Source organism: Neovison vison, chromosome 12 (assembly GCF_020171115.1).
Source record: "Neovison vison isolate M4711 chromosome 12, ASM_NN_V1, whole genome shotgun sequence".
NCBI classification, from domain to species: domain Eukaryota; kingdom Metazoa; phylum Chordata; class Mammalia; order Carnivora; family Mustelidae; genus Neogale; species Neogale vison.
In genome coordinates, this window is record NC_058102.1 from 7,651,297 (window position 1) to 7,939,654 (window position 288,358).

The 288,358-nt window shown below is 41.5% G+C and overlaps 5 protein-coding genes, 2 non-coding genes and 1 pseudogene across 9 annotated transcripts; 5 read left to right on the top strand and 3 right to left on the bottom strand.

Annotated features, from left to right (window-relative positions):
• Positions 1-7,608: 7,608 nt before the first annotated feature.
• Positions 7,609-7,715, top strand: LOC122892792. Its single transcript, XR_006381479.1, has one exon. It is a non-coding gene; the product is annotated as a U6 spliceosomal RNA (small nuclear RNA).
• An 18,996-nt stretch (positions 7,716-26,711) lies between these two features.
• RBX1 (ring-box 1) lies at positions 26,712-42,166 on the bottom strand. The gene is made up of 5 exons (XM_044229312.1): positions 42,055-42,166; positions 40,057-40,135; positions 33,654-33,724; positions 30,594-30,679; positions 26,712-27,856 (listed from the first exon to the last, which is right to left on the bottom strand). The coding sequence occupies exons 1-5, from the start codon at positions 42,130-42,132 to the stop codon at positions 27,844-27,846; spliced, it is 327 nt and encodes a 108-aa protein (XP_044085247.1). The 5' UTR covers positions 42,133-42,166; the 3' UTR covers positions 26,712-27,843.
• A 23,036-nt stretch (positions 42,167-65,202) lies between these two features.
• Positions 65,203-65,309, top strand: LOC122892793. The gene has a single exon (XR_006381480.1). It is a non-coding gene; the product is annotated as a U6 spliceosomal RNA (small nuclear RNA).
• Positions 65,310-71,050: 5,741 nt separating this feature from the next.
• On the bottom strand, positions 71,051-151,973 carry XPNPEP3 (X-prolyl aminopeptidase 3). Of its 2 annotated transcripts, none has more exons than XM_044228942.1 (10): positions 151,824-151,973; positions 134,974-135,090; positions 121,311-121,718; positions 118,690-118,892; positions 97,459-97,521; positions 96,511-96,624; positions 87,339-87,424; positions 77,033-77,213; positions 75,853-75,973; positions 71,051-74,466 (listed from the first exon to the last, which is right to left on the bottom strand). In XM_044228942.1, the coding sequence occupies exons 1-10, from the start codon at positions 151,885-151,887 to the stop codon at positions 74,300-74,302; spliced, it is 1,524 nt and encodes a 507-aa protein (XP_044084877.1). In that variant the 5' UTR covers positions 151,888-151,973; the 3' UTR covers positions 71,051-74,299. The 2 variants fall into 2 exon arrangements, with proteins under 2 accessions (XP_044084877.1, XP_044084878.1); XM_044228943.1 differs by lacking the exon at positions 151,824-151,973 and adding an exon at positions 133,872-133,963 and having other exon boundaries at positions 134,974-135,060.
• LOC122892764 lies at positions 134,107-134,288 on the bottom strand (annotated as a pseudogene).
• Positions 145,035-145,958, top strand: DNAJB7 (DnaJ heat shock protein family (Hsp40) member B7). Its single transcript, XM_044228944.1, has one exon. It carries the CDS (start codon positions 145,035-145,037, stop codon positions 145,956-145,958), a length of 924 nt encoding a protein of 307 aa, XP_044084879.1.
• Positions 151,974-152,359: 386 nt separating the features above from the next.
• On the top strand, positions 152,360-186,138 carry ST13 (ST13 Hsp70 interacting protein). Its single transcript, XM_044229101.1, has 12 exons — positions 152,360-152,625; positions 158,706-158,763; positions 161,375-161,450; positions 163,190-163,260; positions 167,133-167,199; positions 174,355-174,439; positions 174,577-174,687; positions 177,396-177,498; positions 178,972-179,088; positions 180,823-180,871; positions 183,112-183,245; positions 183,845-186,138. The coding sequence occupies exons 1-12, from the start codon at positions 152,516-152,518 to the stop codon at positions 183,971-183,973; spliced, it is 1,110 nt and encodes a 369-aa protein (XP_044085036.1). The 5' UTR covers positions 152,360-152,515; the 3' UTR covers positions 183,974-186,138.
• Positions 186,139-191,004: 4,866 nt separating this feature from the next.
• Positions 191,005-233,377, top strand: SLC25A17 (solute carrier family 25 member 17). 2 transcript variants are annotated; one of them, XM_044226667.1, is made up of 9 exons: positions 191,005-191,442; positions 213,048-213,108; positions 216,332-216,398; positions 217,751-217,902; positions 226,305-226,421; positions 227,753-227,898; positions 227,987-228,082; positions 229,903-229,985; positions 232,005-233,377. In XM_044226667.1, exons 1-9 carry the CDS (start codon positions 191,020-191,022, stop codon positions 232,150-232,152), a joined length of 1,293 nt encoding a protein of 430 aa, XP_044082602.1. In that variant the 5' UTR covers positions 191,005-191,019; the 3' UTR covers positions 232,153-233,377. The 2 variants fall into 2 exon arrangements, with proteins under 2 accessions (XP_044082602.1, XP_044082603.1); XM_044226668.1 differs by lacking the exon at positions 191,005-191,442 and adding an exon at positions 212,742-212,810.
• The last annotated feature ends 54,981 nt before the right edge of the window (positions 233,378-288,358 follow it).

Genomic DNA, 288,358 nt, shown 5'->3' on the forward strand with positions numbered 1-288,358 from the left:
ATAGGATGGTTCAATAATGGGAATATTGTTGATATTATTCATTGTATTGATAAATCATTGGAGAAAAATTGCATGATTATTACATTATGTTGCAAAAATACTTGGTAAAAGTCAAAATCCATGCCTAATTTATGAGTGAATTTTTTTTTTTTTTAAGATTTTATTTATTTGTCAGAGAGAGGGAGAGAGAGCGAGCACAGGCAGACAGAGAGGCAGGCAGAGGCAGAGGGAGAATCAGGCTCCCCGCCAAGCAAGGAGCCCGATGTGGGACTCGATCCCAGGACACTGGGATCATGACCTGAGCCGAAGGCAGCTGCTTAACCAACTGAGCCACCCAGGCGTCCCCATGCCTAATTTAAAATGAAAATTTCTTTTTTGTTTTTAAAGATTTTATTTTATTTATTTGTCAGACAGAGAGAGAGAACAAGCAGGGGGAGCATCAGGCTCAGGGAGAGCAGGGCGCCCTAAAATGAAAATTTCTAAACAATGCGAAGGGAAGGATATGTTCTTAAAATACAATTACACACACCCACCCACATACCTGGAAAGCCAACAAGCCAATTTGTAAGGATAAAATACTAGAATACTAAAAGCATTCTCATTAAAATCAGGACAAAACAAAGATATTCACTATATCACTTTTATTTAAAATTGTTCCAGAGGCATTTACCAATATAAATAAACAAATGGACAAAGAGAAAAGAAATATAGTGATTAAAAAAGAGGGGATATTATTTAAAGAAAATATGATAAAATTACAAGTTAGAAAATGTAAGAAATTTTTTTTTAAAGATTTTATTTATTTATCTGAGAGAGAGAGGGAGAGCGAGCACAGGCAGACAGAATGGCAGGCAGAGGCAGAGGGAGAAGCAGGCTCCCCGCTGAGCAAGGAGCCCGATGTGGGACTCGATCCCAGGACGCCGGGATCATGACCTGAGCCGAAGGCAGCTGCTTAACCAACTGAGCCACCCAGGCATCCCAGAAAATGTAAGAAATTTAACTAAAAATCTGTAACCCAGAAAGAATTCAGTAGGTGTTTGAGTACAAATTTAGTAAGCAATAATCAATAGGCTTGGGGTGCTTGGCTAGTTGGTGGAGTGTGCAACTCCAAGTGTGATCTTGGGGTTGTGAGTTTGAGACCCCACATTGGGTGTAGAGATTACTTAAAAAAATAATAATAATAATAAAATCAATAGCCTTTGGGAAGCCTGGGTGGCCCAGTCGGTTAAGAATCCAATTCTTGATTTCCGCTCAGGTCATGATGTCATGGCGTGAGATCCAAGCCCCATGTTGGGCTCTGTGCTGGGCGTAGAGACTGGTTAAGATTCTCTCTTCCCCTTTCTCTCTATTTCTCCTCCCCACTTCTCTCCCTGTCTAAAAAAATTTAAAAAAATAAACAAACAGGAGTCTTGTTAAATATAAAAAGATTAGTTTGAAAATATAATGGAAGATTTCCATTTTGACTGACAAATTCCAATTCTGGGAATTTACCTCACCAATATGTTTGTAGAGTCATTCAGTCCTTCGACCATTATTCCTGAGTGCTTATTCTTTCTTCATCAGATACTCTTCCGTATGCCAAGAACACAAATGAGTAAACAATAAATTGAACAAAATGAAACCCAAATCAAAACCGAAACCCTTCCAATCTGGTGGTAGGAGGCAGATAGCAAATGCAATTGTAAAAGTAAATGATACAGCGTGTTCTAAGGTGGTGACTGCTAACAGAAAATAGCCGAGCAGAGTAGGGAGCTTGGGAGTGCCAGGTGGCTGAGATGAGCTTCCCGTAGAAGAAAGGAGGTGACGAGGTGAGCCACGGGAATATGGGGTTAGGGGAGAGGAGCACAAAGTCTCTGGGGTAGAGTGGCGTGTGTGTGCACACAAAATGAGTTGCATTTGTAATAGCGAAAGATGCAAAGGGTAAGTATTCGTGTACAGGGTACTGGTCAACCCGCTAAAGTTCATCAACCAGTGAGATGCTCTGTGGCTGTACAGAAGGATAAGGAACATCTACAAAGTGAGAGGGAAAGATCACCAGGATATACTGTTGAATGAAAGAAAGGAAGGAGCGGAATAGATTATGCGACGCTTTGTGTCAGAAAAGGAGGGAAATCAGTATTAGAAAGATATCAATTCTTTCTCCATTAATTTATACATTTAATGTGGGCTCCCCAAAAGAAACAGAAAAGCTGGTTTTTAAGAGTCAAGAAGATTACTTTTATTTATTTATTTATCTATTTATTTAATTTGAGAGAGAGCTCACCTGAGCAGGTGTGAGAGGGGGAGGCAGAGAGGGAGAGAGACTCTCAAGCAGACTCGTTGCTGAGCACGGAGCCTGATGTGTGGGGCGTGAGCTCATGACGCTGGGATCATGACCTCGGCTGAAATCAAGAGGCAGATGCTTAACTGACTGAACCACCCAGCACTTCCCCCTTTTCTTAAAGATTTTATTTGTATGTCAAAGAGAGAGAGAGAGAGCACAAACAGGGGGAGCAGGAGAGGGAGAAGCAGACTCCCTGTTGAGCATGGAGCCCAGTGCAGGACTCCCTCCCAGGACCCCAGAATCATGATGTGAGCCAAAGGCAGAGGCTTAACCAACTGAGCCACTCAGGCATTCCTCTTTTTTCTTTTCTTTTTATTTTTTTTAAAGTAATTTCTGCATTCAGTGTGGAACTTGAACCCACAACCCAGAGACCAGGAGCCTCACCTCTACCAACTGAGCCAGGCAGGCACCCCTAATAAAATTCTCAAGAAAAGTAAGAAGTTGGGGTCCAGCCCAAGCAGATTTTATTTATTTATTTATTTATTTATTTAAGATTTTATTTATTTATTTGACAGAGAGAAATCACAAGTAGATGGAGAGGCAGGCAGAGAGAGAGAGGGAAGCAGGCTTCCTGCTGAGCAGAGAGCCCGATGCGGGCCTCGATCCCAGGATCCTGAGATCATGACCTGAGCCGAAGGCAGCGGCTTAACCCACTGAGCCACCCAGGCGCCCCCAAGCAGATTTTAAAACATACTGTAGGGGTGTCTGGGTGGCTCAGGTGGTTGGGCGCCCAACTCTTGATTTCTGCTCAGGTCATGATCTCAGGGTGTTAGGATAGAGCCCTTCATTGGACTCCATGCTCAGTGGGGAGTCCTCTTAAGATTCTCTCCCTCTCCCGCTGCCCCCACCCCTGCTCTCTTTCTCTCAAATAAATAAATAAATCTTAAAATACTGTAAAACTATGGTAATTAAAGATCCTTTTTTGGGGGCACCTGGGTGACTCAGATGGTTAAGCCTCTGCCTTTGGCTCAGGTCATGCATGATCCCAGGGTCCTGGGATCCAGTCCTGCATGGGGCTCCCTGCTCAGTGGGAAGCTGCTTCTCCTTCTCCTTCTGCTGCTCCCCCTGCTTGTGCTCTCACTCTGTCAAATAAATAAATAAAATCTTTTTAAAAAAAATCATTTTTTGAGGGAACACAAATCAGTCAATAGAATAAGATAGAAGTTCCAGAAACAGCATCTGGAAACAAATGCATTTGTATCCTTCCTGCATTACTTATACTAAATAAACTTCAAAAAGCTCTAAGATATAAATCTAAAATATGAAATCATAAAAGAATCAGACTAAAAAAATTTATAATCCTGCAGTGGGGTGGGTTTACTGAAGCATGACTCAAAACTCAGAAGTCATCAACTTTGACCACAATAAAAATCTTAAAATTTTTCACAGAGAAAATAACAAAATCAAAAAGACAATGAACAGAATACTATATGCAACACATATGCAGACAAATTTCCGTAGCAGAAGAAAAAGGTCTATAAATCAAAGTGCAAGACTAAAATCCTAGAGAGAAGCAGTCATGGGGTGTGAACAAAGAGTTCGCAGGAAAGGAAATTAACATGGCTCTTAAATATATTGAAAGATGCTTAACCTCACTTAAATTAAAACCACAGCAAGATACCATTTAGACTCAATGATTGGCAAAGATAAAAAGAGTTTGGTAACATATGTGGCTCATAACTTTCCTTATTGGACAGTACTGATCGAGATTGAGACCAATTTTACCTGGAGTTTGAGGTCACTGGGCTGTAGGGCCTGGAGGCCTCGCCCTTCTCTATCCGCCAGGACCACTGTGGAAGGGGCTGGGCCTCAGCCCTTAGGCAAGGATGCTCAGCCCGCAATACCTCTTATTGGTCACTGCCCAAAAGATCAGCAACTGTGGTCATTCTTTTTCTCCATACTGCTCTGTCATTCCTGTCCTTTTTTTTTTTTTTAAAGATTTTATTTATTTATTTGGCAGACGGAGATCACAAGTAGACAGAAAGACAGGCAGAGAAAAAGGGGGAAGCAGGCTCCCCACCAAGCAGAGAGCCGGATGCGGCACTCGATCCCAGGACCCTGAGACCATGACCTGAGCCGACGGCAGAGGCTTAACCCACTGAGCCACCCAGGTGCCCCTCCTGTCCTGTCTTAACAAATCCTTGCTCTCCACCCTCCCAAGGACCTTCTCACTTGGTCCTTTCGAAAGCTGCTTTTTGCTTAACAAAATCACCCTCCGTCTTGCTGCTCTTCCTATGACACAGCCTAGGGTTTACCTATGGGGCCTGGCAGGTAAGGAAAATGCATGACGTGTGAAGGACTAATGGCAGGGGTTGGGGGAGAGTAGATGCCCACGTGCCCACTGCCTGTGGTAACAAAAGTGACAAGCTGGAGAGCCTAAGTGTCCTGAGCCAGCTTCATGTGCAGAATGTGGACTCAGTCCCGCCAGGTCTCCAGTGGTTTCAAGAGAGGCAAGAAACCCTCCCACCCTGCTGGTGGGAAAGCCAACCGGTGCAGGGCTGTGAAACTATGGACCGCGCCTCAGAAAGTGAAACCTAGGGGCGCCTGGGTGGCTCAGTGGGTTGAGCCACTGCCTTCGGCTCAGGTCATGATCTCAGGGTCCTGGGATCGAGTCCCGCATCGGGCTCTCTGCTCACCAGGGAGCCTGTTCCCTCTCTCTCTCTGCCTGCCTCTCCATCTACTTGTGATTTCTCTCTGTCAAATAAATAAATAAAATCTTTAAAAAAAAAAAAAGTGAAACCTAGAGCCACCGCGTCACCCAGGAGTCTACTCCTAGGTATGTAAGCAAACAGTTGGCACAAAAACTTGTATGTGAATGTTCACAGCAGTAATATTCATAATGTCCCCCGGTGGACACAGCCCGGAAGTCCGTCATAGAATGATCACACAAACACCATGTGGTACGTCCATCCAATGGAATATGGTTCGGCCGTAGACATCATGTTGTGAAACATGTGATATGTTTCACAAGATGATTGAGCCTCGGTAACGTTACGTTCAGCGACAGAAGCCCAGACACAAAAGTCCACTTATGTCATCTGTTCAACATGAAACGTTCCCAACGGGGGAACCTATAGAGAGGGATGATTGGTTGGTTGCTGGGGTTCAGGCTGTAGCAGGAATGATTGCTCATGGGAACCAGTGTTCTTTGGGGGTTGAGAGGAGTGTTCTAGAATTAGGTAACAATGATGGTGGTACAGCCTTGTGAACATGAAAATGGAGAATCTTATGGTATGGGAATTCTACCCCAGAAAAAAACGATCAGAAAGAGACCTGCCATTTGAAACGTTGTGAGAAACCTGCTGATAGTTTTCATGTTGACTTCATTTTCTGAGCAAGCAAAGCATGGCGGTGGGGGTTTGGCTTGTGGGCCTGCAGTTTGGAGCCTCTGTCTGAACATAAGTCGGGCTCTTCTGTGAAGCCACTCCCCCCCCCGCGCCCCCTCCCCCAGTGTTCCTTTGCCCTCCTTCCTTGCCCCTGGTGCACCTGCCTGAGGCTCCCTCCAGGCCATTATCTTCTAGGGTCTGGTCAAGGCCCCGTCTCCTCTGAAGTTCTTGCCTCACCCCTTCACGGCAGCTTTGGGCCCAGACTTGCTTTCTCTTTCCCCTTGACCCAAGACCCTCCTTTGCTGTGCTGTCTGCGCGCCCATGTGTCATACAACGGAGAGCCTGTGTGCTCAGCTCCTGGCTCACCTCGTCACTCCAGTTCCCTCCGTCCACAGCGCTGAACTGTGGACGTTGTGACCTCACCCCGTGTTTTGACACCCCCGGAGCCCTTTCTCTCCCTGCGGCCCCGCCCCTCCAGCTGTTGGCTCATTGCCAAGCTCACACTTCCTGTTCTTTACCTTAAGATGGTCTTTGACTCCACTCCTCCGGTCTTCACTTCCTTTCCCCTCCTGCGGGGATGCCACAGTTCCCCAGCCCGACCACTCTCTCAACAACCCCCTGGCTTCTCTTGAGCTGTCTCTCTGCTGCACCTGTCTGGGAACCTCTACTCAGGGCAGTCTGATAGCTCTTCCTGTCCCTGGGGGCACGGGGGCCCTCAGCTCTGCTGGAGAAAACCATGTCACCAGAGTCCGGTGCCATAAATTCATGGACGTCAACCATAACAAGGCTTCTGAGACTACCCACCAGGCGCTCTGTCTTCCTTAGGGGCTCACCCTATCCGCTCCAGTCTCCCCAGACATCCAACCTCTCCTCTCACACACAGAAGCTGGAAGGCTTCAGACAGGGACCCTCCCATCATCCTGGCATCCAGGTGCCCCTGACTGCACCCACATATTGCCTCCAAGGGGAAGACATGTCCTTTTACCAACTGCTATGGGCTGAATGTTTGTATCCCACAAATGTCATAGTGTTAAACCCTCATGCCCGATGTGATGGTACTAGGAGGTAAGGTCTTTGGGAGGTGATTAGGTCATGAGGGCCAAGCCATCATGAATGGGATTAGTGTCCTTATAAGAGGGCCCAGAGGGCTCTCTGATCCTTCCACCATGTAATGCAGTGTGCAACCTGGACTCCCAGCCTCCAGGACCGTGAGAAATACATGTTTGCTGTTTGCAAATCTCCCAGTCTGTGGTATGCTGTCTTAGCAGCCCGCGCTGACTAAGGCACCGCCTAAGGCCATCCACCCCACCGCACAGGATCCCGAACCGGATTCCACCTTCGGCTCCTTGATGTTCTCTCGGGCTTCTCTGATGTCTCCCTACTGATGCCTCGCTAACAACAAACAAGAGTCCCCATGTGTCTCCTCCCCCACTCCCTCTACCTTGGGTCCTTTTCCAGCAACTAGACCCTTCCCCTCTTAAGCCAAAGCACGTTTTGAAAGAGTTGTTTACACTGACTGCCTCAGTTTCCTGATACACCACTTCCTCCCCAAAGCAACCTGGCTTCTGCTCCCAATTCTACTGAAATTTTTCTCGGAGGTCATCACCAATCCTTTAATTACTCAATCTAACTGACACTTCTAAGTCAGGAGCTCATTTGGCTTCTCTGCAGCCCTGTGGCAGGTAGTGGGATAGAAGGGTCTGAGGGAACTTGCCAGAGAGACATTTAATCAGCCCTGGGGAGAGTCAGGAAGGGCTCCCTGGAGGACAGGGACACCAGGGCAGAGCCTGAAAATACGAGTATAAGTTGGCCAAGCAGAGAAGGGGAGCGAGGGCATGTTAAAAAAGTGGGAAGAATTCCAGAATTTGTGAAACTGAAAGAAGTTGAACATCCTGGAATCTGAACTGGGAGACGGGTTACAAAGGACTTTGAAGGTCATGTTGAAGAGTTTGCTGTTTGGTGCTCACATTGGCAGCACATATACGAAAATTAGAACGATGCAGAGACGATTAGCGTGGCCTCTGCTCAAGGACGACACACAAATTCGTGAAGTGTTCCGCATATTAAAAAAAAGAGTTTGCCGTTTGGATTTTAATCCGGAGGCAATGGGAATATATATGTGACCTAAAGGAGAGGTCAGTGAGCTTTTTATATAATGGGCCCCATGGTAGGTATTCTAGACTATTGCAACTTTCCACTTCTGCTGGGAAAGCAGGAGAGAAGCCATAGGTCATAGTGTAACTCTGTTCCAATAAAGTTTTCTCTATGCACACTGACATGTGAATTTCATATAGTTTTTAAAGCAATATATTTTTATTTTATTTAATTAAAAAAATTTTTTTAAAGAAAGAGCAGGTGCACATATGCATGAGCAGGGGTGGGAGAAGGGGAGGGAAGGGACATAGGGAGAGGGAGAGAGAGACTCTGAAGCAGGCTCTGCACTGGGTGTGGAGTCTGACATGGGGTTCAATCTCAGATCATGACCTGAGCTGAAATCAAGAGTCACCGACTGAGCCACCCAGACGCCCCCTGAATTTCATATAACTCTTAAAATTCACGGAATACATTCTTCTTTTGAATTTTTTCCAACCACTTAAAAATGTAATAACCACGGGCGCCTGGGTGGCTCACTGGGTTAAAGCCTGTGCCTTCAGCTCAGGTCATGATCCCAGGGTCCTGGGATCAAGCCCCACATCCGGCCTCCCTGCCCTGCAGGGACCCTGCTTCTTCCTCTCTCTCTCTGCCTGCCTCTCTGCCTACTTGTGATCTCTGTTTGTCAAATAAATAATATCTTTTTTAAAAAAATGTAATAACCAGTCTTAGCTCAGGGGCGATACCAAAACAGGCGGTGGTCTGGCTTTGACCTACAGGCTGAAGTTTGCCACCCCCGACGGGAAACAAGGGACTGATGTAACCAAAATTGGGCTTCAGAGGATGGATCAGGGCGGTGTGGTGGGGGGGGGAGTCTGCCAGCCAGAGGGACCGGTAAGCAAGCCGCGGCAGCAATCTGGGAGAGAGAGCACACACTAGGGAGGTGGCGACCGGGTGGGAGCTAAGCAGGTAGATTCGGGAAACCTTGCGCACTGAGAGGGCTTAGAAGCCCCCCCACCACACCCCATTTGGGGAAAGAATTAAATAGCATTGGTGTCTTTTCCAAAAAGAGCAAGGCCCTGAAATGCGAGGATATGGGAAGTCGGTGTCACCACTGTGGAGACCACAGTCTCCACAGGGGGGATCAACCCACGCCCCTTCTAGGTAGAGGCCTCCCAGACCCAGCCCCACCCCCTCCAGGTGTCCAGAGACCCTGCCTGTTCAGGGGAGTGCTGACATACGTCGTGGGCTATTGACAGGGTCATTGTTCACACGGAAGACTTTCGATGCCCTGAGTGAGGCCTCCAGAGAGAAAGACATCACTAGCCGGACAGCCAGTGGGTAGTGTGAGGCAGCTGCTCGTGGGAGACCCTCCTGGGGGGCCAGATGGCTCACAGTCCGCCTTGACGCAGGTGAATGGTGGTGGGTGTCTCGGGGTCCCAGGAGTTGCTTTAGCTCTCCTGCGGAGGCCAGACACCCAGAGAGAATCCCAACTCCTTTGGAACACCAGACTCATCCCGACCCTCTTTGTCCGTCTGTGCTCCCACATAGAATCTCCTCTTTCCAGACCAGGTGATGCCGAGCACTTTCCAAGCTACTGTTGATGAGCAGACACATGTCCCTCCCCCTTCAGGGGCCTCTAGTCTCACCACCAGCTTGTGCAAATCAAAAGCCCTGGGGGCGCCTGGGTGGCTCAGTGGGTTAAAGCCTCTGCCTTCTGCTTAGATCATGGTCTCAGGGTCCTGGGATGGAGCCCCACATCGGGCTCTCTGCTCAGCAGGGAGTCTGCTTCCCCTCCTTCTCTCTCTGTCTGCCTCTCTGCCTCCTTGTGATCTCTGTCTGTCAAATAAATAAATAAAATCTTAAAAAAAAAAAACAAATCAAAAGCCCTGGCCCCTGGCCCCAGGACCTCCCACCACAGGATGGGTAGCCAGCCCTCAGATCTCCTTGCCCCCTGACAGCCTTCATCCAGACAAAATATCTATGTAACCGGTGCCAAGAAGGAGCCTGTGTTTATGACTGATTACTTCTCTATCTCTGAGAGAGGCGGGAGAAAAAAAAATGGATCAGCATTTTTGGGTGGGTGCTGGATTTCTGAGCAGCGCTGTTCTCATTTTAACTTCATCACATGTAGGACCTACTTGAGATTCGTGTGATGAAGTCAAAATGAGAACATTCAGCATGCTTGAGCCATATCAGCGGCTCCGCAAGGAATGGATTAAAATGATGGACCTCAAGTCTAACCTAGGAAGGATATGAGGACCGGTTAAAAGATGGAAGGCCGGTGGCTTAGGGATCCCAAAAGTGAGGAAGAATTGTTATATCAGGAGACTAAAAGGAAGGAGCTAGAAATATAGTTGGAGGTGGAAGTCCAAGACCGAGATGTTAGACATGGACGTTCTATAAGATGTGCTGTATTTGCTGATGACAGGGTCCAGTATATGACAAGGGTAATTATGTGAGACTGGGGCAAGATAGGGGATGTTCAGAACCACGTGGAGTTGGGGTTCTCGGAGATAAGAGGTGAGCTGGGAGGTGTGCGTTTGGGCAGCATAGGCCATGGTGGGCTCCTGCCCCTTACGTGTCCTTTGGATCCCTTCGCTTCTCTACTGAAATTCATCGAACCCAATCCTGTGTCTTAGAATACTCTCTGCCAGAGAGTCCCCATTTATACATCACTCAAGTCTGTCCCCAGCTTGGGCCTTTACCTGCGTGCTCACTTTCCACTACCTTCAGAACTCTGCTCCATGCCACCATCTTTGAGAGGCCCTTGCTAACCCTCCTGCCCAAAATAGCTCCTCCCTCTTCGCTGTCCATTATTCTGCTTCTTTTTCTTAATACACATCAATCTACTTCATATAAATCAGCACTATACTTACTTGTTTATTTATTTTTTATTCTTTAAGAGAGAGAGAGAGCACATGAGGTGAGGGGCAGAACAGAAAGAGAGGGAGAGAGAGAATCCCAAGCAGACTCCATTCCCAGCACAGAGCCCAATGTGGGGCTCGATCTCATAACTCCGAGATCAAGAGTCAGATGCTCAACTTACTGAGCCCCTAGGAGGCTGAATGGTGGAGCCTGGTGATAAGTCAGATACAGCAGATGAAGGAGAAGGAAGATCGAAGGAGGTGCCATGTGTCTGGTGGAGCAGAGATGAATGTGGTGCCATTTATGAGACGGGGAAGACGTCAAGGGAAGGGAGGGAGGAGGAAGAACAGACGCTGAGCCAGAGAAGCAGGAGGGAAACGTAGGGAGTTTTATGTCACAGCCGTCAAGGCAGACACTAAAACCAAATTGAAAGCACCTGTGATAAGCTGAGAGCAAGCCTTTGCCACACATAAGACAGATTCATCATGGAAAAGATCAATGATACAGAAAGAAGCAGGGAAATGACACACAGCCCAATAGAAGACTGGGCAACCAATATGGAAAGGCCATTTGCAGAAGAAAGGATCCAAATTTCTAGTAAAAGAGAAGTTCCATGCCCCTAGGAATTAGAGGAAGGTCAATGTCATGGGCTGAATTGTGTCCCCCTTCCCCAAAATATGTGGAAATCCTGACCCCCTGTACCTCAGAATGTGACTTATCTGGAAACAGGTTTGTCTTAGAGGTGATTAGTTAAGATGAGGTCATACTGGAGTGGGGCGGGCTCATAATCCAGCATGACTGGTGTCCTCCTTAGAAGAAGAGGGCCATGTAGCACCAGAGACACAGGTAGAACGCCATGTGAGGACAGAGAATTGGAGCGATATGCCGAAGGTGGGTGACCAGCACCAGAAGCTAGGAAGAGGCAAGGAAGGATGGTCCCCTACAGGATTCAGAGCCATGGCCCCACGGGCTCTCGATTTCATATTTTAGTCTCCAGAACTGTGAGATGATAAGTTTCTGGGCTTTTTGCTTTTGTTTTGAGACAGAGAAAGAAAGAGAGAGAGAGAGAGCACCCAAGTACACACTTGCAAATAGGGGGGAAGGGCAGAGGGAGGGGTAGGACCTCCCGCAGGCTCCACGCTCTGTGTGGAGCTTGACTCTGAGACCAAGACTCTACCTGAGCTGAAATCAAGAGTCGATGCTTAACCAACTGAGCCACCCAGGTGTCAGTTTCTGGGTTTTTAAAGCCAGCCAGTATGTGGTATTTCATTACAACAGCCTTAGAAATTAATACAGTAAATTAAAATAAATTCAATTAAAATTGAAATGCCTTTTTATTTTTCCTATTAGCTTGTCAAAAAAAAAAAAAACCCAAAAAGATTATAATACCCAGTGCTGGCAAGGATGTTTGAGAATTCCCACCGCAATGGCTGGTTGGAGTGGTATTTAGTGACGCCTATTTGAAGGGCAATGTAGCCCTCCTTGAAATAAAACCTGAAAATAAAAATGAAACAGTCATTTTCCGCTTCTGCCGACCCAGCTCTCGGCAGTTCTTGTCTGTTGTAGAGAAAGGCACGTGTTCACAAAAGAGTTGCATGTTCGAACTTTCTTTGTGTTTTGGTAACGGCAAAAAACTGACAGACACACCATGTCTGTTGAAAGAGAATGGTTCCATAAACTAGCTTGTCTCTCTCAGGGATGATTCATGAAATTAATGGAGCTTAAGCTTCGCAGCCCCTCACTGGCATCAGCTCCTTTGAATGCCCGGAAGGGGCTCCAGCAATTGCTTTATGCAACTCCATCATATTTTTAAGCTTAAGGAAGTTTCCTCCAAATGCATCAGCTTCAGGCCCCATCAAATTCCAATCTGCCCCTGTGTCCTGCATAACATACGACCTCAGTTAAAAGTGAAACAAAGCAGATAACTAGGGAGTGGAGGGTTTCACCAAGCACAGAGAAGGACGGAAATCGACAAGCGAGGCTGTCACCCGGAAGCTCCTGGTAACCTTTCGGTGGGCAGTTCCAGTGGGTGGAGTTCTGGGAAGAAATGGCAGACTGCGGGCTGGGATGGTGACAAAGGGGAGACCATGAGTATGGACAGTCCTTTCAAGACACCTGGCTGCAGAGGAAGACGAGTTGCAGAAGGAAGTCTCGGGAGCCAGAATGTTTTAAGAAGGAAGAGCCTTGAGCCACAGTGTCACAGAAGAGCAGGTGGTGTCCTCGAGGAAGAATAACAATAGCTCTGAAAACACTCGTCCCTTTGGCTGCCCAGCCTCCAAACACTTCTGATTTGGGGCATTATCTCAAGCCCCCAGCTCCCATCCCAGAAGCAGAAATGGATCAGACAACACCCCCCACCCCCCAGGACGGCTGAGGGTGGCGCTGGGGCCCAGCAGGGGGCGGGAGGCACCCCAGAGCTGCCAGGCCAGCAGGGTGTCCAGCAATGGCGATGCCAGTTGGCCATTCCTGTGGATTAGTCTAGGCTGACGAAGGTCTCTCTGTTCCAGCCTACACTGCTTTCCCAGTCTTCCCACCATCCGGTGAGCCATCCCACAGTCTCTCCATGAACCCTTTCCAGAGTGGGCTAGCCAGTTGGCTCCTACTGTTTGCCACCAGGACCATGACTGGTTACGAAGCTTTCCCCAGTTCTCAGGGACATCGAAGGGAACGATCAGAATTCTTCTCGAGCTCATGCTTTTCTACCACCACCTGTTCTCTGAAATCTTCGGCATCTGCTCCCACTTGCTCCCACTAGAATTTCGTAAGAAGTGGGGCGCCTGAGTGGCTCAGTGGGTTGGGGCCTCTGCCTTCGGCTCGGGTCATGATCCCAGGTCCTGGGATCGAGCCCCACATTGGGCTCTCTGCTCAGCTGGAGGCCTGCTTCCTCCTCTCTCTCTGCCTGCCTCTCTGCCTATTTGTGATCTCTCTCTGTCAAATAAACAAATAAAATCTTAAAAAAAAAAAAAAGAATTTCATAAGAAGTGCTATTCAAACTGGCACAAGAGGTATGGGTTTGTTTATTGCGGGTTCAATCTTGGGCACTGTCCTCCAGGACCCTGGAAGTCTACAGATCCCTGGGCAGATCCTTTTGGATAGTGAAGTAACCTGCCAGATAGATTCTCATGAGAAGATTCTAACACTCAGCACTTGGAGCTTCCGTTCCCTGTATAAGAGGTAAAAGGAGGCATGCCTGGGTGGCTCAGTTGGTTAAGCCGCTGCCTTCGGCTCAGGTCATGATTCCAGCGTCCTGGAATGGAGTCCCACATCCGGCTCCTTGCTCAGCGGGAGCCTGCTTCTCCGTCTGCCTCTGCCTGCCTCTCTGTCTGCCTGTGCTCACTCTGACAAATAAATAAATAAAATCTTAAAAAAAAAAAAAAGAGGTAAAATGATTACGTGGAAAGGGTATGAGATTTGGAATCAGGAGACTCAGTTCGAGTCCATACTTGCTCTTAAATACCTGTGCCCTGAGGCACGTTTCTGAATTCCACGGAACCCCAATATCCTCATTTGTCAAAGGGGCATAACTGTACGCCTACTGACAAGCCGTCTGGGTGACCCTGGGTGCTGTCACACCCTAGCTCCTGCTGAAGAAACTGTCAGTTCTTATGAACACGTTTTTATGCTTTATTTCTGGAACCTTGGAAACGTGGACGGAGGGAGGATCAGGGCCTGGAGCGAGGGCAGCCAGTGCCAGTGGCCAGTGCCGAAGGGCTGGGCTGGTGGGAAGTCACGGCCACCCACGCTTCTCTGGAGGACAGGTTAAAGGCAAGGCGTGGACAGCAGAGTGACAGAAACCCAGAGATCTGCAGAAACTAGAGCCAAGGGTCCGGGATGATGCAGTAGAAGCTTTGAGCCTGCAGGAGTCACGGAGCAGGAGAGGCGGAGCCGCGGGCCGGGGCGGTGGTGGTGGCTGCAGGCGCCCGCGGTGTCTCACCTCATATCCCCTCTGTCCTCCTTAGTGCCCCCCGCGGGTGCAGGAGATGGTTCCCCGTGACGGTTCTCGCCTCCAGTCCCTTCCTCGTTCTGCTTCTCAGCCTCGGGGTTTCTTCCAGCCGTGTGGGAACCCGCTCAGCTCTTTGTGCGGGGGTAACCCAGACGGGCCGGTTTAAAACCCCAGGCCTGAGGGAGTCAGTGGATAAACCACCCAGGAGCCCAGGGCAGAGGTGGCTCAGCGGGTCCCCAGCGGCCCACAGGGCATCCTGCTGGTGGCTCTCCTCGCTTCCCCGCTCTCATTTTCTCTCTCCCCCCCACCCCTCCAGGAAAATCCTTCACAGTTAACTACCAGGCTCTTGTCCCAGGGTCAGGGAACCACCCCTCCTGTCCCACAGGGGCAGGGAATCGGGGAATCGGAGTGTGGCCAGCAGCTCGAGAAGGGAGAAGCAGACATGGAGAATCTACTGCAGGTGCTGGGAAGCAGCAAACACAAGCGGGACAACCAGACGAGGGCCTGTGGCCTCGGAGCGACACTCCGGTCTCCCCAGGCCGATTGTGAGGGCGGGGATGACTTCTCGGGGGCCGAATGCCCAGTGTGTCTGGGGGGAACCTGAGTGCTTCTCGGCCTTTCGACCTGAAGGCAGCGGGGCAGACGTCTCCTCAGGACAGCTGCCATCGGTCCGGCACCTACTGTGCGCCCAGCTGTGCACCAGGCACTTCACTCGGTTTTTTCTCATTCTCACGACAACTTGGAAGGGAGGTGACATCCTCCCTTGTGCGGTTGCGGTGTAAAGACAGACATGTAGACCAATAGATTACAGAGCCCAGAAAGATGTCTTCACACATGCAGTCAATCGATTTTTGACAAAAGTACCTTGAACATTCAACGGGGAAAGGACAATCACCTGAACAAAGGATGCTGAGAAAGCTGGCTAGTCACGTGCGAAAGAATGAAGCCGAACCTTTACCTCACACCATATACAAAAATGGACTGAAAATAGATCAAAGAGCTAAATCTAAAACTATAAAACTCAGGCCCCTGGGTGGCTCAGTGGGTTAAAGCCTCTGCCTTCGGCTTGGGTCATGATCCCAGGGTTCTGGGATCGAGCCCCGCATCGGGCTCTCTGCTCAGCAGGGAGCCTGCTTCCTCCTCTCTCTCTGCCTGCCTCTCTGCCTACTTGTGATCTCTGTCTGTCAAATAAATAAATAATCTTTAAATAAATAAATAAATAAATGAACAAAACTATAAAACTCTTAGAAGAAAACCCAGGGGCAAATATGACCTTAGGTTTGGCAATGGGTATTTGTTTGTTTGTTTGTTTTTGAGTACTTTTATTTTATTTATTTTTATTAATTTCTTTTCAGCATAACAGAATTCATTGTTTATGCACCACACCCAGTGCTCCATGCCATCCATGCCCTCCATAATACCCACCACCTGGCTCACCCCAACTTCCCATCCCCGCCCCTTCAAAACACTCAGATTGTTTTTCAGAGTCCATAGTCTCTCATGGTTCACCTCCCCTTCCAATTTCCCTCCACTCCCTTCTCCTCTCCATCTCCCCATGTCCTCCATTGTTATTCCTTATGCTCCACAAATAAGTGAAACCATATGATAATTGACTCTCTCTGCTTGACTTATTTCACTCAGCATCATCTCTTCTAGTCCTGTCCATGTTGCTACAAAAGTTGGGTATTCATCCTTTCTGACGGAGGCATCATACTCCATAGTGTATATGGACCACATCTTCCTTATCCATTCGTCCGTTGAAGGGCATCTTGGGTCTTTCCACAGTTTGGCGACCGTGGCCATTGCTGCTATAAACATTGGGGTCACGACATCTGTATCTTTGGGGTAAATACCCAGTAATGCAACTGCAGGGTCATAGGGAAGCTTGTTTGTTTGTTTGTTTGTTTAAAGATTTTATTTATTTATTTGACAGACAGAGATCACAAGTAGGCAGAGAGGCAGGCAGAGAGAGAGAGGAGGAAGCAGGCTCCCTGCTGAGCAGAGAGCCCGATGCGGGGCTCGATGTGGGGCTCGATGAGGGGCTCAATCCCAAGACCCTGGGATCATGAACTGAGCCGAAGGCAGAGGCTTTAACCCACTGAGCCACCCAGGTATCCCTTGGCAGTGGTTTCTTAAATGGGGGACCAAAAGCACAGGTGACAAAGACAAAATTTTAATTTTGTCTTAAAAATTTAATTTTAATATTGATTAATTTAATTTTAATTTTCACCAAAATTAAAAACTTTTGTGCATCAAGGGACATTCCCAAGAGAGTGAAAAGACAACTCATAGAATGGGAGCGAAGTTTTGCAAATCATAGTAAGCAGGATAAGCATTTAATATCCAATTATATAAAGAACTCCTCTAACACATTGTAGAAAACCAACCAACCCAATTATAAAAAGGGCAAAGAACTTGAATGGACAGTTTACCAAAGACATACAAATAGCCAAGATGCACATGAAAATATGCTTAGTGTCATTAGTCGTTAGGAAAATGTAAATCAAAACTACAACGATATACCACTTCACTCCTTAGAATTTTTTTATTATTATTATTAAAGGAGAATAGTAAGTGTTGGCAAGGATGTTGCTATAAATTGAATTGTGTCTCACCTCCCCAATTCATATGTTGAAGTCCCAGCCCCCAGTATGACTATTTGGATAAAGGCTCTTTAGGAAACAATCAAGGTTAAATGAGGTCACAAGTGGGGCTTTAATCCGATAGGACTGGTATCCTTCTACAGAGAAGAAGAGCTCTCTCTCTTGCCCTCTTCCCGTGCACACACTAAGGAAAAGCCATGTAAGGACATAGCCAGAAATGGCTGTCTACAAGCAAGGGAGAGGGTTCTCAACAGAAACTGAATTTGTTAGGGGTTCCTGGTTGGTTCAGTTGGAGGAACATGTGACTCTTGATCTTGGGGTCATGAGTTTGAGCCCCACGTTGGGTGTAGAGATTACCTAATAAGTAAATAAGTAAATAAATAAATAAACATTATTAAATAAATAAATAAACTTTAAAAAATTGAATTTGCTAGGACTTTGATCTTGGACTTCCCAGCCTCCAGAACTGTGAGAAATAGATTTCTGTTATGTAAGTTACCCAGTCTGCAGTGTTTTGTTATAGTAGTATGAATTCACCATATGATCCCACAATTCCATTTCTAGGTATACCCAAAGGAATTGAAAGCAAGGTCTCAAGGAGATATTTATACACACAATGTTTTTGCAGCAGTATTCATGATAGCCAAAATGTGGGGGGAAAAAAAAACCCTACGTATCCATTGACAGATGAATACACAAATGAAATACGGTCTATACATACAATGAACTACTATTCAGCCTAAAAAGGAAGGAAATTCTGACACATGCTACAATATGGACAAAACTATAAGACATTGTGCTAAGTAAAGTAGGTCAGACACAAAAGAACAAATATTATATGATTCCACTTACATGGGGTCTCTAGAACAGGCAAACTCCTGAAGACAGAAAATAGAACAGAGGTTACCGGGGGCTGACGGGAGAGAGGAATGGGGAATTATCGTTTAATGGGTACAGAATTTCTGTTTGGGATAATGAGAAAGTTCTGGAAAGAGTTGCTGATGGTTATACAACATTTTGAATTTACTAAATGCATTCTAAGTATACTAAATTATGCACTTAAAGTGGTCTCATGCTATGTAAATGTATATTTTACCACAATTTTTATTTATTTTTTATTTTTTCAGATTTTATTTATTTATTTGTTTGAGAGAGAGACAGAGAGAGAGGGAACGCAAGCAGGGGGAGTGGGAGAGGGAGAAGCAGGCTTCCTGCTGAGCAGGGAACCCAACACGGGCTCAATCCAAGGACTCCAGATTCATGACCTGAGCCGAAGGCAAATACTTAACAGCTGAGCCACCTAGGCGCCCTTCCCAAGGTGTTTAAAAAATTGAGCTCATTGCATAAGAATTCAAAATACAAAATAAGTAAGAGACTCAGACTGATGGAGAGACCCGACCCCAGTCACGCGTCTCAGTGGTGGGCTGCCATGTGCACCCAGGTTCATCTCGTTCCAAGACTGCCTCATCTCCACCATCCCAAGTTGCCTCTCGGGGGCGGTCAATGTAAGGGGAAAATGAGATGGTGGAGTGAAAACCCTCTGCAAATAGTTATGGGCTGTACACATGTCAGGCTTCCCAGTCAATCATGGAGCTGTCCCTCCAAGTCCCAGTTTATTCAACAGCTCAACTCTGACCTTCAACAGATTAAGAACTGAGATTCTAAACAACAAAACAAAGCGAACCAACAAAAAATACCAGGTGTTTTCTCCACTCCTTCCCTAAAGACCACGTCTTTCGGAGGGAAAAGAACCAAAGAAAGGAGTATCTGGTCACAGTTTAAAATAAAAAGATTGCCCGGGTACCTGAATGGCTCAGTCAGTTAAGCCTCTGACTCTTGATTTTGGCTCAGATCGTGATCTCTAGGTCGTGAGATCGAGACCCACCTTGGGCTCTGTGCTAGTGTTGAGTCTGCTTGAGATTCTTCCTCCCTGTGCCCCGCCTTCCCTGACGTGTGCGTGTGCACACGGTGCATGCATGCTCTCTCTCAAATAAATAAATAAATATTTAAAATAAAATAAAATAAAAAGATTGCTACTCTAGGCCATGGATGATGGCCCCGCAGGGTGGCCAGGCCTCTGCAAGGGATGGGGTAAGGTAGAATCATCATCATCAAAGACTAAGGCAGGGTGGGCTGAATGCTCTGGGTGGGGAAGGGGAGAGGCTGGGTGTCAGTTGGGACACCAGGGAGGACCACAGCAGCTTTGGAGTCCGACGAACCTTGATTCCAATCTTGCCTCTACCATCCCTTATGGTGAGAACTTACACTGTCACTCATGCTCTCTGAGCCTCAGTTTCCTGATCTGCAACATGGGGCAGTAACAGCACCAACTTCCTAGATTCTATTTTTGTGAAGATTAAGTGTGTGGTAGAGTTCCCACCCTTGCCTGGCCCATCAGTGAATAGTAGGTGGTAACGGTAATAAACAGTAGCAATGATTACCAAGCTCTTAGACTCATATATAAAAAGATTACACAAAAATAACTTCACAGCGAACCACCGCTATTACAGGGATGAGAAAAAATACTCATATCGATACCATCAGTGTAATACTCCTTCGCAGGGGCCCCCCCAAGCCCCGACCCGCCGGTTGGCTTGGTAGGCATGAACAAAATAAAAGCGAGGGCAGTTGATTTTCATTCCTCTGTTTATTTATCCAACCAATGAAGGCACCAGGGTAGGCCGTGGAGATTCAGGGGTGAACAGGACAGACTGAGGAGCTCTCCTGGAGCTTCTGAACGAGGAGGCGAGACAGACTGTAAACAAGTAATCACATAAGTGGCCGAGACAATTTAGATAACTCTAAGTGCTATGTAGCCAACAAAGTGGGTTGATGTAATAGAGTGAACCGGGTGGCCATTTCCACAGGGTGACAGAGGAAGTCCTTCTTGAGAAGGTGACAGCTCAGGTGACTTCTAAGACTTTCAGAAGCCAGCCCGGCAGAGATGTGGCAGGAGAGTCCCAGGCCAAGGCCGTGGGGCAGGGGCTGACTCCCTCTAGGGTGGCTGGAACTCTGTGAACACCAGAGGGGATGACATTCTTTCTTTCTTTCTTTTTTTTAAAATCTCTTTTTAATGTTTGCCTTAATATAAAACAGCTGGAATCTCATACTTGTGTCTACATTTAATCTGTTCCAATATGTTGGGTTTTTAAAAAATATATTTATTTATTTGAGGGAGAGAGTGCGCATGAGCAGGGGAGAGGGGCAGAGGGAGACAATCTCAAGCAGATTCTGTGAGGAGCGTGGAGCCTGATGTGGGGCTCGATCCCATGACACTGAGCTCACGACCTGAGCTAGAATCGAGAGCTGGGATGTTTAACCAACCGAGCCCCAGGGTGCCCCCATTATCCCTATTTTAAAGGTAAGGAACACAGGCTCAGGGGCGTGGTCAGAGCCCCTCATGGGATGGTGGCAGAGTCAGTATTTCAACCCAAGTTCATTTGACCTCTCCCCATAGGAGGACCTTGGGAATCAAGGCCTCAGGTAGAAATGTGAATCGGAGTGTAAAAATACACAGATGATGCCGGATCCTCAGGAGGACGGGGATACAAGGAAGCAAGAGGTGCCTGGGAACCCGGATAAAGCAAGGAGAGAGAGAAAGTCTGCTGAGCCTTACGGCTTCTGCCGTCTTTGTGGGGACATGCTGTGGCCGCATGATAGGACGGACCGCCACTAAGCGTAGTCCCAGGGGTCTCCGAGATGAGCCGCGGTGGGAGTGGAGACAAGGAATCCCGCAAATGAACTTGCTGAAAAGCAAAGATTTGACAGAGGCGCAGTGGGCTCCTCGGGCATGTAAGAGCGCTTATGGAAGAGGTAAATTGTGAGGCTAAGGTTTCACCAGCTTGAGCCACTCATCTTGGTAAATGGAGGCTTTTGAAAACTGTAGACAGTTTAACTGCTAAGGGGGATGATTTTTTCCCGATTTTAAATACAAGAGAAAACATAGCAGGAATAAACAAAAACAGTTATAAATGCTCCATCATGTCATCTGCCCGACTGCAATCTCATTTTTGCGTGTTGTCTATTTTTACAGATTGTCGCAGTCACGTTGCCTGTGATGATTCTATTTCCTCTTGGCATCGTGTAGTAAATACTTTCCAGTGTGTCTTCGTTTTTACGGTTTTCGAAAAATAACATTCCACCCTCTTGAAGTCCCGTCGTCTGATTATTCAGCATTTTATTAGCGTTAGTTTGTTTCTATGTCTTTATACCTTCGAGGCAATTGTATTTTCAAGAAGATCCGAAACTCAGGGAGATTTAATCATCAGTGGGATTAAAAAGAGACAGAGTTGGCAGGTGTAACTTTCTTTTTCCACTATCTTTGCCATGTTCTCCAACAGCTGTGGAAGAATGGAGATGCTTCCTGAAGGATCTGGAGAATATAGTTTAGAAGACCCACGGAACGGGAGCTGGTTGAAAAGGTAGAAATTTCCAGAACATACAGAGCTGGGCCCCAGGATTATTCTTTATGATACTTTCTGTTATCGGGGCTCCTGGTTCTTAAAGGAGAGGGGATTAATGAAGTCATTTCAATGACTCAAGTGATGCTAAAGGCCTACACAGTGGGGGGGATAGGGAGGAGAGTAGACTTAAGTGATGTAAAGTTGAACTTGAATCGATAGGGCATAGTGGCGGTTGCGCAAATATTGAGGAGGGGGAAGGTGGCATTAAAGATGATTCTAAAGTTTTTCACCTCTTTGACAGGAGGGCAGTGTCTTTAAGCAAGATAGAGGCAATCCATGACGAGACGAGGAGTTTGGCAGAAAATAGAATATTTAATTATCAAGGCATCTGAAAAAAGTTTAGTTCTCCGGTAAGTATAGGATGATAGGTTCTACGTTGGTGTAATGGATAGTTTCATGTCTCAGAATCCAAAATGTAGACACAATTAGTTTGAAAAATTGCTACTCTGAGGCTACTCTGACTGAAGGGGAGGAAAAGGGACACTTTGGCGAAAGTGACCGTGCTGTTTCAGACTTCATCCTAGCCTGGGTTTAGCTAGAAATATGCCCTCACTGTGGGGGAGATGTCAGAAAGTTCAGAGAAGAGAGGAAGTCTCCGTGCTGGGGGCCTTACAGGGAGGCAGGTACCCAGTGTGTATTTACAGACGCCTGGAGGGGGACCTGCCTTGAAGGGCCTGCTCTGAGGCTTGACTGGATGAGGTGGGAGATATTCCTTGAAGGAGCACAGAGGACGGTCTGTGTGAGGTTCTGCGTTCCAAGGGGTGAAGCCCAGTTTAGGGAGCCCAACAGCGGGCTCAGCAAAAGGTGTTTTAATGGTGTTCAAAATTGGCCCAAATAGAAAGGAAAGAAGGGGCATCTAGAGAAAATATTGTCCCTAATTCTTTCACAAGAAATGGAGTTTCTAGTGAATTCTGATTTAGAAAGAGCCTGACTGGGGCCCCCGGGTGGCTCAGTCAGCTAAGCGTCTGACTCTTGATTTTGGCTCAGGTCATGATCTCCGGGTCATGAGATGGAGCCCAGGCTCACAGACGGCATGGAGCCTGCTGAAGATTCTACCTCTCTGTCCCTCTCCACCTCTTCCTCTCCCTCTGTAAAAAAAAAAAAGAAAAGAAAAAGAAAGAAAGAAAAAAGAAAAAGAAAAAGAGCCTAATCAAAACATGGGACAAAAACAAAGAATTGAAAAGATAGACAAAGGACTCTTAGAAGAGTGTTCTGTTGGCTGAGGAAATGAGTGAAAACTATCAGAGGACACTATAATGAAATGATGAGCTTTTTAGGAATGCTTTAAGAGTGAATAAGGAAAAGGTATGGGGCCACTGGTAGGGGCAGGAGAGGATAATAACGAGGGTTGAGAAGCAAGTTGCTGGCTGATTTTTCTAGCAGAGGGGACACTGAAAGGATGTTGAGGGGGAGCCTAGCTGGCTCAGTCGGTTAAGTGTCAGACTCTTGGTTTTGGCTCAGGTCATGATCTCAGGGTCGTGGGTTAGAGCCCCATGTTGGGCTCCGTGTTCAGTGCAGGGTTTGCTTGGGATTCGCTCGGCCTTTCCCCCGACTCTCTCTCTCTCTCTTTTTCTCTCTCTCAAATAAGTAAATAAAATCTTAAAAAGGAAAAGAAAGGAAAGGAAAGGAAAGGAAAAGAAAGGAAAGGGAAGGGAAGGGAAGGGAAGGAAAGGAAAGGAAAAGAAAAGAAGAGAAAAGAAAAGAGAAAGGATGTTGGAGAGTTCACAGCAGCACTAGGAATGATGGGGAATTGGGCTCAGAGAACAGGCAGCAGCGGGGACGCAAGCCAACATTATGCCACAAAACCAGTTTGGGGAGGTGTTGGCTGTTGAGGCTGTTGAACACTGGATGTCATAACCCATTCTACCACCTGCACTGGGTCCTGGGTGCTGCCAGTGCTGCCGCCCACAGCCGCAGTCGCTGGCAGGGTGAGTGTCTCCAGTGGGGGTTAGGTAATCTCTTTGGTTCCAGCTGCGAGGACGTTGGAGGAGCCAGGATTAGGCATGTTCTGTGATGGGAAATGAACTCTGCTGCCTTCCAGGTGGGGAATTTCTCAACCCCTGGACGGGGCATCAGACTAAACTAAAGACTCAGTTCAGGCTGTAGCCAGGAGACTAATGACAGTGTGACCAGTCAGAGGGAATTACAATTATTTTAGAGAAAAATGAAGAGGGCCTGGGCTCCGTCCACGGCAGTGGAATGGAGAAGAGGGTACAGATTTTCAGGAGAGTCCCGTGGTAGAGTGAATAGCATTTCGTGATTAGACGCAGGGCAAAGGAGAGGAGGGTACCTGAAATACTGTCTGAATACCTGTGGCTTCAGGAATTGGATGAGTGACTCTGCTATGAACCAGGCTCGGTCATCCAGGAGGGGGAGTTTGGGGAAATGATAGGTCAGTCATGGTTGACACCCTGAATTTGAAGAGTCTACAAGACACACAGCCGGGCATAGACAATGGACACATTTGGATACTGTTATCTGACTATGGTTAAGAAGCTGTCTGGGGAAAGGAAGCTCTGATTTGTAGCATTTCCTAATTTCTGTGGTGTGAAACACACCCACTCTGGTCAATTTCAAACAGCCAAAGCAAGATTACTGAAAGCGGGTTTGGGAAGAGATGTGCACAATCAGCTCTTGGGAGCCCACTGCAGGGTCCGGCGTGCCATCGTGACTATGGGAGAGGATGGTGTCTTCCAGACAGCAGAACCCTGGGAATAGAAACTTCAGGGCCGATGGAAGAAGGGGAGCCCCTACAATGCACAGGAGTTGACAGGAGGAAAACCAAGGGAGAATGGGCCCTCCAAGATCAAGCTCTCCAGAATGAACTTCCATATTCATTCATTTTCTCAGCAATCTCCTACTGGACTGTGAGCTCTTAGCGGGAAGAGATTCTTGCTGACTCAGCTGTGTCCCCCAGGTTAGCACCCAGCAGGCACTCAGTAAATAATTTCACTGATGTCTCCAGGGAGATTCATGTCCACCAGTTTCACAAGGCGCCACAAGACTAATTGGATATAAACGTTACAAGATGTTTGTGCTCAATGTTAGGGAAAAACTCCCTAGCCTCTCTCGAAGTAGACCCATCCTGTGTCGTCTGTCCCACAACCCCCCCATTCTTCTGGAACTATTACCCTCCGTGCCGGCGGAGCTCTCTAGGCAGTCACTGTGTTCCACAGGAATCTACAGACTGGCCCAGCTATGGGCGACTGGCCCAGCTATGGGCACCTGACCCAGCTGGGATTTGGAGAATCAGAACTTAATGTCTCCCACGTAGCCCCTGGGGGAGAAGTGGCGGCATCATTTTCCTGCCTTCTGGGGCTACTGAGAATAGCGGGGGAATCCCAGCGGCCACTCCCTGGTTCCATTCATTCTTCTGTCCAAATGCATCCCTAGCCCTTTCTCTGATTACATTACAGAGCCCCACACCTGCCCCTTACCTCAGCAGAAGCTGGATTTCAGTGTTCTGCAAGCAATAGGACTGATTAATACTCAAGCAGAACTCGCCAAATGCGTCATGTCATCTATCTGAAAATCCGTGCGTTTCCTACCTTAAGTACTCATGGGGTCCGAATGACCGCTTCAAAGGGGTTTATTTTTTTTATTTTTTTTTTAAAGATTTTATTTTATTTATTTGACAGAGAGAGATCACAAGTAGGCAGAGAGGCAGGCAGAGAGAGAGAGGAGGAAGCAGGCTCCCCGCTGAGCAGAGAGCCCGATGCGGGACTCGATCCCAGGACCCTGAGATCATGACCTGAGCCGAAGGCAGCGGCTTAACCCACTGAGCCACCCAGGCGCCCTCAAAGGGGTTTAAAAGAGGGTATTTCTGTCAAGGGTGGTAACCCTAAATTAACAGCAACCGTAGCAGCTTTCTCCAGACTAGTGCTTGCTGTATGCCTGGCATTTAGCTGAAGGAAAAAGTCTTTTTTTTTTTTTTTTAAGATTTTATTTATTTAGAGAGAGTGAGTGAGTGGCAGGAGGGCCAGAGGGAGAGGATCTCAAGCAGAGCAAGCCTGGGGTTTGATCTCGTGACTTGGAGATCATCACCTGAGTGAAGTCAGGAGTTGGACACTTAACCGCCTGAGCCTCCCAGGCACTTCAGGAAGGTGGGTTTGATTAAGGTTTAAGAGTTCACGGGGTGCCTGGGTGGCTCAGTGGGTTAAGGCCTCTGCCTTCGGCTCGGGTCATGATCTCAGGGTCCTGGGATCAAGCCCCGCATCGGGCTCTCTGCTCAGCGGGGAGCCTGCTTCCTCCTCCCTCTCTCTCTGCCTGCCTCTCTGCCTACTTGAGATCTCTGTCAAATAAATAAATAATCTTCAAAAAAAAAAAAGAGTTCAAAGTTTGTTTTTTTCTTTTAAGATTTTGTCAGAGAGAGACAGCACAAACCAGGGGGAGCAGTAGGCAGAGGGAGAAGCAGTCTTCCCGCTCAGCTGGGGGGCCTGATATGGGACCCTGGGATCATGACCTAGGGAACATGCTTAACCTACTGAGCCACCCAAGTGTCCCAAGTTCAAAGTTCTTTTTTAAAATTTTATTTATTTGAGATACAGAGAGAGACAGAGTGAGATAAAGCATGAGAGGGAAGGTCAGAGGGAGAAGCAGACCCCCCACGGAGCTGGGAGCCTGATGTGGGACTCTATCTGAGGACTCCAGGATCATGACCTAAGCCAAAGACAGTCGCTTAACTGACTGTGCCACCCAGGTGCCCCAAGTTCAAAAAGTTCTTAATCACGAAGATACAGATTTTTTTTTAAATTTATTTATTTGACAGAGAGATCACAAGTAGGCAGAGAGGCAGGCAGAGAGAGAGGAGGAAGCAGGCTCCCTGCTGAGCAGAGAGCCTGATGCGGGACTCGATCCCAGGACCCTGAGATCATGACCCGAGCCGAAGGCAGCGGCTTAACCCACTGAGCCACCCAGGCGCCCCAGATTCTTAAAATTGTCTACTCTCAGGATCTCTTTATGATCTTAAAAACTGAAGGCCTCAAAGAATTTTTGTCTTTGTGGGTGAACATCTATAAATCTCTCTCTATATATATATGATGGAAATCAAAGCCAAGAAATTTAAAAGACTTAAAAAGAACAAAACCCATCATGTTAACATAAATATTTTTATTAAAAGCCACTATTCTTCAAAACAAAAGAATTAAAGAGTGGCACTGTTGTACATGTTTGCAAACCTTTCACATCTAATAGAAGACAGCTGGATTCTCCTGCCTGCTTCTTCATTCAGTGCATTGCTTTGAAGGACAGAAGGAAAAGCTGGCCTCATGCAGACATGTAGTGGAACAGGAACTTCATGAATCTTCTGATAGGGTTCCAGGAGCCCACAGGGTCCTTGGGCCATAGTTTGAGAACCACTACAGTAAACTAGACAGTTTTTCAGTTAAAGACTGTATCACCACTGAATTAGTTTTAGAACTGGCAAATTCTTTCATGGCCAAGACTTTTATAGTAATCTTTATACCCAATGTGGGGCTTGAACTCATGACCCCAAGATCAAGAGTCGCATGCTCTACCGACTGAGCCAGCCAGGCACCCCCATGGCCAAGACATTTTAAACAAACTGCAAAAGATTGTGGTGGTAAAGGCAATTTGAATTCTTTTTAATTCCATTTTAAGTGGACACTTGAATACACCAATTTTCAACTTGAGTGCATAAATTCTTCTTTTGCCAGCCAAAATTACATATTAGATTTTTTTCAGGTTTATTTTTCTAAACCAAGAAGAGAAAGCAACATGTCATACGCGGTCAAGGTTAACATTCGTATAGTGGTTTTACAGTTTACAAAACTTCTTTCTGTGCACATATGATGCCATTTAGTTCTTAGGAGCCGTTCTATAGGGGAAAGGGCGGAGCAGAGACGACTTGCCTGAGACCGCCACCGATGACCAGGCTGTGGACCAGGATTCATCGAGACCAAGCGATGCGCTCACAGGACAACTCTGCTCTAATGAACAAACATCTCACTTTCGAAAGAAAGCCCTCCAACCTAGGAAGCGGGGATCCTTTATCTATGTTCACTTTTTCACATACACAAGAGACAGCATCTGTTCTAGAATCCAACTGGATTTTATTTGACACAGAATACAATATGGCTGCGGTAATAGCAAACTAAAAAGACAAAGCAGAAAAGACAGGGTCCTATCTAATTTATAATTAAGTAACAGGAGGGCAAGTCATTAAATGAATAACAGAACAGTTGAGCTCGATGGAAGAATTCTCTCTCTAGTGCCCGTACCTGAAAGACAAAGTACGTTATTTTATTAATTTCTTGGTAATTTCCTGCTTTCGACTACAGAACCTGCTAGAACACAGGAGCAAATGTAAGGAAAACTTTTAAAACACGTGAGTGCAAGTGTGCTCCCAGACTGGGCTGACACGAGGTTTTGCTCCTTTTATTTTACCCTTCGCATTTTACCTTCTACCTTCTTCTTGGTGGGAGTCCCTCCATGGGCCTCCACTACGCCCACCTGACCCTCCTTCCGGTTAGCGGACAGATGTGCGCAGTACTGGAAGGCGAGAGGGAAAAGTAAGAACCAGGGGCTGCGACGGGGAACCGCTCCGGCGGCTCCAGTCCGCGGCTCAGACCCCCTCTGAGCTCAGCCTCCCCCTCCCACGGCAGCGTGTTTTTACTCAGATCTGCTACTCAGGCAAACACAGGAATAGTCACTAAAAGGCCTGAATTTCAAAATCTATCACCAGGTCCAATTTCCACCCTGATTCCATTCAGCACTAAGAAAGAGAACGGTAGAGAAATGAGGTATGGATTTCAGGTGGTTTCGGACTTCCCCAAAAGCCAAAATTTGGCTCTAATAAGAGTATAAAAACAAACAAGGCCGGGAAAAGTTCTTTCACATATAAGTGGGCTTCTTGAACAAATATCCTTCTATTATTTTACTCAATCTTCTGTCCAGTTCTTTATGGACTGTTATCCTCTGAGTAAAATACTTATATAACAAAGTACAACACAGAACATAATACATTTAACAATGGGTGGAAACCAGGGCACCTGAACTCTGGGTCATGCTGTCAATCATCCCAAAGGACTACTGGATGTTTTAAACACTTCTCGTATGAAATCATGAAATCTACTTGAATATCGTCTACCAAAAAAGTTGTGCCGAATTCCACACAGAGTAAGAGCCCCAGCGTTTGTAAGTGTACTGGAGAGAAAGCCAGACGTTGTCTATCAGATTGAAGGATGGCCATGATTTGTTCCTTCGGAATCTGTTTTCCCAAGGCGTTGTCGAGCCCTGCCTGACACGGCCGCTGGTGGGACACGGTGGTGGTGTCAAAGCCCAACACGAGGGATTCTTCATACCCTCCACTTCCTAGGCTCAGTCCAGGGAATATTTAATGGGCAACATGGCACAATTTGGGTCCAAAACAGAACCCGGAGCCTGCTTCAGGGCAGAGCCAATTACAAAGGCCTCCTGAGAATGCAGAAAAGTGTTTTGTGTGACTTCGTGGTTCTACTCAGAACTCCAGCTCCCAAGGATGGGGAAGGGCTGTCCCCCGTGTTTTCATATCTTACACATTAGGTAGCACACACTTTGCTGAATGAAGCACCGTGGCAGTTAAAAGTTAAAACACTGAGTATTTGGCAGGTTTCTTAAGAAATGAACATGCAGTCAGTAAGACTTCCAAAATTCTTTACCAAATAAATAACCAAGTGTGAAAGAAAAATAACTGTACCAATAAGGGATTTCTAAACATTTAACAAAGAACCCCATCTTCTGTTTTTTAAACTTCATTATATCCTATTAATCAAAACTCATATTTAAATAAAACCCCCTTCTCATAAAAAATTTGATAAAGCAAATGATCAATAATTCAACAGCAACAAAACATAGCATTTCACAGGGAAAGAAGCATAAAAATGTAGGAAAAGTAGCCAATCTTACTCAAAATGCAAAAAATGCGGTTGGATACTGGTTTTCAACTATCAGAGCAGCTGAGATGGAGAAGTTTGATAATAGAGCCTTAGCAGGAAATGGAGAAAGGGGCCTTCTGCTGCACTGTTTAGAGGGAGTGTAAATTATAATATATTCTTGGGAACGAAAAATCTGACTTTAATCAAAAATAAAAAGGTACACACTCTTCACTCAGAAATTCCTCCTTTAGGAACTACTGCTACAAATATACCTGCACATATTCACAAAGATTCATGTATAGGGATGGTCATCCTTACATACTATTTTTAAGTGAAAAATATGAAACCCAAAATCTATCAATTAAATAAATTATGGTACATCAACATAAAAACTACTCTTCAACTATAAGAAAGGAGGTACTCGGATATATATGAAAAAACTCCAAAATGTATGAAATGAAAAAGCAACTGCTCACGGGAACGGAGAATTAAGACAGCAGCTACTATGTTGGATGCTCATATTTATGTTAAAATTATATACACTTATGTACCCATGTGCATGCAAGCATGTTCTGGAGCTAGTCAGGAGGTACTAAGAACTTGTGGTCACCTCTGGGACAGAGATCAGGAGACTACGATGGGACACTACATTTTTTGGGTATGCCCTCTTGACTATCTGAATTTTTAAAAAATTTACCATGTCACATTTTATTTATATAATACTAGTAATTTAGTTGAGATAGCCACAAATACCATATCGGAGTTAATCAGAATGAGATAGAACCATGAAGCAGAATAGGCAGATATAATTCAACCCCAAGCAAAGATACTTGAACTTGGTTAGCGCCCCTGGAGCCTTATTATGGATATGATTCTGGAAATAATGAATAGTTTGCAGATTCTCCTATTTTCTACTTTCACAGACACTGAGAGGTGGGACTCACAGATGAGCGCTTGTTTGACTAATTAAAAGTTTGTTTGTAAAACAAGGTATGCTCCCTGTCTCCCATCTTCTCAGACTCTGCACCCTCCAGCTTGAGGTGACTCAGGGATGGCACCGCGCACAGAGCCCCGTCTTACGTCAGAACAGCCAGACACCTACTTTTGGAATTCCCACTCTCTGTTGTCCAACGGACACACCTGCCGTGTTTTGAGCCAGCGGGAGATGCAGTGGAAGTGAAAAGCATGCTGGAAGAGAAGACACATTTTATTAAAGATCATTCCTCAGCCATCTATTGACGGTCTGTCTCAAGGGCAGCAGCCTGGTGACACACGGGGAACCAGCGAACAAGGGGAGACGACAAACAATGAGAGGGAAAAGGTCAACAACCCCTTACGCCTTGGTCAGGTACAGGACACTCCCACTGAAACACCTGTTAGAAATGTAACCACTACGAGAAGAAATCATTCAGGAAGCATCATATATGCTACAGCAGTGCATTTTCTCCCCTTCCCTTAAGGGAAGATGGAATGTGGCTTCCTGGTGCTCTTGGGCCTGTAAGGGGAGCCTTCTACTTTCCTATACTTTCCTCGGACACATGCCAGGAGGCCCTTGATCACAGGCAGATTTCAAACTTCCCCATTCTTGGTCCCCAACTGCCCTTCCCCGACCTTGGAGAACGGGAACCCCGGGAGCAGTGACTTCTCCTGCCGCCGCCAAGACGGGCACTTCCCCAATCTCCCTGCACCCAGCTCAGCTCTGTTCAAAAGACCTTCTTTCCAGATTTGTTCAAAGGTGTACCGATATTAAAACAGCTCAGTACCTGGTAAGCCTTTAAGGGGTGAGGCACTTTCTCTTAAAAAGGAAGCATCATGATGTACAAACCGCACAAAAGCAGCAGCAAAGATGATCAAACGACTTATTTCATGATCAAGGCAAGAAATAAAATGGCCAGAGTACCAAGAAGGCTGGTAACTGATGGGGAGCTAGGAGATGGCTTTCAGATTTGGGCAAAAGGAAAATCTGTGGGAGTTTTTTGGTGTGAGTGAATGACACGCAGGTGCTAATCACAATACCTCTGTGACAGACATTTACTCTAGCAACTGCTCATGGGAACGGAGAATTAAGACAGCAGCTACAAGCGCTCCCCTCATCGTGTCTGAGAGGGGTGGGGCCCAGGTGGGGACAGGGGAGAAATGCTGGCTGCCCAGCAGAATAATGAAAGCTTCTGCAAGCCTGATTTAGTAACAGACTCAAAGTCTGGTCAGCAGGCCCTACCAAAACATGCGGGGACCTTCGAGAAGAGTCACTGAGTGGATTACCATCACGGGCACTGTCTTGATAAAGACAGAGACAGAATCTGGTAATCGGGAGTGGAATCCACAGCTAGGACACTGTGGATGGTCCACAGGACAGGTACGTGCCCAGGGTGAGAGCTTTAGATCCCTTTCACACAACTCGTTGACTCTCATACAACTCAGTGTGAGAGAAAAAAAACTTCTAGAAAGCAGAAAGTGAGGCCTTTTTTTCCTCAATCACCAGGTAGTAGGAACAGGCTCCCCTAAGGGTATTCAGGACGCCTTTCTCCACCGCCCTCCACCCCCATTGGGCCTCTTGCAGCAGTACAGGGTCCTTATACACCCCAACTACCTCGGAAGATGGAGGGAAAGGGGGGCTGCAAGTAAAGATGCAGAGCAGGTGCCAGCATCCCCGAACCAGCCTGGTCCCAACTTTCCGCCTGTTAATGACCGGCGGTCAGCTGAGGGCTGTACCCAGCAGTCTCAAGTACACTGCCTCGTGCTTACAGCTCACAGAGGGCCGAACTCCCATCACCTAAGCGCAGCCTCAGAGCAAGCCTGTGAGAAATCACGACAGGCATCGCTACCTTCCTTTTGCAGACAGGAAACTGAAACTCCGACAAATCAAGGGACTTGCCTAACTCATGGGGCGGGCAAGACAACCCAGAACTAGAAGCCAGCGCTGGTCCAAGGGCTTCTGCCACCCCAGGCCAGCTCCTCTTTATGGTAGGCTCCCTGAGCTAGTCTCGCCTTAGCCAAACTTAGGGGAAGTTCACTTCCTTTGCCCTCCACCAAAAGATAACTTGGCCCTTGGTATATGGCTGGATGTCAGGCAGGGCAAAGAGCCCGATATATTTTATTTCTTTATCCCCACAAACAACAAATCCAACTAGGTCAATACTGGCTGGGCCAGGCTACTAGGAAACCACTCAAAGGGCCTTGATAGAATTAAGAAGGTCCGGGACAGGCTCGGGTAGGACAGAGCCTCAGCCTGCTGGGCCAAAGTACTGATATGTGCTCAGTAACCAACCCCCCCAAAAGTTGTTACTTACTTATATTTAACAAACAAACACTTATGTCTCCTATGTGCTAGGATAAAATCGTTTTATCCTGATTATAACTCTGTGCAGTCTACATGAGGGAAGCCAGGGTTAGGGATGTCAAACATCCCTAACTTGCTAAGTCACTTAGCAAGTAAGTCAAAGACAGGGAATGATGGTCTGACTTCAGAGCCTCTTGGGCCTGGGCTACACTGGGGGCTGCGGGTCCTCTTTCCCCTTGGCACAGGAGGACAGGACAATTTTAGCTCCTGTAACTGGGACTATATGGCTATAGAGATGAATTTTTAACACATGCTAGAAATAACATATTTGATGTTGTTATCCTTCACAGCTGTCACGCCGTGGAAGGCTGTACATTCAGTCCAACGATGCTGGACAAAACATTTCTGGCATGAGCCAGGATTTAAAAAAAAAAATCCTAACTTAGTACATTTGCCACACTTTAGAACACACACACAAGGGCCCTTGAACACCCAATTTATTTGCCAAACTTAGTTCCACAAGGCATATTTAGCCCTAAAAAAAGATCTGTTAAGAAGGTAAAGATGTCCACCAACAGGAGAATATTCCAAAGACTACCACAGGCCCTGGAGGCAATTCCCAAAGATGAATCCCCAAGTGTTGCTAACAAAAGTCGTTCCTCTTTATAATTAAGACAAAATGGTGCCCGTATAATAACTAGTAATTTTTAACCTATCACAGGTGAACAGTACAAAGATTTAAAATCTTTTTTACTATTTGTGTACCTTTTGGGAGAAAGGTGGGCTAGTCATTTTTTTTCCTAGTTATTTTCAAGACTGGCAAAGCAGGAAAAGTGGTAATATGTTTACAAGCCATGCTGATAGGGAAAGATGTTTCCTTACGTTACAGACTCCCCATGCAACAGTGCACTCTTCAGAAGTAGCGGACGCCTGGTTAGCTTGACATTCTATGCCTGTGGGAACAAGAGCAACAAGATCACTGGACCTCCCGCGCCCCACCTGCGTAGTATCACAAGCACAGGACTTGGGCAGAGGTAGGGGTAAGGGTGGTGCAAACCTGGACAAAATCTCAAGTGGTTCATTAGTCACCATTGTTTTTTCATGAGTGTAGGAAGGGGTGAAGCGCAGAAGGCAGAGATGTGACTTATCCGTTTGCTTTGTAACGATTTCCTCTCCTTGGTCACAGAGTGATGAAGGAAAAGGCACATTTTTAGTTCTGAACATAAACTGACCTGTCCAAACCGAAGTGATTTCTCCTAGTTTGGCTCATCTAGTAAATTCTTAAAGCTATCTCGTAACTCTTACTGTTCTGAGAAATGGCATCTTCTCCCTGTTTTGGGTAAATGCTGCCTCTGAGGTCCTTCCAACAGTATGGCCTCGCTGGGTAACAAGCTCCAGCCCCTCGAGGGGTCAGGCACACACACAAGAACTGGGACAGAAGCAAAATAAAAGAGGTGAAGAGGCCTGTGGCACACTTGAGCGCATGCTCTGTGTGAAAGCATCAAAACTCAACCATCTTTAAAACACCGTCAAACAAAGCCAATCTGTTCGGCCAATGGGCTAGATAGAGACTTGGGGCCCACCAACTGGTGATGCGTACTACCCAAGGTGATGTTGTCTTGTGAACAGAGCACATTATGGCAAATATATCCAAGTATTAATTTCACAGAGGGGGAAGAGAGAAGAATTAAAATAGAATACAAATCTGACTGAGGTCAAGAACTGATGAGTAAAGCTCTACTGGGGATGAATCTTCAAGGAACAAGAATTACTAATGTCTAATTTGCTTTCTCTGAAGGTGGTAACTAAATGGAGTCTCTCATTTGAAGAATAAAAAGTTTTGGGAAAGACTAAAAATAGACAATTACTTCAAACTTCCATAGGTGAGAAACAGAAAGACTGTGGGCAAATAGTGCTGAGACTCGAATGGGTCTGTCCGGTCTTGGGGGAAATTATACACCTTAAGGGTTTTTTCCATCCTTCAAAAAAACTATGAAAGGCAAAGGATCTGAAATCACAAAACTTCCTTTTGCTACCAGATCCACACTACAAAGAGAGTAACTGGGTTCTCCTTCTGATAGGAATGGAGAGTCCAGAGTCTATGCAGTAGATGCAAGGATTTACTGGAGCTGTGACTGCACTACCATTTTCAAAAGTAGAGAAAGTAAAATCTGATGACCTTCAAGCTGGATTCTTTCAGATGAGTACAATATATCATGAAATTAGTTAATTAAAAGACACAATTATTGCTGAAATAAATAACGACTGTTTCAAGGTACATGATCATGTTTAAATTTTTCTAGGTCAAGGTATTTTTAAGGGACTCTTTCTGTACCAAGTGCAAAGTAGGCTCTCAGTACCTGAATAAGCAAACAAAACCACTTCTACCAACAGAGACACTGGGAGCCAAATACATACGCATTCTTTACCTGGTAATTCCTAACAAAGAACAAAAATGTATAGGAAGGATAAGACTGCAATCTACAAAGCCATGAAAGAAAGAATATGGCATGAAAAATTATTAAATATGAGTGTAAAATGTTTACAAATAGAAAATTTTCTTGAGGGGCGCCTGGGTGGCTGTCGGTTGAGCGTCTGCCTTCAGGTCAGGTCATGATCCCAGCATCCTGGGATCGAGCCCCATACCAGGCTCCCTGCTTAGTGGGGGAACTTCCTTCTCCCTCTTCCTCTCCCTCTGCCTGCTGCTTCCCTTACTTGTGCTCTCTCTAATAAATAAAATCTTAACAAAAAAAAATTCTTGAGCTGTTGGTGCAGGCAGTTGAGTCATTCATTTAAACAGGGAAAGTTAACCATTCACTGTCAACCTAGAGCAGCCAAAACAAGCAGCACATAATGGGTTCCTGTCATACCCCTGCAAAGGCAGAGGCTTAGGGCATGAGGTATATAGTCTGGGGACTTTTTAACTTCAATATAAGAGCATTACCAGGGCGCCTGGGTGGCTCAGTGGGTTAAGCCTCTGCCTTCGGCTCAGGTCATGATCTCAGGGTCCTGGAATCGAGCCCCGCATCGAGCTATCTGCTCCGCAGGGAGCCTGCCTCTTCCTCCCCCTCCCCCTCTGCCTACCTCTCTGCCTACTTGTGATCTCTGTCAAATAGATAAATAAAAAATCTTAAAAAAAAAAAAAAAAGCATTGAGCATTACCACCAAAGGTCTGCTAAGGAAGCAATGGTTTCACCTTGGAAGCTGATGGGTTTCACACTTTAGAAACAGGGATGGACATGTGGTTTAGGAAAAGGCTAACTTCTCATGGGCAAAGGGTGTCTGGATGCCCTCTTCATCTGGAACAAGACTACCTGAGATAATGGAGAAAACCTAGATTATGTGTTTCAGCAACTCTTAACAACAACAAAGAAATGGGGCAATATACAATAAATATGAAGCTAGAAGAGGGCATGTAGTGTTAATTTTGACTCAAGAGGATGTCTTCAGGGGCACCTGGGTGGCTCAGTGGGTTAAGCCGCTGCCTTCGGCTCAGGTCATGATCTCAGGGTCCTGGGATCGAGTCCCGCATCGGGCTCTCTGCTCAGCAGGGAGCCTGCTTCCCTCTCTCCCTCTCTGCCTGCCTCTCTGTCTACTTGTGATTTCTCTCTGTCAAATAAATAAATAAAATCTTTAAAAAAAAAAAAAAGAGGATGTCTTCAGACCAAGAAAGCTTTACAGAAGAGTCCGACTTGGGCACAGCCATAATCACTGTTATTTATTTAGGGCTATGTACATAATTATTCATTTAATGCCAGACCAGAATTTATTAGAAAATGGCCATTGTTAAATCAAGATTCTTATTTTCAGCTTTGACAAAAAGTCTTTTTACAGGAATCATAGTCCATTTATTTTTTTAACGGAAGGCAAGCCCAGTTGTGGCAACCAGACTTCTCTGTAGTGTCTGTGATAAACAAAAAGGTATGTTTCTTAAGGGTAAAAATTTGATCTCAGTCACTGTTTTATACTGGTGCCTAGCAAAATGCCCAGGATGTGAGCATTCATTGAATAAAAGACAAGACTTGAGAACAGACTCTTAATTATAGAGAACAATTTGATGGTTATCAGAGGGGAGGAGGATGAGGAGATGGGTTAAACAGGTGATGGAGGGGCGCCTGGGTGGCTCAGTGGCTTAAGTCTCTGCTTTCGGCTCAGGTCATGATCTCAGGGTCCTGAGATCGAGCCTCGCATCGGGCTCTCTGCTCAGCCGGGAGCCTGCTTCCTCCTCTCTGTCTCTGCCTGCATCTCTGCCTACTTGTGATCTCTGTCTGTCAAATGAATAAATAAAAATCTTAAAGACAAACAAACAAACAAAAAACAGGTGATGGAGATTAAGGAATGCACTTGTCACGATGAGCACCCGGTAGAGTATGGAAGTTAGTCACTACTGTGTTGTATGCCTGAAACTAATATAATGATGCATTTTAAATAGAATTAAAATAAAACCTTAAGGGATGCCTGGGTGGCTCAGCAAATTACCTCTGCCTTTGGCTCAGGTCATGGTCTCAGGATCCTGGGATCGATCCCCACATTGGGTTCTCTGCTCAGCAGGGAGCCTGCTTCCCCACTCTCTCTACCTGCCTCTCTGCCTACTTGTGATCTCTGTCAAATAAATAAAACCTTTAAAAATAAAATAAAACCTTAAGAAATAATTTTTTAAAGAAGAACTTAACTTCTGGGCGCCTGGGTGGCTCAGTGGGTTAAGCCGCTGCCTTCGGCTCAGGTCATGATCTCAGGGTCCTGGGATCAAGTCCCACATCGGGCTCTCTGCTCAGCGGGGAGCCTGCTTCCCTTCCTCTCTCTCTCTGCCTGCCTCTCTGTCTACTTGTGATCTCTGTCAAATAAATAAATAAAAATCTTTAAAAAAATAAAAAATACTAATAATAAAAAAAGAAGAACTAAACTTCTGAATTAAAATTTTGAAAAGACATGACTTGAAAATACTTTCATAACTTTTCGTTACAAGATTTCAATATTCTGGGACGCTTGTCTAGCTCAGTCAGTAGAGCATGAGGCTCTTGATCTCAGGGTTGTGAGTTCAAGCCCCACACCGGGGCCTACTTTAAAAAAAAAAAAATTCAATATTCTACTACTTCACCTAACATTTGAAATATATGATATATATATTAGATATAATATATCTAACTGAAGACCTACATTGATCCCTCAAGTATTCAACTCTAAGATAAAGTATCAATGGCCTTTGTTTGTTGTGGTCCTCCTAAGAAGTACATTCTCTTGAATCCAGAGAGACACAAAATGACTTAAAAAACTTAAAAAACCCAAACTAGGGTTATTTGGAATCATTAACTATTTACAGAAGAGAGACCCAAGGAAATAAAATTTGCTTTGGGCACAACTCCTTATGAAAATGCAGAGCAACAAAACTGGCACGCATGTAATCAGAACCCCACCCAAACACATTTAAAACTGGGCATATGTTTTTCCGTGATGGATTCCTTCTATCTATATTAGACATGATGGTAGCTGCTGTCGGCTTTGATTGTCGCGTGAAAAGGTAAACAGGGTCAAAATTCAAACCACGGACAGCAAACTACCAACACATATTTGATTGGTGCTTTCCAAGTTGCAATAATCGGACTATTCCCCTATCTTGTATTGTTATTATTCATTGAGCAAGTGTTTAGTGAGAACCTATTACATACTGGACACTATGCTAGATGCTGGCAAGAGAGCAGTAAACAACATACATATGATAGAGAACGAACTAAATTAACTACTACAAAGGCAACCATGGGAGGTCTTGGGAATGTTTAACAGAACTATCACAGCCTGTGTGTATGTTAAGTATGGGCAGGGAACACATCTCTGAGCTAGTTCAAGATGAGATCTAAAGACCAACTATGGGTTAGTTCCACACTGCTCCATAAAGTCACCACTAGCCTCATGTAGCTACTGAACACCTGAAATGCGACTAGTCTGAATTGAGATGTGCTGTAAGCGTAAAATACACTTCAAAGACTTACTGCCAAAAAGAAAATGTAGAATATTTCACTTTAAAATATTATTTACAGGGCGCCTGGGTGGCTCAGTCGTTAAGGGTCTGCCTTCGGCTCAGGTCATGATCCCAGGGTCCTGGGATTGAGCCCCACACTGGGCTCCCTAATCGGCGAGGAGCCTGCTTCTCCCTCTCCCGCTCCCCTTGCCTGTGTTCCTTCTCTCACTGCACCTCTCTCTGTCAAATAAATAAAATAATATCTTAAAAATAAATAAAAAGATATTATTTACATGTTAAAATGAAATTTTTTGGGATATAGCAGGATAAATAAAATGCAAATCATCTATTTCTTTTTACTGTAATGTGGGTACCAGAAAATTTTAATTTATGTATGTGCTTGCATTTGTGACTCATATTCAGATCAGACAGTAGTGGGTTAGGCAAAGGTAGCGGAGAGAAGTGGAAGAATATTGCACACTGAGGGAACAGGATGTGAAAAGGCTCTAAAAAAGAGCATGGACAACTCAAGAAAGAAAGCCAAAAAAACGATCAGAGTGAGTGGGAGAGTGTTGCAAGATGAAGCTGGAGAGGCAAGTGAGTGATTTTCAAAATAAGTGTCTACAAATCCAACTCTAGAAAGCTGAAATTTCTTCCCCTTATATCTCATCTCTGTAACAAACCATTTTAGTACCTGGATTAAAAAGTAACCTCAACTATTACTGGTATGATCAACACACTTGCCCCTATTATTATAAGGATCCTGAGTCCGTCAACCACTATCAAATCCACCATGGACTGGCTACTACACGTGATGGAATCTGTAGGAGATTTAAATGAAATTTCTTTACTGCAATTAGCTGTCTATTTCAATGTTGGCAGCTATGTCCTCTTAACTTTGGGGCTAACACTGAAATTCCTTACTTCGTTGGCTTCTTTTCTTTATAAATCTTGCCAAGCAAAAACTAGCTTTGGTGGAATATTTTAGCTCAAAGTTTATTTTTTTCCTTTCACTATTTTTGCCTTTGAGTCTGGGTATGAGATGGGAAATATAGAGGAATAATCAACAGTGCCTCTGTGTCCACAACTCATTCTAAATGTGTGCTTGCCATCTTTAGATTGAGTAGATTTATTCTGAGAAATGAGTGTGCCTCCAGGATATCATTAAATCTACTCTATTTCAAACATACCAGCGGACTAGAGGCGGAAGACACCAAGTGTTCTGACTAGGCTGTGTATCTCCTTGGGAAGAAGAAATTTGGTCACATCAGGATAGCCACAATCTCTGTAACCTTCTCAACTTCCTCCCATCCTCCTCCAGTTACTTACAAAGATCCATAATGTGGTTCCTGCAGATGGCACAGTTATCAACCACAATATCCCAGGCCCAGAGGGCTACTGCATTCCACTGCAAAGAGAAAAAGGGGGAACAATGCACTCTCCTTGTAATACAGGCACGCACACACTCTAGGATTTCATGCTGCAGCTGCAGTTAACATCTCTTTGGCCACAGGGATCACCAAACATAAGAGTTTGGGGATATTACATTACTCTTATTTATTTTATAAGAAGACAACAGAAGGCCTCACGTGTGTTCACCTGTTCTTTAAACAGTTGAGTATGTGAACACAAATTAAAGGATTGTCTTTATTTTCTCCCACAGCTTACAATAATTTAGTCAACCATACCAATGTAAGAAAATCGGGAATAATTCTTAAGTGCCTATTTTAGGTTTAATAAGCACAAAACTTGAATTTCTGTACAGGTTCCCCAGAAGAGCTCAATTTCTGCACAGAAAAGTATCTGCTCTTCAAGGCAGCTTTGAAAGAATGAGCCTGGAGGTGAAAGCTAGCAACAGAAGAACTATGATGATGACTGGATCATAAAATGGGTAATCGTGGGATAAGCTGGATAACCAATTACCCAGTGTGTGAGTCCACAGAGCAAGGTCAAGACTTAAATCTTACAAGATTATTTCACAACAAACTCTACAATTCACCAGAATTTTGGTTAGTTCCTACCATCAAATAAACTGCTGTTCTCAACTTTCACATGCTCAGACTCTCATTTAGTTTAAGATAATTCCAATTAAGTGTTTATCTAAAAGCAGCATTTAAGCAATTCAACCTTCTGGCTTCTGCAATTCTAAATATTCCCATACTCCCTTTTCCTCCACTAATCTGGTGCTACTTCCAAAACCTTCACCTCTTTCAAACCCAATTCTCAGAGCCGAGTTCAACTTCTTCAGCACTTTTCACCCGAAAGCTTCAACTTGAAGGAAAAAACAAAACAAAACAACCTATTTCTTTTCTTCAATATGGCTGCTGCCTGTAACTGAGCATGCAGTGTCCACAATGAAACACTAAAAAAGCAATAGCAGGGGGAATATTGTCGGTGGTTAGCCCGATATTCAAGTAATAACATTTCCCCTATTTCAGAGTCTTCATTTGGAAGAGATTTATTTGATACTATGTGGGAATTGGCACTTTTCTCCCACACTGTTGGCAAAACACTATAAGGCATTTCATGCAAAAAAGACACGTTCAACATTTTTGCTTTCTCACTTTCACCAGGTCGTTCGCCACTAGTACTCAACCCTTCCTAAATGACACAAGGCTTGGGCTCGTATTTTCTTTTTAACAAATTCCATCATTGGGTGGGTGGGGGGAACAGAGGAATTTAGATATGACCACAGAACTGTGGCGGCTGTGTGACAAACCAACAGACCTCTCAGAAAAGCCTAGAGTTGTTACTCTGGAGACACTTTAACTTGGCGGGGACGAGGACTAGAGAGAGGGCTAAGGGAGGCCTTGATTAGGCGAGGACCGAATTAGGGACCCTCAATAAGTGGGACCCCGGGCTTCGGGAAGAGGCGGGGCAAGGAGATCACCAGCCGGGCTCCTCGGAAGCCTCCAATGCGGTAGGAACTCAGGTCCCAGCTTTCGCCGCACTGCCCCCATCCTCCACCCACTGCATCGTTCCGACTCCCCCTTCCATCCACCCCACCCACTCCTCCCCACCCCTCCACCACTTCAGTGACAGCTCAGGCGCTTGGCTCTCCCAGCCGAGTTGCAACCCCGCGTATCGCAATAAGCGCCTCTGTGATTGGCCCCTCAGACTCCAAGCGAAACCAATACCGCCATTGGCAGTGGGCCCCAGTCACGCCGATCAACTCTAAGACCCGCCCCCTAGTTTCCTTTCCTGGTACCCGGTCCTAGGAACGCCCTGAAATGAAGCCCTTTCCTCCGCGCCTCGGTCATCCTCGGGCCTGCCAGCCAGATCCGCGCCTCTCTACCTTCCCTGAGGAAGGTGCTGGCGAGACCCAACCTTTTTCACTTCAAAGCGCTTCTTGCCCGCGCCGCTGTTGGTGCCGCTCGGGGTATCCACATCCATCGCTGCCGCCATTTTGGAAACACACGGTCTGTCGTCCGGCCACTGCGCCTGCGCACCAGCGCACGCCTCCCTCCCCTTCCCTCCCCGGCACCTCCTCCCGCACCCCGCCCCCTACTGGCGCGCGAGGGGCAGGTGCGGGGCGGAGCACGTAGCCACGCCTCTTAAAGGCGCTGGTGCAGGTCCCTCCCTCCCCGACCCCTCCCTCCCCGACCCCCCACCCCCTGGCCCCGGCGTCGGCCGGGGAAGAGGCGGTGGCCGGGGCGGGGCCGGGCGGGGCCGAGCCGACGTGATCGAGCCGGGTGGAAACGCTCGAAAGACTCCCTCTCGCCGCCTCCCCCGGGAAGCCCCCGGCCGCGCTCCCTCTGCTGGGGCGGCGGCTGCTTCCTCCGCCTCGGCCGCGACCTGCAGTGCCGGCCCCGCCCCGCCCCGCCTTCCCCGGCCGCCGCATCGCTCCAGTGCCGGCGGGTCCAAAGCAGCGCGTTTCGCCGGGGAAGCGGCGAGGGCGGGTTCCGCGACTCCTGCTTGCGAAACGGGAGACCCCACAGTTTTGCAGGTCCCGACCCGTTTCCGAGCCAGGCCCGACGTGCAGCCTCCCTGGGACAGCCGGGCCCAGGCACCGTTTGGTTCCTGATTCCGATTCAGGAAATGCTCAGGATATGACGGGGAGCCGCGAGCTCCCCGAATGTCCTCTCCGGGGCCCAACTGTGTAGGCATTCTCCAGTTCTGCCTTAACCTGCACACCTGAAATAGGCGGAGGAGGCTTAGGAGCCTGGGAGATGCCATCTCCAGCCCGCCGGAGATAGCATTCCGTGCTAGAATGCTCTTTGGTTAAGGGACACGACTTCAGCTTCACATACTTGAAAACACGTTTCCTATTCCTCAATTGGTCATCTGACTATGGTGTCCTTTACCCCTAATTTCCGTCCTCTTTTCGCTCCTTACCCTGTAGTCTCATCTTTAGTCGCTGTACGTCTTAATTCTTGTGAGGCGCTTGGCCATTCTTACTGGTCGTTCCTTCCCAGCCAAAGCACCTGGACTTGATGTCACCCGCCCATTTCTACATCCAACCCCCCTTGTGAATCTCTAACCTTGCGGAAGTATGACTCGGCTAGATCACTCTTGAATCTTGTATTGGTTTATTTGAAATCTCGTAATTTCTCTTAAAAAAAAAAATGGGAGCGTACTGATTCCATTCCCAAACCGGAAGAACTGCGATTTGTTTCCTTGTCTTAGTCATAAACAGGAACAACAAATCCATGAAAACACCACCATACTTTCAACCAGACTTGGAAAGAGAAAAAATTGTCCGAGACCTTAAAACATTATAGGAACCCAACAAAGTTTTTCTTAGCCCAAATTTTGTTAGAGTAATAATTCCATGTTGAGATTTCTGTCATCTAATTTTATTGCATTCCCAAAGGCCCCTACAGGATACTAAAAACCCATAGTAAATCAAGGTATTAGGGGCATATTTATCCTTCATTAAATTCATTGAGTATGTACAAGGTTCTGTTATAAATAGGAAAGACACGGTGATGAAGGAGTCAGAATTCCTAGTAGGGAAATAATACACAAGTAAGCAAATACATTGAGGGGGGAAAAAAAAAAAACCCACCCTCAGGTATCAATAAATGCTATTAAGAAGACAAAACGAGGGGTGCCTGGCTGGCTCAAGTGTCTGCCTTGGGCTCAGGTCATGATCCTGGAGTCCTGGGATCAAGTCCTGCGTTGGGCTATGTGCTGGGTGGAGAGTCTTGAGTCTCCCTCTCCTTCCCCTCTCTCTCGTGCTCTCTCTCTCTCTCTCATTATCTCTGTCTCTCTCTCTCTCTCATAGAATTAAAATCTTAAGAAGAAGAAGAAGAAGAAGAAGAGGAAGAAGGAGAAGAAGACAAAATGAGATCATGAAATTGAGGGGAGAATTAGGTGATTAGAAAAGGCCTCTATGAGAAGAGTGACACTGCCCCTGAAGTCCTTTACAAGGGCCTAAAGGATCCTCCATGATCTGTTACCCATGCATTTAATGTATTTTCTTCATTGTTTAGAAAAGTGGCACACATATCTTCGAACATGTTTTTCATTTACTTATTTATTAGATTTATTGATTTCGTGTGTCCTCACCAAAAGGGGAGTTTTTATTGTTTCGTTTATTGGTGACACTGCAGTTCCTGGTACATTGCAGGGCTCAGTAGCTGTTGAATGAATAAATTTGAAGCTTAGTGAGCAAGGAGAGTGTGGTAAGATATCAAACAGACAGGCAGAGGCCAGATCAGAGCAGGTAGGGATTTGCAGATATTATGGGAAGGTAGCTAGAGGGTTTAAATTAGAGGAAGGGACTTATGACAAAATCTTAAAGTTTTTAAACTTTGTGAAGAAGGCATTGTAGGGATACAGGAGAGGAAGCGGCAACAATTTCTATATAGAGCTACGGTGGGGAGATGTATGATCTTAGGGGCAGTTGTATTAAGCTGTGAAAACCTCATGTACTGGTCTCTCCTTTGGAGATTTGCCTTCCCATGTGATTGGCCATGACATTCTGTATGCTAGACTCTACTGCATAAACCCAAGAGAACTTTTCATGGATACATGAAAATACAAAAGATAGGAATACGGATTCCTATCTTTCTTCATAATTTCACTCAGTTTACAATGCAATAGGTTGTAATTTTACTTTAGTTCTATTTCTTTCATCCATCTATTCATTCAACAGTTTCTAAAATATCTACAGGACCTGCTGTGTGTCAACTGTACCATGCTAATCTAGATAAAAAGGCATCTGACATTTCAAGTACTTACAAAAGGCCCTTTTTATCATTGCCCTTATGGTATACTAGCAGAGAGGCAAGTCAGTTATTGATGATTCCAATGAATTTTAGGAAAGGGGAAGTTTGGGGTACTTTAAAACAGAAAGCAGGTCTGTAGGGGGTGGGGGTAATGTGGAAGTCTTCTTGGAGGAAATGGTTTGAGGTGGAAGGGTGAGCCAGACAAAAAGCAGAGGCAGAGGGATGCTAGTAAATGTTTAAAAACCAGTCCTAAAACAAACAAATAAACAAGCAAGAAAGCCCTGATCTGTAGTGTGAACAGCCAGATTGCAAAATTCCTGAAAATTGTTCCTATAAGCTGATGTAAGCTGGCTCCAACACACACACACACACACACACACACACACACACACACACTGAGTGATATGGAAGAAGGTGGCATTCCAGGAAGAGGGAACACTGTGCAGAAGGGACTCAAAGCTGGAGAAGGCACAATGCATCCATAGATAAGTCTGGAGTGGCTGGAGTATAAAGAAAGAATGATATAAATGAGTCTGCAATGATGTGCAAGAATCATTTGTTTGTGTCTCTTCTCTTATTCTGTATTTAGCAATGTCATTTTGGTAACTTGAAATTGGATGTTATAGTATTATTTACACCATAGAAATTCGCTAACATTGCATATCGGGGTTTTCCACTTCCCAACTTGCTTAATAAATATATACCAGTGGTAGGGGACCAGGTCATGCAAAATTGTTCAATGGACCCATACAAAACGTTTTGGTCCCTATCCTTAGTGATGGGAAGCCACTGAAGGATCTCATATAGTCAGGTGTGCACTTTTAGAAAGTCCTAGAACATGGCCCTAAAGTAAAGAAATTGGATCCCAAGGATTACAGGTGAGGAATTTCTGAAGTAGGTCCATATCCAAGTGGAGATCAAGGAAGCCCAACTAAAAGAACTCTGGACTGACAGTGACAACTGTGGATTAAACAGAAGTTCTTTTTAAAAGGCATATTTTGACAATTATGATCCTGACTTTGGAGGAACTGCAATGATTAGCAGTGGAAGGAATCATGTAAAATTCCTTAATGTAAAAATTTACTGACTTTAAGAGTGTTAGGCAGGACTTCCACTTCTGAAGATGGAGTAGACATACTTTTCCCTATTCTTCTTCTTTTTTTTTAATATTTTATTTATTTATTTGACAGAGAGGGATCACAAGTAGACAGAGAGGCAGACAGAGAGAGAGAGAGAGAGAGGGAAGCAGGCTCCCCGCGGAGCAGAGAGCCCGATGCAGGACTTGATCCCAGGACCCCGAGATCATGACCTGAGCCAAAGGCAGCGGCTTAACCCACTGAGCCACCCAGGCGCACCCCCCCCATTCTTCTTCTTAAGTACCACTGAAATACCTGAACAGGACATATTTTTTAAAAAATAATAATAAGACTTTGAGAGTTGGAGAGAAGAGGCAGACCAGTTAGGGAAATTAGGACTTGAGGAATGACATGGTAGTGAGTTCCCTGAGTTTTCTTTTTACTTCCTGTGTCTTAGATTTGGAGCTGAAGAAGCTGGTAGCCAGAAATTCCAATGAGTACAGACAAAAAAGGAAGAAATAAATATAAAAGAAAGAAAGAAAAAAAGGCTGCTTTCTTTAGCAAACAGAAAACTTTACACAATAACTGCTGTAATCCAAGCAACACAGAAAAAATGTGGCCCTACTTGCACACATGCCGGCGAAGCTGAATGAGGAACCCAGTCTATATAGCTTGCAAGTCTTTAATCAGGTGCCCAACACCCATGCTAGCGTGGTGCAGGCCAAGTAAGGAGTTGGTACTCTCATCCCTTCTGGCTGATAATGACTTCCCCTAACCCTGTTGTGTAAAAGGAGACCATGGCAAGATTTGGACATCCACTCAAGCCAGCAGCAAGAGGCAACCCATCCTCTCCCTGCTGGGGTGGTGTTGGAGGAGGTTAGTGGAGAGTGAGGACTTTCACCATCACTCAGCAATAAAGAGGATACCCTCCCTGCAGTGTCTGTGGAGACTGGGTAGGGAGCTGAAACTCCTACCCTCCACCCCGACTGTTAATGGAAACTAAGTGGGGAATCTGGACGTCTACCTCCACATTTACCTGCTGCAGTGATGTCACCCCAAAAGCCAATTAAAATAGGAGGTTTAAATAAAATCCAGTGTCTCGTTACATAATATAAAATGTCCAGTTTCAGTTGAAAAATCACTCAACAAGAACTGTGAAATCTCAAAGTGAATGAAAAGACTATCAAGTAGATGCCAACACCAAGACGACAGGGCTGTTAGAATTATCTGACAAAGACTTAAAACCAGCAATGATAAACAATTTTCAGCAAGCAGTGGCATACAAGCTTGAAACAAGTGAGAAAATAGATTTAACAAAAAAAAAGGAAAGAAAAGAAGACTCAAATAGAAATTTTAGATCAGAAAAATGTAATAACTGAAATATCTCAGTGGTTGTGCTCAACAACAGAATGGAAGTGATGGGTGCACGTTGGCAGGGGAAACAATGACTCAACTGGAAGACAGAACAATAGAGATTACTTAATATAAACAAGAGAGAGAAGAGAGTCTGAAAATCCAAATAAATCAATAAATCAACAACAACAAAAACTCCAACAACAACAACAACAAAAAAAAACAAAAAAAAAAAACTCTAGAGCCTCAGAGACCTGTGAGACTATCACAAAAGATTTAACATTTGTGTCATCAGAGTTGAAGAAAAAAAGACAAAGAGGTCCAGAGTCAAAAGGCAATTGGTGAAATAATGGATGAATATTTCTCTTATTGGCCAGAAACATTAGCCTATAGATTCAAGAAACTGAGTAAACCCCATACAGTATAAACACAAATCCATGTGAAAAAAATATCACAATTTAACCTGAAAACTGAAGACAGAAAATCTGAAAACCAGCCAGAGAAAATGACAACTTATCTACTGAGGAAAAATAATTTTTTTATGAGAATTAGAGCAGATCAGAAACCACGGAAGCCAGAAAGAAGTAGCAATATAGTTTTAATTGCAGAAAAAAAAAAACAACAAAGAAACTGTCAACCCAGAATTCTATACCCAATGAAAATATTCTTTAACAGTGAAGGGAGAATGAAGACATTCTAAGATGAAGGAAAACTAAGATTTGTCACTGCAGACTTACTCAAAGACATGGATAAAGGAATTCCTCTAAACAGAAAAGATACAATAAAAGAAGGAACTTTGGAACATCAGGAAGAAGAAAGAACACAGTGGACAAAATAGTAGGTAAAAAATAGGCTTTTATTCTCTTGCATTTTCTAAATGATGCTTGATAGTTTGAGTAAAAAATATAATCTTGGGGGATGCCTGGCTGGCTCGGATGGCAGAGCATGTGATTCTTGATCTCAGGGTTGTGAGTTTAAGCCCCATGTTTGGCATGGAGCTCACTTTTTAAAAAATCAACTGGATTTAATAAAACTTAAAAATTATTTTTAAAGAATAGAGTCTTGTATGGTTCTAAATACATATGGAGGAAATACTTAAGAAAATTATAAAATGGGAGGGTAAAGAGACATAGAGGGAGGTAAAGTATTTATATTTCATTTTAAATTGGTAAAATGATGACACGAGTCGACTGTCATAAGTTATGTATTTATGATGTAATACATAGAAAGACCACTTAAAATACACAAAGAGATACACTCAAAACATTATAATTACATAAAAGTAGAATACTAAAAAAATATTTAAGTAACCCACAAGAAGTCAGGAAAACAGAAAAGCAATGAAAACAAAGAGAACAAAAACGAAACAAAACAAAACAAAACAAAAAAACCAGACTTAATCCTTAACATATCAATAACTACATTAAGAGCAAATGATCTAAAAATATCAATTAAGAGTCAGAGGTTGGCAGAGTGGATTTAAAAACATGGCCTAGTATATGCTGTCTACAAGAAACTCACTTCAAATATGACATAAGCAATGTGCAAATGTAAGGATCGAAAAAGATATGCATTCATTAATCAAAGGAAAGCAGGCTATATTAATAACAAATAAAATAGACTTTGGAGTAAAGAAAGTTACCAGGGAGGAGAACATTATATAATGATAAAAATGTCAAGCCTCCATGAAGACATAGCAATGCCAAATGTATATGCACCAAAAAATGTTCCGCAAGGGGCGCCAGGGTGGCTCAGTGGGTTAAGCTGCTGCCTTCGGCTCAGGTCATGATCTCAGGGTCCTGGGATTGAGTCCCGCATCGGGCTCTCTGCTCGGCGGGGAGCCTGCTTCCTCCTCCTCTCTCTCTCTGCCTGCCTCTCTGCCTATTTGTGATCTCTCTCTGTCAAATAAATAATAAAATCTTAAAAAAAAAAAAATGTTCCGCAAAACATGTGAAGCAAAAGCTGATAGACCTGAAAATAGAAACAGACAAATCTACCATCAGGGTTTGAGATTTCAACATCTCTCTTGCTTGCAACAGTGGATAGAACTACTAGACAGAAAATCAGAAAGAATACAGAAGAACTTAACATCACCAACCAACAGGATCTAATCAACATTTTAAAAACATTCCACCTAGGGGTGCCTGGGTGGCTCAATTGTTGGGTGTCTGCCTTCATTTCAGGTCGTGGTCCCAGGGTCCTGGGAGCAGGTTCCTGGGATCGAGCCCCACATCTGACTCCTGGTTCAGCAGGAAGCCTACTTCTCCCTTTCCCATTCCCTCTGCTTGTGTTCCCTCTCTTGCTGTCCCTCTGTGAAATTAATTTTAAAAAATCATAAAAATACATGCATACATACATACATACATACATTCCATCCAGGGGCACCTGGCTAGCTCACTCAGTGGAACATGTGACTCTTGATCCCAGGGTCATGAGTTCAAGCCTCACATTGGGTGTGGACTTAAAATTTTTTTAAAAAAATAAAGTAAGTAAAAACATTCCATCCACTAATAGCAACATAGATATTCTTTTAAAAGTGACATGGAACAGGCGTGCTCCTCTCTACGTGCTACATGGGATGATGTTCATTTGTTTAATAAAGCCAGGTAGAACTTCAAATTAAAAAAAAAAAAGTGCCATGGAACATATACCAAGATATACCATATATTGGGCCATAATAGTGATCTTTAATTTTTTTAAAAAATTGAAATCCTACAGTGTTTTCTCTAACCACAATGAAATCAAGCTAGAGGTCAATAACAGAAGGATGACAGGAAGTTCTCCACGCAACTAGAAACTAAACAACACATTTTTTAAAAAATTTCTTCAAGGGGCATCTGGGTGGCTCAGTTGGTTAAGTGTCCGCCTTTAGCTCAGGTCATGATTCCAGGGTTCTTGGATCAAGTCCCACATCAGGCTCCTTGCTCAGCGGAGCCTGCTTCTCCCTCTGCCTGCCACTCCCCCTGCTTGTGTACTCTCTTTCTCTGTCTCTGACAAATAATATCTTTAAAAAAAAAATTTCTTCGAGGGAGAAAACCATAAGACTCTTAATCTCACAAAACAAACTGAGGGTTGCGGGGGTGGAGGGCGTAGGAAGAGGGTGGTGGGTTTATAGATATTGGGGAAGGTATATACTATGGTGAGTGCTGTGAAGTGTGTAAACCTGGCGATTCACAGACCTGTACCCTGGGGCTAATAATACATTATATGTTAATTTAAAAAATTAAAAAATTATATTAATAAATAATAAATAAATAAAGATGCTATAAGCATCTAAAATATTTTCTTTATTATTTGAGAGAGAGAGTGTGTGTGAGTGAGAGGAGAAGCAGAGGAGGAGGGACAAGGAGTGGGAAGGGAGAATTTCAAGAAGACCGCCCCCCCCCCCGCTCAGCACAAGAGTCTGATGTGGGGTTCGCTCTCACGACCCTGAGATCATGACCTGAGTCAAAACCACGAGTTTGTCTTTTAACTGACTGAGTCACTCATGCACCCCTAAACAACACATTTCTAAATAATCTGTAGGTGAAAGATGAAGTCTTAAGGTAAATAAAAAATAAAGTTGAAATGAATGAAATAAAAACAACATATCAAAATCTGTGGTACACTACTAAAACAGTGCTGGGAGGGCAATTTTTAGCAGTAAATGTACACATCAGATAGGAGGAAAAGAATGATCTAAGTTTCCACTTTGAGAATGTGGAAGAAAAAGAGCAAAATAAACCCAAAGCAAGCAGAATGAAAGAAATAATAAAGATTAGAGTAGAAACTGAAAACATAAAAACAAAGAAAATCAATGAAAAAATGGAATTTAAAAAAAGATTTTATTTATTTATTTAAGAAGGAGAGCAAGAGAGTATGAGTAGGGGTTGGGGGGAGGCAGAGGGAAAGACAGACTCCCTGCTGAGCAGGGAGCTAGATATGGGGCTGGATTCCAGGACCCTGGGATCATGATCTGAGCTGAAGGCAGATGCTTAACTGACTGAACCAGCCAGGTACCCCCAAAAATGGATTCTTATAGAAGATCACTAAAATTGACATACTTCCAGCAAGACTGACTAGGATAAAAGGGAGAAGATACAAATTACTAATATTAGGAATGAAACAGGAGATATCACTACATACACTGCACATAAAAGGATCATAGGACAGGGACGCCTGGGTGGCTCAGTGGGTTAAAGCTTCTGCCTTCGGCTCGGGTCATAATCCCAGGGTCCTGGGATGGAGCCCCGTGTTGGGCTCTCTGCTCAGTGGGGAGCCTGCTTCCCTTCTTCTCTCTCTGCCTGCCTCTCTGCCTACTTGTGATCTCTGTCTGTCAAATAAATAAATAAAGTCCTTAAAAAAAAAAAAGGATCATAGGACAATACCACAGATTCGACACACATAAATTTAACAACTTAGACCACTTCCTCAAAAAAAACACAAATTACCTCAACTCAGTCAATGTGAAATAGATAATTTGAATATCCCTATAACTATTAAGGCAAATTAATTTATAGTTTTAAAGCTTCCAAAAGAGAAATCCAGGCTCAGATGGTTTCACTGGAGAATTCCACTAAATGGGTAAGGAATTAAAGCCAATTCTACAGTCTTTTCCAGAATATAGAACACTTTTCAATTCATTTTATAAAGCCAGTTTTACCCTGATAACAAAACCAAACAAAAACAATATAAAAAAGAAAACTGTGACCACTATCTTTCATAAATAACAGACATAAATATCCTTAACAAAATATTAGCAAATAGAATCTAACAATATATAAAAAGAATTATTCAGCATGATCAGGTGGGTTTTATTCTAGGGATACAATGCTGGTTCAATATTTAAAACCCAATCAATGGATTCTGCCACATTAACAAGTTCAAAAAAAGAAAAATCACACGGGGCACCTGGGTGGCTCAGTAGGTTAAGCATCTGCCTTCTGCTCAGGTCATGATCCCTGGGTCCTGGGATGGAGCCCCACGACAGTCTCCCTGCTCAGCAGGGAGTCTGCTTCTCTCTCTCCATCTCTACCCCACCCAGCTTGTACTTTCTCTCTCGCTCCTTCTTTCTCCTCTCAATTAATAAATAAAATCTTCAAAATAAAATTATATTAAAAAAGAAAAAATCACACAATCATATCAATAGATACAGGAAAAATATTTGACGAAATTCAACATCTATTCATGTTAAAGACTCTCAGAAAAACAGGAACAGAGGAGAACTTCCTGAACTTGATAAAACCCATCTTGATAAAAAGCATCTACAAAAAACCTACAACAAACATTATATTTAATCGCTCTTATTCAGTATAATACTGGAAGTTGTGCCAGTGCAGCAAGGTAAAAAAAAAAAAAAAAATGAAGTAAAAGTCATACAGACTGGAAACAAGGAAATAAGACCATCCCATTTTCAGATGAGATATAGTTTATCTAGAAAATCTCGGGGTGTCTTGGTGGTTCAGTCATTAAGCATCTGCCTTCTGCTCAGGTCACGAGCCCAGGGTTCTAGAATTGAATCCCACACTGGGCTTCCTGCTCACCAGGAAGCCTGCTTCTCCCTCTCCCACTTCCCTGCTTGTGTTCCCTCTCTTGCTTTCTCTGTCAAATAAATAAATAAAACCTTAAAAAAAAAAAAAAAGAAAAGAAAATCTCAAAGAATCTTAAAATAAAAAACCAAAAAATAAACTCTTAGAACTACTCCATAAGATCAGCAAGGTCACAGAATACAAGATAAACATATAAAGAGTAATTATTTTATATCTACTAACTATGAACATGTGGCCATAGAAATTTTAAATAATATGCTATCATAATCATCAAGAAAATTAAATAATTAGGTATAAATTTAACAAAGCCTGTTTAGGACTTGTATGTTTAAAATGACACAATATTGATGAGAAAATTTTTTTTAAGTTTTTTTTTTTCTAAGTTTTTAAATAAATGGAGAGACATACCATGTTCATGGATTAGAAAATTCAACATAATCAAGATGTCAATTTTAATCAAATTGATATACAGTTTAACACAATTCCTATAAAAATCCTAGCAAGTTTTTTGCACTTACAGACAAAATTATTCTAAAATTTATATGGAAAGGTAAAAGAACTAGAGTAGCTAAAACAATTTTGAAAAAGAAAAATGAAGTGAGAGGAGTCACTTTTCCTGCTTTCAAGACTTATACAGGTACAGTAAGCAAGACTGTATGGTAGTGGTGGAGGAATAGACATATAGAGTAATGGACTGAACAGAGAACCTGGGAAAAGACCCACCCAAATATGCACAATTAAATTTTTATTAAAGTGTAAAAGCAATTCAATGGAGGAAAGAGCACTTTCAGTAAATAGTGCTGGAGCAAATGGACATTTATAAACAAAAGAAACAAAATATTTGACCTATTCTCACACCTTATACAAAAATTAACTTAACACGTATCATGAACTTAAATGTAAATGATAAAACCATACAACTTTTAGGGACACCAGGGCTTAGTCAGTTGAGTGTCTGACTTTGGTTTTGGCTCAGGTCATGATTTCATGGGTCATGAGACTGAGCCCTCGGTTAGGCTCCAAGCTCAGTGCAGAGTCTTCTTGAAGATTTTCTCCCTCTGTGTGTGCTCTCTCTTAAATCAATCAACCAATCTAAAACAAAACAAAACTAAACAAAACAAAACAACAACAACACATACAACTTCTAAAATAAAACATAGGAGAATATGTGTAGGATATGGGACCAGAGTTCTTAGATTTGACACCAAAACATGATCCATAAAAGAAGGAATTGATAAATTGGACTTTATCGGAATTAAAAACTTTTGCTCTATAAAAGACTCTGTTAAGAAGATGAAAATACAAGCTACAGAGTGGGAAAAAATATCTGCAAACTCTTAAAACTCAACAATTAAGAACAAAACAATCCAATTAGAAAAGAGTCAAATGACACAAAGACGTATTTCATCAAGAAGGATGTACAGACAGCAAATACTTACATGGACAGATATTCAGCATCACTAACCATTAGATTTATGCAGATTAAATTCACAGTGAGTCAAGGCACCTAGCTGGCTCAGTCAGTGGAGCATGTGAATCTTGGTCTTGGGGTGTGAATTCAAGCCCCATGTTGGGTGTAGAGATTATTTAAAAAAAAAAAGTCTTGGAGTGCCTGGGTGGCTCAGTGGGTTAAGCCTCTGCCTTCGGCTCCAGTCATGATCCCAGGGTCCTGGGATCGAGCCCTACATCGGGCTCTCTGATCAGCAGGGAGCCTGCTTCCCCTTCTCTCTCTGCCTGCCTCTCTGCCTACTTGTGATTTCTCTCTCTCTGTCAAATAAATAAATAAAATCTTAAAAAATAATAATAAAACTTAAAAAAAAAGTTATCACTATACACCTATCAGAATGGCTAAAATTAAAAACTGTGACAACGTCAAATGTTGGCAAGAATGCAGAGACGCTGGACCAGCTGTACATGGCAAGTGGGAATGCAAAGTGGCATAGCCACCCTGGAAAACAGTTCCGGTATCTTTAAAAAATACACATGCGGGGCGCCTAGGTGGCTCAGTGAGTTAAGCCGCTGCCTTCGGCTCAGGTCATGATCTCAGGGTCATGGGATCGAGCCCCGATGCGGGCTCTCCGCTTAGCGGGGAGCCTGCTTCCTCCTCTCTCTCTGCCTGCCTCTCTGCCTGCTTGTCATCTCTCTCTGTCAAATGAATAAATAAAATCTTTAAAAAAAAAAAAAGATACACATGCAACTACCATACAACCCGGTGATTGCATCCCCTGGCACTTATCCAAGAGAAGTGAAGACTGCTGTTCACATAAAATCCTTGCACAGGTCTTAGCAGCTTTATTCCTCCAAAGGAGGAATGGTTAAACTGTGGTATATCTATACCATTCAGTCATAAAAAGGAATAGACCAGGGTGCCTGGGTGGCCCAGTGGGTTAAAGCCTCTGCCTTCAGCTTCCATCATAATCCAAGGGTCCTGGGATCAAGCCCCACATCGGGCTCTCTGCTCAGCAGGGAGTCTGCTTCCTCCTCTTTCTCTGCCTACCTCTCTGCCTACTTGTGATCTCTGTCAAATAAATAAATAAAATCTTAAAAAAAATTAATTCCTCTCTCTCTCTCTCTGCCTACCTCTCTGCCTACTTGTGATCTCTGTCAAATAAATAAATTAAAAAAAAAAAAAGGGGGCGCCTGGGTGGCTCAGTGGGTTAAGCTGCTGCCTTCAGCTCAGGTCATGATCCCAGGGTCCTGGGATTGAGTCCCGCATCGGGCTCTCTGCTGAGCGGAGAGCCTGCTTTCCTCTCTCTCTCTCTCTGCCTGCCTCTCTGCCTACTTGTGATCTCTGTCTGTCAAATAAAAAAAAAAAATTAAAAAGGAATAGACTGTCAATATATCCAAGTGGCTGAATTTCCAAATCATTATGCTGTGTGAAAAAAAACCAATCCCACAAAGGTTACATATCGTATGATTCTATTTATTTAATATTCTCGAAATGACAAATTTATAGAAATGGAGAACAGATTAGTGCTTGCCAGGAGTTGAGGAAGTGGAGGTGGGAGAGAAGTGGGTGTAGCTCTTAAAAGGCAACACAAGGGATCCTTGTAGTGATGGAAATGTTGGGTATCTGGACCATATCAATGTTAATATCCTGGTTGTGATATTGTACTATAGTTTTGCAGGATGTTAGCATTGGAGAAAACTGAGTAAAGGGTACACAGGATCTCTTTGTGTTATTTCTTACAACTGCAAATGGAATTTACAATTATTTCAAAATAGTAAGATTGATTAAAAGAAAATGCCAGCATGACTTTAAACTACAGACAGCACTGAATAAGGAAGGTATTATCTCTGCCTTCAAAGAGATCACAGTCTATCTAATAATGAGCTGGTCACATAGCTGCATTTCTCAAGACATACATGGTGTTCACAGTTTTGGACTTTCCAGCATCTCTTAGCCTTGTTTTGATAGAAATGTGGCCTTGTGTTCCCCTTTCTCCTCCCTTTCCACCCATTCCGTGTGATTAGGACCAGTTGTATAATTTGCAGTACCCTGTGCAAAAGAAAATAAAAAGGTCCTTGCTAAAAGACAGTAACAGCAGAGCTTTTTTTTTTTTTTATATACAAATTTCCATCTTTTTTTTTTTAAGATTTTATTTATTTATTTGACAGAGAGAGCACAAGCAGGCAGAGAGGCAGGCAGAGAGAGAGGAGGAAGCAGGCTCCCTGCTGAGCAGAGAGCCTGATGCGGGGCTCGATCCCAGGACCCTGAGATCATGACCCAAGCCGAAGGCAGCGGCTTAACCACTGAGCCACCCAGGTGCCCCAACAGCAGAGCTTTAACCACATGCAGGGAGGGGCCGTTCTGAGAACAGAGCCCTGTATTGCTGCACAGGTCACACTGTGATAATGCCGGCCCTACCTGTGATTCTGGTAGGGTGGCCAATCAGCATCTCATCTCTCTTGGAGATGGTCCTAAATTACCCAGGAGTGGTCATTCATAATATCTCATTGCCCTGTTAACTTCTATGAGAACCCTCCCAGGGAAGTCCTACTTAATGAAGCGGGGGTGGGGTGGGGGAGGAAGAGCTCTCTTTCCCCCCTAAGATGAGTTATTTTTTGAAAAGTATTATTGAGAGCACCTTGGTGGCTCAGTTGGTTGGGCCACTGCCTTTAGCTCAGGTTATGATCCTGGAGTGCCAGGATCAAGTCCTGCACTGGACTCCCAGGTCTGTGGGGAGTCTGCTTCTTCCTCTGACCTTCTCCCTTCTCATACTCTCTCTCTCCCAAATAAATAAATAAAATCTTAGAAAAAAAAAAAAAGAAAAGAAAAGTATTTATGGAGTACCCACCATGTGCCAGGCTCTGCGCTACATGCTGGAGATACAGTGGTAAGCAAGATGTGTATAAGCAAGTCTTAGCCCTCATATAGCTTATATTCTACAAGTACAGACAGATGTCAGCAATTGATTTCAAGCTGGGTTAAAAGCAAAATAAAAGAATAAGTAAAGATGTTGTGAACAAAAATAATCGGGGTGGCCAGATATATACGATTCCTATTCTATGGAAGATGAAAGTGAAGATAAGAAAAGGTTAAATAAATTGATTTTAAGATCAAAGAGCTGGTAAATGACCAACAACAGATTCTAGGTGTGTCTGACATCACCTACATTAAGCCAATCTGGATAATTGAGAATTGAAGTACTTACTTGCACAAGGATGGGCGGCCACATCATGCGGTGTAGAGTTGTTAAGGGCTGGCTTAGTTCTGAAGCCTAGCTACATTCAAATCCTGACTTGGACAAGCTACTTTAACTTCTGTCCATCTTGGCTTTGTCATTTATAAAATGAAGAGTGTTAAGAATTACTGCTGCAGAGATGAAAGGAAATAACGCCCACAGACTGCTCAGCCCGGCACATCACACCTAGTAAGTGCTCAGGGAGTGCTGGGTTTATGAATCATGGTCTCATATCCTCTGGGAGTCCATTTTCCACATCTGTAAAATGAAGGTAGCGATGTACCTCACAGGGTCATCATAAGCATAATGAGGATTAATGTGAGCCGGAGTGCTATCCAAATTTAGCAGGTTGATTATAAAACTCATGGAGTATCTTCTCTGACCAGTGGTCCTGACTCCCTTCTCTCTCTTTTTTTTTTGTGCACCGAGATGATTTTATTTTTTTTTAAGATTTTATTTATTTATTTGACAGACAGAGAGCACAAGTAGGCAGGGAGGCAGGCAGAGAGAGAGAGAGAGGAGGAAGCAGGCTCCCTGCTGAGCAGAGAACCCAATGCGGGGCTTGATTCCAGGACCCTGGGATCATGACCCGAGCCGAAGGCAGAGGCTTTAACCCATGAGCCACCCAGGCGCCCCCTGACTCCCTTCTCAAACGCAGTTCGCCTGGTCCTCCCTTGTGCTGCCTCTGACTCTATTACGATGTTATACTGACTCCTAATGTTTTCCATGCAGGGTCTTGTAGACTAAGGATTCTTTGAGGGCAGGGACTATGTGTTCCCTCCTCACTTGGATGCCTAGCTCGTCAAAGCTCAGTGAAGTTGAATGAGTGACAATGACAAGTACAAGCCCAGCTCTGGGTGTTTGCCCTGTAGGGCTCTGGGCTGGAGCACACCTCACCTGGCAGTCCATGGGTCTGCCCAGTCAGTTCTGAGCTGCCCTCACGGATTTTACCCCCAGCAAGATTTCAGCTGTAGGCAGGCTTCTTTCTGTCGACTAGCAGTATCTGGACTCCTCTTTTTAACCAGTTTGTAGAGAATATAAAACCACGTGTTATTAAAAAAAAAAAAAAGTATAGAGTTCTATGGTTTTTAAAAAAAAAAAAATATTTATTTATTTGGCACGGAGAGAGCACAAGTAGGCAGAGCGGCAGGCAGAGAGAGAAGGAGAAGCAGGCTCTCCACTGAGCAGAGAGCCCGATGTGGGGCTCGATCCTAGGACCCTGGTATCATGACCTGAACCAAAGGCAGAAGCTCAACCCACTGAGCCACTCAGGTGCCCCTAGAGTTCTATGTTGACTTTTCCTATGCTGTTCTCTTTTGCACTGAGATGTTTATTTATTTAGGATAATTTTGGTATAAATTATTGCATTTGGGAGTTGTGTTGTACTTGCATGTGTTGCTGTGGGATTCTCGAGGCTAGGATCTACTGCAGAGAGAAATGGACACTTCTCATTGTCTGGAAAAAAGAAAAGGGGGAGGACTTCAGACCCTCAGTCAACTGCATGTTCCCACTCCCTTAGGAGCTGTCTCTTGGATAGGGATCTGGGATTGCCCATGTCAGCTCTTGACTTGAGCTCTGTCCTCACCTTTTGCCTAATTCATGCAGGTCAAGGGCTACACTTGGGTAGTCGTCTTTGGGGGCATACCAAGAACATCTGCATGGTGTCCTCTCAAGTCCAGAATCAACATCTTAAAATTAAGAGTGATCGTGTCATTCTAAGAGTTTGGGGACAGTTTTTATAAGTCATGTATTGGAATGTCTGGGAGTAGCTGTCTGGGAATGCAGCTAGACTTTTTATATTAATTCCTGTAAAAATAATTCCCTTCTTTGATATAATGTGGAGTTACCCTGGAGCATAATCTTGACATAAAATGATACCATCCCATAAAAAATTCCAGAGTAAAAAAAAAAAAACAAGTGAATTGGGAATTGCTTTCTCTTTATTACACATGTCACTAATCCTCTCTACATGTATTTTTATACATAAGTAATTGAAGTCACTCAGAAGATGCCTTTTTGGCTGTGTATTATCAGAGAATGTTAGGTTGTCCACATACGATTTAGGTGAATATGGTCAAATTGGTTGCCGAGGACCTGAATCTAAGATCTAAGATCTAAGATGGATTCTAAATGGTCCCAGAACAAAAAGGGTGGGGGAGACGTAAGGAAATCAATCAAGAGCTTATTTTGTGAGTTCCAGTCCAAGACGGTGACTTAGGAAGGCCCTGAACTCACCTCCTCTAGGAACACAGGAAATCTACACCTATTTATAGAGCAATTCCTCCTGAAGAACTGAGGGCTGACTGAACACTTCTGCCCAGCAAAATATAGAAAGATCACACAGAGAAAGGCAAGAGAGACGGACACACAGTGTCAAAGGGAACCCCCACCCCCAGCACTGAGAACCGCAGTGGGGAGGGCTCGTGCAGAGGGACTAGGAGCAGATGCATCTGCCTGCGGTGGGCTGGGGCACAGAAAAAAAAGCCACGGTTTAAAAGAGAAACTAGGATTCAGCCCTAGCACTGTGCCAGGTCCTGGGGAGCTGCTGGAACTCCCTGGTCGGGGGGTGGGGTAAGGGTTGCTGGGGCGGGCCATGGTTTACACTCTGCCTCCATCTTGAGACAGGAGCTGGGCTCCGGTTACCACAGCTGGCCTGTGCCCTTAGTGGGCCCAGGACACCCAGAGGCACAGAAAAAAAGAGTCATGGTTTTAAAATAGCAACTAGAGGGCTGTCTGGCTGGCATAGTCAGTAGAGCACGGGGTTGCGAGTTCAAGCCCCATGTTGGACATGGTGCCTACTTAAAAAAATTGTATATATATATATATATATATATAGGCATCTTCTGAGTGACTTCAATTAAATATATATATATACACAATTTTTTTATATATATATATTAAATATATATATATACACACAATTTGATATATATATATATATATAAAACATATATATATATATATATATAAAACAAACAAAAAACCCAGCAACTAGAATAGAAAAGATCCAGCCCAAGAACCCTACCAACTGGTGGGGGAGCTGCTGGAAGTCTCTCTGGGTCAGAGCGGCTGGCAAGTACTATGGTTTACATTCTCCTCCACCTTGACAGTGTGAATGGGAGCAGGGTCTCCCACACCATCCCCAGGCATCCAACCAAGGTAGCCCCAGTGCAGGGCACACCGGGACACCCCTGGTCAGTGCTCACTGTAGCTCCAATCATCTTGCCAAGGTGACAAAGGTGCAAAGCACTCTGGAACACTGCAAACCTGCACCACTTCAGCTCCAGAGGACTCGCCTGGGCACTGCTGGGGCACAGTGCCCCAGGACACCCTGGCCCATGCCTGCCTCTACCCCAGCCTCCCTGCTAGGGTGCTCTTGCATGGATTGTCCTGGGACACTCCAGCTTGCACCCACTTCAGCTGCAGCTGTCCTGCCAGTGTGTCCACAGTGCAGAGAGCCCCAGAACAGCACCAGCCTGTGCCCACTTTAGCTGCAGCTGTCCTGCCAAGTATGCCACCTGAGCCAAGAGCCCTGGGACTACCCGGGCCCACACCCATTTCAGCTCTGGTCATCCCACCAGGGAAGCCTCAGCACAGAGCGCCCTGGGACCTCCCACCCACATCAGCCACAGCTCTAGGCAGCCAGCCAAAGTCTCCAGGCTCTTAAAGTCTACATAGAGGATGACCAAACACAAGATCATTCCATTAAGTTTAGGACACAGGTACTCCACCTGACTCATAAAAACAAACACAGAAAGTCAAGCAAAATGAGGAGACAGGAATACGCTCCAAAGGAAAGAACAGGACAAAACCTCAGAAAAAGAACTAAATGAAATGGAGATAAACAATCAACCTGATAAAGAGTTCAAAGTAAAGGTCATAAAGATGCTCAGGAGACTGGAGAGAAGAGTGTTAGAGCTTAGTGAGAACTTAGTGAAGAGATAGAAAACACAAAAAGGAATGATTCAGAGCCGAAGAACACTAACTGTAATGAAACAAACAAACAAACAAATTCCCACGCCAGAGGGAATTAGCAGAAGATGCAGAACAGATCAGCAACTTGGAAGACAGGACGATGGAAAGCACCCAAGCTGAAGAACAAAAAGAATAAAGAATGAAAAAAGATGAGAATAGGTTAAGGGATGTCTTGGGCAGCATAGGGTCCCAGAAGGAGAAGGGAGAAAGAAAGGGGCAGAAAACTTAATTGAAGAAATGACCTGGGGTAGGAAACAGACATTCAGCTTCAGGGTGCATAGGGAGTTTCAAACAAAATGAACCGAAGGAGGTCCACATCACGACACATAATTATAATGCCAAAGATGAAAGATAAAAATGCTGATTCCTCACCTAGAACTATGAAATTAAAAGTTCTGAGAGTAGGCATGAAAATCTGCATTAAATAACATACCCTCCATGTGACCTTATGCTTCCTAAAGTTTTAAAGAGCTACTTGATATTAGACTTATAGATGTGCATCACCCCTAAAAATTTCTTCATGACCTTTAGATTCCCTCCCTCTCATCCCTCTTCACCCTGGACTTGGTTCCAGGTAACCACTAAAATCTGCTTTGGTCAGTGTGGGTGAGCTTGCATTTTCCAGGACTTATCTAAATAGAACCATACAGTATGTATGTACTCTTGCTATGGTCTGGTTTCTTTCAGGTGACATTATCATCTTTTTAAAAAAGTTATACATAGGGGCACCTGGTGGCTCAGTTGGTTAAGCCTCTGCCTTTGGCCCGGGGTCATAATCTCAGGGTCCTGGGATGGAGCCCCACATCCAGCTCTCTGCTCAGCAGGGAGCCTGCTTCCCCCTCTCTACCTGCTGCTGCTCTGCCTACTTGTGATCTCTCTCTCTCTCTGTCAAATAAATAAATAAAATCTTTAAAAAATTAAAAAAATTATACATATATTTTATTTTTTTTAAAGATTTATTTGACAGAGATCACAAGTAGGCGGAGAAGCAGGCAGAGAGAGAGGAGGAAGCAGGCTCCCTGCTGAGTAGAGAGCCCGGTGTGGGGCTCGATCTCAGGATCCTGAGATGATGACCTGAGCTGAAGGCAGAGGCTTTAACCCATTGAGCCACCCAGGCGCCCCTATACATATATTTTAAATATTTTAGTTATTTATCTGAGAGAGGGAGAGAGCATGGGTTGGGGGGGAGGGCCAAAGGGTGAGGGAGAAGCAGACGCCCCACTGAGCAAGGAGCCCGCTGTGAGGCTCTATTCCAGGACCTTGGGATCTTGACCTGAGCAGAAGGCACACATTTAACCCACTGAGCCACCCAGGTGTTCAGGCAGCATAATTGTCTTGAGATTTACCCACGCTGTAGTGCTGGTCAATAGTTCTACCACTTTTACCACTGAGTTATATGGCCGTATGTTTACATGTTAGTCCATTCACCTGTCTTATGGACATTGTGATGGACTGTTTCCAATTTGGGGCTATTACAAATAAAGCTGCTATGAATATTCCCGGAAGAAAAAAAAAAATACCTCGTTTTTTTCAGTATGACCTTTTGCCAAGCTGACTTTTATAAGGTGTGTTGCATCAGTTAGCAACTTGATGTAAAATGATAAAATAGCAGAAAAGCTGTCGATTACTACAAGTTAAATTTTAGTTAGAATGCTATTTAACTTTGTTATCTTCTGTATCAGGAGATCTTCCGATTTATACTCTGGTCTCCCCCGTTTAAAAAAAAAAAAAGACGTGGATTTTATTGGGAGAGGGTTTATACACTGTAACTTTATTATTTGTGCACTCATAAAATGACAAAATCCGTTGGCCTTCTGATAACGTTTCTCACCCTCTCCCTGCTGTTTCAAGTCTTGGGTTGGGGGCAAGGCTCACCTAGAAGTCATGATCAGCTGGTTTCTGGTTCAGCCTGTGGGACGCACAGGTGGGAAGTGGGGGAGAGGAGGGGGAAAGGTAGAAGGGAGAGGAGGGGTGAGGAGGGGAGGAGAGGGGGAGGAGAAGGGAGGGGAAGAACGGAGAGAAGGGGTAGGGTAGGGGGAAGGGAGGGGTAGAGAGGAGAGAGGGGTGGGGCAGATGGAAGGGAGGGGTTAAAGGGAGAGGAGGGGTGGGGCGAGGGGGGGGAAGGGAGAAGTAGAAGGAAGAGGAGGAGGGGAGGAGTGGAGGAAGGAGGGGGAGGCGAGGAGTGGAGGGAGGAGTGGAGGGAGGAGGGGGAGGGGAGGAGGGTGTGGGGAGGTGCGGAGGAAGGGAAAGGGGTACGGGAGGGATGGGGGAGCAGGGAGGGGAGGATGACCTAGAGGGAGGGCGGGTGTTTCCTTCCTCTCCCCTTCGCACCCCGCGCCGTCCGTGCGGTCGCCCCCCGCCAGCGGGCAGGCCTTAGCTGGCGCCGCTTCCGAGCTGACCGGAGCTCCGGGGGGTGAGAGGCGCCGGCCGAGGCTCCGCCGCCGTTGCGGGTCTGTCGGATTTCGGGCCCCGGATCCCGCTCTCCTGCGCTTCCAGCCCCGGTGCGGCCAGTTCCTCGCCTCCTTGCGCGTCTTCTGTGTGGCCTGCGGAGCGACTTCCGTCTTCCCGACGGGCTCCCGCTGGCCCTCGCTGCCCCTCGGACTTCAGGGGCTCCGTGTGACCGCGGCTCTCGGCTCCCGGACGGTCTCAGAGCCGGAGCTGCTAGCGCGGGGCCGCATCCTCGGACGGACTGCCGACGTGCGGCGACAGAGGGTGACACACTAGTCCCGTCCAGGGAGGTCGCGTGAGCTGGAGAGAGGCGTCGGCCTGCGGCCTGAGGCTGGCGAGGCGCCGTCGGTGCGGAGGCGGCGGGAGCGCGGGGGCGCGCGGGCGTCACGGGGGAGGCGGAGGGCGAGGGGAGCGCGCGAGCGGGAGCGCGCGCGATGAGGGGCTGTTTTCCTGGAAAAGGGAGGGGCGCCCAGGGCGCTCATTGTGAGGAGGGGAAGGTCCTGAAACGGTGAACAGAGTGGAAGTGGTTTGGGTTGCGCTGTGGGAGTCAGCCCGCCGCCCAGAAAAGCATCGGCTCCTGGAGCGGGGACCCCGGCCGCCCTCACCGGCTGCGCGGCCCAAGGCAGGGGGCTGCCGCTGTGAGGGGCTCGGACGGACTCACCCACAGCCCGTTCACCGCCGGCGCTCGGAGCCCGTGAGAGCGCGGCCGCCCGGGGCTGCTGGCTCCGCGCGGCGCGGCGGCGTGACACGCTCTGGGGCCGGCGCTTCCGATGTGCGGCGCTGGCCGCCCGCTTCCCCGTACGCGTCTCTTCGCCCCCAATAGCCCTGCTCTTTCAACCACTTGTTAGGACACAGTTTCCTGGAAACTCTCACCCGGGTATATCGTTTTTAAAAAATAGGTGACTCAGGGCACCTGGGTGGCTCAGTTGGTTAAGCCACTGCCTTCCGCTGAGGTCATGGTCCCGGAGTCCTCGGATCGAGTCCCGGCTTCGGGCTTCGGGCTCCGGGCTCTGCGGGGAGTCTGCGTCTCCCTTTGACCTCCCCCCGCCCCACTTCATGCTTTCTCTTTCTCTCTCTCAAATGAATAAATAAAATCTTAGGAAAAAAAAAGATTAAAAAAGTAGGTACCTCAAAGTACCTATCAGACTAGTCTGATTATGGGAGATTACAAACTTCTGTTATTGGGTGATGCCGATTTAGCATTTTATTAATTCTTATTTTAATTACTTCCATACTGGTGCTCCCTTCAGCGGCACATACACTGAAATTGGAATAGTACAGAGAAGACTGGCATGGGCCCTGCGCAAGGACGACATGCAAATTCAGGAAGCATTTAATTTTTCTTTTTAAAGATTTTATTTATTTATTTGACAGACAGAGATCACAAGTAGGCAGAGAGGCAGGCAGAAAGAGAAGAAGGCAGAGAGAAAAAGGAGGAAGCAGGCTCCCCGAGGAGCAGAGAGCCCGATGCGGGGCTTGATCCAGGACTCTGGGATCATGACCTGAGCTGAAGGCAGAGGCTTCAACCCACTGAGCCACCCAGGCGCTCCCAGAAGCATTTAATTACTTAAATACTCAGTCTGCCTTTAGTTCTTGTCTTTCCCTTGCTCATAGGCTAATATAATTATTTTTCTAGTAAAAAAAAATTTTTATGTGCAGCCAAATGGACAATTTACCATTTTAAACATCTTTAAAGTGTACGGTTCAGTGACTTTTCCGTGTATTCCGTCTTCAGAACTTTGTCATCTTCCCTTACCAGACTGTCCCCATTAGACAATAACTCCCCACTCCTCGCCTCCCTCAAGACGCTGGCAACCATGATTCTACTTGCTGTGTCTATGAATTTGACTACTCTAGGTACTGCATATAAGTGGAATTAGTATTAGTCCTTTTTTTTTTTTTTTAAGATTTTGTTTTTATTCTTCACTCAGTGTGGGGCTCGAACTCATAACCCTGACAACAAGAGTCCCATGCTTCACAGACTGAGCCAGCCAGATGCCCCGATATTGTTTTCTTTAATCTGGCTTATTTCACATAGGACAGTGTTTTAAAGGTTCATCCTTGCTGTAGCACGTATGTTACATTTTTAAAAAGTTGAATAGCATTCCATTATACATATATATCACATTTGGTTTATCCATTCATCCACTGATGGACATTTCGTCGTTGCCATCATTTGGCTGTTGTGAATAATGCTGCTATACGGGGCGCCTGGGTGGCTCAGTGTGTTAAAGCCTCTGCCTTCGGCTCAGGTTGTGATCCCAGGGTCCTGGGATTGAGCCCCGCATGGGGCTCTCTGCTCTGCAGGGAACCTGCTAACTGCTCTCTCTCTCTCTCTCTGCCTGTCTCTCTGCCTGCCTCTCTGCCTACTTGTGATCTCTGTCAAATAAATAAATAATTAAATAAATCTTTTAAAAAAAATAATAATGCTGCTATGAATGTGGGTATATAAATATTGTTTCAGTCCCTGCTTTCAGTTCTTTTGAATACTTACTTGGAAGTGGAATTGCTGGATCAAATGGTACCTCTGTTTAATTTTTAGAGGAACCACCATATTCTATTTTTGTCAAGAGCATACTTTTTCAGGCTGCTGCAGGTGGACTGTTTGCCTGTTGTATTTCATGCAGTATCAAGTACAATTTACTCTGCATCGTGATCCCTATTGTAAAGCAGAATCGTTCACACATAATGTAAAGTCCACTGCCCAGAGTATAATTAGAGCAGGGGTTGGCTATAGGTTATTAGAGATTTTTTATTTTTATTTATTTTAATTATATCCATTGTGGGGCTCGAACTCACGATTCCGAGATCAAGAGTTGCATGCTCTACGGACGGAGCCAGCCAGGCCTTTTTAGAGACTTTAATCTGTGTAACATGTAGATGGCAAAGCCAAATACTGAGCAATGAAATCCTGAATAACATTTTCAAGATGACTTTTTAAAAACATTTTTGATGTATCACCACAGGCTTCCCAGTCTCAACTTCCCTAGGAAAAGAAAGACCGCATTTAGTGACAAGTATCCAGAACCACTAGGTTTTGCAAACTGGTGGAACTCTGGATCAATATTCACATAGTGCCACAAATTCTTATGTCCAAAGTAAGCTCCATTCAGTATAATTCTCGATTTTACAGTTAAATACCCTGAATGATGTGCCTTGAAATTAGTGTGTGGGGAGATGCTGATCCCCTCTGTTCTTGGGATGGCCAGGTGGATGGAACTTGGAGCAGCCAGAGCTCCCGTACTTGTCACTTTGCCACCAGAAGTCCTGGACTCCCTGAAATATGGCCAAGGAGGGGCACTACCATGTGGTCACCCACTCTGGCAGCAGCTGCTGACCTTGCTGTTGCTCATCAAGGGACCGAGGTGTTTCAGGGACCTGAGGTGCTGCTAGCCATGGGCCTCATGGGGACTGAAGACTGGGCTTGGGCTCTTGGCAGGTGTAGCTGTAGACAACCTGGCTTTCTGCTTCACATACATGAAATACTTCTGACTTTTGTGGTTAAAGCTAGGGCCAGGGTGACTGTTCTAAAAACGCATGTTTACATTCTGTGAATTAACAGCTTCATCATCTTGAAATATTTGATGTGATTTCACTTTGATCAAAAATCCACATTATAAGAAGTTTCACATTTGTCAGTGAAAGGAGTTAGGTTCTTTAAACTTAATTTCAAGGGACACCAGGGTGGCTCAGTTGGTTTAGCGACAGCTTTCAGCTCAGGTCATGATCCCAGGGTCCTGGGACTGAGTCTCACATCGGGCTCCTTGCTCAGCCAGGAGCCTGTTTCTCTTCCTTCCTCTACTTGCTACTCTGCTGCTTGTGCAAATAAATAAATAAAATAAAATAAAATAAATTTATTTATTTGCACAATAAATAAATAATGTCTGTCAAATAAATAAATAAAAATGGAAAAAAACACCAAAAGAAAAATAAATTTAAATTCAATAGTAAATTAGGGAGATTTAATCTAAATAACCATAAGATGCCCTTTAAGAGTATACAATTTGAGGATTTTTCATAGGTTCATAGTTTTCTTTTTTTTAAAAAGATTTTATTTATTTATTTGTCAGAGAGATAGAGGGTACAGGCAGGCAGAGTGGCAGGTAGAGGCAGAGGGAGAAGCAGGCTCCCTGCGGAGCAAGGAGCCCGATGTGGGACTCGATCTCAGGACCCTGAGATCATGACCTGAGCCAAAGGCAGCCACTTAACCGACTGAGTCACCCAGGCATCCCCATAGTTTCATAGTTTTGCATCACCTTCTATCCAGAACATTTTGAACACCTAAAAAAGAAACTCTGGGGGTGCCTGGGTTGCTCAGTGAGTTAGAGCCTCTCCCTTTGGCTCAGGTCATGATCCCGGGGTCCTGGGATCTGGCCCCCCATGTGGCTCTCTGTCCGGTGGGGAGCCTGCTTCCCCTTCCTCTCTCTCTGCCAGCCTCTGCCTACTTGTGGATCTCCTAGCTCCATAGATTTGCCTATTCTGGAAATTTTATATAAATGGGCTAATATGTGCCTTTTGAGTCTGGCTTCTTTCACTTAGGACAGTTTTCAAGATGTGTCTGTGTTGTAGCAGGTGTCAGTGCTCCATTCCTTTTTATGGCTAAATAATATTTCAGCGTATGGACATACTGCATCCTGTTTATCCATTCATCAGTTCAATAATAATTTTTAAATGATCATAAAAATGGTTTCAAATTTTTTGTCACCTATTTGTAGAAATAAATTTCTTTTTAATTTTTTAAAAATATTTTATTTATTTGACAGACAGAGATCACAAGTAGGCAGAGAGGCAGGCAGAGAGAGAGGAGGAAGCAGGCTCCCCGCTGAACAGAGAGCCCAATGCGGGGCTCGATTTCAGGACACTGAGACCATGACCTGAGCCAAAGGCAGAGGCCTTAACCCACTGAGCCACCCCGGCGCCCCTAGAAATAGATTTCTTATAGAGGGCAATTATCAAGAATCTGAAGATATTATCACTAAAAAGTCTGGATCAGTAATTGTGTATTAAAAAGTTATGTTCTCACAAGTGGGCTAAATCTATCGACATTCTAAAAATGATTTCTTGGAAGTGTTACACAAATTTAAAAATTTTTGTAAAACTAGTACACATGATTTTTCTTACCACAATTACATAAAGATCATGGAATGAATTTTTTTTCTCTAAGTCATACGTATATATTCCTAAGTCCCCTCAAGTTTATTCCATTGTGCCATACAAAAAATGCCTTTTTTTGTATGCCATGATGTGAAAAATGTTGGAAGGCACAACTTAGAGAAAGCCTCGGATTTTATTTAAAGATTTTAATATGGGGGTGCCTGGGTGGTTTTATTGGTTAAGTGTTTGCCTTCAGTTCGGGTCATGTTCTCCAGGTCCTGGGATGGAGCCCGTGTCCAGCTCCGTGCTCAGCGGAGAACCTGATTCTCCCTCTCCTTCTGCCCCTCCCTCTGCTTGTGATCTCTCTCTCAAATAAATAAAATCCTTAAAAAAAGATTTTAATTTTATTATTTCTAAAATATTTTAAGTAATCTTAATACCCAGTGTGGGGCTCAAACTTACACCCCTGAGATCAAGTCACATCCTCTACCAACTAAGCCAACCAGGTGTCCCAGAAAGCCTGATTTTAACGATAGTTCAAAGAAGAAATGGCCACACTCATGGCTGTTTATATGGCTCACTAAGAAAGTTAATAAATTTACAATTTTTCAGATTGATCTGACTTCCCTATAAAATTCATCCTTCGTAAAATGTTCATGACCAAAGTTCACAATCTTGAGTAGTACACGGGCTGACTGGGGACCTGTGGGTCAGTTTTGTGGAGTTAACCATTTCCCCCAGCTTTTTTTTTTTTAAGGACTTATTTATTTGAGAGAAAGAGAACATGAGGGGGGGCAAGGGCAGAGGGAGAGGGACAAGCAGACTCCCCACTCAGCCAGGAGCCTAACGTGGGGCTCGATCCCAGGACTCTGAGATCATGAACTGAGCCGGTCAGACCCTTAACTGATTGAGCCATCCAGGTGCCCCAACCCCCAAGCTTTCTTGAGGTGTAATAAAACTGTAAGATATTTATAGTGTACATCACGATTTAAGTATACATTGTGAAAGCGTGTTCCATCTATCTAATTAACACCTCTATCACCTCACATATTTATCTCCCCCCTCCCTTTTTTTGGTGAGAACATTTAAGTTCTATTCTCTCAGAAAATTCCTATTACACAAGAGTATTATCAACTCTAGTCACCATGTTATACATTAGACCTTTGAGCCAGTTTTTTAATGGACCAGATCTAATTCATTCATTTTTCCCCTCTGAAAGATCATCTTAAGTTTTTGTTTTTAGAGATTTTATTTATTTATTTGAGAGAGAGAGCAAGCACAAGCAAGGGGAGAGGCAGACTCTCTGCTTGCAGGGAGCCTGATGCAGGGACTTGACCCCAGGACCCCAGGATCATGACCTTAGCCGAAGGCAGGCGCTTAACTGACTAAGCCACCCAGGCGCCCAAGATCATAAGTTGAATCATGATTTTTTAAAAAAAGATTTATTTATTTATTTGACAGAGAGGGAACACAAGCAGGGGGAGGGGGAGAGGGAGCAGCAGAACAGGGAGCCTAATGTGGGGCTTGATCCTGGGATCATGACCTGAGCCGAAGGCAGACACCCAACAGCTGAGTCACCCAGGCACCCCAAATCATGATTTATGACAGCAGTTGATAAATACTTTGTATAAAATATATATGTATTTTTTTAAAATATTTCATTTATTTATTTGATAGAGGGAGAAACAGATTCTCCACTGAGCAGAAAGCCTGATGCAGAGCTCGATTCCAGGACCTTGAGATCATGACCTGAGCCAAAGGCAGATGCTTAACTAACTGAGCCACCCAGGTGCCACTAAAATATATATTTTTAAAGATTTATTTATTGAAGTAATCTCTACCCCCAACATGGGGCTCGAATTCACAACCTTGAGACCAAGGGTCACATGCTCTTCCAGCTAAGCCGGGCAGGCGCCCCTCATTTGTAAAACAAATGATCTCATATTTTAGGCTATAAAGTCTAGATTTGAAAATAACATACACACATTACACACTTTTCTACAGTTTTATAGTTTATTTTTAAAATGATAGTAATAAATGCTTTTCCCTTGTTGGGGAATGACATACCTATTTTCAGTGGGTAGAGCCTTAAAAAGTAACAGCGTTTTGTCCAAACTGAACTTACATAATTGCACAAGTCATACAAAGTATTAGTAAATGCTAACGAAGACAGCAGTTCTCTTAGCTTCTCAGGAAGCATATCCCAAGAGGCCTTGATTTCAGTGGGGATCTGAGCAGTCCTGATGCTCACCCCAAATTCCTCAGCAACACACAGGCAGAGGCTTATAAGAAGAGCAGGCAGGAGGACCCTCGTACTATGTGACAATGGGCTCTGCTCTAACTAAACATTAGCATCTAATGATGTATCACCTTCTCATTATATTAGGAACATTAAACACTTCAGCTTGAAGTGTTTATATTTTCCCAGGATTAAAATTTAACCCTATCGGCTTAAGTTTTAGGCCTCAGATTCCACCTCGGGAAACTAAAATTAAAAAAAAATCAACCACACCATAAAAGATCTCTTGCAAGCAGGGTCCTTTATGCTGTCCCCATACTGGGCCCTCACTTAGTTTCTAAGACACACTCGTACACAAACGAGTTCTACTATCATTGCTCATATGCCAGCTGAGGGATGGCAGACAAGGTCTAACTCAAATCCCACTTTTGTTTTCTTCTAGCAGTTACTGGAAAACACTGTTACAAAGGACTCTGAGGTCACAGCTGGCGTGGCGGGGCAGTCCTTGTGCCGTACTTGTGATCTCTGGCACAGACACAGGAGAAAAGGCAACACTCCTGCATCAGATCTGCAGTCTTTCTATTATTAAGAAAGCTAAAGGTGATATTATGTCAGCTTTGAAAAATATAACACAGCAGAATTTTTCTATTTTAATGAGTTACAGTGTCTTCATCTGGGATTTTCTTATTTCATGGATCCTAATCTCAAATTAAGATATAATGTCTATGGTAGGAGTTTTCCCTTTCTGACCTTACAAAGATTAGTGAAAAAATAAGGGTGTTTTCAAAGAAGACCCAGAGAGAACTTTCAGTCACTATGAGAAGTACCTTCCCAGCTTAGATATTATGGCCATGGGAAGAGGAGGGTTTCTACTCCAGCAATTGCTACTTCTGTGTTTCAAATAAAAAAGTCTTGTTTCCCAATTATGAGGAAAAACACAAATTTCTGAGATAAACACACAAAAGTAAGTGGCAGAGGCTATGAAGATACACTTCCCTTATTTAGATGGCACCATTCATGACCCAATCATCTCTCTTCAACTGAGGGAGAAAAATCCCAGTGTAACATTTGAAGGACTTCTGAAGATTAAGATTTCCATTAGGAGAGCCTGGTGCGTATGTGAAGTATTATACTTAGACATGGAGGAAATGCAGGGCTTGTCTGTGGCATGGCTAAGAATGAATGAGATTTCCGCATTGTGCATCGCATCTGCTTAAAAAACCCTCAACATGTCAGGAAGCCCTGAAACTCTGTGTCATCCATTTCTTGATGGTTCTAGTAGTCTCATTTAATACTTAGCTACTGGGACTCAAAGGACAATGTACTTGGCTCGGGGATTAAAAGTCCCCAGAAGAATTCTGCCATAGCCATTCTAAGCAGGACTGACAGTATCTGCAGAACTTGACTAGAAGCGGAAGCAGTCTGTTTGTTTCATGTCCAGGGGTGCTGCTATACATAAAAGCCACACAGACTTTTTGCTAGAAAGCTGAAGACCAAAGAAAATGATTTATAGGAAGGAAAGGAAATTCCTTATTCCAGGATTGTAAATGAACTGAGGAAACTCAATACAAAGGAAAGGGTTGTTGGGGTCACAGAAGCCCAGAGGGTGAGAAGACAGACTTGCGGATTTATTTTCAGTCCCTTCTTTTAGAAAGTAGCACACGAGTTGGAGGGAGGTGGGGAAGACCCTGGGGAGGCCCAGGGACAAGACTCCAGGTGTGTGGCCATCCACTGCCACTCCTGCTGAGCAAAGTCAGAACACGGCCGTTTGAGTGTTAATCCCCTAAACTGTTTCTTCCTTAAAATCCCTTGGATTCAAGCTCTAACCATCAGCATGTTTTGTACGTCTTGGGCCCATATCCAGGTTTAAAGGAGATGAACACACTAGTTCTATGACAGAAGCTCCTCCATAAACTGTCTGGAATAATCTAGACTCGTTCGCTCTGCGAAGTGAGTTCCTGTATGAACGCAGCCGGTGCTGTGTTGAGGGAAATAGGACTCCTGACTCCCGCCCTTCCAGTGCTAGTGTCGGAGAGACAAAGGATGACAGCATGTTTGCAGGTACCGGGTGAGTTCCGTATATCACGCTAGACACACTCTAGAATGATAATGGGCATCTCTCTGAAACCTGGGTGCTGTTCCTGACTTCAGGTAAGAGAGGATCTGCCCTTGGCCAGGGCAGCAGCTTCTAGGGTGTGCTATGAGGGTCAGCGCACTAAGAATCTATAAGGCAAGCATGGATGCCTGGGAAAGGAATCTCCTTCGGACTGAGAACAGACAGACAAGAGGTGTCTGAAGCGGATACAGACACGCTTTTCTTTCTCTTCCATTCCTTCCATCATCAAGATCTAAACGCTTTCCAGGTCACAGGCAACCAAACAGCAAGAAAAACTCAAAACTGTTTTGTTAGTTAGTGTTGCTAGAATCTGGATTGGAGCTGAACGGTGGGATTGCAGGACCCCGGTGCCCCCAAGGGCTCATATGACTCTGGAAGACGGAGAGCAGTTATGGAAGATATGTACTGGCCACCCACAATCCCTGACAGGTGGCTTTTAGTACAGGCAGAGACACTGGTGGTTAGCTCAAAATAAAATCATCATCAACAGCTTACAATATTAGGTAGATCTCAGATGTAGAAAGGGAAAGAGCTGGAGAGAAGGAGAAAATTGTATGTTTAATTGTGTTAACTGGAATGCATGGACACATGTAACCACGATCTTCTTGTACATTTAAAAATTAAGCCTGCCTTGGTCATTAATTGTACAGAGTTAATGTCACTAAAGTTGTAGTAACATACCGTTCAGAAATTCAGTTTTCCAGATTTCTAGCTACTTAAAACAAATAAGGATCACATACACAGTTTCATATATTCATACAGTTTCCACACTCTTAAATGGAACACTGGAGAAACACACACGCAGAGACGCTTGGCCGGCACACGCGCACAGGTGCGGACGTACACCCCCTCTAAACCTGAGATGCACGTGGGCTGCAACGAGGGTCAAGAGCCCCTTCTGCATATCTGTTCAATGTCGTTCATCTCTTTGGGGCAATCTGCAGAAAGGATGAGAGGTGAATCCTGAGTCACCACTACATCATCTTCAATTCGCACACCAAGACCACGGAACTTCTCTGGGGCGTCTCTGTCATCCTCTGGAATATAAATGCCTGAAAAGTAGAAGAAAGAATGTGCTGTTTGTAAGTGGCGGTAACTGGATGATTTGGGACAGGCAAGTTAACCTCTCTTTGCTACAACTGATCTGTCAAACTGGGGATCTACCTAGAACTGTGGATATTAAATGAGATAGTACATCCATGTAAGAGTGTGGCACATAATGGTCAGTTAACGTTGGCTGTCATTGCTAGAACTGTAACTGTAGGTGTTCTGTATACCAGACTACAGGCTCTACTATGAGTCTGTCATTGTCTAGTGGCTTAAACAGGCCACTACAGTTACTTATGAGTATGTCAACACATGCCGGGAACCAGTAGATTATGTAAATGCATTCTTTCTCTGCCTGATCATCCCCTGGGAAAAGGGACCTACTAAAATAGGGATATAAAGTATTTTAAAATATACTGAAAAAAAAAAAAAACCCACTTCACTTGAACAACAAGCTGTAGAAATACTCAAGGAAGACATAAATATGACTGATGTACACCATGTAGAGTAAGAGCGAAACAGGAAGACTTCAAGGAACACTTGGAGAATTCTAAGAGCCCAAGGTACTCTTTCTAATCACGAAGTCAGACAAGAACACGTCTTTTCATATTTAAGAAACTGGAAACTTCTTCCATTATACTCACAGATGCTGCCTCGTGATAAAAAGAAAAAGATCAGCGAAGGAATATGTAGCCAAAGCCTAAGGAAGCGCCAATGCACCAACCAGATTGGAACGCATAGTACGTAAGGCCACAGACAGCAGTGTAGGACTGGGTAGTATAAAGTGGTGTCCCAGCTATAATTTCTATAATTTAAAGAGGAAAACACTTGAAATCTACAGCCGAAATCCATTTTCTTGACCGAAACAGAGTATTTAAAAATTCCTCTTGTATCAACAATCCTTACCCTCCACTGTGAGCACCACTTCTCCGCAGAATTCTGCCCACTCCCTGGATCATCAAGCTGGGGAGTCACTAGATCACCAGCTTTCCCTGAAGCTCAGGAAAAAGGACTCAGATCCTAAGGAGAGCAATGTGGGCCGTTCTGCAGAGGGGAACACGGTTAAGTCTGAGTAGCTTTCTGCACAGAAGCACCTGGGACCTCAGAGGCGTGAGCAGCCCACCGCTGCAGAGGAGACTAGTATAAATTAGCCCTGGCAAAGGCAGGCTTTAAAAAAAGATTTATTTCTTAATATCTACTTACAGAAAGTATTCCCCATCTGCTGTTTATTGGAGAAGTCAAATTAAACAAATTGTGTGATGTTAAATCAGAAAGCTCAAGAAAAAAGTTTAAAATCCAGTTCCCATCTCCACTGAAGGGATCCATTTACCCTTCTATCTGATACTATTCGGTGTCCCAAGGGCTCAGAGGCTGCTAGCACCCAGCCTTACCTGGCTCCACTGTGATCACCATACCAGGCTGGAGAGGGAGGGAACGGGGCATGTCTGGAGTGTCATGGACATCCATCCCGAGGTAATGGCCGACATGATGAGGGCAGTATTTTCGAGCAGCCTGGAAAAGGTAATCAGCACAGTGCTATTAGAGCAATGACCCCTTGAGGGGAAAGCTGGGCCTGTATAAGTCAGTGAGTTATGTGTTAATACTTCCCCCGTGGTTCTGCCATTTTGGTTTCACCCACCCTCGGGCTAATGCTCAAGAGACCTGACAAACTTCTACCTCTTGAATACAGTTCTGCTGATGGCCTTCAAACTAATTCACGTTTCCTTTCCCCTTATTTCATATATGACATACATGCTGACGTGGGTAACCCCAGTAATGCTACAGCAAATGAAAACCTCTTCTGTTGGGGGAGGGAGGATGATTCTACTAGAATGGTTCTCTTCAGTGTTTATAAGTCCCTCTCAGAAAGCTGGCTCTGGAGACCCTGAGTATCTCATGGAAACTTGTGGAGTAGGAACAGAACAGCAAATTAACACAGTAATTATAACGCATTTACTGGGCTGGATATTCCTATCTGTTAATTAGGTTTGTTGGCTTCAACGGGAGGAATTTATAGTCTTTCCTACTGATAAAAGAAACCCTGGCAGCCTAAACTTGGAGATGAGATGCCATAATGGTCCGTTTGGCGTGGCCACCTGGCATCTTAAATTAAAGCTAAGGTTTTCCATTTTTACTGAACATCATTACATGTTGGATGCAGATGAAATTCACTAGGGACATGGCCCCTGGGGATACTGTTCATCTCACCGATGTCACTGAAGCAACACACACCCTCCCCCACGACTTCTATCTTTTCAAAATCGCCACAAAGGGATTGAGAGTTAACCTCTTCTGCTTTTTGTGTCCATTCCCACCCTGTCGGCACCAGACTTCATTTTTTGTTTTTTGCACGTTGAACTACTTACACAGATGCAATGAACTAGAATGTACTGCCATCTTCTGGGAGAAGTAAGTACTGACTCCTTTTGTTTAATTCATGTTCACGCTAAGTCCCTCTTAAAGATGCAGACTCAAAAAGACCACTTCTAAATCTAATTAGCTTTCCATAGGATAAACCCCCAGCAGTACATCAGGTGTTTTTGAGAGCCGGGATCAAAAGAAGGGCAGTACCTTGAGGGCATTATTTCCCTTAATGTTCTTCACGATCCCCAACTCCTTAAGCTTCTGTGCGATCAGCGTCAGCATCAAGCTGTAGATGTTCTCCAAGCTTGTCCCAGGGGAGCAGAGGGTCAGACAGTCTCTCTGTATCTCTAGCACAGCTTCGTAGAGTTCTGCCTGAGGTGCTGTGAACCTGCGGACAGGAAAACCAAATAACACATTTGGGATAATCTGATATTGCAGGAAGTTTGCTTCCAAATTTGATTAGAAAAACTCCAAGGCACTGATGACGGGGCATTGTTGATTACTTAATCGGTACCCGTGTATCAGTACTGACAGGACCTTAATTGTGCCCTCGTCACTCTTCAGGAAGAGCAATAACTCTTCAGGCTGGGGCAGCAACAGCCTCTTTTTCAAATGATCAGCAGATCAACCTGCGCTAAGACTAGCAGATGCTCCCACGCAGCCACAAGTGCGGTCAGAGACCAGACCAGGCTCACCCTTGGCCCTTTTCGTTTTTTTTTTTCCCACCAAAACCAAACAGACAAACAACAAACCATAACAAAGGGATCCACTTTTTGTAGGTAAAGCAGATGTCATGAGATAAACTAGTAGATACTTTGGCTACTAGTAACTTGTAGTTTCTAGGTGTCCTTAGCATAAAAATTTCTTTAGCAGTCATGGGAAAAAATGAGAAAATATCAAGCTAGCATGGTATTTGATACGGATTTTCTACAGTTGATGGCAGGGTAAATTGGTATAGCCAATTAAATGAAAGGCCTTAATAAAGATACTCATAAAATTTGAGCTTTTAATTCTGCTCTAAGATTTCATCCTAGGAAAATATTTGAAATTCAAAAAAGCTGAATATATAAAAACATTCAGTTTTTAAAATAATTATAACACACACTCTCAATTCCCTTAAGAATGGTTAAATAGAACAATATAATTGAATATAATTGAATAATGAATAATCCATCTCCAGGTTCAGCCATTAGCAACCCTGTTATATTTGTGTCATCTGAGTGTACCCATACTCCAACCCACCACAGTATTACTAAAGAGTCTTTCGTAAATTTTATATACACTTAAGTACACAAATCTGATCTGTACAACTTTGATAAATGGATGTACTGATCCCAATAAAGCTGGGAACGCTGAGCCCTAAATTCTGTTGAGTCTTTGCCAGCAGAAGAAATTCACTCTGTTTCGACTGAAAACCTACAGGAATCTCCCATGGGGTAGTTGCCTTAGCAGATGGTTCTAACCCTATAATCAGATTCTACCCTACCTAAAATGTTACGTATAAAGCGTGACCCACTAGAAGTGCACTATAATACAAACAAACAAACAAACAAACAAAACACACACAAAAAACCGATGTGGGGTAAAAAAAACAAAAACAACCGATGTGATTTTTCCTATTTACATAGACAAAAATCTAGGAATATGTGTGGGAATGTATGTGGACAGTGCAGGATAATGATGGGAGGAACATAAAGTTGGGTAAGGCTGAAGGTATTGATAACAGGTCCATTAAGCAGAGATTCTGGATTTAGTGTCGCAGCTCGATGGTCAGAAAGGCTCTACCACGCTATCTGGTTGGTTGGCTGCAATACACACACATGGTAGCCTACACTAAATGAATTCAACTGCCAGAACTGCCCCGCTGTCCTAGAGAAGGAATCCCCACATCTGCAACATCAATTTTTGCTCGAGTTTCCAGCCTGCTGGCCTGCCTTACAAAATGCAGACATGCCAGCTCCAGTTGCACGAGCCAACTCCTTAAAAATCAATCAACCACCCTATCCATACTTACACACACATACATAATACAACCTAGGGATTCTGTTTCTCTGGAGAACTCTGATCCAGATCCAGATTCCCATCGTGACACAGAAAGTTTCCTCACGGTTACTTCTAATCAGTATTCCCACACCCAGAGGCAAAGCTGTTCTAATTATTTTCGCCTTAGTTTTCTATCATATAAAGGGAATCATACAGACAGGCGGAATCAGACAATATGTACTCTTTTGTGTCAAGCCTTCACTGGGCACAAGGTTTGTATGACCCATCACGGTATTGGTTCAATCAGGAGTCTGTTGCTTTTTATTGCTAGGTGATATTCCACTGTGTGCATAAAACACACTTGTGTGTTCAGTCTCCAGTGGATGGACATTGAGGCTGTTTCCAGTTAGGGGCTACCGTGAATAAAGCTGTTTGGAATATCCTTGTACAAGTCTTTTGATGGACACATGTTCATTTCTCTTTAATCAATACGCAGAAGCGGATTTGTTAGGCAGAGGAATCAGTGTTTATTTAACTTTATAAGAGACTGGAAAATTTTTTCCCAAAGTAACTGTAGCATTTTATGTCACCACAAGCAATGTGTGAGAGTTGCAGGTGCGACGCGTCGTTGCCAACACTCAATATGCTCGGTCTTTCTAAGTGTAGCCATTCTAGTGCATATGCAGAAGTTTAGTTTGCATTTGCTCTGTGACTAACAATAAGGACTGCCCACAGTTGTTCACATTACCTGATTATCCTTTACCTATTTTATTTTTTTAAGTAAATTCCACGCCCAGTGTGAAGCCCAATGTGGGACTTGAACTCACAACCCTGAGATCCAAGACCTGAGCTGAGATCAAGAGTCAGACACTTGGGGCACCTGGGTGGCTCAGTGGGTTAAGCCTCTGCCTTCGGCTCAGGTCATGATCCCAGGGTCCTGGGACCAAACTCCACATCGCATCGGGCGCTCTGCTCAGCGGGGAGCCTGCTTCCCTCTCTCTCTCTCTTCCTGCCTCTCTGCCTACTTGTGATCTCTGTCAAATAAATAAATAAAATCTCAAAAAAAAAAAGACACTTAACTGACTGAGCCACCCAGGCGCTCCCACCTTATCCTTTTGCTATCTGTAAGACTTATAGTGATATCCCCTCTTTCATTCCTGATTATGATAATTTGCCTTCTCTCTCTTTTTATCCTTCAAGGGAGTTTATCAATTTTATTAACCTATTTAGGGAACAACCATTTAGCTCTGTTAATTTTCTCTACTCGCTGGCTTTTTCCTATTTCATTGATATTTTGGTCTTGTTTCCTTCCTCCTGCTCACTCTGGGCTTAATTTGCTCATCATTTCAATAGCTTTCTAAGGTAGAAGTTTATATTATTGATTTCAAACTTTTCTTTTAACATAAGCATTTAGCTATATATAAATTTCTGCCATAGCTGAATCTGACACATTTTGATATATAGTATTTTCATTATCACTCAATTTGAAGTATTTTGTGGTTTCTTCCCTGACCCACAGGCTATTTAAAATATATTCACTAATTTTCAAATATTTGGAGATTTAAAGATACAGTCTTGGGGCACCTGGATAGCTCAGTGGGTTAAAGCCTCTGCCTTCAGCTCAGGTCATGATCTCAGGGTCCTGGGATCGAGCCCCGCATCGGGCTCTCTGCTTAGCAGGGAGCCTGCTTCCCCCTCTATCTCTGCCTGCCTCTGCCTACTTGTGATCTCTGTCAAATAAATACATAAAATCTTAAAAAAAAAAAAGATACAGTATTGTTATGACTTTTTAAAGATTTAGTTATTTGACAGACAGAGCGATCACAAGTAGGCAGAGAGGCAGGCAGAGAGAGAGGGGAAAGCAGGTTCTCTACTGAGCAGAGCCCGATGCCGGACCTTGAGATCATAACCTGAGCCAAAGGCAGAGGATTAACCCAGCAAGCCACTCAGGCGCCCCTTGTTATGACATTCTAATTTAATTTCATTGTAGTCAGAGAACATATTTTGTAAGACTTCAGTCTTTTGGAACTCATTAAGACTTGTTTTAGTGGTCCAGCAAATGGATTTGGTGATGTTCCAGAAGTATTTGAAAAGAGCATATATTCTGAAGTTGCTGGGTATAGTGTACTACAAATGTCAATACCATCAAAGTGGTTAGTAATGTCATTCACATCTCTAAACTGATAACTTTCACCACACTTGGTAAGTTTTTGGCCATTTTTTCTTCAAAGGTTTTTTTTCTGCCCTGTTCTCTCTCTCTCCAATTCCTACAGCTCCAATTAGATGTATGTTAATTTGCTTGAAAATGTCTGCGAGGTCTCTGAGATTTTCTTCATTTCTGTTCTTCGGACTGGATAATTTCTCTTTCTTTTCACGTTCACTCGCCTTCTGCCTCCAATCTGCTGGAAGGTCCATTTAGTGAGTTTTCCATTCCAGTTATAATTTTTAGCTTTAGAATTTGCTTAGTTAAAAAAAAAAAAACCTTTCTACTGCAAACAAAACAGATACAGAAAGTTACAAATAAATATATACCTTAAGAAATTAGTAGAAGGTTGACTAGTCAGATAAAAGATGGAACCTGGCCAACTAGCACAGAAGTCCCTACGTGCTTCACTGCACTTCTCCCAGTATGGACCATTATCCTAACTTTCACAGCTATCATTTCCTTGTGGTTTTTTGTATTTCCTTATTTATTTTTCAAAGAGTTTTTTTTAAAGTAATCTCCATGACCAATGTGGGGCTTGAACTCACGACCCTGAGATTAAGAGCTAGGCGCTCTTCTGATGGAGCCAACCAAATGCCCCCCCAACCTTGTGATTTTTTTATTTGTAGGTACATTTCTTATTTTATTGATTTAACTTGTTTATTATAAAATTCACCCATTTGAAAGTGTACAGTTCAGTGGTTTTTATATTTTCACAAATATGGTTGTGCAACCATCATCACTATTTCTAATTCCAAAATACTTTCATATAAGCCCCCTCACCCCCATATCCATTAGCAATCCCTCCCCATTCCTTGTATAAAAAAAATGCTTTATAACCCAAATATGCACCCTAGGCAATTTTCTTCCTGCTTATTTTAAACGAATTTGATATGTCTTTTCAGTCTCTTTTAGTCGACAGGTTCCTTTTTAATTTCCTTGTAATTTATGTGTTAAAGAATCCAGACTGACAAAGTGTTTATCACAGTCTAGGTTTTGCTAACTGCATTCACAGAATGAAAGTCCGTGTCTCCCCAAAATTCTTATGCTGAAGCCCTAACCATTAGTTTGGCTGTATCTGGGGATGAGGCCTCTACAGAAAGCAACTAAGGTATATGAGATCATAAGGTGGGAGTCCTGCTCCGATAGAATTAGTGTCCTTCTAAGAAAAGACACCAGAGGGGCACCTAGGTGGCTCAGTGGGTTTAGCCTCTGCCTTTGGCTCAGGTTCTCAGGATCCTGGGATTAAGCCCCACATTGGGCTCTCTGCTCAGCAGGGAGCCTGCTTCCCCCCTCTCTCTGTCTTCCTCTCAGCCTACTTGCGATCTCTGTGTCAAATAAATAAGTAAAATCTTAAAAAAAAAAAAAAAGACACCACAGCTTGCTTTCTCTCCCTCTGTCTCTTTGTGTAGAAGAGGCATGTGAGCACACAGCAAGACAGTGGGGCTGCTTAAGGCCAAAAGAAGAGGACTCAGGAGGAAAGCTACCTTGCTAGCACCTTGATCTTGAAATTCCCAGCCTTCAGAAGTGTTGAGAAATAAATTTCTGTTGTTTAAGCTACCCAGTCTGTCATATTTTGTTATGGCAATGTAAGCTGACAAATACACATCCCCCTGGTGTAGTTCAACATATTCCTTTGTCTTTTTTATTTCTTACAAATTGGCAGCTGGATCTCAAGAACGAATCAGGCTCAGGTTCAAACGTTTTGGTAAGGCTGGCTATATGTAGTACTTGGCAAAATTATACAAGGCACATAATATCTGATTGTCTCTTGTGATCTTAGCAGCCATGGATCCTTGAGTGCTTACATCTATACATTAATGGATGTTGCTAAATGGCAATAATTTTTTTTTAAAGATTTTATTTATTTGACAGAGAGAGATCACAAGTAGGCAGAGAGACAGGAGGAAGCAGGCTCCCTGCTGAGCAGAGAGCCCCTTGTGGGGCTCGATCCCAGAACCCTGGGATCATGACCTGAGCTGAAGGCAGAGGTTTTAACCCACTGAGCCACCCAGGCGCCCCTTTATGGAATATTTTAAAGAGATATTTCCTCTAATCTATTTGGCTATCCAGTGACAGAGTTTATATATGAAAGGCAGGATGATTCTTTCTTTTATTTACCACTTTTCAATATAATGAATTCCCATCATCCTCTGAAGGTGAACAATTTTTAAAAAATTACTATTACAAGAAAACTATCATTATGAACTTATGAATTTGAATGTATTTGGTGGGTATAAGTTATTACCATTATTGAAGCCCAAAGTTTCCTATCTTTGACCTGTGCAACCTCAAGTTGGTTCCTGAATCTTTTTGACAGGATATTACTGGTTTTTGATCATTTCCTTGCTATCTGGTATTCTAAGATGTTCCAGGCTTCATCTTACAAATTTCCTGATCCAGACCTGAGCCAGCCAACTCTCCAAGTTTTCATTCAGTTTAGTGTAAAATTGTGTTTCAAGATCATACTCAGGGCACTAGTGATGCTTACTGCTACTAAGCTGGTCATAGTTTCCTACCTGATTTTCAGTGGATAGAAAAGGGAAGGGAGAAGAAACATAAAGAAAATCATTTGAGTCTATACTGACACTTCCATTAACATTTGAGACTACAGAGCTTTTTGCAACCTATTGTAATAATTTCATTTACTTTTTTTCTTCCATACCATGCATTGTGGTTCTCAAGAACAAAAGGAAGACAGAACTAAAATCATCCTTATTTATTTATTTATTTACTTCCACCGCTTGTTTATTTAAGTAATCTCTACACCCAGAATGGGCTTGACCTCATGACTCTTGAGATCAAGAGTTGTATGCCCTTCTGACTGAGCCAGCCAGGCACCCCTCTTACTTTTATTTTATTTTATTTTTAAAGATTTTATTTACTTATTTGACAGAGAGAGATCACAAGTAGGCAGAGAGGCAGACAGAAAGAGGGAAGCAGACTCACTGCTGAGCAGGGAGCCGGATGCAGAGCTTGATCCCAGGACCCTGGGATCATGATCTGAGCCGAAGGCAGAGGCTTTAACCCACTGAGCCACCTAGGCCCCCTACTCTTTTAACTCCCTACACAGACAAGCACCATTTCAGAATTACAATACAAATATTGTAACAAATATAACTCCTGAAAATACCGAAGCTTTTTTTTTTTTGCATATGCTCCTCCCATTCTCCATTTAAAAAAATGTACTATTCTACATGATCAGAGCATAGGGTTGTTACTATGACGCTCTCTTCCGCTTAGCTTCATCTAGTCTTAGTTCAACAGCGAACGATTTCTCATGTTCTCACCAGGAGTCCTTATGTCAATGTCTCTAGTCAACTCTGTCAACTGAAGTTCAGGCTCCAGCACAGCACTGATCAAGAAACCTCCCTGTGCTGATGTGCTGCCCTGTGTATCTATTGTCCAATATGGCACCCACTAGGCACACGTGACTACAAAGCACCTGAAATGTGGTCAGTTCAAGTAAAAAACCAGTGTAAATTTGGTTTGATACTAATTTAAATTTAAGTAGTCCCATGGCGTTGGTGACTAGGTTTCATATTGGATCATATGTCTAGCTCTAACAGATTCCTCATCGGAGTAATCCTTAAGTTTCTACACAATAATGTGTGCCCTTTATAGCTTAAAGTTGCTTTTGCTGCATATAAAGTCTGGCTTACACTTTTGTTCTTCGAGTATCTCTAATGTTACTCTATTCTCTACTCGTTTGTTTTTTTTTTGTTGTTGTTGTTGTTTTTTACGATTTTATTTATTTATTTGACAGAGAGAGTCACAAGTAGACAGAGAGGCAAGGCAGAGGGAGAGGGAGAAGCAGGCTCCCTGCCGAGCAGAGAGCCAGATGTGGGGCTCGATCCCAGGACCCTGAAATCATGACATGAGCTGAAGGCAGAGGTTTAACCCACTGAGCCACCCAGATGCCCCTATTCTCTACTTGTATATAGCATTGCTTTTGAAAAGTCTGATGATAACCTGATTTCTTTCCCTTTACATATCACATGTTCTTTTTTTCTGGATCCCAAAGGAATTTTTCTTTTTCTTGTAGGTTCAGAATTTTACTAGACTATGTCTTATTGTTGCTTTTTCTGGGCTGATATTCTCAGCTCCATGATGTGCTCTTTCAAAAGTAGTTTTAAATTTTCATTTCAGGAATATTTTATTGTAGTTTTTAGGATGTGTTCTGTTCCCATGCTTTCATTTTCTTCAGAGCTTCCTTTATGCGTATGTTCTAACTTCTCTGCCCATTTTAGATATTTGCTATTTTCCCTGTAATCTTTTTTTCTTTATTTCATTTTGATTTTTAAAATTTTCTTCCCTTTCATCCTATTTGTTGTTAAGGCTTTATTGTGCTTCATTGTTAGTACATACCTTTCAGTCCAGTCTTTTTTTCTGGTATGATTTTTTATTTCTAGTTCTTTCCTGTATGTTGTCACTTTGTTTCTGAGATTTTTTTCAATTTTGATTTGTGTTGTTCTTTCATGTCTTGAATGATGTGCTTAAAAAAAATTCTAGCTTGCAGCGGCGCCTGGGTGGCTCAGTGGGTTAGAGCCTCTGCCTTTGGCTCAGGTCATGGTCCCAGGGTCCCATTGCTCAGCAGGGAGCCTGCTTCCCTCTCCCTCTGCCTGCCTCTCTGCCTATCTCTGTCTGTGAAATAAATGGATAAAATCTTAAAAAAAAAAAAAATTCTAGTTTGCTTTAACATAGTAGGCCCGTTTTGATCTCTTTTGTAGCTATGTCTTTCCAGTATGCTTCCATTATCAGTAGGGATGTTATGTGCTCCTTATTCCTTTTTTTTTTTTTTTGCCTTTAATTAACTTTGTATGAGATTAACCAAGATACTTTTTTATTGCTTATTTTATGTAAAATTAACTTTTCTGAACTTTTAGGATGAGGCAGGATTTAGGAAAGATTTTTTTTTTAACATCACAGTGCTCACTCTTCTGTCGTTTTGGTGTAGGGGTAAAACAACGTGGCAGCTTACTTTCAATTCTTCTCCCCCTCTTTGATTTGGGTATTTTAATTCCTTCCTCTCTCTTGTCCCTAAGTTGCTTACTTTCAATTCTACTTCCAGCAGTTTCTTCTTAGTGTGAGAAGGGAGCACAGCACCCTCAAACTTCCTCGGGCCTTTGGAGTGACAAATCTTTCCCATTTTCAGTTTCTGTTCTCAAATCGGCTCACCACCTTTTCCAGTGAATAGCAGTTGGTTATCTGCGAGTTCCTTTGTTCTCAGGTACGTCAGTCAGCTTCCTCCACTATTGTTGCTTCCTTATTTCTTCCATACAGATACTGATATCATCTTGGCCTTATGGCTGTGTAGAATGTATTCATAAATGTTTGTATTTTACAGTTTAAGTGATATACCATCACCTAGTGTTTGGTTTGTTACCTGGTAGCTCTGTTACTATCTGATAATTTGGAGAGAATAAGAAACTATGCTTTTGCTACCATCTCCCCAGAATCTCTGGTTATTTCTTAGTTTCTTTCTTTTTTAAAAGATTTTATTTATTTATGATAGGGATAATGAGAGGGGGAATACAAGCACAGGGGAGCTGGAGAGGGAGAAGCAGGCTTCCCGCTGAGCAGGAAGCCCAATATTGGGCTGGATCCCAGGATGCTGGGATCGTGACCTGAGCTGAAGGCAGATGCTTAATGACTGAGCCCCCCAGGTGGTACCCCTATTCCTTAGTTCCCTATTTCTTACTGAAACTCTCCATCTGTTCGCTCACTGTACTTATATATGTTCCTTTAATTCTGTGCACATATCTACGATAGCTGCTTTAAAGTCCTTGTTTGCTAATTGAAATATTAGGATTACTCAGGATCTTTTATTGACTATTTTTCTTGATTATGGGTCATTTTCTGATTCTTTTCCTGATTCTTCTCATGTCTAGTGGTTCTTTTTTTTTTAACTGAATACTGGAATTACTTTTGTAATCAGAAAATAAAAACTCCAAATTTTATTTATTTTTAAAAGACTTTAAGTAATCTCTATACCCAACATGGGGCTTGAGCCCCAAGTTCAAGATCAAAAGACACATGCTCCACTGAGCCAGCCAGGCATCCTCAAATTTATTTTTTTTAACAATGTGAGTGTGAAAAAAAAAACAACAACAAAAAAAACCAATGTGAGTGTGTGTGTGTTAACTAGGTGTGTCTAGATGCCCAATCCTATGATTTAGTGAATAAAACAGTCTTAGAAAGCAATCAGGAGCTTTGCAAAGCTCCTGAGCTTTGGGGGGTCTGTATATTTGTTTAGTCATTTATTCCTAATATACCCATATTCCAACTCACACTCCTAAGAAGCAATCGGATCTGTAGAAGTCCTACCTGCCATTGACAGGCCAGGTACGGGTTATGTCACTCACATAGCAAGAAGACTCACAACCTCCATCCAGCAGCACCATTTCCCCATCCTGCAACAGAAGTATGATATGTCAAAGTAGGTGACCTTATGATTAAACTCATTGTGTCCTTCATTTTATATATACATATTTAGAAAGCTAATTTATTTATTTATTTTTAAAAGATTTTTATTTATTTGACAGACAAATCACAAGTAGGCAGAGAGGCAGGCAGAGAGAGAGAGAGGAGGAGGCAGGCTCCCTGCTGAGCAGAGAGCCTGATGCGAGGATCAATCCTAGGACCCTGAGATCATGACCTGAGCTGAAGGCAGAGGCTTTAACCACTGAGCCACCCCTAAAAAGCTAATTTAAAGGAGACTAATCTTCTCTGATTCCTTCTTATAAGAAACAGCATCTCAATTTTTCAAATGAATTCACACTGACTCAGGAAGTGGCCGTTGTATAGTAGTGCATAGGCCCTGGAATCATACCACTTGGGTTTGAATTACTAGGTGTAAACAGCACATCATAAACGGTACCATTATCACTATTATTTTAAAAATTCCTTTTTTTTTATTATAAAGCTTTATAGGTTTTTTTTTTTTTTTAAAGATTTTATTTATTTATTTGACAGAGAGAAATCACAAGTAGGCAGAGAGGCAAGCAGAGAGAGAGAGAGGGAAGCAGGCTCCCCGCTGAGCAGAGAGCCCGATGCGGGACTCGATCCCAGGACTCCGAGATCACGACCCGAGCCGAAGGCAGCGGCCCAACCCACTGAGCCACCCAGGCGCCCCTATGTAAGTTGGTATCCAGGGCCTTATTCAATTATGATTACCCTTAATCCTTTAATTTTAGAATATCATTTCCCCCCTTTGCTCCCCTTCAGAATACATGTGGGGGAAAAAGAAAACTTTGGGTTTATTTCTCTCTTGTTACTTGTCCTGTTATATTGAAATTATCTATTGTGTCCTTGAAGACAGGGTACATCTTATTTATGTATAAATAAGCACACAACTTGGGATGTAGTAGAATAATGGTTCAATGGGTGTAGGTATTTAATAATGGCAACCTTCATAAATGGATGTTGAATTTTGTTTTTGGCAAAATGACAGAATACCTTTCTTGTTAGAAAACAACTAGATCTTGGATACAAACATACTTTACAGAAGGTTGACATTACATAATGTAAGAGATGCCTTAAAGGCTTTTTCTCTTGAAAAAAGTTACCCCAGAACTGAAACTAGAGCTGAGCGTAGTGATAAGGTAAGTGGTACAGTATATATAGAAAAGGTGATATTCCCCTGAGGTCCTGCAGCAAAGAGTGGGGACAATGAGCCAGAGATTCTCACATTAATCCAGGATTCCCACAGGAGATACAAGAGTTCCAGGTCATTAGGACCACGTACCTTTTGGCAAAAGCATATTCAAACAATTTTTGGAGAAAATTTCTCCCAAATCTGGACTGACATGATTTCCAAAAAATAACATCCAGTAAATAGATGAGCTCACAACCAAAGGTCGTCAAGCACACAGGGTACGTCACCATACGTGAGAGTCAGCAGGAACAACACTGACCAAATTTAGAGCTTCCAGAACTTCAGGTAGGGAATGACTAGATACGGAATAGCTATTATGAAATGTTTAAAGGGATAAAGAACAGAACCACAAAGATGAATAAGCAATAAGAGACAACTGACAACTATGCTGATTTGAAAGGAACCAGAAGGAAAGAAAAAACTACTTCTGAAGTCAATCACTCAGTGGATGGCCAAAGAAGCGGAAACTGGCTTCCTGGAAGAGAGACGTACCCAAGTCCCCTAGAATATGAGAGAGATAAGGCAAATGTAAACACGAAAGTTAGCTTACTGGGAACAGAAAGAGGTCTAACACATATCTACCTGAAATTGCTGAAGGAGTGAATAGAGAGAATGTAGGAGAGACGATATCAGTGTCTGAGAATTTCCTAGAACTGATGAAGAACACGAATGCAAATTTCGGAAGGGGAAGGTATCATAATGACTATATGTAAAAATAAATCTATTCTTAGACATGCAATAAAACTGAAAAATACCAAAGAAAACTTAAAAAAATTATTATTTATCTATCCATTTTATTAGAGAGCACACAAATGTGCAAATGATGGGGGGAGGGGCATAGAGAAAGAGAGAGAGAGTAGAGAATGAATCTTAACCAGACTCCACACTGAGCACTGAGCCCATGGCGGTGGGGGGGGTGGTGGGGGGTGGGGGGCTGGGGTGGGGTGGGGAGCGGAGCTTCATCTCAGGACTCAGATCATGACCTGAGCCGAAATCAAGAGCTGCATACCCAAGGGACTAAGCCACCCAGGTGCACCACCAAAGAAATGAAATCTTAAAGCAGTCAAAGCAAAAAGAGAGTTCCCGTAGGAATGATAATTAGTTTTTGTTTGTTTTTATTTTATTTCAAGATTTTATTTATTTATTTTTAAAGATTTTATTTATTTATTTGACAGACAGAGATTACAAGTAGACAGAGAGGCAGACAGGGAGGAAGGGAAGCAGGCTCCCCGCTGAGCAGAGAGGCCGACATGGGGCTTGATCCCAGGACCCTGGGATCATGACCTGAGCCAAAGGCAGAGGCTTTAACCCACTGAGCCACCCAGGCGCCCCAAGATTTTATTTATTTATGTGAGAAAGAGTGGAGGGAGAGGAGAGAGAGAACATACAAGCACAAGCAGCGGGGGAGGGTCAGAGGGAGAAGCAGATTCCCCACTGAGCAGGGAGCTCGATGCCAGGCTGGATCCCAGAACTCTGGGATCATCACTTGAGCCGAAGGGAGACACTTAACTGAGCCACACAGGCGCTCCTTGTTTGGTTGTTTTTAATCTGTAAGACTGAAAAGAATCTAGGATTGTTTTCTTGGTAGAGCCATCATCAAGAATTGAGAATGAAATAAAGATATCTGACTAAAAAAAAGAAAAGAAAATTTTATCAGCCACAGACCTTCATCTAAACGATTTTCTTCAGGCTGAAGGAAGCTGATCCCAGGAGAGCCATCGAAGATGTAAGCAGGAAAGGTGAACATGCATGTAAACCTACACAAACTCTGTCAGAAGGGTTCTGCTTTGGCCTGTTGCTGAGAGCTCCACATAGCTGTGGTTGAGACGCAGAAGCACAGGGCAGCCTGTTCTGACTACATTTCTATCAGATGCCCACTACCGAGTGCACACCAGAGCTCTCCCAGATGCCCCGGCCGTACCCCACATTCTCACAGCTTGTTGAGGACCTTGTCCACAGTCTTCACCAGAAAAAGCCTTGCAAACTTTCAGATAACCAAAACAATACCATGACCTAGAAGTTCTCAGCTTATTTTCTCTCAGGCCAATTTATCTAATAATGGCAATACTCTTCTCTCCCTGTATGGCTACACTGGTGCTTATTCTAAAGTTTTTAAAGAGTGGACAGTATACTATTTAGGAATAGACACACTGGTGGTAAAATTATGAAGAAAAACAACAAAAATGATTAAAACAGAAGTTAAGATGGTAGGAGACAGAAAGGGGGATGTGTTTGAGCTTGCCCAGAGGACTACTAATGTTCTTCTCATCCTAGATGGTAGATACATGGTAATTCATTCGATTATTATTTTTAAACAATACATTTATTGTTTTTAATATATGACACATTTAACAACTTAGGAAAACCTTGTGGAATATAATAAAAGTGAGAAATTTACCCTCAGACACAGAAAAAAAAGAAGAAAGGATGAAAATTAATGAGTTTAGCACCTAATTTTAGAAACTACAAAAAGAACAAGAGAATAAACACAAAAAGTAGAAGGGTGAAATTAATGAAGGCAAGGGCTCAGTGTAATGAAATAATAAACAAAGATAAAATAGCATTAATGATGTGAAAAGTTGGTTTTACAAGAATAATAAAACCTCTCGTAAGACTTTTTTTAGCCGAGGTTTTTGAGATTTAATGTATGCATATTAAATGCACAGATCTTAAGTATAATATAGAGTTAATAGAGTTAAGTCAGTTTTGTCAAATGCCCTCAAGTCCCTTCCTGGTCAATATTCCCATAAGAAGCAACCACTGATCTGGTTTCTATCAACATAGGTTAGTTTTGTCCATTTTAGAAATTCGTATAGATGGAATCATATAGTTTATAATGTTTTGTCTGACTTATTCACTCAGCATAATGCTTCTGACATTATTCACTGGTACTGCAGTGGTTTGCTCCACTTTATTTGACAAATACACCACATGGCAATTTCCTTATCTAATACCCTGGGGATAGACACTGGGTCTATTAGTAGTGAACTTGCTATGAACATTCTTGTACAAGGCAACTTGTGGATCTGTTTTAATTTTTCTTGAAAAATACCTATAAATGGAATTGCTGGTACACAGAGTAAATGTATGTTTACTTTTTATAAAGAAAGAAAAAAGCATTGACTTCGGGCTGTCCTTTCCCCTGCGGCCTCTGCTCTGGCGGGAGGTACCCCGGCCAACCTCCAGACATGTGTGGAGGCTTTAGACAGAGGCAGCCCCAGGATGACTTGCAAGTAGGGCATCTTTGGCCCTGAACAGTTTCTGTACGGCATCCTCAGATGCCCTTACCTGAGTGAGAAAGCTGCTCCACCAGGACCTCAGAAGTCTGACAGCCCTGTGACACCAGGGAAGGATATTCCTATGAAGCTACTGCAGGACATGTGGTGCTCTACAACACTGACAACGTTTACTGCATGTTGATGAGGTGCCAGAATTGGTAAACTCATTCTACATTATCTTAATCTTCTCAACAGGCCTACGAGGTACTGCTGTTATTTGCCCAAGGTCACAGTGGGTCCAGGAACTACTGTGGTGTTCAATTAATCTAGCTCCAAAGCTAGTGTTTGATTTGGACTTAAATTTTAAGTATGTTGCACCCAAGTCTTTCCAACTAATTCTAATAAATAATTGCTTGCCTTCTTCAATCAAAAAAGAGAGCGAGAGAGAGAAGAGACAAAAATATACCAAGAATGTAAAAAGGTACATTACTGGGCCCCTGGTGGCTCAGGTGTTAAGCGTCTGCCTTCAGCTCAGGTCATGATCCCAGGGTCTTGGGATGGAGTCCTCCATCAAGCTCCCTGCTTGCTGGGAAGCCTGGCTCTCCCACTCCCTCTGCTTGTATTACCTCTCTCACTGTCAAATAAATAAAATCTTTAAAAAAAAAAAAAAGGTACATAACTATAATTATAAAGGATTAAAAGTAATTTTAAAAATTTAGATAAAGTGGTAGAAAAATATAACCTACCAAACTGTCTCAGGAAAAGTGAAGCATATGTTGATATAATCACTTTGGAAATGTTTGGTATTTTCTACTATAATGCAAATATGCATGCCTATGACCCATCAATTCCATTATTATGTCCCTTAGACAAACCTGGTAACTTGTACACCAGGTGTAACATACAAGAATGTTCACAGTACATTGTTCATAATGGTAAAAACTTAGAAACTATGTAAATGGCCATCTATGGATATTTATCACACTAATTTTACAGTATTTGTTAATTTGTTAAAAAAATAACAATAAACCTATTTCATGTTAAGTAAATGACTTTTTTTTAAAAAAAGATTTATTTATTTGACAGAGAGATCACAAGTAGACAGAGAGGCAGGCAGAGAGAGAGAGAGAGAGAGAGAGAGAGAAGCAGGCTCCCTGCTGAGCAGAGAGCCTGATGTGGGACTCGATCCCAGGACCCCGAGATCATGACCTGAGCTGAAGGCAGTGGCTTAACCCACTGAGCCACCCAGGTGCCCAATGACATTTTTTCTTTTCTTTCTTTTTTTTTTTTAAAGATTTTATTTATTTATTTGACAGAGAGAAAGATCATAAGCAGGCGGAGAGTCAGGCAGAGAGAAAGAGAGAGAAGCAGGCTCCCGCCAAGCAAAGAGCCCGATGCGGGGCTTGATCCCAGGACACTGAGATCATGACCTGAGCCGAAGGCAGCGGCTTAATCCACTGAGCCACCCAGGCGCCCAATGACATTTTTAACTTAAAGTAATTGTTTTTCTTTTTTTCTTTTTTTTTTGAATATTTTATTTATTTATTTGACAGAGATCACAAGCAGGCAGAGAGGCAGGCGGGGGAGGGGGGGGCGCGGGAAGCAGGCTCCCTGCTAAGCAGATTCCCGATTTGGGGCTCCATCCCAGGACACTGAGATCATGACCTGAGCCGAAGGAAGAGGCTTAACCCACTGAGCCAACCAGGTGCCTCTTTCCTTTTTTTTTAAACAGTCTTTAATTAATTAATTAATTAATTTGACAGAGAGAGAGAGAAAGAGAGGGAGAGAATAAGTACAAGCGGGGGGAATGGCAGGCAGGGGAGAAGCAGGCTCCCTGCTCAGCAAGGACCCTTGATTCCATGACCTGGGATCATGACCTGAACTGAGCTAACCAGGCGCCCTGAAAAGAAACTATTTTTCTAAATAAAAGTATGTAGTTAGAAATGCTGCACTGTTGTATAGTTTTATAAATCTTTGTCTAGTGTAACAGAAAACAGCTAAAATCTCATATTACTTCTCCTCCTCCAGGCTGGTGTGGTACTGCAGGTCATAAAGCCACTGGGTTACTTCCTTGTACACTTGAGAGAGTAAGAATGGAAAAGGCAAAGTCTGGGTATTCTTATAAAAATGTATTTAACCTCACAGACCACACTTTCATTGCTGTTCTATGCTACAATAATTAAAATGAACAAACTGCAGTGGTATGCAACATACGTTGTATGAAAAAGACAGACATAATATTTCAAATACATAAAGCTCAAACATGACCAAAGCCAAACTACATTCAACTGTACGGTTTATTAGTAGGAAAATAAAATGCGAAGCAAAGAAATGATGACCATCAAAATCAGGAGAGTGGTTCTCCCCACTAGGGAGAGAAGTTACCACTGGGAAGAACCACGTGGTAGAATAAGCTTCTGAGGAGTGGAGGGAGAGTAACGTCCTATTTCAGGCATTCATCATTTTTTTCTGTAAAGGGCTAGATAGTACATACTTTTTACTTTGTGGACCATACTGTCTCCAGTGCAAGTACTCAACTCTGCCACTGTGGGAAGAAAGCAGGAACATCTGTATTCTAATAAAACCTCTTCACAAAACAAAATGGGAGGCTAGATTTGGTGCAGAGAGCTGTAGCTTGTCAATACCTTTTATTTGACACGGTAATGGTTACATGGGTGTCCACTTTATAATTACTCATTAAACTGCTCCTTTATGTTTTAAGTACTTTACCAGTAGTTTACCAGTAGTTACTCATTTTATGAACTTAGTTTGGACTTGATATGAAAATCAGAAAAAGACAATGAGAAAAATAAGCCAATCTCACGCATGAAAACAAATCAGAATATCCTAAACAGCACATTAGTGAGTTGAAACTAGTAGTGCTAAAGATAAAAAAGATACTTAATTCCACTGATAATTAAGGTAACAGAAATTAAGACCACAATGATACTGTTTTATACCAATTAGAATGGCAGAAATTAAGAAGTCTGATAACATCAGGCGATAGAGAGGATGTGGTCAAGAGAATTACACACCACTGGTAGGAGTACAAACAGATACAGATACTTGGGAAAACACACTGTATTATCTCCTCACACTTATGAATTAAAAAAAGTTCCAAAAAACTACTTATAGCAGTATATAGTTTTATGTAATTCACAAACAGGCAGAGCTAACTAGTATTATTTGGGGAATCATATATACGTTGACACAGCCACTTCAAAAAATTGAGGGAAGACAAAAATTTAGGATAAACAGTTAGTTACCTCTGGGAGGGAGGCAATAGGATAGCAAAGCATAAAGACACATAAGTAGATGCATAGAACTGGTAGTGTTCTTTTCCTGGGCTAAGTGATCAATTCATGGGTACTCATTTAAAAAATATATTGTGTAATTTACGTATTTGCTATATTTATTTTCCTGAAATTATTGAAAATTAAAACAGATAAATAAAAGTGGACTTCAGGGGCGCCTGGGTGGCTCAGTTGGTTAGCACAGGTCATGATCCTAGGGTCCTGGGATCGAGCCCTACATTGGTCTCTCTGCTTGGCGCGATGTCTGCTTCTTCCTTTCCCTCTGTCTACTGCTTTGCCTCTTGTGCTCTCTCTCTCTGCCAAATAAATAAATAAAATCTTAAAAAAAAAAACCCCAAAAAATAAAAAAAATAAAAAATAAAAAAATAAAAGTGGATTTGGGAGTGCCTGGGTGGCTCAGTTGGTTAAGCGTGTGACTCTTGATCTCAGCGCAGGTCTTGATTTCAGTGTCATGAGTTTAAGTGCTGCACTGGGCTGACAGAACCCCTTCCCACATCTTAAAAAAAAAAAAAAAAGTGGACTTAATAGAGCATATACAGGGCACCTGGGTGGCTTAGTTGGTTGAGAGGCTGCCTTCAGTTTGGGTCATAATCCCAGGGTCCTGGGATTGAGTACCACATAGGGCTCTCTGCTCAGTGGGGAGTCTGCTGTTCCCCCTACTTGTGCATGCTCTGTCAAATAAAAAAAAAAGAAAAGAAATAAAGGCATATACAATTCTCTACGTGTATAGTCAGTTGGTGGGGGAGGGAACTATAAAAGATCAACTTCCTCACAACTTATAAGGCACTACTAAAATTTGTCTACTCCCAAAATATGCATGACCCACTGATGCCCAAGTCCTTTGAGGAGGAGTGTTATTAAAAACTATGAGCAGGGGGGCGCCTGAGTGGCTCAGTGGGTTAAAGCCTCTGCCTTGGGCTCAGGTCATGATCCCAGGGTCCTGGGATCGAGTCCCGCATTGGGCTCTCTGCTCAGTGGGGAGCCTGCTTCCTCCTCTCTCTCTCTGCCTGCCTCTCTGCCTACTTGTGATCTGTCAAATAAATAAATAAAAATCTTTAAAAAAAATTATGAGCAGGAAAAAAAAATAAGCAGAAGCTTTACAGTAGAATTCTCAGCTCTGCCCTAATGAGTTGCCTAATTTTTTAAGTTTATTTTCCTCATCTGTTGAACAGGCATGTTAATAACTGCTCCTATCTTAGAGTGCTAATACGAGAAGCAAATGAGATAATGTCTGTAAAATCATTTTATAAACAATAAAGTGCTTTAGAAGTGGCACCAGAGGAAGTGGCACTGAAGGGCATTTCGTGTACCTTGATGAGCTGATTATTCTTCACATAATGCAAAGTGTTTGACCGATTACCTCCAGCGACCACGGGTGGGTAGGCCAAGATGTCTGCACCACGGGCCCGGCATTCAAATTCAAACTGAAAAACAAGAGCCAAGCATGACAGAAGACAGGATTTCCTCAGGACTGTGCCAGCCCAGGCTCCCTCCAACAAACAGTCCATCTCTCCATTCAAGTCCTTCTTTTCCATCATTACTGGAGAACAAGTCATCAAATCTAACCGAACTTCTTATACTGCAATTCCACTCTATTTTTTATTCTCCCCCCCATCCTGTTATTTGACCCTATTATTAAGTCTGTTCTGTTCCTCTGAGTGCTCCAAATTTCCTGTGATTTTCAAATTAAGTCCAGAAGAGAACATAGAAAACCTATGATCATGGCTGAGTACAGAGATATAGTCGAGTAAAGCTCCCAGTTTTTATTCTTATTTAGGTAAACGCTGGAATATAGCTTCTGGTTTCAACAACAGCTCTGCATTACTAATTTCAACTTTTCAAACAGCTACCAACCTACATGTGCTAGAAAAGTGAAAAAGGATGCTAGGCAAATGATAAATTCTCCTGCTTTCACTTTGTCCAAGGACAGAGCCGGAGACTGGCGAGAAGCGGCTGCTCTTTCCAGTACTACTCCCATCCTTGTCCTTTGCATTTACTTGAACAGTATTCTCCGCTCACATCTGACTTAAGTCTTTGCTTCGTTTGTTCTGCTTTGCAATTCTCTTCATTTAATTGTAGCTCTGTGTATTTTAGACGTATCTAAATAAATCATCAGTGACCTTTAAGAACCAAATCCTCTCCACTGATATCCTGGTCACTTACATAAAAGCCAACTAGATGCCATCTGCAAATCAATGAAATTACTTTATTTACTGTTTTCGCCTCCAATAAAACCTTTCCAGTCTTTTAAAGCTCACCTTGGCGTAAAGAAAGCCTTCCTCCACAGGAGCTTTACTGGCAAACATGGTCTCTATGAAAGCCTGTAAACAGAATGGAGGATGAACAGTCTCATTTTAAATAGGGTGCTTACTCAAACATTCAAAATACTGGAGCTCAAATAAAAAGCACCCTTCTCCCCAATTTTGTTGACCTGAAGTTGTGACTTTGTGCATATGATAATATAGATTTCTGAAGAGGAAACTATTGCTTTCAGTACTATTTGACTGACAACATTTAGTGGAAGGCCGACTCAATAATCACTCAGAATATACAGTGGTATTCTATGCTAGAATAAGCTACCCAGTTACACATTTGTCATTTATGTAACGAAGTAGCCCAGAAATGTATGGAATTATGGACTGAACAGTCTACAGTAGGTTTCCCAACCTCAGCACTGTCGACATTTGGGACTAGATAACTCTTCGTTGGGTGCCAGCAGCACTTCCCCACTGTGATCATCGGATACTGCCCGATATCCCTTGAAGGACATAACTGCCCCATGTTCAGAATCAGTGACCTAAAGTATAAATCCTTAATTTCTCTGTGATAGCCATTCCACATGTGTGTTTGTTTCCTTTTTTTATGAACGTACATGTCTATAATTCACCACAGTACCCTAATCCAAAAAAGGTTTTGATTAGATCTGATAGATACACAAAATACAACTCGGGGCAGGGTTAAAGAAAAGCAAGCCTTAAAAAAATGGAGCTCAAAAAACCAATAATGACCTTCACGATTACTATGGTAACTACGGATGGACCGCAAATTTATCTGCGTTTTCTAGTAGCCAGTGTGAAAAGGGAAACTGTCAGCTGTATTTCCCACACCTGTGGGATAAAAACGAATCAGCTGCACAAGGACAGGATTGTATGATTCTACCACTCGATTCTCTCAAGTTGTTGTGTTCTAAGAGTGAAGGCAACATGGGAAGGAATGTTTTTGGTAACATTTCTCCAAATACAAGGCAAGGACATCACCATAAAGCCCAACAGAGGGAAAGCAAGTGGGCCGGCCATGGAGACAGCTGCCACTTGCTCCTGCTCCCATTCTGATCCTTGCTCAAATGTTTCCTCCTCAGAGAGGCCTTCCTGACCGCCCTATCTCACTCAGCACCTCGACCACACTTCATCCCTTTCCACTGCTTCCTTTTTCTTCACAGCATTTAATTTTAGCTGACTATACAGCGTGTTTATTTACTGTCTCTCCTCAACTAGAATGTACAATGAGGACAAGGACACATGGCAAGCCTATTTTGCTCACCACTGTGTCTCTAGAACCTAGGAAGTATCCAGCACTATAGTAAATAATAAATATCTGCTGAATGAATTAGCAATTACAATGGAAGTTAAAGATACTTAGTTACATACACACACATATGAATATTGACAATTTGTCAGTGATACATTTTTAGCATGAAGCTAAAGAAAAAAAAAAGGACAAAGTGTGGTTATCTCCACTGAGGCTCACTCAAAAGAGGGATTTTTCTTCTCTTAGCTGCACCCTTTGTCTTTTTATTAATTTCCTTTCAAAACTTTAATAAATTTTGTGCGTGCACACACACACCAAGCCCTTGTACATGTGTTCATTCAGTGATGGATAAATGTGGGTTATTTGCAACTTCCGGCTTATTGTGACCACTGCTTCTGTGAACAAATATGAGAGTACCTGTTTTTAATTCTTCTGGGTATACACCTAGGAGCAGAGTTGTTAGGTCACATGATAAATCTATGTTTAAGTTTTTCAGAACCCTCCAAGCTATTTCCACAGTGGCTGAACCATTTCACAATCGCACTGGTGATGTAAAAAGGTTACAACTTTCCCATTTCCCTACCAACACTTGCTATTTTCCGTTTGCATGTATTTTAATTTTTTAAATTTATTTTTACATTTTTAATCACCCAGTGCTCATCACTACTGCACTCCTTAATCACCTATTTCACTCATCCCCCTACCCACCTGACTTCTGGTAACCACGTTGTTTTCTATAGTTCCCTGTAGCTGAGAGTCTGTTTCTTGGTTTGTCTCTTTTGCTCCCTTTGATCATTTGCTTTGTTTCTTAAATTCCGAATATGAGTGAACTCATGTTATCTTTCTCTTATTTCACTTAGCATTATACCCTCTCCATCCATATGGCAAGATTTCACTCTTTAAAGGTTAATATTCAGGGCGCCTGGGTGGTTCAGTGGGTTAAAGCCTCTGCCTTTGGCTCAGGTCATGATCCTGGGGTCCTGGGATCGAGCCCCAAATAGGGCTCTCTGCTCAGTGGGGAGCCTGCTTCCTCCTCTCTCTGCTTGCCTCTCTGCCTACTTGTGATCTCTGTCAAATAAATAAAATCTTTTAAAAAAATAAAGGTTAATATTCCATTTTATCTATCTACCTATCCATCCGACTCTTCTTATCAATTAATTGATGGGTACTTGGGCTACTTCCATATCTTGTCTATTTGCAGTAAACATATAAACACAGAGGTGCACATATCCCTTTGTATTAGTTTTTTGTATTTTTTGGGTAGATATCCAGTAGTGCAATTACTAGATCATAGGGCAGTTCTATTTTTAACTTTTTTAAAAAAATATATTTATTTTATTTATTTATTTTTCAGAAAGAGAGAGAGAGCGAGAGAGCACGCACAAACAGGAAGAGTGGCAGGCAGAGGCAGAGAGAGAAGCAGGCTTCCCACGGAGCAAGGAGCCGGATGCGGGACTCAATCCCAGGACCCTGGGATCACAGTATGAGCCAAAGGCAGTGGCTTAACCAACTGAGCCACCCAGGCATCCCTCTATTTTTAACTTTTTGAGGAAACTACTATTTTCCATAATGGCTGCACCAGTTTTTATTCCTACCAACAGTGCAAGAGGGTTCCTTTTTCTCCACATCCTCGCCAATACTTGTTTCTTGATTTTAGATTTTAGCCATTCTGACAGGTGTAAGATGATATCTCACCGTGCTTTGATTTGCATTTCCCTGATAATAAGTGGTGATGAGCATCTTTTCATCTGCCTTTTGGCATCTGCATGTCTTCCTTGTAGAAATGTCTTCTGCCTTTTTCAAATTCACATTATATTGGGACATCTGGATGGCTCAGTTGGTTAAGCAGCTGCCTTCGGCTCAGATCATGATCCCAGCGTCCTGGGATCAAGCCCACATGGGGCTCCTTGCTCAGCAGGGAGCCTGCTTCTCCCTCTGCCTGCCACTCTGCCTGCCTGTGCTTTCTCTCTCTGATTAAAAAAAAAAATCAGATTATTGTTTTTTTGGGTGTTGAATTGTAAGTTCTTTATATATTTTGGATATATTTTTGGATAGTTATAATATGTCATCTGCAAATACCTTCTCCCATTCTGTAGGCTGCCTTTTAGTTTTGTTGATTGTTTCCTTCACTGGGCAGTAGCTTTTTATTTTGATGTAGTCCCAATAGTTTATTTTTGCTTTTGTTTCCTTTGCCTCAGGGGACATTTTTTTTTTCTTTTTTTAGAGAGAGTGTGTGTACATATGTATGAGTGATGCAGTGGTGTGGGAAGCAGAGGGAGAGAATCTAAGCAGGCTCCACGCCCTGTGGGGAGCCTGACACGGAGCTTGATCTCATGACCCTGAGATCATGACCCTAGTCGAAGTAAGAGTCGGATGCTTAGCTGACTGAGCCACCCACACGCCCCACAGGGGACCTATTTAGAAAAGAGCTGCTATAGCCGATCTCAGAGAAATTACTGCTTGTGCTCTCTTAAAGGATTTTTATGGTGTCAGGCCTTGTATTTAGGTCTTTAATGTATTTTGAGTTTATTTTTGTGTATGGCGTAAGGAATTGGTCCAGTTCCATTCTTTTGCATGTTGTTTAGTTTTCCCAGCAGAATTTTATTGAAGAGACTATCTTTTCCCCATTCAGTATTCTTTCTTGCTTTGTCAAGATTAATTAACCATATAAGCATGGGTTTATTTCTGGGCTCTCTATTCTATTCCATTGATCTAGGAGTCTATTTTTGTGCCAGTATAATACTCTTTTGATGACTACAGCTTTGAAATAACGAGCAGTCCAGAACTGTGATGCCTCTAGCTTTGCTTTTTCAAGACTGCTTTGGTTATTCGGGGTCTTTTGTGGTTCCATACAAATTTTAGGATTGTTTGTTCTACTTCTGTGAAAAATGCTCTGGGTATTGTGATACAGGTTGTATTAAACGTGTAGATTGCTTTGGGCAGACAAAGTATTTTAACACTATTTGTTCTTCCAATCCATGATCATGGAAAGTCTTTCCATTTCTTTGTGTTGTCTTTGACTTTCTTTCATCAGTGTTTTATAGTTTTCAGAGTACAGGTCTTTCACCTCTTTGGTTAGGTTTATTTCCTAATTGTAAGTGGGATTGTTTTCTTAATCTCTTTTCTGCTGGTTCATTATTGGGTGTATAGAAATGCAGCAGATTTCTGTAGACTGATTTTGTATCCTGCAACTTCACTGAATTCGTTTATCAGCTCCTGCAGTTTAGTGGTTTTTCAGCTTTTTTCTATATATTATAACGTTATCCGCAAATAGTGGAGTTTTACTTCTTCCTTACCAACTTGGATACCTTTTATTGCTTTTTTTGCCCAACTGCTGTGGCTATGACTTCCAGTACTATGTTGAGTAAAAGTGATGAGTGGGAACATCCATATCTTCTTCCTGACCTTGGGGGAAAGGCTGTTTCTTACCACTGAAAATGATGCTGGCTGTGGGTTTTTCACATATAGCCTTTATTATGTTAAGGTATGTTCCCTCTAAACTTACTTTGTTGAGGGTTTTGTCACCCATCCGGTATTGTACTTTGTCAAATGCTTTTTCTGCATCTACTGAAATGACCATATGGTTCTTATCCTTTCTCCTGCTGATGTGATGTTATCATGCTGATTGATTTGCAAATATTGACCCACCCTTGCAAACCAGGAAAACAAACCTCACTTGATCATGGTGAATGATTTTTTTTTTTAATGTATTGCTTCCTTCAGTTTGCTAGTACTTTGTTGAGGATATTTGCGTCTATGTTCATCAAAGATACTGACCTGTAGTTCTCTTCTATTGTGGGGTCTTTATCTGGTTTTGGTATCAGGGTAATGCTGGCTTCATGGCATAAATGTGGAAGTTTTCCTTCCTTTTCTATTTTCTGGAATAGTTCGGGGAGAGTAGGCATTAATTCTTTTTTAAATGCTTGGTAGAATTCGCCTGGGAAGCCATGAGGTCCTGAACTTTTGTTTATTGGGAGTTTTTTGAGTACTGATTCAATTTCTTTGCTGGTAATGGGTCTGTTCAAATTTTTCTATTTCTTCCTGTTTTAGTTTTGGTAGGTTATATGTTTCTAGGAATTTATTCATTTCTTCTACCTTGTCTGATTTGTTGGCATATAGCTTTTGATAGTATTTTCTTACATCTGTATTTCTGTAACGTTTGTTATTTCTCCTCTTTCATTTGTGATTTATCCAGGTCCTTTCTTTTTCTTGAGGAATCCGGGTACAGGTTTATCAGTTTTATTGGTTTTTTTCAAAGGATCAGCTCTTGGTTTTGATTTGTTCTTTTGTTTTAGATTTTTTTTAAAAGATTTTATTTATTTATTTGACAGACAGAGAGCACAAGTAGGCAGAGAGGCAGGCAGAGAGAGAGAGGGGGAAGCAGGCTCCCTGCCAGAGCAGAGAGTCTGATGCGGGACTCGATCCCAGGATCCTGGGATCATGACCTGAGTTGAAGGCAGTGGCTTAACCCACTGAGCGACCCAGGCACCCTGTTTTAGATTCTATATCATTTATTTTCTACTCTAATCTTCATTATTTCCTTTTTCTGCTAAGTTTAGGCTTTCTTTTTTTTCTTCTAGTTCCCTTAGGAGTAAGGCTGGTTGTCTGAAAATTTTCTTGCTTCTTGAGGTAGGCCTACCCTGTTAGGACTGCCTTGGCTGTATCTCGAAGGTTTCAAAATGTTTGCTTTCATTTTCACTTGTTTCCATGTGCTTTTTTATTTCTTCTATTTCTTGACTGACCCATTCATTGTTTAGTAGCACGTTACTTAACCTCTATGAATTCATGGTCTTTCCAGATTTTTTCCTGTGGTTGACTTCTGGCTTCACAGTGTTGTGGTCAGAAAACATGCATGGTATAAGTTCAATCTTTTGGAATTTGGAATTTGTTCAATATTCTGGAGAATATTCCATGTGTACTTGAAAATAATGTGTATTCTTCTTAGGATGGAATATTCTGAATATAACTGTTAAATCCATCTGGTCCAGGATGTCATTCAAAGCCAGTTTTCTTGTTGATATTGTTTAGATGATCTTTCCACTGATGTAAGTGGGGTGTTCCCTACTCTTATTGTATTATTAATTCTTTTATGTTTGTTATTAATTGTTTTACGTATTTGGGTGCTCCCATGTTGGGTGCATAATTATTTAAAATTGTCCCCTTCATTACAGTGTATTTCTTTGTATCTTGTTATAGTCTTTGTTTTAAAGCCTATTTTGTCTGAGTATTGTCTGAGTATAGTCTTTGTTTTAAAGCCTATTTTGTCTAAGTATTGCTACTCTGGCTTTTTTTTAAAAAATATTTTATTTATTTATTTGAGAGAGACAGAAGCAGGCTGCTCCCTGAGTAGGGAGCCCCACCCAGGGCTCAATCCCAGGACAATGGGATCATGACCTGAGCTTAAGGCAGATATTTAGCAACTGGGCCACCCAGGCACCTCTACTCCAGCTTTCTTTTTTTTTTTTTTTTTTTTTTTTAAGATTTTATTTATTTATTTGACAGAGAGAGATCACAAGTAGGCAGAGAGGCAGGCAGAGAGAGAGAGAGAGGGAAGCAGGCTCCCTGCTGAGCAGAGAGCCAGATGTGGGACTCGATCCCAGGACCCTGAGATCATGACCTGAGCCGAAGGCAGCGGCCTAACCCACTGAGCCACCCAGGCGCCCCTCCAGCTTTCTTTTTACAACCATTTGCAAGACTAATGTTTCTCCATCCCTCACTTCCAATATACAGGTGTCCTTAGGTCTAAAATGAGTCTCTGTAGACTACCGATGGTCTCCTATAGACTGTAAACATAGATGGGTCTTATGTTTTTACCCATTTTGTCACCCTATGTCTTTTGATTGGAGTGTTTAGTCCATTTACATTCAAAGTAATTATTGGTAGATTAATTGCCATTTTATTACTTGCTTTGTTGTTGTTTCTGAAGATTTTCTCTGATCCTTTTTTATCTTTCTCTCTTTCATGGTGTGCTGGTTTTTCTTAGTGATATATGTGGATTTTTTTTTTTTCTGTTTAATCCCTGCATATTTATTAGTGGTTTCTAATTTGTACTCACCATTAGGTTTGTATATAACATCTTCTGCATATAGCAGTCTATATGAAGTTGATGGTTATTTAAGTTTGAATCCATTCTTTACTCCTCTCCTCCTGACATTTTATTTTATTTTTATTTTATTTTTTAAAAATATTTTATTTATTTGTCAGAGAGAGAGAGGGAGAGAGAGTGAACACAGGCAGACAGAATGGCAGGCAGAGGCAGAGGGAAAAGCAGGCTCCCTGCCGAGCAAGGAGCCCGATGTGGGACTTGATCCCAGGACGCTGGGATCATGACCTGAGCTGAAGGCAGCTGCTTAACCAACTGAGCCACCCAAGCGTCCCTCCTCCTGACATTTTAGGTATATGGTATCATATTTGACATCTTTTTGTGAGTTCCTTGACTGATTTTTTAAAAAAAGATTTTATTTGTCAGAGAGAGAGAGAGAGAGAGAGAGCGTGAGAGAGAGCGCGCGCACAAGCGGCGGGGGGGGGGGCGGTAGGCAGAGCAAGCAGAGGGAGAAGCAGGCTCCCCACTGAGCAAGGAGTCTGATGCAGGACTCAATCCCAGGACCCTGGCATGACCTGAGCCAAAGGAAGCTGCTTAATCAACTGAGCCACCCAGGTGTCCTGCTTGGCTGATTTTTAATGGATATATTCATTTTTACTACTTTTGTGTTTCCTATCTTCATATCGTCATTTTTGGTCTTTCCTTTCCACTCAGAGTCCCCTTTAATATTTCTTGCAGGACTTGTTTGGTGGTCATGAACTCCTTCAGTTTTTGTTTGTATGGGAAGCTCTTTTATCTTTCTTTCTATTTTGAAGTTAGCTTTGCTGGATAAGAGTATTCTTGGCTGCAGGTTTTTCCTATTCAGCACTTTGAATGTATCATGCCACTCGTTTCTGGCTTGGAAGTTTCTGCTGAAAAATCTGACAGCTTTACGGGGTTTCGTTTATATGTAACTGTCTTCCTTTGTCTTACTGCTTTTAGCATTTTTTTTTCTTTCTTTTTCTTTCCTTTTTTTTTTTTTTTTTTTTTTTAAGATTTTTACTTACTGGGCACCTGGGTGGCTCAATGGGTTAAGCCTCTGCCTTCGGCTCAGGTCATGATCTCAGGGTCCTGGGATCGAGTTCCGCATCAGGTTCTCTGCTCAGCAGGGAGCCTGCTTCCCTCTCTCTCTCTGTCTGCCTCTCTGCCTACTTGTGATCTCTCTCTGTCAAATAAATAAATAAAATCTAAAAAAAAAAAAAAGACTTTTATTTATTTATTTGTCAAAGAGAGAGTGTGGGGAGGGGCAGAGGGAGAAGCAGGCTCTGCACTGAGCAAGGAGCCTGATGTGGGACTTGATCTCAGGACCCTGGGACCATGACCCAAGCTGAAGGCAGATGCTTAACCAACTGAGCCACTCAGGTGTCTCTATTTTCTTATTGTATTTTGCCATTCATTCATTCATTCATTCTTTTATTACTTAAAGTTTACTTATAAGCAATCTCTATACCCAGTATTAGGCTCTAACTCATGACCCTGAGATCAAGAGCTGCAAGCTGTACCAACTGAGCCAGCCAGGTGCCTCTGTATTTTGCCATTTTAATTATGTCTTTGTATGGATCTGCTTTTGTTGGTGATTTTCTGTGCCTCCTGGATCTGGAGGTTTCTTTTCCTATATTAGGGAAGTTTTCAGCTATTATTTCTTCAAATAAATTCTCTGTCCCTTTTTCTGTCTCTTCTTTTTCTGGGACTCCTATAATATGAATGTTGTTATGTTTAATGGAGTCACTGAGTTCCCTAAGTCTATTCTCATTTTGCATAATTCTTTTTTTCTCCCTTTTGTTTATCTTGATTACTTTCCATTACTTTATCTTCCAGGTTCAGATTTCTGTTTCTTCCAGCCTGCTGTTCATTCCATCAAGCAGGTTTCTCATTTTGTTTACTGAGCCCTTTATCTCTGCTATATTATTCCTTATCTCTGGGTTAACAGTCTCACTGATGTACTCCATTCTTTTCTCAAGTGCAGTGAGTAATCTCATGTTCATTGCTTTAAATTCTCCATCAGGCATGTTAGTTATATCTGTTTTATTTATAGCTCCCTGGCCATGGCCTTGTCCTGTTCCTTCATTTGGGACAAATTCCTCTGCCATTTCATTTTGTCTAAGTCTCTGTATCTGTTGCTGTATGTTAGGAGAGTTGGGTACAGCTCCTGTTCCTGAGGGTCTTGGTTTTATGAAGACGACGACCTGTATTGCCTGTAATGCAGTGTTGCAGGGCCTGGTGCTTCTGGGAGTAACTCCAATGTGTGGTGCTTGCACCCTCCTGTTGTGTCCTGGCTGCTTTATCCTTTAGGCCAGTTGTCTTCAGGGGCTCTCTCTGCCTGTTGTGAGTAGTGTCTGGTCCCTGGCCTGAATGTGGTGGATTTCAACGAGGTATGCTCTGGTTTGCTTGCGAAATGAGACCTGTTGTTGCTGCTACCCCTGGAACCAAGGCCTTATAAAACTCCTGGGCTGGGGGACACGGTGTTGGCATGGGTTTGGGCCAGTCTTCTGGGGGAGGGTGCCCCATGAGCTGGGACTGAGGGAGTGTGAGTGGGAAGTGCAGTTCCATTAGAGCACTAGGAGGTGGGGCTTGGTGTAAGCAAGGTAGGTAGCAAGTGCTGATGCTGTGCTGATTCTCACAGGTGGCCCTGTGTTTATGCTGAAGGGTGGAGGAGAGAAATGGAGCCTGCCAGTTCCTTTATTCCCACAGGGCTCTCTCCATGACTGCTGCCTCTCTGGGACATGCTCTGAGATGAGCAACTAAACCCCCCACTCACAGTGTGTGCCCCAGATGCTCTTCAGATAGCTCTTTCCATGCTGTATGTCTGCAGGCTATTTGCCCTGCCTTCTCTCCAAGGACAACTCCAATGTCCTCTGAGCTCTTCCAGAGCCAAGTATGCTAACCTTTCAAGCTCCAGGCTTTAAGCTCTGCTGGTTCCAAGAACTCCTAAAATTTGGGCCATCCTGCTTTTCAAGCCAACTCTTATGGGGATTTGTTTTCCCCATGTGCTCCCTTGTGTGCTAGTTTGTGTCTCTGCCCTTCACTGGCCCTGTGGATCCCTCCTCACCACAGTGGCCACACTCCAATTATTTCCCACACCATGTTTCTGCACTTCTTACCTACTTCCATGTGGCTTCTTCCCTACTTTTAGTTGTAAAATTTGTCCTGCCAGTCTTCAGATCAATTCCTGGGATACTTAGGATGATTTGACAGTTATCTAGTTTTATTTGTGGGATGAAGTGAACCTAGGGTTCTCCTATTCCACTAACATCTTCCTCTCCTGTGTCTTTTGCTTTTAAATTGTAGTCATCTTACTGGGTATGAAATGGTATCCCATTTTGGTTTTGATTCGCATTTTCCTAACAGTAAATGATATTAAGCATCTCTTCATGTGGTTATTGGTCATCTGTATATCTTCTTTGGGGAAATGCCTATTTAAGTCCTTTACCCATTTTTAAAAAAGATTATTTATTTATTATTTATTTGGGTGGGGGAGAGAGAGTGAGCACAACTGGTGGGGAGGGACAGAGGGAGAGGGAGAAGCAGGCTCCCCAATCACTAGGGAGCCTGACTTGGGGCTCGATCCCAGGACCCCAGGATCATGACCTGAGCTGAAGGCAGACACTTAACTGACAGCCACCAAGGCACCCCTCTACCCATTTTTAAAAAAGATTTTATTTATTTGACAGAAAGGAAGAGAGAGCACAAAGAGTGGGAGCGGCAGGGAGAGGGAGAATCAGGCTCCCTGCAGAGCAGGGGAACCCTGATATGGGACTCAAACACAGGACTCTGGGATCATGACCCGAGCTGAAGAGAGTGGCTTAACCAAATGAGCCACCCAGGCACCCCCCTCTACCCATTTTAAAACTGGGTTGCCTTTTTGTTTTTGAGTTGCAGGAGTTCTTTACATATTCTGGGTACTAGATAGATTATATATATTGCTTGCAAATATTTTCTTCTATTCTATAGGCTCTCTTTTCACTTTTTTGATAATGTTGTTTGATTGATGCACAGTTTTTAATTTTGATCAAGTTGAATTTATCTGTTTTTCTTGTGTTGCTTATTTTGGTGTCATATCTAAGAACTCATTGCTAAATTCAAGGTCATGAAGAGTCACCTCTATGTTTCTGCTAAGCTCTTAAGTTTAGGTCTTTGAGACATTTTGAGTGAATTTTTATATATGGTATGAGGTAGGGATCCAACATCATTCTTTTGCATGTAGATATCCAGTTGTTCTAGCATATCTGAATTATTCTTAATTAAATACACGTTAAAGCATCATTTTTGAAAGGAAAAGAACGATTCTGATAAAGAGGATGAAAATGCTACTATGAGCTTGGGTAACTGCCAAGCCATCCCTGGTTTGAATGAGCACTGGCTTTGAAATCAGTAGAGGAAATAACAAAACCCGAATTTTAGCAGTTAGCAAAATAGACTGGAAGAGAAAAGCAAATCAATGGCAGTTCCATTAAAAACTCAGTGGTGCTTGCTGCTTTGCTGAAAGCAAGCTGACTCTGCAGAAGAGTTTCACCTTTGTGGCCGGCAGGTGGAGCTCCAACCAAAGGAACCCAAGCCACTTAAAAAATTTTTTTTTTCTTTTTCTTTCTTTTTAGATAAATCAGCTGTGAGACACACTGCAACTAATTCAAGCAGGGCAAACTAATGATGGAGGACAAAATATCATGAAAGGGATTATTCAGTGAAGGAAATAAGCCATTTTGCAGTTTTAGATAAAACAATTTGATTAATTCTTTTAAAAAATGGTCCTGAGAATTTTGTATCAGGGAGCAGTACCTCTGGCTTTAAACACTAATGAAAGTAGGGAAATTTCAGGGCTCACTGTGGTTCACAGGACAATCCCTAGTTTATTAGAATGGATTAAGGGAGGGGTCCAGTATAGAAGGGCAAGTGCCCTGCCTCTCCCTTGTTATATAAATGGCCATTGCCTCCTGAAGCTGCATGGAGGCTGTGGAGGTAGACAGTACTGCGCTGGTTATCAGATGAAGGAAATGAAAACCCTGATGGGAAGCTCCTTACTTAGGTTATGACTGACACTGTAATAAAGGATTTCATATATGACTTTGTTGTTGGACCCCAGGAGGATGTAAAAAGATAGTTTCAGATCTTTAATCTCAACTTCCTTCTATGGATAATAAAAAGATAATGAATTTAGCACTTCACAGGAGAAATAAAATCCAGTAAGAAAGAGGACATGCAAAAGAATAAAATTGGGCCCTTGTCTTTTTTGTTGTTGCGTATAAGTTCTTCATGTATTCTGGATAGTAGAATGTTATCAAATATAGACTTACAAATATTTCTCTTGTTTATAAGTTATCTTTTTACTCCTCTGATAATGTCTTTTGATGCACAAAAGTTTTTAATTTTGATGAAGTCCAATTTATCTATTTTTGTTGTTGTTACTACTGCTTTGGGTGCCATATCCAAATCCAAAGGTCATGAAGATTTACCCATATGTTTCTGCTAAGAAACACATACAAAAATTAACTAAAAAAATGGATCAAAGACTAAAACATAAGAGCTAAAACTGTAAAACTCTTAGAGGAAAACATAGGGGGAAAGCTTCATGACCTAGGTTTGGCAATAATTTTTTTCTGATATAACAACAAAAGCATAGGCAACACAAGAAAAAACTGATAAAAGTTGTATGATTCTACTAGGCAAGTTCATAGTAGGCTTGAGGTTACTAGAGGCTGGAGGGAGGGGAAATGGGAGTTATTGTCTAATGGTTGCAGAGTTTCTATGTGGGACGATGAAAAAGTTCTGGAAATAGATAATGGTGCTGGTTGCACAACAGTGTGAATGTACTTAATGCCACAAAGTTGTACACTTAGAAATGGTTAAAATATTAAATTTTATGTTATATAAATTTTAGATTAAAAAAACACAGCAAATGGAAAGAAAATAAGAAAGAGGCAACTATTCAGATCCTGAAACAATTCAGTTTTTTTAATGTTTAATTGAAAATGAAATTAAAAGGCAGAAACTGAAGAGTGCCAGGCTTTGATAATTTTACAGTAAGGCAGAGAAAAGGCAACTGCCTCAAACTTCTCAGGGTATAAAAATCCCAAGGCAGATACACTCAATTTATCGGAGTTTAGAGGAATTTTAGAAAGAAAAACATTCCAATGAGCCACTATCATCAGATGTAAAAATACAGGCTTTTAATATAAAGATAATAATGGAAAAAGAAGACTGCTCTGCCAGGTCATCTCTGGCAGGGAACTCAAGACATTTTCACAAACGGGTGAGCGAATGGCTGGAAGTAAAGAAACTCTTTTAGATCTGCTGAATATGGAACACATTACGCAGCACTAGCCTGGGGCTGCATATGAACCCCTTAGGGATGACAGAATCAATTCAAGGCAATGTAGGGATGCTACTACGAAAAGAATAAAAATTAAAGTCTGTTTGAAAGCTGGAATGTATGGGGTGCTTGGGTGGCTCAGTTGGTTAAGTGACTGCTTGGGCCCAGGTTATGATCCCAGAGTCCTGGGATGGAGCCCCACATCGGGCCCCCTGCTCAGTGGGGGAGCCTGCTTCTCCCTCTCTCTCTGCTGCTCTGCCTGCTTGTGCTCTCTTGCTCTCTGTCAAATAAATAAAAATCTTTAAAAAATAATAATTTTTTTAAAAAAAGCTGGAATGTACAATTAAAAAGGATACTGTGATGTCTCCCTGACTGTATAATTGATATGAATATAATGTTTGAGTAAAAATTCCTCCCCGTACTTGGTAATAAGAAAAAAGGAATAACTTGGATCCTCCCTTCATCTAGCACTCATCAGACATGCAACCTGGGAGCCTTTAAAATTAACCTATGCCAATTCAACTAGTAAATTTGAAACATTAGTGGATACTTTGAAGGCAGTAAGAAATTACTATCCTAAATAAAGAAATGTCAGATGCAAGTATATTAGTGTCCATAAACTAACTGAAATAGGCCAGTGTGGCCAATAAGGAAGACTGATGAATCAGGTCATGAACAGTGGACTACAGGAGGCTCCATAAAGCCACACCCTTTAGAGCCTCAGCTGTCTCCAGTACAGTCCGGGCCATTCAACTCATACAAGCTAAAGGTGACCGGTATTCTCTATTGATCTGGCTAATGCCATTTTCTCATTAACAATTACCAGCGAGAGCCAACAACAATTTGCATTCATGTGGACTGGTTTACAACATACAGTATTACCTCAAAAATATTAACTCTTCTGAATACTATCACAATCTGACGAGGCAGGACTGAGATCTAATTTAGCTAGACAATACATAAATTGATGGTATTATTAATTTTTTTATTTTCCCTTTCATTTTATTTAGTTTTTAAAATAGGCTCCATGCCAAGTGTGGAGCCCAGTGTGGGGGCTGAATTCACGCCCAGGAGATTAAGACCTGGGCTGAGATCAAGAGTCAGAGGCTTAACTGACTGAGCCACCCAGGCACCCCAGAATTATTATTTTCACCTGAAACTCCAGATCAAGTTAAAAGCGACTTTCCTAAGGTCATAAACCATATGACTGACTGGAGATGACTGATTAACCTTGCTAGAAATACAGGGCTGCACAAAGACTATGGAATTTGGGGAGATTACATGGGTTGGAGCAATCTGTGACATATTACAGACCACTAGGAACAAAGTGTTATCGGTTCCTGACCCTCACATCAAAGAGGTTCAACAACACCTACTGCGCCTATTTGTTTTTTTTTTAATTATTTATTTACATATTTATTTAAGGTTTTATTTATTTATTTGACAGAGATCACAAGTGGGCAGAGAGGCAGACAGAGAGAGAAGAGGAAGCAGGCTCCCTGCCAAGCTGAGAGCCCGATGCGGGGCTCGATCCCAGGACCCCAGAATCATGACCCGAGCCAAAAGCAGAGGCTTTAGCCCACTGAGCCACCCAGGCGCCCCGCCTATTTGGTTTTTAGAGAAACCATACTTCACTTAGGGATGTTGTTGGCCCCAATTCATAAAATCACAATGAAAAAGGTGTTATCTGATTAGGCCCCTTAACAAAAAAAGGCCTTCTTAGAACTGCAGAAGGCTAGGCTTAAGCTATTATGCTAGGACCATACGATCCTCACACTGAAATGATATTAGGAAATGTCAGCCACTGAACTCATAACAACTGGAGTTTCCAGCAAAAGCCATAATCACTAATCCAAGATGACCCTTGGTTTTGATATTAAGGCATTTTGATGTTGCTTTCCACTCTATGTCTTTTGAAAGACAGTTGCTCCTTTATTTTGGAACATTTGCTGAGTTTGCCCCAATAACAAAAAGACTTATAAGAGCAAATTAAGACCTGAAATACATATCATATCACTGCTGATGTCAGAAAAACATTACAGTAAGAAGGACGATGCCCAGGGGCGCCTGGGTGGCTCAGTGGGTTAAAGCCTCTGCTTTCGGCTCAGGTCATGATCCCGGGGTCCTGGGATTGAGCCCCGCATCGGGCTCTCTGCTCAGCGGGGAGCCTGCTTCTCCTTCTCTCTCTGCCTTGCTCTCTGCCTACTTGTGATCTGTGTCTGTCATATAAATAAATAAAATCTTAAAAAAAAAAAAAAAAAAAAAGAAGGGCGATGCCCAAAAAAGTTTTATCATGAAATGTAAATGCACTATATAAAGCATGATACCGGGGGACGGGACAGACTCATATTTATGAGCCTTTTTTCCTTTCCTTTCCTATGAGCCTTCTTTTCCTTCTCTTGTTTCATCCACTGACCAAAAATGCCAGGTAATTGGTCTGGTTCACAGATGGTAGTTTCAGAATTGAGAGTAATTCTGTACAGAAAGCAGGTGCTCTGAGTCCAGCAGAAGGTAAAATCCTCACGGAAGAGGGTAATAACAAGTCAGTCCACTGAGCTGAATTATATGCTGTGTTCTTACCTGTGATAGAACTAGATACAAATAAAATTCCTGCTATTTGGGCAAATACTGATCCTAGGCTGTTGCCAATTGCCTTGCAATTGGTCTAACAAATGGGCCATAAATAACTGGAGAGTAAAAGAGCCGCACATGGGAGGGCGCTGCTCTCTGGAAATCTCTAATGAAAAAAATTTTTTTGTTGTTAAGATTTTATTTATTTGCAAGAAAACAGGTGAAAGTGAGATATAGAGAGCACATGAGTGGGGTGGGGAAGGGCAGAGGGAGAAGGAGACTTTCTGCTGATCAGGGAGACGGATGTCGTACTTGATCCCAGGACCCTGGGATCATGACCTGAGCCGAAGGCAGAAGCTTAACTGACTGAACTGCCCAGATTCTAATTTAAATTTAAATTCTGAGGGCAAATCAAAGCAGGCCATAACAATGCTTACCAAAGAAACCCAATGCCAGGGTTTGAAGGTAACTGCAATCAATAAATCGATGGCCTAGTAAGTTCTCTTGAAATGGCAATGAAGGTCCATGAAAGGAATGGGACATGGAGGAACTCAAGTCAGGTAGCAATGCACAAAACAATGACACAGACCACTGGGCTCCACTGAAGCTCAAAAAAAAAAAAAAAAATTGCATTAGTTGCCAATGGTGCAATCCCATTTTTCTGTACTTATCCAATCTGTCCCCCCTACTACTGGAAATGGACTAACCAGAAAATCCTACTTCAGGGGGAAAGGTGTGGGTTAAAATTAGTGATGAAAGAAGGAAGAAAGGCCAGATTGTTGCTGAGGGGAAGGAAGCCAATAAAAGTGCCACGAAAGGGAAAATCTAACATAATTTTGGTGCCTAAAGAGATGCTTAAAGCAAGAAAGTAGTATTTTCTCTCAGCTTTGATTCAGAAGCCTGTTGGGGCAAAGGACTCTGACAGAGTCTCCTTTTCTGAAGAGCCTTTTTGGCTCTTTTTAAGCTGAACAATAACTATCCTAACAAATACACTTCCCAGGGTGATATACGTCCTCAAAACAGATGAGGAAGTAAAAGGGAGCTCTGTCAACAAAGCAAATGCTTTTTCATTCTCATTTCACAGGACGCATCTATTATAGAGGAGCTGTGCTGGGAAGCAACCTGTGTTGTAAAATGTTTAGTGGGCTGAATTTGAAAAACATTGCCTAATAATCTAAAAGAACATCAGGTACTACTAATCATGACGATAGTTTAAAAAAGATGCCAAAGGGGTGCCCGGGGGGCTCAGTTGGTGAAGCCTCTGTCTTTGGCTGAGGTCATGATCTCAGGGTCCTGAGATCGGGCCCTGGGCCCCGAGTGGGGCTTCCTGTCTCTTACTCCCTCTCCCAACAACCCCCCCCGGTGGCTCATGCGCTCTCTCTCTCAAATAAATAAAATCTTAATAAATAAAAACATACCAAAATATGATGGTAGAATGTTATCTAATGCATCTCCCTTTTGCCAAAATAGTATTATGTGTAAAAATAGCTATTTGTCCTGTTACCGTTGGTAAACAGGCAAAAGGGCAGGGAACAATGTGGACACTCGGATCACTGATAAAGGGTAAGAAGTAGGTATAACTTGGTGGGCCCACATTCCTGAGAACTATGAAATTTGTTTGGTTATGTGCTATGAAACAAACACTCAAACCACTATTAGGAGTGATTATTACTCACATGATCTAAGCCTGGGGGAATTAACATTTTGAAGTACCAAATGTATTTCTTAATTGTATAAAGGCAGTTAGTACTCAATGACAACATGGCCGCTATTGACCCATTTGAAATAAGAGAGCGTTATTGGAATTAGAAGCTGCTTAGGGGGCGCCTGGGTGGCTCAGTGGGTTAAGCCACTGCCTTCGGCTCAGGTCATGATCCCAGGGTCCTGGGATCGAGTCCCACGTCGGGCTCTCCGCTAGGCGGAGAGCCTGCTTTCCTCTCTCTCTCTCTCTCTCTGCCTACTTGTGATCTCTCTCTCTGTCAAATAAATAAATAAAATCTTTAAAAAAAAAAAAAAAAAAAAAAAAAGAAGCTGCTTAGGAGGGGCGCCTGGGTGGCTCAGTTAGTTAAAGCCTCTGCCTCCCTGGGGTCCTGGGATGGAGCCCCACATCGGGCTCTCTGCTTAGCAAGGAGCCTGCTTCCTCCTCTCTCTCTGCCTACTTGTGATCTATGTCTATCAAATAAATAAAATCTTTTTTTAAAAAAAAAGGTGCTTAAGAGTATTTGGTCAGGCAGGTTTTTTTGTTGTTCGTTTTTTTAAAAGATTTATGTATTTATTTTGAGAGAGCACAGGAGCCCAGGGTGAAGCGGGGGTGCGGGGGTGGGTGGGGAGGGGAAGGGCAGCAGAGGGAAAGAATCCCTCAAGCAGACTCTCCATGAAGCACAGAACTTGATCCAAAACCCCATGAGATCAGGACCCTAGCTGAAACGAAGAGTCAAATGCTCAATAGGCTGTGCCGCCCAGGCATATTTGCTGTTACTGTTGTGTTTTTAAAGATTTTATTTATTTGAGGGAGTGAGCATGAGTGGGGGATGGGCAGAGAGAGAGGGAGAAGCAGGCTCCTGCTGAGCAGGGAGCCTGACACGGGGCTCGATTCCAGAACCCCAGGATCATGACCGGAGCCGGAAGCAGATGCTTAATCAACTGAGCCACCCAGGTGCCCTGGCGTATTTGTTTTTAATGAGGAAAGACATACTGCTGAAAAAGACCTACGGAAGGGCGCCTGGGTGGGTCAGTTGGTTGAGCAACCAAGTCCTGATTTCAGCTCAGGTCCTATTATCAGGGATATGAGATCACGCCCCAGTACTGGACAAATTTTAAACAGGACTAGAGTGCCTCCTACAGTAGATCATAGGGACACCTGCCTGGCTCAGAGTAGAGCATGAGGGGCCTGGTCTCAGGGTTGTGAGTTCAAGTCCCACGTTGGGTGTAGATATTACTGTGGATTAATTCCTGAAATGAACTTGAGCCGTTTTGCTAAATTCCTGCATGGCACTGACTCTGGTAGAGACATAGCATGAAATACACTCATTAGAAGTATTGTAATGGCAATAAACACATGAAAAGATGCTCAACATCTCTAACCGTTAGGAAAATGCAAATCAAAACCACAGTCAGATACTCTTTCATACACTAGAATGGCTATTATCAAAAAACAGAAAACAAGTGTTGGCATGGATATGAAAAATTGGAACCGTGTCCATTGCCAGTGGGAATCTAAAATGGTACAGGTATTAGGAAATCTAGTACGGTGGTTCCTCACAATACTGAATATAGAATGACCAATTCATCTACTAAATCTACTTCTGGGTATATATGCAAAAGAAATGAAAATAGGGGTTTGAAAAGCAGAATGTGCATAGCAGAATTATTCACAATTCCTAAAGGAAGAAAAAGCCCAAATGTCCATCAACACAGTAACAGATAAATAAAATGCTGCATATACATAAAATGGCATATTATTCAGTCTTAAAAAGAAGGGATATTCAGGGGTGCCTGTGTGGCTCAGTTGTTAAGCATCTGCCTTCAGCTCGGGTCATGAACTCAGGGTCTCGGGATAGAGCCCTTCATGGGGCTCCCTGCTCAGCGGGGAGGCTGCTTCTCCCTCTCTCACTTTCCCTGCCTGTGTTCCCTCTCTCGCTGTGTCTCTCTCTGTCAAATAAACAAAAAAAAATCTTAAAAAAAAAGAAGAAGGGAATTTCCGATATTTACCACAGCATGGTTAAATCCTGGAAATATTTTGCTTGATGAAACAAATCAGAAATAAATGAACAAATATTGTATGACTCCACTTATATGAGGTGTGTAAAGTAGTCAAATTATAGACTCAGAAAATAATACGGTTGTCACCAGAGGCTAGAGGGAAGGAGAAATGGAAAGTTATTATCTAATGGGTAGAGAGTTTCAACATGGAATAATAAAAAAGTTCTGGAGATATATTGTAGGGGTGATGGCATGACAAGGATGTCACTGAACTGTACACTTAAAAATGGCTAAAGTGCAGGGACACCTGTGTGGTTCAGTTGGTTAAGAGGCTGCCTTCAACTCAGGTCATGATCCCAGCGGCATGGGATAGAGTCCCACATTGGGCTCCTTGCTCAGCAGGGAGCCTGCTTCTCCCTCTGCCTCTGCCTGCCACTCTGCCTGCCTGTGCTCGCTCGCTCGCTCTCCCTCTCTCTGACAAATAAATAAAATCTTAAAAAAAAAAAATGGCTAAAGTGCAAATGTTATGTTATATATATTTCACCGCAATTAATGAAAAGTGTTACAAGGAATTTGGGGGCAGTTTGTACCAGCTTCTGAATACTGGAAACAGTGAGATTAATGGTTTGTACTCGGTCTCTCTTTGAGCTCTCTGAATGGCTTTGCTATTGTACAGCAGGAACAGACCAATATGACCAAAACCACAAAAATCCCTAGTTGAGATTCCATTTTGGGTTCCCTGGTTCCAAGGTGTTCTGTGTGTACATCTGTGGTTTCTTATCCATGAGAGGAAAATGCATTCTGCCCAGCCCTTCCTGAAGACCTGCATGACAACAAGAGCCTGCCCCTGGCTTCTCTGGACCCTTCTGTGAGACAGCCACTGACTATGACAGGTATTCTTACTTTAATGCTGTTGCTGTACTATACCCCCTTCCTATAATAAATTGTATTTTAGCTTTGCAAGCACTGTCATTTTGGGTCCCAGGTCTTCCTTAGCAATCAAACTGTGTTTAACTGCCACTATTACTGTAGTTATTTTAAGGAAAGGAAATACAATGACTTAATTTATGTTGTTCTAAGGAGAAACAACTAAGATCATGGGTGAAAGATACAAGAAGGCAGATTTATCTTGCCTTGTGAGGTACTGAGCAAGTCTTTAGACATGTTCATTAAACATTAAAGAAGAAGGTAGATGCTCATCTACTATAAGATTACTGCACTGGGTACCTCAAGGTACCCACTGAAACATAAGAACTTAGATTTTTTAATTTGGAAAAACTTTTTCAATAGGAACCATACCTGTGATGTTAGCTTCCCAGCAATCTGCATTCTCTCAATTTCTGCAGGAGATTTGATCAGCCGGAGGCGCTGTACTAGCTGCTGGACAGCTCGAACCTTATTCTTGCTCCTGGCTTTGACTTCAGTCAGATGCTGCATGTAGTCAGAGTGAAGCTGTGCGTGAGGGGGCCTCATCCAGTCATACCAGACCATATTTGTCTCATCTTAAAATGAGCAGCAAACAAACAAACAAACAAACAAAAAACACCATTTAAAATAAAACTAACAGCAACAAGAAATACCAATTGTCATGAACAAGAGTAAAAATTACAAAACCCGTGATATATGACTTTCAAGTGTTTAGCAAAAACTCTCAGGACTGAAGCAACTGAAGGGTGATTATGTATCATTGGAAAGGCTAATTCCCTGCAAATAGCAAAATATTCTGACATCAAATATAGAGCTTCTCTACCCCCAAACTTCAGAGTTCCTTATAAAGATGGTAGATGGGGCTAAAGCTTTTCTCCAGCTTTGATTTCATTAATTATTTGTTGAAATTTAAAGAACTCCACAACTGAGCTAGAGGCACTAGTAAATAACTGAACGCAAGAGGACAGAAAAAAAATACACAGATCTTGACCTCCTGGTTAAAAGTATTCTTTCTTTCCAATCTCAGTGTTAGTGAAAGGAGGTTCTCATCTCATTTAGGAGCAATTCTACACAGCGATGCAAACACTCTAGTGGATAATGTGTGCTAACCCACACTTAACTCGAAAGCCTGGCCTTTCCCATCTGTCATATATTCCCATTTAACAACCACATTCTCCTCCTAATTCTAGAGACACAAGGAACTGGTTTATGTGAGCCTGAGATATAAGATGTGAAGACTCATGTTGAGAATCACTTACAGCAGGTGTCCATTCATCCTTTCCTTTTTTCCTGATGTGGCCTAACAGCACCATTCCCAACAACTGAAGTTTGAGGGCTGTATGTTTTATATAAAGTATTTGGGACAGAAGAGGGGGAAAATCCTAAAAATTTTGGTTGGTTACATATTAATGATACAACCTCCTGAATATTTTCATTTTAAAATAAAAATGGTTTTGGGACGCCTGGGTGGCTCAGTTGGTTAAGCAGCTGCCTTCGGCTCAGGTCATGATCCCAGCGTCCTGGGATCGAGTCCCACATCGGGCTCCTTGCTTGGCAGGGAGCCTGCTTCTCCCTCTGCCTCTGCCTGCCACTCTGTCTGCCTGTGCTCGCTCTCTCTCCCTCTCTCTCTCTGATGAATAAATAAAATCTTTAAAAAAAAATAAAATAAAAATGGTTTTAAGTATATTTAAGGTCAAATGCTAATTTTATAACAGAAATTTAACTATACTTTTAAAACAGTAAAACCACCTCTACTACCTGTTCTTAGTATACGAAATCAAAGCCCAACTTTTTTTGGTTTTTATACTTTTAAATAAATATGATTTCATGACTCTTTTCCTTTGCCTACTACTTTTATCTAGTAAACTACTAACATTAAAAATGGTGTATGAGAAATACTTTTGAGAAATACACTTGGTGTAAGGTTTTATTTAGCATACTGGGTTGATGAAATTCACAGTGGAAGAAGACAGCTAGCAACTAATTAAAAAAATAAAGCTAAAAAGAAAATGATTCTGTGTCCTACATTTATGAAGACTTTGAAGATATAAAAAGTTCTACGAATTTAGCTGAGTAATTATCTCTGTAAAATAGAGAATACTTGCATAAAGCAATGAAAACAATTCAAACATATTAGAACTTGCATATTCAAATGAGTACATTCTTTCAAAGGAGTCTTTGCAGGAAACAAGTCCAATAAATTCCACAATCATTGGAAACAGTTTTGGAAATCTCTTTTAGAAACAGACTTCAGAAATGGTTTATAACCCATACAAGAAAATCAGACTATAATTTTACAACCATACGTATTTTGCCTAAAATTAGTACCTTCCAACTTGATCAGCTATCTGTTTACCAAATTTGGCTCTAAGTGACTTGGGACACTTCAAAAAATGAAATGCTTCCCAGAGCTGTAGATTTACAAGAATCACTAAAGACAGTTTATCATATAGTATAAGTTCTGAAAAGTTCCTGAAAAGGGGTCCTAAAACACGAGTGATTATAATGTTACCAGAATAAATGTAGAGAAAATGACTATTTTGAGGAGTGTGGACTCAATTGTGTACTATAAGAATTACCTGAGATTCCTATTTAAAGTCAAATTCTGATCTAGCAGTTATGGAGTGGGGGCCCAAGACTTTACATTTCCAATGGTCTATTATGTATTTGTAATTACAATATGTGTCACCAGGTAATTCTGATGCTGGTGATGCACTGATCATTCTTTGAGAATACTGCTTCCTTTTCAAGAGTTGGCAGAATAATCACTGGTGGTCAGAGGTCAATGAACTGGTGGTCAGTAATCTTGAAGAGTGACCCATGCTCATTCTCCACTTTAAGTGTTATGGGAAAGATGTATGATCCTTTCATGGTGCTCAAGGAAATGCTCTTACGATAATCATTTTAGAAAATTAAGAACTTCATCTATACAGGCAAGAAAGGTCTTAGTCCCAAATCTGGCCTGTGATTTGACTTCTGCTCCCACGTGTTACCTTTCAATTTTGGTACTAGATGTTGAAATTCTTCCAGGGTATAGGCTTCATCCACTCCCGTTAAAGCTATGGCTCCATCGGTGCCAGATCGTGGGCCATCCCAAAGTTCTCGACTAGGGTCTCTCCGAGGCACAAAAAGCATGGCCTTATGTGCTGGTAATTGCTTGCCAGGGAGGCTTTGAAGAACGAGAATGCTATCAGGCTCTTGGAATCCACACAGGTACAGGAAATTGTTGTCTTGGTGGAAAGTATAGGGGATATCGTTGCTCATGTAGTATGTAGGGTTGGACAGCAGAACCACTGTCTGGTCTGTCCCACTCTGCCCTTGTGTTTCCTTGTGGATCAGAGACATTAGTTTGTGCCTGCGAAGTGCATATTCCACTTGAGATAGTCCTGGCGTCACCTCTCCTAGAAATAACAAATAACAGTGATGCTCTGCATTTATATAGTGCCAAAGTACTTTTAAGGTAGCTTAATATTAGACAAAGACACCAAAGTTCATTTCTTCAATTTATGTCAAATCTCCTGATAGTACATGGGGAATTAAGGAGATGACCCAGGTTTCAACTTTTCTATTCCACTGCAAAAAGGCTGGAAGAAACGACAGTTAAATGTAGTCCTGCTGGAAAATTGGAATCATGACCCCTTAGGAGCTCTTTCATTCTTTTGTTATTCAATCAAATATTTATTGAACATTATTATGTGGCAGGCATTGTTATGCATATAATTAAGGTTGACCTGAAGTATCAATATAAAAGGTGAGAAGGATGATATTACCTGTGTATGACTTTCCTGAAAGAATGTAAGCTCTATAATGACATAGATTTTTGTCTATTTAATGTTATATTCCCAGAGCCTAGAATAAGAACTGGAATATACTGGGCATTTGATAAATATTTGTTAAATGATGTATAGTTTTTAACATAATAGAGTTTAAGGTCCAAGAGCTTTCCCCAATTTCAAGAGATAAAATAAATTTCTCCTTCTGAATTTCCAATGCATAATACTACCCTTCTAATAGGACTTTTCACTCTCTACTTTGTATTAACAATAGAGCTGGGTAACAGAACCTCATTGATGTTCCTTCCCTGAGGGAAAATCTTTGTATTTTCCAAGTGAGGCCATCTTTATATTTTTGAAACACTTGATAGTATTATCTACCTCTTGGGGCTGTCATGAGAAGCAAACTTGATAAAGCATGTAGTTCTTAAGGAATGAAGATTCCCTAGAGAATGTTTAGAAGCTATGAATTCAGGGGCACCTGGGTGGCTCAGTTGGTTAGACTTCTGATCTTGATTTTGGCTTAGGTCATGATCTCAGGGTCATGAGATGAAGCCTCGGGTAGGACTCCACGCTCAGCAGGTAGTCTGCTTCTCTACCTCTCCCTCCGCCCTGCCCCTTGCTTGGGCAGGTGTGCTCTCTCTCAAATAAATCATCTTAAAAAAATAAATAAACAAAAGCTACAGATTCACTTTTCACTAAACTGCACATAGGCACACACAAATTTCTGACATAAAATTTCAAGAGTCTCTGATTCACTTAAGCCTACTCCCAAAACTCACACTGGGACCTGTGTTATGAAATGTTAACATATTAGTTCTCAATATTAGTACCCAGCAGACTGCCTAGTTGCTAGCCCAGTGATAACTGGGTGGTTTTTCCCTTCGGCAATGGAAATTATGCGTGCTTTCACTCTAGGTTGCAAAGCAAAAGAACTACTAAAAAAAACACTCATGAAAGCCACACTTAGCAATATTAATAGTAAAATGCCACCTAATGCTTACTGAATGTTTCTTATGTGTCTGGTACAATTCTAATTACTTGTAGGTATCAACTCATTTAATCTTTACATTGACTTCATGATGTGGATTACTATAATTTCCCGTAGTAGCCGGTTTCCATATCCAAGTATGGAAAGATCGCCATGTAGATACTGCTACATGAAAAAGTTACAGTACAAGATGGGTAATATGACCCCAATTATTAAACAAACAAACAAACAAAAACAAAATAAAAAGAAAGGGAACGCCTGGGTGGCTCATTGGGTTAAAGCCTCTGCCTTTGGCTCGGGTCATGATCTCAGGGTCCTGGGATCAAGCCCTGCAGTGGGCTCTCTGCTTGGCAGGGGGTCTGCTCCGCACCCCCCCTCACTCTGCCTGCCTCTCTGCCTACTTGTGATCTCTGTCAAATAAATAAATAACATCTTTTAAAAAAAATAGATAAAAAATAAAGAGAGAGAAAAAAAGATTTAGGAAAAAAGCCCCCAATTTCTGGGGTGCCTGGATGGCTCAGTTGGTTAAGTGTCTGTCTTTGGGTTATGATCCTGGAGTCCCAGGATCAAGTCCTGCATCAGGTTCCTTGCTCAACGAGGAGTTTGCTTCTCCCTCTCCCTCTACCCCTCCCCGGCTTATGCGTGTATGCACTCTCTCTCTCTCAAATAAATAAAGTCTTTAAAAAAAAATGAAAAAAAAAATCCCAAATTTTATAGCGGCAATCTACAGGGACTGAGTTAAGACAAAGATTTTCTTTTTAACATGCTTTATTTATTTATTTAGAGAGAACATGCACCAGTGGGGGTGCAGAGGGCATAGACAGGGAGAGGGAGGCAGAGAATCTTAACCAGGCTCCAGGCCCAGTGCAGAGCCCAACACAGATATCTATCTTACAACCCTGAGATCATGACCTGAGCTGAAATCAAGAGTCGGATGCGTAACCAACTGTGCCACCAGGTGACCCTTTTTAACATGTTTTTTAATATTATTTGAATTTTGTTTCAATGAGTATATACTCTCATAACTAAAATCCCAAATAAAGAGAAAAAGAGGATAAAAGAACATGGGCAGTCCATTCCATACACATAACCTACAATGGTTCTCTGTTGTCCACTAGATCAAACTCCAACTTTTAAGTAGATTTTAATACTCTCTACCAGGTGATTCCAATTTATCTGGTCAACTTTTTAAAGAAAGCTTGAGATATTATTTACACAGCATACAATCTACCCATTAGGACCCTCAACTCTATGGTCAATTAATCTTTGACAAAACAGGAAAAAATATACAGTGGAAAAAAGACAGTCTCTTCAATAAATGGTGCTGGGAAAACTGGACAGCTATATGTAGAAGAATGAAACTCGACCATTCTCTTACACCGTACACAAAGATCAACTCAAAATGGATAAAAGACCTCAATGTGAGACAGGAATCCATCAGAATCTTAGAGGAGAACATAGGCAGTAATCTCTTTGATATCAGCCACAGCAACTTCTTTCAAGATACGTCTCCAAAGGCAAAGGAAACAAAAGCGAAAATAAACTTCTGGGACTTCATCAAAATCAAAAGCTTCTGCACAGCAAAGGAAACAGTCAAAAAAACAAAGAGGCAATCCACGGAATGGGAGAAGATATTTGCGAATGACAGTACAGACAAAAGGTTGATATCCAGGATCTATAATGAACTCCTCAAACTCAACGCACACGAAACAGACAAACACATCAAAAAATGGGCAGAAGAGGGACGCCTGGGTGGCGCAGTTGGTTGGACGACTGCCTTCAGCTCAGGGCGTGATCCTGGAGTCCCGGGATCGAGTCCCACATCAGGCTCCCAGCTCCATGGGGAGTCTGCTTCGCTCTCTGACCTTCTCCTCGCTCGTGCTCTCTCTCACTGTCTCTCTCTCTCAAATAAAAAAAAAAAAAATGGGCAGAAGATATGAACAGACACTTCTCCAATCAAGACATACAAATGGCTATCAGACACATGAAAAAATGCTCATCATCATTAGCCCTCAGGGAGATTCAAATTAAAACCACATTGAGATATCACCTTACACCAGTTAGAATGGCCAAAATTAACAAAACAGGAAACAACATGTGTTGGAGAGGATGTGGAGAAAGGGGAACCCTCTTACACTGTTGGTGGGAATGCAAGTTGGTGCAGCCTCTTTGGAGAACAGTGTGGAGATTCCTCAAGAAATTAAAAATAGAGCTTCCCTATGACCCTGCAATTGCACTCCTGGGTATTTACCCCGAAGATACAGATGTCGTGAAAAGAAGGGCCATCTGTACCCCAATGTTTGTAGCAGCAATGGCCACAGTCGCCAAACTATGGAAAGAACCAAGATGCCCTTCAACGGATGAATGGATAAGGAAGATGTGGTCCATATACACTATGGAGTATTATGCCTCCATCAGAAAGGATGAATACCCAACTTTTGTAGCAACATGGACGGGACTGGAAGAGATTATGCTGAGTGAAATAAGTCAAGCAGAGAGAGTCAATTATCATATGGTTTCACTTATTTGTGGAGCATAACAAATAGCATGGAGGACAAGGGGCGTTAGAGAGGAGTAGGGAATTTGGGTAAATTGGAAGGGGAGGTGAACCATGAGAGACTATGGACTCTGAAAAACAGTCTGAGGGGTTTGAAGTGGTGGGGGGGTGGGAGGTTGGGGTACCAGGTGGTGGGTATTATAGAGGGCACGGCTTGCATAGAGCACTGGGTGTGGTGAAAAAATAATGAATACTGTTTTTCTGAAAATAAATAAATTGGAAAAAAAAATAAATGTACAATTTAATAAATTGCACAACATTATAAAAATCAATTTTAAAGTATTTCATCACTCCCAAAATAAATCCCTGCCCATGAGTAGTCACTCTCCCTTTCCTCCCAATCTGCCCAAGCCCTTGGCAACCATTTTGTCTCTATGGATTTGTCTACTGTAGACATTTCATAGAATGAAATCACATAATATATTGTCTTTGGTGATTTGGCCAACTTTTTTCTTATCATTTCTCCAATTATTCTGAAATTAATTCCTTCTTATGTCTTCCATAGGTCTAATCTGTTCTTTCCCTATTACTTTGTTTAATGTGTCCCTTTTCCAAAATTTCTTCTCCCTCTGTAGCAATTCCACTGCCAAGATTTGAGGCTCAGTGCCTCTTTGTTTTTAGACACCTCTCATTCAAAAGGCTTTCCTGATGAGCCCAGATCATGTTGATTTGTCCCTCTGCATTATTTTTTTAAGTTAACTGTTTCATTTTGTTATATATATATATATCCTATAGTTATATATAAATGTAATCATAGCACATTGAACTCTCTCAATAAATATTTTCCCCCCTTTCCTTTGCTATTTGATTTGTCATCCCCCTTCCCTCCTCCTACCCACATGAACACCCCATCCACACTTGTAATCTAGCATGTATCCTTTCCTATTTTTCTCAATACTCTATACTGCATTTAGGGGTTTTTGGTCACTCGTGTTTTATAGACATGGGATACTACATTCTTCTGTAGTATCTTTTCTACCACAGTGACACCTGACAGAAATCCTTCCCACCAAATCATCTTGCATAGTTTCAATTCATTCTGTTTGATGTCTCCGTCTATTTCTTAGGGTGATGTATCATAACTTATTGGTTCATTTCTATATTGGTGGGCATGTATACTATTTTCAGCTTTTCACTGTAATAATAAACATCTTTGTACTTATTTCCTGGTACTTTGATGCCTACGTACTGGTGCTTTTAGTTCTATGGGATAGTCCCAGGACAGACATTTCTGGGTCAAAGACTTCTGAATTGTTCTTAGTACTCATGTTCAGTACATGTAACTCAGTTGTTTATGATTGCCTTGGAACAGTCTAGTTGTTTTACCTCTGTATAATTTGTCTCTCCAGCAAACTCTACAGTTTGCTTTCCGTTAATAAAATATTTTTATTTATCTACAAGGGAAAAAATATGCACTTTTATTGATGAAGTTGGTAACAAGTAAAAGATAAGTAAGCCAACAGAGTCAGTTCTGGAAGAGCTCACACTGCATTTCTCACCGCCCCCCCCCCAAATTGAGCTGGCTAAGAGTCCTCTAGGGCTTGTGGGCATAATACTGAACTTTGTACCAGAGCCCAGGAAAAGCTTAACTATTTATCTCTCTGCTAATTATTCATGTTAAGTCTCTCACTGTTACCCAACACTGGACATTTCCCAATGTACCCAAACAGTAAATACTTTTATAAAAGCAGAGGCTGGATATAATTTGCAGCTCATCCAACCTTTCCTTTTTGTCTTCTCCTTTCTCTCTATAGTACATGTAATAAAACTAAATTAGAAATCAATTCTTTTTTTTTTAATTTTGAGAAATAAGGCAATTCACAATTTTAGTGACTTTAATCTGTGTTCTCTTCTGTTCTCGTTAATAGAAAAAGCATATACAGAGATATACTAGAAAGTAACTTCTGAAAAAAGATACAATTATTTGAAAATCAAACCAGGATTGGAAAACTGTCTTTTACTCCCTTCAAGATACTCCTCTCCTAGGTGCCCTGGTGGCTCAGTCATTAAGCATCTGACCCCTGGGTCGAGCCCCTCGTAGTGCTCCCAGCTCTGCAGGAGCGTCTTCCTCTCCTTTCCCTCTCCCACTCCCCCTGCTTGTGTTCCCTCTCTGGCTTCTCTCTGTCAAATAAATAAAATCTTAAAAAAAAAAAATTCCTCTTCTTCCTGAATCCAATTTCATACAACTGACTACATGAGAAACATTTAAAACACTGGCTACATTTTCCTAAGCTTATGAATCATCAACACTATGGAGTGATCATTAACTAAATGCTTTCAAACTTCTAAAATCTCAAAGTAACAAAGAACTCTTTGGTCATGACAAAAAATTTTCTTTGGTCAAGAAAAAAGACTTCTTATCACTTGAAGAGGAAATAAAAAAGGTGTGATAAAGTAATGAACCTTAACCCTACAGGTAAACCTGGCAGTTGTTATGGCCTTTGATCATAAAACTAACCATTGTAATGGTCAGTCTGGCCTGAATTTCTTCGGATAAAACAGTATGTGAATAAGAATGTCTATTTGTAACTTTGTGACATTGTAATGCAGTAAAGAACAAAGTATTTTATCATGTGGAGTCAATTAAGGAGAGAGGGGCTATTCTAACAAGCTTCTTTACCAATCAAATGCCTCCATGTCACAATCCAGATTCTGCAAATAGCAAAGTCTCACAATCAGCTGAGACTCTACAGCTAAGAGGAAAAGCTCTTCCAGGGTATTCGGGATTGGACCTCTTAAGAGAGTAAGAAAAATGTTCATATTTAATCAGCCAAGCAGAAAACCCAAAGAGGAAAGTTTTACAAAGACTAAAAATAGATGGAAAGATGGAAGTCTTTGCCACAACCTAGGTATGTATTTTAATTATTTCCTAAAAAAAAATAACTAGATTAGGATTTTAACATGGTCTGATCTTCAACCAGAGTTCTTAAAATGAATTCTTTAATATTAGGTAGTTTTTATTGTTTACAAGAAAGCAGGTTATAAACTGATCTATTACTATCTAGCTGGAGAACAGGGGTTTAAAAAAAAGGTTAATGATAAAGTAAAACCCAGACCCTCTCTGAAAAAATGAAACAACCAAAGAAACAATAAATAAAGTACTCTGAAAAGATTTTATTTGCATATATTGAGTGAAACAAGCTTGACAGAAAGAGTACATATTGTATGACTGCAAGAAGAATCTAAACAATCCATGTAGAAAGAAACTGGAGCAATGGTTAAGGACAGAGTGGGGACTGACTGGAGCAAGAAGACTTTTTGGGGTGATGAAAACGTTCTATATATCTTGACAGGTGTGTGAGGTATACTCGCATCTACCTTTGTCAAAATTCACTGAATTGCTCTTTATGATATGTAAATTTGAGATCTATGCAATTCATTATATGTAAATTTCACATTTTAAAAAAGTATACTACTCTTGGGGCACCTGGGTGACTCAGTGGCTTAAAACCTCTATCTTCAGCTCAGGTCATGATCCCAGGGTCCTGGGATGGGGCTCTCTGCTCTGTGGGGAGCCTGCTTCCTCCTCCCTCTCTCTGGCTGCCTCTCTGCCTACTTGTGATCTCTGTCAAATAGATAAAAAAATCTTAAAAAAAAAAAAGTACACTATTCTCTAAACTTGAAATAATCTTTTACACTAAGAATTCCTTCAGGTGAATTTCTTATTAAAAATCTTGACAAAGGGGCGCCTGGGTGGCTCAGTGGGTTAAGCTGCTGCCTTCGGCTCAGGTCATGATCTCAGGGTCCTGGGATCGAGTCCCGCATCGGGCTCTCTGCTCAGCAGGGAGCCTGCTTCCCTCTCTCTCTCTCTCTCTCTCTCTGCCTGCCTCTCCATCTACTTGTGATCTCTCTCTGTCAAATAAATAAATAAATAAATCTAAAAAGGAAAAAAAAAAAATCTTGACAAAAAGGGGCGCCTGGGTGGCTCAGTGGGTTAGGCCGCTGCCTTCGGCTCAGGTCATGATCTCCAGGTCCTGGGATCGAGTCCCACATCGGGCTCTCTGCTCAGCAGGGAGCCTGCTTCCCTTCCTCTCTCTCTGCCTGCCTCTCTGCCTACTTGTGATCTATCTCTCTCTGTCAAATAAATAAATAAAATCTTAAAAAAAAAATCTTGACAAAAAAAGACTTTTTAGAAGTTCCAGATAGTATTCTCTGGCACAACTGTTTCGTATTTTGAGGTTAAGCGTGGACTCAGTCAGACTTTTGCGAGCTGGAATCCTGGCTCAACAACTTACTGAATGACTTGGGGAGAGCTACCAAACTGCTTTATGTTTTCAGTTTTCTCCTTTGTAAAATGGCTATAATAATAGCAATTACTTCTCAAAGTTGTAAGAGGATTAAAGAAGTTAAAATACTTAGAACGGGAAGCAATATATAAATATTAGATACAATTATTATCACCATAAAGAATTATGCTTAAATACATTGTCCTTCTGGTATATCTATATAGATATCTATATAGATATATAGAAGCCCTGAAAGTCTTTGGCTTTCTCTCACAATAAGAATAAGGCTCAAGCAATTCAGAAGCTTATTATTCAGTTCTTTGTAAGATTCCTGATTCTTGTCTACAGCAGAGTATTGCTGATCTTACTTCAGAGAATTTCTCAATATGAATGGGAAATATACACAAAGGTTAAAGATAAATAGAAGTTATTTACTTTTAATATATCAGTATTTAAAACACAGGAAAATCATTGTATCTCAAATTATTTTTTCTCCCAGCATTAAAAAACAGAGAAATACTCCATAATTCTGCACTAGATGGCAGTTTATGGAATTTCTATAAGCTAATTATCATATAATGGTAACTGAAATGAGTAATCAACAAACCCCATACATACAGGTTAAATAGAGGCTTATTCACCTGTCAATTTATACATGAAACCACTTCAGTCTTTATTCTGAATTAAAATCTACTTGAGAAAATAAAGAGGAAAATATGCACAATACAAATATGGGATTATTTTTAAAATTCCACAGGTACACAGGAATTGAGTAAAGAAAATGTATTACTTGGGGCACCTGGGTGGCTCACCATTAAGCATCTGCCTTTGGCTCGGATCATGATCCCAGGGTCCTAGGACTGAGCCCCAGATCAGCCTCCCCGCTCAGCGGGAAGCCTGCTTCTCCCTCTCCCAGTTCCCCTGCTTGTGTTCCCTCTCTTGCTAAGTCTGTCAAATAAATTAATAAAATCTTAAAAAAAAAAAAAGCCCTTCCCTTGAGATTCTGATCCAGTAAGTCTATAGGATCATGGTATGTATGTATGTTTTGAAAAAGCTCAACCAGTGGTCCAGGCAGATTCAGACTACCTGGAATTTGTCATTTCTTGGACATAAAATTTAATCTTTTAAATAGTGTAAAAATCTAGGGCGCCTGGGTGGCTCAGTGGGTTAAGCCGCTGCCTTCGGCTCAGGTCATGATCTCAGGGTCCTGGGATCGAGTCCCGCATCGGGCTCTCTGCTCAGCAGGGAGCCTGCTTCCCTCTCTCTTTCTCTGCCTGCCTCTCCGTCTACTTGTGATTTCTCTCTGTCAAATAAATAAATAAATAAAATCTTTAAAAAAAAAAAAATGCCCTTTGCTCAAGGTATAACTACAACCAAACTATGCCTGAAAGATGGAGAACTAATTGGTTCTGACACTTCTAAGGGAAGAAGATTCAGAAATTATTATCTAGCACCCAGTCTAGAACCAACCTTTCCATCATTTTAAATATTATACTTGACAGTAACATCAGCTGTTACATCTGATGATAAAGGACAAAGAGGTAAGTGGTAAAAGCATTCCCTCAAATTGTGGGCCACACAGCTGTATCCTCAATACTTCCCGATGAATCTGTTCACTATTGTAGTTGAAAACCAAGTGGTTCTGGATATGTTGGACAAGTCATTCTGACAAGCCCAACTCTCTGAACAGCACTTTCTTTCTTTCTTTCTTTCTTTTTTTAAAGATTTTATTTATGTAACGGGGCACCTGGGTGGTTCAGTGGGTTAGGGCCACTGCCTTGGGCTCAGGTCATGATCCCAGAGTCCTGGGATCGAGCCCCGAGTCGGGCTCTCTGCTCCACAGGGAGCCTGCTTCTTCCTTTCTCTCTGCTTGCCTCTCTACCTACTTGTGATCTCACTCTGTCAAATAAATAAAATAAAAAAGTTAAAAAAAATGATTTTATTTATAAAAAAAAACCCCATACATACAGGTTAAATAGAGGTTTATTCGCCTGTCAATTTATACATGAAACCACTTCAGTCTTTATTCTGAATTAAAATCTACTTGAGAAAATAAAGAGGAAAATATGCACAATACAAATATGGGATTATTTTTAAAATTCTACAGGTACACAGGAAGTGAGTAAAGAAAATGTATTACTTGGGGCACCTGGGTGGCTCACCATTAAGCATCTGCCTTTGGCTCGGATCATGATCCCAGGGTCCTAGGATTGAGCCCCAGATCAGCCTCCCTGCTCAGCAGGAAGCCTGCTTCTCAGATATAGTATAGTATTCACAGATACTATAAAAAGTAGACTCACAGTTTATAACATCATATAGCTCCTGCATAGAATCACTTTTTCCCTGCTTGGGTGGTAAGTGGCAGGCATATTAGTGATCAGGAGGATGAAATGACATTTTCTGTCTCTACAAACTTAGTCCTCAGCACTGGGATGGCAATGTAAAAAAGAAGAAATTGGGGGTGCCTGGCTGGCTCAGGCAGTAGAGCATGTGACTCTTGATCTTGGGGTTGCGAGTTCAAGTCCCATGTTTGGCCTAGAGATTACTCAAAAATAACTAAGTAAATTCATACATACATAATTTAAGGAAGTAAGTTTTAGAAATCACTAGGAGACCTTGAGAAAGTCAGTCTGATTTTTTATTTCCATCTCAAGCAGTAGTAGCACACCTAGAACAGAATTCCTTTATCTGAGCCATTTTGCTGAATATTTTCTAGGTTACTTTTGCTTCAGGAAACTTGGGTGGATAGGGCCAGGAAAAATCCAAAGGAAACAGCTCCCCAAAATTCAGAAAGAGCTGATCCAGTAATTTTGTTTCTAAGAATTTATTTTTAAGAATTAATTGATCAGTATACAAAGTACACACATGTGTATACACACACACAGACACACATACTTCTATATAAAAAATAAGTCCAGAAAGATACATACACCAAAACCTTAACAGTGGTTTTCTATGAATGGTGGAATTTTAAGTGATGTTTTTAAAAAAATATTTTTACCTGTATTCTCTAACATTTCTACTAATATATATGGGCCTTGTATAAGAATTAGAGAAAGGACTGAGATATGTTCCAGAAGTTTTAAGTTCTTACAAGCACTGGGAAAATAGGCCAAACATGAAACTTTCTGAAGCAAACCAAGTAAGAGATGATATAATTTTATACTCAAAACTAACAGATTGGGGCGCCTGGGTGGCTCAGTGGGTTAAGCCGCTGCCTTCGGCTCAGGTCATGATCTCAGGGTCCTGGGATCGAGGCCCGCATCGGGCTCTCTGCTCAGCAGGGAGCCTGCTTCCTCCTCTCTCTCTCTGCCTGCCTCTCTGCCTGCTTGTGATCTCTCTCTGTCAAATAAATAAATAAAATCTTTAAAAAAAAAAAAAAACTAACAGATTGACTACCTCTGTGAAATAAATTTTAAAAATATATATTATATGCCTTTTATTTTTTCTCAATAATTTACTCTTTCTCCACACCACAATCATTTTAACACTTCCATGTCTACATAGAGAAAGACAAGCGATTAATACTTTGGACACTTACATAGCTTTTGCCTCCAAAAACTGTATACCTGGTTTAACACTGATGATTCTGTCTTAAAATTCCATCTACTTCTATTCCTTCTTAGTCCAATGTCTAAAACCCTACGTCCAGAAGAGTAAAAATTATGACAGACATCTCTTTTCCTCCCATAGCTGATATGAACCTAATACATTTATGAATATATATGTGTGTATATTTATTTACAATCATTTTTATACAGTTATCATGCACATAACACACAGCAAACAGTTTAAATACTGGGGCCATTATCTTGACCATACGATTACTAGTTTCAAGGCCTAGAAAACGCAGCTCACCATGTAAAAATATCTCACCACGAGAAATCAGTAATTTTCAAAGCTGGTAAAACTCAATGTCAATTCTACTTTTTTTAAAAAATGAGACTACAGGTAGGTTGATAGGTTAGAGAAATACTTAATACTAACTGGAATGCGAGTAAGCTTACCTTACAGCTTTGAAAAACTCTGATTTCTTGTGTATTTCAGTGGTGAGCTGCATTTCCTGAGTCTCAGCCGATTTCCCAGCAGAAATTCCAGTCTGAGGAAGAATCAGCAAAAGGAAGCCCTCACTGAGAGACACACTGGTATCATTCACTGAGTACAGACAGCGAAAGAGGAACATTTCTAAAGGCAATTTAGATTATTAGTCTATATACTTACATAGCAAATACAGATTTAACTTTGCATGGCAGAAGCAACAATTAATTTCCCTTGAAAATCTGACTGCTTTTTCTACAAAGCATTTGGTTTTTCCCTACCGACCTCTTTGGGATGGTTTCACTCCCCACAGTTCATCTTTTAATTAGCAATAATCACACCTCGGATAAACCTCATTGGCTACAATGCTGCCAGTGCACAAAGCTACACAGTTCACCTTTTAACTGCCTTTTTATCACTGTTATCACTTCTCAAAGCTGTGAAAATCAAATGTGGAAATGTAGTGTAATCTACTTAGCAAGATTTTTGTTAAATGAAATGACCACTTAGTACTCTCAAAAAAATCATGTTTTCTTTCTTCCTTTCTTTTTTTTAAAAGTAGGCTCCATGCCCAACATGGGGCTTGAACTCATGATGCTGAGATCAAAAGTCTATTGCTCCACAGACTGAGCCAGCTGGGTGCCCCAGAAAAATGTTTTCTAAAATGTCTTTAGCATAGCAGCTCACAGGGAATTAATCACTTGATCTAGCAACTATGTCTTAGAAAGTAATTTAGCTTTTCTTTTAAAATATCCCAAAATACATATTTTTCACTGGTAATTCTGAATTTTAAGGCTTATTGTATTTATTACTCTAGATAGTACCATCAACATAGTACCAGCAGCCGCATGTGCCTTTTTAAGTCTAAAATTAACTAAAATAAAGGATTAAGTTCTTCAGTTACATTAGCAATACTATAAGTATGCAATAACCACTTGTGGCTGGTAGATACCGTACTGGGCAGCACAGATCTAGAACATTTACATCACTGCAAAAACTTCTGTTGGATAGCATAGTTCTAAGGGAAGCATCTAAAGAGAGAGACAGTTAGTAACAGTTTAAAGGGCTTACCTGATCTGAGGAGGTGTGGGTGTGTAAAGGGGCTGGGCTGGCCTAAGTATCGGTTTGGAATTCTCCTCTCTGGGATGGGCTGGAGGGAGTACCTTCGCTGAGAACACAACATGCATCCTGAAGGAAAAATAAAATGAAATGGAACAATAATCTAGGAAGTCCTCACTATATGTATACATTTATCTCTCTCCAGCAGCTGGATCTCCTTCAAACATTTATATGGCTCTTCCTCTGTACCAGTCAGGGACTGTGCTGGGCCCTAGGAATATAGAAATGAGGTAATTTTTACCCTTAGCAACTTCAGTCTACTGCAGTATAACAGAGGTACATACACACAGAGTATGACTATGGTATGAACATAGGGCTATGGGAACAAAAGGCAACAAACAAAAGCAAGGAAGGAGTAGGGGTATTTCACAGAGGTAGTTATGAAGCTGTGTCCTAAAATTCAGAAAAAGAGAATTAACATTTTTACCTAGAATATGTTAAGTATGAGAAAATATACACATGTTCTCTCATTTAACCTCGGAAATGTTAGAGCTAGATTAAATCATGTATGAAAAATATTTAACCCTGGTATATGACAAACACTATTATTAGCATATATTCAACAAGATTTAAGCATGTGATAGAACACATGGTAGAAAATGTTAAGAATGAGGACTGTGGTCTTTTTTTTTTTTTTTTTAAGATTTTTATTTATTTATTTGACAGACAGAGAGAGATCACAAGTAGGCAGAGAGGCAGGCAGAGAGAGAGGGGGAAGCAGGCTCCCCGCCAAGCAGAGAACCCGATGTGGGGCTTGATCCCAGGACCCTGAGATCATGACCTGAGCTGAAGGCAGAGGCTTAAACCACTGAGCCACCCAGGCGCCCCAGGACTGTGGTCTTTAAAGAATATACAGTCTAGTGGAGATGAGACAAAACCACACTGAAACACTATATGGCAAACACCATGGTATAGTCATTCACAAGCTTTTCTGAGAGCAGAGAGACTAATACAATGTTGTGGGATGGGTACAAAGACCAAGATAGGCACACAGTGCTCTGGGGAACACAGAGAAGCACACAAAAGGTATTGGTGTGGGACGGCAGAAGCAGGGGATGCCTACTCTGAGTAAGAATTAGTCAAGTTAAGGGCACCTGGGTGGCTCCATTGGTAGAGCACGCGACTTGATCTACAGGTTGTAAGAGCCCCATACTGGGTGTAGAGATTACTTAAAGATAAAATCTTCTTGAAAAATAATTTTTTATTTTTTAATTAACATATAATGTATTATTAGTCCCAGGAGTAAGGTCTGTGAATCAGCAGGTTTACACACTTCATTGCACATACCTTCCCCAATGTCCATAAACCCCACCACCCTCTACCTACCCTGCCTTCCTCTGGCGACCCTCAGTTTGTTTTGTGAGATTAAGAGTCTCTTATGGTTTGTCTAAAGATAAAAGCTTAAAAAAAAAATCAGTTGAAAGAGAAATGGGTCTGGAATGTGTTATAAATGAGATTACAAGAGAGAAGTCCATAGAAGGCCCGTGTGTGTGTGTGTGTGTGTGCGCGCGCGCGTGTGTGTCCAGGGGGGGAAAAGAGCAAACGTTTCAGGTTAGTGTTGCTGGAGAAAGATGAAAAGATTATAAAGGTAAGGATCAGACCATTAAAGGCTTTGTATGTATACCAAATTACAGAATTAAGATTTTAACTGCCATCATCATTGCTTTTTTACATACAAGGAACTAGACTCAAAGTAGTAATCTGTGCCATGTTACACATCACTGGGGAAGATGAAATTCAAACCTAGGTTTTTTTTTGTTTAGGTATTATTTGAGAGAGAAAGAGAAAGCACATGGGCCAGCGCACCAGCAGGGGGAGAAGCAGAGGGCGAAGCAGACTCCCGACCCAGCAGGGACCCTTATGCGGGGCTTGATGCCAGGATCTGGAGATCATGACCTGGGCCGAAGGTAGATGCTTAACTGACTGAGCCACCCAGGCACCCCCAAACCTAGGTTTATTAAACTCCAAAATCTTTGCTCTTATCCCTCCACCCTGTTGATTAGTAGGTTTTCTCTGTTGATCTCAACAACACAAACTACTATATAGTCTCCTCATGAACATACAATTGCTACAACAGGAGGAGGTGATGTTGGGATCAAGTTAAAGGTTTTTGTAGGGACTATGTGGTATGAATGAGGAGCACACATTTAGCGAGTTAGGAGTCTTAAATGTTAAATTTACAGAGGATTATTGAAAAAAATTATAGCTTGTTAAATGATTAAAAAGACAAAATGGTAAAGGTTTCTAGGTAGTGTGAAAATACAGTTAAGAATAGTGAAAAATGGGAAAAAAGGAAAAACAAGTATTTCCTGGCATCTAGCTTTAGAAAATGTACAGAATACATAATGGGGAATATGCCCAGTCTATATACATTGAAGGCTTAACAAAGATGAGGCAAGTGATTTACAGAAGTACAGAAGGCAGAGGAACTTGCTAGAGGACAACATAGGGATGCATCAACCAAGTCCTGATGTGGGAAACACTACAGGACTAACAATTCTGTTTCTTCCACATAAATTTTATGGCAGGTAAGAGATGGAAAGAGGAATTTATAGATTAAAAAAACCTTAAAAATTATTATCAGTCAATTATAATATGTAAACCTTATATAAATTCTGATTCAAGCAACAAATTATAAAACAAGTATCCACTCATACTGTTTTACTACATCTATGAAAAAACTGGAAATCTGGATAATAATTGCATATTTGATGGTATTATGGAAGTAATGCTTACTTCTTTAAGGTGTGATAATAGTGTTGTGGTTATGTTATTTTTAAAATTTATTTATTTATTTATTTGGGGGTGGGGAAGAGGGAGTGCATGCACAAGCATGGGGGACAGCAGAGATGGGGAGAAATAGGCTCCTCGCTGAGCAGAGAGCCCCATGACCTGAGCCAAAGGCAGATGCTTAACCTAATGAGCCACCCAGGAGCCCCTATGGTTATGTTAAATATGGAAATATTTACTGATGAAGTGATACAATCTGGGATTTGTCTCAAAATAACATGGGAGTGGGATGGATTGGGGAGAAGATGAAAGAAGACTGGTCAGGAGTTGGTAACTGCTGAAGCTGGGTGACGGATACATGGGAGTCCATTATATACTACTCTATCTACCGGCATGTGTGAAATTTTCATAGTAAGAAGTAAAAAAAGAAAAAGATGAGTTAAATACAGAGACAAATGAAAGTAAGTATGCACTCTGAAAGGCAATCTAAGTCAAAGAGTTAAAGGTAGCATGGTACAGTAAAGTGCTAATTCTATCATTTATGTGATCTTGACGTTACGTAATTCCTCTGCATTATTTCTTTACCTGTGAAATGCGGTTATAGCAGACAGTGGATTTCAACCTTTTAAAACCAAGATTCACAGTAAGAAATATATTTTACATGGAACCCAGTATAGACAGACATATAAATATGATATATATAAAAATTTCACTAGGGATGCCTGGGTGGCTCAGTTGGCTAAGTGTCTGATTCTTGATTTCAGCTCAGGTCGTGATCTCGGAGTCAGGGGTGGAGGCTGGCGTCGGTCTCCACGCTCAGTGTGGAGTCTGCTTGTTCCCCTCTCTCTGCTTCTCCCCCAACTCACTCCAATAAGTACATAAAATCTTTAACAAAAACTTCACTAAATACTATTCCTTCTATATTTGCCTGCCCTACTCCATTAAAAAGTTTCTCAGTACACTACAATGATTTTATTACTGCAATTTCTGGGATGGTTTTGCTCCTGAAAGATATGTTCCCATCTTAATCCCCAGAGCCTGTTAATTTACTTAGAAATGGTGTCTTTGCAGATGTAATTAAGGATCTTGAAATGAGATCATCCTTTATCACCTGGGTATGTCCTCAATTCAGTGACAAGCGCTCTTGTAAGAGAAATGCAGAGAGAGATCAGACAGATGAAATCAGAGATCAGACAGAGAAAGCGGAAGAGGAGGAAGTAATGGGACCATGGAGGCAGACATGCCAAAGAACACCTACAGTCACCAGGAGCTGAAGAGGTAAAGAACAGATTCTTTCCTAGAGCCTTTGGAAGGCATACAGCCCTGCTGGCACTTGATTTCAGACCTCTGGCCTCCAGAGCTGTGAGAGAATTCTGTTATTTTCAGCCACCAAGTTTGTGGTTATTTGTTATGGTGGCCTCAGGAAACTAATACCATGACCTACTAAGATTACAACTTGCCCTTGAAAACCACTGCACTAAAATGCTCTATCTCCACACGGAGGGAAGCTCTAGTTCAGGAGGAGTAGGGATGTGAGGGTGCTCAGTAATTTTTTTTAAAAGACTTTATTTAAGAGAAGCCTGGGTGGCTCAGTGGGTTAGGCCGCTGCCTTCGGCTCGGGTCATGATCTCAGGGTCCTGGGATCGAGTCCCGCATCAGGCTCTCTGCTCAGTAGGGAGCCTGCTTCCCTCTCTCTCTCTGCCTGCCTCTCCATCTACTTGTGATTTCTCTCTGTCAAATAAATAAATAAAATCTTTAAAAAAAAAAAAAAAGAGAAAGAGAATGAGAGAGAGAGAGAGAGAGAGAGCATGAGAAGGGGAAGGTCAGAGGGAGAAGCAGACCAGAAGAAGTTCACCAGGAAGCCTGAAGCAGGACACCACCCCGGGACTCCAGTATCACAAATGGATCCGAAGGCAGTTGCCCCACCAACTAAGCCACCTGAGCACACCTGCTCAGTAGTTTCTAAGAGCATAAAGGGATCCTGAGCCCTACCCCTGCCTCAACTGAAACATCACATTTCCTACAATGTTACTTGCAAACACCTATAGAAATGACCTTCCTGGGGCGCCTGGGTGACTCAGTGGATTAAAGCCTCTGCCTTAGGCTCAGGTCATGATCTCAGGGTCCTGGGATCAAGCCCCCCATTGGGCTCTCTGCTCAGTGGGGAGCCTGCCTCCCTCTCACTCTCTGCCTGCCTCTGGGCCGACTTGTGATGTCTGCCAGTCAAATAAATAAACTCTTACCAAAAAACAAAACAAAACAAAACAAAACAAAACCCCACCACCTTCCTCAACACATAATAGCTTTTGGCCCACTTTGATTTTTAGTTATTTGATCCTTGATGTTTGTGTTTCTTGAAAAGAGAGAAGGCAGGAGGAGGAGATGATAATGGGTTGGGTTGTCAATATACAAGACTGTGCTGGTGAATTGACTGTGAAGGAGTATTAGGAAGAAAAGGAATACAATGGGGAATTTAGTATAACGACCAAGTTTTCTTCAACTGTAAGCAAACCTTTTTGAAAGATTTATTAGAGAGAGAGAGCACGCATGAGTGCGCACACATGCACACACGCACAAGCACGGGGAGGGGCAAAGGGAGAGGGAGAAACAGACTTCCCTGCTGAGCAGGAAGCCCGACAACGTTGGTCTTGAGCTCAGGACCCTGGGATCAGGACCTGAGCAGAAGGCACACACTTAACCAACTGAGCCACCCAGGTGCCCCAGCCAACTTTTGTCCTATTCAAAGCTCACAGAATATAGGATGCAGCTCCATTTTTCCTTATTACGACAGTGGAGGCCCAGTGTATTTAATACCTCCAAATCCCAGCATCACTGGTAATAATGATCATGATGACAGCCAACATTCACTGTTTATCATACTGCAAAAGGTATTCTAAGGACGCTACATGTATTAACTATCCTTTATAGCTGTGTGAAATAAGTACAATTCTAAATTTTTAACTAATTTTTGAACGGGTAACATGTTCATATGGATCAAAGCTCAAAAGATATAGAAATGATTCACAGGGAAAAGCTTTCCTCCCACATTTGTCCCCAAGTTACCCTGCACTCTTTCCTTGAGACAGCAACTATTATCACTTTTTTGTTGAAATCACAACTGTGTATTAGTATCCCCTTTATGTAAATAGTAGCATGTATGTTTGATGTAGATGCTATTACAATACTGATCATTTAAAGATGAGGAAAAAAAGATACACATGAAGGTTAAGAAACTTGCCCAAGATGAAGAATCACTGAGAAAGAACTAGAATTTGAACAATCTATTTGTAGAGCCCACTGGACTACATGGTCTATAGTACTGTTTTGGCAACAAAATGATTGAATGTAAAAAGTTAACAAATTCTCTTTTTTTACCTGAAGAGGACAAAGCAGAATACCCAATCCTTCTATTTTAGACCACTTCCTAGCACAGCAAGCTTAAGTCTAACGAACACAAATAAACAATACTTTTACCTACATTTAAGTAAGCAGGAGTTTGTTTTTTTTTTTTTTAAAGATTTTATTTATTTGCCAGAGAGAGAAAGAGAGAGAGAGAGAGTACATTCAAGCAGGCAGAGAGGCAGGCAAAGGCAGAGAGAGAAGCAGGCTCCCCGCTGAGCAAGGAGCCCGATGTGGGACTCGATCCCAGGGCTCTGGGATCATGACCTGAGCCAAAGGCAGAGCCACCCAGGTGTCCCTAAATAGGGTTTTTGCCCAAACGTTAATTACGTAATTAGTTGGTAGCAAAACTGGTATGTTGAGTCCTATTTCTAAAATCCAATTCCATTCAAAGCAGGGCCATTTTCTTAGTATAGACCCTCTTTGGTTCACCTGGAATATGTCCCCTAATTAATCTGCCTTTCTTGGATCCTGTCTTTCTTTAATTCATCCTCTATAACTATACTATTTCCACAGTGATCCTTGTAGTCCTTTGCCTCAGTGTCCTCAAAGGCATTGTCAACTAACTGAGGTTTAAATTCAGGATCTGTCTTTAACTTTCCAGCTTCTCAGACGAGCACTACAAACCCAGAATTTTCTTTCAGAATGTACTTCACACCCTAGCTTAGCACCCTTCATGATCTGGTCCCTGTCCATTCCTCCAGCCAGTAATCCTCAAGAAAACATTACAGCAGCCACACTCGAAGGCCCCAGCTAACTAGTCTGTACTGTATCAGTATTTACCTTTGAAAACACAGTTCTCTTGTCTAAAATGGCTTCTACCTGCTTCCAGGAGCTCAAACATCTCTTCCTCTAGGAAGCCTTCTAATTCCCCAACCTTGGTGATGCTGATGCAACTGCCCCTCCTCAATGCTCCCATGCTTAATTCTGTTTTAATACCTATGATGCTGTGCATAATTCCTAATTAGTTTGCCAGTCTACTATAAACTTTTGGAAGGAAGGGATTATTTGTTATTTGACTTTATTTCCCAGTGATTAGCCTGGGATATATTTTGAAGGTCAGAAGTCAACCGGTCTGCCTTTTGATTAGATGCAGAATAAAAAAGAAATTAAGATGTTTCTCAGGTTTTTTGGCTTGAACAACAGGTTGGATGATTGCACCATTAAATGAAATGGCAAAGACTGAGACACTTATTGGATATTCCAAAAGAGTACAAATAGGCAATCTGAAGTCCAGGGGGTAAAATAACAGGCTAGATGTATAAATTAAGACTTCATGAGCACGTAAGTAGTATCTAAAGCCTTAGGACTGGATATTACCTACCAAGAGTGTGTAGATCAAATGTAGTGACTATTTTAGTATAAGAAGGGAAAGCACAGGAGAAAAGAGGAAAAACTAGAGGATTGTGGTATTTAGGAAATCAAGTGTCTTAATAAAGGGAAGGGCTCCTCTGTGTCAAGTGCTGCAAAATACAAGGAGGCCAAAAGGATGACTACTGGATTTGGAAACAAAGAAGTCAATGGAGACCCGGACAAGAAGTTTTAGCAGAATGTAAAAGACAGAAGCCAAAATGGGTAAAGGTGGTCAAAAAGTATAAACTTATAACAAGTTGTGGGGCTGTCATGTACCACATAGCAACCATAGTTAACAATTCTTCACTGCATATTTGAAAATTGCTAAAAACAAAAATCTTAAAAGTTCTTATCACAAGAAAAACAGGGTGCCTGGCTGGCTCAATCAGTAGAGCATGAGACTCTTGATCTCGACATTTTGAGTTCAAGCCCCACAGTAGGCACCGAGTTTACTTGGGGGGAAAAAAAAGGTTCTTATCACAAGAATAAAATTGTAACTATGTGAACTAATGGATGATAACTAAACTTCTTTTGGTAATCATTTCACAATGTATACATTTATCAAATCAGTATACTATACTCCTTAAACATATATGTCAATTACAACTCAGTTAAGACTGGGAGGAAAAAAGTAGAAGCCAGACTGGAATGTGCCAAGAAAACAGGATAGACGAAAGCAGAATCATCAACCAGAGACAACAGTTTTGAGTTTTATTGTAAAAAGATTAGAGAAAATGGCAGCAGCTAGAAAGGATGAGACATCAAGGGAGGAGGAATAATGAGAGAAGAAGTAAATCCTTGTGTAATAGCCTCACACTCTATTGAAATTAGTTTTTCAGTGTTTCTTACAATTACATAAATTCCTTGAGAGCAGAATGTTCTATTTTCTAACTCCTATCTGTATCACAGGTTCTTAACACATATTTGTAGAATGTCTAGAACCTGAACTCTTAAATCCTGGTCCAAGAAATGCAACAGAATACAAAGAGTAGAATTTAGAATCAGATAGATTCAAATTCAAATATCAGATTCTTCACTAATAAGCTAGGTAGCCTTAGACAAATTTATCTTTAAGAGCCTCAGGTTTCTTATGGGCACAAAGTATTTCTTTTGCTGGAATGCTATTAACAATAACATGAGAGGGGCGCCTGGGTGGCTCAGTGGGTTAATGCCTCTGCCTTCAGCTCAGGTCATGATCCCAGGGTCCTGGGATCGAGCCCCGCATCGGGCTCTCTGCTCAGCAGGGAGCCTGCTTCCTCCTTTCTCTCTCTGCCTGCCTCTCTGCCTACTTGTCATCTCTGTCTGTCAAATAAATAAATAAATAAAATCTTTAAAAAAAAAACAACCAAACAATAACATGAGAAATTGTGTGTAAGTCACTTGGTATAGTATTTGACCTAAAGATGGTGCTCAAATAATGTTCAGTATTACCATTATTGTTATTATTTTCAACAGCAGGCAAATATAATCATATGTATGCCATTCATACATACATATATGTAGACTGGTATACTGTAGAAAGTTGAAAACCAGTCTGATGTAACTCTTTTCCCCACTCACGCTACTATTTTTTTTTTTTTTTGAGGGGGAGCACATATCACATTATCTCCCATTATTTTCTTTTTCATTATTTATATTACATTATAACGTAAACCGTAAAAATCATAATTTCTTACTTCTATTAACATCAGTGGTTAAAATCGTGTCTCAAAGTAGGCATTCAATAATTATATACTGAATATATAAGTGTACACTTTTCAAAATCTGTAATTTCATGTTTTTAAGTAGTAAACTTGGAGATGGATAGACCCCATCATCTCAAGTCATTCAATACTGGCATGCAGAAAGCTTGTCTATAATGCTACTTCAGGAAGCCTTCCCTGAAACAGCCCAAGTCTGGGCTAGGTGTCTCTCAGGACTGCTTAGCATCCATCCAGTGCTTCTCCCTACAGTCCTTATTATACTGTAATCAAGTATATTTCCTATTGAACTGCCTCTTGTTTGAAATAAACAAAAATGTCATCTATTTTAATACTTTTCTACTTCGTTCAATTTCATTTTTCAAAACCAAAACAAAGAACTGGGAAATGAGTTATTAAGGCTCAGTAGGCTAAAGGTCATATTATGTAAGGGGCACACTGTGGTCATCAACAAGAAGTCCCTCTAGTTTATGAGGCATTGTCTGAGGCTTCCAGGAGACTATAGGAGAAATAGTCCAGAGGGTCAGGATGGTCTGGTATGACTATGGACAAGCTCTACTTGGAAGATCTCATCCCACCCCCACCCCCAACCCCAGAATGACACCATAATGCAAACCTCTCTGACATAAGCTTGTAACTCCGCTTGCCACATAATCAGTATCCTAATGTCTCCTAGCAGTGTCCATGGTAGTAACATGGTCTTCAATGTAAAAATGTACCTATTTGCAGTCACTACTTCTAACACTACCACCAGGAGAGCTTGAGCTGAGAGGAAACTACGGTTCTCCTTACTCAGACCCAGAATACCCCTTCCCTACAATCTGCTAAAACATGGTGGATTACTATGAAGTTCTAGGAGTGCAGAGATATGCTTCACCTGAGGACATTAAAAAGGCTTACCGTAAAGTGGCACTCAAATGGCACCCCGATAAAAATCCAGAAAATAAAGAAGAAGCTGAGAGAAAATTCAAAGAAGTAGCTGAGGCATATGCGGTATTATCAAATAATGAAAAAAGGGACATTTATGATAAATATGGCCAAGAAGGATTAAATGGCAGAGGCAGAAGTCACTTTGATGATTCTTTTGACTATGGCTTCACATTCTGTAAGGCAGATGATGTCTTTACAGAAATTTTTGATGAAAGGGAAACATTTTCATTTCATTTCTTTGAAGACTCACTTGAGGACCTTTTAAATAGTCCAAGAAGCTCCTGTGGAAGCAAAGATACAAGATTCTTTTTTGCTACCTCAAGTCAATATCCAGTTTTTGAGAGATTTTCTTCATATGATACAGGATATACATCCTATGGTTCACTGGGCCACAAGGGATTTAATTCATTCTCTTCCCTGGCATTTGATGAAAGTGGGATAAGCAACTACGTATCTGTTACAGCTTCAGATAAGATTGGTAATAGAAATACAAACACACAGAGAATTTCTGAGAACAATCAAGAAATAGAAATTGATGATGATGTTGAGTTGAACTCCTTCCTTATAAATGGTGTGGAAGATGAAGAAGGCTTTGCAGAAGAATGCAGTTGGAGAAGAAAGTCATTTAACAATTACTCACCAAAGTCCCATAGCCCCAAACAAGTAACTCAATATACTTTTGTGGATAATGATGAGCAAGATGTATATTGGGTCACCAGCAACTGGAATCCCTCTATGCTCTCAGCAGGATTCAAAGAAGATGGTAAGAGGAAAATAAAAAAGCATAAAGCCGTGCAGAAGAAGTCAACTAAAAACAATCGTTAAATTGATTCTACAGACACATTATGTTCATACAACAATTGAACACGACTGTGTGTGTTTTGGTTAATCAGTTTTGTACGTAACATTTAATACTATATTAAGATTTTGTTTTTTAACATGTTTAGCAGCATTGTGGACATTTGATCAAAGGCTGTTTGGATTAGGTATGTCAGAAAAAGATGAGTTTGTGGTGACAGTGATTAAAAGAATTCGGACAACGGGCAAATACCATTTTACTTTTCTTTGAGCTAAACATTTACAAATCAGAGTCTTTTTCAGCAGAGTTTACAGGCCCATTCTTTTCAATATGTATAGCACTTGGAGCTAAAAATGTATTAAGATACACAGATTCAGACCATCAAGTTATTCATGAAATGAATTTTCTCCAATAGAGATACAGCATTTGATACATAACTTAAATATATTATAAATAAAAATTAAAGTATAAAATATTTTAAGTTAAAAATAGCCAGAATTATATTTGCACCCCCATGTTTACAGAACTTATTCACAATAGCCAAGAGGTGGAAGCAACCCAAATACCAATTAATGGATGAATAAACATACATATGGTGAAAATACTATTCAACCTTAAAAAGGAAATCCTGTTACATGCTACATGGGTTACATGTTACATGGATAAAATCTGAAATATTATGGTTAAGTGAAATAAGCTAGTCATAAAGACAAATCCTTATGATTCTACTTACATGAGGTAAGAAATTCATAAAAACAAAGTAGAATCGTGGTTATCAGGACAAGGGAGGGAGGAGTGTTGTTAATGGGTCTAGTTTCAGATTTCAAGATGATAAAGTTCTAGAAATCAGTTTCACAATGTATATTTAAAAATGATTAACATGGTAAATTTTATGTTATGTGTATTTTTCCACAATTAAAAAAAATAATACACTTATCCTGGATTTCTCAAAGCAATGAGGCTATTTCATGTATGCTGGGCCTACAGTGAATCGCTCCAGACAGGAAGCTTTCTATTTTCTTTTTTTACTATATACTATGTACACAGGCTCTACAGAGACATTACTCTAAAACACCGACTTTAGCCACTATAATTTCAGATTATGATGGAAGAAAAATTAGTTACTGATGTATCAGACTTTGAGCAAGTGGTCTTAGCTAAATGTTTGCAGACATTTGCTTATTTTAAATGAACTTAGTTTAATTTCAATATAATTACTTCTTAGCTTCCCCTAATTTTCAAAATATATTGCTATTATTTTCAAAATATTTGATTTTTATTCATTCTTTCATTCATTCAATGGTGTTTTTTGAGTACCTACTATTTGTCAGTACTTGGGACACAGTAATGAACAAAACACCCAAAATATTAGCTGTCACAGAGCTTACAGACTGGGCAAAGACAATAAGAAAATATTAAGTAAAATATGATGTTAGTCATAGGTGCTAGAGAAAACAAAATAAAAGGTTACAGAAGTTCTGGAATACAAGGGTTGAAACTGTAGTTAAGATAGGCACAGAAAAATGATGGTTAACATCTGAGTAAAGATGTAAAGAAAGTAAAGGAGTTAACCATGGGCATATGAGGTCAAAGAAAATTCCAAAAGGAACAGCAAGTGAAATGTCTCTAAGGCTAGATGTGTAAGGTGTGTTTGACCCTCCTTACTGTGATCACTGTGAACAATTAAAGAGAACAAGAAGATGAAGTTAGAAAGGTAACAGGAGGTCAGATTATGCAGGGACTGATAGATCACAGTTTGGACTCTGTTATGGTTTTGACAGGAAGCCACTGGAGGCTCTACACAGAAGAGTGACTGATATCTAATACATTTACACAGGCCCACTCTGGCTGTTGTGGTTTTGTTGTTGTTTTTTAATGATTCATTTATTTTAGCAGGGGGAGGGGCAGAGGGGGTCAGAGAGACTCAGGCTGACTCCCCACTGAGTGTGGAGTCAGACACAGGGCTCATGAGCTGAGCCAAGATCAAGAATTGGACACTCAACCCACTGAGCCACCCAGGCACCCCTGGCTGTTGTCATTAAGAAAAGACTCAAAGTAAGCAGATGTAGAAGCAGGGAAATCCAGGCTACTGCTAGAATCCAGTACTAGTCCAGTAGAATACTGTAATAGCTTGGTCCAGGATGGTGGAGGCAGGGGTGGTAGTGATCAAATTCTGGATATAGTCTAAAGGGCCAAGCAGAATTTACTGATAGGCTGAATATTGGGCATAACAGGAGTCCAAGTTTTTGGCTTTAGTAACTGAGAGAAAAGATCTGCCATTACCTGAGATAGGACTGCAGGTGTTAAGTTTTGGGTGTGCTACGTTTGAGATTCCTGAATTTATTAACTGAAAACAATTTCTTGGATGGACTTGCATCCAGTATATTCCTTTTTTATTAACCGAAAACAATTTCTTGGATTGATTTGCATCTTGCATATTCCTTTTTTTTAAGCAATCTACTGATCATATTTTATTAAATTTTCATCTCTTAGAAATGTAATGACTGCAAATTTTAATGTGACTGAAAGACGTAAACAAATAATATAGCAAAATTAATACCCAATCACCTTTGGCAAAATACAGTTCAGTGGCATATAGCAATATAACAAATCTAGAAACCACAAGATTATAACATCTACTCTTTAAAGACTGCTATAGTAAAATGTGAGCTATTGCTTAATTTTGTTTGATTTCTAGTTGGTAGGTGGAGAGGAAATTCTATAGGAGGGGTTGGGAACGATTTGCATTAACTTATTTTGAGGGGGCACCTAGGTGGCTCAGTTGGTTAAGCATCTGCCTTGACTCAGGTCATAACCTCAGAGTCCTGGGACCAAGCCCCACGTAGAGCTCCCTGCTCAGTGGGGAGTCTCCTTCTCCCTCCACCCCTCCCCCTGCTCAAGTTCTTGCTCTCTCACATAAATGAAAATTTAAAAAATTAAAAAAAAAAATTAAAAAGTGAACAAAACTTATTTTTAGAAAATAAAGTCATAAAAGCTTGAAGTATTATAAATGCTACTTTTATAAAATGTGTTACTTAGTAAAGTTTATCCGACATGTATCTGGGACTATTGCAAGCTGCCAAAAAAAAAAAAGAAAAAAAATTCCAACAACAAAACCAAAACCCAGTGTCTGAAAATTTAAAAATGCAAGGAACAACATGCCCTCTAGTCCATTTTCCACTCTTTTAACAGATAACTAAAAATTCAAATTTAATCTTACTCAATAGATTAGAATCATCCAATGGTTTCCCACTACCTAGAGGAATGGGAATATACAAGCCCTTTCATGAGCCAGCCACCAGCTTTTCTTCCTAACTTGGTTTTTTAATCACTTCTTCCTACACCTATGTTGAGCCCAAAATTTTCCAAAGGGTGTTCCAAGGGTTACCAGTTCAAGACTCACTACAGAAAAAGGGCCCCATGGTCAAATACTGTTTGCAAATTACTGCCAAATACCTTTCTTTCTTGGGAGACACAGAATTTGCCTAGTATGGGCATGACGACATCCAACACTCCCCAAACTTACCTGACCACAGAACCATTTTGGTGTAATACCTTCTACCTACCTAAGAACATATTTCAAAAAGGCTCTTCCAGGCTTACTGATGATTGAGAAGCTTTATTCCGTGCCTTTGCATATGCTCCCTCTGGCAGGATGGCTCAATAACTCCATAGTCTGCTTGATAAAAGCCTTATTCAAGTCTCAAGGTCTCCAAATGTTTAAGGGCACATGCACATTTCCTCTTGGCCCCCTCCCTGCTGCCAGCAAACATCTATCACTTTTTCTTTCTCCCTACCACTGCCACTAAATTTAGTATGTTATATTACAATTACTTGCTTTTTTGCCTCCCATGATGGTAGAAACTATGCTCTATCCTCACATGTGGTGTTTAATGTTTACTGAATGAATTAACTGCAAACAGGCTTTAAAAAAAATTACTTATTCTTTAGTCAATGTTTTCACTTTAGGATTGCATGACTTTCACAGATGAGAAAGCTTCCTATTGTACTCAATACTCTGCACTGAAGAGTTTTTCTCAAGAACAGCAACCAAGAGCACCACAGGCATGCAAAGCTCTATTTATGGGTATCTCAAGACAGTAGAATTTTCAAATTCTGAAACTTAGTAAAGTCCCCCAATGACATTTTTAAAGACCCATCACTGCCTTTCTTGAGCCCCCTTGCCACTTGAGTCAAGACTCTTTTCGACTCTATTGCTATACTGTCATTTATCTATTGCTTGTCTATCATCCTGATAAGACAGCAACTCCAGGGAAGTGGAGATTCATCCAAAATGTCTACTAAAAAGTTATTTAATGAAGAGAACATTCTTTTTGGCTCAATAAAAAGTTCCAAAAGGACTCTACTAAGCCAAAGTTAAGACCTAATGGTGATATTACAGAAAAAGAAGATAGCAATTATACAACTAAAATTGCTTACTTGCAACTTGAGATCCTATGTTGGTTTCAGTTCAGTAAAATGAGGATAACTGCCCGAACTTAATCCACTTGTGAAGACCCAAGGAGATCATCTATTCAACACTCCTATATATATATATATATATATATACACACACACACTGTAGTGTTAATGTTAGGAAGTGGTTTAATTTACTTATTGCTTTAAGGCAAAATGAACCATAATGAATATATTTTTGAAAGATCTTGGCATGTATAATCCAGTATCAAGTGTTAAACTTTCATGGGCACCTGGGTGACTCAGATTATGATCCCAGGGTCCTGGGATTGAGCCCCACATCTGGCTCCCTGCTCAGAGGGGAGCCTGCTTCTCCCTCTCCCACTGTTGCTCCCCCTGCTAGTGCGCGCCTTCTCAAATAAATAAAATCCTAATAAAAAAAAAAACCAAAAACCCAAACCTCCCATTAATAAAGTTTTACACAAAATCTCAATTAAAAAAAAAGCAAAAGATAGTACCAGCTCTAAACCATAGGTTATGGCTTTTGTGAGTAACACAAGCTACGTATCTATTTACCTAATCCTATGGAGGACAGCTTTCTGCCACTTAATTATTAGAACCAAAGAGCAAATTCTGTGCACTAGACAGTGATTATTTTTTACAGGAAAAACAAATCTTGTAATTACCATCCCACTTTGATTAAAGCAGATCAATGTGAGAAACACACGCCAAGACACAGATTTGATGTCAAATACCGTATACTCTGGTTTACACATTGGTCACCTATTGGCCAAAACCCTGAAATACGATCCAATGGCCGGTCCGCCCGCAAAGTTGACTCAGCTTTCACTGATCGAGGTTTATGTTCACCAGATTAATTGTTCGCGAGAGTACACCCTAAAAGAATGGCCCCCATTATTCCTGGACTCCTTCATCTTGCCTTTACGAACGGGGCTTCAGACATTAAAAAGCCCCGGGAGTATTTCCAAGCACTATCTCTTCAAAGAGGAAATGCTCAAGGGATTTGTGTTACTAAACATGTTTCTTGTACATGCTGGAGTCAGCTCTCAAGTCACGAAAACACGAAAAAAGCATTTCAAGGTAACCTAACAAAAACACAAGCTACTTGACGTGAGACACTTTGTTATCTATGCAAGTGAAAACTGACACAACTTCTAGGAGTCCAAGTAACTTTGAAGACAGCCCCTCTGGGGGATGGCACACACTTTTCTCTCTGCAGTCATTCCGGCTTCCCAGAATACCTCACGGTAGGGAGAACACAGGGCCCACCCTTTTCCAGAAGCAGCAGGTAAAGAAGAAATCCAAAGAGCGTACAAAGGGTTTGGGAGTGGAGGCCCCAGCCGGGGAAGGGTCCGCCGAAACAGGGATCGCCTGAGACCAACTTGAATCCCTCTGGGACGCCTCAAGTTTCTCAGACAGCAAGCCCCGGAGGGGACACCGTAGATGAGTCTAACCTGAGAGACAGCGGGCGCCTGCTACGGCGGGAACCAGCTTAGTTGCTGAGAGTAACCAAAGCATGACGTCCTCGTTCACGCGGCAGGAAGCAAAAGAGCAAAACAGCCGGAGAAGCGGCGGTCCACAGAATTGCGTCGCCAGGAAACCAAGCCAAGCCCCTCCCCTTCCGGCCAGTGGCGCTTGCCGGGCTTTCCTTCCAGGCGGCGCTGAATGATGACGTTACGCCCAGGACTGTGACGGACGCTCCTGCCGGAGGGCCTGTTTTGCTGTCCTGTTGTCGCGCTCCACTTAATTCTCACACGCACAGAGCGTCTGATTCTAAAATGACTCCCTGCAGGGGCTATTTCCCGTGTCCTTGAAAGCACCAAGTGGGGGGATTGATTCAGAGAACTCGCTCAGATTTAGAATATAAGAAAGCAGGTGTAAGGAGGCAGGCAGCAGCGTGAACAGCCACACTTCTAGAAGGTTCTAGGAAGTGCGCAGGGGCAGAGGCGGAGGGATTAGGAATGGACGGGCGAAGGACCCGGGGTCACGAGACCGTTGGGTAGGCGGAGCTAGCGCCGGGGAGGTTCTAGTCTGTTCTGCCTCGCGGCAGCCGCCCCCTTCTACACGATCACGCTGAGCTAGTACCCGCGCCTGGAATCGGGTCGCAACCCCAGCCGCGCCTGCCGCCTGCCACTGCCTCTGGACCATGGACCCCCGCAAAGTGAGCGAGCTTCGGGCTTTCGTGAAAATGTGTAAGCAGGATCCGAGCGTTCTGCACACCGAGGAAATGCGTTTCCTGCGGGAGTGGGTGGAGAGGTGAGACCTGGGCCGAGGACCGTTGGGGGTGGGAAGAGGGACGGCTGGAGGGGGGAGCTGGGCCGGAGCCTGCGTGGGGTGGACGGGCGGGGAGCTCCGCCGGGAGGGCCTGCGGAGTCGCCGCCTGTTTGTGGTTCTCCCTGGCCAGGAACTGGCGGCGACTTCGGGGGCTAATGGAGGATTGAAAAGCTTAGATAGTACAGAGGTGGGGAAGGTGGAGGCACAGCTGGGTTGCCTCACCCTGAGGTCGTCAGGGGTGTGTCTTGGGCAAAATAGAAATGCAGAGGATTGCAAGGGCTTGAGTCCTGTAGACGTGGTGGGGGTGGGCAGCTGCAAGATTTCGTTTTCGCGTGTTGTTTTTCTTGAAATACCGTGTCTTGCTTAGGTCGCAATGACACAACAGCGCCTTTACAAAGCATTACGTCTTTAAATAGTGTTTTAATAATAATTTGCTATACGAGTTCTAATAAAATGGTAATTATTAGATTAACTTTGAATTTACAGCGGTCCTTACTGCGTAGAATTATTTTGGGAATCATTTATTGGTACCTCGGTAGTAGCGGTGCCATTACACTGAACACTTGAAGAAAAACGATTTTTCAAGGACCAGCATATTACTATGATCTGTTCTTCTTGTCCTTAAATCTAGAGTACCTGGCTACGTGCACGGAATTAATTGCATAGGTATTGTGCCAGGTGCTAGAAAACCGTATAAGTGCAGTTTATTTAGTGAGACAGGTGAATAAATACAGAAATTTGTTTTGATATTTACTGTATGATAGAGACTAATATTTTTCATATTCGGAGAGAATTTAAGAGAGAAAGGGAAATCTAGACGGTTTGTTTTTTTTTTAAAAACATCACTACTAGTAAGGAATTTTAATGATGCACAAATCGCACCTCGTGGTGATAATAACGACAGTGCAAAGCAATGTGACTCTTTAGAGGTACTACTGGAAACAGCGATCTTTTTATTTTAGTGATATTTTTGTAGGGGAAGGTGAACCTCTGATGACCAGATAATTTCAAGAATATTTTTTTCAACAAACTCTTCTAAGGAAGAAACTTAAGTTACAATCTGACAACGTTGTATGTCGTGGTGTTTTTTTTCCTCTAAGAAGTTTCTCAGTTTTTTTCCTCCACTAGTTTTCTAACTATGGTAAGATTTTGCATATGTTATAAATGTTAAATTCTGAGATCACTTACAATTACTGCAGTACCTTAAAAACTGTTTTTGGTAGTTAACAAGAATACTGCTTTTGTAACCTACAAAGATGGAAAACCTACAAGATGCTAATTTCAGGACTAGGAGGTTAGGCCTGGATTTCAGTCGGTGTTTTTCCTCTTGAATAACTTGATAATCCAAATGCATCACTTTAGATATTTGTATGTTTTTAATCTTTTTTATCCATCATAGGAAAGAGCCTACAAGTACGTTGTTTATAATATTCCAGGTAAAGCTGGGTGTGTATACCACTGGAAGAAATGGTTGATGCCAAGATTCAACATTATATTGAGTATATACAATGTTTTGTTCCATTGCTGGGGAGGAAAAAGGGAGCTATGAAGAAAAAGCTGAAACAAATCAAAGAACATTGTAGCTTGGGCTGGAGTGATTATGGCTATCTAGAGAATTCCAGTTTAAGGCTTGGAAAATATTATCAATGTTATTTCTGGAAAATACTTACGTTTTTGCTTTTTACTGTTTGTTTTTTTTGTTTTTTTGGACATTTCACATATGTGGGGCACCAGGGTGGTCAGCCGCCTTCTGCTCATTTCATGATCCCAGGGTACTGGGATCAAGCCCAGCGTCCAGCTCCCTGCTCAGTGGGAAGCCTGCTTTTCCCACTGCCGCTGCCTGTGTTCCCTCTCTTGCTGTGTCTCTGTCAAATAAATAATAAAATCTTAAAAAATTTTCACATAGGTAATCCTTTTTTTTTTCTTTTTTAGTCATCCACGTATGTTTCCCTTGTGGCGTCCTAAATTCTTAGTTTAAGTATGGGATGAAGCATGTTGGCATGCGTAGGGGCCCTATTCTGAAGCTTTCGTTGTCTCTTTAAAATTTTTGTGTCTTTGAGGCTTTTGCTTGAAGTGTATCAATTTCTCTCTGCCTTCAAGTCAGCCTTCTTAAGTGCAGGATTATAGGAGGTTGGACTGAACGTGGAGACTTCTGGGTCCAGAAACGTTCCAAGGCCTAATCTTACTATATAAAGGGTCCTAAAGTTGAAACCGTATCAGAGTTCTTTGTTCATCCTAGATTAGTTGTAGGTACCCAGGTTCAAACATTAAAGAACAGTTCGTTTAGTTTGTGTATTTACCAGAATTTTTACCGCTGTTTATAGTTTAAAATTTTATTTGATGTTAAGAATTTGACAAATGAAAAGAGAAAAAAATAAAAAATAGGAAAAAAAAGAATTTATTTAACGACATTGTTAATTGGACAAAGAGAAATAAAGAATTTTTTTTGGCTCAGTCTGTGAGGATCCAGGGAGATAATGATGTTTTCAGTGAGTATGTTTGGGGTATTTTTGGTTTTCTTTATAGGAAGAAGTATTTTTTGAGACTAGTATTTCATTTTATGGTGATTTAAGATCAGAGGGATTATCTTTGTGTTGTAATCTCCAGCACAGTGCATGGTGAATGGCTTTGCAGTAAATACTTCAAATGAAAGGAACAGGATGCACTTCTGTTTGCAATGAGTTGAGAACACAGCATCCGATTTTTTGTACAGGTGAATAATAACTATGACTCAAAGCATTTCTAATGTATCAAATTAAGAGAATTATGAATGAGGTCTTGGGTGAGCCCATATGAGAAACCAGGTCTCTACTAGGCCTACTTGGTGGCATAAAAGCCTATACTGGTAGAGTCCAGTTTGCAGTGATGGGGAGGGAATTAGCGTGTTTTAAATCTTGAAAGCATTAAATGAAATTTTTGTACTTATAAGTTGGCTTTAACCTTCCAGTAGTTAGATTTTGTAAGGTGAGAAACTCTAAATGTAGCTTATGAATAACCTTCTTGTGTTTTTTTTCCTCCCTATTTTAAAATTTTTTTAGAAAGTTGAAATTTGCAGGAAAATTGAAATACAGTGCAAACATTTTTCCTGCAACGGTTTCTAGTATTGTGCCCTCAGCACCATTGTGTATTTCCTACAGTTCAAGGATAGTCTCTCTAGTACAGCCACCAAACTCAGGAAACTAAGAATGATGCACTAATGCTGTCTAATTCTCGGAATTAGACACTTTATTGCACTTTGCAATAAAGTTGCACTTTATTGTTGTGACTTCTAATCTCTATTCTGAAAGAATTCTTCGATCATTCATTGGCTTTCATGATCTTGGCAGTTTTGCATATTACAGGCCAGCTATTTTGGATAATTTCCCTCAATTTGGGTTTGTCTTGGTTTCCTAAGGATTAGATTTAGCTTAATGCATTTTCTTTTTCTTTTTTTAGCTTAATGCATTTTCTTAAAAAGGTTTGTTGTTGTTGTTTTTTAATTTATTTTTTAAGATTTTATTTATTTATTTGACAGAGATCACCAGTATGCGGAAAGACAGGCAGAGAGGGGGAAGCAGGCTCCCTGCCAAGCAGAGAGCCCGATGCGGGGCTCGATCCCAGAACCCTGAGATCATGACCTGAGTGGAAGGTAGAGGCTTAACCCACTGAGCCACCCAGGTGCCCCAAAAGTTTACTTATTTTAGTGGGAGAGAGTGAGAGCGTGAACCTGTTCGAGCAAATGGGGAGAGGGGCAGAGGGAGAGGGAAAGAGAGAATCTCAAGCAGGCCCCAAGCTCAGCCCCAGAGTTTCATCCCACAACCCTAAGGTCACAACCGAAGCGGAGCGTAAACACTGGAAGCATAAGGGTCTAAGCCACCCAGGCACCAACATGATATATTTCTCGGTAAGACTGTCACTTCCCAAAGTTTCAACATAAGTTAGATTGCTGTGGCTGTGTTTGAAGGTCTCCCTAAATACTTTCTTGAATGTTGCATTTTGAAACTTGGGGAAAACATGGCTTAAGGAGCCCTGTCTCTTCATTAAAAGTTCACTGCAGGGGCGCCTGGGTGGCTCAGTGGGTTGGGCCGCTGCCTTCGGCTCAGGTCATGATCTCAGGGTCCTGGGATCGAGTCCCGCATTGGGCTCTCTGCTCAGCAGGGAGCCTGCTTCCTCCTCTCTCTCTCTGCCTGCCTCTCTGCCTACATGTGATCTCTCTCTGTCAAATAAATAAAATATTTAAAAAAAAAAAAGTTCACTGCAAAAGGGGTGCCTGGGTGGCTCTGTCAGTTAAGCGTCTGCCTTCACCTCAGGTCCCTGGGATCAAGATTCCCCACAGCAGGCTCTGCGCTCACCGGGGAGTCTGCTTGTCCCTCTCCCTTGCACTCTGCCCCTCCTTTGTGATTTCTCTCTTCTGCTCTCAAATAAAAAAATTTTTTTGGAAAAAAAAATTACTACAAGGAACTATTGTTTGAATACTGTGCTCTTTTGAAAAGTAGTTTTTGTGTAGATCAGAATTTTAAAGAATTTTGTTTATATGGCTGTTTTCTTATTAAGTCATTTTATTTTGCTGAATTGCAAACTAAGAAATAAGATTTTTTTTTTTTTGTAATTGTCACATTAAACTGAATGGGGAAAATGTGCACATTTTTCGTGATCGGTGCTTAACAGTAAATTCCAAACTTTGTCTGTTAGTGTGTTTGCTGTTTTATATTTATAGTTTCACTTCATATTGGCGTTGTTTTGTAAGTGAAAGATAAGCCATGGGTTGGGAGAAGTTACTTGCAGCATATAAAACTGACAGAGGGCATGTATGCAGAGTTTACAAAGAATACCTGCAGATAAATATGACGAAATCTAAAAGCAATAGGCTACTCAGATGGCTGATAGATAAATGGAAAGGGACCCAACTACAATGAGATACCACACTATACACCTATCGAAATGGCTAAAAATATAAAAGATGGATAATAGCTAAATGTTGGCTGAGGTGTGGAACAGCTGGATTTTTAAAGAATAATTAGCGGAATTCTTATGCACTGCTAATACAAGTGTAAATTGGTAAAGGAATTTTGAAGTATCAAATCCATTTCCCGTTTGGAAAACAATATCCATTTAAATCCAACATACACATCTCTTGTGTCCGGAAATTCCACCCACCTAAGATGAATGTGAACATGGATATAACTTTAGTTGTAAAGAATTAATACCTGAGGGTATTTTGAAGTAGATTTCTTTCAGTTTTCCGGGTGACTATTTCTCTTTTCCATAAAAGTTGATGGCTTTTTTTTTGGGGGGGGGGGCAAATTTAGTTAAGTTCTTGTGACCTCCAGATAATGTCATGGAGGAGTGCCCTTAGTTTGTTGAACATCTTAGTCCCAGGACTGCTGCATGGGGCCCATTTACTTCAGAGTCTGACCCAAATGGAGCATACGGCACTAATTCTTCATAATCTGTTTTCCTCCTTGTTTTTAAGTTATTTGTGCGTAGTTTCTGGTGTTGTCCTGGAGTAGTTGGGAAAGGACTTACAAGGCCAAGGGGAAGTGTTAATGGGTAGATTGTAGAAGGGATAAGGAGAAAATCTATACTGTGAGGGGCATTATGAAATACAAACAAAGAATACAAACAGGAAACAAACATTTTGAATTATTATACTACAACTTCCTAATTATTTCATAAATTGATTATTTGAATTTAAGTGAACTCTTACTAAAGTTGAAGTTTGTATTCAGTATACTATCCTGCTGAACTCTGAACTAACAACTTGTACATATGATTTTTGTCATTGCATGTTTTTCTGCCTCTTCCTCTGGGAATGGGCATAGGGAAGCTATACAGTTTTGTTTATTAGGCTTATCGAGGCAAGGAAAGGGTTAGGTTTTTGTTAGCCAGTATGCTAAAAAAAATAAAAATTTTAAGCTGAAAAAACTTAATACTGGAGCATTCAAATTGTTTCCTCTTAAAGGTTTGAGAAGGTAACCATCTGAGTATTTGTCTTTTCTTTTTTTCCAGTGTAAATAAATGTTGCTTTGCTCAGTGAATTTTAATTTTCTAAACAAATATCTTTTTTTCTCATTTTCCTCAAGCATGGGGGGGAAAATACCACCTGCCACTCATAAAACTAAATCAGAAGACAGTATCAAGGTAAGTTATGAATTTCATCTGTATGTTTAGTGATAAAATACTCTAAGGTTTTTAAAGTGCTGCTCTCAAATTACCACTCCTGATTTCCTCAGGATCGCTTAGAAATAAGATCTTCGTAAAATTTCTGTTGGACATGGAGGATCTGAAATCTGATGTAACACGGAGAATTTGGGGTGAATGTGCACCGTGTTTGGGGATAAAAGCTTGTGTGTGTGACATGCATGACCTGTGGGTGCTGAGCTCTGTGACTATGCCTTATGTAGTCTTCGTCATCTTTGATCTGTAGCACCGAGCACAGGACTTTATGCATTGTGGGTACTTGATTAAAATTTGCGAAGTAAATGAAAAATAGTCCAAATCAGTAATTCTTAAGTTTTTCTATCTTATCACCTGAGTATTATTTCTGAGTATGAGTCAGCATATTCACCCCAAAAAGTGCATAATAGATTAGGAGGAGCTTACCGGTAGCTGAAGTTTAAATATGGGGGTGGGTATACCCTTAAGAATGCTTCCTTCAAGGGAAGAGTGGGGCAGAGGGAACAAAAAAGACTCCTGGTGGGTCATGAGAAAGAGAGCAGAAAACAGTCTGCTAGCTCCTTTAAAGTAGGCAGGAAACCAGCCCTAACAATGGACAGAGGAGGGGATTAATGCCAAGCCAAGCTTACTGGCTCTCTGAGCACTCATTTTAATTTCATTTTTATTTCTGATCCTTCTCCACAGACCTTTCCCATTCTTTTTTTTTTCTTTCCTTTCTCTTTCTTTTTTCCTTTTTTCCTTTCCTTCTTTCCTCCTTCCTTCCTTCAAAACAAAAATGCTTCCTTCAGAATTCTTACTTCTGTTTTGTGTTTTCACATCTAAATATTTTCCCCCAAGTGTTCTTCCTTCCTTCCTTCCTTTTTTTTTTTTTTTAGAGAGAGAGAACACGGGTGGGGAGAACAGAATTTTTTTTTTTTTTTTTAAGATTTTATTTATTTATTTGACAGAGAAAGATCACAAGTAGGCAGAGAGAGAGAGGAGGAAGCAGGCTCCCCACGGAGCAGAGAGCCCGATGTGGGGCTTGATCCTAGGACCCTGGGATCATGACCTGAGCCAAAGGCAGAGGCTTTAACCCACTGAGCCACCCGGGTGCCCCAAGATCAGAGAGAATCTTAAGGAGACTCCACCTTGCGCATGGAGCCCAGCACTGGGCTAAATCTCACGACCCTGCAGTCATGGCCTGAGCCAAAATGAAGAGTCAGACTGAGCCAACCAGGTCCTCTCCCTGAGTTTTCTGATTAGTGGTCTTCAGTTGATAAGAAAAGTAACTATTTTATTTTTTAGAACCCTAAACAAAGTTCATCTATCTGGATATGAAATCTGAAGTTCTATCTTTGAACAAGTGAAACGAGCGAAGTTAAACAAAAGCTCCAAAAGTAGTTACTCTTATTTTAGAGGAGTCATTTGTCAGAGTTTACTAGTTCCTCATAGGATGCTTTTGATATTATACCTAGCTAGGATTTTTTTTTTTAAGATTTTATTTATTTATTTGACAGACAGAGATCACAAGTAGGCAGAGAGGGAGGAAGCAGGCTCCCTGCCGAGCAGAGAGCTCGATCCCAGGACCCTGAGATCATGACCCAAGCCAAAAGCAGAGGCTTTAACCCACTGAGCTACCCAGGCGCCTCCTATATAGAATATTTTGCTATGTGGTAAACATGTAGGAAGACAAAATTATATTTAATCTGTGTCTCTGCTAAAATATTTTGTAAGAAAACATTCTGATTTGGAATTAAATGCTAAAATGTCTGACACCTTGCATGTAGTAGGGTCTCAACATATATTTGGTAATGACATTGGGTTTTGATTCTAATTTTTAAGAGTTACAAAAAGTAGCAACCTAAATAATTCGTTACATAATTTATACTAATACAGTTAAATGAATAGACGGGGTGTGCTAATTGTGATACATTCTTTATGAAACAGCATTATTAAATGGAAAGGTCAAAGTGCAGAGTTGTCTTGTATCTGTGCGTTGAGAATATCTAATGGCATACTCCAAAAACCACACTGGTTACTTACAGGATGGTAAGGAAATTTGGTTTTCCTCATGTGTACTTTGAAATTCTTTGAATTCTCATCATTTGTGTATGATGGCTCCATTGTTCCGTATTTAAAATTCCAAACTCAGAACCATTGAAAATGTAAAGATTTTTATGTCAGTAAAGCATAATCTGAACAGATGTGAGGCTGTTCATAGTTTCCCACTTGTGAACGCTTCGACTTTTTTTTGCAGGGATAGTAATATGTTGATTAGGGAGAGTTACGGACCACAGAGCCTGTTGAAAGTGCAGCCCGAGTATGGGTTATGTATTTGTGTTAGCTTCCTACAGTCCAGCATTTTTCAAATTCTAAAACTTGTTTAAAAGGTTTGGAGGAGGGATTGGACCTATTCTTAATTTAAATAGAGAAATGAAAACAAAGCTAAAACAAGTTTACTAAAACCGTATAAGAAGGGTTACATTAACAATTGAAATATAACATATGTAAACAGTTTATATATGTTTTTATAAATTAGTATATATATTGGTGTGTTGTTGTATACTGAAAGCATTATTTGCCTTCCCTTTGGTAGGAAGAAAAACCAGATAGTAAGAAGGCGGAGGAAAACATAAAGGCAGATGAACCATCAAGTGAGGAGAGTGATCTAGGTGAGAAGATGGTATAGTTAGTTTGTACTTGATAATCTCATGATAAGATCCTGTGCTGATTTTTACTAAATTGACTTAAGCAGGGCTAATAGAAATGTAACATAGCTGAACTACATCCAAAACTTAAAATTTTCTACTAGCCACATTAAAACACTAAAAATTAAACAGATGAAATTAAGTGAATATATCTAAACTAACGTATCTAAAATATTAACATGTAATCAGTATGGAAAAATTATTAGTGAAATCTCCTTTTTTTCATACTAAGTCTTCAAAATCCAGAGTATATTTTATACTTACAGCACATTTCAGTGCAGATGTTAGATGTTACATTTTTGTGTAAGTATTTGATGTATATTCAGACTTAATTAAATTTGTAGTTGGGTTACATAACCAAATTGTTCTAAATAAATGTAAAAGTTTTCCAGTAACTGAATCAAGTACCAGAAAATTATTTTCCTGTTACTACTTGCATCCACATTGATAAAACTTGTTCATTTTAGAAGAAATGATATGCCATGAGTTTGGTGGTTTTTTGTTTGGAAGTTTTTCAGGCTACAGAGTGACAAAAATCTTTTCCTAAATTGGGAAGTCCTTTGAGACTATAAATACATATCCCAGTTATTAAATGGGCAGTCTTTTAATTAATAGACTGTCTAAAAGCTAAAGAAATGTATTTGTAATTTAAAATTTTGATCAGTTGATCTTTGATACTGTTAAAGAGGACCTCTTGTTTGTGGTCTTAATTGATGATCTTTCACTTTCTGTAAGATATCTTTTTCAGTCTTATAATTTTCCAACAGTTTTAACTATGATAATATCTTACTATTTCTTCATCCAAAAGCAATTTCTTTTTTTGTGTATGAATTAAGCTTTTTTATAATTAGGCAAAGTTACAAGTTCAGTTCCTATTAAAAGTTGACTTAAGTTTTCCTGTTTGACAATAATTAGAACTTAAGGTTGCTGATTTCAGTTTCTTCTTTATTTTTTTTTTTAAGTTCATTTATTTAATCTGTATACCCAACATGGGTCTTGAACTCAGAACCCTGAGGTCAGGAGTCACATGCTCTTCTGACTGAACCAGCCAGGTGTCCCTCAGTTTCATTCTTTTTTGACTGTCAGCAGGAAACATTAAATTCACTCTTATTTGCTAAAAAAAAATCTCTTAACATTTCCTGTTATTTTGAAAAGTTTTTCTTATTGAACAGTTGTTTTCCTTTACTGTAGCAAATTACAGTTTGTCATTAAATTTATGACATACCTCTTTTCTAGTTTCTTTGCTGTTTGGTTATAGTGCTAGCTTTTGAGTTAGATTCTGCATCAGCATTGTGCCTTTATCTTAATTTATTAGTAAAAAGTATTTATTATGATTTACATCATCACTATAACTTATGCTATCTCCATAAAATATTTTTAATATACTACATTGATGTGTAGAATAAAATACTTGAACTGAATCATTTTGTTGATTCTACCTAAATCAGTGGTGTGTCTCTGTGTAATACCAGAAACTATGCAGTTGCCAACATTTCCCGCTACAAGACAGTGAAAAATACCCGAGATGATGCAACAGTTAAAATGAAATGTAATTTTAACAAAATTTAATGGGGAAATACTTTACAGTGCATCAGTTTAAATGAATTATGAGTCGGAGTGGGTATAGTTGATTAGTTTTTAAGAGTCCTATACAGCCAGTTTGGACAGTATGGGTCTTACTGTCATTTTCTTAATTTTGGCAGAAATTGACAATGAAGGTGTGATTGAACCAGATACCGATGCCCCTCAAGAAATGGGAGATGAAAATGCAGAGGTAAATTCAGTGGCTTATTTTGTGCTTGTTATAAGGAATGTGAAGGTCCCACTTACTGCATTGATTTTGTGACATAATTCTGCCAGGAAAAGAACGTACTGAATCTTTCTCTGCCTTAAGGTATTTAGAAAAACATTTTATTTTACTGCTTAAAATGTTTGTGAAAGTTCCCATTATGTTTACTCATACTCTAACAATCTCAGAAGTCTTTGTTAATTTCCTTTTTACCTGCTTTTTCAATCTCCATCTGTTTTGACTACTCTTTAGGTTAGAGTTCACCTAGCATTTATATTTAGAAATGAGATTTCTTATTAATGGGATATCTAATATCACATTATTTTCCAAAATGGTTTTATCACAGTGGGGACAGTTTTACTATCAAGGTAATGAGAATTGGTTCTTGGGAGGGGGCTTGCAAAAAACCTTGGATACTACAGTGGTTAGTGGTCTTCCAGAGGGTCGTTACATACATGCAATGTGTCTCTGTGGTGTAAAATGGAATGTGGGAGTATTAAAAAGTGTCTCTACGGCTCTTTGGGGGTTAATGATGAACCAAAGGCTTGAGAAACACTGAAATTGTGTAACAATGGTTTAGAAGCTTGGTCCATGTCCTCACCAACACTTGATGCTATCAGAGTTCATCTTTACCAGGCTTATCCTGTGAAATGGTATTCCTTTGCGGCTTTTAATTTGCATTTTTCCAATTTCTAATAAAATGAGCAAATTCTAATATTTATTGGTCATTCACAGGTATTTGCGAAGTCCTGCTGTAACTTTTCCCATTTTTCTTCTGGGTTGTCTTTTTTTCCTTCCTCATTTATAATCCATTTTATGTTCTAGAGACTAACAATTTGTCATCTATATGTGCTCCACGTATTTTCAGCTAGTTTGTGGCTTGTCTTCACTTTATGTTGTCTTCATGAACAATCTTTTAGTACAGTTAAATAGATTTTTCTTTTATATATTATGCTTTCTTACTTCAAGGTTATAATTGTTGTAATAATTTTTTCCTTCTGAAAATTTTATGTTAACCTTTAACCTTTAATCTACCTGGCAGCACTATTAAAGAATTCCTTTCCTCATCAATGCCAAGATACACTGTTTCCATATATATGTGCCTCACTTCTGGTGTTGTGTTTTTCTTGTCTAATTTTTTTCTATGTACCAATGACACATTGTCCACATAATGGCTTATTATCTGGTAGGGGGACCCCTAACAATTGAGGAGTATTTTGGCTGTTTTGTTGGCCTTCCTTTTCCCATATAAATTATAGAATATTAACCCCCGCCCCCAGTTAGACGTGCATTAAATCTAAAATCAAGTTTGGGAGAAGATACAGCTCACTGTTTTGATTACCCATGAATGTGTATCTTTCTAATTTTTAGATGTTTTCTGATGTTGTTAGATAATTTATTAGCATATTCTCCATAAAGATCATGTGCATCTTTAAGAAATACAGGTACTTTTTGTCACTGTTCATTATGAAAGGAATTTTTAAGAATTTATGTATTGTATTCTGTTGATGATGTATCACTTGACATGTCAGGTTTACAACATCGTATTTGCACTACTTGGAATATATTGGGCATTTTAAATTCTAGGGTTAACTTCCTTTAGCTCTGGAACATTTTCATCTAGTACCTTTCAAATATTGCCTCTTGCCCATTTTCTCAACTGTCATTCTGGATTCCTAGTTAGGTATATGTTAGATTTTTTTCCCCACTATTGAATACTAGTTCTTTATCACTGCTGAATTATGTATCAGTCATTTGGCTGTTGATGTTTGAATTTGAGGGCCTGTGTTTCTCATCTTTATGTCTTACTTTGATTCATTTTAAAGTATACTTTGTTATTTATAATCTCATTTCTTTATTCATTTTCAGAACTTGCCTTTACACATTATAAACTTTGTCAGACTCTTCCTGGTTTTATTGTTTTATTTTTCCTTACTCTTGCTCATTGAGGAGGTACCTTGTTTACTTGTGGATGGTGTGGGTGTGTGTATTTTGACTGTGTGCATATGCATGTGTATGTGTGTGTTAGACCATGAGTTCTTTGACATTACATCTGGAAAAGTTCTTGAGGCCTGGGTAGAAGGTGCATTCCTCCAAAGAGGAAAGTATTTGCTTCCATCAGACTCTTGAGTTGGAGCTACCAAGTCAAGGACCACTTTAAATTCTCAGCATGGTTTTTTTGTTGTTGTTTGTGTAATTATACAAGTAATGAGAATTCCCCTGGAAAGCCTGGCTTATCATTATGAGTTTACAGGGGAACTCTTTTTTTTCTTCTTGCTAGTTGGCTATACCTCTCTTTGGGACAGGTTTATTTTTGGTTTGTTGTTACGCCTGCAGGTATAGGCATTGGGGAGTTCAGATATATTGGAGGGTGCTGATTAGACAACATGCCTTCTCTTCACTTGAATCTTCTTTCATATGTCCTGCACATTTGAAAACAATGGCAAGGTTACCAGGTTTGACACCTACTGAAAGGGTGAAAGCAGATGGATTGTTCAGCTCCCATACTGGATTTCAGATCTTCATTTAATCTTGTTCTTTGAGGATTTCTACATCATTATGTCAAAGATGACTCTTAAAGTTACTCAGGGCATCAGGTGTAACATACTGCCACAAATTGAAGTTGTCTTCCCCCACCGTCCCCCAATTGGCTTTGTTAGATTGTCTTATTATCTGGTAGAATGTGTCTGTTGCTTTTTCTTTTTCTTTTAAGATTATTTTTAAACTTGTAGAAATTTGTGCTGGAATTACTTCAGATTTATTGAGGAACTTAAGGTTAGGTTGAAGTATTCAAAAAATCTTTCCATGAACATAGTATACATCTTGTGTTCTTTAATAGAATTTTACTTTTTTCCCTTTTTGAAAGTCTTACGTGTTCTTAGAATGATATCTTGTTCTGTCCTATTTTGTAACTGATTTTTGCTGATGTGGAGGAACTCTTGGTTTTTTATGTTTCTGAGGACTTCATTGAATTGTTTTAGTAGCTCTAATAACCTATCATGTCTTGGATTTACTAAATAAACTTGAAAACAGCTTGGTATTTCCTTTCAGTTCTTAAAGCTGTCAAATCATTTTCTTAATTAGCCAGCACCAGTAATATTTTACACAGTGGTTGGTGATAGAGTAGGTCTTTCGCTTTCTGTTAAAGAAACGACTTCTTTTTTTTTTTTTTTTTTTAAAGATTCTATTTATTTATTTGTCAGAGACAGAGGGAGAGAGAGCGAGTGAGCACAGGCAGAGGCAGAGGGAGAAGCAGGCTCCCTGCCGAGCAAGGAGCCCGATGTGGGACTCGATCCCAGAACCCTGGGATCATGACCTGAGCCGAAGGCAGCGGCTTAACCTTCCGTTTAAGTGGGGATGTTTGTTTTAAGATTTTGTTACTAATGATCTTTGTATTGTCAGCATCTTGTACAGTGCTCTGTACTGTATAGGTACTCAGTAGATGTTTGTTAGAACAAAAGAATGAGACATTTTACTTAAAATTTAAGTCTAACAGGAGCTAGCAGTAGTTACATCTTTACAAGAATTGAGTCTTAGTATTCGTGAAAAACTAGAAAGGAGTTGGTTAGACAAGGGCAGGGACATCCTTTTTAGTTGGTTGGGAGGGAGGGTAGCAAAGTCACATCTAAACTAAAGGGTAGGAAGTGAAATTTATTGTTTGTATATGAAAGATTAAAGCCCATCCTGTGTAATTTCTTATTAATCACTTAACCGTAGTTATCCTCTTGCTCCCTGGAGACTAGAGAAGAATGAATGAAAATGGGGGTTGTGTCTTCCCCATCCCTAAGAAAACCCAAGCTGCTTCCTTCTCTTTGTTTTCTCTATTACTTCTAAGTTGACCTACAATTTCCCCCTAGATAACCGAGGAAATGATGGATCAGGCAAATGATAAAAAAGTGGCTGCCATTGATGCCCTAAATGATGGTGAGTGATTTTTTTCCTCTTTGCTGTATCTCTATGGTAGTCTGAATATTCTTTTTTTTTTTTTTTTTAACCCCTGCAGCAACTGTAAAATAGTGGGAAAGTGGCAGGGAACTTAAATCTATTGAGTATCTTTTATACTGGAGAAGAAATTGTCCTATTGTCTATCCACCCATTCCCCCCTTGATAAAGAGGCTGAAGTCACTCAGGTATCAATTACCTTGCCTTACAACACGGACACATCCTGATGGGAATGGAAAGACTCCTTTCCTGACTAATCCTGGTGTTTATCCGCTGAGGAGAGGCTTTAAGATAAAGGTGAACGTTTTTCAAAGAAGGTATTATTAGAACGGTGGCTCTTAACTTTTTACAAAGCAGCACCCTTGACAAATGATGTCTGTTGGCATAATGTTCTTGTTCTAATCTTTACGTGTTAGATCCTCTTCAAAAAATCCTTTCACAGTGGGAGAATGCTGGTAATAGAGTAAGCATAATATTTAATCAGTTAACAATTTGTAAGAACAAATCATTTCTTAGCTTGGGTAGTATGCAGACCCCGTCATAGCTTTGTGGTAGTGTATCCCAATGCCATTGTGGGAGAGCTGCTGTTGTCTAATGCTGATGTGCATTTGGACTTCATCTGTAGACTTAGAAGATGACTAAAGTTTTAGAAAGTTCACTATCGATTGCTGTTCCAAGTTGGCAAATAATTTTTGCTATCTTTTTTTGTAATCTTACCACCTTAGTTTAGGTCATGATTCTGTGTTTATGCCATTGCATTAGCCTTAATAGTTTGCCTACCTGAAATATCTATTTCCTTTATTGCTTTCTGTTCACTGTTTCTAGATTATTCTTTCGTAGAACCGTTTTTTATTTTCACACATTCCCTTGCTTGTAACCTCTGACCAGCTTTTGCATACTTTTTGAAGATCTTTATCATAGCATTAGACCTGCTAGAGTCTGATCTCATGTATTGCCTTTCCAGCCTTGTTCTCTTCTTTCTGAAATATTAACCTTCCATTCCAGCCAGACCTCGCTGTCCTAGAATTTTCCTATAACTTGTGCTCTGCTGCTTCTTTCTAAAGCTCTTCTTCACCTATTTCAGCTTCTAATTCATACTCATCGATTGATCCCTGCTACTTTCTTCCTGGCCATTCCTTTCCCACACTTATCTTTTAATTTTACTACCACTTAAGATTTCTATTTATCCAACATTTATTTTGTGCCTTCTGCCTACCTGACAGTTTTGTTATTTTTTAATGTGCATTATTTCATTAAAACCTCATACTTCTCCCTCTTCACAGGTTCATGAATAATTTGAGGGATCAGAGGGTTTTGACTTGTGCAGGATCTTACTGTGCCATAATATCAACTAATTGTTTTTGTCACTTGTTTTGGTATATTGTCTTATGTTTTTCAAATTTGTTTTATTTATTGCCTAACCATTTTTAATGAAAATGAACCTGTTGCACCATTTAAAAAGTCATGTTCTTGTTTTTCCACATTTCTTTCTAAGCCATGTTCATGCATAAATTTAACCTTGTTCTAATTTTATTTTATTAAAGATTTATTAACTTGGGGCACCTGGTGGCTCAGCGGGTTAAGCCTCTGCCTTCGGCTCAGGTCATGATCTCAGGGTCCTGAGATCGAGCCCCACATTGGGCTCTCTGGTCGACAGGGAGCCTGCTTCCCCCTCTCTCTCTGCCTGCCTCTCGGCCTACTTGTGATCTCTCTGTGTCAAATAAATAAAATCTTTTTAAAAAATGATTAATTAACTTATTAGAGAGAGACAGCATGAGTGGAAGGGGCAGAAGGAGAGGGAGAGAGAATCTCAAGTGGACTCCACGCTGAGTGTGGAGCCTGACTCGGGCCTTGATCCCAGGACCCTGAGATCATGAGCTGAGCCAAAACCAAGAGCTGGACACGTAATTGACTGACCCATGCAGGTGCCCCTGCCTAGTTCTAATTTATACCACATTTTAAAGGGATAAAACATTAGTATTCCAAGCCAGGGATTGTAGATTCAGGCCTCACCTTGGGTTGGAGGGGCAGAAATATAGTTAAATTCTAACCTTAGGAATCCAGAGTGCCTGGGTTTGAATGCCAGGTCTGGCACTTACCAGCCAGATAAACTTAGAAAAGTTATTCTTTGTCTCTATTTTTGTTTCCTCCTCCTTTTTTTCTTTTTTTAAGCAGTTAAAAAAAAATGTATTATTTATTTGAGAGTGTGTGTGGAAGCAGGGGGAGAGGGAGAGTGAGTCTCAAGCAGACTGCATGCTGAGTATGGAGCTTAATCTCATGACCCTGAGTTCGTGAGCCGAGCTGAATCCATGAGTTGGATGGTTGACTGACTGAGCCACTCAGGCGCCCCTTTTCTCCTTTGTAAGATGAGGTTAATGCTACCTACCTAGTATATTGAGTCATGAGGGATAAATGAATAAATATGTGTAATGTGCCTAGAAGAGTATCTGGTGCCATTATTATTAAGGTCCTGGTATTAATAAAGTGTCAGTAGTCATAATTTAAGTAAGACCTCATTAAGTCTTTTTAGTGGTCATGTTACTAGTAACGATATTAGGCTTTTTCACTTCAGTATATTTATTTAAAACTTATATGTTCTAGGGGCACCTGGGTGGCTAAGTGGGTTAAAGCCTCTGCCTTCGGCTCAGGTCATGGTCCCAGGGTCCTGGGATCGAGCCCCGCTTCGGTCTCTCTGCTCTGCAGGGAGCCTGCTTCCTCCTCCCTCTCTGCCTGCCTCTCTGCCTATTTGTGATCTCTGTCTGTCAGATAAATAAATAAAATCTTAAAAAAAAACCGCAAAACTTACATGTTCTAGGCAGTGTTTTAGATGCTGGATGTACAGTGAGAAAAGCAAAACAGACCAAGTTCTTTATCTTATGGACCACGTACATTACTGGGGACCAAAACCATATTTATAATTTGATACTGGGTGGTGATAACCACAATGAAGAACGGCTGAGTAAAAGAATAGTCAGTGACGGAGGTTGCATTTTGCAAAGGGTGGTCAGGAGAGCGTAGGATGAAGTGAGCCGGCCATGTGAGGACGAGCCTCAGACAGGGAAGTACACGTGCAGACGCTAAGTGGAGGAGCACATGGGGTGATCCATGTTCAGGGAATAGCAGAGATTCCTTGAAGCTGGAGTGTAGTGGTGAAGGGGTAGGAATGGTAGACTTGGAGAAATGCGGTCAGAGAAGCACTTTGGGAGACATACGGGGGAGATAACATGGTAGGAATGTGGTGAGGAGGATAGATCATTAAAGATCTGTAGTATATCTCCGAGATCACTTGTAGACCACAGTAAGGACTTAAAAGTTTTTATCCTTTTTTTTTTTTTTTAAATTTTAATTTTTATTTATTTATTTGACAGACAGAGATCACAAGCAGGCAGACAGGCAGGCAGAGAGAGGGAGAGGAGGAAGCAGGCTCCCTGCAGAGCAGAGAGCCCGATGCGGGACTCGATCCCAGGACCCTGAGATCATGACCTGAGCCGAAGGCAGCGGCTTAACCCACTGAGCCACCCAGGTGCCCAAAGTTTTTATCCTTAAGGATGATGGGAAACCACTGGGGGGGGGTGTTGTTGTGAGGTGTTCTTTGTTTTTGTTCTGTGTTTGAATTGGAGATCTTCATCATGAGATGCATTTACTTTTGAAAGGGAGTATTGTTGCTGTTTTATATAGATGAGATTCTAAGGGCAAATAAGGATATGTTCTTTACAGAAGAACCCAAAATGAGTTAATAAGCCAGAGATACACTTAAGAAAATGCATGAGAGGAAAAATAGGGGAGCAGGGAGAGCCAGAGGAGTTTGGAAGTCATTTAGACAGTCCTGTAGGTCTTTACCTCTGTATAGGAGAAGTCTTCAACTAGTGGTATGTTTCTAGAAAGTCATGATAAGGGCGCCTGGGTGGCTCAATGGGTTAAGCTGCTGCCTTCGGCTCAGGTCATGATCTCAGAGTCCTGGGATCAAGTCTCACATCAGGCTCTCTGCTCAGCAGGGAGCCTGCTTCCCTCTCTCTCTGCCTGCCTCTCTGCCTACTTGTGATCTCTGTCTGTCAAATAAATAAATAAAATCTTTAAAAAAAAAAAAAAAGAAAGAAAGAAAGTCATGATAAGCCAGAGTTGCCCACTAGAGGATTTAACAGTCTCACAATAAAGGCCCAGTCTTGGTATTGTAGCTGTACTTAGTCATTAGCTCGGAGCAGCTTAGGAAGTGTAGCCTTGAGCATAGAACATGGGGTGTTCTCAGTCAGCTGTTACCCCCAAGGAGAGCTAGGGTGCATTTTGATGATCCTACAAAAGGAATGCAAGAAATTGAGTCCAGGTGGCCAATAATGATGGCCTGGATTAGGGCAAAGGTTCCCAGATTTTTTCTGTTTATAGTGCTTTTTCAGTCCTGATTTTTTTTTTTTTTTTAAAGAGGTATTTATTTATTTGTCAGAGAGATAGAGAGAGTGCAGGCAGGCAGTGGCAGAGGGAGAAACAGGCTCCCCGCAGAGCAAGGAGCCTGATGCGGGACTCGATCCCAGGACCCTGAAATCATGACCCAAGCCTAAGGCAGCTGCTTAACCGACTGAGCCACCCAGGCATCCCTCAGTCCTGATTTTTTTTTTTTTTTTAAAGATTTTGTTTATTTATTTGACAGAGATCGCAAGTAGGCAGAGAGGCAGGCAGAGAGAGAGGAGGAAGCAGGTTCCCTGCGGAGCAGAGAGCCCCTTGTGGGACTCGATCCCAGGACCCTGAAATCATGACCCGAGCCAAAGGCAGAGGCTTTAACCCACTGAGCCACCCAGGCGCCCAGTCCTGATTTTTTAACAGAGCTTTTAAGCCGAGAGAAAGGCCGTAAGGTTTCATTGATAATATAGTTAGATCCAAACAATTTAATAAGGATGTTGTACCAACTTAGTGATTGCAAAATAGTACACAAAATGAAAGAATATATTTAATATTATTCTTAAGCAACAGTGTTTATTTTCTAATACGATGTGTGTGTGTGTGTGTATATATATATATATATATATATATATATATATATATATATATGTTGGGCACTAAACAACTTAACCAAATATTGGCGTCCTGTTGGACACTGCCACCCTCATTTCCTGTTCCACATCTATTTTTCTGCAGTTCTTGCTTGTTTTTGTTTTTGTTTTGTTTTGGTAACAACCGGTAAAAACAGTTTTTTAAAGATACCATCAAAAGGAATGTAATGATGCCGTGTTGAAGCTGTGTAATCAAGTGAGTAGTTCATGCAGTGCTAATGTTCTGTCCTGTGGCCCTTTGGTTGCGGTGTGGAAACTTTAGGACTAGGGCAAGGAATGGTTTGATTCTTTTTTTTTTAATACAGACTTACTTATTTTGGGGGTGGTGGTGTGAGAGGAAGAGGGAGAGAGAACCTCAGGCAGACTCCCTGCTGAGTGTGGAGCTCAACCGTGGGGCTTGACCTCAGGATCCTGAGATCATGACCTGACTGAAATCAAGAGTCTTGGATGCTTAACCAACTGAGCCACCCAGGCGCCCCAGGAGTGCTTAGATTTAGGTATATTTTGAAAGTAGAGCTAAAAGTTTTTAAGTTTTAGATTGGGGAGTTGAGAATGACTCTTAAGATGTGGGTGTTTATGTAGATCAGGAGTTCACCAAATTACAGCCTCCTGTTTTTGTAAAAATGTAATGGAACATGGCAACACCCATTTGTTACGTGTTGTCTGTGGCTGCTTCCCCACTGCAGTAGTAGAGTTGAATGGTTATGATTTTTAACAGTCAGCGAAGCCTGAAATAATTCTTGTGTGGCCCTTTCCAGAAAAGTTCACTAACCTCCAAACTAGGTTGAATGGAAGAGCCATTTATTTAGTTTGTAATATAAGGATGAGAAATAGGTTTTAGAGATAGGGTTGGAATTAAGAGTTCAGTTTTTAACATGGTAGAAGTGAACTGTCTGTTAGTCAAGTGTAATAATTTGGAACAGGCTTCTGTAGTAGTACTTAGTAAGACTCTGTTCTGTGCCTTGTTTTATGAGTTCTCCTAAGGTCCTTTACAGATTTGCTAGCTGGGTAAATGTATTTTCCAAAGTGAACTGTGACATTTACTTTAAAATTCTGTGTTTGTCTTGCCTCCCCCATCCCCATGTTTCCTGTGTTCAGGACTAAGTCTTCATGCAAAGAACTATTCTAATTGTATAGTTCAACGACTTCACTGAAGGCACTTACGCACGAAGAAGCTAACTGAGAGTAGGATACAATAAATGAATTTAAAATGAGGGTTACAGGCTTTTCATGAATTCTAATTTTGTTGAATTTTGCAACATTCCTGTGAATTCAGATAGTAATTTTTTTTAAATATTTTTATTTATTTATTTGACAGACAGAGATCACAAGTAGGTAGAGAGGCAGTCAGGGTGGGGGGGGAAGCAGGCTCCCTGCTGAGCAGAGAGCCCGATGCGGGACTCGATCCCAGGACCCTGGGACCATGACCTGAGCCGAAGGCAGAGGCTTTAACCTACTGAGCCACCCAGGTGCCCCCAGATAGTAATTTTTTTAATCAACCGTATAAATTTAGTATATTTTCTTTATAAGTTTAATTTTATCCTTTAACTTTTGGATAAAAGAGAATTAATGGGATAAAGTTGATTTCTCTTTTTTCCTTTTATTTTTTTAAGTGTAAAAAAAATCATGAGTCCTACTAAGAATGTGGTATTCTGCTAGGGAATTATGTATCCAAAAATTGTCTCTATTTTGAGTGATTTACCATATAGATGTGGTAAGACTTGCTTTGAAAGAGCCATTTTGTTGTTGTTGTTTTCTTTTTAAGATTTTATTTATTTATTGAGAGAGAGAGAGCATGGGAAGCAGCTGAGGGAGAGGGAGAGAGAGTATCTCAAATAGACTCTGAGCTGAGTGTGGAGCCCAACGGAGGGCTTGATCTCACAACCTTGCGATCATCACCTGAGCCAAAATCGAGTCAGACTTAATCAACTGAGCCACCCAGGTGTCCCTGAGGAGCCTTTTTATATACTAATTTAGAATAAGTCTTTTTTTTTTAAATTGGACTAAAAGAAAAATGTGGAAGACTAGTAGGGTAAGGGGTCAACATTTTTGTTAAAATTTTTTATTCTTTATTTCTCTACTTGTTTTACTTCAGGTGAACTACAGAAAGCCATTGACTTGTTCACAGATGCCATCAAACTAAATCCTCGCTTGGCCATTCTGTATGCCAAGAGAGCCAGGTGAGAGCTATAAACAAAAAAGAATCCCCTCATGAAGAATTCCTGCTCATTTATTTAAATAGAATTGGTTCTGTGGTGATCCCAAAGGTGTTATTGTTCGAAATGAATACTTTTTAATATCACACTTATTTTTTTAGTGTCTTCATCAAATTACAGAAGCCAAATGCTGCCATTCGAGACTGTGACAGAGCTATTGAAATAAATCCTGATTCAGCTCAGCCTTATAAGTGGCGCGGGAAAGCACATAGGTAAACTACAGAATTTCATTATTTTCAGAACTTTAAATTTTAAATCCTTTTTTTTATTTTAAGATTTTATTTATTTATTTGACAGAGACACAGCAAGAGAGGGAACACAAGCAGGGGGAGTGGGAAAGGGAGAAGCTGGCTTCTCACTGAGCAGAGAGCTCAATGTGGCTTGATCCTAGGACGCTGGGATCATGACCTGAGCCCAGGGCAGACACTTAATGACTGAGCTACCCAGGCACCTTAAATCTGACATTTTAATATGCTTTGAAAAAAATGAAATTGCTTAAGGATTTAATTTCAAAGTAGTATTTGCTTAATATGAAGAATTGAGAGAGTATAAGGAACAAATAAGAAAATAAAAATTCTTTTTTTTCCTACAAAGAGAACCACTCTTTAGGAGTTTTTGACCACGTATAGCCAAATTTAAGGTAAGGATCAAAATTGTTTCTAAAAAAGAGCCGAGCCTTACAAATTTTCTCTTAGTTTTAGATTTTCTTTGTGTAATCTAACATTAAATAACTGATACGTTATAGAAGAAGGAATTCCTTATTTTCATACTACTTTTGTTGCTGCTAGGTCACCTGAAAAATCAGAAAAAGGGGGCAGTAAAGAGGTGAATTTATCTTAGGTTAGTCATCATTCCTAGAAATTAAACTTAATGTTAAACAAGTGGGTATTGGTGACTTGAGGATGAGATGTCCAGTGACACTTACGTGTTACATGAATTGGAAGGGTGTTGTACTCTCAAGTATGGATGGAAATGAAGATGGATATGCTTGGGACAGCTTTATTAGGTTACTCAAAAGGAGCCCTAGTGATTATGAAGACACATGTCAAAGATAGAGGTGAAAGATTAGAAAAAGATGTATTTCTGCTCTGGAGGTCAGAAAGCTCATGCATTGCGGTGTGACCCCAGTAGTCTTTGGGTGTTTCTTTGCTGCCCCCCCCCTTTTTTTTAATTTATTTGCTTTTGGGTGCAAGGTAGCATGAGTTCATCTTACGTTTTTATTGTCCCAGACTCCGAATTAACCACTTCTCAACGACATCAGCATTCATTTTTGTGAGCATTATATTTACAGAAACCAGAGTTTGGCCATAGGTGTGCTTGTTGCCTGTGATGTATCAGTATTTCTGTTTTTTTTCAGTGAACAGAAACATTTAAAAATTTTTTTAAAAAGACTTTATTTGAGAGAGCGAGTGAGCATGATGAGCAGGGGATGGGTCAGAGGGAGAGGGAGAAACAGACTCTGGTGAGTGGGGATCCTGATGTTGGGCTCCATCCTAGGACCCCAGGATCATGACCTGAGCCAAAGGCAGATGCTTAACTGACTTGAGCATCCGAGGTGCCCCAGATAAAAAATTTTTTAAATAATGATTTTAGGGAATCTTATGGAATCTTGAGTTCATACTGATATATTCAATTAAAATCCATATTAATATTGTTTTCCTTTTGCATTTTTAAATACTGTTTTCCTAGACTCAGTCTTTATCCATATATATTTGTGTTATTCTATGATAACATGAAATTGTTTTACAATCCCATGAAAATAATATTGTAGGTAAAGTTGAATGTTTTCGTATTTGTTGCTACGTTTATCCTTAGAATATATCCCACTTAAGATACACAGTCAACATACTGTTTCAAAAGTTATGTGACTTTCAGGGTGCCTGGGTGGCTCGTCAGTTAAGCATCCTGAATCTTTTTTTTTTTTTTTTTTTAAGATTTTATTTATTTGTCACAGAGAGTGAGAACAAACAAGGGAAAATGAGAGGCAGAGGGAGAAGCAGGCTCACCACTGAGCAGTTAGCCCAGTGTGGGACTCAATCCCGGGACCCCAGGATCATGACCCGAGCTGAAGGCATGCGCTAAACCAGCTGAGCCACCTATGCGTTCCAAGCATCCCAAAACTTGATTTCAGCTCAGCCATGATTTCTGGATCATGGGATCAAGCCCTGTGCAGCCAGCTTTGGATTCTCTCTCTCCCTCTCCCTCCCACCAAAGTGCACACTCACTTTCTCATTAAATAAATAGATTAAGTGTACATGTATATGTATAGGTTACCTTTTTTTCTATGTACTGCATGCTCAGTGCGATAAACTGCTTTTACTTAATTTTCTTTCCCTTCCTGTTTATATTCAGGTTTAGGGGTTGCTTTATTTCTGTTAATTCTGTCTTAATTTTCTTCTTTACATATGTAAAACATTTGCATACTTAACGAGTTTAACAAACTGAGTTGACAGGTACACCCAGAGAAGTCTCATTTCCATTGCTGTCCCCTCTACTCCATTCTTACCTTCTCCCACCAACCTTTAGTTCCCGATTTACCTTTTCTCTTCTTTCAATAAAATGTGCACACATGTAGTGTATGTTTTGTTAATCCTGTTTTTAAGGAGTTGAAATTGTTGAATGAGCTTGAAAATTGTATTCTACATAATTTTTAATATTTTATATTTTGAATTAAGAAAGTAATTTTTTAAGTTTTTAAATGTTTTTTACAAAACAGCTTTATAGTTGCCGAGGAAGTTAAACTCCCAAGTTTTTATAGAGTAGAACATAATAATTGAATTGGTATAAGAAAATTTATAGTTCAAATATTTTAACTTTAAACCTCTTCTGTAACAATTCCTTTTTTTAATAAGGAAGAAAGACACCACCACATTAGTGGATGTGTATAAAAGGCCCCTACAATTAATATAATCTGTTTCAGACTTCTGGGCCATTGGGAAGAAGCAGCGCATGATCTTGCCCTTGCTTGCAAACTGGATTATGATGAAGATGCTAGTGCGATGCTGAAAGAAGTTCAGCCGAGGGTATGTTCCAGCAGAGAAAGGGAATGTCGTTACTGTGGTGCGCTGTGGCTCTCATACTTAGCTCCTGGCAGTAATTTACTGGCAAAACAGATACAAAGAAATGTTTGGATATTTCCATCTGTAACTGCTGAGTGTGTGCTCAACTCTGGTAATGTCATTGGGTTGTCAAGCCTACTTCTGATGCTGCATTACAGCGAGCTCTGTTACTTTGTCATCTGCAAGCCTATAGTAGAGTTATAAGCAGAAATTCAGAAGTGGAAAAGGGAGCATTAGTCAGGTTTACAGTAGGGAAAAAAATAGGAAACATATAAAACATGACCCAAGGTTGTGTCTGGTCTGTCCTTGTGTATTGTAGGTATATACAGCCACTGTGTAAAGCCTGAGGGCCTTGTGGAAGTTAGCAAGTTTCATCCTTTTTAAAATGATAATATTGACTTCAAAAGCTCTAGAATACTCTGTTTTACACGAAGGTAATTATTAAAATAATATTAATGCATTTACATGGTAAATTCTTCAGTTTTGTGGGGTGTTAATACTACCAAGAATTTATTCCTAAAAGTTACAAGGTTTGGAAACCTTATTGAATTTCACGTATCTACATTCAGAGACTTTTTGATTTCTTTTTTCCTCTCATAACAGGGCTAACTACAATAAGGTTATGATGAGAGATGGTCTAACATAGACTCTTTTTTTTTTTTTTTTAAGATTTTATTTATTTATTTGACAAATAGAGATCACAAGTAGGCAGAGAGGCAGGCAGAGAGAGAGAGAGAGAGAGAGAGAGAGAGAGGAGGAAGCATTCTCTCTGCTGAGCAGAGAGCCCGATTTGGGGCTCGATCCCAGGACCTGAGCCAAAGGCAGGGGCTTTAACCCACTGAGCCACCCAGGCACCCCTGAACATAGATTCTTAAAAAATAATAATAAACAAGCTGAAGTAATAAGTGAATATGACTGTCTTACATTTACTTTATTTTCTGAATAATGGATTCCATATACTTGGCTCAGGCTATGTGCTGGTTCCTAGTACATATATTATCACTTAATCCTTATAACATTCTGTGATACTAAGTATTTCTTTTCCCTGGCCCCCCTCATTTTATGGATGAGAAAACTGAGTGTAGTTAGACTGTGACAAATGACTGGTATATGCGTTTCCAATCTCTACCTTCCCTTGGCCAGTATCTGGCTAGAATTGTGCAATTTGAAAACTCGTCATCCTTGCAGTACTTTTTTGAAATTTATAACACTTCTGACTTAATGTCTTGGCCTCTTTTCCTTTATTTCACAGTGGACTTGTTGAAGTGTGAGTTATGTAAGGTCTTTTTCTATAAGGTAAACCTGTCATTATTCCGAACTGTTGGTTGAATTTAACACTTCTCCACAAAGAAAAATGATCTTTAACAAAACTGGTGATTTGGGTTGTCCTTATTGAGCTTTTAAAGAAAACATTTTTTCTGTGGCTTTTTCCCCTAGGCCCAGAAAATTGCTGAACATCGGAGAAAATATGAGCGAAAACGTGAAGAGCGAGAGATCAAAGAAAGAATAGAAAGGGTTAAGAAGGCTCGGGAAGAACACGAGAGAGCCCAGAGGGTAAAGTTTCTGTAGCTAAACCATTAAAGGGGAATAAAGTAGAGTTTGAGGATATCATTCTAATTCCTGGCTTTTATTTAATGCTGGCTTCAGTTATGTAGGGTCATACTACTTAAAGAGTTTTCCTTTCATTATTTCTAGTTTGTAGGGATATTTTTGTTCTTAAATTCCTAAGCAAGCTTACATATCACCATATTATATTATATTCTTGCCCTCCTAAAATTGGGAAAATTTTTTGGTCTGGTAATTAAAACTTGTCAGTATTAGTTTTCTTGTGGATGCTTGCCCTAATTTGTTGAATTTTAGGATTCCTCTTGCTCCAATAGTGAATTCATAACTATTTAAAGTAGACTCTGGCTATTTTTTAATTTTTAGTCACAAAGTCATAAAATTTAAAAGATTTTGTTTATTTATTTGACAGAGAGATCACAAGTAGGCAGAGAGCAGGCAGAGAGAGAGAGGAGAAAGCAGGTTCCCCACTGAGCAGAGAGCCGGATGCGGGGCTCCATCCCAGGATCCAGGGGTCATGATCTGAGCCGAAGGCAGAGACTCTAACCCACTGAGCCACCCAGCCACCCCAACAAAGTCATAAAATTTAGAAAAAAGTTGTTCATAATTCATCCACAATATTGTTACTGTTCTTAAGGTGTTTCTCCTTGGTTTTTTTCTATATTAGCTTTTTGCATTTTGATGCTATCAGTTTTCACCTAGTTATTTCTTTTTCTTTTTCTTTTTTTTTTTTTTTTTTAAAGATTTTATTTATTCATTTGGGAGAGAGCGGGAAAGAGAGAGAGTGAGAGAGCATGAGAGGGGAGGTTAGAGGGAGAAACAGACTTCCCATGGTGCCGGGAGCCCAATGTGGAACTCAATCCCAGGACTCCAGGACCACAGCCTGAGCCAATAAAGGCAGTTGCCCAACCCAACCGAGCCACCCAGGGACCCTCATCTAGTTACTTCTAATATTGTCAAATAAAAGGATATAAAGCTATATTATAATTATATAGCATTACTGCCTGATTTTTTGTCATTTAATATTAAATATTAATATTTAATTAAGTCCATAAAACTAATTGATAATTAATATGGAATGAATTTAGTAAGATACAAAGTTAATATTAAATGCTTTTAAAGCATCATTCTTAGTTTTTGGGGTTATAGTTAACTGTATTCAGAAGTAATTTTTACATTTACATATCCTTATGAATTCATAACTAGTTATGAGGGAAATTTATATATATTTTCTTTTACTTTGCTGACAGTAACAAATTTGTAAACCGTGGTTGTGTGTGTTAAGTTATGTAGAGAAAGTATGGAAAAGATGAAGTTGAGAAACAAAAGTCATTGGCAGTCTTCATAATCTAACTGTGTGCTTTCATTTTGGAGTTTAACAACGTTTAGAATTTATACTTTGCATAAGCATAGACAGACATCAGTACTGTGAATTGCTTTTCAGGTGTTTTTTTCCCTGCTTCCAGTAGAAATAAAACACTGCTTGGTATTTTTACCAAAAGTAGTGCTCATTGACAACCAATCTGGAAAATTTTGAAAGGGGTTTTGGGATATGTGTCCTTTAGCTCAGTATTGGCATTTGAAACTTGTCATTCTCTTAAGTCCTTTGACTAGCTGAAATTTTTAATAATTTTTTCATGGTTTTGCATGGGTAGGATACGGGTAGACCGTAGACTGCCCACCAGTACCACACTATATGATTTCTTTATTTCTTTGTATTAAAAGGAGGAAGAAGCCAGACGACAATCAGGAGCTCAGTATGGCTCTTTCCCAGGTATTTTTAAAGAAAATTTAAAACTATTTGGATTGTAAATAATTGGAGAATATTCTGATTTGGGGACTCAAATATGTCTATTATATTTAGGGCTATTAGTCCCTGGAATACTGAAAAGCCTTTAGAATGTTAGCCTCTAGAAAGTTTGAGTCTCCTTTAAAGGTTGTATGTTAGTAGAAATACAGTATATTATTTTCCTCGTGCTTTGAGCAATACACATTTTTATAATAGTTAATATTTAAATGAGGTCTGAGCATTGTACTTTTCTAAGAAACTGTGAATTGATTATGATGTATTTTAAGTATTTCTCAATTGTCACAGTGGGATTTTATTCTGTTATACATTGAAATTCATGATACACTAGGTAAAAGCACTATAGTGGGATTATTAAGCATAAAAATATTGGGGTCTAGTGTAAAAATAAATACAAGCTCCTTTTTATAAATGTCAAATGATGAGAAATTACTAGGGGGGCAAAGCCTTCAATGATAGCAGAGGCCTAGCTATATGATACAAGTAGAAGAGCAGTTCAGAAGGCACTCCAGGAACAGTTTACTTCCTAAATGAGACTGGGAAATTTAAAGACCAGGAAGAGATTTTCATAAAGTTTTAATTCTAATGGGGAATCAGCTGTCTTCAACTGTTTCAGTAGTAACCAGCTTTCTCTGAAGGAAGGTTTACAGAGGCATTTACACACCCTTTGGTGGTTACGTGCCACTAGCTACAACATAAATTTACATGGCAGAGGCTAGAAAAGGTAGCCTTTATTCTAAAAAGGTCATGTGCCAAGCAACTTTAAAAAGAGAATATATATCGGGGATGACTTGCTGTTTGAAGAAAAAAGCAAGAAAATAAATTGCAGTTCATAGTTTACATTCTGCTTAAAGTAGAAATAATCTTTTTATCTGGTATCTTTGCTTTGGAAACAACCACTAGTGTAGATTAGTACTAGAGGTAATTTTTTGTTATGTGGTATTTTTTGTTAATAAATTTTAAAAAAGATTTTATTTATTTACTTGACAGAGATAACAAGTAGGCAGAGAGGCAGGCAGAGAGAGAGGGAGGGAAGCAGGCTCCCCGCTGAGCAGAGAGCTGGATGCGGGTCTCGGTCCCAGGACCTTGAGATCATGACCTGAGCCGAAGGCAGAGGCTTTAACCCAGGCGCCCATTGTTAATAATATTTTATTATCTAGAATTGATAAGCGTCCTGGTTAACTTTTGTTGCCTTGGGCCAGTAATTTTTTTTATGGGCAGAAACAAGTTTTTCAAAGTCAGTAGGGAAGCAAGAGAAACTGGAAATTCTTTTCAGGTCCTCCTAGATCCCCTTACCTGTGACTGCTAGTTATTTATGAGCATGTTGTAAATTGTTGAGCCAGGTGGAAATGAGTTTGTTATATGTATTTCTTTACAATAGGTTACATATAGTCACCCTTGATCTGTAGGATGTTAGGGTAATGTATATTTCCCTTTATGATGGTCTGTATTGGCATAATTGTGATTTCAGAATATCTGCAGTGGACATAAAGGGTTTATGGTAGTGAAAACCTGAGTAGAAGATAATTTCAGTTTATAATCTAAAAATATACTGGAAGAATTAAATCTCTTTTGCTAGAGCATTGTTCTCAGTGAAAGAAGAAACACCACAAGTGCTTATTAAGAATGCAGATTTTTATTTCAGAGATTTGGAATCTGTCTAGGGTGTAGGTAGAAAGCCACAATGTGTTATAACAAGATTTTATGTAGTACTTAAAAGAATGATCTAGAGGAATATAGTTTAAACAAAAACAAGTAAAGTCTTACAAATTAGAACTTTAAATTGAAACAAATAATGTTAGAGAACGTGAAAATAAGACGACAATGATGATTTATTAGACTTTTTAACTTTGTAATTCCAAGGGATTGTTATCTTTCTCTTTAAGGTAAGGTTAGTTTTTTTGTTTTTTTAAAACAGCTTTATTACTAGGAAAAAATAAATCCAGAAGGTATCAAAGTTGATTTACAGCCTTATTTTTTAAGAGAAAATTTGAAGGTAAAATTATGACCTGTTACATAAGTGTTACATAACTGACATAATTAGGTCAGTTAGAATGTTTAGACTGTTTTGTGTTTAATAGCCCTTGTTCTTTGCATGTGCACATGTGAGTGTACGTGTATAATTTTCATCAGAAGGAAATAGTCTGCTATCAGACGACTTGAAAATACAGTTGGTGTCTGAGCAGTTAATTCATTGATTCTTGCAGGTGGCTTTCCTGGGGGAATGCCTGGTAATTTTCCGGGAGGAATGCCTGGAATGGCAGGGGGGATGCCTGGAATGGCAGGAATGCCTGGGCTCAATGAAATTCTTAGTGATCCAGAAGTTCTTGCAGCCATGCAGGTAAGACTTGGAAGAACAAAGTTGGGCTTTGTATCACTAAGGCATTTCTTAAATTAATCCTATGTGTAAAGACAAAGGTTACTGTGTTAGCCATGTTTTACTTATCTGTTACCAAATAGGTAATTATGCAGTCAGACCGTTCATTTTTCTTTTTTTTTTTTTCCAGAATGAGTGGCTGAAGTTATTAAAAATTGGTTTCTAGTAGTTTGATTATATCCAGCTGTCCTTTTCTAGTTTGATTATATCCAGTTTCCTTTTCTTTTCTTTTTTTAATTTATGTTCCAAGTTTTTATTTAAATTCTAGTTAGTTAACTTACAGTGTAATACTACTTTAGAAGTAGAATTTCATGATTCAGTTGTCCTTTCTATCAAAATTGTATATGCTTTTTACATTATCTAGTTCAAGTGACATAATTGGCATTTGACTTTGAAGTGCACATTAGTAATATTTATACTTCAGGTACTTGTCCAAACCCCAGTTAACTTGCCTGTGATAAAATTGTCAGTCTAAATAAAGACCTAGGATTTCAGATACTAAACTTGTAAAACTACAGAAGTCTTTTTAAATACTACTAAAGACCCACTGCCTTTCTTCACAGGATCCAGAAGTTATGGTGGCCTTCCAGGATGTGGCCCAGAACCCAGCGAATATGTCAAAATATCAGAGCAACCCAAAGGTTATGAATCTCATCAGTAAATTGTCAGCCAAATTTGGAGGTCAAGCATAATGCCCTTCTGACAAAGAAAGCCCTTGCTGAAGGAAAAGCAACTTCGATCACCTAATGGATGTCGCAATAATACAAACCAGTGTACCTCCGACCTTCTCATGAAGAAAGCTGGGGTGCTGTGAAGAGAGTCCCTACCCCTCTGCTCCCCGTGCAACTGAAACATTCTACAATGGTTTGCCATTAGGGTATTCATTCAGATAATGTTTTCCTACTAGGAACTACAAACTTTAAACACTTTTTAAACCTTAAAAATATTTAAAAACATATTAAAAGGGTGTGTTAGTCCCTACATTTTTCTTTACTAATCATTTCAGTTTTTTTCCTTTGTATTAATTGGGCAAGGAAGATATTTCAGTGTGGAAGATTCATTGCTCAGTTATAACGAGTAAAATAAAGGTTTATTAGTGGGAGGCAAATAATACATTAAAATAGATGAAGTTTTAGGAGATACGGTTTCTGAGGCATTTTGACTTGTCTTTTTAAATACTTTATTTTTTAAACACAATTTATTTTGATAGAACCATTGGGACCACCAGTATTGCAGTCGGACCTGGGTAGGGACCGGAAGTGCTTGGCAGGGCAGCAACAACCTTCCTTTTATATAGTGTGCACCCTTGTGCAGATGCATTTAAATCTTACACTGTGGTGAAGGGATGATTTTTATAATGCTGCAGTAGACTTGGATTACTTAGCTGTGTTCTTGTCTGATATAGAAAATAAATGTTTTGCATTATTTCCATATAGGGGAAATAAGGGAATACCTTTTTTTTTTTTTTTTTTAATATTTCTGTGTTTAGAGTGACCTTTCCTGGTCAGAAAATACCCATCTCTTCGTGTGCTTTCTGCTTATTTTCATGTCTCCCCTTCTCCCCTCCCAGTACTCTTTGGGCTAAAGATAGTCCTTTTTCACTGGCATCATCACTATTATCATCATTCACAGCATAATTGTGCAAGTATATGTAATGCTGGGTTTTACTATGTAATACATATAGTGATTATGTAAGGTAATACCCATAACAGTTGTAGTTTCTTACTTGGCCAAGCGATTGCATATTTACATGTTAGGTTTCTGCTTCGGTGAGATCTTAACCATCTCAGAAGATGTTGGAAGGAGGGATTCCCTTTGATGTTCAGTCTTCTGAGGAAATACCTGTTGCATTTGGAGTTTATCTGACATTATTCATCTTCGTAGTTTGGAGAGTATGAGGTTTGAATTCATTGATCTACATAGAGGGGAACCAAATTTCTTGATCCAATATGAATTATAAAATTGATGCAATCCATGGTTCTTCATTGTGGGGTTGATGGCATTATGAGTGTTCTTACTCAGCTCTTGAATACTGCACCATATCCCCCACCTCTCCTTTTTTCCTTCCCTCTCCCAAGGATAAAGGAATGATGGATTTTCTGTTGTACATTCAAATCTCAACACGAATTAAGACTAAGTCTAGGCACTGTACTAGGAATCGTTAGGTTTCTACCTTTCCAATTTAACGTGCTGGTGTTCAAAAACAGTTGCCAAGGGATGAGACCCTCTATACTTTGCTTATTTGAATAATCAGTGGTAGGAGCAGTGAAGAAAATTCCATGGAATAATTTCTGAAATAGCACATTTCTGAAGTCATAAGTAAGTTGATTCAGGTTCTAACCCTTTATACAAGCAAATAGAAATGCATCTGTTATTTAAGTGAGAAAAGGCTGTATGCTAACTGAGCATGCTTTTTAAATCCTTTAAAAATACTCAGCATATAAACTTGCGTTTGAGCTTGTCAGTGGTTTTTTTGTTGGTAATGTGTGTTCTCTCTCGAATTTTCTGATGTGTGCTGTGAATAACCCGAGAAGACCAGTTCCTTTTGGGTTCCTTATTTGATTACTTTTTACTTAATTATATATTACTTAAGTACATTCTAACATTGCAGATATTACCGTAAGTGGGTAAAAGTAAAATTGGTCTTCTGAAAATGTGTCCTGTGCTCTTAAGTTCCACAAATACAAAGTACATTCATTTTCATAGAAACTCAGTATCATTTCTAAGCCAGAAGTGTTTTTTCTTGCGCTAACAATGGTGTAAGAAGGAAAAGTAAAGGAGTTTTTTTTTCTGCTTAAAAATACATAGTTATTGGATTTCTAGCTACATTAAAAATAAAGTATGGTTTCAAACTGGATATTGACCCCCCCACACACTTTTTTTTCGCCCAGCAGATACTCTCTTCTTCTAGGTCTGTAGCACTCAACATTATTTGCTGGACATAGTTGGCTTCGGTTTATAAAATGCTGTCAACAGTGACTTCTAGGACTATTTAGACGTTAAACAGAGCTTTACTTTTCTTGCAGGTAACAGTCCCAAGGAAAGCCATTTTGCCATAGTCAGAAGGTAGCTTCCATTTCTGAGTCCAAAAGTGCTTACTCTCATGTTCATGAGCTAGCCTGAGGAAACAGGAGAGGGCACCAGGAAAACATACTGAGATTCTGATACACATAGAACATTTTATTACTTTACATGCCCCATTTCTCTTTGTTTTTTTACTCAAGACCATATTTACCTTAAAGGAAAGCTAAAAAATAGTCCACTGCGGTATGGTCATGTGCCCAATAAAAAATTACAAAAGGAAGACAAGACCTGGGGTAACAACTAGCAGGCTGCCATTTTAGGAAATACTGGCCTAATGGGATAAGGGAGAAACAGATTTTTACTAATATCTAACATTAATGCACCTAAGTAGCCACTTAGGTGAGTAGTACTTAGCCTGCACCAACTACTCTGTAATCAGTTTGAAAGCATTGACTCCATTCTGATAATGACCAGAACGGTAAGTGCTCTTACTCCCATTTTATATATAAATGAGGAAACTGAAGCACTTAACTAAATTGCCCAGGTTAACACCCCTGATTATTTGCAGAGCTGGAATTCTCACTAGGCTTGTTCTTCAAAGTATTCCTCTTTAATGCTCTGCTGCTCTCTCTGTACAAGGTTGCTTCTTGCAGAATTGTTCATGAATTCAAGAAATTGGAAATAAAATACATTTGAAGAGGACTGATTAAGGAATATCACACATCATTGGGTGTAATGATCTGCACACATAACACAATCATAAGGGATATAGCATAATTGAAGTGCTTGGAGCACTTGAGACAAGCCCAGTAATGGGGACAAGAACAAACTAGTTTTTAAATTACGGTGCAATAATAAAAAAAAAATTACGGAGCAATAATTTTAAAGTTCAGTATTATCAACATATCGAATACCTACTAAGAGTGCTCAGTTGAGGGAGGAAAATACCCTGAAGTAAATAGGCAGCAAAAACTAAAATAGCCATTAAGCTTTTGATAGAGTAAATTTAAACTATGTCCTGTCAAATTGGGGGTTTTAAATATCTTGGCAATTTAGTGAGACCTTTTGTGTAGTGCTGGTAGGAGTATAAATTCACAACTTTTCATGAAGTTGTCTCTAAGGATTTTTACATTCTTTTTTGGTGGAATCCTAACAAATTGTTAAGTATTAGGAAACGATAGCAAGGAGGTAAGTAGAGCTAATGTAAAATACATGTATGAGACTCTGAAAATCTAGGTATCTGATAAAGAGATCTTTAAGTAGTTCACTCTCCCCAGATCACTAGGATGTCAGGTTGCAGTGCATAAATCTGCCAGTGTAGAAGCACTGATGTAGAAACATGATGTGTTAGTTCTGGATAGGTTCCTTTAGCTCACTGTGTGTGTGACGGCATGGGTGTAAAAGAACACGCATAATTGTTTTATATACTATTTTGTGTAGTGGGGGACTTGATGCTTCTGTAACTCAGGGAGCCCTCTTCAAGGAAGATGTGTAGTTATGAATACTAAGATACAGGGTGCCTGGGTGGCTCAGTGGGTTAAGCCACTGCCTTTGGCTCAGGTCATGATCTCAGGGTCCTGGGATCGAGTACCGCATTGGGCTCTCTGCTCAGCAGGGGCCTGCTTCCCTTCCCCTCTCTCTGCCTGCCTCTCTGCCTACTGTCATCTCTCTCTGTCAAATAAAATCTTAAAAAAAAAAAGAAAAGTAAACGGTTAGAACAAAGGAAGCAAAAACTGCAATTTAAAAATTGGAAATCTCTTAAAATCACAACTATAGAGATAGTTTCGTTTTAAAATTTTTGTTCTGGGACGCCTGGATGGCTCAGTGGGTTAATAAGGGTCTGCCTTTGGCTCAGGTCCTGGAGTCCAGTCTTTCATCAGTCTTCCTGGCTCAGCGGGGAGTCTCCTGCCTCTGCCACTACCCCTGCTTGTATGCTCTGGCTCTGACAAAATCTTTTTTAAAATATAAAAAATATTTCATTTGCCGGAGGGCACAAGCAGGGGGACCGGCAGGCCAAGGGAGAAACAGGCTTCCTGCCAAACAAGGAGCCTAATGTGGTACTCAGTCCCAGGACCCTGGAATCATGACCTGAGCAGAAGGCAGATGCTTAACTGAGGACACAGCCATCCCGATAGAGATAACTTTAATATGTGGTATACAAGTTTTTTGTTTTTTTAAGTGAGAAGGTATGTAAGAAGGGTGTGTGTGTGTGTGGAGCTGAGGTGGGGGGCGGGGAGAGAATCTTTTTTTTTTTTTTAAGATTTTATTTATTTATTTGACAGAAAAATCACAAGTAGATGGAGAGGCAGGCGCAGAGAGAGAGAAGCAGGCTCCCCGCTGAGCAGAGAGCCCGATGTGGGACTCGATCCCAGGACCCTGAGATCATGACCCGAGCTGAAGGCAGCGGCTTAACCCACTGAGCCACCCAGGCGCCCCCGGGGAGAGAATCTTAAGCAGGCTCCACGCTCAGCACAGAGCCAGATGTGGGGTTCAATCTCTGACTGAACTCATGAACTGAGCCAAAATCAAGAGCCTGATATTTAACATACAGAGCCACCCTGGTCCCTCTGTTACATTTTTTGCTGTGTGCTCATGATTTGTAGTGTTTTTAGTAGAAAATGTTATCTTGATCAAAATACTTGTGATTGCTGTGATGCAGAAGAATACATAGGATATGTTACCTGCTCTGGTTTTGTGCCCTACAAGTGGGAATTCTGATCAGTTATGTTTCATTCAATTAATATTGGTTGGACGACTGCCTTCGGCTCAGGGCGTGATCCTGGAGTCCCTGGATCGAGTCCCGCATCGGGCTCCCAGCTCCATGGGGAGTCTGCTTCGCTCTCTGACCTTCTCCTCGCTCGTGCTCTCTCTCCCTGTCTCTCTCTCTCAAATAAATAAATAAAATTTAAAAAAATAATATATAAAATAATATATGAAGAATACATAAATAATTACATATAAATATATATAAAAATAATAATCATAAATGTGTATGCTATGTAGCCCAGTATATTCTTTACGGGAGAGTGCTTCCAAGTTGAGTCAATGAGAAATCTGGGGCATCTGGGTGGCTCAGATAAGTGACTTCAACTCAGGTCATATCTTAGGTTCTTGGGATGTGCCCCACTGAATGGGGAGTCACTTGTCCTTACTCTCCCCCTGCTCTATTCTCTCTCAAATAAAATCTTACAAAAACAAACAAAACCTGGGGCCATCTGGGTGCCTAGTTGGTTAAGCGTGTGCCTTTGGCTTGGGTCATGATCTCAGGGTCCTGGATCAAGCCCCAAATCAGGTTCTTTGCTCAGCACCGAGTTGCTTTTCCCTCTCCCTCTGTGATCTCTCTCGCTTTAAAAGAAAAGTGAAAACAAAACTGAGTTTTTTGCTTAAATTTTATGACTGACCTCTGTTTCAGTGCTCAGCAAACTATTTTTATCTGCTGTTTGGACCTGCGCTTTTCTGTCATCCTAGGGAGTGTTGAGAGTATTCCTGGAAGCCATTCGTACAACAGGAGGACTAGCGGAACAGCCGTACATCTTCTCGTGTCCCCAGCTCACCTTTCACTTCCTTTGTGGTCAGCACCACCCCAAATGAAGGGGAGTTTAAGTGGAAAGATCTGACCAGTGGCGATTAATATATTTTATGAAAATTTGGTGGGGGGGTGGGAAGACTGGGTAAACATTGTTAGGGCCCTCTCCTGAGCAGTAAATATGGTAATAGGTATAATAAAGCATGGAGCCTGGCATGTGGTAAGCACTCAGGAATTATCACAAGGGGTATTTGAAGGGGAAACTCAGATGGTTCTGAAGCTGGAGAAGACATGCCAGTAGCACTCCAGAAGCGTGAAGTTGGAGTCCTGATACCTTGTGTCTCAGTATGATCTACGTTAGAGGTTGAAAGTGGTTTCTCCCGTTCTTTGTAGTTTTGGTTCTTTGCTTTAGAACATGTGAAGATATTTTTTTTTTTAACGTAAAGTACGTCTACATACATTAGCTTTTGTAATCTTTACAGCACTATTGTTGTATTAACGCAGGCACTTGAAACCTGGGCGACTAGGGGGCACAGTAGATTGCGCAACCAACTCTTAGTGTAGGATGGTGAGATAGAGCCCCCGTCGCCACCATAGGGCTCGGCGCTGAGCGGAGGCTGCCTGAGCTTCTCCCTCTCCGTCTGCACTTCCTGCTTGCGCTCTCTCAAACAAATAAGCAAACCTCTAAAAAAGAAAAGAAAAACCAAAGGGGTTAAATGAGTGTTCTAGTTGCGAACGAGTATAATCCCAGCATCTGATCACTTTGATCTCAAGCTCCATTTTGTCTTCCTACCACACGGGGGTGAAGGGGTGGGGTTTCAAGGTTGGAGAACCTTGCCCAATCAACATTTCCTTTCGGATAAATTTATTATTTGAGATTTTATTTATCTGAGATAGAGCGAGAGAGCACAAGCAGAGTGGAGGGGCAGAGTATAAGGGAGAAGCAGCCACCCCGCTGAGCAGGGAGTCCGACTGGGGGCTGGATCCCAGGACCCTAAGATCATGACTTGAGCTGAAGGCAGACGCTTAAGGACTGAGCCACCCAGGCGCCCCAAAATGTGACTTTAAAGACACTGTTGAAAGAAATTAAGAGTTAACTTGCAGGAAAATAGGAAGATCTGAGTCCCCATCTTGCCGGTTAGCAGCCTGCCTTACGGAGGGAAGGTGGCCATCTAGGCCTAAGTCCCGATGTTGAAGCACAACACCAGGCCCCCAAACTCGAGCGTACTCCGGTCAGACCCAGGGGAGGGCTCCTGGCTTTCGGTCACGGTGTTCCGCGTGACTGGGCTAGCGCTTCTCTGCCCCGCCCACGCATGCCCCGAAGGCCAATCAGAGCCGAGGGACTTTCCCAGGGTCGCCTCTCCCCTCTTCCCGCCCCCGCAGCCTCCGCGTAGGGGACTGGGCGCCTCACGACCCGGAAGTGGTTGTTCTCGAGGAGGCGGGACTGAGAAGGTGGGGCCTGTGACGCCTACGTCCCGGGCTCTGGCGCTTCTTTCCTCTACGCTAGCTGCGGCTCCTGAGGGAAAAGTGTTGCTGGGTGTGTGGGGAGCCGCAGCAATGGCCTCCGTGCTGTCCTACGAGAGCCTGGTCCACGCTGTGGCCGGAGCCGTGGTGAGGCGGGGTCTTCACGCCCGGGCCAGTGCGGGGTGTGGGGCTTCTGTGGGGCCAGTCCCGGGATATGGCTGGGGGATGGGGATGAGAGGGAGAGGGTGGATTGGTATCTGCAGTCGTGACTGTGGGACAAGGAGGGATGAGGCATAGGCGAGAAGATGCTGGAACAGTTTGGGGTGAGGGCCAGCACCCCTTCGCCCCTAGCTGTTGTGGTCTCTTAAAAATCTCTGGGCTATAGACAGCGATGATCCCTCATACCCACAGAGAGCCTGGAAGAAAATAATGGCTATTTTCTTTGCCTTCTGAAATTTAAAAACCAATCACCTCCGTTAAAGGCCACCACAGTACAAACTTTGTTTCACGGGGCTGGAGGAGAACATAGGTGTGAAGCTGTGTTCTTAGTCACGCGCTTACCTCTAACCTAGTTTCATACTCTTGCGGCAGAGGAGTGGCAGGATCTAGGATATCTCTGGCCAACATCGAAGATGCGTCTTTTTTCTTTTTTTTTTTTTTAATGTCAAGGTGAGAGTTGCGGTCTGCCACAGGTGTGGTTTACGGTGAGGTATGAGCGCGAGTCTTGGGTTTGTGGATGTCTCCGTTCCATTTGACGGCTCTCTCTTTTCCTTGACACTTGCCACTCTTGGCTTGGGTGACTTCCTCCTCTGGATGTCCTCCTAACTCTCTGGCTGCCCTTTCTCATATCCTGCGCCAGCTGTCAAGGTGCACCTTTAGCAGCTGGAATCACTGTGACTTCAGAGGAATATCAGAGCCCTCTCCTTTTAGTCAGCAAAACTTCCCCGAGAGCTCCCCTCTGTGCACACTAAGCAGGGACGATCCCCAACTCCATCATCAATTAGGTGACCCATAAACTTCACTTTACTAATCTGTAAAGCACGGGTGTCCCAACATACTCCACAGACTTGTTTTTAGAGTTAGCTGACACAGTACTTCTTGGAAGGGCCTGACTCAGGAGTCTTGGTTCATTTAATTAAACCAGAACAGCCTTTCAGCCCGTAAAAAGGTGCTCAAATGGAAGCTTACTTGACGTGATCTAGGATGGTCATAAAAACCCATGTGTCTGCAGTAGAGGGATTAAAGAGGCAGAAAGGCTTCAGGGGACTGAACTATATGAGACTTTAACTCTGAGTAGGAATGAGAGCTAGCTAGCTTTTGAAGGTTTTAAGCATCCAGTAACTTGCTGATACACATTTTACTGTATTTTTTTTTTTAAGATTTTATTTATTTACCTGACAGAGCGAGAGTGGGAACACAAGCAGGGGAGTGGGAGAGGGAGAAGCAGGCCTCCTGCTGAGCAGGGAGCCGGAAGTGGAACTTGATCCCAGGACCCTGGGATTATGACCTGAGCCCAAGGCAGATGCCCAACAACTGAGCCACCCAGGTGCCCGCTGATTTACATTTTAAACATGATCACCCTGGCTGCTCTGATGAAAGTAAACTCTAAGGCAGTAAAGGTGGAAGCAGGGAAATTGCCTGCTTTTATGTCGTCTCAGGCCAGAGATAATGGTGGCTTGGACTAGGATAGTAGCAGTGGAGGTGCTTAAAAGTGATCATTAACTTATAAGATAGAGTCACCAGCGTTTGATGGTGGGTCGGATATGGGATATAAAAGGTTGAGGTTTGGTTGACTCCCCAAGAGTTTTTGGCTTGAGCAAGTGGAAACATTTACATTACTGAGATAACAAAGACTATAACTGAGCCCGTTATAGAAAGATTGGTTTTGGACTAGTTCAGTTTGAAATGCATAAGAGTATTAATGGCACTAGATAAGTGGACTGAGAGAAAAGTATGGAAGACTGAGTGGGTATGCCAACATTAAGAGAGATTTCAGAAGTGAGATAGCCCCTGCAAAGGAGACTAAGGAAGGACCTGTTGGGGAGGAGGAAAACTAAGAAATGTGGTATCCCGAAAGTCACATGGAGACTTAGCCATTGGATTTATTAACTCGTTTCTCAATAAATCCAGTGGTTAATTGACAAGACACATGCTGGTAGATGGTGGAGTGAATAGTTGAAGTGTGACTAAGAAAGAATGGGAAGATGGGAAGTGTTTGTTTTCCTTTCTTTCTATCAATAAATGCCATTCATTCAGCACCTGTACAGAGTGCTTTCTATGTGCCATGTAGTGTTCTAGGTGCTAGAAATGTACTGGAGAACAAAGTCTTTTTATTCATGGAGAGTGCCTACCATTGGGGGAGTAATAACTGAGTAAACAAAAAATAACTTTTAGATTGTGTTAAGTGCTATAAAAGAAAAGTGTTGGCACACTTTTTCTGTAAGAAGATAAATGATAAATATTTTAGATTTTGTGTACAGTCTCTGGTGCAGCTACTGAGCACTGCCATGATAGTGTGACAGTAGCCATTGACAATATGTAAATGAATAAGTGGAGCTTAGTTCCAGTAAAAACCTGTTTATGAAACCAGACAGTGGATTGGATTTGGCTCTTGGCCTATAGTTTTCTGAGCCTTACTATAGAGAGTGACTGTGGGTAGAGGTGATTTAGCTCCATGTAACCTACAAAGACATTTCTATATTTTCTCTCTCCTTGTTGCCAATTTTTCTCCTGTTAAAGTTATGTTTGAAATTATGCACCCTGAATTTTCTATGGTTTTTCTTTCTTCCATAAGCTGTGTTAGATATCTAATACATACGCTTTTTAAGAATTTTTTTTTCTCTTGCTTCTCCTCAGGGCAGTAGTGTTCCTGGCACATATCTGAGAAGTTGCATTATGTTTTTGTTTTTTTTTTTTTGAACTGTTATGCTGAAGAATGTTCTCAAACTTTTTTTTTTTTTTTTTTTGCCAACCTTTGTGTTAAAGTTAAACCATGTAATGCAGGTCATTTCTTCTGGTTGCTACCAAAGGAAAAAAAAATTCACCACAAAAATGTCACTACAGTTGGTAAGAAAAATGGCATTTCTTTTAATGGTATAGTATTGTCCTGAGCATAGTGTTCAACCAAAGCTTTGAGATGATCAAGGAGAGTTGGTTTAGTATAGTGTTTAAAAGTACTTGAGTGCCTGAGTGCCTGACTTGAGCCAGGCAGCCTGGGTCAGAATCCTGTCTTTGCCTCTCAGTAGCTGTGTAATTTCTGTATAAACTCCAAGCAAGCCTGCCCAGAGTAGTTGCTTCTCCCCGAAGGATTGTTGGATCGTTGCTTAAGATGTTGATTTACAACCTTTTTGAGTTGACATGTTTCATGTTTGCTTATTTGCTTCCAAGTTCTACATTTCCACATCAAGTGTGGTGTTAAACACACACACACACACATTTAAAAATTAAAATAAACAAATAGTGATTTTGAGTGTTCCTGGCACACCTTGCGTTAACTGCAGATAATTTCAAGTATGAAAATGAGAATTGTACTGTTTCAGGAGAATGCTATAGCTCTAATGGATAACTATTACATGATAGAATTAATGACCTCATTCATAAACATTTCTCAAAACTTTGAGCATAATTAGGTTTATAATATTATATTTTGGGTTCCCATTAGATTAGCTTTGAAAGGCAGATTTTATTTGTAGAAATGTACATTTGTAATTAAAAGAAATTTTATTAATCTGCAATTTGAAAAGTGAAATTGGTTAGAATTGCCTAAGTAGGGTTTAGACACTGAAACAGACTTTGGAATTGTAATGCTAATAATTAACCACAGGACTTCTTTTCTCCCTATAGTTAATTTGAAATTTTTAAAAAATTGCATAATTTATGTTTAGAATAGGAGTTTGCTAGCCAAAATGAAACAGGAGGGTAATAAGAGACTTTTAGAATCAGAAAGCATGGCCAAAGGTCCTCATGTAAATCCACATGTGGGGAACTTAAAATTAGTTCTGACAAAGCTGGTATAAAAGGTGAGAGATAGGAGAAGCCTATGTAGTTGGGGAATCTCATACTATGCCAAGAAGTTTGGGTTAAATTTTATCAGAAACAGTGTTTGTTCAAATTGGTTGTGTCTTCCTCATTATGTTTTCTTTATATACAAGTAAACATTTACAAATAGATTTTTTTGTTTATATAACTGGTATTATAGCATATCATATCATGGGGGTTTTGGTGTTTGTTTCTGAATATAAAGCATTTCCCTGTGTGTATCAGTTAAGGCTCTCTGGTTGCAAGCTGGAGAAACAGCCTCTGGGTAATTTAACAAAAAGAAAGTTTATTGGCAGGCTCTTTGGGAGCTCCCAGGATCAGTGTGGGGGCTGAGGACTTGAAGTAGGAAAGAACCAACATGCTCCACTGGAGAGTGTTGGGCACCACTAGTGGAATCAGTGGATTTTGTCGCTTACAGTATTCTGCTCAAGATTTAAAGTCATGGGAGAGTCCCTGTTAGCTGTGCTCTGGGTTATGTGCCCAGGCCTTGACTGTAATGGATGGGGAAAGGGTCTCTCAAAAGGAGCCTTCCAGAACTCTTCAGCTAGTGTAGCAGAGGGTAGGACCATCCTACCAAAATTGTACACAGTGGGAGGAGGTAAAGATCAGACTGCCCTTAGGAAGAGAAATGATGCCATGTGGCTCAAAACATCAGAAATCTACTATATCATGTCATTACAAAGATTTCAAAAAGTATTTTTTTAACACAAAATATCTATCATATGAGTATTCTATAATTTATTTATGGACATATACATTGTTTCTAACTTTTCACTGTGGTTAAACACTCAGTGCAATGTAAATGTTAATGGGGCCTCCCACACCTGCTTATGAAGACTCTGGAAATGCTTAGTAAAGTGATTTCCATAATGTCACTCCTTAATTGATAGATTAGAAACAAGACCCTCTATATCCAGATTCAATTTAGTTAACTCAGACTCTAATTTGTAAAATGTCTATAACTTCACAGGGTTTTGTGAATATTAAATAACATGAGTAAAACAGCTTCTATACTATCTGACACATAGAACAGGCTCAATAAATGGAAGCTATTTTTTTTTTTTTATAAAGATTATTTATTTATTTATTTGAGAGAGAGAGACAGTGAGAGAGAGCATGAGCGAGGAGAAGGTCAGAGAGCGAAGCAGACTCCCCATGGAGCTGGGAGCCTGATGTGGGACTCGATCCCGGGACTCCAGGATCACGCCCTGAGCCGAAGGCAGTCGTCCAACCAACTGAGCCACCCAGGCGTCCCTAAATGGAAGCTATTAATCATTTGGTGCACAACTATGTTTTCTAATTTTCTGTGCATCCTAACTTGAATGAGTTAGTGAATTTGATGTTGTATTTATTAATATTTAGTACTTAGAATACCCCAGCTTCTTTTTTTTTTTAAGATTTTTTTTTTTAAGGAATTTCTACACTAAATGTGGGGCTTGAACTCACAACCCTGAGATCAAGAGTAGCAAGCTCTACTAACTGAGCCAGCCAAGCACCCCTAGAATTACTCAACTTCTTAACCCCCTCTCAAATCCGTTAACAATTCTGATAGGTAGGCATTGTGACAAGTGGTTAAAAGTGTGGGCTCTGAAACCAGACTACCTTGGGTTCCAACTCAAGTATGCTATTTACCATCTGTGTGACTTTGGGCTTGTTTCTCAACCTCTCTTTGCCTTGGTTTCTTCATCTGTTAAAAGGGGAAGATAATAATACCCACCTCAGGGCTGCTTCTAAGGCTTTTGGACTAGTATCTTTATTCTCACAGAGAGATAGGAAAATGAAAACAGGGATTTTATTTTATTTTTTTTAAAGATTTTATTTATTTATTTGGCAGACAGAGATCACAAGTAGGCAGAGAAGCAAGCAGAGAGAGAGGAGGAAGCAGGCTCCCTGCTGAGCAGAGAGCCCGATGTGGGGCTCGATACCAGGACCCCGGGATCATGACCTGAGCCGAAAGCAGAGGCTTTAACCCACTGAGCCACCCAGGTGCCCTGAAAACAGGGATTTTAAGTGGCTTCCAAGGTTATTACCAGTGAATTGGTCGTAGGCAGAGGGCCAGAATCCAGGTCTCCCCTCTCTGCTACTCTCTCTTCTCTCTGCTGTGCCTGGGAGTCTTCTCTTCCATGCTTCTTGTCCCATTCTTTCATGTATTTCAAAACCAAACTTTGAATAACCTTAGATTATCAGAAAGCAAGTGACATTAAATATTAAGTGTATATGTGTATAAACAAACTAGAGGCACTTGGACACTAACTGTTTACTGGGAGTATTTTATTTTTTATTTTTTTAAGATTTTATTTATTTATTTGTCATAGAGAGAGCACAAGCAGGCAGAGTGGCAGGTTCCCTGCTGGATGAGGAGCCCGATGCAGGACTCGATCCCAGGACCCTGAGATCATGAGCTGAAGGCAGTGCCTTAACCAACTGAGCCACCCAAGCGTCCCTACTGGGAGTATTTTAAACTACAGTTCTAACAGTTTATATGTTCAGTTCTCTTTGAAATGGTTTTCCTTTCCACAGCTGATTCATCCAGACCCAGGGTTTAAATCTAGTTGCTCAGATTCCCATAGAATTAACTTAGGTTGGTGTACATCTGGAGGGCATTATGTTGCTTTGGTTTAAATATCTCAAAAAATGGTGATTGAAATAAGTATTGTATTATCCTTACTTCCTAGCCTGCTGTTTTATTTCATTTAGGCTTCTGTTAAATTATGATTGAATCATTATGTAGCTTTTAGTCTTTAAGACTTCATTGCCTCACTACCTCCCATCCAAAATATATCTTGATTTCTTAGTAATCCTTTTTTTAAGACTTCATTTTTTAGAGCAGTTTTAGATTCACAGCAAAATTAAGAGAAGATGCAGAGATTTCCCTTATACCCCTAGTCCCCACACATGCACATCCCCCACCAGAGTGGTGTATTTGATGAACCTGCATTGACCTATCATAATTGCCCTCTTGATGCTGTGCATTGTATGGATTTGACAGCGTATAAGGACATGAAACCAGCATGATTGTATCATGTGGAGTACTTTCACTTCCCTAAAAGTCCTGTGTGCTCTCCCTGTTCATCCCTTCTGACCCCTTAATAAATTTTCCAGCTAACGGAGTCACTTCATTCCAGTTCTCCTGATCTTAAAGGTTCTTTTGCAGTCTTTATTGGAATTATTTTTCTAACCCTACTTGGCTTCTTTATGCTTGAGTCAGAAAAAGGTTAAATAAAGAAAACTGTTTGCCATACATATAACAGCCTATAACTTTATTTTTGAAATAAATATGGATTAATAGCTGCAAAAAAGTTTTAGAGTAAAAATTATCCATGTTATCTTGAGTCATTTATATTTTCTTCTGAACCTGAGTTTTCTGAGCTATAAAATGGGGACAGTAGCACTTCACTTACTGGGGTCTCCTGGTAACACTTGTGGAGCACCTAGGGCAGTGCCTAGAAAAGTGTAATAAGGCCATAATTTATTTATTTTTCAGATATATTCTTGTAAATATAGTATTTATCCCCAGTTTCAGAAATTCAATAGAATTGAAATTTTCTCTCACCTTGTATGGCCAACTCTACCCATTCACTTGTAGTAAATGATCTCACCTTTTATTTTCTAGATAAAATAGGGGCTACTGGGATGAGCTTTCTCACTTTTCCATTTTTTCTGATTACAGAGTCAATTGCAGTTGTACCCATATACCGTATATTCTCCTGGTCTCTGGAAAAACAGATGCATCCAGTCTCTGCTATCTTTGATCTTGATTCTCTCCCCTCACCCCATCCCTAAATCTCTTTTGGAACTTTATTCCATTAATTTTCTCCTCTTGCCTATAGCTTTAACCTTTCTCCAATGTTTGCTTCCCTTCAGTCCTCAAACATGCTTAGCCCTGTCCTGTCAAACCAGTCTGTCTGGAGACTGCCTTTTTCTTAGCTGCTGCTGGTGGTTCTCCTGTTTACTTAAAGGATATTCTGTACTTCCTGAATTTGTTTAACTACTCTGTCTCTATGTATTTAGTAAACTAAACAATTGAAAATACAAAACAGACATAAAATAGCTACCTGTGTATCTCTATCCACTTTAAGTGTGAGAGTTAGCTTGATGGCTTTATCAATGGGAAAGACTCATATTAACTCTGATTAGATGAATAACATTTTTTAATATCAGTGCCACAGTAAGGAGCTTTCAGTCTTTGGAATTTCATTAGCTCAAGATCTACCCCTGAAAATGTATTTAGTTGTTTTTCTTTCTTTTTCAAATAACTTTCAGCCTGGTAATGCCACATACTCCCATCAGGAGAAGCTGTATACTGATTTCAGTGGTGGTGTGACTCAACCACCATTTCTAGACTCCTCTCTGAAAATTGACTTTGGAACTGGCATTGCATTTTTTGACGGTGTTTCACCCTTCATTGGTAAATTAACATTTTGGAAATGGTTGAATTTGGTGACTCGGTTGGTAAGCTAACCCAAACATCATTATACTTAAAGGCATGATACTCTGTTCCTGTATTTATGCATGTCTTTTAACAAGATACCTGTGTAGAAAGGATCTAAATTCAGATTTCCGGCTTTTTTTTTCTTCTTGATTTTGTCATTTACCTAATTTTCATATCCAGGGTAAAATGGTAGCTATTTTATGTCTGTTTTTTATTTTCATTTGTTTAGTTTACTAAATTTTATAAATTTTTCAGAGGCAGGGTATTAAGTTAGATTTTCACTTGTGAAATATTCAAGGAACATAAAAGAGTGGTTGGTGTTAGACACTATAAGTAATAGATTTGAAATGTGAAGAAGTAGAATTTAAAATGTAAACCTGCCCTTATACAATCACCCAATAAGCCTGGAATCCAAAAGGAATATTCTGTAGAGATGAATGGAAAATTATCTTACTCCTCCTCAGGAATATTAGCAATCTCCAACCTGGGCAGTGAGAAATCACCACTGAGTTTTTGTTTTGTTTTGTTTTGTTTTTTTAAGATTTTGTTTATTTATTTGACAGACAGAAATCACAAGTAGCCAGAGAGGCACGCAGAGAGAGAGAGTGGAAGCAGGCTTCCTGCTGAGCAGAGAACCTGATACAGGGCTCAATTCCAGGACCCTGAGATCATGACCTGAGCCAAAGGCAGAGGCTTAACCCACTGAGCCACCCAGGCGCCCTCACCACTGAGATTTTGAAGCCACAAACCCTCTCTTAGGTTGCAGCTTGAATTCTCACTACTTGCATCATTTGAAAACCTGAAGCGAATAATTTAACTTAGAATGATTCTAGGTTGGTGGGACCCCAGAGTGTCTGGTAGAAATACTTTCCAGACGTACTTATCTTTAGAAGGTTTAAAAGAATGCCCAAAAACAAAATTCTAAGGTAAGTTCAATCCAAACTAACTAAACTCACAGAGAAACAAGGCACTGTGAACAAGAGCAGTAGCAGATAACAGCAATAATCAGAAAATGGAATGTTCAATCACAATCTTAAAAAGCTATTTCAGGGGCGCCTGGGTGGCTCAGTGAGTTAAGCCGCTGCCTTCAGCTCAGGTCATGATCTCAGGGTCCTGGGATCGTGTCCCACATCGGGCTCTCTGCTCAGCAGGGGGCCTGCTTTCCTTCCTCTCTCTGCCTGCCTCTCTGCCTACTTGTCCTACTTGTGATTTCTCTCTGTCAAATAAATAAATAAAATCTTTTAAAAAAAAAAAAAGCTATTTCATATGCATAAGGAAATAAAAGAAAGGCTAGAAAATATGTGTGAGGAACAAGAAACTAAGATTGGCTGAGCATATTTGAAAGTTAACCAAATAGAATATCTAGAAATGAAAAGTAAGATAACTGAAATTTGAAAGTGGATTCATGATAGTCATGGGAATACTGAAAACTTATTTAAACAAAACCACAGCTCTTAGAAAGATAGGACAAGAAGGCAGAAGGGAATAAAACAGAGCTAAATTCTCACCCTCCATAATGTAAAATAAATAATCTCTAAAATTGATGAATCAATCAGAAGATAATGGGATATTTTTTAATTATATGGAGATAGGTAACTTTCAAAAGAAACAGCTAAAAGAAGCTAAAATAATTGCCTCTGTGAGGAAGTTTGGGTAAAATGGAGAGGAATGGGCAGGAACTTCTGTATTTTGCCATTTATATTGCATGACTTTTTTAAACTATGTGCATCTTCTGTTTTGATCAAATAAAAATTTAAAGCTAAAATAATTAATGCATAGCTGTAAATTGATAATTGAGGCCAAGTGATGGATTCAAATTCCAAACAGGTTTATCAATATATTAGACACAACTGGAAATGGAATTAGTGAGCTAAAGGATAGTTGACACTGAATTATCATTTGCAATGATTGTAGTCAGAAAATTGTGGAGTGTTTATTTTGCTGAGAGAAAATAAGCTCTCCCTAGGATGCTATATCCAGTGAAAATCTTTAACACATACATGAAACAGAGACATTTTCAGACCATCAGAAACAGTTTGCCACTAGCAAGATCCTCATGAGAAATCCTGAAGGATATTCTTCATACGGAAGGCAAGTGATGCTAGATGGAAAGTATGAGGTAGAAGAAGGGATGAAGAGTAGAAAAAGTGGTAAATATTGCATGTATCTAGATCTAAACAACTTTAACTGTCAAATAATAACCCAGTGTTTTGTGGACATTAAAAAAGAAGCAAAAGAAGTTAGAATTAAAGTAGATTAATAGTTGCATGAAAGTGAGTGGGAGTGAATGGAATTAAATTTCTGTTGTTTGGGAGGAGGACAAACCTATTGAATATTTTCAATGATAAGTTAGGAATGTATGTCATTACTAAACAGCTTGTAAAATTTTATCATGAAATAACAATTGAATAAACAGCAGAAGTAAGAAATTAATGAAAACAAAACAAAACAAAAAACCTTTTGTCAAAAAAGAAAGCAGAAAATCTCAGAAAAATCAATATAGAGTATGTATGACACATAGCACAAAATAAGATGGCAGCTTTAAATCCAAATACATGTTAATGAACCAAATGCTTGCATTAAAAGAGAATTCACTAGATTGGTTTTTAAAAGGGAGAATGTTATTTATAAAAGATGCATCTAAAACAAAAGGATATAAGATGGGATGCCTGAGTGGCTCAGTCAGTTAAGTGTCTGCCTTCAGCTCAGGTTATGATCCCAGGGTCCTGGGATTGTGCCCTCCATTGGGCTTGCTACTCAGTGTGAAGCTTGCTTCTCCCTCTGCCTGCCACTCCCCTTGCTTGTGCTTGCTCTCCCTATCTCTCTCTCTGAGAAATAAATAAATTAAATTAAAAGAAAGGGATATAAGAAGTTCAAAAGTAAAAATGTGAGAAAAGACCGATCAGAGAAAAACAACCAAAAGTGATCCATCAATATCAGACAAAAATAGACTTTATAGTAATGGCATCAAAGAGAAAAAAGACTCAATATGTCAGGAAAATAAAACAGTTTTAAGTTTGCTTTCATCTAATAACAGTCTCAAAATATATAAAGCAAAAATTTAAGAAGAAATATACCAGTCATCAAAATGGAAGATTATTTTTCAGTAATTGATAGAACAGGTTGTGGGGTGGAGCTATGAAAATAGAGAATTGAATAATGTATTTGACAAACTTGACCTAATAGACATATACAGAACATTGTACCAAACAACTACAGAATACACGTTCTTTTCAAGCCAAACATAGAAAAGTTATCAAAAATGACCACTTACTTGGCTGTAAAGCAAAACTTAAGTTTCGAAAAAGTTTTTAAATAGAATGAAACAACATGAATTCTTAAACCAAGTGCAATTAAGTAGCAATCAATAACAAAAAGGTAATTTTAAAAAAAAGAACATGTATGTTTGGAAATTAAACATTTCTGAAACATCTATGGGTAAAAGAAGAAATCATAGTGGGAATAAGAAAATATTTAGAATTGAGTGATAGTGCAGGTAATGCATACTAAAACTTTTTGGTGGGGTGCCTGGGTGGCTCAGTCTGTTAAGCGACTGCCTTCAGCTCAGGTCATGATCCCGGAGTTCTGGGCCTGCATCAGGCTCCCAGTTCTGCAGGGAGTCTGCTTCTCCCTCTGACCTTCTACCCTCTCATGCTCTCTTTTACTTTCTCTCTCTCTCAAATAAATAAACAAAATTAAAAAAAAAAATAAATAAACTTTTAGGTACACTGGAGAATACAGATTATCATTGAAAAAGTTAAAATTTTGAATAAGTGAAAAGACATCCCATGTTCATTGATCGGAAGACAATTGTTAAGATGACAGTAGTTCCCAAAAGAATCTCCAGATTTGGTGCAGTCCTTACCAAAATTCCGGTTTGGTTTTTTTTGCAGAAATTGATAAGCTGATCCTAAAATTCATATGAAAATGAACAGCCAGACTAGCCAAAACAATCTTGAAAAAGAACAAAGTTGGCAGATTCATATTTCCCAATTTCAGAACTTAGCGCAGAGCTACAGTAATCAGGAGAATGTGGTACTAGCATAAGGATAGATAGATCAGTGGGGTAGAATTGGGAGTCCAGCAAATATATTCTTGATTTTTGTTCAATTGAATTTTGGCAAGAATGTTAACATATATCAATGAGGAAAGAGCAGTCTCTTTTAAAAATGTTGCAAGAGCAACTGGATATCCACAGACAAAAATATGAAGTTGGACCCCTACTTCAGACCATACACAAAAATTAAAATGAACCACAGACCTCATGTAAGAGCTAAAACTACAAAACTCTTAGAAGAAAACATGGGCATAAATCTTCATGACCTTAGATTAGGTAGTGGTTTCTTAGATATGACACCAAGTAATAAAAAGGAAAAATATGTAAATTGGATTTCATTCAAATTTAAGACTTTTCATGCTTCAAAAACCCCATCAAGAAAGTGATGAAAACAGAATGGGAGAATGTATTTATAAATCTTTTATCTGTTAAGGGTCTAATATCCAGAACATATAAAGACTGCCTACAACTCAATAATAGTCAAATAACCCTATTAAAAAATAGACAAAGGATTTGAATAGCCATTTGTCCAATGAAGATAAACAGAGGCCAATAAATACATGAAAAGATGCTTAACAGCATTAATTACTAGGGAAATCGAAATCAAAACCACAGTGAGATACCACTTCATACCCACCAGGGTGGCCTTAGTCAAAAGGACAGACAACAAGTGTTACAAGTTTATGGGAAAGTTGGAATCTTCATATTTTGCTGGTAGGAATATAAAACTGTTCAGCCACAGTAGAAAAGTTTGGTAGTTCCTCAAATTGTTGAACACTTATCATATGACCCAGCAATTCCAGTCCTAGAGAACTGAAAAATATACTCAAACAAAAATTTGTACACAAATACTCATAGCAACATTATTCATAAAGGAGAAAAGTGGAAACAACCCAAATCCATCAACTGATGAATGGATAAACAAAATGCGGTGTGTCCATACAACAGAATATTATTCAACTGTAATACAGAATGGAGTTCTGATTTTACAACGTGGATGGGTCTTGAAAGGAGCCAGTCACAAAAGAGCATGTATTATTTGATTCCATTTATATGAAATATCCAGAATAGACAAATAGAGACAGAAAATTGACTAGTGGTTGCCAGGATGTGGGAGGAGGCAAGAATGGAAAGTAGCTGCTAATGGGTAGAGGTTTCTTTTTGGGGTAATAAAAATGGAGTTAGAGGGGCGCCTGGGTGGCTCAGTGGGTTAAGCCGCTGCCTTCGACTCAGGTCATGATCTCAGGGTCCTGGGATCGAGTCCCGCATTGGGCTCTCTGCTCAGCAGGGAGCCTGCTTCCCTCTCTCTCTCTCTCTGCCTGCCTCTCTGTCTACTTGTGATCTCTGTCTGTCAAATAAACAAATAAAATCTTTTAAAAAAAATGGAGTTAGATAGTGGTGATAGTTGTCTTAAGACATTTAAGAATGTCTTAAAAACCAGTGAGTTGTGGGGCACCTGGGTGGCTAAATAGGTTAAACCTCTGGCTTCGACTCAGGTCATGGTCTCAGGGTCATGGGATCGAGCCCCGCATTGGGCTCTCTGCTCAACAAGGAGCCTGCTTCTCCTTCTCTCTCTGCCTGCTTGTGATCTCTCTCTGTCAAATAAATGAATAAAATCTTTAAATAAATAAATAAATAAAAACCAGTGAGTTGTAAAGAGAAGAATCTGAAGGACACAGGTAAAAATACTTAGAAATGAGTAGCCTTTAAATTAAGTTTGGGAAAGAAGAAAGACTTAAAATTAATGAGCTATGCATCCACCTCAAGAAGTTAGATAAAAGTATTAAAATGAGCCCAAAGAAAGGAAAAGGAAGGTAATAAAACAGGAAAAAATTACTGAAATGTTTTCAGTAATTATTTATTGAGAGTGAAAATTTGATTATGAAAACAAAACAATATGTAACCCTATATTTTTGGTAAAATAATGATCCCACCAACCCCTAAAATCTATAAGTCATAGTACAATTATTGTTGACTCAACGGTAAGGAAATACTCTATATTTCAGTGACTCCCAAATCTACATTTGTATCCCAGAATCTCTGTATCTTCAGACAAGTATCTGGCTACCTTCTGGACAATTTTTTTTTTTTTAAGATTTTGGTTATTTATTTGACAGAGACACAATGAGAGAGTGAACACCAGCAGGGGAAGCGGAAGCAGGAGAGGGAGAAGCAGGCCTCAAGACCCTGGGATCATGACCTGAGCAGAAGGCAGACGCCTAATGACTCAGCCACCCCAGCAACCCCCTGCTGGACATTTTCTAGTAGAAGTCTTTGAGGCACTTAAAATTCAGCTAATTGAAAGTCAGAATCATTACCTTCTGACTCAGAATTTCTCTTCATGCAATGTTTACCTACAGTTATGACCACACTGTATCACTGGTTCTTTAAGTCAGAAACCTGGGTGCCCTGCTTGAAGTTCCTCTTCTTCCTCTCCCCAAATATGTCTGATCAGTCACTAGAATGGTCCTTAATATACTTAGCAAAAAAAAAAAAAAAAAAAAAAACCTGTGACTTGATCCCTGCTTACCCCTAAGGATACTAATTTTGCTCTCTGTATTCTGACAACAATAGCCTTTGAATTTCCAGAATGTTCAGCATCCTTCCAGACTTGCACTTACTTCCCCTTTCAGCATCCTGTTGTATATTCTTTATGAACTATTTAGTATCCCTGTCATTAAAAAACAAGTCTCTAATAAATGATTAGTTCTGAGGTGTAAATTATAGGCTACATTTGCTCTTCTTAGAGTTATTTGCCTTTTAAAGAATTTCCTGATGAAGACAGTGACCGGCCTAAAGCTAGTTGATGTTTTCAGTTGCTTATGATGGTGGCATAATGCTAGTTCAAAGGGATATTAGAAACAAATGTGGTGAATAATTGTTTGTTTATTTTTAAGATTTTATTTATTTGAGAGAGATAGAGCACGAGCAGGGAGGAAAAGCAGGCTCCCCCCTGAGCAGGGATTCCCAGCAGGGGGGCTTGATCCCTGAACCCTGGGATCCTGACCTGAGCCAAAAGCAGGAGCTTTACCAACTGAGCCACCCAAGTGCCCCAATAATAGTTTGTTAATGATGTATGGTTTTCATATTTTATTGCATGTTTATAACAAAAGTTCTCAAACTCTTTGGTCTCAGGATTTCTTTATGCTCTTAAAAAATTATCGCAGACTCTGGGTGCCTGGGTGGCTTAGTTGGTTGGGCGACTCCCTTCAGCTCAGGTCATGATCGTGGAGTCCCAGGATCAAGACCTGCATCAGGCTCCAAGCTCCATGGGGAGTCTGCTTCTCTCTCTGACCTTTTCCCTCTCATGCTCTCTCTCACTCTGTCTCTCAAATAAATAAAATCTTTAAAAAAAATTATCACATACTCTGAAGAGCTTTTTATTTATTGTTTATAATATTAAACCTGTTACATGTTAACATATATAACATTTATTAAAAAAATAATAATTTTCCCCAAAATAATAAGAAGAGTGACATTGTTTTATATCTTTGCAAACCTTTCTCATGTTTGACTTAAGAGAAGATAGCTGGGGGGCCTGGGTGGCTCAGTGGGTTAAAGCCTCTGCCTTCGGCTCAGGTCATGATCCCAGAGTCTTGGGATCAGGCTCTCTGCTTGGCAGGGAGCCTGCTTCCTCATCTCTCTCTGCTTGCCTCTCTGCCTGCTTGTGATCTCTGTCTGTCAAGTAAATAAAATCTTAAAACAAAATAAAACAAAAAAACTGACAAGAGTGTTTTTTAAAAAAAGAGAGAGAGGGGCACCTGGGTGGCTCAGTGGGTTAAAGCCTCTGCCTTCTGCTTGGGTCATGATCCCAGGGTCCTGGGATCAAGCCCCACATCGGGCTCTCTGCTCTGCAGGGAGCCAACTTCCCCATCTCTCTTTCTGCCTGCCTCTCTGCCTATTTGTGATCTCTTTCAAATAAATAAATAAAATCTTTAAAAAAAAATATAGAGAGAGAAGATAGCTGGATCCTTGTACCTGCTTCTACATTCAGGCAGTTTCAGTATCACATATCATGTACCTTCTGGAAAACTTCATTACACTGCTGTGATAAAATGAGAAAGGAAAAGGCAAAAACTGTGATAGTATTCTTACGAAAATAGTTTTAATCCTGCAGATCCCTGCAGAGGGTTTGGGGACTTTCAAGGAGCCCCAAACCATACTTTGAGACTCTAGGCTATATGCTCTTGTATTCTGATGTCTTTAAAAAGTGTATTTGCTTTTTCCCCACTTTAAAACTAACACATGCTTAAAAAAAAAAAAAAAAACGAACACATGCTTGTTTAAAAAAAAATAATAATTATGTGGAGAGTAAAAACAAGTACACTTTTATATGTGGAAGAGAAGAGTTACGTTAAAAGACTGAAAAAGGTTGAGAATACTGAACAGTAGAACTAGTAGGAGTCCAAGAACTCTGGCTTCTAACTCTGCGCTGCCCCCTCAGGCTTTGGGCAGACCTCTTCACTACCCTGGCTCAGACTCCTTAGTTCTCAGGTGAAGGGTGTCCCCTGCAAGATGATTTTTTTTTTTTTTAAGATTTTATTTGTTTGACAGAGAGATCACAAATAGGCAGAGAAGGAAGCCTACTTGGGGGAAGCAGGCTCCCCGCCAAGCTGAGAGCCCAATGCGGGGCTTGATCTCAGGACCCTGAGATCATGACTTGAGCCTAACGCAGAGGCTTAACCCACTGAGCTACCCAGGTGCCCCACAAGATGATTTCTGAAGACTTTTCTAGCTCCAGGTGCCAGTGTGGTGTAGCAATTAATTCATTTCCCAAGACCTAATGGTTAAATGTCAGAGGGGGATGGTAGGAAATTGTGACGAAAAATGTTTGTTTTTGGTGAGACACCAGAAGGTTGTTTCTCTGGAAATGGATTCTTTTAAATTGTAATTAATGTCAGCAGTAGAACTCCCACTCAATTCTGTGGGACTCAAAATAATGGATTTATTTTTATGTCTCTCTGGCACAACAGTATTGTACATTGTGGTTATCTTCTCGGTATTTCGTGCCTTCTAATTTTATGTAAGTGAACAGACAGTCCTAGAGGAAAAAAAGCACTGAGTATTTATGATTTAATTCAGATTCTAAAAAGTCATGTGCTTATATAGCTTGGCATAAGACTCGCATATATAATAAATATTTTCCTTCAGGTAACAGCTGCTTATGAAAAGGAAAGCAGTCATCTGTGTGTTTGCTTGGTGAGGAGACAATTATAGCAAGTTCCCAATGTACAGAGCAGCTATGTTCCAAATTTATCCTTAGCATTTTGAATACATTTTTTCAAGGATATTAAGTTTATTTGTAGGTGCATATAATCATACATTAATTAACAAGTTTAGGCCTTATGCTATGCCTGGCTCTATGCTGAGTTTCCAGACTAGTACACAAAAAAAATTTGATGCATTAAATAGGTCCCATATTAGTACCTTTTTTCTTTCTCAGTAATTTTTGGTACTATATTAGTAAAATTTTTTTAAGGTTTTAATTACAACAGTGGTTAAGTGTGTGGTGTCTGGAGCCAAGTTGCTGGTTTTCAAATACTAATTCTGACACTTGCAAAGAGTAACTTTAGTAAAGTTACAAAACCTCTCAGTATCTTTTTCCTCATATGTAAAATGAAGAAAATACCAGTACTTAATCTCATCAGGTTGTTGTGAGGATTAATTTTTTTTAACTGTGTAATTCAAAATAATGTAAACTTAACCATTTTAAAGAATACAGTTCAGGGGCACCTGGCTGGCTCAGTCCGAGTAAGTTCAAGTCCCGTGTTGGGTGTAAAGCTAACTGAAAAACCAAAGCAAACAAACAAAAAAACCCACAAAACTTTAAAGTGTACAGTTCAGCAGTACTTAATGCATTCACAATGTCTCATTCCATAATATTTTGAGTGGATAAACTATACAGTCTATACATACAATCAAATATTAGCCATAAAAAGGAATGAAGTACTGATAAATGCTCCAAGGTTGGTAAACCTTGAAAGCATTATGCTAAGTGAAAGAAGCTACACACAAGAGGTCACACTTTGCACGATTGTTTTTATATGAAATAATGAGAATGGATCCATCCATAGAGACAGAAAGCAGATTAGTGGTTGTCAGGGCTGAGTGGAGGGGGAAGTGGGACGTGCCTGCTTGTCTTTTGAGGTGATGAAAATATGTTGGGATTTGATAGAATTGGTGGTTGCACAGCACTGTGAATATACCAATGGCACTGAATGATACTTTTTTTTTTTAAGATTTTATTTATTTATTTGACAGAGATCACAAGTAGAGAGGCAGGCAGAGAGAGAGGAGGAAGCAGGCTCCCCACGGAGCAGAGAGCCTGATGTGGGGCTCAATCCCAGGACCCTGGGGTCATGACCTGAGCCGAAGGCAAAGGCTTTAACCTACTGAGTCACCCAGGTGCCCTGAATGGTACTTTTAAATGGTTAATTTAGGATATGTGAATTCCACTTCAATTTAAAAATAATAAAGCTGCTTGATCACTTAGATTGGCAAAAATACTCTTAGACAACCAAAACCAAGGAGTCTGCTTAATCCTATGGGTTCCTACTTTTTCTGGCCTCAGTAGATTTCCCTTACTTTCCTGTGAGCTCAGCGAGGTATTTTGCAGCTTGTTGTCTAGGCCATCATATTGTTGCAAACTGAAACTCTCATTTCACCCTTAATTTTTGTTTTTTAAGATTCTTATTTATTTTAGAGAGCAAGAATATGAACAGGGAGAGGATGGACAGGGAGGGAGCAAGAGGGGGAAAGAATCTCAAGCAGACTGTGCCCTCGTGTGGGTCCTGACAGGGCTCAATCTCAGGACCCTGGGATGGTGAAACCTGATCTGGCCTGAGCCCAAACCAAGAGTCAGATGCTTAACCAACTTAGCCACCTAGGTCCCCCTACATGATACTTTAACCTATAAACCTTTTCTGTCATTATTAGTGATTGGAATGGGCAATGCTGAGTTTTGCTGAGTTTTGAGTCACCATCTTGATCCAGTCTTTCCAGTACTAATAAATTTTTTTTTTAGATCTTAAAAAAAAATTTATTTGACACAGAGAGAGATCACAAGTAGGCAGAGAGGCAGGCAGAGAGAGAGGGGGAAGCAGGCTTTCTGTTGAGCAGAGAACCTGATGCAAGGCTAGATCCCAGGACCCTGAGATTATGACCTGAGCCGAAGGCAGAGGCTTTAACTCACTGAGCCACCCAGGCACCCCCAGTACTAATAAATTTTTAAAAATTACTTAATTTTACTGATTTGAACTTTATGCTAGTCCTTGAGGAGGTAATAGACCGTTGAATTCTTAGTAATGACTGTTCTTTTTAGCTTGGCATACCATGTACTTCACTTAAAAATTTCAAGGTAAATAGGCAGGTTTTTCTAACTTAGGAAACTTCAGGTATATCTTTAAAGCTGGCAAGGAAGAGGGATGGAAATGGCCCAATTGTTTGAAAAAGTAGTTTCCAGACAGGGCTTTCTTGCCTAGAGATGCCCTGTTTATGCAGTACCCTACATGGATTTGTAGTACCATGCTGTGGGGGAAAAAACAAACAAAAAGCCTTCATAACCCAATAAACATTCTCCAGCTTTCCAGTCCCCATTTTTCTTGGAAATTGCCAGTGACATGAGCAAGAATGCTGGAAGCATAGGTCTGTAGACTCTAAGACTTTGTGGTCCAGTGTTTCTTGAGACATTAGATATTATCTAGTCCTCATTAGAAAGAACATTGGTGCTGGGAGTCGTCAAAAAAAAAGCACAAATTGGGCGCCTGGGTGGCTCAGTGGGTTAAGCCGCTGCCTTCGGCTCAGGTCATGGTCTCAGAGTCCTGGGATCGAGTCCCGCATCGGGCCCTCTGCTCAGCAGGGAGCCTGCTTCCCTCTCTCTCTCTGCCTGCCTCTCTGTCTACTTGTGATCTCTCTCTGTCAAATAAATAAATAAAATCTTTTAAAAAAAAAAAGCATAAATAACTGAATAGGTAACTTGAATAAACATTTTATTAAGGATCGATGTTCTACAAAGAGACAGTAAATATTTTAAAATCTAGTAGAGGAGCCATAAGCAAGTGTTGTGGGAACACAGAGGAACGAACATAGATGGGCAACGGGTGGTAACATTCAATCTGAGTTTTGAAGAATACTTTACAGGACAGTACAGTGTTCTCCGTTGTCAAGCAGGCTGACCTATTTAAATAGATAAGAGACCTGACAAATGTTTCTTATCCGTAAGGTTGACCTAATTTCCAGTTGTTATCATGATTAAAATATTATATGTAACCATTGTTAGATTAGTAGCCTAAAACTTGGATCTTATGCCTGAGAATATATACTAGTGGGTCTCCATCTGGGTTGAGACCATAAACCCACCTGAAGATTTCATCCCAAACTGTGGTTTTTATCTATCATAGGATTTTGAAAAGATTTTATTTATTTATTTATTTATCTATTTATTTAATTTATTTTAAAAACCTGGGGGCGTGCAGAGGGAGAGGGAGAAGCAGGATCCCCACTGAACAGGGACCTCCCCCCAACCCCTCAATGTGGGGCTCCATCCCAGGACCCTGGAATCATAACCTCCACCAAAGGCAGACACTTAACCGACTGAGCCATCCAGGCACACCTATCTGTTGTAGGATTTCTTGAATGGAAAGACTAGTTTGGGCCTCTGTCCCTGATATTTTTTTTGTCATTGTGTTACTCTGGATGAACAGATGGAATATTGAGCCGAGATTGTCCCTATTTTACTTAAAACACAAGCAAACAAAACTATTTTAAAGAGCAATATGATTTGTACATTCCCTTTACTTTGTGGTAAGTATATCGATTAAGCCAAGAGAATAGAAGTATGTATCTGTTTGATTACTGGATATTTTGGTTTGTAGGATTATCAGAGAGAGCATAGGAGCAGCAACTGACCTATTAAAGATTGAAAATCCATTTGTCTGCTGTCTTCTACTTATGTCCTGGGTTGTAAACCCCTAAGTTTGTCCTCTCCAGGTACCCTCTTCATTTTCTTTTTCAGTATGTGAGAGAGATTCTTTTTAGAAAATAAAATACTTCCGTTTAAGTATAAAACTATAGAACTTGAGCAGTAATAATCCCAATATTGTATATGTCTGTTCACTGAAAGTATGATTTGACTCCTTGTTAATAATGAACTTTTATTCACTTGAAAGTTTTGGCTTTTTGTTTTTAATGGAACCGTAATTGCTAAAGGCTTTTCAAACTTTCCAGGGAAGCGTGACAGCAATGACAGTATTTTTCCCCTTGGATACAGCGCGACTCCGACTTCAAGGTGAGTATCTTTTGTAGGCATCATAGTTTTTTCATTTGGTGTCAAGAAGCAAACATATTTTTCTCATAAGTTCTAAGTTAACATAAGGATAAAAAAAAAAAAAAGGATAGCTGTTTTGTTAACAATCTATCCTTGTCCATTTCCATTGACTTTACATACTGGTCGTCCTTGCTGTTTCCTAATTAACAGAGAGATGTTCATGGATGAGTCATAGTCTTAGCCACTCTTATCTGAAAAAACCTGAGTGGGTTTGCATTAATAATTTTGAATCATTACAGTTATTTCTAATAAACAATATGAGGTTTTTAAAAAGATTTTATTTATTTATTTGACAGAGAGGGAGATCACAAGTAGGCAGAGAGACAGGCAGAGAGAGAGGGGAAGCAGGCTCCCTGCTGAGCAGAGAGCCTGATGTGGGACTCGATCCCAGAACCCTGAGATCATGACCTGAGCCGAAGGCAGAGGCTTAACCCACTGAGCCACCCAGGTGCCCAACGATATGAGTTTTAAAAAAAAGATTTTATTCGTTTATTTGATAGAAGGAGAAAGATCAAGCACAGTGAGGGGGAGGGGCAGAGAGAGAGGGAAAAGCAGACTCCCCACTGATCAGAGAGCCTGATATGGGGCCTATCCCAGCTTGGATCATGACCTGAGCCCAAGGCAGACACTAAACCGACTGAGCCACTCAGGAACCCTGATTTCTTTTTTTTTTTTTAAAGTAATCTCTGTATACAACATTGGGCTCAAATTTACAATCCCAAGATCAAGAGTTGCATGCTCTACCAAGTAAGCCAGCTGGGTGCCTGCACAATATGACATTTTTAAGGCACAATGTACAGAGTTTTTGCTGGGGGTAGATCTTCTCAAAAGAGAGCAAAGAATAGAGACAGTGGAGCCAAACACCCATTGTCACTGCTAAGTTGGACATGTAGACCTAGACCTAGTTTGCCTCTTTTGCGTTATAGGACTAGGCAACTATAATTCGTGCTTGCTTATTCCCTAGTATTTTTCAACTTGAAGTTATAAACCTGTGCTAGAACTTATGTGAAGAGATAAGAATAAGATTAGCTTTGAATAAACTAATTCAATGTTTGTAATTTAATGTAATTTAATGTTAAAACCCTTCATGGCTATTATTATCAGTCAATTTTAGAGTTTTGTGATAGGTTTTTTCATATGACTCAAAATATATAAAATGATGTGCACTACAGTGGAAAATCCCACTCTGATCTGCCCGTTTTCCCGTTTTCCCTTCTCTGCAGATAATGTCTTTATTAGTTAAATGTCTTTATTAATGAAATTCTTGCAGAATTTCATTACGGAATAACAAGCAAATAAGAATATAGAAGATTTCTCCCATCCTTCCACAAAAAAAAGCATATTTGTCACATTGTTCTGTACTGTACATTTTTTATTTAACAGCATATTTTGGATGCTTTCCAAATCAGTGCTTTGGGAGCTTCTTCGTCCTTCTAGCTGTAGCATGATTTCATAGTGTAAATGCTCCAGAACCTGTTTCCCCTTCCCCTATTGTAGATTCTTGGATCTTTTCTTCTGTCTCTCTCTCTCCCTTTTTAAGATTTTATTTATTTAGAGGCGCCTGGGTGGTTCAGTGGGTTAAAGTGTCTGCCTTCGGCTCAGGTGATGATCCCAGGGTCCTGGGATCGAGCCCCGAGTTGGGCTCTCTGCTCAGTGGGCAACCTGTTTCCCTACCCCACCGCCTGCCTCTCTACCTACTTGTGATCTCTGTCTGTCAAATAAATAAATAAAATCTTTTTTTTTTAATTTTTTAAATTTTAAAAAATTTTTTTAAAAGATTTTTTAAGAAATATTTTATTTATTTATTTGAGAAAGGGACAGAGAGTGTGATCAGGGGGAGGAGCAGAGGGAGAGGGACAAGCAGACTCCATGCGGAATGTGGAGCCCCATGTGGGGCCTGATCCTACCACCCCAAGATCACAGCACGGGCTGAAACCAAGACCTGGATGCCCAACTGACTGAGCCACCCAGGTACCCCTCTTCTCTTTTGTAGAGTTGTTTCTGTAAGTTCTATGGGATAAATTCCCAGAAGTGAGATTGCTGGATCAAAGGGTAAGCCTGTTTGTAATTTTGATAGCTATGGCCAGATTGCCTTCTGTAGGAGTTTCCTTTCACCATCCCACAAACCGTATAGGTATAAATTTTAATTCTATTAAAATTAAAATTAAAATTAGAATTAAAATCTAATAGAAATTGTTCTATTTCCACATTTTTATGTTTTCAAAATGTTCTCCAAGTGTGGGTAGGAATTGTGAAGTTAATTGAGGTTTTGTGATTTTTCAGTGAGAATGCCAAGAAAAGCAGAGCTCTCATCCTTTTTTTAGTTTTAAGTAAGTTCTGCGCCCAAGGTGGGGCTCAAACTTATGACCCTGATATCAAGAGTCACATGTTCTACCAACTGAGCCAGCCAGGCACCCCAGTTCTCATCCTTCTGAGACCTTTATTTTTTAGAAAGAGAACAAATATTTTAGAAATAGAACAACAACAACAAAAAATAGAACAAAAGCCTAAAACTTTGAAAACCTGAGGTGTTTTTTTTTAAGATTTTATTTATTTATTTGAGAGAGAGACAGTGAGAGAGAACATGAGAAGCAAGAAGGTCAGAGAGAGAAGCAGACTCCCCGTAGAGCCAGGAGCCCGATGCGGGACTCGATCCTGGGGACTCCAGGATTGTGACCTGAGCTGAAGGCAGTTGTCTAACCAACTGAGCCACCCAGGAGCCCGAAAACCTGAGTTTTAATCGTGGTTCTGCTGCCAGCTACATGTGTCCTTCACAACTTTTGTGTCTGGCCTCTCCTAACAGGGAGATGGTAATTAGTTTCCTCTTTATGTTATAAGATGTTAAGATAAAAATGGGAATATGTAACTCTGAAAAAAAACCCCTCAAAACAAGAAAGCCTTATAAAATACAAGATTCCTGTTACACTTTTGCTTTGGGAATTAGGCATTGAATTAAAATGCTTTGTGGTTCATGAATAACAGATGAGACCCAAGGAAACCACAGTTGGGAATTTAGCAATAGGAACAAGGAGGATTGGTGAGTTCTGAGGCAAGTTAGGGAGCTCAAATAATAGGGTGGGAGATTGCTCAGGTGAGGTAAATGGCATTTCAGCGAAACTTGTCGATGCTGAAGATAATAATTCTCAAAGGATTTAGTTAAAATGTATATTCTTTTATCTTATAGTTGATGAGAAAAGAAAGTCCAAAACTACACACATGGTGCTCCTAGAGATCATTAAGGAAGAAGGCCTGTGAGTACTACTTTGCCCATCTTTGCTAGACAAAGCAGCCCATTAGGAGATTGCTGGGCTCCTAGCACACCTGTCCTCAACTCTCTTTCCATTCTTGTAGCCTTACAGTAGTTGTGAATCTGTAATTGCCTGACTTGTAAGTACATAATTGTTTTCATCTCCTTAAAGTTTTGTAGTCGGACATTTTGATTCTTGATCATAGAGTCTTCCATGAAACCAATTCTTTGTTTTATGTTTTAGTGTTTTTTTTACAGTGAGCCGAAGAAGTTGTTGTTTAGTTCATTCCTATCAGATGCCTTCAGATTATGTACTTTTTTTTTTTAACTTTTTATTTGGAAATAATTTCAAGTTCACAAAAAGTTACAAAACTAAAAATACTACAGAGAATATCAATATATGCTTTACCCAGAGCCACCTACTATATTAACACTTTTTCCCATTTATTTTCCCGGTTGCGCTTATATTTTCTCCCTGCTTTCTCTCTCCCTTCCCTTCTGTCTTTATTACACACACACACCATACATCAAAGCCTTTTACCCCTATGATGTTGACATTTTTAAAGAATATAGCCCCCTTCTTTTAAATAAAATGTTTCTCATTTTAAGTTTGCCTCACGTTTCTTTATGATTAGACTGAGGGCTCTGCATTCTTGACCAGAGTCATGCATAGGTGATATTGTGTCCTTAGGCTATCACATCTGGAATCACATATTGTCCACCTGCCCTCATTGGTTAATTATGATTTCTCAGATTCACGTTAACCACTGAATAATTTAAATTTTCCTCTCTTGCATCTATCAGTGGTCTATGAAGACAAACTTTATTTAGTATTAGTATAGACCCAGAAATTCCTGGTTTTTTGGTGGTTTACAATTGATTACCATACTGTATTATGTTGGTGTTGAAACTGTCCTGAGTGGGACCCCCATCAGCCTGGTTCCTGTGCCCTAATAACATGCTCCCATCACTTTTTTTTTTTTTACACTTATTATGTCTGTATTTACTTCATTTTTAAATGTTGTTACCTTGTAATAAAATGTGAATGGTGCCATATTAACTAATAGCCATGCAGAAATTATCTCTAATTTTATACAGTAATTTATGAAAGGGGAGGAAACGAGTAAAATCAGTCATTGAAAGTGTGTTGTTGCTTTGGTATCATTAATGGTAGAAAAGATTTCTTGGTTTGGGCTTCTTTCAGAATGTGAGATATATGTACAGTTTGGAGTATGTTGTAGTGTAGGAATGAACTTGGAGAATATCTGAATCATGATCACCCTTTTCTAGAACTTTGCCCCTTTCCACTAGCTTTTGTCCAGCATCTTTACATTGCTTATTGTGTTTTTCCTCTAGCCTGGCACCATATCGAGGGTGGTTTCCAGTTATCTCCAGTCTCTGCTGCTCCAATTTTGTCTATTTCTACACTTTTAATAGTCTCAAAGCAGTCTGGGTCAAAGGTCAACGTTCTACTACTGGAAAAGATCTAGTAGTTGGATTTGTTGCAGGTAACAAAGTTTTCTGAATATAAAGTTTCTTGTATTTTAATGTTTATCTTGTGGTTCATATATTCTCTAAGAAGTTGTTTTAGCACAAAGTAATGCTAAAAAGAATATAATTAATTTTCTGACTTGGCTCTATGTGTATGTGTGTGTTTGGTAAAAACATACAACATATAATTTACTATTTTAATGATTTTTAAGTGTATACTTCAATAGTAAGTTTATTTACATTATTGTGAAACAAATCTCCAGAACATTTTCATCTTATAAATGTGAAACTCTATAACCATTAGACAACAACTCCCATTTACCCCCTTCTCCAGCCCCATTCTTTCTGTTTCTATAAATCTGACTACTGTAGATGTCTTATGTAACTGGAATTATACAGCATTTGTCTTTTTGGAACTAGCTCATTTCATTCAGCATGTCTTCAAGGTTCATTCATGTTGTAGGATGTAGCAGGATTTCTATTTTTTTTTAAGACTAAATAATATTTTCTTGTATGTATATAATAAATAATATTTACTTATATGTATATACCATTTTTACTTATATGTATATACCATCTAATGATGGGCATTTAGGTTGTTTCTAACTCTTGGATACTTTGAAGAGTTGCTATTATGAACATGGGCTGTGCAGATATATCTCTTTAGGTCCCTGCTTTCAGTTCTTTTGGATATATACCTAGAACTGAGATTGCAGGATCATATGTTAGGGGTTTTTTGTGTGTGTTTTTTGCTTTTTGTTCGTTTTTGTTTTTGTTTTTTTTCTCATAAGGAACTACCATACTCTTTTCCATAGCAGTTATGGCAGGGGTTTTTAATTCTCCACATCCTTACCAGCTCTTGTTACTTCCTGGGTGTTTTTGCTTTAATAGTAGCCATCCCGGTGATAGTGTGAGGTGATATTTCACTGTGGTTTGATTTGCATTTCTCTGATGAGTAGTGATGTTGAGCATCTTTTCATATGCTTATTGGCCACTTGTATATCATCTTTGGAGAAATGTCTGTTCAAGTCCTTTGCCTTTAAATTAGTTATTTGATATTTTGTCATTGAGCTGTAGGTATTTTTTATATATTCTGGATATTAGCCCCTTATGAGATATATGATTTCCAGGTATGTTCTCCCATTCTCCATTGCCTTTTACTCTGTTGGTTATGTCCTTTGGTGCTTAAAAATTTTAAGTTTGGTGTTTGTGCCATTTGTCTATTTTTGCTTTTCTGCCTGTGCTTTTGGTGTCACATCCAAAAAGTCATTGCTGTGTCTAATGACATGAAAACATTTTCTGCTCTGTTTTCTTCTAGGAGTTTTATACTTTTAGGTCTTATGTTTGGGTCCTTAATCCATTTAGAATAATTTAAAAAATTTTTCCATTTAGAATAAATTTTTATATGTGGTGTAAGATACAGATCCAACTTCATTCTTTTTTTGCGTAGGTATCCAGTTTTCCTAGTACCATTTGATGATATTTTCCTTTCCCCATTGAGTGGTCCTGACACCCTTGTGGAAGATCGTTGACCATAGACACAAAAAGGTTTATTTCTGAGCTAGCCTGGCTTGTTTTTGTCTTTTAATCCAGAGAACATTGTTTTATCCATGTTTAGCAGCGTCCCAGAACTTATGGAGCTTAAAGTCTCTCTCTTTTTGAAGATTTTATTTATTTATTTACAGAGAGAGAACACGCAAGTGGGGGTTGGGAGGGGTGAGGGAGAGAGAGAATCCCAAGCTGACTCCATGCTAAGTGGGGAACCTGATAGGAGGGCTCAATCTCACGACCCTGAGATTATGGCCGGAGCCAAAATCAAGAGTCACACGCTTAACCAACTGAGCTATGCAGGCACCCCGAGTCTCTTTAAAAAAAAAAAAAAGATTACAATAATTTTTTTAAAAGATTTTATTAATTATTAGAGAGCACAAGCAGAGGAGTGGCAAAAGGAGCGAGAGAAGTGGGCTTCCCGCTGAGTAGGGAGCCCTATGTGGGGCTCAGTCTCAGGCCTCCGGGATCATGACCTGAGCTGAAGGTAGAGAGTTAACCAGCTGAGCCACCCAGGCACCCCTAAATTAATTGATTTAACTGTTATACTTTTAGTATTCTGTTTTGTGGAATCAATTTTTGGTATATTCTTTGAAAAATTAGTACTTTGGGAGCCGTATATTTGAATAATGTAAATGTCCATTTGAAATTTAAATGATTTAATTGAAAAAGAGTTACCAGGCCAAGAGTACTCATGCCCTACAAGTTGCCATTGATGTTTTTTGGCTTGGTCTCTGAGGTTTTCTTCTGCTTAATACTCTCATTTTGGTTTTAAGCTGATTAAGATCTAATTAACTTTCACCTGTACCAAGCTTTTTTTTAATTGAGATATAATTGACATATAACATTATATTAGTTTCAGGTGTACAACATAAGGATTTAGTATTTGTATATATTGCAAAATGATAGTTAACATCCATCACCACACAATTAAATTTTTTTTCCTTGTGGTGAGAACTTTTTCTTAAGATTTTATTTTTAAGTAATCTCTACACCCAATGTGGGTCTTGAACCCACAACCCTGGAGATCAAGAGTCACATGCTCCACCAACTGAACCAGCCAGGCGCCCCTGTGGTGAGAACTTTGAAGATCTACTCTCTTAGCAACTTTCAAATACACAATAATCACTATGCTATTCATAGTGACTTATTTGATTTGATTTTTGATTTGATATTATTTGATATTAATGACTTGTTTATTTTATAATAAAAGTGTGTCCCTTTTGACCACCCACCAAGCCAACTTTTTCATAGAGTATAACACACAGGATTTCATTCTCTGAAGAAATGAATAAAGATTTGTAAGTAAATAACTCAGGATAGAAATCCAGGAGTCATCATAGCATAGTGCTCTCTTACCCTCCACAATCGTTTGATCATCAAGGACCATCAGTCTCAGGGATGCCTGGCTGGCTCAGTCAGTAGAGCATGTGACAGCTGGTCTCCCGGTTGAGTGTTTGAGTCCTTTCTTGGGCATAGAGATTACTTTAAAAAAAAGGAACCATCATCAGTCTGTCTCCTAAGTATCTCTAGAATCTATTTCTTCTTTTCCATATCCATAGCCATTTCTATTGTTGCTTCTGAAGTCTTCCTTAACTTACCTACTTCGCATAATTCTGCCCAGCTTCCTTTCTGGAAGAATAGAATAACTTTTCTTTTCTTTCTTTTTTTTTTTTTAATTAACATATAATGTAATATTTGCCCCAGGGGAACAGGTCTGTGAATCGTCAGGCTTACACACTTCACAGCACTCACCATAGTACATACCCTCCCTAATGTCCATAACCCAGCCACCCTCTCCATACTCCCCTCCCCCCGGCAACCTTCAGTTTGTTTTGTGAGATTAAGAGTCTTTTATGGTTTGTCTCCCCCTGGATCCCATCTTGGTTCATTTTTTCCTTCCGTACCCCCCAAGTCCCCCACTGTGCCTCTCAAATTCCTCCTATCAGGGAGATCATATGATAATTGTCTTAGAATAACCTTTCTAACAGTATCATAACTCAAAGAATTCAAGCTTGAGATTTGTTCACCTGGCAAAAAAATCAGAATAAATCCAAGGTTATCCTGTACAGAAGGAACCTTCTTTTTTACATAATTGCAACAAATGGCACTCTAGTATTATCTTGAATACCTGAGACCAAGTATTTATAATATTTTGATTTTAATACATTTTAGATTACTGTAGTTTTATGTATTGACATTTAAAAGGTTATGACTCACTATCAAGTACTAACTCAGTAACTTTCCATGAAACTACTAATTCATGAAATATATGATGAAATCTTTTTTTATTTAATTTATTGAATTTTTATTAACACATAATGTATTATTTGTTTCAGGGGTACAGGTCTATGATTCATCAGTCTTACACAACACATACCCTCCCTATTGTCCATCACCCAGCTATCCCTCCAGCAACCCTCAGTACAATATCCTTTTTAATTGTTCAAAGCTGTTTATTTGCTGGCATCTGACATCCCGTTCTCCACCAGGTGCACAACACAATTGTTATTCTCTCACTGTGCTTTGCTTGTTTCCTTTCTAACTCTTACACATCTATAATCATAGCAGATTCCCCCATATCTAACACAGCTACACTGGTATATTAAGGCAGTTAGTTTTTAAAAGTCAGTTGACCTAGGGATTATCTTTTTTTTTAGTATATGTTCTGCCGATGCGAGCATGACGTAGGGATTATCATAAATAGACTACTTACATTGTATTTTATTTTAACTTAAGAAGTATAAATACATATTTTTTCATTTTTTAAAAATACATGGCCAAGGCATATTGGTTCACTGCTGGGAGTTTTGTGCCTTTTCTTGTACATACCACATACCTACAAAATTTTGCCTACCATAACAGATTCAAGTGACATAAGCAAGTTTGAGAAAAGCATATCATTCTCATTCACTTACATTCTGAAGTGTTTTCTTGAGTATGTAAAAGAAAGGTGCAGTGGGTCCATGTCAGTGGTGAGCCTCATCTGTTATATGTCTTATCAGAGAGATGGTGGGGGACTGCTATTCTGAAACCCAGATCTGATGTTATCCCCAGCTTCAGACCTTTTGATGTCTGCCACTTACATATAAGATAAAATCATGGTACCCACAGAATAAAAGGCCCCCACTGTATACAGGATAAATGCCCAACATGCAGTCTGCTGTGATACTGCTTTCTTCCAGCTTGATCTTTACTGTTCCCATCCTCTCTTGGAAAACTGTGACTCCTTGAGTATACCAAGACATTTAATGACCCTGTCCTTGTATAGCTTCTGTTGTCTGTCTGATACACAGTAAGGCCCCACCAGCTGCCCCAAACAAAGGATTGTCCAGCCCACAATCAAAATGTTGGCTGTTACCGTCAGTGAGAGACCCTTGGTCAATTGTATGTTATAGTCCTTTATAATTCTGAGATTCTCTGATTATAGGTTCTCTCTTTTTCTGAAAGTAAGGAATTCTTTGAAAAATGCTTTTGTGAGTTTTAAATTTCTCCTCATAACATGTTTTCATATCTTAATACCTATGCATTCTTTGAATTAGAACCACTTTTTCTTTTCTTGCTGTGAGCCTTGTCATGTATTAAAATCACTGTTGAAATGAGTTTCATTGTCTCCAAGGAGAACTAGGAACAGTATAATTGTTATTCAAGTTCTGTTTGAAATTTAGGAATTTATTAGTTATTGTACTTTCATAGGGAAAAAAGCTCATCTAGCTTGATACCTTGGGGAGGGATTTGGGAACAGAATCTCACAGAAAATTTAAATGAAGAAGATACTTGCCATTTTTGTGAAATTGGGATTTTTACCAATAACTGTTTTTGAATGCCAGTGATGTTATTGTTGACAGTTCATATTCCTTTCCTGCCCTCCAGTCTTAAATCCGGTGAGGCAGGTTTGTTTCTATTGTGTATCAAGTTGCATTCCTTCATAGGGAGCCAAGTGGTTAGATTTATGACCTTGATCTGCCCTTGTCTAGTATCAGTGGCCATTGCACTAATTTCCCATAAGTGCATATATGATTAGCATACTTCTTTTTTTGTTTTGTCTCCTTAACAGACTCACTGCTAATAAAACTATTTTGTTTTCAAGATTTTAGAAGTAAAGAGCTGTTTAAATTATTCCTTGAATCAGTGCATAATTTCAGTGCATGTGTTCAGTTACTGTTCATCTCTTAATTTTGCTTCTGTTTCTTATAAATGATTTTTACAAAGAAAAACAAAAATGGAATCACTTGAATTGGAAGAAAAACAATTTTTTTTTTTAAGATTTTATTTATTTGACAGAGTGTGACACAGTGAGAGAGGGAACACAAGCAGGGGGAGTGGGAGAGGGAGAAGCAGGCTTCCCGCAGAGCAGGGAGCCTGATGCGGGGCTCGAACCCAGGGCCCCGGAATCATGACCTGAGCCGAAGGTAGCAGTTTAACAACTGAACCACCCAGGTGCCATGAAAAACAATTTCTTGCATTAAGTAGTAAAATGTTAGTATTCCCATCTTAGAATGAAGTAACAGCCGCAGTATAGAACTGAAAGAACTTTCTACTTGGGCTAATAAATAAGCAGACAACTTTCTTTATTCTTTAGTCATATCCATCGTGTGTTTGTAAAGTTGGAATCCCTCATCATGACTGTAGCTTGTTTTTCTTACATGGAATGCTGTCTTTTGCTTCATTATGTAGTTTCCAAGTTTTTCGTAAGGTTTTGGATCCTCAAATATTTGAGTATCTTTTCCCAGAACTCGTGAAATTATAGTGGTTAAAAAATATCTCTCCGTCTATTTTGACTTAGAAGATGAATACAGTACTTAAACTTCTCAGATGAAAAGCTTCAAAATACGAATGTTCTCACAAGCACTTAGTATTATTTTCTTCTGTAAATGATACAGTGCATTTTTGTATTTGAGATTGTCCTTAGAATCCTCTGAGTCTTTCAGCTCAAAACAAAGATATATATGAAAGCAAAATTTTGAATTATAGTTAAATCTTAAATCCAGGCTGCATTGCCTAAAGTGTTCTGTGGGTATTTACCTCTTGAGTAGAGCATGAAAGGAATTTTGATTTCTAAAGAGTTTGTTTAATAGACAACATGTTTCATTTGTTTAAAAAGGATTTTATTTATTTATTTGACAGAGAGAGATCACAAGCAGGCAGAGAGGCAGGCAGAGAGAGAGAGGAGGAAGCAGGCTCCCTGCTGAGCAGAGAGCCCGATGCGGGACTCGATCCCAGGACCCTGAGATCATGACCTGAGCCTAAGGCAGCGGCTTAACCCACTGAGCCACCCAGGCGTGTGTGCACTTTGCCTGTCTCCGTTAGCTACAGAAGTCTGTGACCTCTGTTTCTGAGCTCTCCTGTCTTCATCTGAAAAAAAAAAAAAAATGCAATCGTTTGCTTAGTAGCACTGTCTCTTCTGATTTTTCTTGCTCTTGATTTTTCTGTCAATGATGTGTGCGTTGCATTCAATAGGAACACATCATAAAGTCTGAGCAAGTGGGCGTGGGTTGATATCCTTCTCTCTTGACCTCTTGAGCACTGGCACTTTTTTAAAAAAATGACACTAGCAGGAATCTCTAGGTAAGGCTTTTTCGGATTATGATGAATGCCTTAAGTGACAATGCATGAATATAGTGAGTCATAACTAAAGATGACTCTTTGATGTGTTATGTGATTTTAAAAATACAATAAATACAGCTCATAAAATTTTTTTATACTCTCTTTTAAGAAAAGAGTTCTCATAATGCTCTTAAGAAAGAGGTAACATTATCTTACTTTAGCAGCTATATACCACAGATGAAAAAATAGGATTTTAATCTCTTGGCTGTTTCATCAAGCTTATCTTTGGTTGGACTTGTGTTTTTTGAATGGTGTGTTTTGAGATTTCGTAAACCAAAACATTCTTCCTCCTGTTGTGTTTAAATGACGTTTAGTAAAAGAAGATTTCTCTTCCTTAGGATTATGCCTCTTGGTTCTTCAAAGCCTGGCTAGAGCTGGATAGCTTGATGTGTGGTTGTTTGCTGAGTTTGTTCATTGGTTCATTTGTTCAATATTTATTTAACAAATATTTATAGAGTATATACTATGTGTCAGGCATTTTGTTACAACTCTATCTGGTATTTTTTTTAATCATTCCAGGCCTGATGAGGAATATTTTAATATCTCAAGATGGTGTTAACTTGGGATCATGTGTTTTCAGAACAGAAGCACCTGGCTCATTGTATTGTTCCACTCTGAGGCAACATTGGGGGGCCAACATCCCCATCCTTAAGCTTGTAAGGATCATGATGCTTGCGAAGCTATTTCAGATGTTTTGTGATGGTTCATAACCACTGCTTGCTGCCTGCCTATCCTAATCCCCTAAGTGATGAGGAGCTCTTCTGTGAGCCTCTAGTCCCTGGTGAAGCTCTTTCAAGTGACCACTTTCACCCACCTGTCACCCATTGTACCAAACCCACACTCACTTAAAACCATGTAAGCTACTTACGTGAGAGTTGCACATTCCATGTTTTATTAGATATTGTCATGGACTTAGTATGTGATCAGTAGGCCTTATTAAAACTGTTATTTTTTAAAAGATACTTAGAACTAGATCAAAATTGCTACTTTGGATGCTATATAAGTTGACAAAAAGATCATTTCCTTTCATAGAAATGTGGAAAGGTACTGCTGCCAGCCATTTTACTCTCGCAAGGCTTTTGAATTGCTTCTAACAGTAGTGGCTTGTGTTCTACCCTGTCACAGAGAGACACCTTACCTCAGGTCTCCCAGTAGGTCACTGGCAGAAGTATAAATGAAACATTGGTACGTAGCTTTAACATAAGACAGAACAGCTTACAAGGTTACATGTTGCTTTCCCTTTGTCTTCTCTTTCTTTTTAAAGGAGTTGTGAATGTGTTGCTGACAACCCCGCTCTGGGTGGTAAACACCAGACTGAAACTACAAGGGGCAAAATTTAGGAATGAAGACATTGTACCAACCAACTACAAAGGTATTATTGGTAAGTGTTTGGTGGGTGAGTTCCTATTTAAGGAGTTTCTTTTCTCTCTGTGTCTGGAATTTATTGCCACAATAATGCTGCATATCAGAGGGCCTCAAATCTCCACATCTAACAGTAAACATTTGTTTAGCTCATGTGTCTGTGGATTGACAAAGATTTGACTCATCTAGGCTGGGATCAGCCTACACATATTCTTCTCTTGGTAATGGCAAAAGCACAAGAGGACACACCCAGTTGTAAAACCCCCTGTTTGCCTCTCGTTTGCTAACATCCTCTTGTTAGCAGAGGCCAAACCCAACGTCAGGAGGTAGAGAAGTATGCTGTTTGTAGAGTGTTGGTGGGAGGGGGGTCAAGATTTCTAAAGAATAATCTACACTGTTCCTTTTTGCTATATTTTTAAAAAGATATTATTTATTTATGACAGAGAGAGGTAGCAAGAGATAGAATACAACCATGCGGGAGCTGGAGAGGGAGAAACAGGCTCCTTACTGAGCAGAGAGCCCGATATATGGGGCTCGATCCTGGCTGCTGGGATCATGACCTAAGCTGAAGGCAGATGTTTAGTGACTGAGCTACCCAGGTGCCCCTACACTGTTCCTTTTAATGTTGTCTTTGGATAAAGTTATCATTAATATCTCATGACTTTTAGCGTAATAATACCACATTACCTGGTTCTCCTTTCCCATGTGTCCATCTTTGTAATGAGAATAGTGGTTTTCTTAGAAGCCATATCCTAAATAATGGATCCTAAGGTACTATCTGTTGTTGTCCTGGGCTTTGCTGTGAAACACATGGGCTATAAGTTCACAATTCTCTGTAAGACAAGAGTTCTCAGTCATGGTGGTGGTGATTACTTAAGAAAACCTGATGGTCTAATGCCAGACTGTCAGGAAGAATTGCCTGTAATTTAAGTTGGTCTCTCGGTAATGTGACTGTCAGTGTCTGATGATTATCAAGAAGTTACCTGATGGGGGCACCTGGGTGGCTCAGTGGGTTAAATCCTCTGCCTTCGGCTCAGGTCATGATCTCAGGGTCCTGGGATCGAGCCCCGCATCGGGCTCTCTGCTTGGCAGGGAGCCTGCTTCTCTTCCTCTCTCTCGGCCTGCCTCTCTGCCTACTTTTGATCTGTCTGTCAAATAAATAAGTAAAATCTTTAAAAAAAAAAAAAAAGAAGAAGAAGTTACCTGATGAACATGCCCCTAGACTGTCACTGCATGAAGGAAGTTTTAATAGAACTGTTATGATTTGTGTTTTGGATACATTTGAACAAAATTCACATTGTGTTCTCCAGTTAGGGAATTGTAGTCAAAAGTCCTTGATTTCTTGCTTAGATGCTTTTCACCAGATCATTCGAGATGAAGGAATCTTGGCGTTATGGAATGGCACATTTCCTTCCTTGCTGTTGGTCTTCAATCCTGCCATCCAGTTCATGTTCTATGAAGGTTTAAAACGGCAGCTTCTAAAGAAACGAGTAAAGGTAATCCCTGATTTTGAGAGCAACAGATAATAATCTCTGACACTCTATTATTTGGATTGATGTGGTTTGCTCTCTTTTTGCTTTCCAGCTTTCTTCTTTGGATGTGTTCATCATTGGTGCAATATCCAAGGCAATTGCTACTACAGTCACCTATCCCATGCAGACGGTACAGTCCATTCTGAGGGTGAGTGCTGGCAGTCTTCCTGCATTTAGTCAGACAACATTTGGAAGTACATGGTTTCTCTGTTGAAAGCAATGTTAATAAAGCAATAAAGTAGTCAGTCGGTAGGCTATACCATTTTTCCATTTGTTTGGTCATCAGTTGGTTTCCTATTCGGTTTGGAACAAAGTTTACATTTGTAATTTCTTAGGTAACATAGTATCTCAGAAAACTCAAATGTGAGAGGAGGTTCTTTAATGACTTTAGGAATGTATAAGCTTGTTTCTTTCTCATTTAAGTTGACTTGCTTAGGTTAACCCTACAAAATCAGAAGTTGATTTGTTCATTTTATTCAGGAGGAATTGGTTTAGTTTTCCTGAAGTACTTTGAAATTTCTGGGTTTTTTTTTTCATTCAGTTATTTACTCATCAAAATATTTATTAAACACCCACTCTGTGTGAGGAGCTGGGTATACATGGTAAGTAAATATCGTAATCCCTGTCCTCATGGAGGTAACAGAGGAAAGAATGATAGATAAATAAGCAAAATAAATAGGTAATTATAAGTTGAGAAAAGAGCTATCGTGAAGGTGAACTGTGTTCTGTAATTTGGTAGAGAGAGGAATGGTGTGGATCTTCCTAGACAGCGTGATTAAGGATTGGGCTCCTCTATAAAAATCAAGACTTAAAGGAAAATAAGGACCCAGTTGTCAAAGAGCATTCTAGGTAGAGGGAACATGATATGCTAAGAGCTTGGTGATGACTGAGAACTGAACAGAGGCCACTCTGGCTGGAGAGTGGCTCAGGATGAGATTGGAAAAGAAGCAGGGAAGGCTATAGGTGAGGATTTTAGATTTTATTCTCATCTGAGTGGGAAGGTTTTGAAGAGCTTTAAACTAGGGAGCAATGTGATCTGATTTACAATTCGAGAAGATTCTTGTAGCTGTTGTGTGGTGAATTGGTCCTAGAGCTAAGAGATAAGGGTAGGGGGGGCGATCAGGAAAGAACGCCATTTCCGTAATACAGGTGAGAGGTAGTAGCAGTGGAGAGGAGAGATAAGACGTGGACAGATTCATGATCTATTTTGGAGAAAAAATTCAAAGTATTTATTGATAGATAAAATGGCGGTAATGGTGAAAATATCTCAGTTCAAAAAATTTATTACCTTCTGTTGAAAGTGTTTCTACTGATGTGCTTTTTTAAATTGGTATTTAATATAAGGGAATTCGGTAGCATCTAAATAAATGTATTTTGATACTTTTATAATGTAAGCATATAACTTGACGAGCTTAGGCTGCAGTGGTTCTAATTGATTAGTGTTTATCAGAACTTTCTAAAGGACTGGAGGGTAGGGACAAGGAGAGAATCTGAATCAGACTCTATGCTGAGCACAGAGCCTGAGACGGGGCTTGATCCCATGACCTGAGCCAAAACCAAAAGTCGAATGCCCAATCGACTGAGCCACCCAGGTGCCCTGAAAAATATTTATTTTCACTTATTTCACCAAAAAAGAGAAAATTCATGAAATCTACATAATTGGATATTTTTATTTTTTATTATTATTTTTTAAAGATTTTATTTATTTATTTGACACAGAGAGAGAGAGAGAGAGAGAAAACACATGCACGGGGAGTGGGAGAGGGAGAAGCAGGCTCTGTGACAAGCAGGGATTCCCAATGCGGGGCTCCATCCCAGGACCCTGGGATCATGACCTGAGCTGAAGGCAGTTGCTTAACAACTAAGCCACCCAGGCGCCCCTCGGATGTTTTTATTACTGTATACTATAAGACATTACTCCAACATAATTTCCTCCGCAGAAATTCATCTGTTTTTCTTCTTCCCCAGTTTGGACGTCACAGACTAAACCCAGAAAACAGAACACTGGGGAGTCTTCGGAATGTTCTTTACCTTCTTCACCAACGAGTAAAGTGAGCTTTTTTTTTAAGATTTTATTTATTTATTTGACAGAGACAGCAAGAGAGGGAACACAAGCAGAAGTGGGAGAGAAAGAAACAAGCTTCCTGTTCAGCAGGGAGCCCGATGTGGGGCTCAATGTGGGGCTCGATCCCAGGACCCTGGGATCATGACCTGAGCCTAAGGCAGAAGCTTAACAACTGAGCCGCCCAGGTGTGCCATAAAGTGAGCTTTGTAGCACACTTTGAAGCTTCACATTCTGTCCCTTCAGCAGCCATCTCTGCCAGGGAGTAGCCGGATCTGCTTAACTTGCACTACTGCCTTGGCGGTGGCAGCCTAGAAACCTCTCCTTGTGTGCTGTGCTCAGACATTTCTCATTTTAGGGCAGCATTTGGGGAAGTTACGGAAAAACTTCAGGTCTTTGTGACTTAGAAATGTACAGAACTCCTTTAGAGAAGGAAGCCTCCTAGTGTAGAGACTGTTCTGCAATAGTAGTGCTGCTGTCAGTGGCATATCCTGTGAGCTCTCTCGTGGATAGAAATAAACAGATATTAGAGAGTAGTAGTCATAGAAAGGGGGGTTAGGAAGAGTAACAATAATTATTGTAATGATGACAGCAGTGCTGTTGATGGTAAGAGTAGCTAACATTTTTGAGTGTTTGTAGTAGACCCTGAGCTCATGCTTCAAATGGGTAATTTCACTTGATCCTGACAGTGGCCCTATTTAGAGATTCACACTTTTTTACAGATTTCATTTAGAGAATCTCAGGGGTGTTAAGTAAGTCAGGGGCTTCCTTTGAAGCAAAAGCTGCTATAACTTTATTACTGTCCCTGGATGTTGCAAGTAAATAAATTTATTATAAAACAGAATATTCTTGGGATAAAAGAAAAAATCAAAGATGAAGAACTGGCATAAAGTTAAAACTAAATGCTCACCATACCAAGTATGGGCAAGAATGTGGAGCAACCAGAACTTTGTGTGCTGCTGGTGGGAAAATAAAATGGTCCAATCATTTTGGAAAGTTTGGTATTTTCTTCAGAAGTTAAACATCCAGCTATCATAGGACCTAGCCTTTCCTCTCAAGTTATATACCCAAGAGAAATGAAATATGTCTGTGCAAAAACTTGTACACAGATGTTAATAGCAGTTTTATTTTTAAGAGTCAAAACCTGGAAACAATACAAATGTCCTGTCACTGGGTGAGTAGACACACAAGTGACTATCTGTCTACATAACGCATAAGAAAGGACTTACTAATACATAGAACAGCATGGATGGATTTCAAAATAATTGTGCCAAGTGAGAGAGGTCAGACAAAAAAAAATTCATACCATATGATTCCACTTATATAGAATTTAGAAAATGCAAATATAGTATTCCTCCCCTCACCCAGTGTCCCTTCCCATGGTTTCAGGGATCCACTGTCAACCACAGTCTGAAAGCCCATGATCTTTCTTCTGACTTAACGTCAGAAGGTCAGTAGGACCTAACCACGTCCCAATATCTGCCTTGTTCACCTCACTGCATCTCAGTTCATCCAAACTAGAGAGGGAAGACCACATTCCCATAACTTTTTTTTTTAAGAATTTATTTATTTATTTGACAGAGATCACAAGTAGGCAGAGAAGCAGACAGAGAGAGGAGGAAGCAGACTCCATGCTGCTCAGAGAGCCCTATGGTGGAGCTCGATCGCAGGACCCTGGGATCATGACCTGAGCCGAAGGCAGAGGCTTTAACCCACTGAGCCACCAAGGCGCCCCTCCCATAACTTTTATGACAGTGTATTGTTATTCCATTATTAGCTATTGTTGTTAGTCTCTTCTTGTGCCTAATTTATAAGTTAGACTTTGGATAGTTCTGTTATGTATAGGTAAAAAAATAGTGGGTTCAGTACTAACCGCAGTTTCAGGCATACGATCGGAACATATTCCCCTGGGAATAAGTGTTGGCTATGAGAGCCTGCTTCTTTGATGCAGGAGTTGACTTTCCTGACTAAAACCTGTTATTTTTTCTTCAAACCTCTTTTCTTTCAGGCGTTTTGGAATCATGGGACTCTACAAGGGCCTTGAAGCCAAACTGCTGCAGACAGTCCTCACTGCCGCTCTCATGTTCCTGGTTTATGAGAAACTGACGGCTACTACCTTCACAGTTATGGGCCTGAAGAGTGCCCACAAGCACTGAGACACCTCACACTGCGAAGTGCAGAAAGATGCTCCAGATGGGGGGTTCCTTCTGTGTGAAGGGAAGTGATTCTCTTTTTACTCTTGCTGTGTAGACCATGAATTTTACCGCCATTGGCTGGAGAAGCATCGCAGGGTAAACATGGGATATAGCCAGCTGGACCTGTCCACAACCTAATTTTTATGATGGCTGGTTGAATTGTGTGGGGGAGGTTAGTCTAATGGTCATACCAAAAAAATCAAAAAGAAAATTACCAAAAACCTGAAAATGAAAGTTTGTGGGTGTTTATTGTTTTTCTTAAGGCGAATGGACTGTTGCTCTCATGTGTAATCTTTTCCAGTTAAAATCTTTCCGAAATTTACCAGCTGTTCTTTTCCTCTGAACTCTCCCCTCAGATTCTAGGGACACATTTAATATCATATAATTCTCCTTATATACTTTTGTATGTTTTAATCTTGGTATTTTCCTCACTAAAAATACTGTGATTATGCCCCAGGCATGATTATTTTTGTTGAGTTTTCCTCCTGCTTAAGGAAAGGCATCTTCTTTACTACATGAGCTATTTATTTTGTGGGAGAAATGAAAATGACTAATCCCAAGTGATTCTCTTATATACTATTTGTGAACATCACTTATTCATTAGTATTTGACATAATTAAAAATATTTATTTTTAATCACCCCTTGCATTACCAAACGCTTGAAGTTTTTAATGTTCATCCATAGAAGTCCCATCAAGTCAAGCCCCAATAATAAGCTGTCAACACAAAAGACATTTTAAAAAGTTGCTCTTTGTTCAGGTACCATATTGGGTTTACAGCCAGCTCGTAAAAATCATAGAAAAGGGAGAAGGACCAGGTACCTTGTTTAGGCTCTCCCTTTACAGAGTCCTGGTGGAGACCCTCTCTTTCAAATAAACATCTGATTGAGGTTATTTCTATTGGGAAACATTTCTTACTGTCCTACTACTCAAAGTGTATGCATCAAGCAGCAGCACTGACATCACCTGGGAGCATGCTGGGTACGCGGTCCCAGACCTTCTGAATCATTGTCTGCAGTTTAACAAGATCCCCGGGTGATTCACACTCACATTAAAGTTTGAGAGACCTTAGAGCCCCTGACTCAACAGAAGCTGTGATTGGTTTCAATGATAGAAACCAAGACAAAGATTTTTCTCAAAGGAAAGTTGGACTAATGGATCAAATAAACAGCCTCTGAGAAAACCGAGTGCCCCACGTCAACCTTTATTTTCGCCTCATAGCACGTGTGAAGGTGGTTGGACTTTTATTGTGCAGCTAGGGGTGAATTTAGGCCTCTCAAGCCACCCAAGAAGCAAACTCTGGTCATTTGAGAATAGCTCTTTGAGTTCCTGTAACTTAATTCTTGTCCCTATAACAAAATGGCAGGTTTTTCATTTATAAATCTAATTCGGTTGGAGTCATAGAAAGGAACAATAAAGTCTATGGACTGCAGTATTTAGTTCAATATTGAGAGTGGAAATTTCTTTCTCTTCTTTCCTCTCTGGTCCCTGTGGTAATTTCAGAATATGTGATTATCAAGCTCCTAATAATTAGAAGATGTTTGTGTTGTTCTAGAAAGCAAGAATTAGGAGGGGCTCCTAATCTGGGAGCTAGGCTGAACACTCATCCCCTATTGAAGACAGAGAATTGGCCCCAGTACTACTTTTTATTTTACTATAAGGTTTCTGTGTGTCTGTGGCAAGGGTTGGGTGGGAAGCACAAAACTTACTTTTTTTTTTTTTTTAAAGATTTTATTTATTTATTTGACAGACAGAGATCACAAGTAGGCAGAGAGGCAGGCAGAGAGAGAGAGAGAGGAGGAAGCAGTCTCCCTGCTGAGCAGAGAGCCCGATGCGGGACTCGATCCCGGGACCCCGAGATCATGACCTGAGCCGAAGGCAGCGGCTTAACCCACTGAGCCACCCAGGCGCCCCAAAACGTACTTTTTTATACAGGAGAAGAATGATCATAAAAGTGCAGTGTGTGTGCTTTTGGTTGTTTTAATTAGGCAGTTCACTTTAGAAATTGAGTTTTGAGCTCAGGTTGGTATGTTAGAATAATTTCCAAGTCAAATTATATAGTTAAATGAGATGTTTATGATGTGAAAATCTGTTTGATGCTTTCTTCTGATTTTATGAGCAAACAATTTAATACTGAGGTTTTATGCTCCCTGTGGAAGCTTACAGACTCACTAGTTGAAACTAGGTAATGACTCACCCAGTTTTGGAAAACCTTTGATTAATAATAAGTTATTTGAGAAACTGAGGAGCTGAAGTGTATACTGCAGAAATGGAAATTTTTGTTTTTGATTCTTCATCCAGCTTCTCTAGAATGAGGATGAGTGCCTTTGGGGTTTTATTAGTGTTACTGCAGTAGAAAATTTAATTTCTGTAAGTATTTAATCTGTGTTTTGAAGTGGACACTGATGTTTCCACCCTCATCTGTTTTACAATTAAGTTTGAAATGCAGAAGTAGGATTGATGGTAAGAACATAAGCAGTGGGAGCTAGAATCGGGGGTTTTATTCCCAGCTCGACCACCGGCTGACCAGCACATTACGTCATCTTATGCTTCAGCTTTCTGATGAGTGAAGATAATACTCAGTACCCACTTGAGAGGATGTTTAAGAGATAATGATGTCAGCTAAATCCCTTTGTGATCTCCAGAGAGGGAAAATTTGAGTGAAACTTTGACCATGTCTAGGTTTATGTAGCAGTTTCTCTTCTTAAAGCTTCAGCACTTTCTCATCTTAAAACTCCCATGTCTCTGTGAAGGACAAGGAACAGTGTACCATTTAAGGTACAAGGAAGTTGAGACAGAACTATCAAATGACTTGCCTGGTTGGAACCAGGACAAGAGTTGAGTTTCCTGCAGTCAAGTGTAAGGATGGAAAGAATGGGTTCTGGAACCAGACCCAGGTTCAACTCTGGCCCCACACCTTACCAGCTGTGAGAACAAAGCATTTACTGAACTTGTATAAAACTCAGTTTCCTCAGCTGTGAAATGGAAGTCTTGATAAACTACCAGTGATTGTGAGGATTAAAAAGATGATATACATAAATTGCTTAGCACAGTGCCTGCCACGTGAGAAGATCTAGATAAATGTTAGCAATGACTTTTATCATAACATGATTATTACTGTCGAGGGGGCTAGTGGTTTGAATAGATCACACCAGTGAGTGGAAAGCACCCTGGGTTTTGAGCCAGACCTGGGTTCACATTTTCATTCTATTGCTTAAGAGCATCCTAGCCACAGACAAGCTTGCTCACCTTTCTGAATCTGTGTCTTCATCTGTCCAATGGAAATGATTACCTCACAAGGCCATAATATATGTACAGATATCTATATAAAGATATATATATCTTTAATCCTAAGAACCGCCTTGCAAGGTAATCCTTTCTTTTGGACAGATGGAGAGATATATATGTGCATCTGGCACATGACATGAAGTATATATGTGCTTAATGCTGTTTTTTATATTGAGCCATAGATAACATTGTATTGGTTTGGGGTGTACAACATAACGATTCTATATATGTGTATATTGCAAAACAACCACCACAATAAGTCTAGTTAACATCTGTCACCAAAACATCCATCAGATAAATGCTGTTTGAACCAAGAAACTCAGCTAGGTTTTACTTTGGGGCAGCCTTTCTTCTTTCCATTTGTTTGAATTGTGACTATTTCTTTTCTGGGAGCCTTATTGGTATGTCTCCTCAAAAGAGAAGTCAAAACCATTAATTTCATGTTTTGTTCAATATACAGATTAAGCCCCCCAAATATTGATCCGTTAAACAGTAAAATACAAACTGGTTCAACAGCAGAAGGTCACTGGCTGAGTTAGTGTCTCATCTTGGCTCTCTGGAAAAGCTAAGAGAAGAGTCCCTTCATGGAGCCCAACATCACACATCTTAAGTAGAGCCCTCCCTCTGGGCGGGTGAATTACTTACCTGGCAATGTTGAATGTCAGCAGGATACCAAATACATACAAAGGCTCAATTATAGGATATTTACATATGCACTTAATGTAACTGTGACTTGCAGGGTTTTTACCACCATAGGTGTGAAGGGGCCTTGGGTTCACGTTGTTTATGGGGCATACGGGTAGCCACTGAAAAGTATGTTCAGTGGGACATAATGGACAGGAAATTAAGTTTTCCACGGACTGGGACAAGAGAAGGAAAGAAAGAAAGTTACTATTTAAAGACAGAAAGCGAGGGGCTTCTGGGTGGCTCAGTCAGTTAAGCGTCTGCCTTCAGCTTAGGTCATGATCCAGCAGTCCCAGGACCAAGGCCTCTGTCAGGCTCCCTGCCCCAAAATGGGTGACAGGCACACAGACTGGGCCTCAAACTGAAGAGCCCAGCCAATGAGGTCCAGTCTGTGATAAGGTAAAAAGGGAAAGAAAACCTGGTTTGGAACTAATCGTGAGAATGGGTAAGGGAACCTCCATGCATTTAGTGCCTATAAAATGCCAGGCACAAAGGATTTACATACATCTTGATAACCTTGTAGTAATTCTAAATAGATGAAGTTCATTCCTGTTCACAGATAAGTTATTTAATGTTTAATGAGTAACTTACCTGGGTCACACACCTAGTGAACGGAGTTCAAGATTTAAAATCTAAGCTGACTCCTGAAATGTATGCACTGCCACACCACATTCCTCAGATGTCCTTAAAAGGAAGGCTTCTAAGCCAATATGTGGCTGGTTCTAGGTACTCTTTTACAACATATAGGGGCATATAAGTGAAGATGTGTAATTCTTTCTGTAATGAACTGTCTGCACCCCAATATGACACCACAAGGTTCAAGGGAAGCCTGTGATCTCTGTGTCCAAGGGTGGTTCCTTGGATCTATGCTATTTCTTGTCTTAGTATCTTTGTTTAATGCTCTGTGTTGTATCAGGAATTTTCCCTACTATTCCTGGTGAATCCCTACCCAGATGAGGCATCAGCTCTCCCTAGAAGCCTTTCTGGAACTCCTTTCTACTTTCTCCCCCACCCCTGAAAAACGTTTGCACTCCTATAATTTTTACATGTGTCTTGTCACTGCACCTACTACATTGGATTTTGAATTGCAGTAGTCCATCTGTATCACTGTCTTCCCCTAGATAGAAGTTCTTTCAGGACAGGAAATGATCTTTCAAGTAGCAGAGTATCTCACTCATGGTAGGCACTCAGTGGTTGCTGACTTCCTCTAATCAAATTGATCTGTTAATTTAGAGTTTACATGTGTTTAGGGGTCTTGATCTTGGGGTCATGAGTTTGACCCCACGTTGGGTGTAGTTCACTTAAAAAATAAAAATACAAAAATAAAAAGTATACATGTTTCTTGCACTCTGGTGTTTTCTTGGTTGTTGGTTTTCAGTTTTTTAGATTTCTTTTCCTTTATTCTTTCTTTGCTTTATTTGGAGTCATCAAAATTCTCTACCTTGTGGTATCACCAAATTCTTTTGTATGTACTTCATCCTTTTTTTGCCTTAGTTTCTATAGAACCCATTGGCAGAGTAGATGGCCAGCCAAGTAGATGGCCAGTCAAGATTCCCGATGCAGAAACTTTTATTAAATTGCAGATTCCTATTCTAGGAATAACATTTAATCCATTTATTCAAGAAATATTACCTATCATATCTAAGCACTATGCCAATCACTGGTATTATCCAGTCTCTCCCTTCATATAGCTCATTGTGCAATATGGGAGACAAACCAAAACGCAGCTTGGAATCCTACCACTGTTGAGTTCTGATGAGAAATGTAAGTGTTCAGGAGTTGCTTTAGGAGGATGGAGAGGCTGGGGCTGACTCAGTCTTCATCTGTGTGATCAGAAGGCAACCTATGAATTAGCAACATACCAAGAAGTGGATAAAGGACCTTCTTGACAGAAGAAATAAATAGCATTTGCAAAGTAGAAACAGGATGATGCTTTGTACCTTGTACATTGAATTAGATCCAGACACTTCTCAACCTAGATCTCCGAGTTGAACACATGTTGGAACTGGGGAAGGGTAAAGTATCCTCAGGTCACTGAGAGCCTGCAGCAAGGGAAAAGAGGTGTTCATGGCCCCCAGTTCTTGATAGTTTTGACTACAGTTACACTTGGATCTAAAGAAAGAAGATACATTCCTATACTCTATGAGTTTAAAATCTAATTTTATACATACTTTGAAAATGATACACAACACGAACCATTTAGTTCCACCTCTATGAAGATAGGCCAGGAAGAGCCGTTTAGGGTTACTGTGAACTTCTGTTACCATATAGACTTACACTTTATCTAGATCATTATGGAAATGTTTACTTAGAAAACAATTTGGAGCCTAGTTGAGGCTAAAATCCTGAATACTTTCTTGTGCATTTGTTAGTGTGTTAAAAATTTAAAAAGCAGGGGTTCTGGCTGGCTCAGTTGGGGGAGCATGTGACTCTTGATCTTGGGTCATGAGTTCTAGTCCCATGTTGGGTGTAGAGATTAATATATATATATATATATAAAAAAGCAATGAAGACTTAAGGGGAATTTAAAAATTGAGGAAGTCTTCTGTTTTTTAATTTGCAACTAGGTGTGACATTTACAGAGTTTTTTTCCTAACACATTCATTCTCATTTTATTCTCTATTGTGAGATTTATTTAAATTAATTTATTGTATAGGTGGGGAAATTCAGACACGGATCCGGCGTAGGTCACATAGCAAAGGACTGGAAGTCAGAACTAGGACTTTAGACCTCCTGATACTGTATCCAGCAATCTTTCACTGGGTTGTACTGCTTGGAGATAACTGTTCTCTATTTTGGTTTAAATTTTTTCTTTTATCTTTTATCTTTTCTTATAAAAATAATATATAGTCAACCTAAAAATTTCAGAAAATATAGAAAAGAATGAAGAGAATAAATCTATATTCATATAGATATATGTGTATATGCCCATACTCCTAACGTCTAGAAATCACTGCTAATATTTTAGTATTTAGTCTCTATTTTCAGACTTGTTTATATATGTATATGTATCTATATGTACACCGGGATATGTTTAGATACCAGTTTTTTAAAAGATTTTATTTATTTGAGACAGACCACACAAGCAGGGTGAGGAACAGAGGGAGAAGGACAAGCAGACTCCATGCTGGGCAGAGCCCCACTTGGGGCTTGGTCCTACATGCTGGAGATGATGACCCGAGCCAAAATCAAGAGTCAGATGCTTAGCCAACTGAGCCACTCAGATGCCCCTACATCTTTGTTTGTTTTTGTTTTTGTTTTTAATGAAATCAAGATATACTATGGGTAGGGTTTTTTTTTTTAATAAAAGCAAATTACCTAATTTTGTAAAAATTTCATCTCTAATGTCAAATATCTGCATCATAATTTTAGTTGCTTCATAGAGTTGTACTGTGTGGATGTATCCTTATTTAGTTAGGCTCCTATTAATGAACTTTTAGGTTGTTTCCAATTTTTTTTTAATCAGTATGCTTTCTTTTTAAGATTGTATTTATTTATTTGACAAAGAGAGACACAGCGAGAGAGGGAACACAAGCGGGGGAGTGGGAGAGGGAGAAGCGGACTTCCTACCAAGCAGGGAGCCTGATGTGGGACTCAATCCCAGGACTCTGGGATCATGACCTGAGCCGAAGGCAGATGCTAAACAACAGAGCCATCCAGACACCCAGGTTGTTTCCAGTTTTTTTGCTTTTATAAATGATGTGATAAGATCCTTAATATATGCATCTTTCTGCCCTTTTCTGATTATTTTGTTAAGAAAAATGTTTAGGGATCTAGTTACTGGGTCAAAAGGTATGCCTGCTGTGACATTATGTTATTAAATTAAAACTTTACCTATCTATTACTTTATATTCATTGTCAATTTGGACTATATAAACACTTTATTTCTCCCTTCACCTCTGCTTTGCCAACTGCAGGAGAAACTCCATTAGGAGTATGACAGGGAAGAAGTGCTATATGCCATAGGGTATGCTTTAGATGCTTTTACTTTTAATTCTTCTATGAAGTACAGAATTAAATGAGATATATCAAAAGTTCTAGGGGAGGGGCGCCTTGGTGGCTCAGTGGGTTGAGCCTCTGCCTTCGGCTCAGGTCATGGTCCCGGGGTCCTGGGATCGAGCCCCGCGTTGGGCTCTCTGCTCAGCAGGGAGCCTGCTTCCCTTCTTCTTTCTCTGCTTGCCTCCCTGCCTACTTGTGATCTCTGTCTGTCAAATAAATAAATAAAATCTTAAAAAAAAAAAAAAGTTCTAGGGGAGTTAGAGCTGAAAATTAGATTTCTTCCAGCAGGTGGCTGAGATCACTTAAATATCACATATCAAAGTACAATAATAATAAGTACCATTTATTGAGGATCTACTATACACCAGATGCCATAGTAGATGGTTTGCATATATTATCTTATTTAATCCTACAAAGATTCTGTATACTTTTTTTTTGCATGACAATGTCTTGCCCATGTATTTATTTATTTAAAAGATTTTATTTATTTTATTTGACAGACAGAGATCACAAGTAGGCAGAGAGGCAGGCAGAGAGAGAGAGAGGAGGAAGCAGGCTCCCTGCTGAGCAGAGAGCCCGATTCGGGGCTCGATCCCAGAACCCTGGGACCATGACCTGAGCCGAAGGCTGAGGCTTTAACCCACTGAGCTACCCAGGCACCCCAACCCATGTATTTTTTTTTTAATTTTTTTATTATCTGTGTGAGAGAGAGAGCACAAGCAGGGATAGAGGCGGAGGGAAAGGGAGAAGCAGACTCCCCACTGAGCAGGGAGCCTGACATGGGGCTCCATCCCAGGACACCAGGATCATGACCTGAGCGAAGGCAGACGCTTAACCGATCAGGTGCCCCAGGCCCATGAACTTTCTAAAGTTTCTTTGACCTTTGTTTCTATGTCTATATCCTAGTCCCTGTGCCTTTGTTAGATGGCAAATTCTAGAGGGCAGGGATTTCCTATTCATCATTTTGTGAATTGCCATAAACATGGGTTACATTGGGCTGAGGTCTCTATAGAAATGTCTTCTGACTATGAAGGTTTTGAAATCAAGGACGACTTTTACAAGTTACCTGTGTTGACTTTTAATGTTTCTAGTTTTACTTAAGTGCTAGTTAGTTAATATATAGGGTAATGTTGGTTTCAGGAGTAGAATTTAGTGGTTCATCTCTTACATACATCACCCAGGGCTCATCACAAGTGCCTCCTTTATCCCCGTCACCCATGTAGCCTATCCCCTGCACATCTCTCTCCATCAGCCCTCAGTGTGTTCTCTATCGTTAAGAGTCTGTTTTATGGTTTCCCTCCCTTTTAACCCCCATGTTCATCTATTTTGTTTCTTAAATTCCACTTATGAGTGAAATCATTGGGCATTTGTCTTTCTCTGACTGACTTCATTTAGTATAATACACTCTAGTTCCATCTGCTTTGTTGACTTTTTAATTTATAAATAAGCTCCTATTTGATAGAAAATGGCTGCGTTTTCTCTTTATTTTGCAATTACAGATACAGAAAAATCTTCAGGCCACCAGAGGGCCTTGAAGTCAGCCTCCTATATCATCCTCCTTGTAAGTCACCACTGTCAAAGATGTTTAGTGAAATTTAGTCTCAACTAAACAAAAAAAAAATGAAGCATTCTTAGACCTGCTTAGCAGTCTGAATAGGAACCATGGCTTGAACTTGGAGCTCTACCTGGGAACACCTTTTTTTTTTTTTAATCTATTAAAGCAAGGGATGGAGTAGGAAGTATTTTGCTGAAATTATATTCTTCTACTTTTTCCTTTCCCCAGCCATAAGCCAACCCTTTTAATTAGTCATCCATAATTTATAATCTTCTCTTGGCCAGATACTAAAGCTGGTAGCTCTCAATACCAATAGAAAGTGAAGTCAAAGAAACAAAGGACAGTTTTTGTCAATAGAGACACTACTAAAAACTTGCAAAATTGACTGATCCACAGTTGACTCCCTCATTTCTGTCCACCATCCGGTGGAAGCGCCAACAGGCAGGAAAATGATTAAAAGGCAGCAGGAGGGAAAAGAGGTAAAAGGCATTTTGATAACTCACAACTTCAAAAATCAATTCAAACCCTTACTAAACAAAGGGCTTTCATGTAAACAAGGAAATCTTTCTACTTTGTTTGAAGTGTAACTATGGAGGCTTCTAAGCTGTAGCCAACTAGAGCTCTCATTGATCTGTGATACTAATTTATTTCACAAACATTTATAAGTACAGTCATTCCAGGCACCTGCTAAGCACCGGCATGCAGATATGATGATCATCCTTATATATTGCTCTGTAGTTTGTAAAACAATCTGGCATTGACTTTCTCACTTGGTACTTACTTTATACATCTGGGATGGATTAGGCAGATCTCTCCATTTTCTAATGGCGGAGACAGGTTCAGAATGGTTAAATGACTCACAGATAACAGAGCCAGTGACAGAGGAGGATGTGAAGAGAAAGAGGTCTTCTGACTCCAAATCCCATCCTTTTCCACAGCACAATGCTGTCTTCCTGGAAGAAGAGCCTGTTACTGTCCAGGGAGGACTTGAGGGGTATAATATGCCAAAGGACTCAAGGTTGAAAATGGGTATCTTATAGCTACTTGATGGTTTTGATTGTTTAGTAAAATAAGCTACTTAGAAAATAAGTTCAAAAGCTTTCCAGTCCTGTTTCTCTTTTTTCCAAAAATGGAAGGGTAGGTTGAGTATGCAGCAATGGGGTAAAAGGGGATTCTTTTTTACTACTTGATTGATATATTTATTGAGAATTTAACTCTTTCAGGTCTCTGAGTACCCACATCTTTCCTTGAGGTATGGTTTATGCAGTAATGCCCATGTTTAAAAAAAAAAAAAAAAGGCCCATTGTTTGAGTGTCAAGCTGGAATAGGGCTGTCCCTCAAAATACCTTTTATTTCTTTAATTGATTTTGGAACATAATATGCTGCATAGAGCCCTATCCAGGACCTTATGCGCTAAGTTGTATTTCTCTCTTTACTAACCTACCTCCCTCAGTAGATTAAGAACTCTGAATCCTCATCACCATTACTATATCCCAGGCCTTATGAGTACTCTGTGACTACTAGACCAGTGAATTCAAATACTGTGGGAGATGGGACTTAGTATTGAATTTGGGGTTTTCTAAACTACAGTACCTAGAGTTCCAATCCCTATGATAATATATATTTTGACTAAAAAGTAAGACATAACTTCCCTAAGATTTAGGTGTCTTAGCAATTTCACCATATCAGATAAAATATGGTACATTTTATGATACAATTATGGTACATGTACCAGATACAGTATGGCACATGCAGGCTTACCTTAGTCTGAACCTGATAAAGTGTGGGTTGTGTCCAGGCAGAAGGGAGCTGAGAAGTAAATTCATAAGCTTAAGAGCTTGTAAGCAGACAAAATACAATGTGATTAAAGCACAAGAATGCTGGCATCATCCTTATCACGTTTTGTTATTAGCTCGTCTAAGGCTCCTGTTCCTGGAGTGCAGATTTCATTCCAGTGTCTCTGGTACCCAACAGTGAGATTTAATAATGGTGCTTCAGCAGTAGTGTTGCTTATACCAAGGATACTCTGCTAATTGACAAGCCAACGAATAATTTTTTAGCATCTGCCATGTGCCAGCCACTTTGCTAAGCAGTAGAGATACACTATGAACAGGACAGATGAAGTCCCTACTCTTGTGGAACATGAATTGCAATGGAGGGAGAAGACAATAAGCAGTAAACCAGTAAGGGGATTTTTGGTAGAGATAACTGCTGTAAAGGACATAATGAAGGGAGCATATTCATCTAACGTACTTTAACAGATATTTTAGTTACCAGCGTCCATGTAAGAGAGAGAGAGAGTATTCTTCAAATGAAGCAGGCACAATTAACTTTTTTTTTCCTATTCACAGTTAACTTTTGTATATTGATCTCATACCCTGAAACCTTGCTGAACTTAGTAATTCTAACAGGTTTTTTTTTTAACTTTATTTTTTCAGTGTTCCAAGATTCATTGTTTATGCACCACACCCAGGGCTCCATGTAATATGTGCCCTCCTTAATACCCACCACCAGGTTCACCCAAACCCCACCAACCTCCCCTCCAAAACCCTCAGTTTGTTTCTCAGAGTCCACAGTCTCATGGTTCGTATCCCTCTCCAATTTCCCCCCAACTCACTTGTCCTCGCCATATCCTAATGTCCTCCATGTTATTCCTTATGCTCCTCATATAAGTGAATCCTTATGATAATTGACTTTCTCTGCTTGGCTTATTTCATTCAGCATAATCTCCTCCACTCCCATTCATGTTGATACAGAAGTTGGGTATTCATCCTTTTTGATGATAATAATCCATTGTATATATGGACCATATCTTCTTTAGCCATTCATCTGTTGAAGGGCATATTGGCTCTTTCCACAGTTTGGTGACTGTGGCCATTGCTGCTATGAACATTGGGGTACAGATGGCCCTTCTTTTTACTACATCTGTATCTTTGGGGTAAATACCCAATAGTGCAATTACAGGGTCATAGGGTAGCTCTATTTTTAATTTCTTAAGGAATCTTCACACTGTTTTCCAAAGTGGCTGCACCAACTTGCATTCCCACCAACAGTGTAAGAGGGTTCCCCTTTCTCCACATCCTCTCCAACACTTGTTGTTTACTGTCTTGTTAATTTTGGCCATTCTAACTGGTGTAAGTATCTCAATGTGATTTTGATTTGTATCTCCCTGATGGCGAATGATGAACATTTTTTCATGTATCTGTTGGCCATTTGTATGTCTTCTTTGGAGAAGTGTCTGTTCATGTCTTCTGCCCATTTTTTAACATGATTATCTGTTTTTTGAGTGTTGAGTTTGAAGAGTTCTTTATTGATCTTGGATATCAACCCTTTTTCTGTAGTGTCATTTGCAAATTTCTTCTTCCATTCCGTGGGTGGCCTCTTTGTTTTGTTGACTGTTTCCTTTGCTAATTCAGTTTTTTACTGGATTCCTATATAAAAGAGTGTGTTATCTGAGCATATGGGACTTTTTAAATTCTTCCTTTCCAGTCTGAATGTCTTTTACTTATTTTTCTTGTCTAATTGCTCATCCAGAACTTCCAGTACAATGTCAAATAGAAATGTGAAAGCAAACAACCTTGTCTTGTTCCTGATATTGGACAGAAAGCATTCAGTCTTTCACTACTGAGAATGACGTTAGCTGTGGGTTTCTTTGCATTGTTTCTTTGCAATCAGTCCATTAACTACTTTTAGCCATTCTCAGCAACATGTGATAGTATACTAACACAGTGTTTCTAACATCATTGACAATGCTACTTCTTTTTGAACTAAAATGTTTTCATTTATTGTGTTGTCTTGTCTTAACCATTTGCATAGAAATCTTTCTAAGGTGTAAATATTCCTGGCTATTTTAAGCATAACAGGATACATACAATACATACATATTATGTGTATATAATAAACATTATATACATATGTATTATAACATACATTATATAATAAATACACACAATTCAACTGTTGCTTTAAAACTTGAATATAATTGTGATGTATTACCATGCTAGCTAATAAAGTGGGGCTGCCTTTGGGAGATTATTGGATAGTTTGGCCCTTGAAAGAGTCCTTCCAAACTGCTTTACATTTTGAGTGTCTGTGTCTGCTTTTTACAAATACAGATTGCCCTGTCCCTAGTTGTTAATTGGCACTTTTTTTGACCTTAATATTCCTGCCTCTGAGAACAGTCTCTCCTAATAGGCAATTTCTAATCTCCTAAGGACCAGGCTGCTAGAGAACCAAAATATTTATAATTTCCTAGGTGCTCAGTTCTGTTCTGAATGAGTCATTGTCAGGTGTAAGGTATTACTACATCATAAATAAAATTATTCTTAGAGGCTTGTACTAGTTCCCCCCACCTCATCCCCATTCTAGTTCATTTTCATGAGCTGAACTCCCCCTATTTCTCTTACTCCTCCAGTACATGAATGTTCATAGCAGCCTTATTCATAATTGCCGTAAAATCAAAACAACCTAACGTCAAATAAATAATTAGCATATTAATTAGTACAATAGAATATTTTGTAGCAATGAAAATGAACGAATTAGAGCTGTATTCAGCAACATGGATCGCTCACACAATATTGTATAATAGACCAGACACAAAATTTCATTTACTGTATGATTACATTGATATAAATCTCAAAAACAGTGTTAGAAGTCAAGACAGCTGTGACCTTTAGAGGGGAAGAGAGGGCAGTAAGACATAACTAAAACAAGGCAGAATGGCAGAAAGTAAAGAGGTGAAAATAGACATACCAAGCAAATACTAAACCAAAGGAAAGCTGGTTGATGTTGAAGGAAAAATCATTTTGCAGGATGGGAAAGGTCATGAGCCAAAACCAGGAGTCTCATACCCAACCAAATGAGCTACTCAGGTGCCCCAAGACCACAACAATATCTTTTTAAATGATGCCCCTGCTTCTGCATTTCCCCCACACATTCTCTTCACGATATTGGAACCAGAAATATTCTTTTATATGTAAGTCAGAAGCCATTTTTCTCTTTCTCTCATCCCTACAGTGACTTCCAGCAAACTTAGAATAGAGTGAGGCCCTTTGCTGTCCCCCAAGGCCCTTCATAATCTCACCCCTGGATACCTCTCTAACTCCATCCCACCTATGCATGCATGCATGTGGGCACACACATGCAAAACTTTGACCACGTTGACCACGTTCACCAAACTCAATAACTTACTGACTTGGGGTCTTTGCACTTGCCATTCTTCTGTCACTTTCTTACATTATCACTTCACTCAGTGCTGCTCAGGCGTCATCTTCAGAGGCCTTTCCTGACCCCTCTATCTAAAATCACACCATTGGGGCACATAGGTGGCTCAGTAGGTTGAGCCTCCAACTCTTAATTTTGGCTCAGGTTGTGATCTCAGGGTCCTGGGATCAAGTTTTACGTTGCACTCTCCACTCCGTGGGGTGTCTGCTTATCTCTCTCTCCCTCTGCCCCTCCTCCAACACACACGTGCACTCTCTCTCTCTCTGAAATAAACACATCTTTTAAAACAATGAAACAAAATAAAATGGCACCAACTACTTTTTATTCCCTTAGCTTGCTTTGTTTTTCTGCATAGCACCTGTCACTACTTAATTATTATATATTTATTTATTTATCTGGTCAGGGTCTATTTCCTCTAGTTTCAGCTTCTTGAGGGCAACACTTTGTTTAGTTCACCACTGTATCTATGTGCCTAAAATACTGCCTGGCTCAGAGAAACCACTTTATATGTATTTAAGTGACTGACTATTATTTCACCGTTTAAAGCCTGGAGCAAGGTTTCTCAGCAGTGGTATTGTTGACAGGTTGGGGAGACTGTCCAGAGGATCGTAGGGTGTTTAGTAGTACCTCCAGCTTCTACATGCTACATGTCAGTAGTGGCCATCAAAAATGTAGCTATGTGTTACCAAATGCCCCTGAAGGGTCTAAACCATCCATTTGAGAACCACTGGCCTAGAGCAAGTCAATCTAAACCAGATTCACCTAGAAAGCTTAAAGAAAAAGCAAATCCCAAGACTTATCAGAGGCCAGTAGATTCAGAATCTCATAGGCTTGGGTTGAAATTGGCAGGTACAAGGGACTTGCTGGTTTGGTTATCATCTAGTCCCTCCTTGCCTCTCTAAGCATTGATTCTTTATGTCAGCTAACCCTCCCACTACAACCGTCCTCCCTATGACTTCCTTTCTCCACATGTGTTTTCCTCCCTGAAGCAGAGATTGCTCAGTTGCTTACTAAGAACATTTCCTGTTTCATCATTAGCAACAGAACACTTGTATTGTTGAATCATGACCATGTGCCCAGTTAAATAACACATTTCCTGACCTTCCTTACTGACAATAGTAGCCTCTCCTCCTCCCCACCCTCCTTTTCCCTTTTCTCCCTCCTTTATTGGTAGAAATTATACATGACTACATTCTGGTTATACAGGCTTCAAAGAATACAAATGTGCACTTTTGCCTGCCTTCCACCCAAAAATAACTCCCATCCAAAATTCCCTTCTATGAATTTAAATCTATTTATGTTCTGCATAGTCATACAATGTTTTTGATTCCTTATTTCCCAAATAATGTTCATCTAGTCTCTTTATTGAGGATTTTCAAGGCACATTTTTTAAAAAATATCCTTTTCTAAGGAAAAGAAATCCTGACATTTTAAGTTAGAAGAGCCTTCTGGAAGGCTCTGCTCTTTTAACTTCAATCAGGACCTGCCTGACGTTGAGTCCTTGTTTTCCAAAAAGTGATGAAAATCTGCTTTTCTCCCCTAGCCCACGAATAGTCAGGTCATCTCGATTGTGATATCTTCGGAGAGGAAGCAGCTCACCTTCCTTAGGATAGAGGCACCTGCTGGCTATACATTTAGGAGTGATGTATAATTTCTAGTCCAAAACATTTACAAAATAGCCTTACTGTATTCAAGGCACTCTGGGAACACTGCAGGGTATGTGAAGAAACACAAAACAATCCCAGCACCCAAGAAGCTTGTGGTTATTGTGGAAGACAACCAGCAACACATGGTTGTTTACTTTTATGTACTTCAAAATTAGTATCTGTAAATCTTCCTGTATTTCCATTTCTTCATGCAGCTGAACTGTAATCTCTAGGAGAACAGAGACTACAACCTACGTTTCACTGCATGTTCCAACACAGAAGCTCTCCATTTGGATAAGGTGATACTGAGTGGTACAGAAGATAATGTTCCTGAGTTTAAGCCTGTCTCTCCAAAGAATGGTTGAGCTTATCTGAAAAAGAAATAGAGCATCAGTTGCCAGAGATTTGATGGGAGGACTTTTGGTTGCAACCAGGAGGTGTTACTAACAGAACTGAACAGGACCAGCTGCAGAGTATGGCCATGTTCATCCCCTTCCCTTCCCTATGGCTGCAGCCAAATAGGCAGGAAGGTGACAAGGAATACTTAGATTCAACTGTGAGAGTCAGAGATGTGCCCTTTTGGTGCCTGTGAATCCACCCTGTCTCAGCATGTGTAACCAAGCAGCAGAAAAGAAGACTGGGTTCCCTCGCTCGGGTGGGGTTGTGGTGACACCTGGCAATAACCCCCAGTGTGATGTCTGTGTGGTCCACCGAATGGCAAGCAGGATGTGTGGAACCCCTGTATCCCTTTATTATGCTTTCTTCCCAGGCTAGCCCATCATCTAACGTCAAGTTCAAGAACCAATCCTGTTGTTCCAACCTGAATTTTACAACTGTTTCTTTCTTCTGTCCTTCCCTCCTTTTTTTCCTTTCTTTCTTTCTTTCTTTCTTGACTTTATATGTTTGTCAGAGAAAGAGGGAAAGAGCACGAGCAGGGGGAGTAGCAGGCAGAGGGAGAAGCAGGCTCCCCATTGAGCAAGGAGCCCAATGCAAGACTCAGTTCCAGGACCCTGAGATCATGACCTCAGCCAAAGTCAGAGGCTTCACTGACTGAGCCACACCGGTGTCCCTGAAACTCTTTCTAGTCAACACTCCTTACTCCCTGGCGAGCTTTACCTATATTGCTCCCAACTGTGACATGATTTAAAATTTTATACCTTCGTTATACAGATTTCCTCACTGAAGAAAACTTGGGCCAATTAGATCAATGGATAAAGAAAAAAAAAATCACCCAGGCTTCCAACTCCCTCATAAAACAGCCAATGTTCATATTTAGTCTGTTTCTCATTTATTTGTCTTCATATCCGTGTGTGTGTATAAAACTAAGATTGAGATGGAAACGAATACAGTCTTAAGTCAGAGTGCAATGGGCAGTTTTGCCTCCTATGGTTGCTAATCCACATCAGGTTATTTCTGGTTCCCGTGTTAGGACGTGGGTTAGTAACCAGAATTTTAAATGGTCCACTGCATTGTTAATGTAGCCCCAGGTCTCACGAATTAGGAACCCGTGACTGGGTGGGGAGAAAACCCAGAAGTTTTCTGTTCAAGCTGCTCCCCTCGGAAAGAAGACTCAAATACACGTTAGACTCAGTCTCATGGTTGAGACCTGGACTGGCCCCAGGACGGCTCAGGCTCCAGCCTCAGATCCACTACAGACAGGCTGCATGACCTCAGGCAAGCTTCTTCCCCTTAATTTCCCCATCCACAAAGTCAAGATGGTAACAGTTCCTTCATTCTAGGGTTTTGGGAGGATTAGATGAGTTAATATATGTAAAGTGCCTAGAACAGTGCCTGGTGTATGTTAAGTGTTATGAAAGGGTTGGCTATTTTTCTTAGCTATGGCCAGAGGTCCTATGAAGAAGTTATTTTTATTTTGTATGCCTCTGCTCTGACTTAACAGTTTCTGTGCCTTTAGATGGTCCTTTATTTTAGTCAGGAAAAAATGTGCTGCTTCAGTGTGAATATTAGAATTTAATTCAGAAGCAAAGGAAATAGATTCGGGGAAGAAAATCCTTTCACAAACTTAGCTATGATTAACTTTTTCCTTCAAAAATGCCAAAAAACTTGATTCCTCTTGATAAATCTGCCACAGAGCTCCGAGATACCAGATTGTAAAAGCCTCTCATGTGGCCCTCCCTCTGAGTTCTGTGATCACGTCCATGATATTGGCTTCTAGAAAATCATTTCATCTAAGTTGTTTCTCCAAGGATTCAGATAGGAAAGTGAGTTATTTTTTAAATCATCCCTGGATGCAGGAGTAAGCTTGCTGAATGGAGGGTTGGGAGACGTGGGTACAAGTCCGAGCTGCCTCCTCAGTCCCTGCGCTGATGGTCTTGGTGGCGTTGGACAAACCATGTGGCATCTTTGAAGCTTGGGTTTATTTGGGTTTTTTAAAAGACTTTGTTTATTTATTTGACAGAGAGAAAGCAAGAGAAGGAACACAAGCAGGGAGAGTGGGAGAGGGAGAAGCGGTCTCCCCACTGAGCAGAGAGCCTGACTCGGGGCTTGATTCCAGGACCCTGGGATCATGACCCAAGCCAAAGGCAGACTCCCAACGACTGAGCCACACAGGTGCCCTGAAGCTCAGGTTTAAAGAGACATTGGCTCTGAAAGGGAGTGGGTGTTGTTCTTAACAGTCCCAGAAGGATGTTACAGGATTATACTAAATTCAATCACACAAGAAAGTGTTGTATGGGGTGCCTGGGTGGTTCATTCAAAAGCTACTGCCTTTGGTTCATGTCATGATCCCAGGTTCCTGGGATCGAGCCCCACATCAGGCTCCCTGCTCAGTGGGGAGCCTTCTTCTCCTTCTCCCTCTGCCGCTCCCCCTGCTTGTGCTCTCTCTGTGTCAAATAAATAAATAAACTCTTTTTTAAAATGTTGTAGAAATTAAAAGGCATTGTATAGATATGCCTTTCTTATTTATTAGATGGAGCAACCATAAACTTGCTCCGATTCCCCATCTGAAAGGGGTTTGGGTTTTTTTGATTCCCCTAATGTGTTTCCTGCATGTGCCTTCCGGAAGCATGCCACGTCCAACAGCTGAAGACGTTTCACAATGAACAAATAATTATAGGGTCTAGCGTTTTGTTTCCTCTCAGCTCTCATAATGGACTAGGCTGCTTCTTTCCATCCCATCTGAGGGAAGCAGACCCATTATATTTACTGTATCTTGTTCTGTCACATGCACACTATTGAGTGTTCCTTCATTAATTATAAGTTCCAAGAGAAAACATCTCTATTTAGGCGGAGATCTACAGCTCATATGACCAGCAGGGCCTTTTTTAGGGAGTCTACTGCCTGGTGTGCTGCGCTCCCTAAGAGACAGGCTTGTAGCTATAGTAACTGAAATTTCCAGGCCCGTGGCATGGAGAAGGCAGGGGCAGTGCTAACTGTTGGTTTCTCTGTTCTTCACTGCGGCTCCGAATCCCCTGAGACATTGGTGGGATTACTGAGAGCTGGTTCTCCTGATCCCCAGCAGTGTCTTTTGTCCTTTTAAAGCATTAGATGTAAAACTAAAGAAGACAGCACAGAGAGAGCTACATGTTTTAATACCCTTGTGCCAAAATGATCTACGGCCCTGAGAACAGCACCTGCTCCTTGTGAGCATCAGGATATGCTCACTTATTTGTTCAAAAAACACACACTTAATGGATGGCTTTCCGATAATGTGAACACATTTTTAAGATTTTTTAAGCTTATTTTTGGGGGATGCTTGGGTGGCTTAGTTGGTTGAGTATCTGACTCTTGGTCTCAGCTTAGGTCTCGATCTCAGGGTTATGAGTTCAAGCCTTACATCGGGTTCCATGCTCAGTATGGAGATTTTTTTTTTTTAAAGTTTATTTCTTTTAGTAATCTCTATACCCAACGTGGGGCTCAAACCCATGACCCCAAGATCAAGAGTCACATGCTCTTCCAAATGAGCCAGGCAGGCACTCCCTTCCCCCACCTTTCTTTCTTTTTTTTTTTTTTTTTACGTTTACTGAGTGTGAACACATTTATAATATCCACATTTGCAAAAACTGTTTTCAGGTTACATTTCTTATAGGTATTACTTTTTTTTTTTTAAAGACTTTATTTATTTGACACAGAGAGAGAGATCACAAGTAGGCAGAGAGGCAGGCAGAGCGGTGGAGGGGGGAGCAGGCTCCCTGCTGAACAGAGAGCCCAATGTGGGGCTCGATCCCAGGACCCTGAGACCATGACCCGAGCCGAAGGCAAACGCTTAACCCACTGAGTCACCCAGGCGCCCTTACTGGTAATACTTTTGCACCAATGGTAGAACATCCACTTTGTTTTTCAGTTAAGAGGGAGCAGCTGCGGCAAATGGTCTCCCTCCCTCTTTCTTTCTCAGTCCTCTTTGTGGACTGCAAGGACTGCCAAAAGTTTGGCAAGAGTTAGAGAAGAACCCACACTATGACCAAAACTGAACTTGAACCCAATGTCCTTTGATCAGTATTCATTAGGTATCCTAACTATTTGCCAGGCGTATTCCTAGCTAAGTGCTGGGAATACAGAAATAAATGACCTCTGTCTGTGCCTTCATCAGTCAGTGGGGGAGACAGACATGGAGCAAACGGAGAGGTCGGTTAGGCCTATGCTAGAGCGCTATGGGAACTTGCAGCTGGCTGGGCATGTGCTTCACACACCTTTCTTTTCGCATCTCCCCTGCAGGAGATGCCTTTCCAAACCTTTGCCACTTAGATAACTCCTCATCTGATCTTCCGAATTCATTTCAAATGTCACCTTCTCTAGAGAGCTTTCTTGATACTCTGCCTACCCCCAAACCTGTTTCCTCAGAACCTTCCCTTGAATTGTTGGTTTGCAAGGCACTTGGGTGGCTCACTCAGGTAAGCATCTGCCTTTGGCTTAGGTCATGATCTCAGGGTCCTGGGATTGAGCCCTGCATGGGGTTCTCTTCCTCAGTGGGGAGTCTGCTTCTCCCTCTCCCTCTGTGCTCTCTCAAATAAATAAATGAAATCTTCAAAAAAATTGTTAGTTTCCTTGCCCGGTTCCATATTTTTGACTACCTACTATATATTTAGCAATACGATTAACACAAAATTAATTTGCCCTTTTGGGGATTGGCTCATGTGAGCCACAAACCAAACTCAGAAGAGAATAATATATTAACCAGAGTCATTTTCCTCATTTCCTGGGAGCATGGGGGACACAAGGAGGAGAGTGGAGGAGAAGACTACACCTTTCCAAGGCCCCTCATCTGGGCTCTTGTGGTCCAGTGCACTCCTCTGTGCCATGGCAGGAGTCTGTGGGATCCTTCTCCCAGCTGGACTGGGAGATCCTGAAGGACAAGGAAGAGTCTTCATGGGAAGAAGATGGAAATAAGAGGATGGGGCACCTGGGTGGCTCAGTCCTTAAGCATCTGCCTTTGGCTCAGGTCATAATCCCCAGGGTCTTGGGATCGAGCCCCTCATCAGGCTCCCTGCTTCGTGGGAAGCCTGCTTCTCCCTCTCCCATTCCCCCCCACCGCTTGCGTTCCCTCTCTCGCTGTGTCTCTCTCTGTCAAATAAATAAATAAAATCTTTTTTAAAAAAAAAAAAAAGGACAAGATTTTAACTGAAGGCTCTATCAGTGTAATGGTTAACCTTATGTCAACATGACTAGGTGAGGGTGCCTAGCTGTTTAGCCAAACACCAGTCAAGATGTTGCTGTGAAGATAATTTTTTGGATGTGCTTAACATTTCAGTCATGAGACTTTGAATGAAGCAGATGACCCTCACCCAGTCAGTTGAAAGCCTTAAGAGTAAAGACTGAGGTCCCCAGAGGAGGAAGGAATTCTGCCTCTGGACTGTCTTGGGACTCAAGATACAACATCATGTCCTGTCAGAATTTCCAGCCTGCTGACATTATCTGTAGATCTCCAACTTTCCAACCCCCATAACAACATGAACCAATTGCTATTAGTTCTGCTTTTCTGGAGAACTTCAACTAATATGATTGGTACCACATGAGGATTTATACCACAAGACCACAAGAATTAGTACTCTTAAACTTTTTTATTTTTAATCAAAACCATCAAATCTTAAATTTTTAGACTTGGAAGCATGCTAAAATGTTATCACAATGAAAATTACAGCTTCATGTTAGGGGTACCTGCTGGCTCAGTCAGTGGAACATGTGACTCTTGATCTTGGGGCCATGATATCAAGCTCCACATTGGGCCTAGAGGTTACTTTTTAAAAATTACAGGGGCTCCTGGGTAGCTAAGTGAATTAAGCATCTGACTTTTGATTTTAGCTCAAGTCATGATCTCAGGGTTGTGAGATGGAGCCCCATGTTGGGCTCCACGCTAGGTATGAAGTCTGCTTAAGATTCTCTCTCCCTCTCTACCCCTCCCCTGCACTCCCTCTTTTTCTCGCTTTCAAAATCAATTAAGTAATTAGTTAAAATTTTAAAAATTATAGCTTCATTTTATGATTGAGAAAACTAAGGCCCAGAGAGGCCCAGTTTCCTATTCAAAGTCACCTGTAGGGAAGTAATTATAATGGGTGAGGCTGGTACCTTGTCTTCTAATTTCAGTCACTTCTTATATATCAAAAGAACATCAGTGAAACGATAAAATATTTAATGTCTTCACTCTGTGCCTTGACTTTGTGATGGTATAGTATCCTTTCAGGATCTAGCTTACATTTAAGAGTCACTCTGGTTCCAATATGAAGAATAAATAGATTGTGCGGGGGAATTGTAGGACCTGGGATATAGGTTAAGAAGCAGGTTCATAAAAGGCAATCGATTGTAAATTCCATCTGTTACCTGGTAATACCTGCTTGAGGAAATACTAAAACTCCTACAGATGGTGAGTTTGTTTCCCCAACTAATTCTAAGAGAAGCACCTCCCTACTCCAATTACTAAAACGGGGGAAGGTCCCAAGGCTCCTGATCCCAGAGACCCCTCTGCTGTTTAACACTTGCCTGCCAGCAGGCTATACACTTAGGCATGGTTGGTGATAGCCTGTGGATTTTGAAGGACACGAGGAAAATATCTCTTATCGGTTATTCTTGTTACTGTCTGGAAGTCACCCACCAGAAGCTGAATCACCTGTGTTAAGTAAGTATCATCCTGTCCCAGATATTTATTGAGCACCTACTGTGCACTGGGCCCTATGCTAGTTATTGGGAACAAAGAGAAGAACAGATGAGCAAGACATTGTCCTTCATGTCAAGGAGCTCACAGTGTATAACAAATAATTATAGTACCATGTATTAAGTTCATGGAGATATACACAGGATGTGCTTCCAAGCCAGCCTGGGGTTGAAGGTGAAGGTGAGGGTGAGGGAAGGAGACAAAGAATGTTCCCTGAAGGAGGTAATACCTACACTGAGCCCGGAAGAGAGGCAGGAGGAGGTGTTAGCCAGGCAAGGTGAAAGGAGGTGATGCTGGCAGGAGGCATGGCATCGAGGAAAGCTGCAAGCAGTTCCGGGCTGTCCATGTAATGGAGAGGACAGGGACCAGCAGATGAGACTGAGCGGAGGACAAGAGCAGGCAGTGGGGAGCCACTGAAGGTTTTCGGGTTTTTTTTTTGTTTTTTTTTAAGATTTTATTTGTTTACTTGTCAGAGAAGAGAGCGAGAGAGAGCCAGAGAGAGAGCTGGTGTGCACAAGCAGCGGGTGTGACAGGCGGAGGGAGAGGCAGGCTCCCTGCTGAGCAAGGAGGGAGGGAGAACCCTGGGATCACTGTCTGAGACCTGAGTCAAAGGCTGATGCTGAACCGACTGAGCCATCCGGGCCTCCCAAAGGTTTTGTTTTTGTTTTTTTAAGAGAGGGAGAGAGGGTGTGCACGTGCTCGCAAGTGGGGGGAGGGGCAGAGAGAGACACTCTCAAGCATATTCCCCACGGAGTCCGTGGGGATGTGGGGGCTCCGTCTCACGACACATGAGGTGGTGACCTGAGCCAAAACCAAGAGTGCATGCTCAACCGACTGAAACACCCAGGCACCCCCACTGGAAGGTTTTTAAGGAGGAGAATGGAAGGGTCATTTTAGATAGATGGTTGGTAAGGGAGGAGGGACCAAGCAGTTTGAGATTAGAAGCAGGCAACGCAGTTAGAAGGGCCCTCAAGGAGAAATGAAAAGATGAATTTGAGGAATAAATAAAGATAAAATGTACAGAACTGGGGTGCCTGTGTGGCTTCGGGCTCCCTGCCCGAAAAGGGAGAAGAGGGAGAAGCCTGCTTTTCCCTCTCCCACTCCCGCTGCTTGTGTTCCCTCTCTCACTGTCTCTCTCTGTCAAATACATAAATAAAATCTTTTTTAAAAAAAGTACAGGACTTAATGAATAACTAACCGGATTTAGGCATCCCTCACCCCAACCCGCACCCCCTGCCCCAGGTTACTTGGAAGCAAATCTCAGATCTTCACATCATTTCATCTGCCAATATGTCAGCATCTATCTAAAAGATAAGGATTCTTCTTAGAAAAATAACCACAGGGGTGCCTGGGTGGCTCAGTGGGTTAAAGTCTCTGCCTTCGGCTCAGGTCATGATCTCAGGGTCCTGGGATAGAGCCCTGAGTCGGGCTCTCTGCTCAGCGGGGAGCCTGCTTCCCTTCCTCTCTCTCTGCCTGACTCTCTGCCTACTTGTGATCTCTGTCAAATGAATAAATAAAATCTTAAAAAAAAAAAAAAACCAAAATACTATTTTCACCCCCTCAATGAACTGTCATACTTTAATATTATCAAATATCTAGTCAATGTTCAATTTCCATCAATGTTAACGCCTATATTTAAAAAAAAAAAAACCTATTTGAATCAGAATCAGTAAGACCCATACACTGTGATAGGTTGACGTGTCTGATTCTCTCTGTTATTTAAGAAACTGGCTCATCAGTCCCATAGCATTTCCCAAGGTACAGATTGTGCTGATTGCATCCTGTGGTGGCACTTGAGTGTATCCTTCTGTCCCCTTTATTTGCTGTAATATGTTCCTTGGCTATAGAGGCCTGATCACATTCGGGTTTGATTGTTTTGTCAAGATTAGATAGCGCTATTCTTCTATCCAGCTTGATTACCTCTCTCTTTGTGATGTTAGCAGCTGCTGATGGTAATTGCCTAGACTTATTAATTTCTTATGTTTTGAAAAATGACCAGGCCTGTCTTTAAGAGTCTGTAACACACCATCACTGAAGTATGAATAAGATTGTCGCACCCTCTTCTTGAGGGGCACAGAGATGGCAACATGACACCTATGCTGGCCAGGGTCTGAGTTAGGGATAACAGGAGGAAAGGTGGCGAGAAGCCATCCTTTGCCTCACACACACTTTCCCTTCTGCCAGCTCCTCTTAGGGGCATTCAGTTCCTCCTGGGGGTGGGGGCCACCTAGGATCTGAACGATCCAGTTTCCTAGGAAGGATTTTAAATAGTGAAAGCATTACCTAATGGAATAAGATTAGTCCCACTCCTTCAGGGAAGATGTGTTTTCTAAATCAAAGCAGAACTTTGCTGGAATTAATCATGGCTATAGGAGTGTTGTCTTGGTCAGACTACACAAAATGTAAAAAAAAGCAAGCTAGGATCTAATAAATGATGGGTGAACTGAGGAAGGACTATGTGCCTGGAAGGAACTTCTCTTCTTGCACTGTAGGAACAGGACCGCAAAATCCTGTCCAGTGCTATAGCCAAGGGAGGGGAGATGCCAAATCTGTGGTCACTAGAACAGTACTTTCTGCTTGGGGGCAGGGATATTCATTCATGCATTGATTCAGCAAACACATACTGAGTGCTTACGTGGACCAAGCCCAAGGGGCTGAAGGTAGGCTCTGCCCTCTCCTTTCCCATTCTGGTGGGGAGACAGAGCAATATACAGACCATCACAAAGCTAAGTGCCTGGAGCAGGGAGCTATAGCCACCCAGAGTAGCATGTGACTGTGAGCTCAACCAGCCTTCTGGGTAACTTGACATTGGAAAAGGGACTTGCTAATCTGGGATCTCCACTACTACACCCATCTCTCCCTTTTTAAATTTTTAGGTAATTGTGTCTTCAGCAATCCAGGATAACAGAGCAAGACAGACACTTGTTTTGGCTTGAGAGAGAGGGGGAAACAGGCTCCCAGATGAGCAGAGAGCCTGATGCGGGGCTCGAGCCCAGGACCCTGAGACCATGACCTGAGCCGAAGGCAGAGGCTTAGCCCACTGAGCCACCCAGGCGCCCCGGAACTGAGAAACCTTCCAAGCCCTTCCTATAATAATAAGTCTCATAAAACTCGCAACTCCTTGGTGCTGGCAAACGGCCTGGTCCCCAGGACTGGATCCTGCTGTCACTCCCCTTGCCCCGGGGTACCAGAATGGCTGGCTTGCCTCTGTGAGCGCGAATGACCAGGGAGCCAGGCTCAGGGGGTCCTGAACAGCATTTTCTCACTGATACAATGGGGAAGGCAGAAATGAATACACTGAATATCGTTTTTGGTTTTGTTTTTGGGGCTTATTTACCAGGACATTTATTGTGCGACTAATCCCTGAAACCTCTACGATGAGCAGGAAGCGGCAAACGCGCGGCGCAACGAGGCGCTCTTCCCTCACGTGCGCGGCCCACGGTCTGCAGCAGCCCCATTTAGCCCCGGAGGGGCTTGCCCCATCTCGGCCTGGCCCCGCCCCTCTACTTCCTCTTCCGCCTGCAGGGTCGCCCCACCCCATCCGCCACAGGGCAACAACTCCCGAAGGCGCGAGGGCCGCCGCAGCGCCACAGCACGAGGCTCTCCTCTGCGCGCTCGCCGGGCCGCCACGCCTCCTTCCGCCTCTCGCTTCCGCCGCCGAGACCCAGGAGGCCGGAAGAGAAGATACTAACGCTCTCCGAGTATGACTTGTCAACCACGTTTGCCAGAACGTTCGGAGACTCCCCCAGTTTGGGGAATGAAACCGTCAGTGGCCGTCACACCAAAAGCCGAGGCAGGATTTAATTTTTGAGCTGTGCTGCTCGTTTTCTCTCTCAGACCCTCTGGTTGCTCGTTCTCCGGAGAGCTCTGTGGTGGTTGTAATTCCCCTTGACGTTTTCTTTATTTCTTTTTCTTTTTCTCCCCCCACCCCCAGTTTCGGCTAAGCCGCACTTATCCATCACGGCACAGCTCCCAGGAGGCCACCGGTGGCTCGCGGGGACGCAGAAAGGAGACTGGGCCCTGGGGCTGGCTGCCCGCAGGGGAAGGCCCTGCCGCCCAGCGGAGCTGTCAGTCCTCGTTCTGTCCCTTTGCTCAGTGAGTGACTTTGACCAGGTTAGCCCTTATTTCTGAATCTGCATTTCAACATCTGTAAAATGAAAGAAGCCACACCCACCCCAGAAAGTCAAAGGAAGTTAGGACCAAGGGCCCAGCGTGGACCTTTGTGGGTCACCTCCTAACACAACCTTGACCTGATGGGCACACGGCTTAGGCAGAGCTGATGGGAGGCATGGAGCACAGACGGGGGTTTCCGGGAGATAGAAGCTTCTCTCACCCATGTGAACTTGAACAGGAGCCCACAAGCCACCGACAGACAGTGCCCTTGCTTATTGCCCTTGCAGACAGTAAGGGGAGAGCCTACCCAAGAATGGAGCCAGTCCTGCACACCTTACCTGAAGCCAGACCTCCCCTGGACCGTTCTGCCGAGTGAGCCAAGAGGTCTGCTTTGTTATTGCAGCCAGGTCCAGAGGAGTTTTCTGTTTCTTACAGCGTCATGAAGTCCTCATTATCTGTCGTGGGTTCAACAGTGGTTGCCAAAGTGATTATGTTTACATCTTAACCTCTGGAACCTGTCAGTGACCTTATTTGGAAAAGAGATCTTGGCAAATGTTATCAAGTTAAAGATCTTGAGGCCAGATCACCCTGGATTATCCAGGTGGGCCCTAAACCAGTGACAGGTGCCCTTATAAGAGACACACATAGGAGAGAGACACTGGCCCTGCAGAGGTGGAGGCAGAGATTGGAGTTGGGTCGCCACAAGCCAAGACACACCCGGAGATGCCACAAGCTGGGAGAGGCAAGGAAGTGTCTTCCCTTAGGGCCACGGGAGGAGTATGGTCCTGTTGACACCTTGATCTTGGACTCTGGCCTCCAGAACCGTAAGAGAAGAAATTTCCATTATTTTAAACTTAGTCTCTGGTTATTTGGTACACTGATCAATGTGCATTTAGAGATATTAATGTCTGTTTATGTACCTTTAACTTCTTTCTATGACTTTCTCATTCCCCTTCCTTGAAAGGGCCAAGCCAGCCCAGGCTCAAGTCCAGCCTCAAGCTAGGCTGCCTGGGTGACATATCAATTTGCCCACTCCTAGCTGTGTTACCTTAAGCAAATTACTTAACCTCTCTGTGCCTCATTTTCCTTCTCTGTAAAATGTTTTTAGTAGGACTAAATGAGTGAATACATGTAAGTGCTTAAGACAGTGCCTGGGATGTAGGAACCAGTACACGTATATGGTGGTGCTTATGGATTCTCCAGGTTCTTGTGTGATGTCCTTTCCTCATCAGAATGCTATTTCTTCATGGTAATGAGTCAAGTTGTGTTCCTGACTAGATTTTTAAAGTTATTATTACTTGTGATTCAGTCACCTCATTATGCTTTTAGGCCATTAAGCTGGGGGAAATGTCACTCAAGAAAGAATGAACAAACCAAGTCCAGTGGGATCTCCCTAGATAGCCAAAGTTAATGATTAGGAAAGTAAAAATTCCATACCATTAATAAAACAGAAAGTCAAGGAGCCTGATTTAACCAATAAGCTGTTCAGTACCATGGCTTCCAACTGACTTTCTATAGGTTTCCCTAAAGGGTATAAATAATTTTGTTGGGCGCCTGGGTGGCTCAGGGGGTTAAAGCCTCTGCCTTCAGCTCCAGTCATGATCCCAGAGTCCTGGGATCAAGTCTCGCATTGGGCCCTCTGCTCATCAGGGAGCCTCCTTCTCCGTCTTTCTCGCCTGCCTCTCTGCCTACTTGTGATCTCTGTCTGTCAAATAAATTAAAAAAAATTTTTGTTGATTTTCAGAATAACTGACTTGGTTTTGGCAGGTGTTTCTTTTTTTTTTTTTAATAAGATTTTATTTATTTATATATTTATTTATTTGACAGAGAGAACAAGAGCACAAGCAGGTGGAAGGGCAGGTAGAAGGAGAGGGAGACGCAGACTCCCCACTGAGCAGGGAGCCCCACATGGGGCTTGATCCCAGGACCCTGGGATCACAACCCAAGCTGAAGACAGACACTTAACCGACTGAGCCACCCAGGCTCCCCTTGGCCCGTGTTTCTATACTTCCTTGCTTTGTGGTGAGGGTAGATCCAGGGAGAAGGAAGGATTACTAGATTTAAGGACTCCGCTGACAATCTTACTTTCCACATTTTAGATCACACAGCATGGAGCCCAACGCAGGGCTTAAACTCATGACCCTGAGATCAAGACCTGAGCTGAGATCAGGAATTGGACGCTTAACTGACTGAGCTACCCAGGTGCCCCCTCTACTTTCCAAAATTTAAAGACAACATTTGTTTTTAAAATAATCATTGTTTCCCTTTCGTCAAAGGAATTTAAAAGTAGGCCTTAGCTAAGAAATCACTTAGTTCAGAATAAACATAGCAGCTTTTATGACTGTTTCTAATTCAGACACTGGCAATTTCCAGAAGTGTTTAATTTACTAGTACAGCTGGATCTCCAGAGCTCTCCTTCCATGTTCCATTAGTAGCTAAAAGCCCCTAACTCCCTGCTCATCTATGGGACAGGCTCATCTTAACACTGGACTATGTTCTTTTCTTTTCACTTTCCTTCCTTTATATAAATGGGAAAGGAGAGGAGGACAGATACATCTGCTTCCCAAGCAGATTCCTTTGCCATATTTGCAAAATCAAGAGTCTTTCATTGTATATGGCATGGCCAGAAGCCTTGATTTATGCAACGTCAGATTTCCTAAAAGAGGGAGACCTATATGTGGCTCTTACCTAATATCTTCATGGGCAGTTCTTGGAGCAAGGGATGATAAAATGATTGCTCGTGTTGCACACAAGAAAGAAAAAGAAAGAGAGAGAGAGAAAGGAAGGGAGGGGAAAAGGAAAAGACTGGTACCATCATTTCAATGCCATATATGAAAACGAAGACCTCATTGTTTACACTGTGATATTATGACATCTGGAGGCTCTTACTCAGTATGGTAGGTGAATTACTCATTTTGAAGAAGGCATTTGTATGGCTCTGTGCCCAGAGTAAGTTCTGACTCGTCTCCTTGAGCCAGGTGGCCACCACTGGGTAAGATCAAAGATGCAACAGTGAGAGGCTTTAAGATGATTTCTTGCCCCAATCTCACCAGAAGCTTCAGAGTCAGAGGCCAGCCATACATTCACCTGAACTGAGAAGCATCCCGATGGTGGGGTTCAGGGACAGAAGAGGGAAAGGCAAGGGGGAAAAGGAAAATGAAAATGCTGGGTAGGAGGAGGAAGAAAAAAAACAAACAGATCAAACATTAGGAAGAAGGAATCGCAGACCTTTACCATATCCCAGTGTCGTATCTCAGTTGGCACTTTGTGGCTTGGGCGTAGTTAGAGGAACAGAAGAACTCCAGGATGGAAAGAGAAGATTTTTCTAAAAGAATATCATTCTAAAAAAAGGTTTATGGTGGTAGAGAAAAAGCTCCTGTTTAAAATGATTTTCTCACTATTCTTGCTTTTTCTATGGGCTGGAAATGGTGTCATGGAACAAGAAACAGTGACTGTTTCTTAAAAGACTGAGGTCTAAAGTGAACACAAATATTTACTGGTCTGTAACATTCTACCTCTCCCTGGCCTAGAGACTGTCTGGTGCTGTGGGTAAATGGAAGGCAAGGAGGATTTTGTTTAGTAGAAACCTAATAGTGGTGGCTTTACCAAGAGGGAGTTACTGTCCTTATACACCAAATCTGGAAGTAGTCGATCCACAAAGAGCATTTGGGCTTCCTGTCTTCTATTTGAGCTTCCTTCCACGAGGTCATAAGGTAGCTGCCAAGGCTCCGAGCATTGCCTTCAAGTTCCAAGAAGGATAGTGAAGGGTAAAAGGTAAAAGACACAGGTCAACTGAGTTTATTTCTTTTCCCTAAACTTTTTATCTCATTGTCCAGAATTGAGTCACATGGCCATCCCAAGGAACAAAGTACCTGCTACCCACAATAAACTTGGGATCATTAAAAGGAGAAGAGGAGAAAGAATGTGAATAGGCAATTACCAGTGCCTGTTACACAGGGGTCCTTAACCTAGCAGGGCTCCATGAACATACAGAGAGCTATGGGTAGTATCCATGGAAACATTTGCATAAATGTGTTTATGTGCATTTTTCTATAAATTCTCAGCTTTTATTTCTTCAAATATTTCCTCTCCTCCATTCTTTCCCATCTTTCCTTTTTGGACTCCAAGTAAACACATACTAGACTTTCACTTTGGGTGGCTACTACTCCCTTTGATATTTCCATCTTGTTGTCTGTGCATTGTATACTATGTAATAGCCCCAGGTCTGACTCACTAATTTTCTCTTCAGATTATCTGGGGGTACCTGGGTGGCATAGTCATTTAAGCATTCAGCTCAGGTCATGATCTCAGGTTCGTGGGATTTAGCCCAACTTTGGTCTCTTTACTCACCAGGGAATCGGCTTGAGATTCTCCCTCTGCCTCTCTCACTCATGCCTTCTCTAAAAATAAATAAATACATCTTTTAAAAAGTTGTCTACATCTTATGCTTAACCTATCCACAGGTGTTTTTAATTTTCAAAATTCTAGTTGGGGAGCCTGGCTGGCTTAGTCAGTAGAGCATGTCGACTCTTGATCTTAGGGTAGTGAGTTCAGGCCCCAGGTTGGACATGGAGCCTACTAAAAAGAAAAGTTCTAGTTAGTTCTTTTTTTTAAACTGCCTTCTTACTTTCTTTCTTTCTTTTTTTTTTTTTTAAGATTTATTTATTTAACAGACAGATCACAAGTAGGCAGAGAGGCAGGCAGAGAGAGAGAGGAAGAAGCAGGCTCCCTGCTGAGCAGAGAGCCCGATGTGGTGCTCGATCCCAGGACCCTGGGATCATGACCTGAGCCGAAGGCAGAGGCTTTAACCCACTGAGCCACCCAGGCACCCCTATCTTTTTTTTAATATATATATAAATTTATTTATTTTCAGAAAAACAGTATTCATTATTTTTTCACCACACCCAGTGCTCCATGCAATCCGTGCCCTCCATAATACCCACTACCCGGTACCCCAACCTCCCACCCCCCCCGCCACTTCAAACCCCTCAGATTGTTTTTCGGAGTCCATAGTCTCTCATGGTTCACCTCCCCTTCCAATTTCTCCCAACTCCATTCTCCTCTCTAACACCCCTTGTCCTTCATGCTATTTGTTATGCTCCACAAATAAGTGAGACCATATGATAATTGACTCTCTCTGCTTGACTTATTTCACTCAGCATAATCTCTTCCAGTCCCGTCCATGTTGCTAGCCTTCTGACTTTCAATAGTCTCTTTCTCATTTTCATTCTCTTTTTAAAATTTTATGTACAGTTATTTTACATTCTGATTCTCATATTCTAATATGAATATGACTGACTGGCTGGATTTAAATCCCACCCAGGCCATTTATTAGGTGTATACCCTTGGTCAAATTATTTAATCTCCCTGTACCATATTATCAACAACTCTAAAATGGGAATAATAATGGTCCCTATCTCATGTGGTTGTTATGAGAAGTAATGAGTCCGTTATCAGTGTAGCATTTAGAACAATGCCTGGCGTATGGTATGGTAAGACTATATAAGCTTTTACAATTATTATTAATATATTTTACTTATGTATGTTGTTTATTGCCTGCCTTACCCTCCTAGAATGAAAGTCTTGGGAACAGGGATATTAATCTATTTTGCATTGCTCTATCCCCTTTACCTATAGCAGGGCTTGGTACAAAGCAAACACTCAGTAATCTGTTGAACACATGAATGAAAATGCAGAACTCTGTACTGAAATTGGAGAATATGCCTCCTTTCAAATACACATGGAGCATCCTCAAAAATCAGCTATATACAAGGCTGTAAGTCTCAACAAATTTCAGTGAATCAGTATTATACAGACCATATTCTCTGTCCATCATTCAAATAAGTTTGAAATGAAAGATAAATTTTAAAAATGCATATTTGAAGTTTTAAAAACACCTCACTCAATAACTCATGGGTCAAAGAAGAAGTCTTAATGGATGCTTAAATTATTTTGCATTGAATGATAATGAGTACGCCTCATATTAAAACTTGGGAGATGCCATGGAAGCCATACTTCCGGGCAAACGGATGGCCTTAAATGCTTCTCTTAGAAGAGAAAAAAGATAAAAGTCATGAAATGAACATCTACCCCAGTAAACTCAAGGACAGGAGAAAGAAGGTAATGGTAGAAATAAAAGCAGTAACTAAACCATGGTTCTGAGTAGACACCTGGGACATCCACCAGAGGCCATTGCTTTCTTTGTACCATGTGATGGGGGTCCTGGACACCATCTGTCCTGTCAGAGGCTGCTGGCGGCTGTCCTAGTGGCTACACCGATTCCTGGCCAAGAGGCCTGGTTGCTGCTACCCACCAGGGGCTTCCTATGCTGCCCCCTGCTTCTTTTCCCACCCATCTCCAACTGAACGTTACTCTCACAAAGTCTCCTTGTTGGAGCCCTGTTCAGTGGTGAACCATCCCTTTCCTCATCTTTCCCCTGCACAAGCAGTCCTCTCCTGGTTCCTCCCCAAGGCCACCACCCCTTGGTGGTTAGCTAGGAAGATTGCTTCTCATTCCTGAAAAGCTGTCAGACCTAGAGGTTTGGGGATGGGGTTTGCATCCTCCTTCTCTATCACCCCCCACAACCAGGTACATGCCTATAACCTTTCCCTTCTTCTCCAGCATCCCCCACCTCGGTCCTGCCTCAGACCTCATCATGTTTGTCCTGATTATTACAAAAGCCTCCTCATGGCATCTCTGCCTTCAGGCTGGCTCCGCTTCATTCTCTGCACATCAAGCTATTCCCAGAGCGACCTTTCTAGATGTACAGATCATGTGGCCCCTCTTCACTCTGGATTACATTTCCTTGGAAGTCTCCATTAAATCCCCAGTCAATTAGGGCCTCTGTCCCTCCTACTTTTCTAGCACCCAGAGCAAACCTTAGTCATATCACCTGTCATGTCCCTGGCATATCTGTGGACCTTTGTGGAGAGGGACCACGCTTGTAGGTGTCATTGTTCTAAGTGTGGTCTGTGGAGTATCTCCTTGGACTCACATGGGGGATCCTTAGGAGGGCAGAATTTCACACCTCCCCCAGATCTACAGACTGTTCATTTCCATTTAATAAGATCCCAGGTGATTCATTTGCACCTTAAAAATTTGAGAAGCACTAGTGACTGTTGAGAAAAGCTTCTGCAGGGGAAGAGGGCAAGAGAATCTGAAGTTCAGGTTGACCTTTTCGTTTCCTTTGTTGTTTGGTGAGCTTGGGGTAGGAGTTGAGGGTGGAGAGAGCCTATTGAAATGACCTACACACATCCTAGACTGAATAAAATCAATGCACGCTTTGAGACTCAGATCAGGAAGAGAACTGATTATTCTGGAAACAGTTGACAATGTCAGGTTAATGCCGAGCTGCCCTGAATGAGGCAGGCAGATGCCAGGATATGTCAGCAAAAGGAGCTGTCATCGCATCAATTAAGAGAAATGCTGAACACTCACCCCTTTGTTGAAGCCCAGCATGAAGGGGAGTGCAGCAGGAGGGTGAGAAGAAGGCAGACAGCTCTGTCCTGGCAACAGGAAATTGCCTTAGGAGGATTGATTTGTGCATAGTGTGGTCACTGTTAGATAGAAAGGACTGTGTGCTGAGCCTTTTTTGAGTGTTCCACTCACCCAGGTTGTCCCGCCCAATATATTCTTAGCACTCCTGTTGCTCATCAAGCTGTCACAGGAGAGGCACTTAAGTAATGGTCCCTGAGGCCTCACTTCCTGAAAGGCTCCAGTAATCTTTCACTGATATACAATTGGTCTTGGGGCAGATCTGAGCTTTACAATGTGGAAGCTCCTTGGTGAGATGGGGGTGGGGGCAGGGGCTATAACAATTCGCCTTTGGGTAGCCAAGAGAGCCCCGCTGAGGACAGCATCAACATTTGTTAAAGATTTACCTCCATGGGGCACCTGGGTGGCTCCATTGGTTAAGCAGTTAAGTGTCTGCCATGATCCTGGGTCCTGGGACTGAGGTCCGCATGGATGCTCCCTGCTCAGCGGAGAGTCTGCTTCTCTCTCTCCCTCTGCATCTCCCGGGCTGGTGCTTTCTCTTTCTCTTTCTCTCTCTCTCTCAAATAAATAAATAATCTTTAAAAAACAAAAAACAGAAAGAAAGAAAAAGAAAAAAAAAAGATCTACCTCTATACACCAGGCACCATGGTGGCAAATGGACATGCATGACCACACTCGTTCCTCTCTCTGGCTATATCCCCCTGGTATTCTCATTCCTACAGCTGAAGAAGCTGAAGCCAAGAGACATGAGCATTGGTGGTGTCCCACAGCTAACAAATGGCATTGGTATTTGGGTTTGTCTTGGTATTAGAGATGGTACTATGGGTTGAATTGTGACCCCCTCCAAAAAAAGGTACATTGAAGAGCTAACCCCTAATATTCCAGAACGTGAGCTTATTTGGAAATAGATTCATTGCAAAGGTAATTAGTTAAGATGAGGTGATAACTGGATAGGGGTGGGCCCAATCAAATACGACTGGTGTCCTTATGAGAAGAGACTCTTCAGTCCCCCAATAATAGGTCCGTGATTAAAGGAGCGAGACTGATACAAAGCGAAGGTCAAGCAAAGCTTTATTTCACGCCAAGCATCAAGAATCAAACCGAACGTTTAGGACCACACCTCTTACAAGAGAGGGTGACTTTCTCTGTTTTACAGACTAGTTTTTAAGGGCAAAGGCCATGTGGTTGGGCCTGGCCACGCACAGTGGCCAACAAGAATGTAACACACAGAGGAAATTCCACAATCATGCTAAGTCACGTGTAAGTGACCAATTATATTACAGTTTACCCTATAGTAGACATTTGACCTAGCCTATCACCTTGGTTAGAATTGGCACCCAAAAGGTGCCTGAAGGGCGGGGCCCATACTCTTTGGTAACTAGGGAGACAGTATGCAAGCCCACTGATCGGATGTCTCCACCTGGCCTGACGCGCCCTTGTATTTGGCCTTTATTACCTGAGGTTGGTTTCCAGGACTTGTTTTTCCCTGGAGGAAGTGGGGCAGGGACAGTTTAAGGGTTAAACAACAAGGTTATTGTTTAACGGATGGATGGAAGCACTCTGGCTAAATAGGTCCTTACAAGACACAGGAGGGAGAAGGCAGGTGTGACAGCAGGAGCAGAGCGTGGACAGGATGCTGCTCCCAGCCAAGCAGCTCCATGGAGCAAGGAAGGATTCTTCCCTACAGGTCTCAGAGCGAGCATGCCCCTGGTGACTCCCGGATTTTGGACTTGAAGCCTCCACACTACGAGGCAGTAAAGTTCTGTTGTTTGAAGCACCCCCTGCTTCGTTGTGGCAACGCCAGGAAGGCAACGCACCTGGGAGCATGGTTTTGCCATTGACATCACCCTGCAGACGGGATCGTGAGGGAGCCACTCGGGGCGCTCAGATCGATAGCATCCACACTCATATGCCCACTCCAGAGCCTTCGCGTGCACGTGTGAGATGGTCGTCACGGTGGAGAAGGTCAACTCCACGCGGAAGGCTTGCTTCTACGAGGAGCTGACAGCTGAAAAACAGAAAGGGCCAAAATCCTTCCTGGAGAGACCCTTTGAAACCCCACCATTTTATGAAGATAAAAAGCAGATGAGAGTGTCACCGGCCCCAGGAGAAGCAGAACCCGAGACTGTGATCCTTGTAAATCCTCACAAGGGATTTATTGAGGGAGAGCGCTTAAGGTAAAGAAGATGCTGAGGAAAATTGGGGTTTCAGGAGAAGACCAGGCTCAGCCTGACCCTGTGAGGAGCTTAGCATAACTGCCCCGCAGAGGTGGTTCCCCAAAAAGCCAAGGGGTGTTGTTGCAAAGGAATCCTGGCTCCACACACTGGCCAGACAGAGAGTGTTGTGTGTGGTGCACAGTGTGTGTTCACTGAGTGGTGGGAGGAGCTGAGGTGGTGCGGGTGGGACAGAGGAACTAACTAGACATTAATTAAGGTCTCTTCCTGGTGTGACTCTGGAGGAGTGGGGCCGGGGACATCTCGGGGAGGTGCTGCTGGTGGAATTCCTCATTGTTGGATGATCAGTATTCCAAGAACAACACAGCCTTGACTCCTTCCTCCTCTGAAACTCATTATTAAACTAAAAGTTTGACTAAAAATCAAAATACCTTAAAAAAACGTTTGGTTCAATTAATGAGTGCAGGTTTTCTTAAGTCGCAAGGACCCAGGGGTGCTTGGAGCACATCCTCGGCTCTCTGAAATGATAGGCCGCTCTGCTCCTTTCCCATCCTTATGCCTCAAAGATAAAGCCAGACAAAGCAGGGTGCCTGGGTGGCTCAGTCATTAGGCATCTGCCTTTGGCTCTGGTTGTGATCCCGGGTCCTGGGATCGAGCCCTGCATCCGGCTCCCTGCTCAGTGGGAAGCCTGCTTCTCCCTCTCCCACTCTCCCTGCTTGTGTTCCCTCTCTCGCTGTGTCTCTGTCAAATAAATAAAATCTACAAACAAACAAAAAAAGCAAAGCCTTCCTTGGTTCTGGCATCAAGGTTAAAGTCGAGGCCAAAGACATTCTCTACTGGAAACCAACGAGATGCAGTGGGAGAACAGGAGAGGAGAGGTGCTCTGTCCACAGCACAGGACAGTTCTCAGGGAGACAGATCTTGAGGACTGTGCAGAGTCCCTCTGTGGAGCTCCTTCAGGGCTGGCCTGGGGCTCTTTGTCCCCACTTACTCATCTGTTCTCACCTACTTTATCTACTGCCTGCATGATCTGGGGAGCCAGCCAGTTTCTGTTCTCATGGGGAAGAGAAGGATGGGGCTGGCCAAAGGCCAACCATGAAATGCTGGTACAGTCCCTCACCTCTCCCTCTCGGTGCCACCCGCCCACTCATCCCTCCGGTTGTCCCTCTGCGCTCTCCCTCTCTGCTCCTGCTCACCCTGCAGAGCTTCGTGCCTTCTCCCTGCTTCCCCAACCCCATACCTTTACCTCCAATCATCCAATTACGTAACTGGTAACCAGCCCAAACTAGCAGTCGTGCCCCTCTCTATGCCCACCTGTTTCCTTCACACTTTTGTTCATACTAAAGTGCACAGGGTTAATAGAAGTCTCGCCTTCCCTCAGGCTGGGGGAAAGGGGGTATCATTTTTTCCCCCTCCATCAGGGTACTAAGTTGACAAATGAAGCTCCCAGGGGAGAACTGCAGAGCTGGGCAGTGAGCCGCAGAGATGGAAGGTGGGAGTAGGGAGGCGCAGGCTCTCCTAGAGCCCCTAGAACCACATATTGATTACTCATTCATTTCATAGTATTTATTGAGCCAGGGCAGGTGGGGGGAAATGGTTAGAGAATCGGCAAATTGTTATATTCTAAATGGATCTGACAGCTCTCCTGTTCTCAGTCTATATCAGGCTAGGTCTGAATTAGACCACTCCTGGTGAAGGTGTGGTGGTAGGGTGTGAGTATGCATGTGATATACGGGTGGAATATGGGGTGTCTGTGATGCAGGTATTGTATACGCAGTGTGTGTGGTGTGGGACGCATGCTCTGTTTGTTTGTGCGTGATGTGTGTGTGAAGGAGAACGTTCCATGGCACTCTGGCTGGCATAGGACATTCAACTTCTGTCTATACCCGTAGTGCCCAGTATAGCTCCATCTCTACCTTCCCAAGCAGCAGTTGGAAGAACGGGGACAAGGGTGGGCACTCAGTCTCTTGGCACATATTTATTGACTCTGTACCTCAAATCAAAGATGTCCACTCTGCATTAATTTTCATATATGGCATTCGGTCAGGGTCCAATGTTATTCTTTTGCATTCGGACACTCAGTTTTCCCAACACCTCATGAAAAGAGTGTCATTTCCCCATTGAATCATCTTGGCCCCCATGTTGAAAATCATTTGACATACATACAAAGATTTATTTTGGGGCTCTGTTCTGGTCCTTTGGCCCATTTTTCTGTATTTATGCCAGGACCATATTATCTTGTAGTACTTCAAAATCAGGAAGTGTGAGTCCTCCAGTTTTGTTCTCTTTCAAGATTTTTTGGGGGGGCAAATTCAGGGTCCCTTGAGGTTCCATTCAAATTTTAAAATTTATTTTTCAATTTTTACAGAAAACATTGGAATTTTAATAGGATTGCATTGAATTAGTAGATCACTTTGGGTAGTATTGACATCTTAATCCATGAACAAGAAGTGGCTTTCCTGGCACACCTGGGGGGCTTAGTTGGTTAAGCATCTGCCCTTGGCTCAGGTCATGGTCCTGGGTTCTGGGATTGTGAGCCCTGCATCAGGGTCGCTGCTCAGTGGGAGCCCGCTTCTCCCTCTCCCTCTCCCACTCTCCTGCTTGTGTTCCCTCTTTTGCTGTGTCTTTCTCTGTCAAAAAAAATAAAGAAAATCTTTTTTTTTTTTAAAGACGTCTTGTTGTTTTTTAAAATTTATTAGAGAGCGCATAAACAGGGGGAGTAACAGAGGGAGAAGAAGCAGACTTCCTGCTGAGAGGACAGAGCCTGACTCTGGGCTCCATCCCAGAACCCTGGGATCATGACCTGAGCCAAAGACAGACACTTAGCCAAAGACAGACACTGAGCCCCCCAGATGCCCCATCTTGCAATTTTCATCATATACATTTTTCACCTCCTTGGTTAAAGTATTTTATTCTTTTGTCTTGTTTTGATGCTGTTGTAAATTGTTGTTAATTTCTCTTTAAGGTTGTTCATTATAGAAGCAGCTAATTTTTGTGTTGATTTTGCATCCTGCAACTGTGTTAATTGTATTAGTTCTAACTGAAAAAAAAATTATTTTGTTTTTGGTGGAGAGGGAAAGATTTTTAATTTTCCAGTTGAAGAGGAAAGTGTTGTATCTTAAGCAGCATTGTAAATCTTCTACCCACCAGAGTCTTGGCAGGAACATGCTGGGTAAATGACTTTCATGGAGAACTGAGCTGAAGGATGCCTGGGCTTTCCATTTTCCTGGGTAATCTATATGTTGGTCTTAAGCCTGACCATAAAGGAAGGTCTGTATAGAGCCCTTTGTGTGTAACCACTCTTTGATTATTTATTTTTTTTAAGATTTTATTTATTCATTTGACAGAGATAGATCACAAGTAGGCAGAGAGGCAGGCAGAGAGAGAGAGAGGGAAGCAGGCTGAGCAGAGAGCCCGATGTGGGACTCGATCCCAGGACCCTGAGATCATGACCTGAGCCGAAGGCAGCGGCTTAACCCACTGAGCCACCCAGGCGCCCACTCTTTGATTATTTTTGCTTGCATGTCTATAATGCATTATTTTATTAGGTTGAACGTGTAATACATTCCCATGGCACAAAATTCAGAAGGTACAAAAGGCTGTATAATGAAAAGTCAGTCTCTTACCTTTATTACCCTCCACCCAGTCCCCACCCCCAGAATCAGCGGCTTCTTGAGATTCCTCCCACCAAAAATGATGTAAGGTATATACAAGCATTTAAATATAGACACTCTTGGGGCACCTGGGTGGCTCAGTTGGTTGGGCGACTGCCTTTGCCTCAGGTCATGATCCTGGAGTCCTGGGATCGAACCCCACATCGGGCTCCCTGCTCAGTGGAGAGCCTGCTTCCCCCTCTCTCTCTGCCTGCTGCTCTGCCTACTTGAGCTCTCGCTCTCTGTGCGTGTCTCTGTCAGTAAAAATAAATTTTAAAAAATAAATAAATATAGACAATCTTTTCTTTTCTTTTTTTTTCCTCCCACTTATAGGCATTGTTCTATCTCTTGCTTTTTTCCACTTCCCAATATATCTTGGTGATTGTTTGGTATGAGTATCTAAATTGCTCTTCTTTCTTTTCTTTTTTTTTTTAAGATATTATTTATTTATTTGTGTGAGAGAGAGAGCACAGCAGGAGCCAGATGTGGGGCCCAATCCCAGGACCCAGGATCATGACCTGAGCTGAAGACAGACCCCTAACTGATGAGCCACCCAAGCGCTCTGCTCCTTTCTTTTTAATAGCTATGTAGTACTCCATCAGATATCTATACCTTAATGTGTTTGATGGACATTGAGGTTGTCTCCAATTTCTGACATTAAAAACAGTGCAGAACAATTATTAAGATTACTCTTGAATGGCATTTCGGTGCCACAGCTCATACTGAAGAACATTCTGAGAAATGGCTGTTACTTTCTCTGTTGTTGACGTGCCCCTGAGACTATCCATTGCCTTCTGCATCTCAGGATCATCTTTGGTTGGACAGTGGAGGAATTCCTCCCAAGTTTCTGTACTAGGGTTAAGGTGGATTATTCTAAGTTCTGAGTTTTTTCCGTCTTGTACCGGACCATTGGTCCCTCTTAGCTTTGGCCACTAAGGTTCTCGGAACCGAGTGTCTGAGCTTTGTTAGCAACTGTACAGAACTACTCTTTACCCATTCATGTATACTAATCGTACTCCTACTTCCATGATTTTTCCACCCTTTCCTTTCCTTTCACTTCAATTCCCAAAGCTGTTTGTTTTATTCCTAGACATTGTGCACATTTTTGGAAACCATCTAAAGTTCTTTATGTAATGAAGTGAATATAAATAAACATAAACCTAAATATATCTATCATTCATAAATAAAATATGAATTTGGGTCGAGCCCCTTCAGCCGTCCTAGCTGACATGGTCTGCAGGCCTCCCTTCCCTGGGCCTCTGTAGGTGGGGTCCCTCAGCTGTCCTACTTCAGCCTGATCCCATGGCCCAAGAGTCTTATTCCAGCAGCTGTGCTAGTCCATCGGAATGCTCCCAGGCCTTGTTGTCCCTGGCAAAGGCTGAGGAGAAAACCTGACCCCTACATTCTGTAAACATTTCTCTGGAGCAGGGAAGAAAGAGAGAATTTCCGGTGACTGCACACTGCCTGGCATCAGGGGCTGCTCTGGGGTCCTACTACGCAGGTGTCCCTCTTCCCCACGCATCTGTCAGCTGTCTGCCCACTTCAGCCCACCCACCAGCGTTCTTTTGCCTCATTGTGAGAAAACAATTTGCATCCAACCAGTAGGATTAAGTAAGATAGATGGAGGTAGCCTGCTTCTCATCTCAGAAGCCCCTTTCGTCTTGCAGAGGCCTCTGTGCAGATAGAGCGGCTTTGTTTTACTGTGGCCCCTGCAGGCTGAGTTTCAGGCTTGTGGTTGATCGGGCCTTAGAGAGGCCAGGGGAGTGACCAGCCTGGGAACACTGAAGTCTAAGGGGAAACGCTCTTGGGCCCTTCCCGAGCGGCCTCTAGCTCTGCACAGCGCTGCTGTTCTAAGTCAGAGGAAGGGAGGACCAGATCTGCGTGCAGATGGGGTGGGCGTGGAGGCACCTGAGCTATGAAAAATGGGATTCAGGGGTTCAGAACTCAGAGATGCATCCGGGCCGCTGCTCTCCCAGTGCTTCTCTGCTGGAACCTTTTCCAGAGCTGAGTTTGATCTTTGTAATCCTCAGAATCTTTACCTACAGGATGGTGGTTTTTTGTTTTTTTTTAAAGGTATTTATTTATTTATTATTTGACAGAGAGACTGCGAGGGAGGGAACACAAGCAGGGGGAGTGGGAGAGGGAGAAGCAGGCTCCCCGCCATCAGGGAGACTGACATGGGGCTCGATCCCAGGACCCTGGAATCATGACCTGAGCCAAAGGCAGAAACCTAATGACTGAGCCACCCAGGCACCACAGGATGGGCTTTTACTACGACTGTGCTCACCCAAGTGGTTGAGGATTAAGTCATAATAGCTAGTGCTTTAATAGCTCTTATTACAGACCAGCCAGCATTGTAAGTACTTTCTATACAAGTCATTATCATACCCATTTTTCAGCGGAGGAAACTGAGGCTCAGAGAGCTTAGGTAATTTTCCCAAATTCATACAACTTGTAAGTGATGGAGCTGAGATGTGAACCCGGTAATCTGGCCCCAGAATCTGTGTCCTTAAGCACTAGGGCTTTGAGGCTTGTCTGCAAAGGTCCTAGGCAGTTCCTGGCATGGTGGGGGGATGGTGTCTGAGCCTCTCAGCTGGTGTCCTGACTGACCTGGGAGATGAGTTCTAGCAGAGGTAATCTAGGTGATTCTCTGGCAGCCCCAGCGACCCCTTCCCCAGGTTGGCTGCCCTTCTGGCATGGCTGGTGTCTAAATTCATCAATGTACTTAGCACCTTGGGCTTGGGTTAAGATTCTCTGTTTATAGCTCTGTCTTCCCTGCTCCTCTGCCAGCAGCTCTCCCCTCCCATATCCTAGCACTTAACACAGTTCTTCATAGATAATAGGTGTTTAATGTTTATTTAAAGACTGTTTCTTATTTGTTTTGCACTGGGCCCCTGAGATTACCCTTCGAGGTGACCTTGTCCTCCCAGAGGCCTGGGTCAGAGACGTCCCTTTCTAATCTATCCTTCTGTTTTGTCTGCTCGTGTCTCAAGCAGGCTGTCAAGGGCCCTTTAAAAATACCTTTATAATTGTTATTGTTTTGCGGCACAGAAGCAAATTATGCCTTTAAAAAAAGGAAGGTGAACATTATAGGAATTTCGAAAATTAAAGTCCTCCCTAGTCCACTATTCAAGTGTGGTTCTGGCTCGGCCTCACCTGCACAGTCTCAGACCACTCCCCCTCTGACCTGCTGAATCAGATCCTGCATTTCACAGGATGCCACGGACTCAAGCCACCTCAAAGTGTGACGAGCTGGCAGTAACCCTCCTTCTCCCCGACCCCAGCCAAGACAAGAAGTGTCAGCAGGTTTGTGTGCATGAGAGCTTTTTAAAAAGCACACTTTTGTAACCTCTCAGCAATTACCTGCAATTTTCTAACCTCATCTAAAGCCAAAATGCTCGTGAAAGTCATCCAGCAGGAAGCTAATAAAGACCTCATTATCTAGTCTGTCTGCTTCCACTCCTGCCCCCTCTCCCACCCGTACCCCCACCCCAGCAACCATGGTGATCTTTTTAAAACATAAATTAGATCATGTCACTCTTTCTCTTAGAATCCTGTGGCGCCTTTCCATTGCCCTGGGAACTGGGAACGCACCCCAGCCTCCTCACCCCTAGTCCGCGCTCTGCCAACACTCTCCTTCCCGCCCTCAGTCCTGACCCATTGACCTTCTCTCTCATCGGGCTCCAGGGCTTTGCAGGCTCTGCTCCTGTGCCCAGATGCCCTTTCTCCCTTCCAGGGCTGGCTCCTGTTCAAACTTCAGGTCTCAGCTTACACATCACCTCCTCGGAGGTGTGAGAGGTTATGAGGTAAGCAGCTCCTGCCTTCCAGTATTCTCCGTGACTGTCCCCAGCTGTGGTCGGAGGGTCTCCCATAGGAGCGTAAGCCCCAGGAAGGTGGGCCGGTGCTCTCGGGCTTTCCCTCAGACTTCACACGGTGCCCGCAGGCAGGAGGTTAACCTTCAATAACAGCCGTGGACTTGGTCGCTTCCTGGAGATCAGGTCCAATAACACCAACGCTAGTTGTTTACAGGTTTATTCAAGTCACAGAACTAATAGATGCTAATTATATAAGTTATAAAGCTCTGCAGGGAGGAAAAAAAGGAAAAGTAACATCGTTCTTTTCCTTGAGTCCTTCCCACCGCCAAAGTAACCACTGGTAACAGTTTATTTTGTATCCTTCCCAAATTGCATTGTCTTAAACACACACACACACACACACACACACACACACACACACACAAACGCGCGCGTGCGCACCACAAGATTGTTCTATCTGTATTAATTCTATTCTGCAACTTGCTTTTCTTTAATAAGGTGATAAAGCGCAGGGGCACCTGGGTGGCTTAGTCTGTGGAGCAGCCAACTCTTGATTTCGGCTCAGGTCATGATTTCAGGGTCATGAGATCGAACCCCACTCTGGGCTCCCCACTCAGCACCGAGTCTGCTTGAGATTCTCTCCCGCTCCCTCTGGCCCTCCCCATGCTCGTGTGTGTGCTATAAATAAATAAATAAATAAATGGAATCTTTAAAAAATATTATGGTAAAATATGCAAACATAAAATTTACTGCCTTAACTGGGTTTCTCTTTTTTTTAAGATTTTTTTATTTATTTGAGAGAGAGAACGCCAGGAGGATGAGGGGGCAGAGGGAGAAGCAGACTCCCCTCTGAGCAGGGAGCTTGATGTCGGGCCTGATTGCAAGACTCCAGGATCATGACCTGAGCTGAAGGTAGACTCTCAACCGACTGATCCACCAAGGCGCCTCCTGTCAATTGTTTTGGGTTTTTTTTTTTTTAATATTTTTAAATTTATTTGACAGAGAGCACTAGTAGGCAGAGAGGCAGGCAGAGAGAGAGGAGGGGAAGCAGGCTCCCCACTAAGCAGAGAGCCCGATCCCAGGACCTCGGGATCACGACCTGAGCCGAAGGCAGCGGCTTAACACACTGAGCCACCCAGGCGCTCCTGTCAACTGTTTTTAAGTTTACAGTTCAGTAGTGCTAACTTTGTGTACGTGGCTAGCTCCAGAATTTTTTCATCTTACAAAACTGAAACCATAGACCTATTTTCTTTTAGAGTTTAAGTAATCTCTACATCCCACATGGGGCTCGAACTCACAACCCCAAGATAGAAACTCGCTCGATCCACTGGCTGAGTCAGCCAGGCGCCTAGTAAACAATTCCCCATTTCCTCCCCGCCTTAGTCTCTGACAACCACCATTCTACTTTCTGTTTCCAGGAGTTTGAACAACTTGCCTTTTGAACTTCATATGTCTTCCCATGTGGGCTCGTTGGATCTAGCCCATTATTCCTACAGCCACACAGCATTCCCCAGGAGCTACGGCCAATATTGACCCAGTCCCCTCTCAGTGAGACGAAGGTTGTTTCCCATTCTCTGCTGTGGCAGGAACGCCGTGGGGCCGCGCTTAAACCCCGGGGCTGAGAGGCCGGAGAGCACATATTCCATTTTGGCAAACTGCTGCTCTGAGAAGTTGTGCCGCGGCCCTCCCACCCACAGAAGATGAGAGGGCTGCTCTCCGGTTCTTCCCAACATAAACCAAGTAAATAGTATGTCCCATCTCAGGGACAGGCGGGGCCAGCTTTGAAAGGAGGGTCAGTGGCTCCCTTCGGTGGTGGTTTCCCTGGGGAGAAGTCTGGGGCAGTTGGCTGGGGGCGAGATGGGAATCCAGCAGCTAGAGGTAGACACAGGAGGAAGTCTAATTCAAAGCCATATAATCAGTGGACTTGGGAAGGAGCTCGTTGCCGTGGCAACCTGATTTCCCCTGTTGCCAAAAGCAGGGTTTCTTCTTTCTTCTGCACCTGGCAGGAGCTCCTCTCCGCTCAAGATTACTTGAGAAAGAAAGACAGAGTTTGGCATTCTTTTATTGAGGTCAGTGCCCATTTTCAGACAGGGACCACCCTGTCACCGACAAAATGTGATTCTCTGACTGGAATGTGTCCTCTGGAAGCGAGGAGCCGCTGAGCCCCATTCACGTGGTGCACAGATGCACTGGGGTCTCTCGCCTCAAATACCGAAGTGAGTGATGGACCCCACCGACCTGTATTGTCTTTAGGTGGGCCGAGCTCCCAAGGAGACTGCTCTGTTCCCATCACAAGAAAAGCTTTCCTTGATTTTGTTTTTTAAGAACACCAAAGGTCAAGGTCCAGGAAGTCTGCTTGAGCAGGCCTCTTAAACCAGACCCTGGCTTAAATCACTTTACTTTGCTTTCTCTGCATTTAGCCTTGAACACGCTGATTGGGATAGAGCAGAATTAAATTATTTGGCCCTGTTTCCCCCATATCAGGCACACTGTGGGCATGCCCTCATCTAATCCGTTAACCTCAGTGAGGTAGGAATTATTATCCCATTGTCCGGAGAATGATGTCTGAGGCTCCAGAGCTTAAGTTATTTGCCCAAGATCTCAAGGCAGAAATTATGAACCCGGCCCTACCTGGGTGTCAAGGTCACATTCCCCACTCCCAACCAGTAGATAATTTGGAGAGGGCAAAGAGGTCTGTGGGGCCTTGATCCACGAACTTCACCTGCTCACCTCACCTGACGGTGCCCTCCTCCTTCACCCGCACCTCCCTCCCTAATTAGGCAGTGAGCTCTGGTGGGGAAAACATGCAGGTGTGGAGGTTCGAATCCATCCTAGCTGTGGATCCTGAACTTGTCTGAACCCCAGCCTCAAAACAAGTATGCGAAGCTGGCCCTCTGGGTTTTGTCTGTTTTCTGTTTGTTTTGTTTTGTTTTTTAAGAACACTTAGTGCTGTGGGGAGGGTTAAGTGAACCAAGAAGGAAGGATCCCGTGATGTATCTCTTCTGTTAAACTCAAAATACCCCAGATCTTTCCCAGCCCCTTGGGAGACTTTTCTACCTTCTCTGACACAGCCTCTCCTGTGGGAAGGTGCTTCCCTAGCCTCCAGGGTATATGACAGTATTGATTTGTATCCTTGAACTTGATTTATCTACATCCTGTCCCAGAGGCAACAGCCCCTAGAGCCATTCCCAGCAGAATCTTGTCGCACTCACACACAGTTAGTGTCCCCATTCCAGCCCTGCAAGCAACCTTTTCCCCACAAGCCCACCCCCTCCGGCAGGCCTCTGAAATGTCTCCCCAGCCCCGCTGTGCTTCTCAGCCTTCAGAGCACGGCCTGGGTGACCCGTGGCCTGGGTAGCAGGTGCACACATTCAAGGAAAAATGCAAGGACAATGGTGCTTTTCTAGCTCATGTAACTTACCTGATGAGTCCTCCCCTCCCCTGCCACTTTGGGGAAGGAGGAAGGAAACCCATTTTGCCAGTTCATGGGCTGCAGTGTCTTCCAGTTTAAATGGTCTCTCTCGGATGACTCCGTTTCTGTAGGGTAAACGCTCAGTCCTTTAAATTTCCTCTCCTTTCTACTGCCACAATCCATGATGCTGGCAGCCAGCGCACTGAGCCAACTGGTCACTCATGGGCTTTCTGGAGTGTCCTGCTGACATCCACTGCTGGAATTGTGCTTGGGGCATAAGAGCCCTACAAAGAGTGGTCTCTGAGTCCCTCCAGAGCCCCAATTCCCTTAGATGATCTGAGGAATTTCAGGGTCCCCTGCAGCCATGGGGAGCAGAGTCATTTAGCTAGTCATTTCCCCACCGCATTGTTGCACTTTTGCCTCTCTGACTTCTGTGTCTAGTCCAGCATGGGTCTCCTCCTAGGATCCAAATAGGAAAGAGGGCCAAGAATCCAGTGTTTTTAGCTGTCCCCTCAACCTTCTCACTCGAGCGTCCCTCTGCCCTTGGGTTTGGCCTGGAGGAGGAGATTAAGACCATGTGTGTCCCTGGCCTCTGCCTTCGTTCAGGTTGTCCTCGGGCCACACTCAGGTGTCATATCTTGATTTCTTTCCACTCTAGCCTCATAACAAAATTTGGCAGCCTAGTCTACCAGGACTGGTTTTTGATAAATTAATGTATGTTTAAATTATTTAGAAAATCTTTTCTCTCTTGGTGTAGACTGGCTTTCAAGGCTATTCCCTTGCTTTACACTCTGGAATTTTTTTTTTTTTTAAGATTTTATTTATTTATTTGACAGAGAGAGAGATCACAAGTAGGCAGAGAGGCAGGCAGAGAGAGAGGAGGAAGCAGGCTCCCTGCCGAGCAGAGAGCCCAATGCGGGACTCGATCCCAGGATCCTGAGATCATGACCTGAGCCGAAGGCAGCGGCTTAACCCACTGAGCCACCCAGGCGCCCCTACACTCTGGAATATTTTTTTGGAAGTCCAAAGCTAAGCACCAATTTCCTCTTTCTCTTTGCATTCCTAATCCTCTCCAAGGCAAACAGATGCCTCTGGCAGAGGAGGGCCATTACACAAAAAACGGAGTACACAAGAGATAAGCACATTAATGTCATTCAAAAGATCTTCTCCCCAGTCCACACTCATGACTAGGCATGCTTGAAGTTCCTTCCAGCCCTGAAATTCTGTTAATCTATGAATTCTGTCCTTTCCACATTGTCAGACATAGGAGCTCCTACGAGCAGTATTTTTGGGTTTTTTGTTGTTGTTGTTTTGTTTTGTTTTGTTTTGTTTAAGTCCTTTTCTTGGGGCAACATAGTTTTAGTTACTGCCTTGGCTCTCCTCACCCCTAGAGTAACGCTTCCCGGAAAAGGTGCTCCTACTGCTTCAGAACCCATCAAGGCAAGGCAACAACCACTTTATTTCTAAATGCAAGGTGCCCTCTATTAATTTCCTAGGACTGCTGGAACAAAATGCCACAAACTTGGCAACTTGTTACAAAAAAAATTAAGTGTGTTCTCTCACCAAGGCCAGAAAACCGACATCCAGAATCCATGCCTCTCTCCTAGCTTCTGGTAGTTTCTAGGCTCACAGACACCTTACTCCTGCCCCCGCTTCAGTCTTCACAGATTTCGCCCTCTATGTCCCTCTCCTTTGCTAAACATCCAAGGACATCAGTCGTTGGATTTAAGGCCCACCCTAAATTGAGGATCTTACCTTGAGACCCTTAACTTAATTATACCTGCAAAGACCCAATTTCCAAATAAGGTCAGATTTGCAAGTGTTGGGGGAAGACTTGGTCAGATCTTTTTTTTTTTTTTTTTTTTAAGATTATTTATTTATTTATTTGACAGAGAGAGATCACAAGTAGGCAGAGAGGCAGGCAGAGAGAGAGAGGAGGAAGCAGGCTCCCTACTGAGCAGAGAGCCTGATGTGGGACTCGATCCCAGGACCCTGAGATCATGACCTGAGCCAAAGGCAGCGGCTTAACCCACTGAGCCACCCAGGCGCCCCCCAATTGTAATTCTTACATTTACTTCCGGGCTTATCCGAGTAATGTTTCTTTCCCCTGCTAGGGCCAGGACCCCGCCCAGCTCCGACGGCAGGCGCTGACTGCTCAGTTGGCCACGAGCCTTCTCGGATCTTATATTTGACTCGTGCTCAGACATCTAGATTCCACCTGTAAGTATGACTCCATTACTGGGCTCTTCCTCCGGCATCCGGGGAGGAGGTTATAAACCCTCCAAACTTATTTGCAGTATTTTTTTTTATAAAGAAATCCCTATGTCCAGCGTGGGGCTTGAACTCAAGAGCCTGAGATCCAGAGTTCCATGCTCCCCCGACTAAGCCAGCCAGACACCCCTTATTTGCAGTATTTTATGTGTATATGCAGATGTGCATTTGGGATGAGGGAGAATCCAGATTTTCATGAGATTTGAGGTTAAAGATTCCTTCCTGTGAAAAATCCTCAGCAGTAATCCGTTGTCTTCCTTGCTGTCCTCCAAGTCTCCCTCCTTTGCCCATTTGAATTTCCATGCCTTTCTCTCTCTTGAGACCCTATCTGGAGGGCTATCTGTTTTGTCTTCAGATAATCTTTCTTTCTATGTAAGATCATATAAATACTCTTTTTCTTTTCTTTTCTTTCTTTTTTTTTTCTTTTAAAAGAAATGTACGCGTGCACTGGCACACACTTGGTGGGGTTTCCAATGAAATGGCCCCAGAAGGGTGAACACGTGACTGGTAGTAGCCAACAGGAGTGTCCTATTTCCCTGGTTCTCAGGCTTGGTTGGGTAGAAATGGGAAGGTCTGTAAAGAGGGGCCAATCAGAGACTTTCAGTTTTTTTTTTTTTAAAGATTTTATTTATTTGTTAGAGAGAGAGATACAGAGCGCAAGCATAGGCAGACAGAGTGGCAGGCTAGAGGCAGAGGGAGAAGCAGGCTCCCTGCCAAGCAAGGAGTCCGATGTGGGACTCGATCCCAGGACACTGGGATCATGACCTGAGCCGAAGGCTTTCGCTTAACCAACTGAGCCACCCAGGCGTCCCGAGACTTTCAGTTTTAGAAACAGATCTTGGAGGTCAAGATGGTAGGAGATGGTGGGCAGAAGTGCAGGCTAAGCCTCGAACTGATGCCTGTGAAGACAATGCAAGCCCACACACCTACTGGTGGCCATCTTTGCTACCACAGAAGGGTTAGGGTTAGGGTTTACAGAAAGCAAAACTAAGCAAAACATTGGAGAGAGAGAGCGATATGTGAGGAAGGAAAAAAAAAAAGGAGAGTGTACCCTAATGGCAGAACTAGGATCCAGCCATGACTTAAAGCATCATCTGGCCCTGAACTTTTTTTTTTTTTTTAGATTTTTTTTATTTATTTGACAGACAGAGATCACAAGTAGGCAGAGAGGCAGGCAGAGAGAGAGGAGGAAGCAGGCTCCCTGCTGAGCAGAGAGCCCGATGTGGGGCTCCATCCCAGGACCCTGGGATCATGACCTGAGCCGAAGGCAGAGGCTTTAACCCACTGAGCCACCCAGGCGCCCCCTTGCACTTTTTTCTTGAGAGGCCAATACATTCCCCTTTCTTGCTCGTATCAGTTGGAGTTAGAGTTCTGTTAGTCACAACGAAAAATTTCTTACCCATTGTCTCAGTCAACTTAAGCTGCTATCACAAAATACCATACACTAAATGGCTCAAACAAGACATTGATTTCCTGCAGTTCTGGATGCTAGAAGTCTAAGATCAAAGTGCCACATCCCTGAATGAACCACTGTGGCCAGGGAGGTGGGAAATGATGATTGGTTAAAGCCAGGTGGGGCCCATCCCTGGAGCTGGGGGATGGGATCAGTCCTTTCTAAACCACAAGGTTAGAAGTTCAGGATATTGGGGAAGGTGTTTGTTGCGGTGAGCACGCGGTATTGTGTAAGTCTAATGAGTCACAGACCTGTACCCCTGAAACATATGTTAACATATGTTAACATTGATTAACATATATGTTAGGTTGTTTTTTTTTTAAAGTTCAGAATGTCATCAGGAGGGTTAACAGAACAGTTATTAAACAAATAGGGATTTATTTTTCTTGCACAACAAGAAGTCTGGAGGATGATGTTGGTTTAGCAAGTCAGTGATACCCTCAGGAACCCTTGTTCTTTCTGTCTTTCTGCCCCACTAATCTCAGTGTATTGGTTTGCAATCTTATACTTGTCACCGCATGATCCCAAGATAGTGGCTACAGCTCCAGATAGTGCCCCACCATTCAACGCAGGGAGAAAGGAGGAAGAGCCCAGAAGATATGGATATGAAGCTTTGTTTGCTTTAAACAGGAAAGCAAGACTTTTCCCAACAGATGTCTGCTTAGGTGCTGTTGACGAAAACTGGATCTCCTGTGCACCCTTAGCTGCAAGGGATGCTGGGAAAGCAGGAGATGGTGTTGTCCAATGGCTTTGGACTAATCATGATCCATCACCTGGGGACTCTGTTACTGAGGAACCAGAGGACATGGATATTGAGGGGAATCTCTGATAATATTAGGCAGAGCTCTCTAAATACACCCAAACTTTCTCAACTCTACAACTTTGCTCAAGTTTTTTCCACCTGCCTAAAACTTGCTCTTTTCCATCTTTGCTTGTCAAAGTCCTACCTGCCCTTCAAAATCTTTTTCAAATGCCCCAAACCCCCCAGTGAGATGTGAGGACTTCTTCAACCTCCCTAGCACCTTCTATCTTTATTCTGGGACTTTGTTCTGTCTGTCCCGTGGATGGTCATATGCATGACGCAATATCCCACTGTGGCACAGACTTAAGGTTAAAACTTTCCATGTGTACCTTGATAGGTGACCTAACCTCTCCAGGGCTTGAATTTCTTCATCAATAAAATGACAGCAATAACAAACCTGCCTCACAGAGTTGCTGTGAGGATTAAATAGGATAATTTATTTATTTAAGTATTTCGCCTAGTGCCTGTCCTGTAGCCAGCGCTTGAGAACTGCGAGCCGTTAGTATTTTTATTATCACTGTCCCGTCCTCCCTGTTGCCTCCCTTGGTCTCCACCCTCCTCAACTTTGCTGCTTTTCTTAAAATTGAGATATCATGCACATACCATAAAATGTGCCCTTTTGCAGTGTATAATCCAGTGGTTTTCACAAGGCTGTGTAGTTGCCACTGCTGCTTCATCCCAGAACATTTTTATCACCTTCAAAAGATGGCAGCCACGAATGTCCTTTCTGTCTCTATGGATGTGCCAATTCTTGGACATTCCATTTAATGGAATCATGCAACACGTGGTCTTTGGTGATCGGCCTCTTTCATTTAGCGTTGGGTTTTCAAACTGATCCGTGATGTAGCATGTGTCAGTACTTTATTCTTTCCTGTGGCTCTGTATTATTCCACTGCATGAATCTACCACATTTTGTTGATGCAATAATCGGGTAATGGACATTTGGGTTATTTGTGCCTTTGGCTATTCTGAAGAATGCTGCTATGAACCTCTGCGCACAGGTTTTTGTGTAGACATGCATTTTTCTTTCTCTTGGGTATGGACCTAGGAGTGGAACTGCTAGGTCACACAGTCACTCTGTGTTTTACCTTTGGAAGAACTGCCCCCCTGTTTTTTCCACAGTGGCTGCACCATTTTACATTCCCACAAGTAGTGTTGGAAGTTCCAGTTTCTCCACATCCTCGCCAGAACCTGTCCCTGCCTGTCTTACTCTGCCATTTGAATCCCAGTGGCCGCACATGGTAGATGTTCAGCGTATTGAACAGAAGCTCTCTGGGGCTCTCACTCGTCCAGAGTTCGGTGAGGCTGGCATAGGAGGCATGGTTGAGCCACTGGTGGCATTAGCTGTGACACTGTGGTCTGGGGAAGAACTGCTATTTCTACCTTCACCCTGGGCTTAGTTGGTGTCAGGCCCAGTGCTGCACCCTGGAGTCCGTGTTGGCAGGGATCCCGGAGTCTGTGGAGGCACAGATACGTCAGCACACTCGGGTATCGCGATGTCGTGAATATAATCCTGGAGGGGAGCCCAGGGCATGGTGGCGAGGTGACAGCTGTTGTCCCATCTGGGAGGGAGGGGGCTGTTCAAGGAGGGCTTCCTGAAAGAGGCACCGCCTGACGTTTGTCTTAAAGATGAAGTAGGAGTTACTTGGGCAAAGAAAGGGGAGGGGGATAATGTTCCCAGGCAAAGAGATTGGCACAGTAAAAGGTGTGGTGGGGGCGCCTGGTTGGCTCAGTGGGTTAAGCCTCTGTCTTCAGCTCGGGGCATGATCTCAGGGTCCTGGGATCAAGGCCCACATTGGGCTCTCTGCTTGGCAAGGAGCCTCATTCCCCCTCTCTCTCTGCCTGCCTCCCTGCCTACTTGTGATCTCTCTCTCTCTGTGTCAAATAAATAAATAAAAATTTTTAAAAAAAAGTTGTGGTGAGAGGAAAGACCTGGATTGTGGCGTGGCGGTGGTGGGGTGTGGGTAAGAGAGTGGAGATCCAGTGGTGAGGGAACAGCAGAGAGCTCTGAATGTGAGGAGTCCGGCTTCCACACAGGAGAAACAGAACAGATGGGAGTCTGTCTCAGTCTCCTCATCTGTAAAATAGGGATAATAACAATATTCTCTACTTGGGATCTTGTATGGATTTCATGAACCTGAGCAAAACGTTTGTACAGCGCTTAAAACCGTCTCTGACCCATGCTGGATAACGTTGGGCGTAACTGCTGCTCCCTGCCAGGACCTCGAGGAGAGGTCTTTTTGTGTTCCTGGCGGGGCTCGGAGAGGAATGAATGGGCAGGTGGAGGGGGTTGAAATGACAGGTGTTCACAGTAAAGACATAATGTTTCCATTGTCACCATGAGGATGGAGTGGGGCCATAGAGGGACAGTAGGCATTTTCCAGAGAAGGAAGATGGACTTGGCAGGCTAAGCAATAGGTGTGCACAAGGAAGGAGCAGTTAAGTTACAATCAACCCTTGTTGACCTACCTTGTGCAAGGCATTGTGTGAAAATTGCTAGGATGTAAAGAAATAGGTCTCCCTAATCACCAGTTTACAATTAACTTGGAGAGACAAGAGAATAATTCAAGTAAATAACCATCCAAGTCACATGATAGAGCAAGATTAATCATTTAATAGGTAGCATAGCTTGGAAGTTTTATAGGAATTCAGAGAATGATTAACTCACTGGAGGCTGGTGAGGGCTGGGAAGGCTTCATGGAGAAGCAGGAAACTGAGCTGGAGCAGAAGAGTGGGTAGGATTCAAGTAGGCAGAGGGGAGGAGTGGTCAAATCTGATGGAGGAAACCACAGGGCAGGGGCTGAGCTTTTAAGTTAATGCGCAGTCAACCAGAGAAGAGAAAGTCTGGAGCATCCTGTGAAGGTTAATGGAGGACAGGATGGGAAAAAGTGATATAATTAACAACTAAAATTTATTAAGTGCTAGGCAGAGTGTTAAGTGCTTTTTTGTGTTAGGTGAAAGAAATATCACCGTTTTAAAATTATCCTGCAAAGTAGTGCTTATTGCTCCAGGAAAAGGGTCAGATGTATAAACGTTTCCAGGAACTGGACAAAAATGTGGCTCAGGCCAAGTGTTAGATGGGATGGGAGGGAGTGGTGGGGACTGTGGCAAACTCAGGAGCACTTGCTTACCCCAAAAGAGGCCATCAGTCAGCCCCAGGGAGCTGTGGTCTTCAGTGACCACCATGATCTTAAGTCCAATGGACCCTTTCATGCCTCACTGACCTGACCTCCTAGGCAGCTCACCGTTCTTCCTTAAATGACTCTCTTTTCCTGTTTCTATGATGCCACACTTACTCACTTTCCCTTCTACCTCTCTAGCCATTCCTCTACAGATTCCTCCTTTGTTCAGCCTCTGCATGGGAAGTTCCCAGGACTAAGGCTCAAGCCTCTTCTCATCCGACTCTGCCCTTACTCCCCCTGGTGCCATCCCATCCATCTGTGGCTGGTGGCTCTCAACTTTATATTCCCAGCCTGTCTCT

Bases quoted from the DNA above. Each gene is read 5' to 3' on its own strand.
- XPNPEP3 (XM_044228942.1), bottom strand. From the start codon at position 151,887: ATGCTTTGGTTACTCTCAGCAACTAAGCTGGTTCCCGCCGTAGCAGGC. The intron at 121,719-134,973 runs GTAAGCCCTTTA...TGTTATTTCTAG, and splicing joins CCCACACCTCCTCAGATCAG to GAGAGGTGACGCCAGGACTA. The intron at 118,893-121,310 runs GTAACACGTGGG...GCTCATTTTAAG, and splicing joins TCTAGTACCAAAATTGAAAG to ATGAGACAAATATGGTCTGG.
- DNAJB7 (XM_044228944.1), top strand. From the start codon at position 145,035: ATGGTGGATTACTATGAAGTTCTAGGAGTGCAGAGATATGCTTCACCT.
- RBX1 (XM_044229312.1), bottom strand. From the start codon at position 42,132: ATGGCGGCAGCGATGGATGTGGATACCCCGAGCGGCACCAACAGCGGC. The intron at 33,725-40,056 runs GTAAGTAACTGG...TTGTTCCCACAG, and splicing joins GAACCACATTATGGATCTTT to GCATAGAATGTCAAGCTAAC. The intron at 30,680-33,653 runs GTAAGGAAACAT...CTTCTCTTCCAG, and splicing joins TTGCATGGGGAGTCTGTAAC to CATGCTTTTCACTTCCACTG.
- ST13 (XM_044229101.1), top strand. From the start codon at position 152,516: ATGGACCCCCGCAAAGTGAGCGAGCTTCGGGCTTTCGTGAAAATGTGT. The intron at 180,872-183,111 runs GTATTTTTAAAG...TGATTCTTGCAG, and splicing joins TCAGTATGGCTCTTTCCCAG to GTGGCTTTCCTGGGGGAATG. The intron at 183,246-183,844 runs GTAAGACTTGGA...CTTTCTTCACAG, and splicing joins AAGTTCTTGCAGCCATGCAG to GATCCAGAAGTTATGGTGGC.
- SLC25A17 (XM_044226667.1), top strand. From the start codon at position 191,020: ATGTTGAAGCACAACACCAGGCCCCCAAACTCGAGCGTACTCCGGTCA. The intron at 213,109-216,331 runs GTGAGTATCTTT...TTTATCTTATAG, and splicing joins AGCGCGACTCCGACTTCAAG to TTGATGAGAAAAGAAAGTCC. The intron at 216,399-217,750 runs GTGAGTACTACT...TTTTTCCTCTAG, and splicing joins ATCATTAAGGAAGAAGGCCT to CCTGGCACCATATCGAGGGT.